General features: G+C 38.3%; 3 protein-coding genes across 7 annotated transcripts in view; 1 reads left to right on the top strand and 2 right to left on the bottom strand.

Annotated features, from left to right (window-relative positions):
- Positions 1–38,715, top strand: part of trpc5b (transient receptor potential cation channel, subfamily C, member 5b) — a 47,413-nt gene extending 8,698 nt beyond the window's left edge. Inside the window, exons 2-11 of one of the 2 annotated variants that reach the window (XM_084136542.1) lie at positions 11,325–11,751; positions 12,788–13,309; positions 16,913–17,249; positions 19,617–19,756; positions 19,937–20,259; positions 23,633–23,828; positions 25,693–25,902; positions 29,869–29,910; positions 31,432–31,521; positions 32,568–38,715. In XM_084136542.1, coding sequence (XP_083992668.1) covers positions 11,374–11,751; positions 12,788–13,309; positions 16,913–17,249; positions 19,617–19,756; positions 19,937–20,259; positions 23,633–23,828; positions 25,693–25,902; positions 29,869–29,910; positions 31,432–31,521; positions 32,568–33,344 — 3,015 coding nt within the window. In that variant the 5' untranslated portion in view covers positions 11,325–11,373 and the 3' untranslated portion in view covers positions 33,345–38,715. Of the gene's footprint in view, positions 1–11,149; positions 11,752–12,787; positions 13,310–16,912; positions 17,250–19,616; positions 19,757–19,936; positions 20,260–23,632; positions 23,829–25,692; positions 25,903–29,868; positions 29,911–31,431; positions 31,522–32,567 lie in introns of those variants that run through there. The other variant, XM_084136541.1, reaches the window with a different exon arrangement.
- A 2,348-nt stretch (positions 38,716–41,063) lies between these two features.
- On the bottom strand, positions 41,064–57,465 carry alg13 (ALG13 UDP-N-acetylglucosaminyltransferase subunit; the record flags this gene model as incomplete). Its single annotated transcript, XM_084136454.1, has 25 exons — positions 41,064–41,344; positions 41,455–41,638; positions 44,169–44,209; positions 44,307–44,402; positions 44,502–44,685; positions 44,770–44,841; positions 45,122–45,180; positions 45,278–45,313; positions 46,224–46,368; positions 46,719–46,863; positions 48,132–48,242; positions 48,567–48,663; positions 48,766–48,810; positions 49,890–50,005; positions 50,086–50,186; positions 50,356–50,420; positions 52,450–52,558; positions 52,634–52,703; positions 53,888–54,050; positions 54,191–54,272; positions 55,852–55,924; positions 56,671–56,717; positions 56,885–56,935; positions 57,036–57,119; positions 57,346–57,465. The coding sequence occupies 25 exons, from the start codon at positions 57,463–57,465 to the stop codon at positions 41,064–41,066; spliced, it is 2,577 nt and encodes an 858-aa protein (XP_083992580.1).
- Positions 57,466–97,403: 39,938 nt separating this feature from the next.
- On the bottom strand, positions 97,404–262,975 carry dacha (dachshund a). 4 transcript variants are annotated; one of them, XM_084136545.1, is made up of 12 exons: positions 262,275–262,975; positions 193,226–193,341; positions 160,619–160,750; positions 138,689–138,838; positions 137,494–137,666; positions 136,299–136,434; positions 136,003–136,077; positions 113,522–113,667; positions 112,856–113,003; positions 111,046–111,192; positions 105,554–105,619; positions 97,404–99,210 (listed from the first exon to the last, which is right to left on the bottom strand). In XM_084136545.1, exons 1-12 carry the CDS (start codon positions 262,766–262,768, stop codon positions 99,173–99,175), a joined length of 1,821 nt encoding a protein of 606 aa, XP_083992671.1. In that variant the 5' UTR covers positions 262,769–262,975; the 3' UTR covers positions 97,404–99,172. The 4 variants fall into 4 exon arrangements, with proteins under 4 accessions (XP_083992671.1, XP_083992670.1, XP_083992673.1 ...); XM_084136544.1 differs by having other exon boundaries at positions 112,856–113,013; positions 113,523–113,667; XM_084136547.1 differs by lacking the exon at positions 138,689–138,838 and having other exon boundaries at positions 262,275–262,932.
- Positions 262,976–274,859: the final 11,884 nt, after the last annotated feature.

Here is a 274,859-nt window from a genome sequence, read left to right as displayed (position 1 = left end):
ACAAAGACACTTCCTTTTTCACCTGCTTTTTACCAAGAGTTAATAGCATTGTTTTTGTTCTGTTCTCCATATGAAATGTTTCCATGAATATGTCATAAACGTGAAACTGTCAAACACAGCAACAGGGTGCAGACACAAACGCTCAATTATCCCTCAAAGTGTGCTTGATAATTGGTTCATTACTGTTAATTGTGCTTGCATTAAAATGATTAAGCCATTTCTAACACTCTAGGGGAGGGAGCCCGGCCCACCAAAACCTTCTCCCTGGTCCCTATGAATTCAAAGGACAGCTCTGAACAAATTTCACTATTTGTCACTATGTTTAGAATGGTATATTAGTGTATGTTAAACCGTGAGATGCATTACATTGAAGATATGTGAAGATACATTTTCCAATATTGTTTTCAAATAACAAACACTGGTGATCAGTTATCATTTCAGAAAAAAAATATGATTTTTTTTATATATATATATATATATGTCAGCAGGTTCACTATAATCCTAGAAAGAAATGATTAAAGAAAATCATAAAATAGGTAATACAATCATTCATTTATCTCATTGGAAATGTAAGGGTGAGTTGAGTGCATTGCATTATGGTATGCAATATTCCACTTATAGTTGTATGCCATTCTGAATACATTCCGCTTGTTTTTGTGTTTAGTGTAGTAGTCAAATTAGTGAAAAAATCTGTAATTTTATGGTACAGTGGTACTGATGACAAGTAATGGTACTGTGATGCCTCCTGGGATCATATTAGTGTCAGCTAAGGGATATATAGGCCCCAAAAATGATCCTATTGTATCCCAGATGAATTATTCCAACCAACCATCTGACATCACCTGCTGTCAGCTGCATCCTGATGTCAGTATATCCTTAAACCAATTTTAGGCCAGTCTGGCTAACGACCCTGTTCTGTGGTGAGAACCGTCTTGTCTGAGTCATTTTAACAAAGTGGCGTTCAGGTTTTACATAGAAAAGCTCTCTCGTCCCCCATCATTGATGCTCTGTGAAAAACAGCAGTGAATGTGACGCAGTTCGGCTCTATAGGGTTAACAGCGATCAGTACAGAAGGGGGGGGGGGGGGGGGGGGGATTGGTTCTATGCTGTGGAATTGCTAACCGGCTCACCCACACTCTAGTAAACAGCTGCCTGTCCCTAATTAGTGTTTCGAACTGAATGTCTGTGTCGTGTGTGGGCTCCAGTCTCAAAAACACATTCAGTGTTATGGCCGGCTGAAGCTTTTACCTAATACCAACTAAACTAATGCTGTCTGCGTTTCTGTGGCTACCTTTCTTTCCCCTGCAAGCCCCACAATCCTGACATGTAAAGGGCGTACTTCATTTTCGGTGTTCTGCCCTGTCCTGCATACAGTTGAGCATGCAAGACCTTTCAAAGTAGTGTCACTGGCCCTGTCCTAAATGGGTCTGTCCATTTAGGGTCCGTTCTTTCATGACACAGAGTGTTTTGACTGTTAAGTAGAAGTCTGCTGCAGAGCTCGCCCCAGTGCTGGCTCCACAGAGGTGCGCATCGAGGGAAGCATGTCAAGCGCAAAGGGGGCACTCGTGAGCACACTTCTGAAACCTGAAATGACAAATGACTTCATGATCTTGTGCACGTGGTGACCATGCATGTGATGTGTGACATTTAGGACAGGGCCATTGAGTGTGGATGGACGTGCTATTTTTCATAAATAAAAGTGCTCAAATCAGCACAGTTTTTGAGTCTGCGACTTGTGTGCTGACAACAGGAAGTTCAAAAACGAACTCTACATGTGATCATCACATCTAAATGTGATGAAAGATGCATTCGAGACAGATTGATATTCATGTGGTTATACAATCAATCAAAACGTACAAAGAGAGAATATAAAAGTTAAATCAAGCTGTTTTTTTTTTTTTTTTCTTAAATGGACAGCATTCATCACATCATTAAAAGGGTTGTTTTTGTCATAACTGTTGCCATCCCTTTTAGGTACTTCTAGATAATGGAAATACTGGATGTAGTCTAAATCTTAAATAATAATAAAAGGAAACAAAGTTCAGATACGACCTCTACAGTCGCGTTGATACAGACAGGAAGTTCAGATACGACCTCTACAGTCGCATCGATATAGACAGGAAGTTCAGATACGACATCTACAGTCACGTTGATACAGACAGGAAGTTCAGATACAACCTCTACAGTCGCGTTGATACAGACAGGAAGTTCAGATACGACCTCTACAGTCACGTTGATACAGACAGGAAGTTCAGATACGACCTCTACAGTCGCATCGATATAGACAGGAAGTTCAGATACGACATCTACAGTCACGTTGATACAGACAGGAAGTTCAGATACAACCTCTATAGTCGCATCGCTATAGACAGGGAGTTCAGATACGACCTCTACAGTCGCATCGCTATTGACAGGAAGTTCAGATACGACCTCTACAGTCGCATCGCTATAGACAGGAAGTTCAGATACGACCTCTACAGTCGCATCGCTATAGACAGGAAGTTCAGATACGACCTCTACAGTCGCATCGATACAGACAGGAAGTTCAGATATGACCTCTATAGTCGCATCGCTATAGACAGGGAGTTCAGATACGACCTCTACAGTCGCATCGCTATAGACAGGAAGTTCAGATACGACCTCTACAGTCGCATCGCTATAGACAGGAAGTTCAGATACGACCTTTACAGTCGCATCGCTATAGACAGGAAGTTCAGATACGACCTCTACAGTCGCATCGCTATAGACAGGAAGTTCAGATACGACCTCTACAGTCGCATCGATACAGACAGGAAGTTCAGATACGACCTCTATAGTCGCATCGCTATAGGCAGGAAGTTCAGATACGACCTCTACAGTCGCATCGATACAGACAGGAAGTTCAGATACGACCTCTACAGTCGCATCGCTATAGACAGGAAGTTCAGATACGACCTCTACAGTCGCATCGATACAGACAGGAAGTTCAGATACGACCTCTATAGTCGCATCGCTATAGACAGGGAGTTCAGATACGACCTCTATAGTCGCATCGCTATAGACAGGAAGTTCAGATACGACCTCTGTGGTCGTGTCAAGGCAAACTGAAAATTCAGAAAAGGCACAGGGGGCACAGACAGTTCAGACACAGCACCTATGGCTGTAACAGAGGCATCAGGAGAAACAGTGAGTTCAGAGAATGCCGCCACCTCAGGAGAAACAGGCGTGGTGTGTACATCTTAAACACACAAAATGGTGGCAGCCATCACAGGGAGAACAGTAGCCAAAAAATCGACCTCCGAGGTAGGCGGCGCTGCAGCTGGTGGGCTTGAGAGTGCTGAGACTAGCGAAGGCCTCGGGATGCCTGCAACTCACGCCGATGTCAGCGGCGGATCCGCCACACTGGGCACCAGTCTTCTCCGCCACGAGATGGGTCCAGCGGTCGGAATGGTACCAGCAGATGGTGACGTCTGCAGTCACAGCGGCCGTCGAAGCTTGGGCTGTATAGCCCCCTTAAACAAACTGTTTAAAGGGTGGATCCTCCTCCACTTCCCCCACAGTTTAGGGAGATCCACACAGCCGCAAAGCGAGGTCAATATACTGAGCCAGGGTCCAGCCGGTATATTCCTCTGGCATCTGTTGGGCAATGTTGTCATCGAGCCTGCTTAAAAACAGTCCATTTGCTGGGCGTCATCTAATGGCGCAAGATGGCAGCAAGCCAAAAAATCAATTTTTGGTTAGTCATTCTGTCACGTGTGAATGATCAGGCAGGGTAGCGGATCTAAATGCAGAAATACTTTAATAAAACACATAGGGAAACACTAGGAACAAGTCACACGAGGAAACACCACACATAACAGCCACAACAACTGACAAAACACAAGTGAAACACAAGCACTATATATACACAGGGAAAACTAACTTAACAAGATAACAAGGGGGCGTGGTAAATGGGAAACACCTGGGGAAGCTAATCAACATGAAAAACTACAAAGAACTACAAAACATGGCACAAGACAGGACATAACAAAAGAGTCCACGAACACACAGGGAATACATGACAGTATAACAAATGTGTTGTAACAATGTGAACAGAATTTCGAAAAACCTGCTTGGTCTGATGGTCTTGGCCCAGTTCTCCTTATCTGCTCTTATCATTGCAGCAGCCCTCACTCGTATTTTCAATCAGTTTTTCTTCACTGCAGAAATGGCCATGGTTTGGAAACTATTAACTGTGCAGCCCTTATTCAAAGGTGGTGATATGGTAGAATCGAACTCATGTAGGCCTATCTCTACATTGTATCCAAAAAAAAAAGAAAAGAAAAATGGTATCCAGTACATGATGTTATGATCTCTGTCAAGGTTCATTAACTATACGTTTCTCACATTGTTTTACAACAATAGAACATTTGTCATCTCACCCATTGGTTGTCATATATCAAGATCAATTTTAGCCTCCACAATTTTTTTTTTTTTATCTATATCAATAACATACAACAAATATGTATTTAGCTGGCCTAACAGAACTGATATTTACAGTAATACATTACAAAAACAGTACAGTAACTGGATCGATTGCATCTGATCTTTATTTTGCAACACTTTGCAAAAGGGCTACTTAGTCATACTTAGATATCTGATTATTAAAAAGCCAAAAATAAATGTGATGAAAGATGCATTCGAGACAGATTGATATTCATGTGGTTATACAATCAATCAAAACGTACAAAGAGAGAATATAAAAGTTAAATCAAGCTGTTTTTTTTCTTCTTTTCTTAAATGGACAGCATTCATCACATCATTAAAAGGGTTGTTTTTGTCATAACTGTTGCCATCCCTTTTAGGTACTTCTAGATAATGGAAATACTGGATGTAGTCTAAATCTTAAATAATAATAAAAGGAAACAAAGATCCTCAATTAAATATCCAATATCAACCAATATCTTATAATACTAGTAGATCCAAAACATACACTCCTGTTCACTTACATGCTCTCCTTCATCAGGTGCTAAAAGCTTTTGCATGCTCACATGGACATTTTATTTAAATCATTGCTTTTCCTTTTGAAAGCATATTCCCGGGTTCAATACAAGTTAAGTACAATGCACAACACACATACACACACACACACACACACACACACACACACAAAATAAAAAATAAATAATTTAGACTTGCCCCTTGTATTTGTGTAACGCCTGATCAGGCTCCCGTCCTCCAGAGGGAGCCCTCGCCGGAATATTGAACTCTGTCACTTCCTGTAACATCAGTTCCTGTCTTGTAATTTCCTGTCACCCTGAATTTCAGCCATGACTGCGTCTGATCTCATGGCAATTTGTACGAATTCTACGAGGTGGCTAATTCATGCGAATTCATACGACCTCACTCATACGAATTAGTAAGATTTTTGCTACATCGTACATATTTTACAAATTGCCCAATTCGTATGAATTCATAAGAATGACCTACCCCTGACCCCGCCCCTAAACCTACCCATCACGTGGGTTTAGACAAATCGTACAAATTAGTACGAGTGAGGTTGTACAAATTCAAATGAATTAGACACCTTTTTATCACTCGTACGAATTCGTACGAATTGGTCAAGAGATCATGTTGGAAATCGCATACTCATCCCCAGTAGCGGCGTTACAGGTGGAAATGAGAGAAATGCCTTTGGTAAATAGGTGGCAACAATTGAAAATGTTTTACTGGATATCAGTAAAAGGACACAAGCATAGTCACCCTGTTAAAGATGTTCTTAAGAACTGCTGTGAATATGAATATTCACAAGTAGCCAGTTTCAGACGGGATGCTAGTAATGAGGCACAAAGAATGGGAAATTTTGATTATGAAATTAGTCCAACAGTGGCAATATCAGCTATACTTATTCCCAATGCCATTGGTCGATTTACACTTACTTGAAGAAATAAATAACCTTCAGAGAAAGATTTCTAAAGATTTGTTGGTGAAACTATATTTTACATCAAGAGTATCATTATTGCACTTAAATATATATTGACGGCTCAAAATATCCTGAATCTGGACATACAGCTGCAGCAGTAATTCCACAGCTGGACTTTAAAATAGATAAAAGAACATCTAAGTTCTTTTCTGTTTACTCCTCATTATTGCTGCATTGCATTATTACTCCAATGATTGCTATTCAATTGGCCCTTCAATGGGTGGAAGAGGTACATTTGCATCAAGTTGTTATTTGTTCTGATTCTTTATCAAGCCTTATAAGTCTGAAAAATGGAAAATCTGACTCAAGAGTCTAGACAGGATATTCTTATAGAAACTCTTCAGACCCTGTTTAGAATTCATCAGTCAGGAATAGAAGTCGTCTTTTTGTGGATTCCTGCTTATGTGGGTATTGTGGGAAATGAAATAGCAGATGAGTTGGCAACAAAGGCTTTAAAGTATACAAGAATAAATGTTAATGTCCCTCTGTGGAAAGCTGAAATGAAGGGCTTAGTTAAAAAGACAATTAAGAATAATTGGCAAGAGTTGTGGACTCAGGAAGGAAAGGGAAAACACTTATATGAAATAAATAAAGAAGTAGGAAATGTGAGAGAAGTTTGTGGCAAAAGAAGGGATGACAATAATTTCACGACTTTGTATTGGACACACAGCTTTGAATCAATCACCTTTTAAAATGGGTAAATATAATTAGGATTGTGCAGCATATGTGGATTACCTGAAACAGTCGAACATGTTCTTTTAGAGTGTGCTGGTTATAATGAAGAAAGATCTCAGCTCATAGAAGAGGTTAAGGCTGTAGGAATAAAAAGGTTAACATTAAAGTGCTTGCTGGACAATAATTCAAAAGTGACTACTGCTTTATTAGAATATCTTAAGATAACACATTTGATTTGAAGACTACATTTTTATTTTTATTTATTTTTCTTTTCTTTCCATTGTCCGTCAACACTTCACACTCCACCAGTAGGTGGCAGAAATGCACCAAAGCTGATTTGCCAACCGCCATTAAATTCAGAAGAAGAAGAAGAAATCTCTCTTGAGTAGGAACTTATTTTGAATAAGTACTTCTCAACTGCTAAAAAAGTATGTTCTATATAGTATGAGTGTGTGTAGAATGAATGTAATCCGAACGTACAGCATTCGCCATGTTGTCATTATCATGTGACCTAACAGCTTCAGTTACGTCGCTTCACTGCCAGTCATAAATCCTCTCCCGTGGCCTCATGGGATAGTAAAGTGTCCATCATATGCACACTTTAGAATCTCAGTGGAAGTAGCAGGTCATCCGGGGACTTTTCGCCTAGTCTTCTATGAGTACTGTGAATTCGGACATACTTCTTTTGTCACATACTGTACTGTTTTTCAACTACTATATAACAGGGAAGTGTGATTTCTGATGCAGCCCATGTGTTCCCACTGCCATATTGCGAAGTATTGCCAGTTAACTTTAATAAGTTAAAGTAATAATTTCTGCTTGTGGAATCATGATGATTCCTGTCATATAGCTTGATATTGTATAAAAAAGCATCTTATGCCCATGTCCGAACCAAACCACATCTGAAACAAAATTTGAAAGCGGATCTGCGGATACCCGTTTTTTATAAATATTTTCAGGAGTACATGATTCAGTCCAATGGAGAGAAAAATCCAAGTGCTGGAAAAACCAGAAGCCTTAACATTTATAAACTTCAAACCACCGATCCATTGCAGGAAACTAAGAGGGGAAAATACACAGCTGCCACAGGAGATCAGTGTGAACTTATATATGTGATCACACTAAATGCCAGCAGATGCTCATGGAACACAATCAATGACTCTGGCCGCTCTGGGATGTTTCTTTGAGCTTGCAGAGGGTATGATGCCGTTCATGGCTCTCTAGCTCTCGCTCTCTTCTCTGTGGAGTTCTGCCATTCTATCAATGTCAGAATCAAAGTGCTAGGCAAGTTCATATTTTAAAGACAGCCTAGCTGAAGGCAGAAGTCTGTACAGCTCACAAGGGATTTTTGCTTTTGCTTTTTGTTTCAAATGAGTAATAGCAACAACATCCATCTCTAACTCCCTAACCCACACACAAACACACATACACTACTCTTAGGGTACTGTTTTCGTGAAAAAGCATTGTTGCTTTAACTGAAGTTGCTGTTCACATTATGGGGCAAAGCACTATTTGAATGATGCAATTCCAGATTTTGCACGCAGGTTGTTTTTGAGGGCTAGATTGAAGGGGATTTCTTGAGTCGTTTAAGCATCTTGGGTGTATTTGGGGTTCCAACCCTTCTCCTCTCTCGTTGCTTACCTTCGTTATTCTTCACTGTGCTATCAAAGGCAAAAAATGCCCCACTCCCACGAATAACTTTACATTGTGGAGGATGAGGAATATGACAATAAACGTTAACGTTAAAGAACATCCTTCATTACGAGATCAAATGAAATCAAAACAGGAAATTGAAATTGAAATCAAAGCAACAAACTTAAATCTAATTGAAATACAATGGGGTTAAATATTTCACACAAAATAAACAATGCAATGAAAATGATGAATTAAATGAATAGTTATATTCAATCATGTTATTTATTTAACAAGTTGTGCTGTTTTCATATGGAAACATCTAAACATGAATATTAGCGATTGAATTTGGGGCTGTGCATTCACTGCCAAACCACACTAATGAACTAAAATGTTCATCCAGGTCTACAATTATGCTGAATAAAACATGGGCCGATTCCCTGTGGAAGCCTCGTTCAGCTTTTATGAAGCAGTGAGGTGTGAAGTACTACAGCAAACGGGAAAAACACACTGCCTCTATTCTTACATAATGAAATGCTCACAGAAACGAGTATAACAGTTTTGGCAAGGTTCACAAATCCTGATGGATGCCAGGAGGGCTGAATTACTGCAATGAACTTAGTGCTAATATTTGTTCGAGTGAGCAAAATGGCCTGAGCTGAAATTAATGCATCCCATTCTTTGAAAGTCCTATATAGCAGTGCTATATAGGACTTTCATTAATAGCAGGCCTTGACCAGCAATTCTTATTTCTTTTGGATTGGCCATCACAACTCTTTGAAATGAGGGATTCATGGTTTTACATTATTTTCCATTTACATGTCATTTGAGAAATTTTCCATTAATTTACATTTAATTTGTGAGGTCTTACACGATTTTACCATTAAATTGTGGACAAGGGTTACTCTTCTTGGTGCATCCACTTATCTCTATTTATCAATTCCATCAATTATTTGTTAATTGGGATTGATTTGTAAAGCCTAGACAGTGTGTATCTCTAGTGTCTCAGGGTGAAACAAAGCAACAAAAGCCAGATATCTTGGCAGTAACACACACAATTTTACGCATCTGTCACCTGCCATGTCTAGAAATTGAACGGGTGTTATGGATTAGTAATGGTGTGTGATCATGTTTGAAGATGTTTACTTTCACATCAAAAAAAGGAAAAAGGAAGCATGAGCCGCCTGAAAAAAATGGAAGACAGACTGGAAATAATAAAGTCTTAGCCCTTGTAGAGGATAAATTATGTCTTGACTTTTTAATTTGGAAACATAAAAAATATTGAAAAGTATGCAATCTTAAATATTCAAAAAAATATTTTTTAAACTGAAATTAACACTCACCTCAGAAAAGAGGATAGACACCCATCATAAACCTTGTTGATATGAAAATAACAACAACAGTGAAATTTAAGATTGAAACAACACATTACAATAATTCCTATTCTGGGCTCACCTGCATATGTTATTCAGGAATGTAAGGCAGCAATGACATGCAGCATCTTGTTTGCTGCCACTGTTACCCAGGGTGTCCCCCAGGGCTCAGTCATTGGCCCTCTGTTCTTTCTCAACATTTCCCCAAAGACAAATAATGTGATGTCAGTTCCAGTTCTATACTTTCCTTTCCCTAATTACTGCACATTTGTATGCTGTTTTTTCCCACCAAATCTGTCAAGCTGAGCAGTGTTGGCAAATGTTTTAAATGTAACACATTACAATATTGAGTCAATTATTATAAAAAAAACGAATTATGTTGCACAATTGACACCATTTCAGGTTAAAAGAAGCAAATATGTCTCACATTAAAAGAATGCTAAAAGGGCTCAAATTTAAATTCTAAACAGATAAAGCCTCAAAATTATAGCATCCCCTGCAACCATCCAGTTTCTTACTAAATAAATTGACCCCAGATGTAGAGGTCCTTCAGATTAATGATTCAGGAAAGTTTCAATCACTCATAGTGAACAGCTCTCCTTGGAAATCAGGGCTCAATCAAGCCTGAAAAAACTGAGGAAAAAAACGTCTTTATATCACAGTTTGACACCCTCGGCCAGCTGACTCTCTTGAACATCTGGACATAGCATATAATATTCTGTGTTCCATCTGAAAGTACTGACTAGATAGGCCTAATCATTAAGCATTTTAACATCTGATTAATTCATATTTCTTCAGAAATCTGAAGAGCAAAAGCTTTAGTTCTGAGGTTTGAACTTCATCAGTGCAAATCTAGATGGTATTTTTTTGATTATTTTATATTTTATAAAATATATTCTACCATCTCTTACATTGAGCCTCAGTGAAACTCATCAGTGAACAAAGATTGAGTTGTAGCTATATTCGTTCTTAAGAAAGAGGGACTTCAGGGACAATGCCAGTTATTTGCTTGTTTGAGTGTGTGCTTGTGTGAAGAGAGAGAAACTGAATACCAAAACCACATGAATTACTATGCTGTACCTTTATGTCAGACAGAAGTTTTGTTGAAAGCATAAAAGATGTGAAGATCTAACTGTGCTTATCTTTTGTGCTTTCAAACATCTACTACTACATTAACTGTGAATTCTATTCTCCAAATTAAATTGACAAAATCACCATATCTTTGTTAATGGCTGTTGCTGTGAATACCTTAAAACCATATTAGGGATAGTTCAACCAAAAATTAAAGACTGAAAATTCTGTCATCATTTACTCACCCTCATGTCGGAAGTCAGTGGTCAACAAAACTGTTGGTTTACAAAAACAAAAAAAACTCATACAGGTTTGGAACAACATGAGGGGTGAGTAAATTGCATAATTTTCGTTTCTTTAAAGTCTTTAAAGCAAGGATCACCGATATATGTGGTGACAATATGTGCTGTAGGCTGTATTTTTAAGGGAATTTATGGTGGTTTAATGACATTTTTAAATCAAACCTTTGTGTCTTTACAGAAATTGGCTTTAAAAAATAACCATCCTGAGAAATATTCACTGGAGTAAAAAGTGTCTTGCCATGTAGATGTGTTTTGATTTAACATATCAGTTATAAAAGGAATGTGTAATCTTGAACTGACTAACTGTTTGTTTGCTCAATCTCTGTTCAGCTTTTTCTTGACTTGTGTCATCTTATGTCACCGAGTCCACAAAAACCCCATGGCGCAGCTGTACTACAACAAGGCCAGTAACTCCCCGTACCGCGATCGCATCCCCCTGCAGATCGTGAGGGCGGAGTTTGAGCTGTCTGCCAAGGAACGAGCCTACCTGACGGCGGTGGAGAAGGGCGACTATGCTGGAGTTAAACAGGCCCTTGAGGAGGCCGATATCTATTACAACATCAACGTGAACTGCCTGGACCCATTGGGCCGCAGCGGACTCCTCATCGCTATTGAGAATGAGAACCTAGAGGTGATGGAGCTGTTGTTGAGTCATGGCGTGCTCATGGGCGACGCTCTCCTCTACGCCATCCGCAAGGAGGTGGTGGGAGCAGTGGAGTTACTGCTGTCCTACAGGAAGCCCAGTGGAGAGAAACAGGTGAGTGAGGGTGTGACTTCCTTAGTTTGAAGGGAGTGTCACATCCAACTTTTCTGACTGGATAGCCTGTAGCTGTATTGATATGCCATACCTAATTTTGAGGAGAACAAGAAAAACTGAAAAATAAGACATGTTGCACAGTTGGGCTGGGTTGTTAATACTGATTACTGGATTTTAATCAATCTTCATTTTGATGAAGCGATGTCGATTCTTAAATCCCAAGATCGATCTTTTGCTGTTTTCAGATGTGTGAACAAAACTTTACGAAACATTATTTGTTGCACGCCTCCCATCTAATAATCACGATAAACTTTGTCCTTTGTTACTTCTGATATCAGCTCTCAAATTCTGTCAATATTATCACGAAATTTAATAATTACCGTTTTGGCGCTCTTTTACACTTCTTTGGCGTCACTATCCACATCAGTTCAAGCGGCAGCGCGGATCGCATGTTCATCTCTTCCTCTTGTTGTAGCACAAAATATACAAGAATGAACTTCAGAAGGTATGTTGAAAAAAAAAAAAAAAAAACAGTAGACTACAAACTTATTGAAATATTTTATGTGCCATGTAATCACTCAATCAGTATTTCAACTGTGGAAAGACGTAAATAAAACAGCTTGTGAACAATATGTCATGTAACATTGTAACAATATGCCATTCAATCTAGTTAGTAAACTAGAAAAAAAACTCCACAGAGCAGATTTTTTTCTAACGAATTGGAGTATAAAATAAGAAACGTAATTATATCTTTAAAAAGATTATAGTTTATATAGCCTAAAAACTGCTTTACTCTACATAGTCTAATCATATTTCAGTCTAATCCTCAGAATGTTTTATCGGTCTGTCACAATTTAAGACAAGCTTTGCAATGATTATTAAAGGATGGGGCAGGACTGTTTATGAAAACTCACAAAATGAATCTTTAATATCATGCACAGTGCATTGGACTGAACTGTAGCCCTAAAGATTAAAAACTTCCTTAATAGCGCAATTTTACTATTATTTATTGCTATCTTTGTTTGCACTCTTTAAGGTTCCTTCTCTTATGATGGACACACAGTTTTCTGAGTTTACACCCGATATCACACCAATCATGTTGGCTGCCCACACTAACAACTACGAGATAATCAAGCTCCTAGTTCAACGAAAAGTCACCATACCGCGGCCACACCAGATCCGCTGTGATTGCGTGGAATGTGTATCCAGCTCCGAAGTGGACAGCCTGCGGCACTCCCGTTCACGCCTGAACATCTACAAAACTCTTGCTAGCCCCTCTCTCATCGCCCTTTCCAGCGAGGATCCCATCCTCACAGCGTTCAGGCTGGGCTGGGAGCTAAAGGAGCTCAGTAAGGTGGAGAATGAGTTCCGGCAGGAGTACGAGGAGCTATCGCAGCAGTGCAAACTTTTCGCCAAAGACCTGCTGGATCAGGCCCGTAGCTCCCGTGAGCTGGAGACCATCCTCAATCATCGGGATGACCACAGCGAGGAGCTGGACCCCCTTGAATGCAGAGACCTGGCCAAGCTCAAGCTAGCCATCAAGTACCACCAAAAAGAGGTGAGCATTCAAGACTGAGAGATTTTAACACATAAGTGCATGAATGTTTCACCAATCATTAATACATATTCGGGTCTTTGGATCCATATCCACAGATGGCTATAACTACTGCAATGGATTAAAACTCTCTTGATATTTTAATAACAATTACAAAAGAATAGATTGAAGTATATCCTCCTGAGACCCCGAAAAAAAAAGGTTTTTGATTTTTTTTTTTTCCATGTCATCACACTGTTTAGAGCACAATAAACAAATGGTAAAAAAAACATTTTTGAAAAATAATATTTTATTCATACGTTATGCTATGTCCTCTGTAGTGGACGCCAGGACTAAGTTGTTTAAAAAATCAAATGACATGAAATTATATGTATAGGCAAAAACAATGGGATTTTTTTTTTCAATCACCAATAAATTTTGGGGTTTCAGGATTTTTTCAACCAAAATTTGTATAAAGATGATTCTCAACTATGTTATGAAAGAAATAACGTAATGAATTGATACACCATTTTACTTTATGCAATATGTGGGTAAAATGGCCATAAATTAATATTCCCATTCAATGCAATTTATCTATAAACTGTATCTAATTTGCACATTAATGTGTTCTTGGAGCAACATTTAGTGAAAAAAGAAGTGTAATAATTGGAGTAATAGTTGGCAACATTTTAATAATAATATCTAATATTTCATAGGAATATTGATGTATAATTTATTTCCATATTCACTTGTTGTGTCTCACAAAATGCCTGATAAACATGATTTAAGTCTTGGTGTCCTCTACAGTGGACACGTTTGAAGCTTTTCAAAAATTGAAAGAGCTTAAGCTCCCCTGTGGTTTCCCTAGGGGTTAAGTTGCAATAGCAAGATTTCCCTTCTGATGAAGTTAAGGTTATATTCTTCCCATTGGAAGTGATGGTAGATCAAATGTCATAATTTAATTACTCCCTTTAATAAGCTACTCCCTAAAAGGCTTGTCAAAGTGTTGACATAGCTAGTACTTTATAAGAGCATTTGCTCTTGGGGCCTTTAAGGCTTGTTACCTGCCCTGCATTGGAGGGAGGAAGATTGTAAAGGCCTGGACTTCCCTTGCAATAGAGCTTAGAAGCTTGTATACATTCTCTTACTATTAGAGAAAAAAAATTGGGGCTTAGGGAGTGGCTCCACTAAGGAGTTTATGAGTCGCAATTTGCACCCTGGGGGTTGACGACACTCTGACTCTAGCTATCTGTAGAGTTAATCTATGCTATGGCCAATATGTTTGTTCTTATCCACAGCTTAGTAAGGCAGGCATTCCCTCAGCATGACATAGTGGGTACTGGTTCCCCATTAGCATCATTATCAGACTCGTTGAGGCATTGAAGTTCCACTTTGAAAGGGAAGGTTAGGCAACGTCTTAGGTAAAGCAACCCGGTTCCATGCATCAGGTTTGCATGCACATCTTCTTCAGACTAAAGAGTTGATGACGTGTCCAGCAGGCACCCTCTTATACTCATGGGCGCTCTGCTTGTGCATCATGGTCTGCCGTCAATGAGTTGCTTGGTGTGTTACACGTATTCAGACACCGATCACGCCATAGTGTCATTATCAGACGCAGTGTCTCGTTCCTCTTCTCAGGGAACCGGGTTGCATACGTAACCTATAAGGCGGTATTGGTTTAGTCATAGCACAAGCTCATATTCCTTGTGGCATTTTAAAAGCAGCTTATGATATAAATCTAAATGAAAAGCAATGTTTTGATAGATTTTAATGTAAGTAAAGCGTATCTACACCTGTAAACAATTGTCTTGTCCTCAGGCATCAAATTAAGTTTCACTATATCATTGTTGCCTTGATAAGTGTGTTATATTTTGGCTCTGCATCAAATGCAGTGGTGAAGTACTCCTCCTGAATCATTTTGATTTTGAGGAAATCCTAGTTTTTTAATTTTTTTATTAATCAACAATACACCTTTTGCCAAGCTGAAAAGAATGTATACATTTGATAAAAAAAAAAAAATAAATAAAAAAAAAAAAATAGAAGAAAAAAAACAAAAATAAAAAAACAACTGAACCAGGACAGTCAAAAGAATCAGAACCTAAATCAGAACTTTTGTATTAACCTAGAAATGTTATCTCGAGATTAATGGCTTTCAAAAGAACAGTTGTTTTCTAATGCTGATGGCATCATTGCAAAATGCTTTCATGAGCGGTGACAGTTCAAGGTGCTGTTGCATTTTGAATCATTTGTCTGTTTAATAGGACTCCTTTCATAAAACTTAATAACATTTCAGAGAAATGTAGGCCAGGCAGCAAGAGAAAATGTGATTTGAGAAACATTATTTATACAATTATTATGGACAGGCACATCATTTTACTCCTGCATTGTGTAGAAGGGAGCCATTTTTGGAGCATTTGTGATTTTTTTTTTTTTTTTGCAATGCTAAAATATAAACCTTCGATTAACTGTAAAATTGTGTGCAGTCATGGAAAGTTGGGGTGGTGTGGCATAGTGGAGTGTAGATGAAGGGTTATTTTGTTCATCATCAACATTTGGCTCTTGAGCAAGTTGTACCATGTAACTACAGGGAAATAGACTTTGTAATAATCATAATGTACGTTTTACTAAATATTAAATTAATACGTATACGTCTGAAAGGTTGATTTAATTGATTTCCCCTCAAATGTCTGTGGAAAAAGGTAATACGTAACGACGTGAATGCCAAACCTCACTGATGTTTACCCGCTTTAAAACCTCTTCAACATTTATGCTGTTGTGTAATGTTTGTTATCAATTTACATTTATGCATTTAGCAGATGCTTTTATCCTTAACGACTTGCAATAGAGCGACATGAGCACTTTGTCACAGATGCAACAATATTCAAAACAATACCAAACTTCGTAGCAAATTACAATAGAGCAACATAAACATTTCATCACAGAGCCAACGATATAGAAAACAAAACAATTATACTATGATATAGAATTTTTACAAATTCACTAATATTTTTGCACTACATTTATATTATCATTTGGTTACACTTTATTTTAATGTGTCTCTTTTACAGTGTAATTGTACATTTAAGTATTGAGTAATATTAATTAACTACATGTACTTACTATAGGGTTATGGTAGGATTAGGGTTTGGGTTTGGTTGAGGGTTATTTGCATGCAATTATGCCTAATTTAAAGTTATTATAGTAAATGCATTTAACATGTAACAAGGACACATTAAAATAAAGTGTTACCAATAATATCTAAGAGATTTTTTATATTTTGGTTTTCATTAAATTAATATCACAATAGATATAACTGTAACTTTCTTTTTTTCAAAAAATAACTTTCTTTTTGCAAGACATTTCTTGACAGTTTTCACGAGATTACTCTTTTACAAATTATTTGTTTTTCATATACTTTCATAGTATCGTATATCATATACCAAGTAGCCAAGAATATGTACAAAACATCTGAATTTAACATCTATTTGATCTTTTCAACAATTTGTATGCATTAATCTCAAGCGATCAAAAATATTATGCCAGATCATGAATTGCATCTTTATCTGTATTTGTCAAGATATTTTCACAGGCTTATTAGATCATTCAACCATTATTATATTCTGACAGTTTGTAGCTCAACCCAACTGCCAGCAGCTCCTGGCAACACTTTGGTACGATGGTTTCCCGGGTTGGAGACGTCGTCACTGGGCAGTGAAGCTCGTCACTTGCTTCATCATTGGCCTGCTCTTCCCTATCTTCTCCATCATTTACCTTCTGGCTCCAAAGAGCACTCTGGGAACCTTCATCAAGAAACCTTTCATCAAGTTCATCTGCCACACTGCCTCCTACCTGACCTTCCTCTTGCTCCTCCTCCTCGCCTCACAGCATATTGTGCAAACGGACCTGCATGTACAGGGACCTCCACCCACCATTGTGGAGTGGTTGATCTTACCCTGGGTTCTAGGTAAGATTCCTTGGGTACATTTGAGCACAACAGTGGGATGGATGGATGGATGGATGGATGGATGGATGGATTTATGGATGGATGGATGGATGGATGGATGGATGGATTTATGGATGGATGGATGGATGGATGGATGGATGGGTGGATGGATGGATGGATGGATGGGTAGGTTGGTGTACTTCAAATCTTAAAAGCATATTTTAAAAAACTGTACTTATTGTACAGTATTTTACCCTTACTGTACAGGTAATACCATATTAATTAAATAAAATGCCACAGTGTACTTAAAGAGATTACACTTATTACAAACTTAAGTACTCTTTTAAATAGTGCACTTCGCAATAATGTCAAATTAAACGTTTTAAATCATTATTTTTCAACTTGTGTTGTGCTTTATAGAAATACACTTATTTCGATGTCTTGACTAACATACTAAAGTACATGTAAAGTACCTGATTATAATTTTAACTGTAGTGTTATTCAGTATTACATTTAAAATGTATATATTTTACATGCACTGAATTGCAACTTCACCATTACAGATGTGTAATTACAAATATATTTGAATACATGGTATACAAGTTTCAATAGTGTATTTCAATTTACCATAAATGCTTGTCAGCACATTCAGCACTTTAACATTTTTTCAAAAAGATGTATTTAAGTCCTACATGTAAATAACATGCAATTAAGTGTCTAAACACATTACATTCAGTTTGCACTTATAGGCCTATATTCTTTTAAAGTATTTTCATGTAAATTCCATTATAAGTACTCTTTTTTTTTTTATATGGTAAAGTGTACTTCTTTTGCACAAGGTTATGTACCTTTTTCAAACTTAATTTCAAAGTCTTTTTATGGCTTATAACTTTTTTTTAAAATCCCTTTGCATAAAATGAATAAGAAAAATAAAGTGGGCGGACACTGTAATGCTGGAATCCAAAGTGTAAAATTGTAGCCTCAAATATCCATTTAGCTCAAATAATGACGAAACGATGATCTGTAACATTCATTTAGCTGGCTCATTCCTCAAGCAGTAAAACTGGTCGACTGCATAGGAAATGGATACGGCTATGGTTTTATCCCTCTGATGAAGTAAATGAATACTCATGAATTATTGATAAAATAATTTATTGACCTCAAGACATAAGCAGGCGAAATCATATCTGAAGCCCCAGTTCAGAACTGATTACAGCAGGGCTCAATCATAATGGCTTGAGGTTTTCTCTCAAAGTACACACAAGCCCAGAAGTAGACACAAGTGGAGGCTTGAAACTAATTATCTGTAGTCTGGAGGACAGGTGAAATCTGTTAGAAAGAAGTTTGCTTTATTTCTGTGAATAAGAAGTCAAGCACTAGGCAGTGGCACATTGAAAAATATATATTTTAGCCTAGCAGTGTAACATACATAAGTGTACTGTATGTTCTGTGTTCCACCCTTCAGAGTTTTTGGTTCTGTCCTGTGACCCAGTTTTCCTCAATCTGTTTAATTGTTCATTTTATTCACCTGTGTCTTGTTATTCAACTTATTAGTTTCCTTTGTTTGTTCATGCTTATAAGCTTTCAGTTCTCCCTTAGGGTACGTTGACACGACAACGATATGCCTAAAACGGAGAGTTTTCCGTGTACAGACGACACCATTGTTAAAACGATCCCCATTCACACGGATCCATGAAAACGACTAAAAACCCTGTATTCTGCTGCCAGACCAATAGATGACGATAAAACATTATAGACTGAACACGTAATACGTATGTGCATGATGTCATCGTCTTCAGAGTTTCGCGTTTTGAAACTTTGAAACCCGTTGTCAAAACGTTACATTTTCAGGCACCCAAAATGCCATTGTCGTGTAAATGAATGGCCAAAACGCCTAAAAAGTGTTACGTTCTTAGTTGAAAACAGTGTCGTGTAAACAGCCCAACAGTATTTCTCTTTAGTTAAACCTGTTTCCTGAGTATTTGTTATTAAAGCCTGTCTCCTTGAAGTATTCCTCGTCATCCGATTTTATATACATTACGTTACATGACAAGCAGTATTTGTTTGCTCTTTAGTAAAAAAAAAAATAAAAAAAAAAAATTATTCGAGGGGCAAGAAATGTTGCAGAGTCTGGGGAAGGGTAGAATTTTCAGTAGTCGATGCCAGACCCTTAATCTTTCAGATTAGGGTCTGGATTTCCAGGCTAGCTGTGGACACCAAAAACATCAAATATAAAAAGAAAAATCAATCAATCAATCAAAATCAGTAATTTTTCTGCATACTTTGCACTTTAGATTTATTTTCTTGTACGCAAACGGCAACTTTTTTTTTTACTGTACTTTTTTTCATATTGATTTGCAGTTGTTGTAATTTTTTTTATCCTTGCAGGCTTCATCTGGGCCGAGATTAAAGAGATGTGGGATGGAGGTTTCACAGAGTACATCCATGACTGGTGGAACCTGATGGATTTTGCGATGAACTCCCTCTACCTGGCCACCATATCTCTTAAAATGGTGGCCTACTTTAAGGTTGATACCATCATTTTTATACAGTCCTGGAGTAGATACCTTTACAGAGGACCACTTGTAAATAGTTTGTTTCAGGTTGTACAGAGTTTGAGCAGTACTTAAAATGAAATGATTGTAGAAGAAGGAATATGGTTTCCACCACAGTGTCTTTATTTATCTCACATGTTCTCTCTCCATCAGTACAATAGCTCTCGTCCTCGTGTGGAGTGGGAGATGTGGCACCCTACGCTCATTGCCGAGGCTCTCTTCGCCATCGCCAACATCTTCAGCTCGCTGCGTCTCATCTCTCTGTTCACCGCCAACTCTCACTTGGGCCCACTGCAGATTTCTCTCGGCCGCATGCTGCTGGACATCCTCAAGTTCCTTTTCATCTACTGTCTGGTGCTGCTGGCTTTCGCCAACGGCCTCAACCAGCTCTACTTCTACTACGAGACGAAGGCGTCCGAAGAGCCCAGCCACTGCAAAGGGATCCGTTGTGAGAAGCAGAACAATGCCTTCTCCACGTGAGTGAAACACACTGTGCAGTTGTTTAGTAGAATGTCCAGGTTACCCCTTGAGAAAATGAAGTACACTTACTAAATAATGGCGCAAATACCAGTAAATTGACGAGCGCAAACCTAAGTAAATCACCTTGCATGATTCATTTAAATACTCTGAAAGGGAAACTCCTACAAATGAATATGCAATAAGGTCAGCCGCAAAAAACAAAACAAAAAACTGGTTATAACTTTTTGACTATTTTCCAAATAAAAGATTTCCTGTATCATAAATCGATTCACTTTTGCTTAAAGGGATACTCCACTTTTTTTGGAAATAGGCTCATTTTACAACTCCCCCAGAATTAAACAGTTGAGTTTTACCGTTTTCGAATCCATTCAGCCGATCTCCGGGTCTGGTGGTACCACTTTTAGCATAGCTTAGCATAGATCATTGAATCGGACAAGACCATTAGCATCTCTCTCAAAAAAATGACCAAAGAGTTTCGATATTTTTCCTATTTAAAACTTGACTCTTCTGTAGTTACATCGTGTACTAAGACCGACAGAAAATGTAAAGTTGCGATTTTCTAGGCTGATATGGCTAGGAACTATACTCTCATTCCTGCGTAATAATCAAGAAACTTTGCTGCCGTACCATGAGTGCAGCAGGCGTAATGATATGACGCAGGTCTAATAGGTTAGACAAACTTAGTCCCAGTCACGTTGGAAGTTACTGAGCTGGGGACTATTTTCAAGCGCTGCGTCATATCATTACGCCTGCTGGACTCATGGTACGGCAGCAAAGTTTCTTGATTATTACGCAGGAATGAGAGTATAGATCCTAGCCATATCAGCCTAGAAAATCGCAACTTTACATTTTCCGTTGGTCTTAGTACACGATGTAACTACAGAAGAGTCAAGTTTTAAATAGGAAAAATATCTAAGCTATGCTAAAAGTGGTACCGCCAGACCCGGAGATCGACTGAATGGATTCGAAAACGGTAAAACTCAACTGTTTAATTCTGGGGGAGTTGTAAAATGAGCCTATTTCCAAAAAAAGTGGAGTATCCCTTTAAAAGCAGTGAAAAACACCATAATTCCTCTAAGTAAAAAAAAAAAAAAAAAAAAGGAACTTAACCATATAACTAACGTTACTGCTTATAAGAAACTAGCACTTCATAAAACTTGAACTCTAGGAACTTTCTAGGACTGTTGAGAACTTTCTGGAGTTTTCTAGAACTGTTTTTCTAGAACAATTCAAATCTTGGTTGCTATACATATATATGAGAGAGAGAGAGAGAGAGAGAGAGAGAAGAATCTTAGTGGAACATTTCACAAAATACACAAAATATAAAGTCACAAAATAATTGAAAAATAAATGGAATTTTCCTGTTCAATTTATTCTTCCATAATTTTGTGACTTGGAAATGTCCACTATTCGCTCCTTTCTTCCTTTGATTTCGGCTCCAAGAAACTGGTACTCTCCAATAATTTGCATTTGGAGTTGCATTCTGCACTTTTCTTCTAGTAAAGATCTAGTTGGTCTCCCAGCCTAATGTGAGCCTAAGCAGACTGGTCTGTTGACTGGTTTTAGAGGAGTTTTGGCCACTTTTGTCATCTAGTCAGTCTGGGAGACCACCTTAATCCAGCTAAAACCAGCTCAGATTTTTTGGTAACACTTTATTTTAGGGTTCAATTCTCGCTATTAACTAGTTACTTATTATTAGCATGCATATAACTAGGATACTGGCTGTTTATTAGTACTTATAAAGCACATATTAATGCCTTATTCTACATCCCTTAATCCCACCCAATACCTACATTTAACAACCACCTTACTAACTATTAGTAAGCAGTAAACTAGGAGTTTATTGAGGCAAAAGTCGTAGTTAATAGTGAAAATATGAATATGTGTTTCCCATACTAAAGTGTTACCGATTTTTCATTATGAAAGTGCTGAAAACCCCTCTAAAACCAGCCAAACAGACCAGCATTAACATAACATGTTTGCCAACATGTGAAAAGCAAGAGCGAGTAGATAATGCCAGCATGTACATTTTTTGGTGAACTATTCTTTAACATCCGTTTTGTTCTCCTTGAGTCCTAGAGGAGTAAAAATGTCCTGTGTGTTTAAGACATTATATGATAATGACATAAGATATTAGATGATAATGACACAGCTCAACGGTCGAGCTTGCCTTTGCAGTAACAGAGGTCTCATAGCATTGATAATAATCGAAATAAATGAACTGTGATGCACGTATTATAAAACCCACAATGAAGCATTGGTTGCCTTGATCAATGAAAGTAATGTGGCCAAGATGCCACACGCAGCTTAATGCTGACCTCCCGCAGAGGTCAAAATGAGAAAGAAATGAGAAAGGAAACGAGAGTGGAAATGGTTATGATCTTCCTGAGATTTTACATCATAGCATGAGCCTTGAAGAATCATTTGATCTCAGAGGACGAAGACAAAATTATAGAGCGGCGCTTCATCCATCAACTCTTGTCTAATGATGAGAATCTTTTGCTCAAGGCTGTGCAGTAATAATGTGTTAGGAAATGGGAAGAGATTTCAATGAGAACAATAAATTTCAGACCTACTCTTGAGAGGGCAAATATTTGATTTCTTCTAAGTAAAGACAGTCATGAAAACATCCTATCCGCTTTTTCTTGGCTGTTTTTTCCCACATTCATCCTTTCAATGTTTTTGAAAGTTGAAATCTATCTATCTATCTATCTATCTATCTATCTATCTATCTATCTATCTATCTATCTATCTGTGTCTGTCTGTATGTCTGTCTGTCTGTCTGGGTCGCTTGGTCGGTCCATCCATCCATCTGGACTATGAACCTTAAAATGTTGAATATTTTTTTAACTTTCAAATGTTTTTTAAACTTTTCTTTAAAACTTTCAAACAAAGTTTGTCTTGAGAAACTTTGCTTTTGTAGTTAAAGTTATTTTTAATAATCATGTCATTCAAATTCCTTATGTTCAGTATTGAATTGCAGTTCTTCATCATGTTTACTCCTCAATTCAAATTTAAATGACAAGTATGTGATCACTTCACTTACACTGTTCAAATATTTTTCAGGGAAATCAAATGTCTTTCTTAGATTTGTCTCTGCAATTTATAAATATGGGACATTAAAAAGTTCTCATCTATGTTTAAGAAGAAACAGTATGTGCAGTATTGTATATTTTAAGTTGCAGGCTGTTGATAATAGTGCAGGAAAATGGCTTGAAAGAGCATCAATGCCACCCTTTCAATTCAGTGGCCCAATTTAGTTCTGCTTCACTCAGTGTGTGTATGTGTGTGTTTGAGAGAATCTGGAGAAATTACTAGTTCTGCTTTGCTTCTTTCTTTATTTCCCTCTCTCTCTCTTTGACTTCTCAGGCTGTTTGAAACTCTTCAGTCTCTTTTCTGGTCTGTGTTCGGGCTGTTGAATCTGTACGTTACCAATGTGAAGGCCCGTCATGAGTTCACCGAGTTTGTAGGGGCCACCATGTTCGGCACTTACAACGTCATCTCACTGGTGGTGCTACTGAACATGCTCATCGCTATGATGAACAACTCTTACCAGCTCATCGCTGTGAGTGCCAGCAAATACAATTATAATGTAAGGGTTTATACTGCTCTCACATCAATTGTTTGGGATTGAAAGTAAGTATGGAAAGTAAGTGAAAGTAAAGAGATTTAGAGCACGTGTAGAGATCTTGTAATATGTGAAGTCAGATTTAATAAATGCCCATTTTAATTATTAATTATTATTCACACTTTTCAGCACAAAAACTTGTGTTGTATTTATTAACTACATGCAATGCAGTTTAACCAGATGCTAAATGTCCTAAGATAACACTGTGCCATATTTGATAGGTTGCATCTGATTCATAAAACTAACAGATATTTGTATAGTGCAATTAAAGGAATAAGTCCCTTAAAAATGAAAATCCTGTCATCATTTACTCATTCTCAAGTTGTTTCAACCCTGTATGAATTTCTTTCTTCTGCTGAACACAAAAGAAGATATTTTTAAGAATTTTGGTTACCAGACAGTTGATGAACCCCATTGACTTCCATAGTAGGGAAAAAAAATACTATGGAAGTCAATGGGGTCCATCAACTGTTTGGTTACCGACATTCTTCAAAATATCTTCTTCAGTGTTCAACAGCAGAAAGAAATTCGTACAGGTTTAAAACAAATTGAGGGTGAGTAAATGATGACAGAATTGTCATTTTTAAGTGAACTATTCCTTTAATATTGTGCTATTACCATCTGGGTCAATGACAAATAAGAGTGTCCTTGAGCAAATCTAGTTTACAACAGTTTAAATGTGCCAAGCTCTCAGTATTCTTAGTATTTAGTATTCTTTGCATCCATGTATTTTCATACAGTTTTTAAAAACTTTGAGAATAGAATAGAATAGAATAGAATAGAATAGAATAGAATAGAATAGAATAGAAAGCCTTTATTGTTATTATACTCAATGAAAGTGCTTCTCTTGGTGCCGGAAAAAATATACAACAAACCAAAACAATATTACATACGTATAGTACAAAAGTAAACAATTATGTAATCAAACATTTATAAATATTGCATTAATAATACATATATTGCACTATACATGTTTATTGCTAAGTTTATTGCACAACACTTTATTTGTAGGTTACACAGTTACACATTACATAAAAATAACAGTAAATTATGCATAATTACAAGTAACAAGCCCTAACCCTAACTGTAAGTACATGTAGTTAATTAATATTACTCAGTACTTATTTGTGTAATTACACTGTAACAAACACTGTGACACCTTAAAATAAAGTGTAACCAAAACGTTTCTATCATTAAAAATATATTTTTTTGGAATAACTAAAATTGCCAAAAAAAACTTTATAATATATTTTTCAAGGTAAAAAGTCTTTTTTATAAATATCATGAATTGTTATTAAAAAAAGCACGTTTTGGGAAAGTTGCACCACTTGACATTTTTTTTATCCAGTACAACTATCTTTTTATCCAGTACAACTATCTTGTCATAAAAAGGTCAAATTATCTGATATTAAGATTAAGACTTACTGACCTGGACACAATCATTTCCTGTCGTTTCTGCTTGTGAATTCCCTATATATGTGTTTTCACACATTTAATGAATATTAAATCCATTAGTATCTTTAGGATACTAAAAGACCATCATATTTTAGCAGTTCTGTGACAGTCAGATGTGCTCATGTTTATGTACTTTTCAGCATGTTAGTTATGTGCTTATAGCCTACGTTTAGAGCCATTTTCACCGCCTGCGTGTGTCTCATAATGGGAACTGTTATTCAAGTAAACACAATTCTGAGTAAACGCGCATCATCCAATCACAACAAAAGCCAGTCTGGGACACTATCCCAACTGGCACTTTCAGCACTGTCCTCCATCCAACTGGCTGTCTGTTGTTCTGCTGTAGGATCACGCAGACATTGAGTGGAAGTTTGCTCGTACAAAGCTGTGGATGAGCTACTTTGATGAGGGAGGGACGTTACCGCCACCCTTCAACATCATACCTAGTCCAAAGTCTGTGTGGTACCTGTGTGTGTGGCTGCACTGCCGTCTGTGTGGACACGGAGAATCAAGGCACGAGGACAAATGTAAACATGGAAAACTCAAAGAGTTCACGGTAATGCATTATGCGCTTTCGTTCTGAATGCAGCGTGGGTGGTACATTATAGCTTTCACTCAGTAAATTTGACACAGCTCCTGACTAAAGCAAACAAAAACAGCATAATTGCCATTATAAACAGCGATTTTTGAAGAACCACTAAGTAGTGCTGAAGACAAGCATTGCTATCATTCATTATCGCTCATGCTTTGTTAACTCTTCTCCCTGAGGATTACATTTTGTTTGTGCTGTGGAAATTAATTTGACCTCAGATCATGTGGTTTATTGAGGAAAGTTCTGCTATTCATTTTCTAAGCAATCAGACTCATTATTTTACCCTGGTGGATGGTGGGAAAAGGGACTGTCCAGCTAGAAATTGTTTTGTTCTAGTAATGTTTTTAGTGACATGGGACATTCTTCATGCTGCAGTGGATTCTGGGAGCCATGGATGAGTTTTGTATGATGCATCCAGAATGCACTGCAGTATGAAGCATGTCACCGTTGTTGAGATTCATTCACTGATTCATGATGTCTAAGTGAGTCTAGTAGACACATGAGTTAAGATGTTTAGAGTACAATGTGTTTTCAAAAGACTTTAGATTATCATAATCTGCTTAGATTATCATGCTGAATCTCATGCTGTAGAAAAACAGGGCTACAATAATCAAAAATATTAAATTAATTACATATCACACACATATGATCAAAGTTAAGACACCGAATGAGATCAATTAGGCCACTAGATGATAATTATGTCACCATCAATAGCTAGCCAAACTACCTGATCACGTTTTCTCTTGGCTTTTTCATCATAACGAATGTGTCTTATAAACACACAGTAACAGCAGCCAGAGAAAAACCAAGGTTAAAAAGTCAAGGGTCAAGAGCCCAACTAAAGCAAACACTAATCATCATAATAGTGACCTAACCCTCAACATCTAAATCTCTGTCAATTCTCAATAAGGACATAGATGTATGTGTCATGTCTTTTTGTGGTTTTGTTTCAAGTTTATGTTTTCATGTCTTATATTTTGTAGTTTTCATAGTCATGGTTCCTATTTGTCATGTGATTTTCCCTTTTCCTGATGTGATCTTGCCATGTGCTTCCCCTGTTTATGTGTCATGTCCTGATTGTTTGTTTTGGTCATGTGGATCTCTGTTCTGTTTGGTCATTGGTTCCCTGTTCATTGCTTTCAAGTGTGTAGCCCTCATGTTTTCATTGCCTTTTGTCTATTTGTTTGTGTTAACTCGCCTAGAGTGGCTAGTTTTAGGAAAACGGTCTGGGAATGAAAATGTTCTGCCACTGAAAACATTAAATTACCTAGCTATTACATATTTCAAATAATGAATATAATCTGACAGTAACAGGTTTATCATAAATAGTGCTTCTTTTGTGCAATTTTTTTTTGTACAAACAATTTTTCATGTACCTGCTCATTCTAGAGTAGCCTATACAAACAGGCCACATTAGCAAAAAGGTTCATTGTCCATTCTCAATTCATAGTTATTACGTGACGTCACAATTCCTTTTGAAATGCCTGGATTTCGCCTTTGAAATTTCACTAAACAATGGTAAATGTGAGCACTCTTTAAGGTGGGACTTCCTACAGCCGCCATATTGAGTGTTGCGAAGCTTGTGTCAAAAATACAATCGCGAATTGTAAGACAGAACTACAGCTGCCTTAGGGGCAATTCACACAGAACGCGTTTTTCTATTCCAACACGCTACTTTTCCATTGTTTTTCTATGTAAACACGCCAAACGGACGTGTATAACCATTGCGCTCGCGTCTTGTGTCTTGTGTCACATGTCACGGCTTTCTAAAAACGTGGTGCTCAAGTTAAAATCAGTTCAACTTTTAAAAATCACATCTCGGGACTTGCATTTTTCCCCATTCCACTGCCTGCGTCTCATGTTTTTCAAAGCAAAAACGCGTTCTGTGTGAACGAGCCCTTACTGAGAGTTATGATTTCTTCCATTCAAGTCAAGTCACCTTTATTTATGTAGCCCATACAATACAGATTGTTTCAAAGTAGTTTTACAGTGATTAATAGGATTCGATGATGGACAAATTTTGTACATCAGTTATGAAATTCATCTATAAGGCGGTTCTGTAGAAAACAGTGATGTCAAAGTCCAGCTCAGTTCAGTTCTAATCCAATAGTGTCAATGCAGTCAAATCAATAATATTGTTGAATATTAAGTGTCCCAAACTAAGCAAGTTTGAGGTGGCAAGGAACCCAAACTCTGTATTTTGACTCAGATCAATATTTCGTGTCTAATTATTTATTTATGTGGCAAGTAGCCGTGTAATAAGCGGGATAATGTACATCCGCTTCGCGTCGGGATCCTGATCACCCTGTCCGGGTTTATTCTGACATAACAACCGGCTGGACGTACATTATCCCTTACATAAATCCTTAAAATGGTTTCAAGGATGTCCTGCCATTAAATAAGGTTTGGATTTAACCTACTAGGGCATGTCTATTTGACGTCCAGCCTCAAGTTGCCCTATACCGGTTTTGGTTGCTAGGCAACCTCGCTTCAACCATATCAATTCCCCTGACATCTTTCGTTCAATTGAACTTCTCTCCTCTGTGAGGTGGGCTCTACTGTTCCTGCAAACTCACTCGCCCACGTTCTCCCACACACAGCACATGGAGCGGACAGTTTTGGGTTTAAGAATCATTATGTAAGGCTGCTATCATTTATTTTTTCATTTTTAGCTAGCATTTCAGTGAAGAATATGTGTGTAAAATGCTTTTAGAAGATTTCAAGGAATAGTTAAAAATTCCGTCATTTACTCACCCTCATGTTTCTGTCTTCTGTGGAATACAATAGGAGAAAATGTGCTGGTATAGACCTTATGTAGCCCGCCCCTTTTCAGCGCTGCACTCGTTGCGTTCTGTCTTCCGGTTTGTATTTCCACAGCATGACGGTAAGATCTTACGGATTTATGAATGACTCGGTTTAAAATCTTCCCGGTCTACTGACATTTATGACATCCACTTCAAACATTACAAAGTAAATGTCCACTTCACCAGCTCATTACTCTTCGACAGCGATGCCATAGAAATATACGGAGCTGCCGCAGTAACGGAAGTTCAAAGACAAAATTAAAGACGGCTGCAGGCTTGTTTCTCTGACGCATAAAGTCTATACAGTTATAATAAACTGGAGCTGTCAAGCTAAAGTTAACACCACATTTTTGTATTGTTTCAGACTTTGAATTGAGATGCATGGACCACTTTTTATGATAGCTATTTGATATTTTTGCATCCTTTTTGAAGTCAAAGCTCCACTTTAATGCCATTGCATTGAAATGACTTCAAAACTTATTTTTTTGTTCTATGGATGGAAGTCATGCAGGTTTGGAACAGGTGAACAAATGACAACAATTTTCGGTCACACTTTAGATTATGGTCCAATTCTCACTATTAACTAATTATTAACTATGACTTTTGCCTCAATAAACTCCTAATTGCTGTTTATTAATAGTTAGTAAGGTAGTTGTTAAGTTTAGGTTTTGGGGAGGATTAAGGGATGTAGAATATGGTCATGCAGAATAAGGCATTAATATGTGCTTTATAAGTTCTAATAAACAGCCAAAATCCAACAATAACTAGTTAATAGTCAGAATTGGACCCTAAACTAAAGTGTTACCACCATTTTCATTTTAGGGACTATTCTAAACTATTCAAGATTAATTGTCATTAAGTAAAACCATGAAAAACATGTCTTTACTTGTAACAAAATGAATGTTAATTGAAATAAAATAAAATGAGAAAAATATATTATCAAAGACCATTTTTGAATAAAAATGAAACATCTAATTGAACATATTAACAAAAACTGTAATAGCATATCCATGTATATCAACACTGGAGTTATTTTATGATTGTTCAGACTATCTTTGCATCTGTATAATGCCAGTATGCCACACATTTATTGTTGAAATCTGTTTTTCTGCTCAATCTGTTTTAGGAAAGGCATGCCGATAACCTCATCCAGAACCAGCACTACCAGGTAATGGCTGTACCCATTACATTTTGGCATCCATGTCACAAATCCATTTTTCAGCATGCTGTTAGATTCAACCCATGCTGTTAATATGTTAACAAATGCCAACAATTTATTTAAATGAGAAAACAAACGTTAGCCGATGGGCATCATGCATATTAATGACTTATTAGAGCTTTGCAAGCCATATAATTTGCATGCTTTTCATAAATAATAGTCCTAGGTGCTTGCAAAGAAACAAATCGTGAGATTTTAAAAGGTGTTGATCATGATCATGCTTAAAATATATATCTTGATAGCATGTAGAAATACTGTTAATTGTAATTTGACAATATTCGGTACTTGCGCTAATTGCATTACATCCTGTCCTGCTTCTTATTTGATAACCACTGGATGGACATTGCTAATGTATTAATTCATAGCCAGACTGACTCCAGCAACCTCTGGTGCAGGTCGCGACACTGTAATGAACATCCCTATTGAAAGAGTGAGTGTGTGAAAAGTGTGTGTCAAGTTCCAAAATGGACAAAAACACCATAAAAGAACCCTAAAAAATGTTGATGTGCCATTATTAATTCACAAGACCGGGAATGTAGTGTGAGTCTATATGGAGCCATTTGGACTACTTTTGTGATGCATTTATTGGATTTATTTTTCTGGTGTTGTTGCTATTTTTGAGCTTGAAAGCTTTGCCGTTAAATAGCAAGAGCTGTGTGATGATTGTTCAAAATCTTTTCTTCTATATTCTGTGGAAACATTAAAGCATACGGACTTGGAACAACATGAGGATGAATAAATAATGATAGAGTTGTCATTTTTGGGTGAACTATTCCTTTAAGCAGTGTATTTAGTGAGTGTGAGGTTGTATATAATTGCTACAGACAAATGTTACTCCCAACAATCAAGAGCTGCAGTAGCAGATATTGCATTATCTGTTATTTTTGTTATTGTGCGCAAGCTTGTTTTGGCTCACTCTTTAATTGGATATGCAAATCAATGCTAATGAATGCACATCCAGATTTTCACCATACATGAATATGCCCAAAACTGATTTTCACCCATTATTAAACTGGGATCTCAAAATATGCGCATGCCAATCACATCGAAAGCCCATCAACTTATCTCACTGTGATGGTTCATGATGCAGTGGTAATGTTGAGCACATACCACATCCATTACTGCAATGCTTTTCCTTCATTCATCCTGCATTGTTTTAGTATTTTTTTTTATGGTTTCTGTAGTCATATCATTTATTTGGCAATAAGACTCTTTTAGTCTTGTTTTGTTGACCTCTTTTACAGGCCTAAACATTTGATTTGATTATTTGCATTTTTTTTTCTTTTTGAATTTTTTATGGCCCTCATTCTTTGCTTGGTCCCTCACACTCACCTTGTCCGAGATTATATCATCACCTCATTTGGGGATGCGGGAAGTCCTTGTAAATCATTTTGAAGAGGAAAACATGGTTGTTTGTAGATCAGAAGGAAACACGTCAAGAGAAATGTGTGTGTTTGTGGCTGTTTTCAGGGGGTGATCAGAAACTTGGTAAAGCGATACGTTGCAGCCATGATCCGTAGCGCCAAAACAGACGAAGGGCTGACAGAGGAGAACTTCAAGGTGTGAGGATTTTTTATTTTGTCATCTTATTCCCTTTATAGACACTTATACAATTTTATAGAGGCCACTGTGATCTCATTTGTTTTTGTGTACATTTGGATAGACACTGAAACATACAATATCAACATAGACTACTGGCAGCATCATAAAAATAAACCCTTTTATGCATGGGCAATAACAATGAGATCTCTTTGCCAGGTTGTTAGTAAAGTAGACATTATTAAAAAATGGCCTGGTTTCACAGTCAGGGCTTAGATTAAGCCAGGATTTGGCTTTAGTTTTAATTAGGGCATTTAAGTAGCTTTTTTTAAACGTGCCTTAAAAAAACACATTACTGATGTGCATCTTGAGACAAAACAATGGCACTGACATATTTTATGATTCGCTTTCAGTTAAAACAGTTCAAACATGCATTTTAGTCTGGGACTAGCTTAAGCCTTGTCTTTGAAACTGGAGGAACATGAATGGTTTATATACTTAAAAAGTATATGTATACTTAATATACTGTATGAGTATTAATATTAATAAAATGGTTTATTAGCCTGACTGTACACAGTTTACATTGCAATATAGCAACTTATATAAATATAGAATTAAGTTGATGTGCGATCACAATGTATGTTCAAACATGGCTCATCCAAACCTTTTAGAACATCTATTTAGCTTGATATGCATTTCATAGTCTAAATAATGATTTCCTTTCATTTCCTTATGTAGCTTTCACTTTAAATGCAAAGTGTAATCATAACCAGGCATGATATGACAATAAGAACGATATGTCCAAATTTCCATCCTGTGTGCGACAGGACATTTTGTTGGCTGTGATGCCATCTTCCATCTCCTCTTGTATATTAAACACTTGGGAAGAGACTGATAATGGAAGGTAACAAACTTCAGACAAGGCATATCCCTAAACGCCACAAGAAAAACCATTAGGACTTAAGCATGAGAAGTTATGAAGATAAATCTCGTAACGCTGGAATATTTCCTGTAATTAGGTGATGTGGTTAAGCTCTGGTAATTGAATTCTGTTTCTCTGCATTCAGGAACTGAAGCAGGACATCTCCAGTTTCCGCTACGAGGTTCTAGACCTGCTGGGCAACCGTAAACCCCCACGCCGCACATACTCTTCCAGTAGCGATGCCACTCAGCAGGACGAAACAGCTGAGCCTGAGGAAGAAGAGTATGAGGAGGGAGACGGGCTCGGAGGACACCGATGTGGGGATGAGGGAGAGTCAACCAGATCCAAAGCATCTACGTCCTTTTCCCAATGTTACAGGAGTAACCGAGAGTCCCAGTTCAGCGTGTCGGCCCTGTTTAGGTCCATGTCGGGACCGGCCAGAGAAAGACTGGAAAGCAACGGCTTGAGGAAGAACATATCCCACCCCTCTGCATTTGTGCGGACCTTTTCACGCTCCAAGAAAAACTCTTTGCAGCGTTTGGGAATGCTGATGTCGCGCATGAATGGACACGTCCCGGATCCGCATGCGGAGACCCCTGGAGTTCAGCCGTCTGCATACAGCGTCTCAGACAGCGTACCGCAAACATCTTGGCACGACCCTCAGACGCTGTCGAAGGTAACACAGAGCGAGATGCACCTGCACACGCTGGGATTGGGACCCTCTGAGACTGAACATAACCCAACGCAGGCCACAACTCGACGGGCAAACGGCAGAGAGAGTCTCCTCCTCCGGCCGGCCCCGCTGCACTGTGCTTCCTCCAGCGCACAGCTCTTGGCCTCCAGTGATGGCTGGATGGGACCCTGTGACATTTTAGGCTCCTCCAGCTGGGAACAAGAGGAGTCTGTTACGACACAGCTGTAGTGGCAGTAGCGAAGGCCATTGGGTTCAAAAGGTTTGACAATAGTGAAAGGCCTGTAACGCTCATACTTTAGCATCTTTACGCTTTGCACACATTGGATCTTATTCACTCAACACGAACAAAACAAATAGTGTAAAAACGTTCATAAAACCTCAGTGCGAGAGTCAATGCGACCATTTACGTAATGTGTATTTATGCGTTCCAAATTATTTGAAAAATGTGTTCCACTTGTGTTTATTGATTGAGGCCCATAGTCTTTAAATACTGGGAATTTATATTCAAAGGGGAAGCTTATCATTTCTGAACTAAAAATGAATGACTCCTATAATAATAATAATGACACTCTTGACTGCCATTGGTCAGATAATAGAAAGCCCTGCCCCCAAACTACCATAACTTTCAAAGCAAAATCTGCATCTGAAATCACATACTTTCCTATTGTATAGTAGGCGAAAGGAGTAGTATGTCCAAATTCACAGTATTTATAAAATAGTAGTTGAAAAGTACAGTAGTCAACATTTGAAGTGGATCAAAACCTTTCATCAGAGTTATACATGAATTTTGAACAATACCCGTTCTTGTCTTAGGACAACTTTGGTGAACTTTTTTAATCCACTTCTCGGCGTCACTTTTTAACGCACAGGGATCAAGACGCATAATTATTTGCATTTGTAAAAGCAGACATGATTTTATAAAGATTTATAGACTACTTTAATATTTGGAGCAACTAACCCCACTTCTACCCTAAACCTACCCATCTCTAAACAATATAAAACACGCAACAAGGAAATAAAAGTACAGTCACAGGTATTAATTGCAAAAACTGACTAAAAACAGTATACAAGTATTAACTCATGTTGCATTCCAAGTCTTCTGAAGCCATTCGATATCTTTATGTGAAGTGAACAGAGTGGATCTTAATGCTTTAATCGCTGAAATGATCCCGCCGCTCCGTGAATGCATGCAGTCATATCTCATTCAAAAGATACACCCGACTCTTTAGCATGACGCAATTGGTCACGCGACATAGGAGAGCCAATGCCATTTTACAATCAAAGCTGACGTAACGTTTCTTCGGTCTGCAATTTTTGAATTTGTGCATGATCTACGGCTGATGGAGACGGTGATCGCTTTTGGGTCTTTTCTTCACACAAATCAATCCTTTGGCCTCAGAACACTTGGGATTTTTGTACTTTTTGAATAAATTGTGCCTGTAGTCGTATCTGCGTATCTGCCTGTTATATCCTGTGTTTTATATTACATAATACACAAATGGGTAGGTTTAGGGGTGGGGTTGGGTTACGTATTCAAACTTATCTAAAAAATACAATATATATATATAAATGTAAATAAAATTATGCTGGCTGATTAAATTAAGAATCACACTCCAACATGTCATAATGGCAAAATTATAACCTAATATATATGTTCATCATGATGATAACATTCCCATGCCCAATGCGCCCATGTAAGATGCTAAAGGTTTCTCATTGAAAGTAATGGGGTACCCTGTGCTTCGAAAAAATTACGCTAAATGGGTAGCTACCCTGTGCGTTAAGTGACCAAGCGTCAATGTGTGACGAGTTGTGAGTGAGAATGTGTTGGATGAACACTTTATTAACCCATGGCACCACAGGAGACGATTTGTGAAGCGACACAAACACTGGTAGATCCCATGATAATGACAACATGATGGATCTAACCGCAGAACCTGATTCCACCAAGTGCATCATGTTTCTGGATCAACATCTTTGTTGATTCTGGAACAGCATTTTAATCAACCAATCAGATTTGAGGTACAAGTTTACAGTTTATGTCAAGTTTAGGCTTACAACCAGGGTTAGGTGCTTCTACATCAGTGTGATTCACCTGTCATTTCCCTCTGATGTTAGGGATAACTTAGCGGTAGGGATAGGTTTAGCGGTAGGGTTAAATTTTGTTGTTAAAAATGTTGTTCCAGGGTCAACAAAACATGTTAATGCATCAAACTCAGCAAAATCAGGATGTTTTATATATAGTATGCTATACAGTATGTATTCGTGTAGTATAAATACAATTAGTACATACTACATCCGGCATGTTGGCATTGTCATGTGATCTATGACTTTACGGATCCTCTCCCATAGCCTCATTGAATAGTAAAGCGTCTATCTATGCACACTTCAAAATCTCTGCAGAAGTAGCAAGTCATCCCGTTATTTGTTTTTATGAATACTGCAAATTTGCATGTAGCCTACTACTAATTTGATGTACCTCTCGCATACTATTAGCAGGGAAATAGGCATATTGTGATGCAGGAACTGCATTACTAGCCTAGAAATCTAGACGCACCCTAGCGGCAGCAAAATGTATTTTGCAGCCAGGGTAGTCTAGCAACTCTCCATTGACTTTCCAGCTGCAAAAACCTAAATTGGGTCAGGCCAATCACGTCGTGTATAGAGTAGGCGGTGGCGGGCTTAACATAATGACGACAGAGTTGCGATGGTTCCCTGTACTTGAAAACAAAGAATGACGGCTGCTGCTGGCGAACATCTTTCGAATCGGCTTTGTCCGCGACTCTGGAGAACTTGGAGTTAGGTTTTTCTTTGAGAAAAGAGCATAGAACGGCACTTAAGTCATTCTTAAAAAAAGGAAGATGTGTTCGTAGTTTTGCCGGCCAGATATGGCAAAAGTTGAATCTATCAACTAGCTCCGCTGTTGGGAAAACGCTCTGGTTGGTTGAAGCGCTGTCCTATTGCGTGCAGAGGGAATTTGAAAGACAGCCGTTTATCCCGCCCCTCGGATTGAGCCGTGTCTATGGTGAGTTGCCAGACCCAACATCTTGATGTAGGTCTGGCTTGCCAGGCTACTGCATTACACTTTTCGGGGGGAAATCAGCTTGAATGTCTTAAGCTGTCTTTTCACTGCACACAACATTTGAATACAACTCAAGTAGCAATTCACTTTTTGGATCTCTGCAAGCTTTTACCTTAACTGTGGTGGAATGAATAATCAAATACAAATAGTAAAAGCTATGCATTTACTGTAGGACAAATGACCACCTGTACTTTTGGATAAAATATATGGACACAACCTTTAATAAAGTATAAATATTAAATTAATAATTATTTCCTTCTTTATCGATAACTGTACATTATCACAAACAATTGACAGTAAACAAAAAAGTTTTGTTTAATGCCTATTGGATTTAATTGAATGCATCACATCTGAATATTTTTTTTTTCCAAATTGGATTTGAAAATTACACATATGCAGATAATTGGCTCACTATACAACCTCTGTGTGACTCTCCATAGGAAATGAATGACTTCTGGTCTGTTGTATGCAGTGCAAAGGTGGATTGACTTAGTTGACCAGGACAGGAGAAAGTATTCGAACATTAAAAAAAAGAAAGAAAAAAGACATTCTCTTTAAAAGTAAACATTTGCTATGTTGACATCTATGTTGTCACCTCCTGTGGTGTCAGAATGTGATGATTATCAGAAATCCCAAAGAAAGCAAAAATGTATTTCTGAGCTCTTCGAAATATGCTTAAGGGTGTATCCGAGCAACTTCATAGAACAGGCAATATTTATTTCAAGTATTTGTTCTATGGGAGGTGTTCAGATCAAAGACTAGATATACAAAGAAGGTTCACTCATAATACTGTGGCTGCATCTAAAATTGCATACTATATAGTAGGAACAGTATGTGACAAAAGTAGTATGTCCGAATTCACAGTACTCATAAAACACTAGGAGAAAAGTCCTCGGATGACCTGCTACTTCCACTGAGATTCTGAAGTGTGCATATGATGGACACTTTACTCTCCCATGAGGAAACAGGAGAGATTTATGATTGGCATTGAAGCAACGCACATAATAATGACAACATGGTGAATGTCGTACATCCAGATTACTTTAATGCTACACACATTCATACTATATAGAACATACTTTTTTAGCGGTCATGAAGTAATTACTTATTCAAAGTATGCAATATCAGATGCAGCCTATGAATGGGGGAAACTGCAATGTGCAATATGGCGGTAAATTCCCGCCTTCTTAATAAATGAACCAATTAGCAGTTGGTAAAGTCACTCCATCACTTTAGCTGCCGTTAGAAGCTCTGGTTTCCCATAGAAACTGGAGACTCGTACTTGGGACTGCACATGCGCATTGATTTGACCAACCGTAAATATATGCTTTTCAACGCCATTTGAGCATAAGTAACAACATTTATGATGCAGTTCATGTCAGACTTTATTGGTGACTTCAAATATGAAATTTAATCGTAAGCTTGGAGAATGTTGTTTCCCCATTCAAAGAGATAGTAGCTGTACTTGCGTGACCGAAATAGCTGCCGTGAGGCGTTTCAAAGATGGCCGCCGAGTGAAATGACTTGCCTTAAAGGGACTTTGGTTCAGATGCACCCTTAACAAAAGTAGCAACCTTCTCGTACAAATCCATCTGATGTAAAAACCTTTGTTTAAAAATTTTCATTTTGCAAAGCTTCAAATTAAATGTTTTTAACCTTCACTTCAGATTACAGACCAATCGCGCTGCATGCTCTGCTGTGATGTTTTCCAGTGTTAATGCTAGTGCAATATTTTTGAAAACAAGCTTAAACTGCAGACTTGAAGTTGAAATTGAAAGTCCTTTTAGGAGCTCAGAAGTGGAAATAAATCCAATATATGGAATATAATGTCTGATACATAATGTCACTTATTGACTGACCATGAAGTGACATTTTAGCATCAGAAAATACAGGTAACAGGATGGAGACCTTAAGATATATGCATCTTTGTAATACTACGTCTACATTTAACATATAAAGGGCACCAAATGGTTTCAAATGAATCTTTAAATATGCCACAAAAATTATGCATCTATGTGACTGGTAATATATTTTAATTTGTTTTTCACAGATGTTTTATAGCAACTGATATTAAATAGGGAGTTGGCTCCTAAAAACCACAACGCATTATCTAATATTTAGTTTATGTGGAAGTTGATCACTGAGAGCTACTGTAGATTTAGTTTATCTCATGTCAGGTCTTCATCAAACTCTGAGACCCTGAACCTGTCACAAATAATATATCAGATCCATTCTACACTTTCTCTTGTGGGCTGGTAATCTCACACTTGTGTTGCTTTATCATGGTATTAATTTATGCTGTCAGTTATCAACAGTAACTTCTAAAATTCTTTTTTGTAAGCTTTATTTTCTAACAAATTATTTTTCTATATTCTTTTTCTGACATAAAAGGCACCTTTTTGTTACACCATGTAAAACTATGAGATTTTTATACCTTGATTTGCAATAGAGGCATCAGTGGTTTTCTATTTAATTTATTTTTTGTGTTTGGTCACTAAATAAATCATATCTGGGTTATCATCTGTAATGATTGAAACTGCACTTTGCTGCTCTGGGAGTCATCTTTAAAGCAGGGTGACCAGAAATGCCCATTTTCCAGGGAAAGTCCCGGTTCTTGGTGTGCTGTCCCAAGGAAAGGTCCTCGTTTTACAGCATGCAAATACTGCAAAAAAAAGCCTGACCAAAAGGCTGCTGCAACTACACTGATTACATGAAGAATTGAACCTGGATGAAAAACACTCATCAAAAAAAGACGCAGTTATCAGGTTCAAGGTTCATGTTAGCTATGCATGTTAAATTAAGGTATGTTTACACGGCATGAGGTGTAAAAGAGGTGTAAAGACTAAAGGGTACCTGATATCCATACTTGAGTAAATATACAGATACCTTAAAGTGAAAGACTCCATTACAAGTTACCAACTGCAATACGACTTGAGTAAAAGTCTTACCCCCAGTTTCACAGACAAGGCTTAAGCTAGTCCCAGACTAAAATGCATGTTTGAGCTGCTTTAACTGAAAGCGACTTGCACTGACATATCTTAAAATATGGTTGTGTCTCAAGATGCACACCAGTAATGCGTTTTCTTTTTTCTAAGGCACATTTATAAAAGCTATTTCAATGTCCTAATTAAACTAAGGCCTAATCCCTCTAAGCCCTGTCTGTGAAACCAGGTCTGTTTTTAACAGTGTACTGAAGTATTTTTCTCGTACTGAATGTAGGCTCAAAGATGCACTAGTCCTCAACACCTGAGAGACATGCCAGTGACAAAAACAAGGTGTATTGTGAGGAGAGCAATCACGTTTATCTCAATCACGTTCTATAATCAAAATAAAACTGAACACCTCAAAATCAAAACGTCTTTAAACGCAAGTGTCAGTTAACTCAAGTGCTAAAAAAAAAAAAAGGGCACAAGTAAACCAATATCCTTCAAAAGATCTCTTCAATATGTGGGATAAATAAAAATGTCAAGTCAAAGCCAACCTGCACTGGACGTGCCGTTTCTGTCTCTTTACTGGTTGCAGTTCATGACCTCATATCATATACCAAACATCTGCGAATCACAACTACCTGCTAATGCATGCACATTCATGTAAAGTAGTAACTATGTTGAAAGGTTTGGGTGAGTAAGGGCAAAATGCACAAGATATAGCACCTTCATTGCCCTGTAGATGGCGATATCACTTTTGTAGCAGAAAAACTGCTGCAGAAAAAGTTAGGCGACATGCAGTAGCAGAATCACCCATCACAAATGTATTGGAGTAAAGAGTACATACTTGTTCAAAAATGTAGTCAAATAGAGAGTTAAAGTTGCTAATATCTTTGATACTCAGTAAAACTACTTAGTTACTGTGCTTGAGAATATTTTTGGCTACTTATTACATTTACTCAAATATGTTTCCCACTGCTATAACAGAAGGTTTTCCTTTGCGTTTTTCAAAATGTTAATTTTAACATAAGAGATCATTCAAAATGCTTATTTTTTTATTTAGTACTGAAGAGGTTTAAGCTGAATTTTCAGCATCATATACTCGAGTCTTCAGTGTCACATGATCCTTCAGAAATCGATAGTTGTGTTCGACTTGACGTGCGGCGCTGCGCAGACCGATTGGTGTATGACAAAGTACAGCGAGAGTGATTCGAAAGCATACGGCTCCACCTGCCCTCTAATCGCTCTCACGGTACTTTGATGTCATACACTGATCGGTCTGCGCAGCTCCGCTCTAATATGCAAAACATTAATTTGAAATAGATTTTTATCTAACAATGTAAAAGTCTGTCATTTATCAATTTAATACATCAAAAATAAAAATATTGATTTAATTCAAAATGAAATAGTATTTAGTGTACAGCAGAGTGTGTGCATACATAAATTTTATTTTATTTTCAGTTCCAGCTTGTAACCTTAAAATGGATTTGGAAACAACTTGATTTAGTTTTTTTTTTATTTGTGCAGCTACAATAAGTGATTTATTTTTATTTATTTTTTTACATAGAAAAAACAGACAATGGTTTCCTAAGGATTGAACTCCTGGTGTGTTGCTAAACGACTACATTCTGGAAGCGTGCAAACATTTGTAAAAACAAATGAGAAGTGAATTCTAATTACATTTAGAATCGAGTCACTTTTTAAAATCCACAAATAATTGAATGGGGGAAATCCAATATATGCTTATTAAATCGGTGAAATGATGTTAATTTGGGAGAGAACGTGCAGGATGGTAAAAGCACATCTACTCTGTCCTGCCTTTCTATTCATGTACCGAGTAACACTGCAGGATCCCTGAATAACCATTCGTCTGTGAAAACAATACAGAACTAACAACTGAACAACATAAGCGAGAACATTTCTGCTGGTAAACGATACTTAGACAAACTGTGAGTGTGGCATATGGGTGGGGTGGGTCTGGGTGATGTAGTTGACGGGGGAGTGAGAGGAAGAGGGGCAGTATGTGGCATGGTGGATGCGGGGATGCGGGCCAGCACCGTGAGTCCAGGGCGTGAGGTAGTGATATGTTGTGGAAAGCACGGGCACGTAGGGCTCATAGCTGGGGTGAAGGGGCGGCTGGCCGCACTGCTCCTGCACCAGGGGGTAGAACACCGTGCCGGGGACCACCGTGGGAGGGCTTTCCATAGCCAGAGAGGAGCCTGAGGAGAGGAGGGCATGGGTGTGAGTGTACAGTGTAGAATAGAGTAGACTAACAAGCTCAAGGCAGAGAGTGTGGAGGTTTGTGGTGTAATGATAGAGGGATGCTGACCGTTGCTGGGCACATCTCCTTGTGGATGGGGGCACGTGCGGACAGGATCAGGGTAGGTCTGGGGAACCGTGTGGTCAGCGGTAGGAACGGCGCTCGAGTACGGCTGGAACTGAGCGTCTGCGGCCGGCTGCTGATACACCTGCTGCATTTGCACCATAGAGTGCCAGTAACTCTGCTGATACCACTGGAAGAGATACAAAAACACTGGTTTGTCACATTTTAAGTACAAGTCACATTATTCGGTTTCTGCTGACCAGTGTCATTTTAGTGTTATTTCTATACTAATATAGATTTTAATATTTTGAATTAACTTTATTTTAATTTTAGTTGAACTTTTTGCAACTTTCTTTTTCTTCTAGCCTTTACTATTTATGTTTAATTTTTTCTTTCAGTTTTAGCTGATTCATTTCCAGTTTAAATTTTAGTGTTTCAACTTGCCAAAACCATTCAAGGCAACCTTTAAAATTCCAGCTTTCAATTCATTTTAATAGTTTTAGTTAGTGTTTGTACAGATTTTTTAAGAGTGAAATTCAAGCACTTTTCCAGCACTTTCAAGCAGTGTCAGTCATTCAAGGGTGTGTATAACAGTGCATGAATAATTAGATATAATGAATAATTACACTGTATGCAAAAAACGCTCTGAAGTAAACTATAGTAGGATAGCTACTGCAAGACCATAGCAAAGTTTATTTCCACTTGGTCCAACAGCAGTAGAAAACCATACATTTTTGCATTTACTTTCCAAAAGAGGAAAAAATATACATGTATATAAAACAAATTCTGAAACTGAATTGATTCAAGCTAAAAGAAATGCAAATTCACATGCATACAGTAGAGGGTGCAACATGAACTTTCAGCTTTGCTGCCTTTCCGGATATCAAAACAAATGAACGTAGGATAAAAGTTCAACACTCTAATTTTAGCAATAAAAATGAAATAGACGTAACATTTAAGTAAAGTCATTTGTGATGACTTGTATGGTTATATTTGGTTAAATCGAAGGTCAGTTGCAAAGACAATAGCAGATTAAGTCAGAATAAAATCCAATTTAATTTGTTTCCCTTTGAGCATTTTATTTATTTTGAGGAATACTGAATCCATTTTGTGTGAGTGAGAAGAGAAAAGATACTGTTGCCGAAAACAGCATATGTCTGGTAAATTATGCAGCGTTTTAACTTTGGGTTTTTTGCTCCTTGACAGACATTTTATATTTCAAGCCTGCTGTCATTGATACGGTATCATAAACAACTCTGTCCCTAGTTGAATTGTGCAAAAATTATCCACGACTTGATCTTTAAAGGTTATTTTTCGTTTTGTCTTTCTTTTTTAAAATCACACAAGACGTTTAAAAGAAAAAATAAAGCATTTTCAAGGATATTCAAAATTCAAGCACATTTCAAATCTTGAAAAAATTTAATAAAAATCAAGCATTTTGCAACCTTTCAAAACCCAGCAGTTAATGAGAACTCTGCTGCTGAATAAACCATCAAGCTTGCATGAAAATGTTTAAAGTTATTGTAACTGTATTTACCAATGTAAAAGGATTACTAACAGACAAATCGTAAGCTTTCTTTTCTCCGCCCCATGAAACGTCAGAGCAAGAAAGCCTTCATTTATTATTTCCGGTTCGTGCTTTGAGGATTTATGTCCACCGCTCAGGCCAGTGGCGTAAATCCTCTCACCTTTTAGTTTTTTAGTTTTGGTGGCCGCAAAAGAGGTAATGCAATCAAAGGATACTGCATTGGATTTTAGATGCTATGAGGCCTGAGGAGTTGCTTCGTCTCTAGGAGTTAAGGCATACTCCACTAGGGGGTGCACCCTTACAAGACGTTTCTGCTGTGTCAGGTTGGTCCTCTCCGCATACCTTCATCAGGTTTTATAGCTTAGACACGGTTTCAACCCAAGGATCCCATGTCCTTCAGGGTTAGTCCAAGTCTAGTCTGCACTCAACAAGAGTCTGTACACAGCCATGTGGGCAGGCTCTTGCCTTAGGTGTGGCGACGTTGGAATTAAGTTCCCATAACGTCAACGTCATGACACAGCATCGAGTTCACCTTAGAAAGGGAACGTCTCCCGCATGTAATCTGGTTCCCTGAGAGGGGAACGAGAAGCTGCATCTCATTGCTATGCCAGAGCGTCTTCAAACATCCATTTCGTGGACAAGGTGATGCACTACATTGTGTCGTGACTTCCATACTTTGGGCCAATCAGATTGGCGCGTTTAGACATGCTTCAGACACGGGCTCACGCAGGGGAGTTCACACAGAGTCAACGTCCGCAGCATCTCTTTCCCCTCTCAAGGAACCGGGTTACCTGATATGTTTTTCTTTTGTGTTCCACAGAAGTCAGTCAGTCATACAGGTTGACAACATTTGGCCTGAGAAATTGTTAAACCAGTTTGTTCTTCAGTTTCATTTGAATTATATTGTGGCCTCAGATGACAATTTTCATTTTTTACCTTTAAGTTGACCTTTAAGGCTCATAAGAGTTAACTATTAAATAGTTACTAAATGGTTGACTTTCATAGTTAGCCTTTTATCATGCCACTTGTTTTATAAAAGCCATAACATGCTTTTATAAAAAACATAACATCTGTTTTTCATTTTAAGCATAACACACATAAACCTTGCCTCATTTATAAGTGTGGGACATTACATAAGCTACAGTTCTCTAGAGTTGACAATGTGTCGATAAAAAGCAAAAAACCCACTCACCTGTACCCCCAAATTGTAGTAGTACTGAAGCACTTTGCAATCTAGAAAAAAAAAAAAAAAAAAAAAAAAAAAAAAAAAAATTACAAAACCCCCCAAATATGCAGGATATAATTCAAAAAAGAGGTGGTTCCCTCTGACCTCTTGGAAGGTCACAGCCATTGGGGTCATACGAGTAGGGTGGAGGAGGTGCCAAGGCGACTGGCTCTCCCAGCTCATTCACAAACCACGGAACTGCTGGAAATACAGAGGAAGAGTGCCTTGATTCATCATATCGGCTAACATTTTCTAACTTTACTCCTCTGTTATAAAACACAGAAACTCAGAGGTATATACCAGGCCTTCCCAGAACATTCTGGGGTGGCGGCTGTCCCGGGGTCAGGATGCTGTTGGGCTGCAGGGGGTTTGGGGGCGTCTGGGAGCTCCCAGTGGATGAAGAGGAAGAGTTTGAAGTGAAGATTGCAGCTGGGGCAGAGTTGATTTGTTGAGAAGAGGAGAGGACAGATGACTTCACAACCACCTGAAAAGATTCAGCACATGTCCCACCCGAAGAGGATGAACACAACTGTGTAACAATTATATGAAAATCATGAACAATGCATGCCTGTTGTGAGTAACTGTAGGTGGCGACTCCCTCTTGTGGCGACCCGGCACGAGAACTTCCTTCTTGAATGGTCTGCAAGACACATTAAATAAGATCAGCACAATCTCCCATTAAAACTCAAATTTTAAGAATTATAAGAGAGCACATTTTTTGCACAGACACAATCTAATGACAGTCCCATTTTCTATATTCTCAAATGAAGGGAAAAATACAGGTTGGTTTAGGAGAGATTGTGCAGAGCTGTCAGAGCGCATCTACTCCATGTTCTCCCATTCATTGGAACTCATGTCAGCCACAGTATTAGCATTTTGGTGGACATCTTTGACAAATGAAGATGTCTAGAAGACTGTACCAGATTGGTGGTAGACTCTGCTGCTGCTGCATACACTGATGGATTCTGATATCCTGCCTCTGCAATACAGAAACATGATGTTTTAATATCAAAGCACACAGGATATAATGACAAGAGCATAATGCTGACATTTTTCTAAGCCGTTAATGAACTAACCTGCGGCAGAGTAGAGGTACTCCTCAGAGTATTCACCTAGTCAAGACAAACAGTTCAAATTAACCATCATTCATCATAACAACATATGGGTTGTGTTAAAGCCTAGTGAGCTGCCAACCAAGAGAGCACTTTTGGGCATCATAGACAATTCCAAGGCAAAGGCTGTTTCAAACTGTAGCCAGTAAAAACTTTTGTGTGCGCTTCCACACAAAAGACAGCTTCAGTAGTAAAGAATCTTCTGCTGAATTATTGTTGGTTTAAATGTAAAAATCACTACCAACAGTGTGTACCAAATGTATGTGACAACATCAAATGCAGGCATGAGTTTAGATTTAGAGGATCTAATCTGACGAGTATATCCCATATATGAGAGCATTTTTTAACTGAGGTGGCAAAATAATTTACCAATTACTCAATTACAAAATAATCATTAGTGACAGCCATAGATTAGTTAAATAAGTAAAATGCATCTGCATGGTTTTGCATTTTGTTGAATAAGACACTATTTTCTATGTCATATTTTCTCTAGTAAATAATCCAGTGTCTGTACTGACTGACACTACAATCTATTAGGTGGCGGTATGTCACCTTAACACTGGTTGCCACCCATCATATGAAAGAGCAGTGTTTAGCTACTACTGTCACACAAAATCTGATGTTGGAGTGAAAGCGAGACACTAACAGCACTCGAAAAAGTTAGCTCACCACTGTAGAAGTTTTTGGGATTTCATAAAAAGACGTTACAAAGTCACTCTGCCTCCCTACACTCTTATTTTGAATGTACCCTAAGCTCCTAAGGAGACATGGTGATGGAAGAAAAAAAAAGATGGTAGGAAAAACTGACCATGTGGGTAGTTGTCAGTGAGTTTTGACAGAGCCATGAGGTATTCAGAACCAAACCACACTCATATGCAGCGACTCTTCACTGGCAAGGTTTTGGCTGTACCTTGGTCACCAGCAGTACTCCTCTCATCAGGGTCCTCCTCTGAAGATGTCATGGTCTGTTTGCCTGAAGGAGGGATTGGACTGGGAACTCTTGGCACCCAGTAAGCAGTGGCCCCTGGAACCATGGGGCTGGACACTGCTTGACCCTTCAGATACACACAGAGAGACAGACAGAATACTGATCTTAGCATCAAGGCCCATTCACACAAAGGACAATAAATATAAAGTTTTAATGATCATTCTAATTCTAAAATAGTGAAATCCACACAATAAACGGCAGAGGAACTAAATCATTGGATTCCTTTTCTAGCTGATGAATGATAAAAGCATTAACAGCCAATCACTCAAGTTTAAAAAGCTCAAGCATTTAAAGCAGCAGAGTGCGCTTATGATAAACAATGTTATGGTGCACTGGTATGGACGCTAATATGGTTGTCGTTATAGGTGTGAATGGTCTTAAAATCCCAAATGTTACTAAAGTAGAAGGGTGTCTCACCGGTATTGGGGAGAAGGCACTCTCATCAGTCTCCTCAATCTCATAGAAGGTGATACTTCCCTCCATGTCTTGGGTGTCCTCTCCTGGCTCAGGAACACAACTCAGACACTCTTTATTCAGAGAGTGCATCTGCCTTCGACTCCTTCTATACATACACAATTTTAACTCACTTTGCTAGCAGTTGAATTAAAGATGTTTTCGAAGCAAAAAAACAAAACAACAAAACTGAAATATCTTGCAATATTGAAAATTATGCCATCGAGTTAGACAATTTCACAAAAATGACAAATTGAGTCTGTTCAATAAAGTGTACTGACAAGTTAAAAATAAATACAATTTTGTCTGACTGCATTTAAAACTTAATCTCTCCCTTTGGGACAATGGACCAAAAATATTAATGCATCTTTCACATACAAATTCGTCCAATAAAACACTAATTTCTTCGCCCGTCTCCAAAACCTGAAAAATGCTGCCTCCACAGGCAGAATCTGAAGGTAGGAAGATTGTGTCACATCCTATCCACTGAGATAAATTCATCGAATCAATTTTTCGAGGCAGCATAGATGTATTCTAAGCTGCCAATGATATACCACTCTCCTATGCGTGTGGGTCCGTGACAGTTGAGCTGAAGAAAAAAATACTGTCTGAAAGTTGCATATGGTGGTTAGTTTGTGTATAAATGCATGTTTTGCCCAATTTTTCCAACTTTTGACAATTTCTCAATTCTTAAAGAACTGAGTATTTTGGTAATTAAATATTTGGTTGGTTATCACTAATGCTCTTTCCGTTTTGTTGCAGACCATCAGGCCGTTATGCTGACTCAAAAGCAGTACAAAATCAGTTTTAGGGGGTACCTTTGAATGCAAATGCTGCCTGAGGAGTCATTGGTTTATTGGGTAGCGAGACAACAAGTCAGGCAACAGCTGCCTAAGCTTCGAATATGCCAGGGGTGTCCAATCCTGCTCCTGGAGGGCCACTTTCCTGCAGAGCTAAACTCTGCTGGATAATGCAATCACTCATACTTCATTGCTTTTCTGAGAAATCAATTGATTTAAAAAGGAAAAAGCTGGAAGTAAATAATTTTGAAAATGTCTTAATTGCTGTTTTCTATGCAACAAGCTGTCAAATGTGGTTTTGGCAGGTTGTGAGGTAAACTAAAAATCTTATTTTTTTAAAGAGAGAGAAAAAAAAAAAAAAAAAAAAAGTTTCCCCCAAATATATATATATATAACAGGTAATGCATGTAAACACATCCTAATTTTTTCAGAACCCATTTTTTTGGGAAACTGAAAAAAACAATTTTTTAATAAAATCAGTTTCCATGCAGTTACACAATAGATTGATAGATTATATTGAAGAGAAACTGTAGTTTGTCTCATTTATAGCACTATGTTAAAGTGAATGCTTTCCTACCGTGACCTGAAAGAGTAGTTATCAAAACTCTGATAGCAGCGCTTGCTAGGACTGGGATAATAGGCCATGTCTGGTCCAATAAGATGGTGTCTGTTCAGGAATCGGCCCGAACTTCTGACAAAAACAGATGTGTGGCAAAAGAACCACAAACAACAGATTCATGCAATGAGTAAGGGTAGGACTTATGATATACATATATGGTTAAAACAGGGGTGCCCAATCCTATTCTTGGAGATCTACTGTCCTAAAAAGTTCAGCTCCAGTCCTGATCAAACATAACTGAACCAGCTAATTAATATTTTCAGAACAACTTGATAATTATAGTCAGGTGTGTCTGATCAGGGTTGGATCAGAACTCCAATTAGATCTCCAGGAACAGGACTTGGTTAGAAGATACAACAATAAAACAAAGAACCATAAAGAATAGTGTCTAACCTGGGTGGTCCGTACCCACGCGGTGGTCTAGGCGAAGGATGGGGTCGGTAGTGTTCATAGGCCAGGCCTGGAGGAGGTGGAGCGGGACAGTGCACCCCTGGAGAACGGACAGGATGAATGTTTCCTGGCCCAGGCTGCAGACGGGGAGGTAAGCCAGGCTGAGGACGACTGAAAGATACTGCCATCAACATCTCCTTACCACGAGGCTTCTTGAAGAACCTTCGGCGTCCACGCAGCTCGGGGTCTTTAAAGAGAAAAATAAAATAAAAAACAAACACTTTCATAACATGATTGTCGTCACTACACCAAATCATTAAAAATTGAACAATCTCATAATTCTCAAATCACCAGATAACAAATTAATAATTAAAAACAAAATATGCAACTACTATAAGTAAATCCAACCTTACCCGGATACATACAGTATACTTGCGTTAATCGGTGTGTACTGTATAGCAACTGCTTAAATCTAAACTATATTATTGCCCAGCGATATATTAAAAGTTGTGTATATTTAGTAGATCCAACTTTACATGCGTACATACTGTAATCACACGAACAATTACACTATATACAGTAGCAAATCTCAGCTGTATGATTGTCAGCACAAAAAATGTAAACTATTACTGCACAGCTCAATATATAAAGTTGTATTCGCATACTTGCAAAACACTCACGAAGAGCGATATACTATATAGAAAATCTCAACTGCTTGAATTGTTGCAAAATGTATACTATTAACGCACAGCTCTAATCTACTAGTCGTGAAGACATCAAGATATTATAAACTAACAAAATTTTCAGTAAGCTGCTTTGAAAATGTATATTGTGAAAAACACTATATAAATACAGTAGTCAACATTTAAAGTGGATCAAAAAAGTTCAAAGTTGTCCTAAGACAAGAACGGGTATTGTTCAAAATTCATGTATAACTGATGAAAGGTTTTGATCCACTTCAAATGTTGACTACTGTATATGTAACTTGGCATGATCTGTTCATGTGTCCTTCTGATAACTCAGTAATACACCTATACATACACAGTATGTGTCAAGCCAATATTTGGCCATTTTGTCTGATATATAATATATAAATAAAATGAGTGTCATTTCAAAAAGTATATAATTATTTTATGCAGTTCATTAAGAATTAACACTATCATTGCATTTTCATTTCACATAAATGTTTACATCTTTGGAAAGTTCTATAAATGGACAATTTTATACATATCTAATACGATCAAATACTCAAAATAAGAAATCAACTAAATGATAAAAATTAAGGAGTGTACATCCCAACACAAATGAAGTTGGAAAGAGACAGACCTAGTTCTCCAGTGTACTGCTCTGGATGGTTGTAGGAGTTTCCTTTTCTGCTTGGTGTGATGTTCCAGGCTGGCACAGGGTTCACTGGCTTCAGATTACTCAAGGAAACCAGGTGCCTAGAGGAGAGGAGTTAAAGAAGATATTTAGAGATTCTCAGGGACATTTGCCTGTGAGAAAGCACAGGTGAACAGCTTACTTTTCTGCAAGCTCCTCAATGAACACGGTCACTGCAGTGGTGTGACTCCCTACTTCTTGAATGAAAGCATTGTAGAACTTCCCTTTTGGATCCAAGCGAACCTGGGAAAAAAACAACAATATGAGTATGATGGGGGCTGTGGGGAAATTAATTCTTATTGAAAAATACATAACAGGGGTTTGTTTTATCAAATGAGGTGTGACAAAAGAAAAATGGTACTCCAATTTGCAATAATGTTAACACTTAAACCGGATTAAAGTTTTGTCCCACCTGACACTTATCTCCTAAAAAGTACTGTCTGCCAGCAAACACCATGTAATCAGTCTTCTGTAGCTCTATAACACAGGATTATCACAAAGCACATCACAATAAAACTGCACATATAAAAAAAAAAGAAGAAAAAAAAGGGAAGATATACATGTTAGAGATGGCATCAATTAGCTTAGTCAAACCACCTGTTCTGCTCATAAATTATACGTTTAGTTTGCATGTGGTCATATTCTCAAGGATATTTGGGGTGACTCATAAAACATCAGCCCCTTTCAAACAGTCTTTACTGGTAAATTACAGGTAAGAGATCATGTGTTACAGGTCCTTTTGAAAAATACCAGTAAATTGGTTCCAGCAAATTACCAGTAAGGGAAGTTGTAATATTACCAGTAAATTACCAGTTAATGTGCACTGTGTGAACGTGGAATAAAGATTACCGGTATGGTCACGTACAAAGTCAAAACGTGCTGACGTAAAAAGTCTGCTCTGGGCCAATCATAAAGTTCTTTTGGAGATGACGTGCTTACTCAGCGCTGTTTACAGTAAGCTTTTTAATAGTTTTTAATATTTAAATATGTGCAAGATGATCATATTTGACCATTGCGCCACATCTTGCAGCTTTCAACGTGTCGCTGTCGCGCTCGAGACCCAGCTTTCTTTTCCATTCATCAGCATTGTGGCTCAGCAGTTGGATACTATTATGCCCGTCTCGTGTTTTTAAGAGAAAAAACCCTTTGTTAAATCATCCCTTAAAGGTGGGATCAGTAGTTTTTGAAAAACACTTTTGGCCAATGTTGATATTTGAAATCACCAAAACAAACACGCCCCTACCCCAAAATGATCTCGCCCCTAATTTGATGGCTCCACTCCACACTTATGTACGCGACCGTAACCCAGGCAACAACTGGTACAATCTGCTGTACCTGCCGGCCGAGGGCAAGTGAAAGCAATGTGTTACTATGGTAATCCATGTCGAATGCGTTTTAGTAGTAATGTGTATTTTAACGCGTCAATGGTTCAGCTCCGTTTCACGAGGAAGACGATGCTCAACACCCACAAAGTTATCATGATCAACTTGATAGCACGAGAGTCATAATAACAAATATATTACAACTATAAAAAGATTAGGGGGTTATATCAATCACTAAATGAGGAACCAAAGGAAACAAACATTAGGAGTATATTATCTTACTTTTTAGAGACACTTTGGGAGCCGACGCTTGAGGTTTAAACGTGTCAGGCTTATGTGTCTTTTTCATAGCTGAACGACAATATCGCAAATGAAAAAACAAGCAAAGATGAAACACGAGCATATTCAAGCAATGGCCAGCATATTTTAGTTCTGTGAAACAAAGCTAAACAATGTTACTCACCTATCAAGAAGAAATAAAGCAAACTCAGCGTCTGATGTTAGGCATTTCCGCTCCTTGAGTTCTCTCAAGCTTCTCCAATTTAACACGAGTTCTACCTCTTGCCTGATTGTAAGCCTTCTTTTTAATTTTAAGTTCCGCAGGCGCAGACATTTTCCTTTTTTTTTTTATTTATCTGCCATCTCTTTCTGTAATCGTTTGACTAATGTCTGTGCTGTGTGCACGGAGCGCTCTCTCCTCCCCATCATTACTAGACACGTCCCTTTTCAAAAACTACTGATCCCAACTTTAAAGCCTTTCACTGAGACATCAAAAAATTGTCAATTTGAACAGATAGTGAAACTAAAGCACTTCTCATGCGGGCGGATGAAGTTTAAAGATCACTTCCGATGACTGAAATCACAGAATTTACCAGTATTTTGGATCTGAATGGTGTCTTACCGGTGAAAAGCCGGAACGCCGTTGCTTGTGTGAACAGCATATTTGTGCATTTACCGGTAAAGTCATTCTGGTCATTTACATTTTCATGAAGCCCATTTAGCACAATCCATCCCCCACCAAGAAAAAAAATCATGAGTTACATTCAATAAAACATTACTATGAGCTTTTTTTTTTTTTACATCAGCAGTGCTTTCTATTGAATGATTTAACATGGGAATCAGTATTAATTTAGTGTAAGAGTCATTAATGCTCTTAACATTTAACTGAAGTAAAGTAAACCGACCTTTGCGGCTGTCTTGCCACACGTCAAACTCTACGTTGCGGTACAGCTCTGGCTCCAAGGCCTTTAGGACCTTGTACGGCAGAACCAGTTTTCCTGAACCTTCTGTGGCCTGGAGCAAAAGAGTGCATGTCAAATACTGATGAAAGTTTAACATCTTAATCTTTTAAATTATGGTCTAAGCCACCTTCTGGTCCTCAGCTCCAGTTCTGGATTTGTCTTCTGAGCGGCAGTGACCACTCGACTCCCATTCTTCTCTGAAACAAATCAAAAGTCATGCAAAGTACAAAAAAAATCCAGAATTGTGCATTTTCATGTTGTTTAAAACTCCTATGGTTTTCTTGTGGGAATGTTAAAGAATGTTTACACTGCTCTTTACTATAAAAATTCCGGCATAGTGACCAGCAGTGTTGGAGAAGCTACTTGCTACTAGCTGTAACTTAAGCAACTCTACTGTCAAGCTACTCTTTTTGAAAGTACACTACCATTCAAAGTTTTGGGGTTGGTGATATATAAAGGCTGGATTTATTTGATCAATAATACAGTGAAAACAGTAATACTGTGAAACATGACTATTTAAAATAAGCTTAAAATGAGCTTGTCATCCCCAGTCACTTTCATTTTATAGTATAGAGCAGCTCAGACATTTTACTAAACATCTCCTTTTTGTGTTTCTGAACATCACATGGATAAATTACAGAATTTTAATTTTTGGGTGTACTATTTCTTTACAATCTATACTTGCAAGACATGTGAGCGGTCAACATTTTCCCATTTGTATTTTGTACCACTTTGTATTTGTGAGATAATCAGCAAGAAAAAGAGAGGCTGTTTTCAAAATCACCCCCTAGACCCTACATTAGGCCACTCGAGGGAGTGAATGAACATAAGTGAACGAATTAAGACACCGAGTGCACCAGAAGGGTTGCAGCTTTTGCATAGTTTATGCTTGCCATTTAATAATCATTTAAAACTTAAACTGGCAGCTCTAGTAATGAAAAGATTTAGTCATGGAAACTATGCATAAACATTAAACAATTTAATAATGAATTAAAAATGAATTTATATCTGTAAGATATTACGCTGTAGCCACATTGGAAATGTGCGGTTTAAAAATGGGTGGACAGATGATTCAGCTGCGGGACCATCGACTGGCGAGACACAGGAATTCATTCAGCGTGACTGTGCATTATGGGTATTCTCTAGCTGTTGAGTGTACAACTGTTGTACACTTGTTATTGCGGTGCATTATTGGATTAAATGAGTGCACTCAATGAAATCCACTATGGTTTCAGACACCACTACAAATGGCTGTTCCCTCAAATAGTCTCCCTAAATAGGGTATAGGGGGCGATTTTGAACACAGACAGAGAGAAAGATAAAGGAAGACAGGAGACAGCCTTAAAGTGTGCTACGAAAGAGTCAGGAAACAAGAGAAGACCTCTGAGGCCGGTCTTCTGGGGTGTCATAGCCAGCGTCATCACTGCACATAGACTGGCTGTTTCTGTATCGTCGTCCCCCTCCTTTGAATCCCTCCAGCGCCACCTGCAGCTCTTCTTCCTCAACTCCCAGAACACGAGAGTATAACAGTTCATACAACAAGGCTGAAAAAAATGAAAATGCCACATACAACATTCCACTACTGTGGTAAAATTACCACATCACCATTTCACCAAAATCACCATTTGTGATTGTTCATTATGTATCACACAAGGAATCTTGTCTTGATGAACTGCTAACTCACCCTGACATAGTGCAGCATCCATTGGATAGTTCTTGGGGTAAACAATGTCATAGTGGCCGTTGTTTGAGCAACACAGCAAAATCTGGGGGTGGAATTCAAGATGATAAAAGTGCTGGGAACCATAATAAATGCTGCAGAAATTACGTAGTACTTTATCAACAAAGCAATGCTTAAGCTAAGAAAAAACAAAATTTTTCATCTTATTTCTTCACATTTCAAAGGAAGACCAACTGGTGGAACAGAATCTGCGTGAATGCTGCCAACCAAAATTTGATATCAGCCTCAAACATCCCACCCAGTGATGCATATTCCCCCAGTTTCACAGACAAGGCTTAAGCTAGACCCAGACTTTTTCAGCGGTTTTAACTGAAAGCAACTTGCACTGATATATCTTAATGCACACCAGTAATGTTTTTTTCTAAAATTAAAAAAACTACTTAAATGTCCTAATTGAACTAAGGTCTAACACTGGCTTTAAGCTGATTTATACTTCTGCGTCGGACCTAAGCCGGAGCCTCTACGCTGTAGGCAATGAGTTGGTTTTCATTTATACTTCCGATCAGCAATTACACATGCAGAGGGAGCATTTGAAACCAGAGGGAGGGGTTCTAGCAGACCAATCACAGCCCTTGCGTCCGCGCAGAATTGACACGTTGTTACATTTTTTGAGAGGTGCACGTCAGAGTATGACAAAGGGTACGCGTGCTACACAGACGTAGCTATGGCAGGAATTTGACGCAGAAGTATAAATTGGGCTTTAGTCTAAGCCCTGTCTGTGAAACCAGGCCATTATATATTAAAATAACTAGTGCTGTTGGATTCCAACAGAATCATCCGTCACTGTGTAACTTCTGGAGTCAGGGGTCCAGGTTCCCATCCGGGTACAATGAGAGCTTCAATGGAAAAACTTGTAGCTTACGTTCATGACATCAAATCTTTCATAAATGTTCAAATAGCAGTAAAAAAGAAAAATATCCACAAACTTAAAGGGATATTTCACAGCTGGAAAGATTAATGTGTATTTAAATTGGGTCATTTATGTAGTAGAAATGTGAAATTATTTTAGAAGTTGGTGCCTTCTAGACTGAGAAAAGCCAGAAAATGTATTTTTGGCTCATGTGGATGAAAGACAACAACTCCCAGAATGCACTTGCTTCGCTGCCCTATGAGGCCACTCCCAAGCCACGCCTACTGGTTACAGAGGGCAGTTTCGGAAGAAATTATACAACTAGGCTACTAGTTGACTCGAAACTGAAAAGACACTGTTTTATCGTGAGAGTGAGATCCCCCTATGGGCGGGTTCATGCGGAACGAGCTCCTACTACTGGCTGTAGTCTCTTGCCTCTGGCCAAAAAAGCCTCCAATGACGCAAAAATGCCGATTGTTGCGTCAGAGGTTTTTTTTCCAGAGACACAATACAGAAATCTCTCGTCTCAGGGGGACATGAGGGAGGGAAGCACAGTCATTCGAAAATACTACCGGGTTTCTACTGATACAAAGCTTAATGCTAATCGGTGAAATATCCCTTTAACAGTGCATGTTGCTTTCCGTGACACAGTAACTATAGTTGGTTCATGGTCAAGTAGGTGGTTCATGGCCAGATTAGTGAAACTGAATTAGAACTAAACTCTAAATGTGAACAGAGAGTTAACATTCCTCACCTTAGGCAAATTGTCTTCCTCCGCAATCTCAGTTGGTGGCTTACCTGGATACCTGTAAATGACAAAGCACCGCCTGTGCCAAAAACCACTCATATGAGAATTTGGGATTAAAAAAAAGAAAAAAAAAATGAACACATTTTAAATGAAGTTACATTTGAGCATTGAATACATTTTATTCAAAAGGATATAATTCAGATGCATCACAAAACAAAGGAATAGTTTACCTCATTTTTACTTTAGGGCTATTTTATGGGTTTTTTTTCTTCCATGGAACACAAAAAGTGTTCGTTTTCAATATAAAGAGAGTGAATGAGGACTAGGACTGTAAAGCTTCAAAATACTATCTCAAGTGGTCCACACAACTTGATAACTTTATTCCACATCTTCTAAAATCATATGGTAGCTTTGTGTGAGGAACAAACCAAAATACAAATCATTATTCACTGAAAATATTCATTGTAGTGCATCTGACTTTAGGTAATGATGTACTTTTTGTAGTCCATTGCTCTTTGGTGGATGGGAAGATTAACAGTTTTAAAAAATGTTGGCCGGTTCACCACACAAAACTATCACATGACTTACAGACCACTTTAATGACCTATTAGCATATCAAAGAGAGCAGCCAGAATATCCTTCAGAAATGTACCTTTTATGCTCCACAGAAGAAAAATACTGGGTTTGAAATGACATGGAAGTGAGTAATGACCCTTTACCTTTTTGGGTGAACCATTTCTTTAGAAAACAGTTAATCAAAGAGAATATAGAAAGTAGTGTTTCACAAAAAAAGGCTCTGGATTAAGAAAAAATAGATGCAAATACCTGTACACTAAAGACAGTGCTTTTATCTCCACTTGTCCTGTGGTTTCCTGTGAAATTTGGGATATTACAAGATAGTACATTACAATCATATGTCAGTTATTTTGGTTTTTGACACAGTAAACACCTGCCCAATCATTAAACTACAACAATAAAACACATAGCCTAATATGCAATGTTAATATTTTGTGAAGATGGAAAGACCCTGAATGCAAACCGTGGGGTCTTCCAAGCGCTCCAAATACTTCTCAAAAGATCCTTGAACAAACTGAAACACATGGTAACACAATAAGACAACATGTTATAAATGTTTAAATTTAATGACAGTTTGTACTAAGGTTTCATTGATGTAGTCTGAATTCACTTACAGGTTCAAAGTTACATCTGTTTGCCCTCATGAAGTTGGCACACTGTTTTCTTATTCTTTGATGGTAATTCTGGGAGTAGTAAAGCTTATGACAAAAAAAAAACATCAGTTCAGCAGCATATTGTCAAAAAAAAACAAAAAAAAACGGACAAGTGAAGAGGTGAAGTCATAAAAATGTCATTCAGCTACTAATTTTAACAGCTTTGCTACGGGCATACACGGTTTTCAAGAATTCATACGTTCACAACCTTTGACTATGACACAAAAAAGTACAGTTTGAGCTTCTTTTAAGGTGTATTTATGGAAATTACCTGCTCAGAAACAGCTCGAAACAGACAGGACGCGTCTCTCGCCATCATTTTTCGGTAGAGCCCGATGCTGGCCAGATATTCGTCCATGTTTACAAAATATTTCTTCAAGGGTTTCTGCATCTTCAAGAAATCATAAATAAAAAACAATACATACAGAGCTTCACGGCTTAACGAAAACACAGTGAAGGTCGAAAGTTTCCTTTCGGCTTGAGAATGAAACAGGTGCTGCAAATTAAGCCTGATTGCAGCGCATCACTGTCGTTTGGCGCGACTTTAGATTTAAAAACTTTGATGGTAAGTTAGATTCAGGAGTGATGGTTTCTATGATAGCAGAAGCGCAGAGGTTTTAGCAAACAGTTAAAATAGCATTGTTACACTGGGGATGTCTGCTAAAACTCGCTAGGCCCCAAACTATTATAATTCATACAGTCTATTTAATTTCAATGTTTGGTGATGCTCCCTCAGCATTCAACAGGTATAGGTGCTCTACTCATCAGTTTCAATTAAAATACAATTCAAAACAACACAACAATAAATGTGAATGAATGAAGATGACTTTAAAATTTTAGCTATTTTTATAATGTCTTAACAGACAAGGGTGGGCTTGTTGTATGTAGCCTAATGTTACAAGGTTACAGTGTAGTTATGGTTATCTGCAATTAATCATTGAAGCAATCTTACTCACAAAAATTACCTAAACCGACCACAATTTTGACCAAATAAGTAGGATAAGCCTAATTTCCTGCTAACAAACATAGCCTTATTTTATTCACTAGTAGGCTATGGAAAAAATAAAAAATAACTGCGACCTTTTCCTCAGAATTCTGAGGAAAAGTCAGAATTGCGAGTTATAAAGTACGAATTGCAAGATAAAAAGTTTGAATTGCCTTTATTTAATTGTTTATATAGAGCGAAAACAATTAAGCTTCCATACATTTGCGATATACATGGACTAGACTAGAGGATAAACATGGACTAGATTCATAACTGTTAACGGTTTGACGATAAACCATGATAAAATCGTTTCATATTTTAATTATCCTTAAGACCATATTTGATTACCGCAATTTGAACTCACGGTAACTGTCCAGCAAAGTTAGCAACAGTCTCTCACACGTGCTAAGGGAAATTGTGAACGAATTAATTATATGTATTTTTTTCCCGAAAACTTTTCTGTCTTCAGAAGAGTTTTGATGCCATTTTCTTTTCATCCTACCCTCCGTTTAATGCATAATGTAATAATAAACTATTGTACAGCCGTTACCAGGGAAACAGTATTTTTGCTTTTCCATAAGGCGCGCCATCTACTGTCAGAATTAATTCAGCCTGCCTACCGCGTTTGTTCCTTTTACAGTCTATGGTTTGTTCAGACCATTGTGATAGTGCATTTATAAAATCTAAACAATTTGGATAAGATTTACGGACTAGCCTAATTATACTAGGCTAACTCTAATTTATAAGTTTGACACATCCCTTTTCTTAAAAATGGTTTAAGGCTGAAATGTTAGATTTATCATTTTATAAAACGTTTTTATTATAACTTTATTTTAACATATAGTAGGCCTATGTTCATATTTGTAGACAATGTTATGCCATAAGTCATCCAACCAACTTAAAATTTATTTTTATTTTTTGTAAACTGTCGTAGTTAGGATAATGTTGTTATTTTGAAAACCAAAATAATCATAGTGCTGCTAATTTTATTTGTTGTTTGTTGGTTTTCGATATAAAACCAACTTAAAAACTCAGTTAAACGCTTTAGTGTGTGTGATAGTATAGTTCCAGGAAGTTGGCTACCGTGATAATATTGACAACCGTGGTTATTTTGGTCACTATAGCCTAAACGTGATATGAAATTTGGACCTTGTGACCTAAACACCCAGTAAAAACTGTAAGTAGCCTAGCCTAATTCAAACAGAAAAGATCGTTCAAGGTAGTATAGCCTATTTTACTAACTCAACTGGTTAACTGTAAGTTAACTTGCCACGCTTTAATAAATTCTATCGAGTTTTAAAAGACAATATAGGCTATTGTAATTTTACTGTATAAATATTGTAAAAAAGGGTAGCCTATGTTTTGGGAAAAAGGTATTGGCCTATTTATAAGACCTTTGTGGTAAAATATGCCTATTTTATTTATTTATTTAATCAATCGTCTTTAATTGTAAAAGAATGACATTAAAAACAGTTATTTAAGGTTCTTTACACGTAGTTATTGTTCTATTTAGAACCATATCGTAGCTGAAAAAGGCTACTGTTTTAGGTTCTTCATACCCGCCTTTTTGATTTTCAAATCTGTAACCGTTAAAGCCACCTCATTACTGTTTTTCTGGAGCTCAACGTGACAGACTGTCATTCAACACACTCACTGCAGGTAAATGATGAAAATTCATTTCTATACATTTTAATTTCAAACTGTATCAGGTTTCCTACCAATAATAGAACATGTGATCAGCTCTGTTCAGTTACTTCACTCCTCTTCTCAGAGAGTGACAGAGATATTGAATTTATGATCCATATTTTTAGATTTTTATTTATTTATTATTATGCAAAAACATACCCAGTCACACACCCACACAAAAAAACATTAAAGCAATCCCATCACTTTTTATGTCACTTTTTCCTTTTAACATTGAAAATGTAAAGGGTTCACATACTGTCCGTTTTTGCTACTTTTGGCCTTCATAAACATAATTATTTTTACATAAACAAATGGAAGAGACACATTGTCCCACTACCTCACCATCTACAGAGAGAAACTGCCACACAATTACACCAAAATGATGTAATTCATAGACACCTTAGAGGATTGTGAAGATATTGCATTAGAACGTGGTCTTCATGACAACTTTCTAGTTCGTTTCTAGTTGGTTTTACTTCATGTATTTATTCATGTTCAATGTTAATTGTCCTTTAACTGTTGTTAGAGCACTCATTTTTGCTACTTTCACATAAAAAAATAAAACTGACACAACATGCTGTTGCTGATGATATTAATGATATTAATATATAATTTAAAGTATTAAAATAAAATGTATAATACTAATATTAATAATATAGTAACTATAGGCCTACTAATATTAATGAAAATAATCCGTTATTCAAAAGGTTATTTATAACACCATTAAGGTCCTATAGCACTTTCAAAGCATGGTTCTTTAAATAACCTTATAAATGGTTTTATTTAGCACCAAAAAGGGTTCTGTTATGGTTAAAAGATGAAGAACCCTAATCTAGTAGCCTACCGTCTAGAACCAATTTTTTTTTTTTTTTTTTTTTTTTAGAGCAGAGTTCTTTTCCTGAACCTTTAATCACATTTGATAGTTTCTCTTATTGGTTAGTTTAGTCAATGTTATTATCGTGTCTTTTGTTATGTTTTGTTTTGTTTGTTTGTGTGTGTGCAGGAAACACGTGAATTCAAAATAGTTGTTTAAACGAGTTTCGTGCTTAGCCTATGGATTGGTTTTAGATGAAAGGTGAGTGTAATAGTCTTTTAAAAGATGTGCGAATGAGCGTAAAATGTTCTCCCACTCATGTGAGGTAAAAGCAATAAGCACGAACACACGCTTTTAAAAATGAGTCTATAGTTTTAAAAAAAATCATTCTGAAGTCTTTTAAAGATTACATTTAGATTTAGGCGCGTAGCTCCTACTTTTTTTTTTCTTGTTCGAAATAAGTGTACAATAATTAGTCTTTATATAGATAGCCAACAACTCCTAATAAAATGTATTGAATTTCACACGTAGGCTAAATGAACTTTGCACGTCGACTTTTTTGACCTTATTTTAAAGTGCGGGTCTTCAGAGTATCCACACGGTGGCGCCAAAAGCTCGTGATTAGAGACGAGATCTCAGTCACGTTAAAAAATGTTATCAGTAGTATGCATAGTTTTTGGTTAATATTACGTCTTTTAGTGTCGCATTTATCTGTAATATAATGCCCGAAAGAAAAAAAAAGATAGGCTAAAAAGCAAGGCATTTGTCTGAATCACTTGGTAATTTGCGTTTACTGTCACTCACACCGTCCTGCCTCAGTAGCTAGATTAATGTCTACGTAAAGAAAAATATAAATTAATTATTTTAACTCTTAAAAAAAATTATTGCTACCTTTTGAAATAGCTGAAAGGGACATGCAAACTAAATATAGTTGACCTATAGTTTAAATGTCTTTCTCTGTTGTAATAATAGTTTATACACAACAGCTCATAGACAAAAGTAAAAAAATAAAATAAAAAAAAAGACAGACATTTGACGAATTGTATTTTCTCAAGTCACATAGCCTATAGGATAAAACAGATAAAAAGAATTTCATCCAATATATTAATTTCTCACATTTATTTATGGTGTAAATGTTCAATTGTGTGACAAGTGTATGGACTCCCTAGTCAGGTGATTTCATTCTTTTTTTTATTTTCTTTTTTTTTATGGTGTAAATTATTTTGGGGTTTATAATTATTATTATTATTAATAGTAATGTTCTTTGGCAGTGTGTATCTGTAGTCTTCTGTATTCCTCTCTTCACTGAGAACAAGGAGTGAGATGCTGTATATTTGCCTAAAAGGCCTTTGACACCAGAATCATTGTAGTATCATGGTGTCGTCCCTTCCCCCTTCAACTAATGGATGGTCAAACACTCTGGGACTCAATCCTTATAATGAAAATACTGCATTAATTTTATTTTGTGATGTGTCATTGTAATTCAAGAGATGTTTTTAATCTTCAGATTGCTCCAGCACAGGCCATTTCAAAAATATTTGGCAGTGGCCCATCTCGCCCCACACGAGCGTATGCTCCTTTTATTGAATGCCGTTTGTCAGAGGTGGACATTAAAAGCTCCCCTTTATTTGAATAAACTATTCACATTTAAAAAAAAAGAAAAAAAGCTGCACTGTAAAAATATGTAAATTGGTCCAGGGAAGAACGCTTGGCTCACACGTAGTCTTTCATATCTCAATGTTGTCCATTACAAAGTGCATCTCCTTTCCACTTTTTCATGTCATCTTGTCTTTATTGGCAGGTTGTGTACTGCTCTCTGATGATGAGATCGTGCCGGCCCATCCTGTGTTCACCAGCTGAGATCCACAAGAGGTTGTGATGGACCACAAAAGATCAGGTGATTCTTCAAGTGATCAGCGTACAACAATGCCATTTTCAGTATTACTGCAGAGCTTTAAGCTTTGACGTCAAATAAATGCATCTGAGCTGAAACCGCCATAGACATTGAGGACGACATGTGCCCCAACATTCATCATCAGAATAGGTTCTTCAATAACAAATAACACAATTGTACATTTGATCTCGGTCAAAAATGCAGTCGTGGTTATTGGATTTTATTTTTTATTTTAAACAAAACAGCTTATATAATATTTGAAAACTTGTCTGACATATCAAAGTCACACAAAACAGGAAATTATATCAATGAATCTGAAGACCTGTCATGGTCAGTAAGACCAGTCATTTTTAGATACATTTACCTTTTTATGAAAAGGCAAGGTTAGTCAAGGTTGTAAACTGTCATGTGATGGTACTCCCTAAAACCTTTGCTATTAATTAATTAATTAATAATTATCATATTTATAATTGTAAAAAAAAAAAAAATTCAGTCACCTTACGTGAGTGTACTTTATGTATGCGGATGAAGCTGAATAACACATATCGAACTTTATAGAGCTGTGAAATAATTACGTTTTTCCAAACCATATGAATTCAACATGTAGACACGCTTATACGCCACTGACCCTTCTCTGTAATCTCGTTTACATTCTTGCTCTGGAAAAGTGAAAATTAAATGGTTTTAATTCAGTCTTATGTGTTGCATCACAAACTTTTATTGCTTTCAGAAGCAGTGGATTGAAAAATGATTGTTTTATTGAGATCAAAATTAGGCCAAAGACATGAGCTGTCCTCCATTATAACCATGCTTGCTTTTGCTAGTTTTATGGTTTTAAACCCCTGGTGGTGAGCTATTCTTGTTATTTATTCTGTAAAACATTGCAAATTTTCTCAGAGGGAGTTTTAAATGTATTTATCAATGGGTATTTAGTAAAAGGCAGTTAAGCTAGTTTCCCTACGGTACCATTGAGCGCTTGACATTGCCGCACATCTTTGTTTAGTGTTCCTCTTTTATCTAAGTTGCCTCACTTACAACACTCTAATACTGCAATAAAATCCCTACCGAGTGCGTGCTTGGTCACCTTGACATGCTGTTAAATTGCATTCGTGCTCCAGAAACTACGGATGTATCTTTTCCCCCCATTAGGTGCTCATGGGATTGCTTTTAATGACACTTTGCTGATTTGCTTTCACTGTAATAACAGACAGTCTTTGTGACATCCACTGGCTTCTGCAAACACCATGCTAATCTGACCACAGAACGTGTAGCACAGCACCAGCGTAATTCGATTCACAGCACATTGTGCTTACACGCTCCAAATCTGCCTTATGCCTGTGATATTGAAACACCTCTGCGTTTGCTGGAGCCTCACCAAATGAACGCGGGAAAGAGGAAAAAAAAAAAACAGCAAGAGATGCACTCCTGAACCAGACGATAGCCAGTGGGGGCCAAATGAAAGCTCTCAGAATCGCTGTACATACCCATCGGTCAAACAATCCATTTCTGCCCTGACATCGCTGCAGTCTGTCCGTCTCTGCATGGCACAGGAGGAAGGTGGAATACTGTAAGCTGCAGAAACAAATACATTTCATATCCAGGTGTCCTACATTGAATTTTTTTTTTTAAACTTAATTGCTTAACAGGTTTTAAGGGTTGTTTTGACCTTTACGAGGACATATTTCCTTTCTAACCATATATAAAAACAAATCAATACTTATAACTTATAACTGAATCAGAAAATTGGGTCACATTTTAAATGTGGCCTTAACTGCTATGTACCAATTGTACCAACGATGTACTAAAAACGAAATCGCATTTTTCGTGTATAGACGACACCGTTGCACTGCAAATAATATAATTGTTTCAACTTAAAAAAGGTAGTATTTCTGCTGCCTTAATTTTAAGTTTAGGCAACTTGGATATTTGAGTTGACTAAACTTAACATTTTAATACATTCTTTTAATTAAAACAACAATTTTTTTTTTTACAGTGTGTCAAAAGTGTGCATTTTCAGGCCCATACAACGCTGCTGTCGTGTATTTGAACAGCCAAAACTCAAACGTGTTTTGTTAACATATGGTGTTGTGTTAATGGCCCCTTAAAGTATTTGCATTTAATTAACATTTGTTGTTACACTGTAAACTTTGCCCCTAACTGTAACCCAAATTACTCTAACCCCTATATAGTCCTAACCCTACGCTTACTCCTAAACCTAACCATACCTCAAACTCATTAGCAATAAAGGTTTTTTTTTTTTTTTTTTTTTATAGTTACACAAATGCATAGACTTGTGGGTATTTCATGTCACCTGAAGGCCACCTGAAAATTATTATGAACAATTATTGCCTATCAAATACAGAAGTAGCTACAAGTTAATCTTATTTGTCATGTTTTCTACCTTAGATTAATGGCTTCTACATTTATTATGGTCTTTAAGTTTTATATAAATATAAAATTGACAGAAAATGACTCATTTGAATATGATTTGAGATGTTAAAAGTTATTCACAGCACACACACTTAGCGTTATAGTAATACAGATAGAGGAGTTATTACTTGGCCTACTTTTTCACTTTTTGCAAAAATGTTGTCTCATATTTCTCTCACTTCATCCATTACTGTTTTTCCCCCCTTACAATATCACTATGGTTGCAGGTCACTTTGCCATCTCTTTTCTGTCACTGTGTAAATAAGTTATTTAAAGCAAATTCATGATTGGCATTTGGATTCAGTCAGCCCCTCCTCTGAGTGCTGCTCTGACACGTGTTTATACGGCTTTTATCCTGTCCCCAACTCTTTGCTGAACAGACACTTTTGTCGTGCTGGCTGGTGAATTTTTTAACAGATCTCATGGCCACTTTCGCCTTTACGATTGCCAGGTTCACCAATTTACTGTAATGGACTGGAGTAGAGAGACTGGGTATTACAAATGATTTTGAGAGTGAAAGGAGAAAGTGAATGGAAAAATAAACAAGCAGATATAAAACTCTTTATTTGGAAGAGCCAGAGGTTAATATTTCATAAGGGCAGAGTATGTATCAAGTCCCTTTTTCAAGTTTTGTGCTGTAGTTTGTGTCACAGCCTATTACTGCATGCGACACATTCAGATCATATTATCAAATCATTTTTATGGATGGGAGTCGTAAAGAAATTTTAATGATACTTTTAAAGAAGTAAGTTATTGTGAAAATGTTGATGTGCCAAATTGATGAGATAATTTCAATAATGAATTTGGTACAGTTATTGCAAAAGGTGTTAACAGACTTTTTTTTAAATACATATTTGCAGTCTTTTTAGTGGCAGGCAGCATAAATGCAATACAATAATTGGCCCTAATATGAAATGAAAATGCTTAACAAACAGAATTTAGCAACATTCATTAATAAAATATAAATTCATGTCTTTAGCTGCACATCATATGAATAATAGCTACATGTCATATTAACAACCAAGGCAAGAAATGCCAACAGTTGACAATGAAAGTAACATACTGTAGTTGGCGCAAGTAACAGTTGACTGGACTCATTAGGCGCGTTTCCATTACAGATTTGCGCAAAACTTTCGCGTTTTTTTTTTCTTTTCTCTAAATGTCGACAAAAAACTATTGCGAAATGACGGCGTTTCCATAAACCGATGTTATGCGACTAAAACTTCATTTTTCCTCTCGCGATAAGTAAAATCATTCCAAAAACCATGGTAACGGACGTTGGTAGGTTTATGTACTATAATCCCAGCCACTGCACTGGCCATTATTATTAATCGAAGGAGATGTGTGTGTGTTTTCCAAGCATTAATGGTAAGGAACGACCCTTATACTTGTGAGCGGCACATATGAGGTGTTTCTGGGTGTTTCTCCCTCATATCTGCTTCGAGGTCTTGATTGTGGCATTTATTTGAGGTTTAGAATCCATTATTCCTGTAATTCTTTTGTCTTTTATGAATTTAATAAAGAGCTCTGTCTCGTATTCTGTCCAAACACACCGCGTCATCTACGTCAGGTGACCTGCAAATGCGCAAAAACTGTTTCCATTGCAGTTTTGCGAAATATTTCTTTTTCGAATTGCCTGAAAAACCACCTCATGCGAGCGTAAGAACTTTTTGGCTATAAATGGGAGTTTTTGCAAAATTGATGCGTTTCCATTGGGCGTATTTTCAATTCACAATTTCAATTTGAGCAATTTGAAGGGTAATGGAAACGCGGCTATTGTTACAATGGCAGCCTAGTCATTTTTATTTGAAGATCTATGTTTCAACATGCAAATAAACAATACATAGTTCATTCAGTAAAATTATTGAAATATCTCTTAATCCTTCCTCATCTTGATTCACACTCAAGCACGTTCACACAAACACATTGTCTCCTCTGACACATATAGGGTTAAATTATGATTAAAACTAATCTATGGCAAATAATTCATTATCATCAATTGTTATGACCCTACTGTGTGGCTGTGTTCTCTATTTTATTCAAGAGTTGGCTCCACGGGTTAACTTAGTTGACAGGTGACACCTTTCACCAGGTTCACCGTTTTGAGCTCACATTTTAATATTTATTTGAAATCAAATAAAAGTATTGCAAACCATAATGTACCCACCCAACATAGTTGATGGGCAATTCATGTATTCATTGACAATAGGTCATTGGAGAGAAAAAATGGGAGGGAAAAGATGACTAAACCACAGAACAAAATGACATCACTTAATGCTGGTCACATGGTTTTGGGATGAACCATTTTTTACTTTTCAAGGGGTGTTTGGTTGGTAACATAGTTGACAGAATGTTTGCGGACATTAATAAAATGAAATATTTTCTTATTTCAAAGAAAATTTTATTTAAACTCAATCTCTCCATGAATTTTCTGAGGTAAAATTTGCCATTATGTCCCTTAAATTACTGTTTTTCTATTTATTAATGACTATATTCATTAATAAAAAGTGAATGAATATATTCACTTGCGTCAACTATGTTGGGATTACTTGCCTTAGTTGTTTATATGACATGTAGCTAAAGAAAGGTATTTAGACAAGAGTCGAATATGACTGAAATTAATGGTTAAATGATTAAAACATGGTTAATGTATGCATTATACACATGTCACAGCCCAACTGTTTTGAGCAATTCAATGTTTTCGCTCAGACTTGAAATTTAAAGCAAATTACTATTCCATTTATTTTTTTTGATGGCAGTTTATTTGTTCCATTCCAATTTCTGTGAACCTCCTTTAAAGACGTGACCCCAAATGCAAAGTCAGTTTGCATACATAAACCGTTTTTATGCAGTTTATCATGAGAATTGATTGTGTGACTGTTAGCATCTGTGACATCACAGTGGTTGTGTATCACTATAAATGAGTGCTTCTGAACGCAAAGGTTGCGCAGACGGCACACAGGCACGTTGGATAATTAGCGGCAATGACAAAGGAGCAGGGCGCTGAGCCGTGGTCTAATGCGTCGCTGGTGCCGGGACAGGCATGTGCCCCCAAAGCTCCAGCGCTGCCCCATTATTAATGAATGACCTTTGCTGATGTTAAAGGGTTTGGGAGCAAAATTAACGTCTGCACTCATTTGTTGCTGTCACATTCCTTCCTTAACTTTCTTCATGGTGTGCGAGAGATTGCTTTTTTTGTGGGGGTGCTATTAACTTATTCACTTAAAAGCATGATGAGTCGAGTTAGATTGATGTAAGGATCTGCGGTGTTTACGTGCCGGTACTTTCCGCATGCTGCGATGTGCACTGTTGCATTGGGGTCATTAAGTCTTCTGTTGTGCTTTCCATGGTGACGGTTTGTGATTGTTTTGGTCATTATTGTTACTTTTGTTTACAGCGAGTGAGTATTCAGGAAGTATAAACAGTGGCACACATCCTCTTCTACCCAGAAGCCCCTCTACGGCCAAGCAGACAGAGCTCACTTCTACCTTACTTCAAAGAAAAAGGAAAAAAGTTAAACTCTGCACAGTTTCCTACCGAGTCTTGTTAAAACGGTGTGGAAAAAAGAGGCACTTCAAAGGGCCAGTGCTGCTGACTGTCTCGAAAGCACAGAAAGGGTTTTTACTGGCCTGTTCTAGGTTATTAATCTCCACTGCACCTCACTAAATCTTAATTAGTCTGATGATAAAGAAAAAAGTCAACTAACAAAAACAACATAAGATCTTACAGCTAATCTCCATCTAAAGTTCATCAAAATGTCCCTCTGTAAATCGCGTAGTTGTGATGTTGCCGTTTGTTCGATCGCTATTTGAATGAGAGGTTACAAATAAACATAGAAGTCATAAACATGCATATGTTCACCAGCAACCCTTGTTGAACTGAACGCAGAACTGTGGTGTAGTGTCCTGTCCTTCCTCTGGCGTCATGATGAAGTCATGATTTATTTTGTGTTAACGTTGTCTGGCTCTGTGGCACAGTATATTAGAAAACATTATGTGCGTGTGTGTGTGTGTGTGTGTGTGTGTTAAAAATAAAATAAGAAATAAAATGATACATCAAGTAAGGTTTATTGTTAAAGCCAATCATCACATTTAGTTGAGTTAGTTTTGAGGACATCTGCTTTTGTACTATTCCTACAGTGTAAAATAAAATCGACATTGTAAATATGCATGCTTAACAAGAAAATACTATTACTTAAATATTTCTCATTTAATTCAATTTGAAACAAGTTTCACAATTCTTTTTAGCTATAGACATTTAAAATTGTTAAAGCCCAAAAATGAATGTTGATGACTCATCCTGCTCTGCACGGATTATTGTCCAATCAGATGCTCTTTAGAATAAGACTGTCCCGCCCCCCTATTTCCCCTGCCAGTAACTACCAATAGCAAGTAGCCCTTTGATATGACAGCACTTGTTTGTGAAGTCTTTAAAGAAAAATAAATTTGTCAATGGAACAAAGCAAAATTTCTTTGTTATTGTCAACTGATCTGGCCCCATATCTGTAACTTGCAGTTTGAGTAGGTCTAAAAATAAAGTTTTTATGAAAACAAAAGCTGATTTTCCCTCTAGTGTGAATGTACTAGCTGTAGCTGGTAAATTTATCTTGTTTAAATGTATTATATTGAAAACAAGATACTGATTAATGTAGGCTTTTTTTGTTTCTCCTGGTTTGCCCCCTCTTTCACCTCAGTGGAGTCGTTGTGACATATTAACTAAACTGGGATTGGCGTGTACTTTTCTCTCTTGCTGTTCTTGGTGCGCTCAGTCACTAAATGTTTATATTTATATGTATTATATTTATATATCTATGACTGGAATGGCTGCTTATGAGATCATTTCTTTTGCCTTGGGGGAGGAAGTGTTTTTTGTAGTGAATAAAAGCACTTCCTTCTCCCTCACAGGCCCGGATTTTATGTTTATCCATGTCGTGAGAAAGCTACCGCGTAGTAATGCCTTTTCCATAATTAGGCTGATGGCAGGAAACACAAACTAAATAAATTGGTGTATAAATGGTGGAATGTGGTAAGGAAAAACACAAGACATACTGCAAAAAAGGAGGTAATTTGCAACGGAAAGCTGTCGTACATTTCCGAAGACTGACTTTTGGCTTAAAAGGACAACGTTAATGTTGTTTGTTTGTTATCTTCATCTATAGTATGTTGCTCTGTTACAGTCCTCCAGTTTTTTGAGCTGAGTTAAAGTTGTAATTGTTTCCGTACAGCAACTGTTCTCTTTGACTGGCTCGTTTCCCCTGTGTAATCAGGCAGATCTATTGAACACTGATCACTAAGGTTATGTCAAGTGCACTTGAGTGGTTCTTCCTTGTCTGATCTGTGTAAACTGGGGTCCTCTAATAATCACATATTTACATTGATCAATGTTGCACATTTATTTCTTATCTTGTCATCACAATGATTGATTGACGCATTCTGTCTCATTCATATTCCCAAATAGAAATAAATCTCTCTCGTTTGGCCTCATGAATCCACCCAACCCAGGCTCATTGGAAAAATGTGCCCGTGGCAACAATTCTGCAAAAAATTAAGTTGCTTCTTGCACATTTTGCGACACTTTCAAAGTGAAATGTCCATTGAGTTGTGCAAAAAGGGTGTTTAGTTTTATCAGATGAACTAGAATCTGGCAATTTTTTATCTTTGTTACGTTGTTACATTGTTTGTAAATGAAATGCCCAGTGAGTGTCGCTCCAAGCTGAATGCTCTATTGCATTTGAAAATAATGTTCAAGCAACATAGTGTCGGCCCAGATCCGGGCCACATCTGGTACGGATCTGGGCCGACACTGTTGCTGTCTGGGGTCCCACCTACATTAAACTCTACCCTAAACCTAGCCGACAGTGATAACAAAAACAACTTTGAGATAGATATTCAGTTTAGATTGCTTCTACAAGTCTTTGAGCTCTTTGTGACTCATGTTTCACGGGACTTATACCCGAGCGCTCCGCACCACAAGTGCAATACCTGGTACATGACTGGTGAGCTACCAAGCAAGTTTACTACATCAGAAAAGCATATAAATGGAGCTGGTTATATGATGCAAAACTCAAAAAATATTACTTTACAAATCACACACTATGGTAAAAGCATTTTGAGGTCATACCATAGTATTGTACAAGGAACCACACAAAACTCCAGTGAATTGTGTATATAGTTACGTTTTTTTATTTTTTTCCAAAATGTAGGTAGAGGCACTTTTTCCCAATGAGCCTGGGTTGACTTCACCGCCTCTTGGGCTGCATTAACACTTCAAGGCCTAATCTTAGCTATTCCGCTTTCTTTTGTCCAGCTTGCTTTCATTCACTTAAGAATGTTAGCAAGATATACCAACTGATTTTATTAATATCCAATGAATTATGCAGTGTCATTAGTGAGCTTTTAAAGGAGTGCTTAACATGAACATCAGTAAAAATTACGTTATCATTTTGCACATCCTTGTTTTAAGAACCATTGTATGATTTCAATTAAAACATCATAAGAGTACAATTAATTGCATCACTTAATACTGGCTCAGTTGTCTGCCTTCCATGAATCTTAAGGACGTCATGAAACAGAGGCTGCAATAGTCTTTTCTTCCCTATTGTGACGTAAATTTGAGTAAAACGGCTTTTCGAATGGGAAAAAATGTAGGGCAGGACTTGTTTTTTTTTTTTTTTGTTTATCGGGAATTGCGTGGATTGTTGGATGGTTGTGGTTTGCTATTGTTGTGATCTCATGGTGTGAGTGACAGGTTATCCCGCCTTCGTGCCAAAAAACACATCATTATATGTACTGCAATTCTGCAATATTCTATAAAAAAAACCCAGTAATTGTCCATTTTGATTTATAGGACTTGTCTTACCTGGTGCTAAGAGATACTTTCAGACCAGGGCTAACTTAACCTCTCCTATTACCTCTCTGCTGCATAACAGTATTGATAAATACTAAATTAAGAGGAGAATCAGAAATGAATTATCCTCGTAGTTGTAGGCCAGATATCAACTACGTAAAAATTCTGAATTGTTTTCCCAGACAACAACATCCAGCCCAGATCCGGCCCACATCTGGTACACGTGGATTCAACACGTACCAGATGTGGGCCGAATCTGGTCCGACACTATGTTGCTGTCTGGGTTACAGCATAGATGCAGCCTTTGATTAACCCTTAACCCAGAAACGTCAGTCTAGGGGTCACATGTTGCCTCAAATTTTCATGCAAAATAAACTCTACCACTAGGCTTAGCCTATACAACATTTCAGTTTGTTTAATAATTCTTTAATTTATTGCTATTAGTTTATCAGTTGTGTATTTTATTATTTTGCATTTGTTTTTTTATATTCTGTAACTATAATGCTTGCATAACAGACATTTCGATTTAGAAAAACATGCTGTGGTACTTTGGTTGGTACATGAATAGCATGGAGTGTAGTATCCTTTCTTCTAGTACCCTAGTATCCCATGTATCTGTGGTCTGTGGCCATCAGTAGGTGTGTGGTTTGGGTGTGGCAGTGTCTCTGTGTCCTCTTCCTCTGCAGGGACAGACGGCAGCGACGCACACGTTAACACTGCGCTCAAACGCTTTCTGACAGCTTTGGCATATGCCACCCGCTAATTACAGTGCCAGTCCTCCCCCGCTGCTGTTTACTCACCCTTCACTGCTTTATCTGGATTAGCCTGACGAGCCACTGCACACTTATTCACACACACACACATTTATTCAGCTGATGGTGCAGGGATCGATTCCTCTCATCTTTGGTTCTGAAATCTCTCATTCTTACACATTAAGCAGTCTGTCTCCCACAAACCACCACACATACACATATGTATGTGAGCAACCTTTCATATACTACTGTTCAGATGATGTATGTGTCCAAGTTATCTTCCTCCTTGTGGAATACACAAGTCATGCTTCTAGAGAACCTTCACAGCTGATGGGCGAGTTAAAGAAATTGAGTTCAATGCATGTTAAGTTATAGTGACAGACTTTGTGGAATGTCATTGTAATAAAAAAAATTATCAACTCCTTTATGATCAACTCAAAAAAAATTGTTACCGTAATACTTACTAGAGCCCAACCGATCTATTGGTCTGCTGATTTTATCGGCCAATATGAGCCTGCCGCAGATATACCGGTATCGGTGTATATGACGCAGATATGCCACCGATATGAACGTGTATGTTTTTTTGTTTTGTTTTTTTAACAGAACATATAACGCAGATAAAATGCTCGGAAATTGTGTAACTATGTAGTTTGTCCAGCAGAGAGCGCTCCATTGTTTGCTACTGGTGACCCATGTCACTGTAGTGACACCAGCCACTCCTTTCACTTCAGTAAAAGGAGGTCTCTTCAGACACGGTGTAAGATGACTGACAAGGTATGAAACATGGCTAGCTAGCTAATGTAGCAAACGAGTATGATAAGCTCGTTGTGAGAGTAAAAGACGGGGACATTGTTTATTTACTTTATAGCATTGCGTCTCACCAGGTGACAACGTAGCGTTAAATCACCATTCAACAGACTCATGCCACCACCGCACTGGTAACTAGTTAGCAAACCACCTTTAAGACACCGCTTGTCTGCTGCTGCCTGAACAAGATGCCGGACACGAGCCGCGCAATGCGACAAAAGACAGTTGAACCCATTATAATCTGTGATGTTGTCTACACTGGATGCAGTGCGACCCGAGCGACAAATCTCCGACAGTAAACTGATGCCTCATTCTTTTTATGACGTACTGACATGAAGGACACATGATTAGTAACAGGCGCTTTGCCGCATCCAGGGCATACCTGTCAACACTCCCGTTTTCCCCGGGAGTCTCCCGTATTTCACACCCATCTCCCGCCCCCCTCCCGTTTTGTTATTTCTCCCGTGAAACTCCTGTAATTTGTATGGCCCAAACGTCGTTATATGAATTAGGGGTGGGCGGTATGACCAAAATTCTCTTTCACGGTATGACTAATTTTATTTCACGGTAACGATATATTTCACGATATAGTTATTTATATATGTACTTATTCTCGAAAAATCGACAAAAAGGGCTTTGTATAATAAATAAACCCAAATTTAGACTTTAGAAATGAATTTTCTTTTTCTTTTATTTGATAAACTATTTCTTTTAATAGCTAAATATAGTAAACAAAACACTCTCATCAACTTTTAGATGAACTTCCCCCAACTGATTGATATTAAATACAACTCATAGGTGCAATTAAACTTTAAATAAAGTGTTGCTGAATAATTTTTCAATCTCATGTTATTGCTTTACGACGTCATCAATCAGTTTATAATATCTGAATATTTTATATTGAACTATTCTACTCATAATAAATTAGTTACTTCCTTTTAATTTGGTAGGATATTAGTAAATACTAGTTATGTTTAAATGTTTTCCCGGTACATTTTTTGCCATGTCTGCTTATTAACTGCTTTTTAAAGGGCTTGTTTTGCTCTTTTTGTGATATCTGGCAACCCGTCACCTAAAGCTTTAATCGAGAGGTTCAGAAGTGTCAAGTTCATCAAGTTCATAAGTGACTAGGAAAACAGCAGTCTGAAAACCGAACAGTAGCTACTGTTAGTATTGACTAAGTAGTGTAAATTATACACACCTTGTAACTGCGTCATTATTTTACATAGCTCGGTGAACACCGACACACCGCGCTCCCTCTCAGTGCGTGTGCACGCGCGCGTCTTTTGCATCAGTAAAATGCGATCGGTTAATTTGAGTGACAACTTGTAATCACGCATTGAATCAAAGGAAGATTTTATCAGCTGGTTCAGTGGTCAATTGTTTGGAGTTAGAAATATATAACTCGCGCTGCATATTTAGTAATTTTGCCTCAGATACAGGATTATACATTCGCTTTAACAAGCAGGTTCATTACCACGGCAACCGCTCGCGTGTCATGCTGAATGCTATTTTCGTATTTAAAAAGTAACTATACATAAGAGACGTAAAGATGCAGATAACTATACATTATTTAAGGTTATTTCTATTCGTTACGATATTGATATATGAACTGTTGTTGTCAAGTAAGCTTCATGCTTTCCCCGTTGCGAACGTGCACTCCTCTAAACAACCCTTTAGAAAACGTAATTCCTTTGTGGATCCTCTTGATCTGCTTCCTCCATGTTTCTTTGACAAATCTCAGTGTCTTAGTCTCACGCACGCTGCATGTGAGTTAACCACGCCCACTTATTTACATGTCGCGGTATACACAAAATAAAAAAATCTGTTACGGTTGACATTTTCTACCGCGGTAACGATATATACCGTTATACCGCCCAGCCCTAATATGAATAATCAACCCGTTCCAAGGTTGTCCATTTGCCAGATCTTGTATGAAACCCATCCTACTCGCGCAATCAACACATCATACAAATTTCAACCCATTTGTGAGCTCAACCTGGCAACCTACAACCCAGTTCTGCCGTCGATATCTGCGCAGGCAGGCTAGTAGACGCGGGAAGTTGAATAAGTATTACTGGTAGAAATGGGAAAAGACTCAGTGGTAAGTAAATATTTAACGCAATTAACGCAGCATCCGTTTTTTTTCTGTCATCATTTGGCTGCATGGCATTACATTATATGATGCTTTTATTCTTGCTATGCTTTTGACCATTCAAGCCATATCTTACTTATTTTATAAAACTTTAAAAGCGGAAAGCGCATCACTCATTCCTGGGATTACATCTGACATCACAGCCTGACCTTGACAGAAATAAATATCCTATGCCAAAAGTACCAGAGAAAAAGTCTCAGCTGTGCTCAGATTTGTAAACCGTACAGTTGCTTTGGTTTTCCAATACCCGTTTCGCCCCGTGGCTCAAAAGGGACACAACAAAAATAGGGACACACGAGAAAGCCAAAATAGAAATGTATTAACAAAATAGAACTATACAGAAAAAAAAACTACGTACAAGGTAACAGTGAACAAATTCATAATCCGTGCACGCTTTCGCAATCGTTGTTTTGTAAATAGTTCTTTCGCAATAGTTGTTTGTAATATTCAGTTCCTGTGAAAGATTTGTGGCCTATACCTTATTTTACAAATCTGTTTTTCTGTATATTGATTTGTTGTGTATTGTTAAGATGAATACAACTGTCTTAACTGAATTTTTCTATGATTTGGCGATGGGGTGTGTGAAGTATAGATGACATGAAACTGCATGTGGTTGAACTGAACCCCGCCAGGTCTCCCGTATTTTGGTACCCAAATGTTGACAGGTATGGTCCAGGGTAAACAGCTTTTAGCTGTTGCGACGCGAGCAACAACGGCCGCGTCCGGTGTAGACACAGTGTTAGCCCATTCTGCCTATATCACTACGTTACAACATCAAGCAGTATTCCAATAATTCATATTATTATAACACTATATTATTATATAGGGCCATTTTGCATAATGAGTAGTTTCACGTTTAGTACATTTTGCTGACTACCTACTTATTTAAAACAGTATTTAAGTAAAAGTACTGTACATATGTTATCAAACATGTTTTCATTATAGTATTATTACTTACTTTAGTAAGAGTACTTCCTCCACTGATAGAGACTAGAGGAATTAAGACTAATAATAGAAGATAACAAGGTTCTGCCAGTAACACTTTTTTGAAGTTATTTGTTATATAACGTGACTAAATAAAAACACAAAGTCATTAGTGAAGATTATGCAACAGTATTTAGAATATAATATAGAATAGAACATGCAATGCAAACTAGTTTGGTTACAGCTCAAATGTATCATTCTCCTCCTATCATTCACCCTGCCTCCATTTGTCACACAAGTGTTTGATCACCACATTTGAGTGATCATTGCAAAAAATGTGTTATATACAGTGAGGAAAATAAGTATTTGAACACCCTGCTATTTTGCAAGTTCTCCCACTTGGAAATCATGGAGGGGTCTGAAATTGTCATCGTAGGTGCATGTCCACTGTGAGAGACACAATCTAAAAAAAAAAATCCAGAAATCACAATATATGATTTTTTTAACTATTTATTTGTATGATACAGCTGCAAATAAGTATTTGAACACCTTTCTATCAGCTAGAATTCTGACCCTCAAAGACCTGTTAGTCTGCCTTTAAAATGTCCACCTCCACTCCATTTATTATCCTAAATTAGATGCACCTGTTTGAAGTCGTTAGCTGCATAAAGACACCTGTCCACCCCATACAATCAGTAAGAATCCAACTACTAACATGGCCAAGACCAAAGAGCTGTCCAAAGACACTAGAGACAAAATTGTACACCTCCACAAGGCTGGAAAGTACGGTGGCCGAGAGAGCTCAACGTGCTGCAACTGAAGAAAACACATGCAAATAGAAAAAACACCCGCAAATTAAGAAAACATCTTCATCAGTTTCACAACAAATGTGTGCTCCAAATACTCACAACACAACCAAATACAGAAACGCGCTGCAAAAGTTCACAACACAACCAAATACAGAAACGCGCTGCAAAAGTTCACAACAAAAACAAATACAGAAACGAAGAAACTTTCTGCTTTTGCAGAAAGCAAATAGGACAGAACACAACGGAAATGTTTCCGGGGAACCCAATAAGTGACGGACGGACGGCTGGGACGTGCTTATTGCTCGTGAGCATTACCTATGCCCTACTCTCTTAAAAGGGCAGACTGCAGAGCCCTTGAATTGGGCACTTTGGAGGGAGCGGGGCACTTGTGTGCCATGTTGATGAAGGGAGCAACCAGAGAATGTCTAAGCAACGAAAGACAACGTAATTTCCTCATTATTTTCACCTGGGATGTTCCCATGACAACGCAGCGCGTGTCCATCAGCAGAATAGCTGTTCTTACCAGAAATATAGTATTATTGCTGTTAACATAACTGTTGCAAATAAATATACATTTTATACAACAAAGTTTTTAAAATATGCATTATATCTGTGTGTGAGTGTCTCAACTTTAAAACTTGCCGTCTCATATTTGGACCTTAGCTGCATTCTAACATTTCTTATGAAACTTATTTTAACATAACATGACAAAATGTGTACAATGTAACTGATGTATAGATTAATGTCTTTCCCTCATGTTCTTTTTCTCTATCTTTATTTATTTTAGTCTTCAGCTCATTGTTCTTTTTAGTATTCTTATGACATTGAACATATTGTAAATACATTTTGTATATTGTATACAAAGTTGTATGTCATAAACGTGTCATCTCTGTATGTTTTGCAAAAAAAAATAATATAATAATAAAAGTAGACTGCTGTAAGCATAGATATCATATATAAACGCTAGATGTCTTATGGCGCAGTCACTTCCGGCATCACCGTTCGGCCATCTTGTCACAGTGAAGCTGTGCATTAAGGTGAATGATCAGCATGCACACAAATCCTCTTATCTCGCTGAAATCTTGACGGATTTACAAACGGTTTGGTTTCTTACAAACGTTATTAACGTGGCTATAATTCCGAATGCTTGAACATGTATGTTATAATTATTCATATGTATGCACTGTATGTATGCAGTGTCATAACTACATCTCTGACGTTTATAACAAACCAAACCGTTTGAAAATCGGTAGCAAATTGAGCAAGTTATGGTTATTTAAAAGTACATGCACCATTAAACGAGTGAGCGAGCACACTGTGGCAAGATGGCCGCCACGTGCGGACGTCGACCTCCATTGGCCAGCAGCGAGCACGAGACATCTAGCCTTTATGATATCTATGGCTGTAAGCACGTCCCAGCCGGGTCCGTCACTTATTGGGTTCCCCGGAAACATTTCCGTTGTGTTCTGTCCTATTTGCAGCGCGTTTCTGTATTTGTTTGTGTTGTGAGTATTTGGAGCACACATGTGTTGTGAAACTGATGAAGATGTTTTCTTAATTTGCAGGTGTTTTTCTATTTGCATGTGTTTTCTTCAGTTGCAGCGCGTTGAGCTCTCTCGGCCACCGTAGGAAAGGGCTACAGGGAAATTGCCAAGCAGCTTGGTGAAAAAAGGTCCACTGTTGGAGCAAACATTAGAAAATGGAAGAAGCTAAACATGACTGTCAATCTCCCTCGGACTGGGGCTCCATGCAAGATCTCACCTCGTGGGGTCTCAATGATCCTAAGAAAGGTGAGAAATCAGCCCAGAACTACACGGGAGGAGCTGGTCAATGACCTGAAAAGAGCTGGGACCACCGTTTCCAAGGTTACTGATGGTAATACACTAAGATGTCATGGTTTGAAATCATGCATGGCACGGAAGGTTCCCCTGCTTAAACCAGCACATGTCAAGGCCCGTCTTAAGTTTGCCAATGACCATTTGGATGATCCAGAGGAGTCATGGGAGAAAGTCATGTGGTCAGATGAGACCAAAATAGAACTTTTTGGTCATAATTCCACTAAACGTGTTTGGAGGAAGAAGAATGATGAGTACCATCCCAAGAACACCATCCCTACTGTGAAGCATGGGGGTGGTAGCATCATGCTTTGGGGGTGTTTTTCTGCACATGGGACAGGGCGACTGCACTGTATTAAGGAGAGGATGTATTGCGAGATTTTGGGGAACAACCTCCTTCCCTCAGTTAGAGCATTGAAGATGGGTCGAGGCTGGGTCTTCCAACATGACAATGACCCGAAGCACACAGCCAGAATAACCAAGGAGTGGCTCTGTAAGAAGCATATCAAGGTTCTGGCGTGGCCTAGCCAGTCTCCAGACTTAAACCCAATAGAGAATCTTTGGAGGGAGCTCAAACTCCGTGTTTCTCAGCGACAGCCCAGAAACCTGACTAGAAGATCTGTGTGGAGGAGTGGGCCAAAATCCCTCCTGCAGTGTGTGCAAACCTGGTGAAAAACTACAGGAAACGTTTGACCTCTGTAATTGCAAACAAAGGCTACTGTACCAAATATTAACACTGATTTTCTCAGGTGTTCAAATACTTATTTGCAGCTGTATCATACAAATAAATAGTTAAAAAATCATACATTGTGATTTCTGGATTTTTTTTTTTTATTATGTCTCTCACAGTGGACATGCACCTACGATGACAATTTCAGACCCCTCCATGATTTCTAAGTGGGAGAACTTGCAAAATAGCAGGGTGTTCAAATATTTATTTTCCTCACTGTATATATATATATATATATATATATATATATATATATATATATATATATATAATTTTCTGTTTATGTACACTGTATTCTATATACAGTACCAGTCAAAGGTTTGTACACACAAATGGGAAGTACACATAAATTATATCGGCTGATATATCGACATCGGGCTTTTTTTTACTACCTAATATCGGCATCGGCCCCCAAAAATCCATATCGGTCGGGCTCTAATACTTACAATCAGGGCTTGACATACATTTTTTGCTCACCAGCCACTATGGCTAGTGGTTTTCCAAAGTTACTAGCCACTCAGCATTTTCACTGGCCACAATTTTGACATCGATACCATGGGAGAAAACTGCCATTTAGATATTTATCTCCATAATTTGGCAGCCGGTAGGCTATATTAAGGCTGCTGTAACTTTAAGACCTGACGTACGGACCCATTATACTGTGCACGCACTTTGGGTGTGAATACAAAATCTGCGGGAATAAGTCAAATTAAGTGCAATACGTGCAATCACACGCCAAAATTCAAGCACTGTAACAGTGACAATATTCATCTGGAGCAAATGAAACAAGTGGGTAAAGGGACGGTTTGTGTGTCAACTCGCTGTCGGAGATGAGAGGGTGAGAAAGCTGGTATTGTGTATCTGTTTTGCGGAAAAAGAGTATTAGAAGCATTTCAGATATCGAAACAGTGATATTTTGACAACACTATTGTACTTAAAGAATACAAATGAAAAATGTATAGGCCTATATTATATATAAAATTCAACCAGCCAAAGTTGCTAGTAGGAGTGACTGTTACACGCCACTGCTGAAATCCACACGCATTTGGCGGGTTGGCGAGTGTTAATGTCAAGCCCTGCTTACAATAGAAGTCTGTAGGAGTAGCCAAGGATTTAAAGAGTAGTTTGACACACACACACACACACACACACACACACACACACACACACACACACGTGTATCTAAGATAAGTGATTGATGTTTTATTCAACATCTCTGCGCATATTGTGTGGTCCGGTTATTAATTCTTAAATGGATCAATCTTTACAAGTTTTAAACTAGCTTTATATTAGAAATGTTTTAAAACTAGTGTCATCTCAACAGTGCATGAGTGAATCACGGAAGCATATAAGCAGCAGTGTTTACTGCATGCAGCTGCAGCGGTCTATTGTATGTCATCGCTGTTTTATACGCTGTTAGCATGGATTTGAAGACAGTTAAAGTGATATAAGCATTTGCACGTTAAATGGCGTTCACATATTTAGCGGTATAACTTTAATGACGCATTCATTTATTTCCAAGAGCAATGTTTTTATTAGCTATGCTAAATTTGTGTGGTTGATTCAGATAGGCTACTTGTGTGTCCTACTTGCGCTAAATGAAGTATCAAACCAGTAAAACTAAGCGTCTGTTTATAGTATTGTGGATTGTAGGGATGTGCAAAGCAGCCGGTATTTGTATCTGTATTTGTATTTGTTGAGGGGGGAAAAGTATTTGTATTTGTATTTGTATTCGAGTAAAATTCTAAATAGGTGTAAAAATCCATTTCTTTGCGTTACACTTCTAATTTACGTTATAGTGTAAGTATTCTTTAATTATAATAATTATGGATATGCAATATTGGTTGATGTTTTTCCTTAAATCCAGCAATGAACATGTAACAACGAATGTCATTAAAAAATAATAATAACATAACAGCCATTACCTACGTTAACGTTACTCTGTCAACAGCCTTGTCTAAATTACCGAGCTAACAGAGCTACTAGTGTTGTCACGGTACCAATACCAGAAAATCCACGGTTCTCGGTACCAATTTCGGTACCAAAGCTTAATTTAGATTAAGTTTACATATATTAAAGTGTATCGTTTACAAAGATGGAAACTGTAGTATTAAAAACACTTTACAATAAGATTCCATTTGTTAGATAACATTAGATAAAATGACCTAACAATAAACAATAGTTAGGCCTATATAGGCTACTATCGCAATTATTCTCCTTGGGGTTAATTTAAAAATACATTTTTTAAATCAAAAGTTAACATTATTTATGTTAACATTATTTAATGCACAATGAATGAAGTGAACAAACATGACCAATCAAGTGTTTGTATTAAATAACATTCAAAACATTAATTAATGTTGTAAAAATATATTGATCACTCAATGTGTTGATGTTAGACAACGCATTAAGTAATGTTAATGAATGGTATCTTATTGTAGTGTTACCAAACTATACAGGAGATAAAACGTGTTTTATTTGACTTGACTGTACTTTTATTTAATCCAAAACTGCATTCATATTTCATTTTAAAAGGGCTTTTTAAACCTGCTAAGAGTTATCCAGCCAAGAATAAGCCGAACTGCTTTTCTGACGGACTGATATTAATAACATAATGACGGCTTTTTATTTCATTTCTCATCTCCATAAATATAAAGCTAATGCAAGGGGTAGAAATCAATGAATTCTTTGCTGATACTTCCATAGACAGTATGGATACTTCCTCGTCATCATGGAGAGCGCAGTTCGCACTATGAGTTCGCACCGCTTTCCCCTTTCCACAAGCGCTTGCTCTCTCGTGGCGTCTGTTGTTGCTATGCAACCGCGCCGCTCATTTGAAATCTGCACGCGCAAAAAACGCGCTATGTGAACGGCCCCGTATGACAACGTGACATTAGCCTAATCCAAAATATTTCCATATGTGGCTCTTTCCTCCTTTCTTATCAACAAGTGGATTTACAGCCACCACATCAGCAGCACCGCCGGTCAGGAAACGCAGCTTTTTGAAATAAAGTTTTTCTTGTTCCCGAATACAAATATTTTTAAAGTATTTGTTCGAAATAAGTATTCGTAAAAAACACATTATTTGTGCCTTTCCGAATACCGTATTCGGGTTCGGCTCCACCCCTAGTGGATTGATTTTCTAAGCATAAGCTGGAGCGTTATGTAGGAGTCTATGAAGCAGCAAATGGTCTATTGTTTGTATCTCTGAGTATACACTGTCTAAGATATGGATGAGAAAGTTAAAGTAAAATAAGTAAAAAGGGTAATGTGTTCAGGGTAATGTTTTCATTTACTATTTTTAACATGTTGATGCAGCGTCAGAGCACGCTCCTGTCATTCATTATCACTCCTAATGGCTTTCATTTATCAAATAAGAGTATAAAGGTTTTGTAATCATTATCAAATTACTTTTTGATGATACTTGCTCAGGTGGATGCTGGGTTCAGCTTGCATCGATATTGTTCACGAGAACACATAGTATACATTTCTAGTGTTAAGCCGGTCGGCAAGGTAGCCAAGGCACACATAGCCTTAAGTTGTTAAGCTGGTCGGCAAGGTTGCCAAGATAGTAAAACATGCAGTCCCATTAAAAAAAAAAGAAAAAAAAGCAGTACATATGTCTTGGCGATAGATCTGCTGTTTTGGAGGATGTTTTTTTTCCTACCCCTTCATGTCTCCTGTCTATGTCATCATTGTGCAGATATATCTGCTGATGCAGCAGCTTGTTTTACCACTCAAAATCATGTGTATATTACCTCTATTGTTTATGTATTGGCTCCATAGGGGTTGGAGTTCTATGTTATGAGGATGGTGGATAATTATTCTATATGTGATATATCTATGCTCCCCTTAAAGGTAGTGGTAGGCCTGGGCCAGTATTCCTGATGAGCTGTGTCATGCAAGTGAAGCTGAAATGGCTAAACCTTAGGGCTCTGCTCTTGGGATGCATGTGGCTAATGCAAAGAAATGGATGACGTACATTGCATGCACCCTCATTTTCTCACGGGTGCTCCGGTAGTGACATCATGGACTGTTGCGGCCAATAAAGTTGTCGTGTTTACACACATGCTTCAGACAAACTCTTTACATGTGCACTGAACATCTGAACACCAACAATGATCAAATGCACATTGACGGATCTTCTTCCATCTGTTCTCCAAAATGTAATCATATGTATATTTCCGCAGGCACATGTAAACTGGTTAACTATATCTAAGCAAAGGCATTAGTTTTCAAGACGAACGGTTCGCCGCCACCGCGCAACACTCACAAATTACAGCGGGATGGCGGGTGTTCATTTCACACTCTGTGAACAATGGTAGCTTATTTAATGTATAAATTAAGGTATATGTTCAAAACTGTTTGGTTGCAAAATGTATTACCTGTATGAAATGAAATCGAATGTAACTTGTTCACAGACAGCATATGCAGATGTTCAACTAATAAAGACCTTCATCGCTGGCCAACAATAGGATGCTTTAGCTGATTTGCTTTTAATTGACTGTAGGTCCATGGCCCAACGCTCTTCCTGCATCATCCAACGCTCTTGATGTTCTTAAATTTCCTGTTTCAGATAATTCAGTGCATGCAGGGAACTGAGCAAATAATTCTAACTGATTCACAAACCAATTTTAGACAGTCTTGCCAACTTGTTTGATGAAGTCTTTGAACAGAATCGACTCAAATGAGTGATTAATTTGTGAATGGAGCATCGCTCATGCCCCAGAAAAGGAGACGGCACGCTTGGAATAAACTACGCATTTCTTAACATGTATTGCATTACAATAAAGAAACGAGAGAAACGTTGCCCAGCGTAACTAACTCAAGTACATTTCTAATGAAAAACTGTACTTTTACTTCAAGTACCCACATTTAAATCTACTAAAAGTACAAATTTTCCAAAAAATAAGTAAATGTACTTTGTTACTACCCACCTCTGCACTGAAGACTGGAGTAATGATGCTGGAAAATCAGCTTTGTATCACAAGAATACATTACGCTTTAAACCGCATTCAAATAGAAAACGGTTATTTTAAATTGTAATATTACCCAATATTAGCTTTTTTACTGTATTTTTGATTAAATAAATGCAGCCTTGGTGAGCACAAGAGACTTCTATCAAAAACATTTAAAAATGTTACCGAACCCACACTTTTGAACAGTAGTGTATAGTCTTGTACACATTCAAATTTGTGTATTTTTATCGCAATGGAAAGATTAGAAGTATTGTCATAGCTTGCAAATCTTTATCATCACTGTTTTGGTCAAAGACATTATTCAGGCATTGTGTGTATTTCTGTGCAGTGCCTTTCCTGATAGACACAAGCTGTAAGCATATAACTGTTCTTTTGCTTGTTTTTACATGTAGCCAAAATAATTTAGTCAAAATAATTTTCTTTTGTAATTGACAGATCTTGTATTGAGCGACTACATTTCTTTAATATCCAGCATACAGGAGATTTACTTGTGTCAGCGTGATTTTTAGATGACACGTACAGGGTTCATCTACATGTGAAGAGAGATGAGAAGCCAGAACGGTCTATTTTACGACTCATCCATAGGATGGAAAAGATGGCTGATGTCAGTTTCAGCTTTGATGGCATATGAAGCACGGGGCAAATGTACTCATAAACACTCCCTAACTGAGGAAACGGTGTGTCTGCATGTGTATGTGTGTATATGTTTTTGAGAGGTGCATCAATAATAGATGAGCCCTGTATGGACCTGCCTGCCAGACACGAAGCATTAGCAGATGGTCCTGAGAACTGAGCCTCTGTCGCCACGACGACACGAGCAGATGCCACTCACTCACACCCACACACACACTGCAGTCTTTGCACCACGGTAAAACTGATTTACCATGATCACCTTTCTCAGTACAACCAGGAATATTTTAGTAATAGGCTAACTTCTTTTTGAGAAAACTTTACAAGCAGTGCTGTAAAAAATGTAAGCACATTCCATGAAGAGTTTTGCACATTTTCAACATGCAATATTATAACTTTTTATGTGGATAGTATTAATGGTGAAGAAAAATGACAATGAAAATGTCCAGTCCATGCTGACTAGAAAAACTTACCTGTGGCAACATTTTTGTTGCAAAATGCTAAATATGTTGCGTCGTGCACGTTTCACAACAGTTTCAAAGTGAAATGTCCAGTGGGTGGCGCTAAAAGTGTTTAGTTTTTTCCGGAACAGATGAAAGTGAATATGGCAATGTTTTATTATGTTGGAGTTTGTACGTATCACCGCTGTTCTGAATTGAAATATCCGGTGAGTGGCACTAAAAGCTTAATGCTCCATTTTAAAATAACGTACACCTACGCTAAACCCTAAACCTACCCGATAGTGTTAACAAAAGCAAATGCGACACAAAAACACAACGCTTGTTTTTGAAGTGAACTTTTGAACTGTCTTTGAGTTCTTTTATCGTGACTCATTTTTCACGGGATTCGTACCCGAGCTCTTCGCATCACAAGTAAAAAAAATTTACCAGCTGAGCTACTGAGTAAGCTTAGTATGGCAGTAAAACTGAACATACGGAGCTGGTTAAGTGATGCAAACTCCAAAATATATTATATAAAAGAGTTTATATTATATAAAAATTTTTTAAAATAAAATATATATATATATAAAAGAGTTTTGAGGTCATAACATAATATTGTGCAAGGAGCCGCGTGAAAACAAGTCTTTATTAATCGATAATCTGCCCTGTAATTATTATTGTGTATAAAAACGATTAAAAGTGCTTGCTGTATTACTGCCTCTAGTGTTGATTTCTGTTATGATATGTATGTACTGGTATATATTTTGTGTTTTGCAAAAATGTTGCCACAGGTAAATTTTTCCAATGAGCCTGTGTTGAAAATTTCACTGTAATTTCAACAGTTTTAGCTCCAGAAATTCAATTGCCTTCTGTGGAAAATAATATTTAGTGACAACTCATTGAGGACATCATACTTGATTCTAATAATAACTTGATGTTTTGGTTCTAATAATTAAGGCTTGATGCACTTTGAAATGTAAGGGTGTACTAACTTTCTCCACACAAGAAATTAGCATTTGTTTATTTAAGCTATAAAAATCCTTACAAAAATGTACATTCCAAGTGCCATTTGTTAAACTACAGTATATTGTCTCTTATCTGTAAACCTTAGCTTTGTTTAGATGGACCCAAATAATCTGTTTTTAGCGGACTAATCGAAATAATTCACATGTAACCATGTCAGTCTGAATGAATTGGCCAAATCTAATTCGATAGGACGTGTAAACACTTGATCGGATTAAAAAAACAAAACTGGAAAGTTCTGCGCATGCGCAATGACGCACGGAATGAGCTGCTGTTGTTGAATATAGTCGTGTCAATCTTAAATTCTGCTTCCACTCATTGTCTGTGAAATGCTGCAAGAGAATGTCGTCCCAGCAGTCTTTGTTTCTGACTCTCATCCACAGACACCTTGTTTTGGGTGCGGGAAGGGGCGTTTTTACTGCTTGATGAATATAAGCAGGATAGCACAAAGCTTCTTGGGCTCATTGTCTCCTAGGACCTAAAACCGATAAATATGAAGTCTGCTTTTTTTTAAAAAAGAAAAGAAAAAAGAGGATGGTTAGTATGCGACAACACCGGGGAAATATACTCTGCATCAATATACAGTGTATATTGGATGTACAGTGTGTGCATGTCAAAAGATCAAATCCAAAAAGCATGTGACAAACGCGCACATCAACCCGATCTCTTTATTTATGTAAACACTGTTCAGATTTATCAATCAGAATGATTTCTTTCCGATTGAAGCAAAATGTTTTCATGTAAACTACTGATGAAAATCTAATCAATATCTTTATTTCTTAATGTTTTGAGAGAGAAAAACATCATGGGGTGTACTTACTTTATCACAGCACTGTAGCTTTTTCATATCAGTTTTAGCTTTGCAAGTGAGTGTGCTGAGGTCAGGGTTGCCAAGTCCGAGGTTTTCCTGCAGAATTGGGCTACTTTTAAACCATATTTGGAGTTTTGATATGAGGTATTTAATTGGGCTACGTTTGGGCTATATTGTTGATTGGCCATTCGTCTGGTTACACTGTTAGACTTTTCTGTAATTTCTACAGTTATTTACTTTAAATCACCCAGTATTATACTGCTATTTCTCTTTACAGTAAATCACTGTGATTCCCATTGCATCATGGGAATTTTCTGTGACGTCAAACACCACATACAGAGACTTACTGTATTTTTTAAATTTGCAGTATACTACTGTATTTGAGGTAACAGCCTCTCTGGCTGGCACCATTCCATCGTGCTTTTTATTTCCTAATTTTTGCCTTACACCGCGTGTCTACAACGCTATAACAGTCAAAGGCTGTCTATATTGGACACATTGAAGCGACTGGATCATTTATGCAAAATGCAAACCTGTGTCTGTCCCTTGTCAGAAATAGCGCGAGCGCTTGGACTCGGAGAAGCGTACGTCAGAAATATAACGGTGCGTCACTATAACTTACACTGTCTGGGATTTGTCGTGTCTTGCCGGAGCATCCAGTCAGTGTAATATCACTGGGTTCTTCTGACTGTCTTTTGTTGGACCGCGCCGTTCGTGTCTGGCCCGGGGAAGAGATGGAATTCACTTCACCCGAGAGAGAGACCAGCAAGCAAGGTAAAAAAAAACATTCTGTGTGTGTTGACAGGATTGTGCCCAGTTTAACCTATGTATAACGTTACTCGTCGTCAACATGGCGGTAACGAACTTTACCACGGTAAACTGCGCTAACGTTTCATTTTACAGACATTGTTAGATTATTAAATTGTTAGATTATTGAATTGTTAAAATACACCAAGGAGCAACGCTTATAGTTTACATTAACATTAAATTAACGAATGTGTGAAATTCTGTTGGTTGTAGCTAATGTTGGCCTACTGTTGAGAAAATAACATTATAGCCTTTGTTACGTTAGCTAACAAGTTTTATGGCTACCGGCCACCTTTCTTTTTTTAGCATTAGTTTGCAAACTATAACTATATATATATATATATATATATATATATATTTAATGGAATTTAATATTTACTGCAATTTTGTATATGTTTAAAGGCAACTGCAACAAAGTGCCAATTTGCGCCAGTGACATCTAGCAAGATTCCTGAGGTAAGCCTAAACTGTACTTGAAATAAAAAAAATATATATATATTTTGACATAAGTTTGCTAAAATGATTCACATTCTGTGATAAGTGCTTTGGAGCCACTGGTGCAGGTAGCATACAATATCTTATAAAATCTCTATAAAATTGGCTAACTTTATATCAAATAGGCTAAGTTACCTTTGCATCATGTCTAACATTATATTTATTACACAACAAATGAACCAATCAGAAGATGGACCATTTTCTATGTTCTGTCTCACCAGATTAAATGTATCCAGGTAAGCATTGCAGTAAAACTCACTAATTCATTCATACCAAATCTAGCATTTTAACAACTCAAGTTTATATATATTTTTACATTATTTTGATATTTTATTAGGCAGAAGACTCTCTACCATTACAGTCCCACCTGACCAGGAAGGTCCTAATATCAGCGCACAGGTGGGTTAACTACTGTAGGATGGAGAACGATCATCACTCAGTGATTTCTTGCATGTGTCTTACTGTGTATTTGTCTCAAACAGGGACCCCTCCACTGCAAACAAGCTGGAATGGGCTTAAAACATCGATTTCAGTCTCTCTCTCTATGGATCTCAGCATTTTTGGACAGAATTTAGGATATGTAAGTATTAAAATTTAATCTGGCATAATTTAATTTAGTTCATCTGAAATGTTTGCAAATACTATTGACAAAAAAAGTTGTTTACAAATATATATTCTTAAGTTTTAGTAAAAATAATAATAAAAATGTAAAAAAAAAATAAAAAAACTAATATGGAATTTTCTCCCCTCGCTCTCTCTCTCTCTCTCTCTCTCTCTCTCTCTCTCTCTCTCTCTCTCTCTCTCTGTTTTATATAGTGTTGGAACCGGGCTCTCCTCTGAAGGACTGAGTACATTTGTGTTTGTGGGCACGCATGCAGACCAGGGAACATTCTGATGTTGTCAGTCAAGTTCTGAACAGGAACCAATCTTTGGAGAAGTTCATTTATTCACAAAGGTGGACAAAAACATTGTGTTGACTTTTTAAAGATTATTTTGATGATGATTTTTACTCCTATGCTGTGGAAAAGATGGAGGAGTAGACCTTCAGACATTGATAATAATAAGAAATGTTTCTTGAGCATCAAAGAGACTTATTTCCAAAACATTTAAAAGACACTTAAATATTTATTTTGGCCACCAGTGTACATGAATCCAACAAATTTTTGGAAATAAGTGAAATTATTTTGAAGGTGGGGTTACTAGTCATGTATTGTGAAAAGAACTGTGTTTTGCCCTGTGTTTGACATTTCCTTTTTGACTGCTTAATGTATTTATATTCTGCAGTTTTATGAATGTAATGGTTGATATTTCATTATAATAATTGTATAAGCTAAACAACCAATGCCTCTACAATCATTTTGTCAAATGCTAACGTTTTGTTTAGGATTTTATGTACTTTTTTTAACAATGTGTGCAGTGAAGGACAGCACATAATGTGTTAATTTAACATGTTTACACATCTTTGTGCTAACCTTTCTGACATATTTACTTTGTTAAAATCATTAACACAATGAATGAGTTAAAATTAACACAAAACCCTAAACTCACCCATTAATGTGTAAAAATGTAACACATCATTCCCAACATTGGCAGACTGTTTATTTTGTGATGTATATGAAATGTTTTAAATAAATAAAAATTGTATTTTGTAATCATTTTGTCTAATTGATTTGAATGTCAGTAGTACTTATGTAGGATAAAAAAAAAAAAAAATTCTATATCAAAATTATGAAATCTAATTTATATTTAGTACAAACAAAAATAATAACAGTAGTGTACTGATTAGCTTGTTTTTTACACTGTATACTGAAATACGGTTAGGTACTGTAAATCTTAATTACAGTAACTTACTGGCAACAGTGTTGCCAGTAAGTTACTGTAAAAAAACCTTGAAAAGTCTAACAGTGTATGTTATGTAAATCTGGCAACCCTGGCTGGGGAAATAATCAAACACACTGTATTAATATCAATAATTGGTAAGTTCGATTCAGTCAAATAAGTCTGTTTGTTTGAAAGGTTTAATGAACTTTCAAAAAACAGATTCACTAATTCGTTTGAATCATCATTCTGTTCTTGAAACTCCCTGAATTGCATTTTGTAGTAAAATATTTCGATAAATACAACTACACTATATTTTTTTCTTTTTGCTTACATAAAATGTGTTGTTGAAGGGTGTTTAATCAGATTTTTCATATTTAAATATATTGCCGATTAAGTACTACATTGTAGTTTTTTGTTTGTTTTGTTCTATATTTGTTCGATTGTAGTGCAGCTTACTTTTTTCTTTCTTTTTTTATAAAAAAAGTATAGATTGATGTGTTTAACTACTTGCAGAGTTGTTTTCCTTAACACTGGACACCACCAAATGTTGCCCGTCCATGTGTGAGGTTTTTTTTTTCTCCATTTAACCACTAGATGTGTTTGTAGAAGTGTGAACTCTCACTCTCTCAGTGTCTCTGTGCATTTGTAACAAAGAACAACATGTTTTCCACCAGTTCTGCTCCACTTACAAGGAAAACTAAAACAATCCATCAGTTGTCAGGATCACTGGACCAACTGTGGGAGAACTAAATGGATCCTGGGTCTGGGAGTCTTCCCTCATGTTTCAGTGTGTCTTCCTGAGTCTGCACTTGTGCTCTCATATTCTTTGAAGTGGAACTCGCGGAAGCGATGTGAAAATGCATCCCGCTTCACCATTCTTCAGATTTCATTATAGGAAACGATTACATTTCAGATGTTTATAAACATTACATTTTTAACATTACTTTTTCCCCTTCATAAAAAGACCCTGATAGAATAATCTCATGTCTATTCTTTAATCTGAGAAGAAATTAAATGTCCCAAATTGTTCTCAGATTTCCCAGGATTCCGAAGTCTCCAATTAAAAGTGAGAGATTTTAATATAAACTCACATCACTTGAAGAATTGGATGAGAAATGTTTCAATTCTTTCAAGTTTATGGCTGTATACTCTTATTGTACTGTATGTCATCAACTGTCATTGTTTTTTTTTTTTGGTCTAATTTTAAAGAACATTAGAAGTATCTAACACTTAAATAAAAGACAACTGAAAACCAGAGCTCTGAAAGAGCAATTTTAGGGTATTATTCATGATATTTTGTCATGATATCTTTGATATCTTCTTACCAGTCAGTTTCAGTTTACATTAGAAAATACAAGTTCAAACTAAATTTAATTGCTGCACTTTTTTTCTTGCACTACATAACAGAGGTTATTTATTCAAGAACCTCTCCTGTTTAAAGACTGTCTGAATTTTTTTTATTAAACTCGTGTACAAAACACACACAACTGCTCGCAGCACTAAATAATGAAACGCACATCCAACGAGAAACGGCAGCAGTGGACGGAACACAGAGAGCTGCTGACCAGCATTATCGCCTGCAGACATCTGAGGCTGCCCCGCTTTAAAACATTCCTATTTACGGCACGGCGGCACAGAAATAAATAAATGTGTTAATATGTTGGGAAGGCTGGTTGGAAGGACCGCTGGTGCTGTTTGGTTTTTCTGTGATGATGCCATTTATCAAGTGCTGACAGCCCGTTTGTGAAGTGCTGCGCTACGCGGTCCACTTCAACTCACCGTCCCGCCATCTCAGCTCTTTGGGAGAATGCATAAACGAGACGTCACGATGCAGAACGACTAGTGTAACTTGCCCGTGGGACTTCCAGTGTGAAAAACACTGGAGATTCTCCACAGTCAGACGTATGCACAAGTTGATGACACAGTTTTTGTATTTATTTAATGTTTTTCTCGAAGAACATGCTGTCTGCCTGCTTTTTGTGTTGTCTTGGCGAAACGTCTGAAGGGACCTAGAATAGACCCTTGGGGTACTCCATATCATCAGGTGAAAATGGAGGGAAAATGGAGGTTCAAATGCATCATGAGGATGTTGCAGGAGTTTTCCCGTGTAGAGGTGAACTATGGAAAGAGGGCACATTCCTGTGACCTTCAATTTTTTTTGTTACATGGATGTGTGTGTGTGCAGGTTCAAGCAAATAGTACAGGTGGTGATTTATGATTTTCAGTGCAGCAAGATGCGACTTGACATTTTCCTGCTGTGGCATAGCCCAGTTCTGGCTCCATGCTTCATTACGTGAGCCTCCCAACGCTATTCCCGACCCAGTAAAAATAAGCCTGCTCACCTCAGCTATGAGTGAATGAGCATGTGTGGATCTGTCTCTGGGGTGGGCGGCTTCATTGTGCTTTGCTATTCTCACCTTCCCCAAAATTTCCATATGGCCATGATGCCACTGCTCCAGTCAACCCTTAAATACACACACACACACGGCTGACAGCAACTTTCAAAGTCTTACTTGGTAAGATAAAGGAAACTGATAAATAAGTAAACAATCACATCTGTGAGCAGAAATGGTTGACATTTGGTGTGATGTAGATCATTTCTTATTTATGAGTGTTTTCATGTCCCCTGACCCACTTGCACAGGTCATATGACTAATGCCTAACATTATGTGATGCATATCTGTGTTCTTTACTTCTTTTTTTATTTACTACTACGACTACTACTACTAATAAAAGCACATCATGCAGTTGTAGTAAATGTTGTTAAAGACATTTTTTTTAAATCAAAATGAAAGCTTTGAAGCTTCTAAAGTTCGTATGTATGTGTATACTCTTAAAAGATAACAAATAAACCTTATGCAGAGATACACGTTATTTTACTAAATTTAGACACGTCTAGCAAATCAAGAATAAAAAACATTTATTTGTTTATTTTTTTAAATGTTTTTTAGACATTGCTTGAATTGACTCATGTTTATTGGGGTACTCCAAAATGTTGGCTTTTCACTTGGTGTCAGACCCAACTGCCCAACTGAATAGAACAGTTAAATTGTGGAGAGAAAGCTGCTCAAAAACGTTATGTGGCAAACAATTCATTCTCAATGAGTCTGCCACAAACCACCACTGCTTCAACAATGCTTTCATATATTTACTTATGATATTACACGAGTCATGACTAACAACGTACTGGGCAGAGTTGGTCATAAGGTGACTGTTTTTTTCTGAATTTACTATGTAGTCTAAAATAACAGAAACATGTACTCATCAATGCCTCAAAGAAAAAGAAAAAAACAATCTTTCTGACAAGTTAAAACAAATTAGTAAATTAGCAAGTATAGCAAATAATGGTTTGTGGCTGTGATGTAGCAAAAACCTGTATTTTAAAAAGTGTCTCTGCCAAAGTGTCTCTGCCTTGATTCAATAGAAAATGCGTGAACACAGGAAAGAAAACTGCACTTGTCAAGTGATGATATGGGCTCTTTAAATTGCAATAAGCCTTATAATTTCAGAAATATACAGTAGAGGCATAAGTAGGCAGTCTTTAGTGTACAGTATTACCTTGGCAAAACTACAGTCTCTGCAGAAATTCATTATTCTTAATTAGCATTTTTGTAAACAGCATTAACCCCCATCATTTGCCATAGAGGAAAATCTCTGCGGTGCATTTCCACTAACAGTCGCAAACGCAGCATTTTGTTGCAGTTGTTTCTAGTTATTACTTCAGTTGTTCAGAGAGAGAGAGAGGAGGGGAAAATAGACTAGAACATTCCTAGACACTGCTTTGTCTTCACAAACCCACATCCAGACACCTATTATTCACTATTATCTTTTAACAATGAAATTTACTGCTGTTTGAATTGTTTAATGCAGCCTGTAGGTAATATCCCATGATTCCCCAGCAGACAGCCACTTTAGTGAGCTATTTAACTCCCTTTCAACTGCCTTCACTTATCTATTCATTCATTTTACAATAACATACTCCAACTTTAACAGCCAACACAACCTGTGTTTGGGTTTTATTTAGTCTTGTAGTGTGTGTGTGTGAACATTTTGCTTGTAATTATTGTGTACGTACACTCAAGGTGTGGGATGCCAAGTGTTGGCTTCCTTGTAAAAAGAAATCACTATTTGGGATCAAAGGGAAAAGCAACAAACAGGAAGACTATTAGGACATAACATTTCAAGGAATTTGCTTGTTTTCTACTACGGAAATACTACATAGTATTTAAAGCATTGTTTTTATAATCTAATTTTGTTTTACTATGATGATTATTTAATTAGTTTTATATATTAATAAAAATATACAAATTGAACAGATATTGAAGTCATTTCAACAAACCTGACACGGACGTTTCATTTATTCAATAGCCTACTTGTTCACAAATAAGCTAAAAAATTAATCATGAAAGAATTTCCTTTATTTAGCCTAAAATCTTGATGGTAAACTACTCAAATGCAGTTCTTATGAGTCAAAATCTGCTATGGGTAATTAAATGTAACAAATCATGTAAAAATGTGTCATCTTTTATTGGAAAATTAGCTAACTTTAATAATTTGATAATTGCCTTAATCTTTTAAACAACTGAGAAGATTGTATTAAAATGACATTTTATAAAAATCACCTGTCAAGTTTATAATATATATTACATCAGCATCTGAGAGTCAAATTGGACGACTACAGGTCTAGATTACTCATTTAACAGTTCATCTACTGCCAAAATTATGGAAAAAAAGATCAGTCAAGAATAGAAAATTATTTAAAATATTCAAATCAAGAATGTCAAAATCAGAATTCTAACTTCAGTTGGATTGGTGTTTATTCTCTTTAGTATTTCTTGATCATTCTGATTTAATTTCAGTTGAAGAACACATTTATACTCATGTGCGTTATGTATTATGTATGTTATCGTCTCTGACAGACAGCATGTTGAACCCGCTCAGGCCGCCAGTTTCTCCCTCTTTCAGAAAGTGATGTCAAAACATCCGGTAGTGTGGGTTTTGCAGGAAATGCTTGAACTCGCTGGACCTCTGCTTCTCATAAATACTACAGTGTATTGTGCACGTTATTTTTTGACAGACATCAATGTTGCGATATTCAAATGAAGTGGATCTGAAAACAGATTGTAATAATTATTTATTTCTTAACCGGCAAAGTGCTTTCTAATTCGGTGAAGTGATTGATGCCCATGAGCGTGTCGATGTTTTTAGTTCTAATATTACAACCGACAGCCAGTTTTTGATGGACGTAATGACGTGCGTAAGGACTGAACTAAGTTTGATTTCTGAGTAATTATAAAACGTGCTGGAGATGTTCAAAATGCGTTTTACAGTTCATTATACAAGTTTGTGGCTTAAATAAATTACATGTTACTCAGAGATTGACATTTGACGTTTGGCTTGGCAAAAATGTTACATTTAAGCTGTTTCAAATTTGTTGACTTTTGAAAATCTAAATTTATTAATTTTTTTGCCAGGGAAGGAGTGGTTTTGATGCACAGAGTTGTTTTTATTGTCTCTTATAACAAAAAATATTTTATTTAAACCCATCCATTATTACCTTAGCAGATTTTGACTGATGTAGTTTCGGCACCTCTCTCTAAGAGGCAAAGACATCCTGCAGTGTTGCAATGTTTCCATGACAGTCAATCGTTCATGGCCACGGTGGCATAATCTATCCAAACAGCTCCATTCCGAAAAGGTTGAGAGTTATCGATCCCGGCCACGTGTCATATTTCAACTCCCAAGAACGATGTTTTTAATTGACATGGATCTGCTGTTATGGATTATAGGCTAGAGAAAGAAACTGTGGAGGTGCACACCTGGCTCTGATGTCAAGCTTGTATGACTCTCCATTCGTCTGCTCCTTTAATCCCTGCCTTCTTGTTAGCCTTAATCAGATTCAATGTTTTTAATGGAACATATGCAAATTATTCTGTTTTTATCTTATTTCCACTGATCAAATAGTCTACCGCAGCGATTGTGTTTCAAACACTCAACTCAATCCCACCCCTAAAAACATCACTAATCATAAATGAAGTACTTTGACTACTTTACATAAAGCCAGTTAGGGAGGAGAGGGGCTAATCAAGAGTAGATCAAACGACTCGTCTTTAATTGAAGTGCAAAAATGGACCCTCTTTCTTTTTTCGTTACCTAGGGCTAATTCAGGCAGCGGCTCTCGGGGCTCTATCGAGAGGCCTGCTTCTTTTCCAACTCCCAGAAGTCCACGCTGCTACGGACAACAGATGAAGTGCAGTGGTCGCTGTGGGAAATGTAGTCTGTTACTTGACAGTACGTGACTAATTAGGTCAGTTCCTCTGGCAGCTGCAGGTGAGAGGTGCTTGCTCATGTTTGCTGCGTGTTGAACACCTCCGGGACAGGGGAGCTTCAGAGCCGTAGATTTTTATGGATTGCTGGGGTGAAATGAGTTTCGGGATTTTAAAGAGCAAGGCCCATGTGTACATTTAGAAAAACTCTCATCTTCAAAGAATGAAAGTCATTATCATAAAGAACCAGTTCTAAAGATCAACTAATGTTTGTACCATTCAAACTACAGGTTAACCGATATGGTTTTGCAATGTCTGGTGTCAGTATTTTTATCTAGACAGAGGGGTGTATAATATAATATAATACGGAAATAACTAACATTTAAAGATAGAAATTGATAGTTTTATTCTGCAAGGATGCACTAAATTCAGCAAAAGTGACAGTAAAGACTTTACAGTGTTCCCAAAAAAAAGGGGGAGGGGGGAGTATCAAGCATTCCACAAACATATTACACAGGACAATTATAATAAGAAATGTTCCTTGAGCACCAAATCAGCATTTTAGAATGATTTCTGAATGATCATGTGACACTGAAGACTGGAGAATATATTCAAATAGAAAATGTATTTTAATTGTAATAATATTTCACAACATTACTGTTTTTATTATGCAGCCTTGCTGACCGTTTAGACTTCTTTCAAAAACAGCTCTGAAAAAAAACTGAGGCAAACCAGGCAAATGTTTCCATCCTAATTTTATTAATCAAAGAAAAGAAAAAAAACCTACCAAGATGTCCATAGGGGTGTTTTTATTCATTGTGGCATGTGCAAGGCTGTGATAAATGTCTGTTGCCATTTTAAAACAAGATTCAACATCATTGATAGCTGCCGATTTGTGATTACGTTACCTACGGAGTCGCTAGAAATGTTTAAAAATAGATTTGAAGAGGCAGCGTTTTATTTTCAATCGATAAGTGTCATTTTTCATCGTTGTATTTACAAGCATGCTCGCTCTGAATGTGCAGAAGGGTACTTCTCATCTCTTTTGTGTCACTAAAAATGTATCCACGTAATAACAACGTCAGGATAGCAAACGCTAAAGCATTTACAAGTCTTTATAAACGGGTAAAAAACAGATGGGGGAGTACTGTAATACTGTGTTTATAGCAACATCAAATGAGCACTTTTTTTTTTTACTTTTTAAGTTGCAATAGAGAAAACATTTTCATGGGGCAAAGAAAGACGGCAAAGACGTACAAAGAATGTTGTTTCAAGATCACTTAAGCATCCTTTTCAAATGCTGATTAAAATACAATGGAAAACAACAAACCAGATAATAAAATAACACCAGAATAATAAACTTAAGGCAGGGAAACGACAACATGGGAAAAATATTTGTACACTTTCAACAAAAAAAAAAATACAACAAATTAGAAAGAAAAATGTTGATATAGAATCCCTTTCTTGAAAGGCAAAACAACAATTGTAGACAATGTTTATTAAAGAAGCACACGTGTCTTATTTGGAGTCTGTCAGCAAAATATTTGTCTAATTTGTCCCTTCATGTAGAGATGCTGTGGACAAAGTTCTCTACAGACTCGTCAAGACAGTTGTGCTGTTCAGAATCACTGGTGCACAGAATCATGGGGGATCAGCAGATAACACTCAATAATAATAATAATAATATAATAATAATAATAATAATAATAAACTGGAGATAGGTTTCAGAACAGGGTGTTGTGTGCTTCACATAAGGAAAGGTAATTCATCAGGTAATGAGATTTTAATCCAGAAAAAAAAAACGTTTTGCTTTTAAATCTCCAAAAAGTGAGGGATGTAGAAGTAGTCAAAACAAGAGAGAAATACTTTTTTTTACAATCGGTGTGTGTGGTGTTGAAAGGTCAGCAACAAGCAGTGCTCCAGAAACACACACTAGTCTCATGAGGACCCAAACGCACTGCACCTCCACACACACACACACACACACACACACACATACATGTACATACACACTCAAGTCCTGTACAAGGGTTTCAGGTGACTGGTCACCCATACCACTTTTCCACCGGAAAAAAGCCCCATGAACCCCTCTCTGCATCGCCCCATCCATCTCTGGGTGGAGACGTCTGTCGTGGATGAGGGACTAAAGATACAAAGCTTCAGTACATGATGGGTGGTTTGGAGTAGGGTCTGTTTTCTGTAATGAAGGGGAAAAAGCAGTGAATTACAGTGATTTGATATATATAGATTTGATATATATATTTCAGTCATGACAACTCCAAGTAGTTTTGGCATGTTAATGAATATGGCAATGCTAATGTCTTGGCATACTAGATCTGCTATGCATGCTACTACAGAGTAAGTAGTACTGCCATTAGATACACAGACATGCCTCTGTAAGCGATCTAGGCAGGTGGAGCTGGGGGAGGTGGAGGGTTTCCAGGGGTATTCTGATCCTAGCTTAGAGCGAACAATGAATCAGACTATTTAAATGTTGAGCAAGCAATCTCATTGGCTGCAGAATCAGCAAAGGCCAATCAGCTTGTTCCACGTGGTTGTGGTAGCTTGCAGATAGGACCTATCAACCTGCGCCATCTATAGTTTTTAACGACTGAACTATATTACTAGGTCCAATAGGATTTCAGAGCTGTATCTATTAAAAACCAATAACATAAACACGCGATTTTAGCACAACTGTGTTCAAATTAATATTCCACCACCCCCAAGAGAATCAAAAGAATCATAATTAAAAAAGGAACAAACACAATGTATTTCAACAGCAAAATTTAACAAGTTTTCTGAATGAATGATGTTTGCGGTGGCCGTAAAGCACTAGATCAGAGAGAAACAGCTGGTGGTTGAGGGGCAGGAGTGCTGCAGATGCATGTTAATCGAAGAGCTCGCAGCGCACCGTCACACAGGAAGCAGTTCATTAGGACTCGAGTGCTTTTACATGTTCAACATGCTCGTTTCTGCAAGCACCAAACAGATGAGCTAATATGTATGCAGGATGTAAACAAAACAGCACAGTTGTCAAGGTACATGGACGACGAGCAAGCGTAAGAGAGGGAGAGCGAGATGTTAAACTGGGCATGTTTACACCCCTCACATAATCTACAGGCCACCCCAAATCTGTCCACTTTTAAACTGGACATGGAAAAATGACATTTGTCCAGGGGTTATGTGAAAAAGATACATTGATTGGTGACATTTTCCACAAATTGGGGTTTCCACAGAAGTCTTCACATTCTTGACCGTATTAAACAATTTTTATATAATTTGGTATTGGTGTATATTTAATCGGAGTAAAAATGAAATATATTAGAAATTATTCAATTCTATTAGTTTAATTACAAAATTGAATTGCCAACATTTTTTTGTATCTCTGTATGTCAAATTTGTTTAGTGTATGATTTTACCTCCATTAGAGATTAAAAAAAATTACATTCTTTGAATTGGGACACTGGATGAGTGACTACATTTGAGCCCTTTCTACAAATTACCTTGATGGGAATTTCACACAAATTATTGCATTTAATGCCTTTGTCAAGCTTTGTCAAACACTGTTACTTGCTACAGTTATTGTGTGCCTGTTGTTTAATAATAATAATAAAAAATAAATCATTTTCATCCATTTGACAAGGTTGTCAGATTTTGGAACTGACAAGCAATTACTGGCCAATAATCTCAATCTCATCATGGCCAAATATCAGTCAATTTGGGAAAATCTTACTTTTATCTGTGTATATTACTATAAAATAAGAATCAAACAAATTAAGGTTTTTAAACTTTGAGATCCCATATTTTGGTAACAGGGTTTCAACTATAAAACAGCTAATATAACATTTTAATTCCTAGAAGCTGACAGTCAAAAGTTTCTAAAGTTTAAGCACTGATTTTCACTGATTGTTTGTTGAAAGAATTTCAGGCCCTGTTTGTGTACGCCATTCGTGGAAAGTGTCGGTTAAATTGTGAATTGAAGTGCTTTCTCATGTTCAACCCTCTTTGTTCTTAAGCATACATGGAGCATGAATACTAAATGTGCTCTATAAACATTAGATATGACATTCATATAACATATGAACCATTTGCAATGTTTGAATGCCACATTGAGGCCTGCTGGTGCTAAAGGGAGGGAGAGACGCTGGAAGAGATAAATAGAAGGCGGGTATTTCACTTGCTCTGAAATATGAGTTACGAGTAATATCCTGAAGTGCAATTAATTGAGTCCTATGGCTGACAGCAGACTAAATCTGCCATGATGAAGCTGTACCCAGGAGACACCGGAGCAAATAGTTCATACACTTAATACAGAGACCTGACAGAGCAGGACACTATCTGTTTTGTTAAGCGGGATTCAGTGCTTTAAGAATATTCATTTCTCTTTTGTGAATGTTGGGTGCTTTTTATTTTATGAGCTCATATTATTTGTAAAAATATTTGTAATGAACTTGTGAAAGCAAGTTTTTATTTTTTTCTAAATAAGGCACATTTTATATTGAGCATTGAAAAGTATGCTATTCCACATTTGGACAAGATGTGCTCCTCAATGTGCGAACCATTTTTATATTTTACCTTACTGATTTGTATCTATTAGGTGTTGTAGCCCTAGCCTAAAACATTCAAATATTTAAAGTTGTATTCAAGGCAGCCGTTTAAATATTACATTCTCCTCCTTATATCGGTATTTCAGTAAATGAGTAACTGTTTCCAGCGATGAGGTCAACCCTATGCATCTTTGGCTCTTTTGCCCCACATGTAGAATACTGTAACTAGATGGATGGGGAGGTGAGGGTGGTCCTCCTCTGGGACCTCCTCCTCACCAACACACTCCATATTTAACACTGCTCCCCTTCCTATAACCACGGCCTCATTTATTCTCTCGAAACACAAACCACTGCCTCATCCTTGATTATTCACTCTCGTTATATCACTGCACGATACCAATTAGTGGGTTGAAGAAAATGTACCACTGGATATGATTGGTATATTGAAGTACAGTGTGTTCAGATAGACCCATACGAAATCTGCACACTTTCCACGCTGATTGTTGGAACATGTACGGAATTTCTGAAATGACGCCCGTTGAGTGTGACTGCAATGTTTTGAGTTCAGTTTGCTCCTTAATTACATTTTCACCTCACCTCCCTTCTTCGCTCGCTCTCTCCCTCCACCACTCCACACTTCTCTTAATCGGCTTGTAAAATGATGTCACCTTCCTTTGTGTTCAGCAGTTTTCTGTTAGCGCCACTTGTCTTGATTAATCAAAAAAGGCACGGGTCATCGTAATGGCCCAACATAGAGGTGGAACCTGAGAAAGCGCAAAAAGCTTTTAGCCCGACGAGTGGGATCTCGGCAAGGACAATCAAACCTAATGAAATCAGCTGTCACTGCTAAGCTTGCAAAACTGTGAAGTCCGACTTGGGAGAGAAGCACGGGCTAATTAGATTTTTGCCGGCTGTAATGGATAAATGTGGTGAGGTTCGGGAGCTCGGGGAGGGGTGTAGCGGACAACAGACTTCATACACAAACTCCCCAGGTGGGGCGGCTGCCAGACTTTGTAAGCTGATTGCACAGACACCTTTCCTCTTTCAGCTTGATAGAACTTCTAGATAAAGAAGTGTAGAGATAAAGTGATGATCCGTGCACCCGAGAGAGGACAGGATCATTATGATCTTGGATTTTTTTCTTCCTGAACAAAGCAAAACATTCCTTAGCCAACTGATCGGATACGCTCTTCGATAGTTTGTTGCTTACACTGAATAAGTAATCTACGGCCATGACATATATTTTTATGGCTGAATATTTCCCTTCATATTGCAAAATTAAAACATTAAAACATGCATTTGTGGATCAATAGTTCAAAGCTCGCTCAACAGAAGAATATATGATTAATTTTACAGCCCTAAACTGAATTATTATAGCAACTATATTGAAGATGTTTTTTCCCCTTTAAAGTAAGATATTAAAGTGTAATGCAAGGCTGTTTTTTTTCCTGTTGTAGTGTGCTGATCACTGCTCATGAAGTGCAGAACAGCCTAAAACTGTGTCAGAACGATTACGGCCCCATCGTAGAGAGCCTAATTTGCACCTCGTATTAGCCTCTGCATTATGGGGGAAAGGTCTGATCATCCCGTTTCCTGGTTCTGCTCATTGCTCTAAAGGTCAGGGGCGTTGTGACGGAGCTCTAACACTAATCCCTGCTGTAACACTCGCATTAGTGACGCCTCAACTCAAGGCACAGGCCGGTAAAGGACAGGCTATATGGAATTCTACTGGAAGCAGGCCTCCACACTGCAACTAAAATGGTCACAAATGCGACAAAATATTGCTAAAGTAGTTTATAACATTTCAGTTGTCTCATTTAAAATGAGTTAGGAACTGGAATTTATATTTAAAGATGCATATTAATAACAGAGTTTTGTTGTAACAAATGGTATTCATTCTAAAAAGAAAATCAAACATTCCACAAAAATATTATTTGTCATTGTTTAACAAAGTGGTCTGATCACTGTATATAAATGACTGGATTGCTCATGACATCATAAAAAGTGAAGCCACCGCGCCGCCATATTGGTATTCCCTCACATTCTATTCAATCAATAGGAAATCATCTGATTTTAATGAGGAAACATTACCTAACGAGTCAGCGTTTTTATATCTGAAGTCGCAACACAAACATCCTAAACATTTAAATGGTTATTTGTTTAAAGTTGGGAATTTCCCCGGCTTAAGTTATGTTCATCTTCATTACAGTCGCGAAATATCAAACCAGCTGGACGGACAAGACACCTCAGCATTTGTATTACAATTGTCAAAATGATTGTTGCAGATTTATGCTTTGTAAGGCACGAAAATACAATTTTATTTGTCATGTACTGTTATTCACTGTAGTTATGTAATTATATTGTTATATAAGCCTAATACTGTTTTTATTTGTACAGTAACACACTGTTCAGTAAATAATTCAACAGTTTTTTATTAACAGCCTGCATTTCGAAGCAGTAAAGATAGCGACTTAAATGTTGGTTAAATAAATAACTAGCTCAATTTATACAAATAACACTTAATTCATATGCAAACTGAACGCAATGAGCAATCCTGTAAATTTATACAGATCAGTGGGTCTGACTGAAAAAAAAAAAATATTAGAATGCTTTTGCGTTCTCTCACAAAAGTTTTGCATTTCCTAGAGAAACTTTGTGTTCACTCACATGTCTATTTAAGGGCTCCATAATGTTGAATTCATTGCAAGGGAAACTTTAGGACTAAGCCCACCCCTCTCTCCAACCCACCAGAAATATTCTTACAAAAAAGGGACCTTTATATTGGCTCCCTCAGTCAATTTTTAGGCCTGATTGTAAGTGTTTAAAAGTGCAGCAAAACGGATCTCTGTAAGATTTCAAGATCAGTGCTTTTCAGTTAGTGGGTCGCCATTGTTACTTTTGTACAATAAAAAAATACAGGGTTGTGTGTGCAAAACAACTGATCTAGTTTCAAGACCGTTTTCTCGAGTCATGAGTTACTTGATGTCTCACAAGATTTGACAACAGCATGCTCTATTCTGTCTCCAGATGTCGGCCAACAAAATAACAATTGATGTATTTCTCAGTCTAGTCTAAGGCTGCCTTGTCTTTGATCTGCAGGTTTTGTAGATCTGACCTGGAGTTGAAAGTTACAGACTTTGAAACATGAGATGGGCCACAGATTTAGGGTGAAGTAGTGTCTGATTCAACCCGAGAAACCTACAATCACCCGGGGATGACCCCTTTACACTGCGAATGAACCCTGGGTGCCGCCCCAAAGAAGAAGAAGAAAAAAAAATCATCTACTCTGCAAACGCTTCAGCAGTGCTCTGTTACAGAGCCGCTGTCAAAGCCAGAAGAAAAATTGAAGTCTCTTTATTTGCAGACTGTGAAATTGGCTATATAGGGGAAAAACATTTTGCTCATTTTCAGCGGAGCACTTTGCAGCCCATTTCCACTGCATCTTCTGTAAACATATGTATTTATTCACCTTCCCCCAGTCCCACATTTCAATAAGATGTACGGCAGCGGGTCTTTAATTCGCCGTCAGACGTGTTGATAATAGGTCCCATTTATCAAACACAACTTTTGGCCAGATTTGGGAGGCTAGCTTGGAGGGAAGGAGGGAAAGACAGATGGAACAGGGAGAAGAATGAAACTGTATGAGTGTGTGCAGAAGCGCTGTAAAGCGCAAATAGATCTCGGGGAACGGAAGCATGAAAGGCACATGAAAACATCAGTTTGTAATCTCACTCCTGAAAGAGTTGGACATCTTCAAAGGGACCCAATGAGATGTAAGGCAAGTTCAGGGATTTACTCTGGTAGTTTTGCTGGGATTCGGCCCCAGGAGACAGGGGGGCCTCTGGACCATATGTACAGCACATGGCCGGTTGCATCTTCCCAGCTGTGGCCATTTTTACTTTTCATTCAAATACCGAATGACTCATGTCAGGTCTTTATTTCGAGTTCTGTAGTTATACATGTAGTTTAAATACAGTATGTGTAACTTCTTACCTTGTACAGCTGAGTTCTCCTGCTGGTTGCCATTATGTTCAGACTTCACCTCTGGTATCACTGCCTCTAAAACCAAATCATTCACACAATTAGAGCTCTCGCTACACATACTTTATCCATTGTCTCAAATAAATATATTTACAAACATTATATAATTAATCATTTTTGATGGAGTTGCACCATCTGACATTTTACAACCTGATAGATTTATTTAGATTTATTTTCTGTTTTATTTTTTTCTGCATGTTTCTGTACATTGATTGTACCACACGACTTTGATTTGGTGTTCAAAATTTCAAATATTTATAAGCTTCACCGCTATTTTTTACTAAGATTTTTTATTTTTTTTTAATCTTTACTTTATGCTCCCAATAATATAAACATGAATTTTGAAAATTGTAAAGCACCTATTTATACATTTAAAAGTGGGGTCATGTCATTGGACTTAAAGTAAACATGAAAAAGCGTTGGCGACCCATTTTGATTCTGTAATACTATATATTGAGTTAAACCTGATATTCAGCAAGAACAAAATGTAGGTTGATTTTATCCATTAGGAATTAATTAGATGGTGAAAGAAATCAGAGGTGGAAAAAGTTAAATATTAAAAATGCAATACTATTCAAGTTTTGTGTGACTTTTTTTGTGTGAAACAAATTATACTTTTATTCAGCAAGGTCGCATTAAATTGATCAAAATTGACAGTAAACATTTATAATGTTAAAAAAGATTTCTTTTAAACCATTTCAGGGTTTCTGCAAAACAATATTAAGCAACACAACTGTTTTCAACATTTATAATAATAAGAAATGTTTCTTGAGCATCAAATCAGCAAATTAGAATGATTTCTGAAGGATCATGTGACACTGAAGACTGGAGTAATGATGCTGAAAACTCAGCTTTGATCACAGGAATAAATTAAGATAATTCAATATTCAAATAAAGTTATTTTAGATTGTTTTAATATTTCACAATATTACTATTTTTATTGTTTTTTTTGTTTTTGTTTTTTTTATCAAATAAATGCAGCCTTGGTGAGCATAGACTTTTTAAAAACCTTACCAAGCCCTAACCTTTGAATGGTAGTGTGTATTAGTAAATATATTAAAGTAAATAGATTGTATTTCATGTTGTCTACCTAGTTCAGTTTAGCTGAACTGCATTTGGAAATAATCTCCACAACAAAGGCAGCGTCGCACAGATAAACAAACGAGGAAGTAGCGTTATCTGAGGAGAGATGTGACGTAACAGCAGACGTACACAATAGGATCTTTTTCTAGCATTGCCCGCAGATGAAAGGCAAAAACAAAAGGCATTTCTCCTAATGAATTCCCGTCTAATCAGCCTTGGCCTAATAATTGCCCCAGCACTCAAGAAAATACTTGCAGATGTCTTGAAAATGTTTTGTTTTTTTCTCGATTCAAATTCTGCTTCTGTTAAGATATTCACAATTAAACAAGTGTAATCAAAACAACAGCAAGCGATTAGGAAAATGGTTTGGCCTCGATAAGTGCACGCATTTAAAGCGTTTATGATAAACATCAGACTCCCATTTCCTCAGCTGAGATTATGACGCTAATGCATCGCTAATAGTTATGACTGAGACGGAAATACCAATATCAGCACCAATTAACAAAATATGAGAAAGAACATAAGGTTGAATGAAATATTGATGGACAAACAGATAAAAAAACTGAATAGGCAGATCTTTAAAGATAGTGTGAGAGAGTATCACAGGATAGACTGTAAATAGGCCTATGTCTGTGTATGTTACACCATGTCCAAACAAGGTGTGACACAAGTTTCCAGTGTTAAGTCAATATTCTGATGTCAATGAAAGCAACATAATCACAGCCAAATATAACACGTGATTTTTAAGAAAACGTACTGAACAATTGACCACCCCCTTTTTTCGGTGATTCTGGAAGTATTCATTCATTTCTCCATACATATTTAAAAAATATATATGTATATCCTCAAGAACTGTTATAAGCCTTAAACCAAACCAAAAAGCATATTATAAGAAAATATGAAAAAAAGAATGGTAGAAATCAGGGCTTGACATTAACTTTAATGCTCACCAGCCACTGTGACTAGTGGTTTTCCAAAGTTACTAGCCACTCAGCATTTTCACTGTCCACGATTTTGACATTGATACCATGAGAAGAAACTGCCATAAAGATATTTTTTATATAATCTCATAATTTGGCAGCAGGTATATTACTTTGCTGTCACTTTAAGACCTGACACACGGATCCATTATACTGAAACACATGCGTTTTCTTTCTCAACTGTTTACGTTCACTTAAAACATAACTGACTGTGTTTACATGAATACTTGCCAAGTGTGGACATTTATGCGCAATAAGCAGCGAAAAATAATTCAGTTTAGTACTGAGAGGAGGCTTTATGTGCGCTTTGGGTGGGAGCACAAAATCTGCAGGAATGAGTAAAATTATGCGCACCACGTGCAATCCTACACCGAAATCCAAGCCCTGTAACAGAAACAATATTCATCCGGAGCAAATGAAAGCGCAGCTGGTATCGTGTATCTGTTCTGCGGAAAATGAGTAATGGAAGCATTTCAGATATTTCGGTATCGATATGTATGGCGTTATTTTTTAGTCAAAAGTTATGAGCGTGTAAGACATGCTCACGAGCACATTATGTTATTTCACACGCGCAAAAATGAACCTTCAGCTGGCATGATAAAAGTACTCGCGCACAAATTCAACAACCGAGAGGTGTACAGGTAGCTGCGAGCGAGCGCCTGGCATACTCTCATAGGTTAACTCTGCTTGTACAGTGGAATCCTGCTCGCGCGCAGCGGGCTTCTGCTCGCGGAATGCTGTTTTGCTCGCGCAGTGGATTTCTGCTCGCTCAGCTGATTTCTGCTCCCTCGAGTCTACATGACTTTTGACAATTTGGGGGCGGAAACCAAGGAGGGCACTGACCCTCTTATGATTGGTCACTTTCATCATGGAAAATCTTGGGAAATCCTAACCCCGCCCACCTTCTGACGCAGCGCGCGTCACTCAACTCGCTCTGCTACTCCAGTTATCTCTGTGTATATTTTAGGCAACGAAATATGTGATAAAACACCATACTAACTATTTTCGTTTTCATTTAAAGAAATCTTAAACATGATAGCCACACAAATGTGGTTCAGGCAACGCGTATTGATTATATTCACTGCACATAACGTTTGCCTATTTATAAAAAAAAACAAAATATAAAACACAAACCTGCCTCTTTTCATTTTAAATATAATATAAAAACATTAAACATTTTAATATGGCCCAGGCAATATGTGCATTTGTACTAAACAACAGATTTTGCAGTAAACAACATTACAGTTTTTAAATTTTTAAATACAGTTATTACAATTTAAAATGACAAAACTCAACCCAGTCTCTTTTTGTTAAATTTCAGTTTTATCAATATTAGCCATTATAAAAGTATAAGTAAAAGGTACAAGAAGCTATACAAATAAAGCAAACAATTCAGTCAAACACACAAAGTCAGCGCTCTAGTCTAACCATAGTTAAATAGCTTATAAAGTTATGAAACTTCCCCTCAGCCAAAACGATTGGCCAGGGAATAAATTATAGATTCATGAGACCAAAAATCGCCCGTTAGATATACACAAGACGAATTATATCTCATGTTTAACCACTACAGAGACGCCAGAGAAAGCGGCGAACGTCAGAACGACTATAGCCGAGGAAAGGCTGTTCCAGGCGGGGTACATGAGCGCCGAGCGCCCGGTCATCGTTGTATGGTTAGACTAGAGCGCTGACTTTGTATGTTTGACTGAATTGTTTGCTTTATTTGTATAGCTTCTTATACCTTTTACTTATACTTTTATCATGGCTAATATTGATAAAACTGAAATTTAACACAAAGAGACTGGGTTGAGTTTTGTCATTTTAAATTGTAATAATTGTATTAAAAAATTTAAAAACTGTAATGTTGTTTACTGCAAAATCTGTTGTTTAGTACAAATGCACATATTGCCTGGGCCATATTAAAATGTTTAATGTTTTTATATTATATTTAAAACGAAAAGAGGCAGGTTTGTGTTTTATATTTCGTTTTTTATAAATAGGCAAATGTTATGTGCAGTGAATATAATCAATACGCGTTGCATGAACCACATTTGTGTGGCTATCATGTTTAAGATTTCTTTAAATGAAAACGAAAATAGTTAGTATGGTGTTTTATCACATATTTCGTTGCCTAAAATATACACAGAGATAACCGGAGTAGCAGAGCGAGGTGAGTGACGCGCGCTGCGTCAGAAGGTGGGCGGGGTTAGGATTTCCCAAGATTTTCCATGATGAAAGTGACCAATCATAAGAGGGTCAGTGCCCTCCTTGGTTTCCGCCCCCAAATTGTCAAAAGTCATGTAGACTCGAGGGAGCAGAAATCAGCTGAGCGAGCAGAAATCCACTGCGCGAGCAAAACAGCATTCCGCGAGCAGAAGCCCGCTGCGCGCGAGCAGGATTCCACTGTACAAGCAGAGTTAACCTATGAGAGTATGCCAGGCGCTCGCTCGCAGCTACCTGTACACCTCTCGGTTGTTGAATTTGTGCGCGAGTACTTTTATCATGCCAGCTGAAGGTTCATTTTTGCGCGTGTGAAATAACATAATGTGCTCGTGAGCATGTCTTACACGCTCATAACTTTTGACTAAAAAATAACGCCATAGATATGTATCGAAAAATCTATATTTTTGACAACATTACATTGCACTTAGTTTATTATTTCAGATGCCTTTGTAAAAGACTGCAATTGAAAAATGTGTATATTTTATATATAACATTCAACCTGCCAAAGTGGCTAGTAGGAGTGCCTGCGTTACACGCCACTGCTGAAATCCATCCGCATTTGTTGGGGTGGTGGGTGTTAATGTCAAGCCCTGGCAGAAAACCTAAATTCTTATATGTAGGATGGCTACTCAATCCATAAAGCATTGATAACTGAACTAAATCACAAACAACTCTACCATATAGTCCACTGAATGAAAGTCATTCATTAAAAACATATTATTTTTTTAAATATGTAAATTATATAAGTGTAGGGAAACTGTCTCAAATTGACATTTGCAATGCTTCATGGGAGTGGGCGGCCACTGCTGAGCTCTTTTGGCATGGTTCTCATCCATGATAACAGTGACTTCTTTGATTGGTGGATCTTTCTTTCAAGGTTATGTGTAGTACAATTAAATACTGTCCAATATTCCAACAATATTCGTAATTTAATGTTATATTGTGAATATTGTAATAGGCCTATGTTAAAACCAAACAAGTGTTATAGCAAATATCATTGATTAACAATCTTTGAGATCATGGTAGAAATTTTTTTGACTTTTAGTTCAGGAATGTTTTTAACCTGTTGATCTCATAACTATATGGAGCTGGAGTTTGGACTAATGAGATTTCACTGTGAGCTTGTCATTTATTGTGTCAAATCAAAAAGCAGAAGCCCACCGTTGAGACTCATGCGGAGACTCTCAGGAGATGTGGCCTGTTTGAGAGCCTGTTCCACCTGCTCTCTCCTCTTGGACTCAAACTCCAGAGCCTCTTGCAGTTTCCTCTTTGCCTTCTTTTCCTTCTTCAGACGCTTCTGAATAGTGGCTGAGGGAGACAAGAAAGAGGTTTGAACAAACATTCAAACGTAAAACACTTCGCTCATTCAGCATGGTGTCTGAAAACACACGGAGACGCCAGCGCAGACTCGCATTCACACATTAGAGACTTGAAAGTGCTCATTAGCACTAGCAAAACAAAAACATATGGTGCGCTACGTGCAACGGCTTCCAGAAAGGATATGTAAAATTGCAAGGTTTTTAGATGTTCAAAGTAATAAACTAATGGAAATATGGCCGAGTTAGTGGTGTTTGCTAGGGCATCACTAATAGTATTACTTGTATTCACTAACCCTACACTCTTAAAAAATTACCAAAGAACCTTTCAGTTCTTAAAGGGATAGTTCACCCAAAAATGAAAATTCTGTCATTAATTACTCACCCTTTTTTGTTTTACAATCTATTTATGAACTTTTTGAAGTGAGAAAGTGTCAGTTTCGTAGCTGTCAATGGAGGGACAGAAAGCTCTCAGATTTCATCAAAAAGATCTTCATTTGTGTTCCAAAGACGAATGAAAGTCTTACGGCTTTGGAACGACATGAGGGTGAGTAATTAATGACAGAAAACCTTTTTTTGTCTTGGTGTGAATAACATTTTAATAATCTGAAGAACTGGGTTTCAAGGTTCTTCATGGAACCATTGATGCCAATAGTGAACCTTTATTCTAAGTACGTCTAAGTCTAAGTACGAGTAATCTTACAAGCACTACTAATAAAATAACAAGTTTAACCTACCAATTCACAACACAACAGCTGTACACACACCTAACGCCAACACATGTTCACACAGCACAATGTTTTCACACAACACAATCTCTGAATATGTGCAAACATAATCAACTCTGTGTATATGTGGATTCACAGCAATTAACAGCCTTTTGAAACACTCAGACTCTGGCAGAAGACCTTTAAACAAGCTCCCGGCATGTTCGCTCGCTTACAGCGTTAAATGTATGTCCCTTCTTCCTCGCACCTCTAATTACTTGCCTTTGATTGGCCAAATCATCCACCATATAACAGTGCGCTTTAAAATAACATGAAATGCTGTAACAGCCATGGCTAATAAATTATTGAGGTGTTTGTACATATTGTCAGAGTTGTTATCCAGCTGAATAATTGGCTTAATTTCTTGGCGCAAACGACAGGAGTTGAATTGGCAGTAAATCCACTAGTGACACGGTTTGGTTGCGATGTAAGGAGAGAATTGGCGGCACACACTCTGAGTGTTCGCCATGCGTTAATGTGTTTACTAAAAGAAAATGATGATGATCGTAAGACCAATGCATTTCCATGACTTTTTTCAGTCATTAGTGAATACAGGATAAGACTTTTATCCTTTTCCTAAAATAATTTTAAAGATGATTTTACGCACTATTATTAATGAATACACACATAATTTATTAATACAATTTAATTATTATAAATATTTATTATAATTACATAATTTTATAAATATTTATTGATAAATAAGATATTTACTTAAAATAAGTCATATAATTACTATAGAAACTTCCATTAATTTTTCATTCTTTTTTTTACGATTTTTATGACTGTGTGAATTCTGGACCTAAAATATAACCATTATATTAAGTAGTATATAGTGTAAAAAAAAAAGATCCAGTTCCTCCAGTTTAATCAGGGGTGTGTACGTACCTCGGCTGTGCAGTTCAGAGGTGAGCTGTCTCTCCAGACTCTCTCTCATCTCTCTTTCTCTGTACAGCTCCATCTTTAACTCCTTGCGTTCCTGTTGCACGTGTTTCTCCTGCACACGGGCATTATCCACAGCCACCTTCAGAAGCCCCTGAGCCGCCAACAGAACACAAGACACAGTCGATTTTAATACACAGATAAACATTCACAGCAACATGCATACTGTATATACTTTAAAGCAGTGGTTCTCAACCATGGGGCCGGGGCCCATTAGGGGTCCTCCGCAAACTTCCAAAGGGGTTGCAGGATAACTTTATTGTAACAAAACTTACAAACAAGATGTAAACTGAAATCATATTTCTTTTTTCCCTCCTTAATGTTGGTTTTACTGAAGAACATATTGTTTTATTAAACTTCTGGAATCACAAAATGAATTGTGGTCAATCAATCTACCCATATTGACTCTCCCAGTTTTTGTTAATCAGATTTTATACTTATATACACATCCATTAGCTTTTGAAGCTATACAAAGGATTTGTGTGAGGAACACACTGAAATTTAAATCATTCACTGGCAATCTTGTCAGACGTGGTTCAGTATGAACTGACTTAATTTTGGACTAAACAATTCCTTACAAACATACGCAGACAAAACACACATTGGATGTACCTGGATGTTAGTGAGCAATGTCTCCACTGAAGAGAGGCCATCTGCAAACAGGAAGGGGGCGGGGAAGCCTGGAGGAAGAGTCTGAGTGCCCAGAGGAAGCTTCTCGAACCCTGGCTTCTGCATGGGCAAAGCTAACTGAGCCTCATCTGGCAAAACACAGAACATAATATATGTTGTGAATAGTCACGCCAGTGATTTTATGACTGTCGACATTAACATGTTAACACATGTACCCAATTAAATTGTATATTTTAATGCATGATTAAAGCATTTACAAATTACATTTAATTTATTATTATTCAGTTTGGCATTATAACTGTTTTGCCGAATTTTTTGAGCAGGATGGCTAAAAGATGATATATATATATGATATCACAGTATTTCATTTAAAGCTGGTAAACAACAATTATAAATTAATACCCATTTATTTTACACAATATTTACTAAATTAGAAAAAAAAAAAAGTGTTAAAAATGAACCATTATGAAAAAAAAATATTGGAACATGATTAAAAAAAAAAAAACAGATTTATTTTTTAAACAGCAACTTCTTGATTCTGTAATCTTATAGTATTTATAAGGAAGTAAACACTATAACCAACAGTAATCTGGAAAAAGGCAAACGTTATAAAACTTCTTTGTATATCATTTCATTTTTTTTTACCAATAAAAAATTATTTATTAACAATAATTTATATACTGATGTGTACATTTTATCGATATTTATCGGTTGACTACTACACTGTAAAAACTATTTTTTAAGTAGAATTTGAAATAAAACAGACATTTAAGTACGTTTTACAAGAAAATACAATTAATGTTCAAAATTTCACGTTTAATTCAGTGTTACTTGCCATTTCTTTGTTGTTGTTGTTTGTGAAGCAATTTCTTAGTGAAAATTGTTTCTACACTGACACACAAAACAAATCAGTTTACTGCAAAACCTATTGCAATGAAATTCATAGATTTTTAAAGTAAATTGTCATTTCTGTCACCAAGCAGAATTAAAAAGATTGTTTAGGAACAGGTTTCTCAAATATCCCCCCTCTCTACCATTGGCCAAACACACAGTTCCACCCCCAAACTCACACCAATGGTTGAGTTGTTGCTGTGTTGGTCATAAACAAACAGAGCAATCTTTTAATGGTGCCACAGTTATAAAATCATCCTACAAATTGCCCACTTTTAGTCTTTGCATAACAAACTGGGATAGAAGAATGCACTTTAATCTCAAAAAATGATACTTCACCTTAAAGTGAGATACATACAGCATACAAATTTGTTTCAAAGAGGATGAACTGGCTACGATCAAAGCGAGACTGTACACTCAGAACCAGTAAATGCGAATATCACTCAGCGGGGAAAATATAAACCGAGTGAGCACTTCGCCGTGTATTTCTGATGAAACAGAAAGCTCTAAACCTCCATATAGTTGTTAATCTCTTATTTTCACACACACAATCCATATTTTACCCACAAGCCCCATAGGCAACCCCTCCCACCCACAGTGCCAGGCCACAAACTATAGCCCCACTGCACCAGCAATAACAGATAGAACTGCTGGGGCTGAATAAGAAAGAGCGCGAGCAGTCATGATTCACCCCGGCTAATCTGGCCAGGGCCTCTCTCAGCGCACGTTGACACGGCCCATCCAGGGCTCTCTACGCAAGACAAATAGGACGGCTGGGGTGGGAATTGTGATGACAGTGTATCACGGGTCACATCGATTTCCCTGCCGCACGCTCTCCCGCGCCCCACCAGATAACCCTGCACTGCTTTCTGCCCATTGTTCATACCCCACCTGTCCCACCAGCTATAAATTTTCCCCCTTCCTTACTCGCCACTGCAAAGGGCATTAAAGAAGAGAGGAGCCGAGAGAAAGAGGGGAAGAATTCGCCCTCCTCCTCCTCTCCTTACAGGTTGACAGTGTGTGATTAAGTTTTTGGTGCCGGCTGAAAGTGGCGAGCAGATGAAGGTCACACAGATAGAGTGTGAAGAGGAAAGCGTGCGAGAGGAAGAAGGATAGGGTGAGAAAAGGGGTGAGCGGAAGGGGACGCTGGAGAGAGAGGTGTGAGGTGAACTGTGAGATAAAGCTGGAGGTGAAGACCGCAGAAATGTTTAAAAGCGCAAGAGGGTGTGTGTTTATCAGTCATGGCCGTGCGTCTGTTCCCTGTGTTCAATTACAGACGATGTAGGCTTTAAAGTCAACATGAGAATTTGGATTGTGTGTTTCTGGTCTTATTGTGTACAATTCATCACTGCACATTATTCCAAAGAAAAATATGTCTTCATAATCATTCATTTAAACTGAAATGGCTGTAGTTTGTTGAGCTTGTCATGTGAGTCAGTCTTGTTCACAACAAGGAGAGAAAGGAGGTGGATGAATTATTAATGTGTAAACATGTCTGATAAATGAATTGTATATATGATCATTAAAATGACGTAAAGATGTTTTGGAAGCCTGCTTTACCCACTTTGTATCTATACTTTGTTGGATATACTGTATAGTACATCCTAGTTTACCTGCATACATGCTATATAGCAAATTTCGGCTGATTGTTTATATCATTGCAAAATGTAGCAAATGTAAATAGCACAGCTCTATATATAAAGTTGGATATATATTATATCCAACTTTATTCGCATACATAGTAGGGGTGTAAAAATGAATCGTTTCTGCGATGCAGACGAGGACGATTCGGTATCGGTTCAGTAATAGACCATAACCGATTATAATGACGCTTTTCTGACGTCATTTGCCGCGTACGTGCTTTGTCGCGGTAGCATACAATGGCAGAGGGAAGTGAGACGCGAGTGCGAGAAAATAAAAAATGCTCCAACTACTTTAAAAGCCTACATCTGGGCACATTTCGGCTTTTATGAACAACCTGGTAAGCACGACCTGCAGAAGACACGCGCTGTGTGCGCTCATGTCACGCACAAATATAATATGCGGGAGGTAAAAACTTGATAAACCAAATTAGCCGTTTTCACTCCAAGCTGTTAACGCCTGGCAGAGTCTGACTGCTTTAGAGATGCGCGGATGAGCTCCAACGTCTCCCGAATCCGCAGCCAAAAACAAATCATCCACCCGCCCCAATAATTTTCTCTTCTTGTTGTTACGCGTGATTATAAATGAATGATCGTCACCTTCAATAGCGGATTCGGCGACGGTTGATGCGCGCTTCTTTAATGGTAACATAATACACTGATGAATGAGCGCTGCTTTTAAATGAACATTTCTTTAAAACTAAATTTATTTGACAGATTTTCCTTTTCTTAATGGCATAAACAAGCTTTACTCCCTTGAAACTTAAACTGGAATGTCACTGTTTCTTTTACTGCAACTTCCCGAACAGGCGAGCACACGCACACACGCGCGCACACATCACTTTTGAAGTAAAATTTTAAAATTGAGGATGCGGTGCATCGCAATGCATCGTGATATCGAATTGAACTGAATCGATGACATGATAATCGTAATCGAACCGAACCGTGAGATCAGTGTCGGTTCACACCCCAATACATAGAGTACACTCACATAAAGCGATATATACTGTATAGTAAATCTCAACTGCTTGGTTTTTATTTCGTCACAAAATGTAATTATATTATTGCTCATCCCTTTATATACATGTGCATATGTAAGTAATGTCCAACTTCATCTTCATACATACAGTACACTTGCGTAGAGCGATATATACAATTTAGCAAATCTCAACTGCTTGATTACTTGCATCATTTCAAAATCTAACTATATTATCGCACAGCTCTAATCTGCTAAATGCGACTATATGGAATGAAGACATCAAGATATTATAAACATTACATCACAATTTTCTGTAAAGTTGCTTTGATACAATTTGAAAAAACTATTATTATTAACTTTTACTTGTCAGTAAAACTTTCAGTATTTTTTAACAAATCTTTTAAATTAATGATTCAGTGACTCATTCATAATTCACAAAAAGACTGGCTTGTTGCCACCTACTGGTGCAATGATGTAACTTGCAAAAAAAGGGTCACTGAACGAATCAGGAAACAAATCTTGAATTGAATGAAAAGATTTAAGTCACTTAAATTTATCAAAATCCTATCCTACATTCAGTTTTACTGAATAACATGGGCTTTCAATGTTGTTTCATGAACGAGTTAAAATTCAACATCAACCTCTTTGTAGTTCTTTTTGGTAAGTTGATGACTGAAATTCAAGCTTAGGGAACGAAAAACTACACATCCCAGGTCAATGCGGCAGTAGAAAGGAGGTTAATGGCAGCAGGCTCTTGAAAGCCCTGCCCTCCTGCTGGCCCCTGCACACCTAATTGCAAGTCCCTTTTAAACGACAGATTTATCTTGCTGCGGCTGCTGATAGTGTTCACTTCAATTCATTTTATTCCATCCAGGAAAGAGGGTGGAAGAGCCCTCGGCCCATGACATTTACAAAGTGCCCCCGTTCTGTCTCCTCTCACTGTAATGTGCACGAGTAATGATACTGTGTGTGTGTGAGAGTGTGTGTGTGTTAGGCCAAGCACAATGGGATCTGTTTGTTTGTACATAGTGTGCGTATGTTTGTTGGATAAAAATGTCTTTTTGGCTCCCAGCAGAAGACAATACTGAATCATTTTTTGCAAATGTAAATATTTTTAAAAGATGCTAGTAACACAAAAAATACCTGTCCCACCGAACAAAACGCATTCATCCATTCAACCCTACGAAACACCGCCAGGCGGGAGTACAAAGTGAACAAACAGATAAATAAATAAACTAACAAAAAGAAGGGAAGTGCTTTTTTCTTTTAACTGACCACTGCAATTAATAATTCATCTATCAGACCTTTTATTTGCTGTCCACTAAAAATAAAGACAATATGAAGTTTCTGGAAAAAGCTTTCTTACCAGTCAAAAACAAAGAAACTCAAGTACCACCATGGCCACCAGAGGAAAATAAAAAAAAAAGAGGTACAAAAGCTTAGCTTTGAGATTTACACCAATTGGAAGCTTGATTTAGCTTTATATATAATACAATTTATAATAACAAAATATAATTTCTATAATCTTTCTTTTAACATTTATTTAGTGCGTCGACTTAGTCATCATCCATGTAAAGTGTTCTCGAATGTACTAGAACCTCATCAAATTTGAAAACGCTTTCTCCTCATGTCTCTTCCTCGAACTTTTCTTCTAAAGACGGTTTGAGCTTGACATAATGTCAGCCTTCCCAGAGACGGTGGATTCTGCCCCCCGTTCCATATGGATGAACAGATGCCGGGGACAGGAACGAGAGAAAGAAGGCTCTCTCCCTCAGCGCCTTTAACCCCAGTGTGCTTTTCTTGCCCCCACATATTTGTTAGTTTTTATTTTGTACATGTGTCGGAGGGGGACGTCTCTTGAATATTCAAAGGGATCCAATTAGGGGGTAATTTAGTGCGCATCTACGGCACAGTGTTTTTGTCAGGTACACGCACATGATCGCACCCGCGTGCACACACTAATATAGGTTTGTTTACACAAAGATTTACATATGAAGATCAAGGCACACAGCTAATCACCATAATTGCCAGAGTAAATGTTAAAAGATGGGCAACAGCTAATTATTTGAGGTTGTTTTGAACTGTGAGGTCCTTTTTAGCACTATATTAATAATGTCATGAGAGAGGAAATTAGTGACAAGTGTATATAATGGTGCATTCTGAGCAAAAAGTTGTAGCTGCTGACTTTACTATTCGCTTTGCCTTGTTTTGATGAAATCAGGTTAGGATGAGGGCTGTTCGGGTGTCTTATATTTCACCCCTAAATCAAAAACAACAATAATAAGCCTTTTAGTACCATTTAAGACTGTGCAGTGAATAGTGATGTTAATTTTAATGGCAATTAAGCACATTTACTCAATTCGTAATACTGTATTATTATTGATGTAAATCCCACTATTCTCAATGGTGATCCTCATGAGATTAATGTAATTAGGTATAAAATATAAAGTAATATAAAAGGTAGTTAATCATTTAATATGTAATAAAATGTTTTTATTGTACATTTAAATGAACATAAATACTAATGTGATGTATAAATACTTTAACATTTGAATAGTATATTATTATTATTACTATTTGCATTAAGATTTAATTTACTTTTTTTTTCTTTTTAATTTGGAATCATGGCAATAAAAATGATGTGTTTTTTTTGTTTTTTGTTTGTTTTTTGCATCACTACAATGCGCTTTGGAGGGCAATATTTAACAAATAATGTGAGATTACAAAATATCTTAATTGTCCTAAAATGAGCTTCATTATCATAACCGTTATCATTATAGCCTCATTATCAATCAGTCTCATTTTTCGATCACATAAGGTTAAATGAGCACGAAACATTTGTTCTGAACAGTTTGTGCCTCTGGGAAAATGATTGGATGGCAATGGTTAGAAGAGTTTGCATTAGTGATTAAGAGAAATCAGGAAGAAAAAGGAGAACACAGGAGAAATAAAACAAGAGTAAGTTAACAAATATGAGATTAAAAGAACAGGGCGAACAAGAGGAGATCAGACCTACTCGCCGAAGCTGTTGGCACACAAACTCTGAAGGAGCGTAAGCCCGCTAGAGGAAAAAAAGCTTGAGAGAGACAGATCACCCCTCTGCCAGTTAGACATTTATTCCCAACAAGATGGCAGTGTTTGACAGGAGGCACCAGGGGAGCCCTAAAGCATGGGAATCCAAACGCCAGGGTGGTATTTATAGCTGTGAGACACAGTCCAATCAGACCCAACTCACAGAGGAGTAACACGACGGAAGAAACTCCTAGATGAACAACCTCACCAATTCACAAACATACAGTTACTGGACAGTCAATCCACACGACTACCTGCATTTTACATGGAAATAGGTAACCTAGTGTGCAATAAAGGTCTGGTCTTTACAATTGTTTGGAGTTTTCTATGAGGGCGAAAAAGTTCCCCATGAAGATTTAGCTATTTTTCAAGTTGTTCATGTGAATTCACAGTGCTGACCAATAGACAGATGTTTTTTGTTTTTGTTTTTAAGGCAAAATTTTCAACAAAAACTATTCACTGCACACAAGTAACCACCTACAACCCCTAGCAACTGCATAACAATGCATTTAAAACCATTCACAGCACTCAAGCTTTATGGTGGCCCATGCAACACTGCCATTTTCTTCATAAATACACAAATCTATTTGACGTTATTAATCAGAAAGATCCTCTGGTTTGTTGACTTGCTATAACAAAAATTCAACAAAGCACAGAAACTTCCTACCACCAAACCGCAAGCTATATTACCGGCACAGTAAATTAAAATGATACAGTGCACGAGTCACTCCCTATCACCTCTTAATTTCGTTCTTCGACTTCAAATAATTCTCAGGGGTTATACTTCCAAAACTTGAGGTCTACAGGGCCCCTGATTCACTAGAGCACAGAATAACAAGCTACATTAAAACCAGGCCCCCAAAAGGAAATGCACAAAGCACTTAATGAGCTCAACCAAAGCAAAGGACCAATGTTCGTTAGTTAACCCCCACGATACATACGTATACACGAAAAAAGATGAAAGCAGGACAATAAAAAGCCCTAGCAGTAATAGGTTGGAGGAGGAAGTGAATGAGGGGGTATTAGTGTATATTACATTTTAACAACCATATGAAGGCTGAACCGCAGAACACGTCTGGGCTGTTCTGGAAGATAGAGGATGGTGGGAATGCAAAATGAAAGAATTTAAGTCTAAATGGTGCAATGAGAGCTATAAAAGTGGCACTGCATTGACTTGCTGTATCAGTATAGTAGGAAAACTGGCTAGAAATCAACAGTACAGTGACTTTGAGAGCTAGAAAGCTAAACTAAATCCACTTTTTCTGTTTTTGGCATTTTCCCACTTTCATTGATGGGTATAAGAAGACAGGAAATTATGTGGGTAAGGGTTAAGGAAATAATATGAACTAGACTCAACCCTCTGTTTCCTAAGCAAGCACCACAACTCAATGTGTCAGAGCATATGTTACGAACCACAAGACTAGGCCATGGCTTTTAAGGATTTTAAGATCCACAAGCACCCACAAATATTCAAACTTTCACCAAGTGTAAAACTCTCTTTAAAACAACGACATAGACTAAAAACAAACAGAACTAATTTGGGCTCATTCTCACTTAAGTCAACAGGAGACTACAGGAAAGGGCAATTTAAACGAACAAATACACCTGCAAATAAGTAAACAAACTAGAAAAGAGGCCAGGCTGCGTTTTCCTGACACTCCAGCCCGGTGCCTAATGAATATGTGTACATGAAATGAGACTTAATGAGCTTTTCCTTCTCCCCCAATTAGCGTGTGAAGAGCAGTAGGTGGAATATTAAATGAGAGGAATACTAGGTCAACACAGCAGCCCTTAACCTGTGCACAGGAGGAATGGACCTGCGAGATGAACACGTCTCAAGGGACACAAAAAAGAACCCAAGACGCCAGCGAGAAAGTTTTCCTCGTGCAGTCCAATGTTCTTTCATTTTCTTTATTTGGAAATGTGAACTCCTTTGTGACTTCCTCTCTTTTTGCAGCATATTGTGATTTAAAGATCAGAATACAGTTTGAAATACCCATTTAGCCTTTAGTGTATTTGCATTGAGTCTAATCTATATGACAAAACAAACCTTTATACAGATATACAAATAACATTTAAAGGGTAACTCCACCTCTGGAAAGATGAATGTGTATTTAAATTGGGTCATTTATGTAGAAGAAATGTGAAATTATTTTTGAATTTGGAGCTTTCTAGACTGAGAAAAGCCAGAAAATGTATTTTTGGCTCATGTGGATGAAAGACAACAACTCCCAGAATGCACTTGCTTCGCTGCCCTAGGAGGCCACTCCCAAGCCACGCCTACCGGTTAGAGAGCAGTTGTAAACAATAAAGCTAACTAGTCTCCGTGAGTCTGCCCGGGTTTTTGAGATCGCATCGCACAAAATGTCCGGGATTCGGCTTTTGCGTTCTACAGTCGCCATTCATTGTGTTTACTGTGGCGAGCAGGACGAGGCTAGGGCTGCGGGAGAACGACGCGAGGCCGGTGGCGTGATTACTGATGACCGACACCTGTGAGGCACTGGTCTCGTATCTCTCACGGAGGAGCGGGGATTTTCTTAGCAATGGTAAAACGCACATCAACCGATCACTTGTTTAGCGTTCATGTAAACACTACATTCAGATTCACCAATCGGAATGAATTCAGTTAGATCGAAACAAAAGGTGTGCATGTAAACAATGAATGGCGACCGTAGAAAGCAAAGCCGAATCCCGGACATTTTGGACGAACTCGACGGCCGGACATGCAGGTTTCTGCCGGTGAAATCAAACGCACTGGCACTGATCTGTGATAGGTCTGTTAGCGCATTAGGTCCAACCCCCTATGGGCGGGTTTGAAAGGGTGGGAACTAGTGCTTGTAGTCTCAACAGAAATCCCCCCCTCTTACACTTCCTCCTACAATGACGCAAAATGACAATTTTTGCGTCATTGTAGGAGGAAGTGTAAAGAGGTAAATACAGATTTCTCTCGTCTCAGGGGAAAATGAGAAAATGTTGCACGACCATTCAATAGTATGACTGGGTTTCTAACATTGCAAAGCTTAATGCAAATGGGTGGAGTGTTCCTTTAAAGTCTTTAAATTCTGGCACCCAAAATATTGACATCTGTTTTCAGGGCGTATACACATTTGCGTGGTAAAATGTTCTCTACAATGAGAACATCCTTTGGGAAGTTCCACCTGGGAAGAACTAGCATTAGCGAGCAGCATTATTAACAGGTAGCAAATTGGACTTTTGCCCTGCATCCAAATATAGTGTAAGTAAAAAATAGAACGTGAAAAGAGTAGTATGTCTAAATACATAGTATTCATAAAGCAGTAGGACGAAAAAAGTTACCTACTACTTCCATCGAGATTACTAATGTCCGTATTTCATTCGTAACATACTTTCTTTTTTTTTAATGGTCACAAAGTTTTTATTTAAATGTAGTACCTACTAAACAGTATGTAATTTTGGAATCAGTTAAGGGATGGTCACAATATACTTTTCCTTCCATTGACTTTCATTCATGTGCACGCGAATGCATCAGTCCGGAAACGCAAGCTCATGCGAAGAGTTTTGCATTTTGCTACGTTCCAAAGTTCAAGTTTGGTTAACTCTGACCTGTGAATTCGCATTACGTGAAGACGTGTGACCAGTAGAAGATCGATACGTCACGGCGTGACCTCTTGGCTGCATTAAAAGAACGCATATTTGCAGTAAAGTCAAGTAAATGGTATATTTTTAATATAAAACTACTTGTTATATGTTAAATTTATGTTTATACATAAGGAGTGTGACATCATATCACGACCGTTGCAGTGTCCGTAAAAGATGTTTGTGTCAAAGTCTAGTGAGACGGCGTCTTTGGTTAGCAAGCTAACAATTTAGCCTATAGCTCAGCATAGTGCCAAGTGGTTAAAAAAGCTCATCTAATTAGCTCGGACAAGATATCATAATTATCATTATTAAATTGAGGACAAATTCTTCTTATTTTTATGACGTTGAGTAAAAGGGTTACTTCACCCGAAAATAATCCCATAATTTACTCACCCTCAAGCCATGCTAGGTTTATACGGCTTTCTTCTTTCAGCCAAACACAATCGAAGTTATATTAAAAAATATCTTGGCTCTTCCAAGCTTTATAATGGGAGTGAATAGTAACTGAGATTTTGAAGCCCAAAAAAGCTCATCCATCCATCATAAAAGTAATCCATACGACTCCAGGGGGTTAATAAAGGCCTTCTGAAGCGAAAATATCCATAATTATAACTTGAACTATAAACTGTAATCACTGGCTTCCGGCAACGTCTGTCCGCGCGTTCACGAAAGTGTCAAGTTCCGACGCATGACGTAAGATGTAGGAGTAGTGTAAGCTAAGGTGAGAGTAGACTCCTCTCGCCGTTCAAATAGGGCTCGTTTTAGATGTCTAATTCGTGACCGGTGTTTTGTTTTGCTCTATCCTCTGTGCTTCCGTGTTCATCATACCGGGTCACTCTTCCGCCGGAACTCGACTTGCGCATGGAAGCCAGTGATTACGGTTTATAAAGTTATAATAAATATGGATATTTTTGTAACTAAGTCACATCTCTTCGCTTCAGAAGGCCTTTGTTAACCAACCGGAGCCGTATGGATTACTTTTATGATGGATGGATGCACTTTTTTTGGGCTTCAAAATCTCACTCCCATTATAAAGCTTGGAAGAGCCAGGATATTTTTTTTATATAACTCCGATTGTGTTTGGCTGAAAGAAGAAAGCCATTTACATCTAGGATGGCTTGAGGGTGAGTAAATTATGGGATAATTTTCATTTTCGGGTGAACTAACCTTTTAAAACCATGCAGGTCTATATGTTCATCACTTTGTTTTCTCTGTAAACTGATAGTTGGAATTATTTAATTCTGGTTCGTGCATTGTTTTCTTTTATCGGTGCGAGTATCTCTGTCCGCCTTGGGGCAGCTTTCCTTCAGATGTGATAGTGACACCACACAGGAGACTGTGCAAGCCTGAGAGACAAAACCTGTTCCAACTCTTCCCTCAGAACCAGAGCAGAACACAAGCACCTGTCCTCACCCTTCTCCTCCTCTCTGCCTTCGTGTGTGTGTGTGTGTGTGAGAGAGAGAGAGAGAGAGGAGATAGAGCGCACATCATTTATCACTTGTGTTCTCGTCCAAAAATGTCGCTTTTGTGGGGTGACTTTCAACTGTGCTAACCTTGCCCCAAATTGCTAACTGTTTACTTTTTCTTTTCCAACATGTCATTGATTTTCCTCACCTAATATCTGTTCCTCATCGTTAACGCAAAGAGAAACACCATGCGCCGCGAGGAGACCCTCTAACCCTCCAGCCGGAGAGCTCTCGAGGGCCGCTGGGGCCCCGCAAAGGGTCTTGGTTTAATTAAACCATCACAAACGCGCTTAGAACAGCAATCAACCTAATGATCAAAAAGGGTCTTCAAAGCCCATGGATGGTCCCCTTTGCACATATCTGAAGGAGGGGCTCGCGAATAAACAAACAAAAATGAAGATTAAAATACAAGGCTCGAAAAGCCAAGCACATGCTGTTTGAGGACAGATCCTTGGAACGAAGTAAAGCGATCGCTTTGGTTTCCTTTTACGTTTGTTGTGACTTATTTACCAGCACGCTTATCTCAAAGGGCGAAACAATGGCGCACATTTCTATCAGAAATCATTACAGGCCATTTCAAATCATTTCCGCGCAGCTAATTTCATAATAGCGGAGGGAAACATTGATTGTAACCAGATGCTACATATCTACTCTGTGGAAAACTGGACAGAGCAATTACGCAGCACAAGTTTAGGCCTACCCATGCTCCCTCTCGCACACACAAATGTACACTAAGTGCTTCTACAGCCAAAGTGCTTCACATCAGCTTAAGCCAAATACATTAGCACATTATCATACAACACATATAGACTCTGGACTAGATTTTAAGTGTACAATTAAGTGATTTCTGAGAAACAAAAATCAAAGAAAAACACGGTGGCACCTGCATAGCATGTTGTCAGGTCTATGTTATGCATATTGAACATTTGTCAAATTAAATCAGACACCTATATTTCTTTATTTCTTATAGGACCTATGTTTCATCCTAATCAAGGTGTAAATGAAATGATCCTAGTGCTGTGGCTATTTTTTAAGTCAACATGAATGAAACTTTCCTGGGTTAATCTTAGTTTGAACTATTTAACTCCTCCAACAACCTGAGATTACTTTTCACCAATTTTCATCTTTTATTTAATCAATTTTCATCTTTTATCATCTACTTTTTATCAATTATTTATGTACAAAATCAAGCCCTGCCCTGCATTTCTCATTATACTTTGAAATATTGCTTTTTCTGGGAAGTTCATACTTACATGTTAGGAAGTCGTAATCACAACATTAGTTGCATTCAAATCACTATTGTTGTAGCAATTAAATTTAACAAATTGAATTCAATACAGATGCTACATTCATTGCAACCGTCATGTTTTCCCGTCTGACACAACTCAAAATCTCAGTCCTCAAAGAATTCCCCAGAATTCCAAAGTTCCCTTTCAAGGGAACTCGCGTTGCGTCGAGTTTGACGCTATGGGAACGCTTTGCGTGATGACGTCTTGAAGCACATGTAAAATCAGTCCAATGGTGTAGCGGGACGTCAGAGGCGGGTGACGTCACGTACCAGGAAGCTATAAAAGCCGGCCTGAAGCAGGAAACAACAGCTTTCTGAGTCTTCAGTTGCGCTCTGTGTGAAATCTGTCTGTATATTTGGTGTTGTCTGTCTATATCATATATATATATATTCAGTATGGCGAGCGAGCAGCAGTTTAGAGTGTGTGTCCATCCCTGCCCGCGTTATTTAACGGGAGGTGACACACACACTCTTTGTGTTGTTTGTTTGGGAGAGGAGCACGCCGAGTCAACACTCGAGGGTGGTGACTGTGTGCATTGCTGTGCGCTTCCATTGCGTACGCTCCGATCCCGCTTGGCTCGGTTCAATCCCGACTACGCTCCCCAGGGCTCGGGTCCCGCCGCTGCCGAGGCACGGCGTCGATCTCAGACCTGGGGTTCACAGATGGATTTATCAGTGGATGTTGAGACGGGCTCTGCCTTATCTCAGCATCCGTCTGATAGATCCAGTGCCTCTTATCAGGGTGTGGAAGCACGCGCTGCGGTTCCTTCCCCCCCGATAGAGGTACCAGTACTGCAACTATCCAGCTCTGAGGAGTTGGATGTTGTGAGTATTGTAGCTGAGTCTGAGGATTCGCCACCTCAGTCTCATGCGTTTGAGGAACTGCTCGATGTCATTACTAGAGCTGTTGACAGACTGTCTATTGAGTGGCCAGTAGATAGGCAGGACGTTCGTTCGAAAAGTGAGCTCGACGAACGCTTCCTGCCATCTCGTGCGCAGCCCCAGCGCAGGAGCCTGCCGTTTTTCCCCGATCTCCACACCGAGGTGTCGAGATCGTGGGCGAAACCAGTGTCATATTGAGTGTATACTGCACAAACATCACACTATTCATCCATTCACAATTATAAAGAGCATGGTTATGGGGAGATGCCGAAGGTGGAAGAGACGCTCGCGAGCTATCTCTCTCCAGCAACGGCATCTTCTCTGAAGGCTCCTGCACTTCCATAAAGCTTATGCCGCCGCCGGTTAAGCTGCAGCGTGTTTACATACAATGTCCATAATGCAGGCTTACCAGGCTGAGTTATTGGGTTTTTAGGAGGGCGGGGGTATTAGTGCTGATACGGTATCTGAACTGCGCATAAAGGACAAAGAAAAACATGTTCTTTTAGATGCACCAGTATCCACGCAAGGGTTATTTGGAGACGCAGTTAATAGTGCTGTAGCGAAGTCACAAGAAGCTTCAAAACAGGCAGCTGCACTTCAGAAACTTCTCCCCCGCCGTTCTTTCTATGAGGCTGCTGAGCGGGAGCAGCCTCACTCCTCTAAAAAGAGCGCTGAGCACCGCGCCACTCAGATACAGAGCGTTTCCTCCCGTGCTCCCCCACAAAAATCTCGGGGACACGGAGGGCGCTCTCAAACCCAGCAGTCCTCGAGGGGTAAAACGGATCTGCGGACCGTTATTACCGCCAAGAAGGCTGCTGGGGAAAAAGTCCTGATGTCTGAGGGCTCAGGACAAATGAGGGTAGTCCCCCCGAAGCAGAGCGGTTAACACCTCTTTTCACGGTGCCCGTCTCTCTTCGGTGCCCTCAGGGGACCGTTCTGCCAACCCTGCCGCCTCCGGCGTTACAGGGCGCAGTGGTCTCCGGCGAGCACATATCTCAAGGTCCACCCGGAAACGTAGTGGCCTCGGGATGCCCGCCCCCTCTGAGGAGGGTGCTAGAGCAGTCTGTTTGGTCGTTCCCTGCCGGTGCGCCGTTACAGGGCGACGAACCGACTGCTCAACAGCAGGAGAATAATACGGTGCCCGTCTCTCTTCGGTGCCCTCAGGGGACCGTTCTGCCAACCCTGCCGCCTCCGGCGTTACAGGGCGCAGCGGTCTCCGGCGAGCACATATCTCAAGGTCCACCCGGAAACGTAGTGGCCTCGGGATGCCCGCCCCCTCTGAGGAGGGTGCTAGAGCAGTCTGTTTGGTCGTTCCCTGCCGGTGCGCCGTTACAGGGCGACGAACCGACTGCTCAACAGCAGGAGAAAAATACGGTGCCGTCTCTCTTCGGTGCCCTCAGGGGACCGTTCTGCCAACCCTGCCGCCTCCGGCGTTACAGGGCGCAGCGGTCTCCGGCGAGCACATATCTCAAGGTCCACCCGGAAACGTAGTGGCCTCGGGATGCCCGCCCCCTCTGAGGAGGGTGCTAGAGCAGTCTGTTTGGTCGTTCCCTGCCGGTGCGCCGTTACAGGGCGACGAACCGACTACTCAACAGCAACAAAATCCAGAAACCAGTCTCGAGAGACTGGTACCTCTAGTAGAATCTTTGACAGCGTGGAAGCTACTGTCAAATGTTTCTCGTTGGGTCCTGCAGACCGTGGAAAAAGGGTATTAGATACAATTCTAGTAACGCCCACCGCGGTTTATGGGGGTCCTGCCCACAGTGGTGGGCCCCGAGCAGGTTCTGGTTATGGAACAGGAAGTAAACACTCTGTTAGAGAAAGGGGCCATAGAATATGTACCTCCCTCCAACAGGGAAACCGGGTTTTACAGCCGGTACTTCATAGTTCCAAAGTAGGACGGGGGATTGCGTCCCATTTTAGGTCTTCGAGTTGTCATGCAGCTCAAGTTCAAAATGTTAACATTGAGACAGTCGTGCCACAGATTAGTCCGAGGACTGGTTTGTCACGATAGACCTCAAGGACGCATATTTCCATCCGTCCGTGACATTGGAAGTTCCTGAGGTTTGCTTTCGGGGGCAAAGCATACCAATATCGAGTTCTTCCATTCGGCCTGGCTTTATCACCCCGCACTTTCACCAAATGCGTGGATGCAGCTCTGGCGCCTCTGCGCCTCCGGGGTATTCGCATCACGAACTACATCGACGATTGGTTGGTTTTAGCTCAGTCGCATTAGATGGCGGTTCAACATCGAGATGTTGTTCTCGCCCATATGAAAGAGTTGGGGTTACGGCTGAACGCCAAGAAGAGTGTGCTTTCTCCACTCCAGAGGACCACTTTTTTAGGCGTGGTTTGGGATTCAGTGTCGATGCAGGCGCGCCTGTCATCGCCACGCTTCGATCCTGGCAGCCGTGAGAAGTGTAAAGCTAGGCCAGCTACTCACTGTCAAACAGTTCCAGAGACTGTTGGGTCTCATGGCAGCAGCTTCCAACGGGATACCTTTTGGACTGCTGCACATGAGGCCCCTGCAGTGGTGGCTCAGGACCAGAGGGTTTTTCCCCGAGGGGCAACCCATTTTCGCACAATCAAGGTCACGCGGTGATGCCTACGTGCCTTGGTTATGTGGAAGAAACCTTGGTTCCTGTCCCAGGGCCCAGTGCGGGGAGCTCCTTGTCGTCGCAAACTGCTAACGACGGATGCTTCCCTCACGGGTTGGGGAGCGATCCTGAGGGTCGCTCATCTCAAGGTCTGTGGGAAGACCATCATCGTTCCTGGCTATCAATCGCCTAGAGATGTTAGCTGTCTTCCGGGCTCTGAGGAGCTTTATCACAGGTCTCAGGGGACACCATGTGTAGTACATACGGACAACACGTCGGTAGTCGCCTATATCAAGGGGGTTTGCGCTGGCACGCCATATCCTCTTGTGGTCCCGGGGGAAGTTGCTGTCACTCAGGCAGCCTACATCCCCGGGGTCCAGAATTTAGGAGCAGACACTCTGTCGAGACAGGGGCCGAGGCCCGGGGAATGGTGGCTCCACCCCCGAGGTGGTGGAGCTGATATGGAATTTATAAGTGGGTCTGTTTGCGTCTCGAGAGACGTCTCACTGTCCACTTTGGTTCTCCCTCACGCATCCAGCTCCTTTGGACTGGATGCTATGGTGCAGACGTGGCCGAGGCTACGTCTGTACGCTTTTCCCCTAGTTGCTCTGCTCCCGGGAGTTCTGGAGAGAGTTCGCAGGGACCGGGTTTGCCTGCTTCTTATAGCCCCGCGCTGGCCGGGCAGAGTATGGTTTCCCGATTTTGTGTCACTCCTCGACGGGCCTCCTCTGGAGCTACCCGTCAGGAGGGACCTTCTGTCCCAGGCGGAGGGCTCGATATTTCACCCCCGCCCAGAACTGTGGAACCTGTGGGCTTGGCCTCTGAGGGGGCCCAGCTCATAGAGTCAGGTCTCTCAACTGAGGTTGTTGAGACCATTCTACAGTCCAGAGCTCCCTCCACGAGGAAACTTTATGCCCTGAACTGGAGAGTATTCACCTCTTTGTGTAGTGACCGTCGGTTGGATCCAGTCAACTGCCCAATTGGTACAGTTCTGGAGTTCCTGCAGGACCGGTTCACTGCAGGTCTGACCCCGTCCACCTTAAAGGTTTATGTGGCGGCCATAGGTGCTTACCACATTCCTTTGGGTGGAATGTCTGTGGGGAAAGACCCCTTTGGTATCTCGTTTCCCTCGTGGCACTTGGAGGTCCTCCTCCCTTTCGAAATCGGACCAGGAGGCTAATAATTTGCTTTGCCCTGTTCGGGTGTTAGACGCGTATGTCCACAGAGCTGCCCTGTGGCGTAAAAGTTACTTTTGCTCCCCTAACAAGGGAGGTCCAGTGTCTAAGCAAAGGATGAGCAGTGGGTGGTTGAGACTATCTCACTTGCTTATGAGGCGGCTGGACAGCCTTCTCCTTTGGCTGTCCGGTCGCACTCTACGAGGAGTATGGCGGCCTCTAAGGCCCTTATATCAGGAGTTTCGTTACAGGACGGTTGTGATGCGGCAGGCTGGTCCTCACCGCACACTTTCGTCAGGTTCTACTCTCTGGATCTAGACTCTGCTCCAGGGTCTCATGTTTTGTCATCCTAGTGCTGCTCTTTATGATTTCACACAGGACAGACATTTGTAGCTATGGAGGCGTTGGTATAGACGTTCCCATAGCGTCAAACTCGACGCAACGCGAGTTCCCTTGAAAGGGAACGCTCCGGTTACGACTGTAACCTCGGTTCCCTGAAGAGGGAACGAGCGTTGCGTCACCTTGCCATATCTCCTTCATGCCTGTCAGCACGACTTCAGACTTTACTAAGCTGTTGTTTCCTGCTTCAGGCCGGCTTTTATAGCTTCCTGGTACGTGACGTCACCCGCCTCTGACGTCCCGCTACACCATTGGACTGATTTTACATGTGCTTCAAGACGTCATCACGCAAAGCGTTCCCATAGCGTCAAACTCGACGCAACGCTCGTTCCCTCTTCAGGGAACCGAGGTTACAGTCGTAACCGGAGCGATTTTCCTACTCGTAATTACAACTTTGTGGTGCCGTTTATGGTGTTCAACTCATAAATGTGAACTTTTTGACTTGAATGCTCCATTAATCACATTAAAATGGGCTGTAAATATGATTGATTTCAATGTTTGCTTAGCACATTAGCATTAATACCATGTTAATAATACAATTTCCTGTTTAAACTGGACAGATCCCATCCAACATTTACAGTTTATAGTTCTGTGTCCACTCCAAATAAAGGTGTAATTGTATGCTTATGTGGCTCTAAATTGTCCTCCTAAACAAACAATATGTTAAAATTAGCCTCTCAGCTCTGGAAAACACCTATACATGTACAGTATGTAAACTTGGTCGCTTGGTTTTCACTCATAAATGTTGTTCAATGGTTTGGGATTCAATTAACAACGATAATAGGCCATCTAATGATAAAACAGTGTTATTGATGTGTGTAAAAGTGTAGTGTTTACTATTTAACAAGAATAAATCATTCTTACATGCACTGCATGGCTTCGTTACACTTTTTTTTAAAAAGGCCTCTGAGTTTCAGTGGCCTGATTGTAAGATTAATGTTAGTGTGTGCTAAATGGTTTGCATATGAACCAAAACCACACATAATATCAGAATTTCCTTCTGCTCTTGAATGGAAGAAATGAGAGACCCTGCCTGCAGTGAGAGCAGCTCCTGTTGGCATTCAACCAGCCCTGAGTGAAAGAGAGGAAGAGAGGTAAAGAGAACGAGTGATTTATGGAGAGCTAGAGAGGGGGTTCACTCACTAAAGTCCCATTGAAACACAGTGCTCCTGGCCCCGGGCTTCACCATTCATCACCACGTACCACCCCGTCACTTTGTTTATCATCACCGACACACACACACAGAGGCCAAACAGTGCTTAAAATTCAATGGCCCTTTCGTGAAGATCCGGGAAAATTGGCCCTGAGTAATCTACGTTTGTGAGACTCTGATCTTTTTAACTTTAGAATCGTAGATTTGTGGTTGAGGTGCAGTCACATTTCCCATTGTTCAGTGAATTTTCATTGGCAAAATCCAGTAATTTCATTAGGAATCAATGCAATCGTGAATTACGTTTGAGGGCGAGAGATTTCCCCATCAGATCAAGTTGGTCAGTCGAATTTGCCATGTTGACCATTGAAAATGAAAATGGCTTTGTGAGCTGTGCTTCATATATCACTACACTTTTGACAATGGATATTACCAAAATGAAAGGATGTTACAATAACATTTAAATTTTAGGGATTAAACTTCAGCGTATATAAATTCCAAATTAAGCTGCTTTTTGAGTACATGAGTGATATTACTTTTCTGAGAGATTAGATTTATGATTATCACCTGTCAGGCAAAAAAGTCCCATAGACCATGTAGGGGCCAGAATATCAGAGACTTAAAAAAGTCATACTTCCCTACTATATAGCATGTGAAAAACAGTACGTGACGAGTAGTATGTCCGTATACTCATAAAAGAGTAGGCAAAAAGTGCCCGGATCACCTACTTCTTCCGGCGAGATTCTTAAGTGTGCATATGATGGACACTTTACTATCCCATGAGGCCACGGGAGAGGATTTGTGAATGGCAGTGAAGCGACGCAACTGACGTTGGTAGGTCACATGATAATGACAACATGGCAAATATAGTGCGTCCATTATATTCATACTGCACACATTCATACTATATAGAACGTACTTTTTCAGCAGTTGTGAAGTAATTACTTATTCAAAATAAGTACTTACTCGAGAGTATGCGATTTCGGACGCAGCCATAGGGACAGCTTTTTTGAATTAGGCCAATAAGCAACATCCTAGCAGCTGCACAGCAACATCCTGGCAACCACCCAGAACACCCTAGTATTGTGGTGGCAAGTCTTGCAAACAGCACTCACATTTTCAGCAGAAAATATAAAAATCTACTCTTCTGATGAGATTTTAAAATCTGTTGCAGGTCATATAAGGGGTTTTAATACATAAAACATTAAACATGCAAAAACAAAGATAAATAGGTTAAAAAAAACTTGGAGAAAGAGGATATGGAGTAAAGGGGGGATGAATTACTGAAGGTCAATAAATAGACACACACTAACATGAACAGAAGAGAATTCATAACAGCATGTAACACACTTATACAGCACATCGCGGAAGTAAACTAGAGCAGACATATTTGATATAATCATGGCCAATCTTTACTAAGTCAATCCTCTCAGGTGTTCAAGAGAGACCCGCTGCTGTGTGTGTGTGTGTGTGTGTAGGTTAAAATGGTAGTGCAGAAGTCTACTGATACGTGTTTGAAGATATAAAGTCTGTGTGACGGTGAGTTTGGAATCTGCTGGAATGATCAGGAGAGATAGAGAGTATTAAAGATAAAAAAAAGAAAGACATCGGGTGTGAGTATGTGGTCAGTGACCTAAATTTCCTTCATTCTTTTCTCAACCCTGCAGTAAATGCAGCATGCTGCACTTTTAAAAACAAGAGCGGTTTGTGGTATTCACGCATTTGTGTGTGTTTGGGGTAGATTCTTTTCCAGACACATTAATAAAATATGGTCGGAGGCCAGGTGCACACTGAATCTCTTTAAGAGAGCCTCAGGGCATCTTTGCATTGTCTCCTCCCAGCAGCCCTGTGTGTGTGATGTGCGTTAGGGACCGCCACCTGCTGTACCAACACACACTCGCGCACAAGTTACGCTCCAGAAACGGTGCCCACACACACCACGACATCTGAGATTCTCACACACACACCTCTATATCTTTGTGTCATAGAAAAATAAATAAAAAACATTTCCTTATAATGATAAATGATGCACTTAGCTGCTCTAACAGCTCTCTTGCACTCATCTACACACACAGGCCATAAATATGAACTTCATACATGTTCAGTTAAGCTCCTAATTAAGTCATTAATTAAAAGAGAAGTGTTGTGACGCTAATATACTGGCAGTCTAAACCAATGGGTGTAAATTTAACTAACGAGCATCGGTCCGCATTAAAATGTTGTGCGTGTGTCAATACACTCGGCAGCGTTAAACTGACATCATCTAGGAGTCAGCTGCAATTTACTACATTGTTCCTGAGACGGTGTTTAAAACTTGATCTACATCTCACATGATGTGAGTGATGTGTTTTCCACATGGGCTTTTGTATTGTTACTACAATATTCACTAATAACTGCATGGATTATTTGCTTTTATATGTACAGGAATTAGTTCTTAACCTCATTCTAATATTAATTAGACATGTATAGACTGAGAGAAACAAGCCTGTAGCCGTCTTTAGAATTTTGTCTTTGAACTTCCATTTCTACGGCAGCTCCGTATATTTCTATGGCATCGCTGTCGAAGAGTAATGAGCTGGTGAAGTGGATTTACTTGTGGATTGTAGCTAACAAAAATGATCATGAGCGTTGTAATGTTTGAAGTGGATGTCATAATAAATGTCAGTAGACCGGGAAGATTTTAAAACGAGAGGTTCATTCATAAATCCGTAAGATCTTACCGTCATGCTGTGGAAATACAAACCGGAAGACAGAACGCAACGAAAAGGGGCGGGGCTGCATAAGGTCTATACATGTTATACATGTATTTTCTATGTATAAAATTTCATCTTAACACATTTATAAGGCCACCCAGAGTGATTGTTTATACATGTGGTTTTAGTTGTTAATTTTTTCCCCCGAAAATTTAGAATACATTTTAGTACCAAAGTTATTGATGAATCATGATTTGGTCATGAAAACATTTGTATGCAGATTTGTGCATTGCACATTAGTGAATGAGACCCAAAAGTGACAAATAATTGTCAGTCACTTGGTTTTTGACTTTAAGGTACAGTCATTTTACCGTTGTTTGACAATTTTGTGGGTATAATTCAGTCATTTCAATAGGAATCTGCTTTTTCACATAAATATATCGTGTTGACCAACAGAAAGTTGATTGGTTTGAAAGTGACTCCTGTGTAAGTGGTGCATCACACACTACTACACTAACAATGGACCTTATTTTCCCACAAAGATTTTGTTGCACTTTTACACAATGTCTACGCTGCAAGTGAGTGTTTTAGTGTGATACAGTGAGGAACTAACCTTTCTCTTTAAGCATTTTCTTCATATTGATGCCGGAGTCTCGTTCTTGCAGTTCTCCATCGGTCTGGTTCAAAACTGCACACATAAAGAGAAAACCTGTTTAAAAAGTGTCCTCAAGGTTGTCCCCAGAAGTCATGCAATTCTAACAAAACATCCCATTGAGAGCATGTGGGAACACTCTCATTTTTTTTCTGTGGGTAGGTTAGTCTGTAGTCATTATTATTATCTTTATAAAAAACATTCAGTCTATGGATTGTCCGCTTTGAAACTAATTGTGCTTGTGTGTCTGTACTGACCCAGGCGTTCGGGACTCTGTGTGTGTGGGTTTGGTGAGCTGGACACACTACTGCTGGGGTGGGAAGAGGGCTGTGATCCGGGACGAGGGGCTTCCTCCAGAGACGGAGCAGGAGACGGACTGTCCTGTACACACTCCTGAAACACACACACACAGATTCAGTTCACATATTCTTTACAAAGGACTCAAACAGGCCTGCCATTTTAACTGAACAAAAAATAAATAAAATTCAAATATTCAAAATATTAACAAAAACTATAATAGTACATTATACTAAAATTATTTCCATCAACAATATCTGATTTTCCCACAGAAAAAAAGCACAAATTAAATATCTTTGACATCTCAACTGTTTCTTCTAAACAGCAATGAGGTAACATTGATTTTTCTCCTGAGGAAAAGACCCCTTGTTTGCCTTTCAGAGATCTCAACAATATCTCATATTTTTAAAAGATATTAACTAAATTGTCTCATTCGTTTCTATAGCTCTTTACTCTTACTGTATGTCAAAGATTGCCTCATTTTTGTCTTTTATTTTCCCAAAAGAATTTTAGGGAAAACATCTGGGACAGAGTTGATTCTTAAATGAAACATAACTGAGAAGTCAATTCTTCTAGAGGAATGAAAGATCAACCAACATTTTATTTCATCATAGTAAAAACACATTCTGTTGTGGTACCCAGACAGAAGCTATTGCTATTTAGTCTGTGGCAGTGAATATCTATGTAAAAGTGTGCGTGTGTGTGTGTACTGTACGCCTCGGGCCATTTCTGCATCTCAGAGAAACACACAAGTGTCCTCCTCCAACTGTAAATTGACTCACACTCTCCTCTCAGGGGGAACATGGCAGTAAGATAACAGATAGTGTTTGTCTTAAAAGCCTGCATCTAATATTCCCTAACACACGCTCCGCACGGACCCAACAGAACATTTATTCTCTTATTCCTCCTCGGAGTATTTGGAATCAAACTCTCTCTTGTAGAAATTAAGACGGTTTGGTATACAGCTCTGTCCCAGGTGTTAAATGGCTCATAGAGCGAGACAGACTCGTATCTAACGTGTCACTGGAGCAAGACACCAATCCGATGGGATCTGCAGCTGATGTGAAAATGAGCTGACTCTAGCTGAGAGCCCTAATGAATGACTTTTCTGCGTTCGACCACTGAAGTCTCAACTTTGTGTCTTGTGCGTGTTACCTTGATGACGGACGCTCCTGCTCTGGACAGGGGGCTGTGCATCTGAGCAGCTGCGGCCATGTTGGCGATGGTGTTCAGGTGGTTCATCTGGTTCATCGCCATGGCAACGGAGGCAGGCGGCAGACTGACGGGCAGCAGGGGGTGGGGCATCATCATAAACGGCAGGTCCAGCCCTGAGAGAGGACGACAGAGAGAGACAGCAATGATTTTAAAACACCAAATACAGTATACACCTTAAGTCTATCCTGATGTCATATAGAAACTCATTTGCACAAGTCTTAAAGTTACAATAGTCTGTTTGATGCTTAAGGTCATGAGACATTTTTATTATAACTTAATTTACATTTTTTGATGAATAGTACTAGTAATTTGTTCACATGCTTGTTTTTCTTCTTTTGAGAGGTGAGACGGAAAATTGACAGGCCTAAAATGCAGAAACCTGCAATACAGGAAAACTATGAATACTTTTTAAAGGTCATGTTAAAATACTCCATTTGACCAGGGTGACACAGCGACACTGGCTCAACCAATGGCGTAAGCTTGGGGCAGGACTATCAGTTTGTCTGACCAATGTTAGATGGGGGTGTTCAGGAAACATGTTTCAAACACTCATTATTTCTACAATTCCACACTTCACCTTTAATAAATGTTCCTGTTCTTACTGGCCATGATTCATCTGCAGATTGATTTGTCAGTGCTGACCGATTAATCAATGCAGATTTGTTATGCTTAAGAAAACGTATCATCACTTTTTAATTGTAAAATGGTTCTTTTCTGTTTTTGAACTGACTTCTCTTTTATGGTAATGTAACCAAGATTGTGTAGGCCAATAATACCATAGCCAAAATGATCGTAGCTCACGTTTCATAATCCAATCAAACCCTAGTGGATAGAATCAAGCTCAATGTTTCCCTCAGTTTCACTCAAAGTACATCACTTTAAAGAAGTCAAATGTACTTCAAATACTGTTCATGTTGTCATTAAACAAAAAAAACGTGGTATAAGAAAACATGAAAATGATTTGATAGTCATGAATACACTATCCACCTTATTTTTAACATAAGAGCAAACCAAAAGAAGAAACCACTGAACCAAAGAACGATAACAAACACGACGTGTAGCTCAATCGGACCGAGAAGAATCAATGCACCTGGAGCTGGCGTGAATGAGTGGATGTGATGAATGAATGACTCACGGTTAGCCAGGAGATGACTCTGCTGTAGGGAAGAGAGATGAGACCCTGACAAGCCGTGCTGAGCGGAGAGGCCGATGTGAGCCAGACCGTGCTGGGCTCCGGAGGGGGGGGACTGGAGTTTCTCTTTATCCCAGGACGACTCACTGCCGCCTGGAGACAGAGAGGGAGGGTTGAGTGAGAGTCTGGATCCCTATACAGAGCCAGAACTCCAGGTGTAATCACAGAGACAAGACTGGAGAATACGGATAAAAACCATTAAAAGCTTTTCCTTGCTCTTTTGAAATAAAATGTTGGATTTGCACTATGCAAAAATATTATAAGAGCTCAAACACCCTAGTCCAACCTGGTGTAATATAAAAACTCATTTGCATATAATCTCATTTGCTTATGCTCTCTTTGTTGGGCAGTTGTGGCGGTTAGAGAGTTGGAATTGTAACCTGAAGGTCATGTAACCCGAAGGATTCCCGTGCCCTTGAGCAAGGCACCTAACCCACAAATTTCTCCCTGTGTGTGTGTTCACTACTCACTGCTCCTAATGTGTGTGTGCACTACTTGGATGGGTTAAATGCAGAGGACAAATCCCAAGTGTGTGTTACCATACTTGGCCTTCACATCACTTCACTCACTTATTTTTTTAAAAATGAAGGTTCCAAAAGGGAATTTTTGCAGCGATGCCATAAGAACAACCACCTTTCCGTGATCAGTTCTTAACAGAACCATTTTTTTCTTAGAGTGAAGAACATTTTAATAATCTAAAGAACTTTTCAACTACGCAGAATTTTTATTGGTTCCATGGATGTTAAAGGTTCTTTATGGAGCCATCGATACCAATAAAGAACCTTTATTTTTAAGAGAGATAGTCTAAAAGTTACAAATGTCTGTTTAATGCTGAACGCCATTCGAGAGGATGGAAAATGAGACCATGAATTATATTTTATTATTAGAAAAGACCAAAGTTATTTGATCAAAGATGCAGTAAAAACTATTTAAAATATATTTTTAAAAAGTATAGATTTTAAAATATAAATTTTTGCTGTGTTGGAAAAGCTGAATTTTCAGCATCATTACTCCAGTCTTCGGTGTCATGTGATCCTTCAGAAATCATTCTAATGTGATGATTTGGTGCCCAAGAAACAATTCTTATCATTTTAAGATTTTTAAATTCTTAAATTTTTGTGGAAACTATGATGCTTTTTTATTCCAAAGATTCATTGATGAATAGAAAGTTAAAAAAAAGATTTATTTTAAACAGAATTTGTTTTTGCGTTTTACGTTCGAGTTTAATTTACATTATTGTAATTCTCATTACTGTAATGCAAAATTTTACAACATTATAGAAAAGATGAGATGATATGTTTTAATTTTAATCAGCAGGATTTAAAGGCAGAACAACCACAAAATATGTATAAAAAACATTTAAAAATATATAATCTAGTTTATTAAAAAAAAAAAAAAAGCAAAACAAAATCATCCTAAAATAGGCTGGAGAGAACGATTGTAAGAGAACACTTATAGAGGGTGTTTTAAAATGATATTACAGTAAAAGAAGGACAGAAAATGTAAGTGCAGTGGGGATTCGAACGCGTTACAGTACAGGCTGATTCAACCCTATACGTTCCTGTGAGCACGATCACACTTTTCTTAAGTCTCGAGTCTGACCGCCTCCACAACTTCAGACCCAACTCGTGCACAAAATCCCATATCTTCCCAGGCTGTTGAAGAGTTAACCCCTCTGCCAATCACGCTGAACTCATCCCAGAACGGATGACATCTGGGAATTAATCGCTGGAATGAAATGCAGCAGAAAAGCTAGCTGCTAAGTGTCATAAAACAACTTAAGTTGAATTAGTTGAGAGAAGAGGGAGAAAGATTGCAAAGCAGAGGAGAGGAAATCATTGTCTAATTCTGCCTAATAAGCAACGGAGGTCCTACGAGTGATCCAGCAGATGGTGTTTTTGCAACAGATTGCAGTGAGTGATTCTTTTAATAATAATACGAATTAAAATCTCTCTCTGTAGAACGCGGGGGCGCCGTTCATCGGGGAGTCGTTTGAATGAGCAGGAAAAAACAGCCTGATAAAGTAATGGCTATGCCCAAACACCTGAGGCCGAAGCGGAGAGCGCGTACACACGTGTGTGTGTGTGTGTGCGCGCGAAATGAAATGAGTGGGGCGGACGGCTGATGAAACACAAAACGATGAGGGAGGAACCGTGCGTTCGTGACATTTGATATCAATGCACAATCCATAAGCAATACGTGTCCTGTGTAATGAAGTCGTAATAGGATGTAAACTGCTTTAGAATGAATTCTGAAGCCATTTGTGAGGCCCATCAGTGCGTAATGATGCATAGATATCACTGTAATCAGTTTTAGTTTCTCTTCAACATGATGTAAATATTGAACGTTACAACGCAAAACCAGAACGGTGTCCACACTGTATTTTCCGAAATTGCTTTCTAATCTCCTAGAATGGGATTCATGTTTTATAAATATTCCTATTCAGAAGACAGGCAGAAGACAAGTTTAAGGAAAATAACATAACCAAGGAAAAGTGAGAGGTTTTCTGAAGGAAAAAAAAAAAGTCTGGTCTGGAATGTCATGATGATGAGCAGATGATGGCATAATTTGTATTTTTTGAGTGAACTATCCCTTTAAGAGAGACATAGATGAAGAGGGACAGAGAGCAAAAGTGTTTGCATTGCAGATTCCACATGACCTATATTTGCTCTTGTCTAATATAATTAATTTCTGAACATACGAGCAGAGCTCAGAGGTCCCGCAGTATAGGTGCTAAATAGCCAACGGATGTTTCTTCAGCAATAGACATTTTTAGCCCTGTGGACTTAAAATAAACTCTTTTAAAACACGCTTTTTACACTCTTACAAGTTTATTTAAAGTGCCTAATGTCCAACAGTATATACATTTATCATTGGAGAATTGTGCCTTTTTGTTTAAAAGTCATGAATGTTTCCACAACAGTGTCATTTCCATCACATCTGACATGATGTATTGTGTTTAAAAACATTCTCTAGTGGAAATGACATTGTCTTGCTAAGGTTTCATATCTAGCATTTCATTGTCAATTTGAGCCATATTATTTTACGGATTGAAATAGATATATACATACATGCATTTAATTTATTAATTAAAATATATATGTTTGTGGACATCACAAATGAGGGAAGTAATGTGTGTGAAAATATTATGGTATATGCACAACCGTTCAAAAGGTGGAGTCAGTAAGTTTTTTTTTTATATATATAAAAAAAATATATATATTTTTTTATTAAGCATTAACATAAAATGTATCAAAAGTGACAGTAAAGTAAATTTACAATGTTACAAAAGATTTATATTTCAAATCAATGCATTAATTTATCAAATAATGCAGAAATGGTTTCCACAAAATTAAAAAATAATAATAATAAAAATAAGCAGCACAACTGTTTTCAACATTGATAATAATAATAAATGTTTCTTGAGCAGCAAATCAGCATATTAGAATGATTTCTGAATGATCATGTGACACTGAAGACTGGATTAATGATGCTGAAAATTCAGGAATAAATTACATTTTAAAATATTTTTAAATAGGAGTTATTATTATATAAATAAGTTATTTTCAAATCATATTTCACAGTATTACTGTTTTTACTGTGTTTTTGATCTAATATATGCAGCCATGGTGAGCATGAATAAACAATGAAAGCACAATAAAAAGTTTCCAAGACCATTTTAAAGTGACCTTCAATTGAGAAAAAAAGAAAGAAAAGAAATCTGTTACAAAATTCAACTCTTGGGACAGAAAAGTGCCTTCACGTAAAGAAACACATGTGCATGTATGCGTGAGTTTGTCTCACTCTGTTCCACTACATCATTAAACGGGCTTCATAATGATCACACAGCGTCTAAAGCACCATTTCTCTGTTTTATTATATATATCCCACAACTCAGCGCTGTGACCTCTGTAACAGGCTAACTGCAGTGGTAGTCTCTGCGAGTCTGTGTGTGTGAGAGAGAGAGAGCATGCAGTATATCAGAGCGAGTGTGGAGTTGAACTATCCACAGCTCTGGTGCTGATGGCCCATTTGGGTTTAGTCCAAGAGCTCCTCCAGTGTTGGCTGCTAAAGTAATTAGCCTAAAAGTGATGCCAGCCAGTACAGATAGAGGAAGAGTAAGCAAGCAAGAGAGATGGAGAGTGTCTATGTTTCGGCATCCCGTCCAGACGTCAGTCATGCTTTGAGAATGTGTCCATCACCGTGATGCTCCTTAACCACACGCTGACAGAGCTGGTTAACTGCATCCCTTTTTAAAAAGTCTGCTGTAATTGCGACACGCATCTATGGGCACGTGCGCAGATACACTATTCCCCACTGCCCCCATGTGAAACTCAACGTACTGAGCTTTCCGGTAGCTTTAACCAAAATCAAGCATTTTTGTCAAAATCATTAACATGTCAATGATCAAACTCACTCCGAAAACATCTTCCATTTGACTAACACTCGCGGTCACGCGCTCTCTGCCGTTATTTGCGGTGCATTCAAGGTATTTGATCACTATGCGTGTTTCCTCTGCCATTTGAGCTACAGGAACAGTTATTTTTATTTGCACAGATGTGCTGGCTTGAACGTCATGAGTAGCAAAGGCTCATGAATATTAATTAGGTTGTGCACAAATAATTCAGAATGATTCCTTACTGTTTTGATAGTCAATGTGGTGTGTTGATCCAGAAATCAGGTCCGTGGTGGAGCTTTTGCCCTTTTCCCAGTTACAAATGAACCTATTTAACAAGTTCCTATAATTCTCACGGTTAATTTAGGCGGTCAAATGAACTTGTGACTATATTTGATAACTTCATTCCTACATCTGCCTCTATCAGTCTTGGGTTTTTGCAGGTCAGTGGATAAACGCATGGATCAGTAATTGAATCCCAAACATGGCTAGTTGGTCCAGTGCAGGGTCAGAAATTAATGGGGGCTTGGGACAAAAATGTCCCTCAAATTCAAGATAAGGGGGCAAAAAATACCCCAAACTAAATCTCTATTGGCTGTCGTGATTAAAGTAAAATGTGGAATGAATGAAAAGCATCAGAATTATTTTTTCGCATTTTTTGCAGCGTTGAGAATAATCTATTGCATTTAATTTACATTTAAGTCGGAAATTTCCGGTAGGGGAATGACACATCTTCTGAAAGAGTACTGAATCTCCTGATCAAAACACAGGTGAAGAAGAACCAGAAACAAGCGATATCATACGTAATCATATGCATATGTAAAATAACGCGATCATCGACATTAAACAGCATAGAAATCAAAACTGCCTAATGTTACTGAATGAAATGTCGACCCGGGACGAGCTGTAGGACTGTGCAAGCGTTAGGGGTGTTGATGGACTCGATCTACCCCATCTGTGTTTTGATCATTGTTCTGGATCCGATCCAGACATAGTCTTTGACGAAAACGCGATTTTCTCAGCTTTCTGCTCAAAATGTTGCTTTTTTTATGAAACTTGAATGGAAATGCATGAAGCTAGATTAAAAGATTTTTTTTAAGCATAGCAGAGGGTCTGTTCTTTCTTTTGACATATTGTATGGTAAGACATTCATACAACAAATTATTCTGGGGGCCATGACATTTTTGTGAAAATTATTTAAAAAACGCTGGCAGTGGCAACTTTTTTTTTCTTTTTCTTTTTTTAAACACTGGCGGGGAAAGAGTTAATAAGGTAAGTTAAAAAATGCCCCTGGAAATCAATTCCAGTGAGCAAATATTGCCTAAAAAGTAAATCTCTGAACCTGGTCCAGTGGCAACTTTGAGCACGAGGGGTTCAGGTTTCTAATTTGTCCCATATAACGTTTTATCTAGTAAACCAAAATTGCAGTGGTGTGTCAGGAAGTGGGAACACATTTGTTTGCATTGTGTGGCTTCACTTCCATGGAATGGCGTGCAAGCTGTGAGATTTCCATGACTGTTAACGCAAAAACCACCCAACAAAACATTAACAATATTACAGCCAAACGCTGTAATACTTTTCCACATAACGTTTACTTTCTAAGTTTGCTTTTATGTTTAAAGTGCTTAATGTTTCTGACTGAACTGTTAAGTGATGTCAAAATAGTAGTCCCTCTTGTGACGCTTCATCATCCAGGTAGGACAACTTATCGGCCAATGCCGATAATAAAAAAATGGCAAGTATCGGCCAAAAGATTGGTCTTGGCTATATAACGATCACGACTAGTCCTAACCTTTATGTGTGGGAGAAACTGTACGTTTCCTTTTCCTTTAAACCACTGAAGTGGAGTGTTTGTTGGCCAGTCAGACTCACCATCTGGCACCTAAGCCTGCCTTCACCTACAGAGTCCCACCGTTCACTGCCTGGAGACTCAAGTACATGCGTGTGTGTGAATAATATAACACTGGCCAGCGCATTAGCACTGAGGTCAAAAGTATGGTGTCTTAAAAGGCTCACGTCATTAGTAAGCACAAAATATGCTTCAGAAAATGACAGATCAAAACAAGAGCGAGCAAGCTTTGATCAGAGAAATATACAAATATTCTAGTTTTTTTTTTTTAGGGCTGGGTCATTACTTTTTTTTGTGGTTTGTGAATCATCTTCTCGGCCGTGTTGTTTGGGCCTGTGATGGGTTTAGGGTCTTCAGGCCCCCGTTTGAGCGGTCGCATGTGCTGATGTTGGCTCTGTCAGTAAACAGTGTGCATATGTTTATGCCTTTGGTCAGTGAAAAATCAGCAAGTGTTTGCGTGTGTTTAATCCAACCCAAACAACATCCTGGGCTAAACGTCTCGCACTCAAGTGCAGGGAGGATTCTGGTACCCGAGTCACAATGTGACCCAGGACAAGTGTGACAATAATTTTGACAATGCAAAATTATTGACTAGATCTCGGATAAAAAGGACATCCCACCCCAAACTCCATTGGGCCAATGTTGCTATGTTAGCCTGGCCCGATTCATTTCAGCAAATCAGTTGTTTCGAACAATGTTGTTTCAATGTTGCTCAAAGCAAAACACTGAAGAAGACACTGCTTTGGTTTTGGATATGTTGCCTGTGTTACATTAATTCCATTCATAACAATGTGATGCCATTTATCATAAACATAATTTCAATATTTTTATTAAATAAAACTATTTGCTATTCATCAGTCAAATCCACGGTTGCTCTTATTATTTATCTCGTGTTTAATCCTTACGAATCAGACAAGTTCAAAAAACACAGTTCTCAGTTCAGTGAGTCGGTGAGTTGTTAAAAAGAATTAATTGAACAGATTCATCTCAAAAGAACAACAATTCATTTGAATCAGATATTATTTTTTAAAAAGCCATGTTTCAAGTCACAATGTTTATTTTTTAGTTATTTCACGTTGTGTTTAACAAAAAAACCCCACAAGTTACCATTAAATTGTTACATTTGGTACTGATATGTGTAAGGTCTCATCTTGAGTAAAAGGCAATATTAGTGCTGAACATAACCAGTCTGTCTTGCATGTCAATGGTAAACGTATAAACCACAAACAACACCTCTGAAGTCATACGTGTTCACTGTTCGTCATGTATAGCAACAAAACTCATGGTGTTGCTTTGGTTCCGCCGTCTATTTAAAACTAAACATACTGTGTGACACACACACACACAAACGCATTCATTAATATCGTTATGCCGGAAAACCTTACAGTCTCATACACACAAATCTACACACACACACACAAACTGTCCGGGAGCGCATTAACAGCTTGTAGCGGGTACGGGCAGAGGACGGCACGCTGGCACTCTGTTTGTCATATTTCTTGTGGGCCTCGCCATCTGCCGGGGTGGCATTTTCATGGCTGTTTACCCTGACTCCCGCCAAGGAATCATCTGCCACCGCATAATGCAGCCCGCAAAAAAAAGGGGGGATTAAGTTGGTAATGCAACTGAGACTATTGCTAATTTGGTGTAATTGGGAAGAAATGAAGATAAATGAGGGCGAGAGAAGGAGAGGCAATCAGTACGGCAGGCAGTACAGCTGTGCTTTTGGCCAAACTCAAGCCCCCCTGCCCTCACCCCTTCCGAGCATCACCCCCCCCCCGTCACGTCACCTCGTGCTCAACAAGGTGCATGCAAATTCAAGCTAATGACAAATACACTCGGCTGACACACACAGCACAGGTTACTGCCTTATCGTCCATCTCGCCGGTGTGGATTTCAGCTTATAGGTGTAAACAGGTGACCTTCACACACAAATTCTCGAACTTTGAGATATAAATAAATAAATCCCTAATATAATATATATTTTATAAATAAAACTAAACAACAACAAAAAATAATACAATTAATATAATATAATATAATATAATATGATTTTATGACAAATGTGCACAAAATGGCAAATTTATTTGTTTTGTTTTATTAGGCATTGTTTTTTTATGTCTATATAGTATTATTAATGTTTATTTCAATTTTAGTTTGAGCAATTCTAGTACATCAAGTTAAACTAAATGAAAATGAGAAATGTTGAACTAGCTGAAATAAAATGTTACATTTTTTGCAGTTAAAAAAATTTCAGGTAGCAAAAATATTTTATGGTGTTAGTTTTAGTTAAAGGCGCAATATGTAAGGCACAATAAATTTTTCTGTATAACAATGTTATATATTTTGTTGACTTGTGTACTTTTATTATCCCAAATGTTTCCAACACTTGTTAAAATTGCTGATTTCTCTGGATTTAAACAGTGTAACGGACCGTGTCATTGCCTCACCTGTCAGTGACGTCATATCCGATTCAATTTCCTTCGTTCCGTAGAAACCATGGAAACACCAAAGATGCTTTAATATATTATGTGTTTTATTAGACAGGTGAGCAACTCTTTGCATCTACAGAAAACTAATCACTGTTATTCTTGTTTTCTTGATTTACCGTGATTAACATGTTTGTAGCTAGCCTCAGAGACAACACTATTTTGTCAAGTTGCTAACATAGCAAAATCAGAAAGAGCTTTATTTGTAGTAACCGTAAAACTGCATTATCCTCCACATGGTGGACAATAAACAGAACTTTAATCGTAAAATAAACAAAGAACAAAACATTAGGAGCGGCATTCTTTCATATATTGTCGAATATATCGAATTTATGCGTTTAAATGGCTACACTATCAACAACGAAATGAACCTGCAGCAGTCAGGTGGTACAGATCAGAGCTCTTTAAGTTGTTTATGTTCATTATTATTGTAACGTTATGTGCTTTGAGATATGAGGTAGTTTAACACCGTCTCTCGTGACACTTTTGTTTGCTCCTTGCTGTTCGCGTGTTTTAAAGGAGGCGTGGCTTTGGAGACGCTCTGAAGGGAGGGTGGGAAGGCAAAGTTGGTCGCTATTGCTAGCCTCTCTGAAAATTGCTTACCCTACCTTTAATAGAGGGCTACTGCCTAAGTTAGGCTGGCTGTATTGAGATGTTTTAAATAGTGTTTTAATTTCACAGCGGTGACAAACAGTGTCGAAGTTTAGGGCAAACACGATCGTTACCTGGCTGTCACCAGTTAAGGGAAGTCCGGGAGACGTGGACGCTGCTCGCCTGCTCTGCGGATCGCTGTGGTGACTGTGACAAGAGATGTCCGGGAGTGGGAGGGGCTTGTGCAGTCTCAAGTTCCTGTTTCAAGTTGCACCTGGCTTTAACCCCAGTAGAGATTTTATTTGAAATATGTTGCAGTACATCAGAACTGTCATCTTTGAAGTCTGGAAGGGTATCTTTTCTATATGTACCATGGGTTCAGACACAGTTTTCAGTGTTAAGAGTGACATGATCTGTGTCTATCTTACAGGTTTTCTGGTTAGGAGGCTGATGCGTACATGCGTATGTGAGTGGCAGCGTGTTTTCAATGCTTTGTGAGGCGCCCGCTGAGCTCTCTATATCCATCTACACTGTTCCAGACACCCCTCTGGCTGCCCTCCCCGCAGAATCCACCCTGCTCTGCACAGATGTCCCCACACACACCTCACACACTACAGCCCCCTGAGGAGGACAACCTTCACTGCTATACATCAGTCTCAGCCGCCATGGCGATGCGACATCTGCGTGAATCTCCTTCAGTCCCACTGTATGAGAATGATCTGCGCTGTGCGATATGATGCAAGCAGGTAACAACACATATACACAAAACCTGCCCTGGAATAGAGGACACAAGACTGTAGGAGAGAGTGGGGGAAAGCTGTGCCACTTTCAAATCATCCTCTATGCAAGGAGAATTGAGGTAAAACTAATATGCTAATATTTCAGGATGTCTCCTACCAACTCAATTTAAAGAAAGCATCAATAACTTTAGACCATAAAATATGATCTCTTAGAAAAGTCCAGTGACACAAGTTGAATAATTGGGGAAAATATGAACATTTGAATTAAAAAAATATTTTTATTAAAATATGAACATGAGTTCAATTCCATTGCAAGATGCTTTTGTTTTGTTTTGTTTTACATGTTCATAAACCATTGATATTCAGAATATATGCATATTAGTGAAACCATTTTCAATATTTTTCACAAAATTTTTTTTCAATATCATATTATTATTATTATTATTTTACTATAACTAATTGAGCACTGCCACTTTACCCCATAGCTATATTTTGGGGAAAAGGTTTCACGGCTTAATTCATGGCTAAATTGTAGCCAAATAAGTGACAGTTTTATATATTTACAATTTCCCAACATGTCTGATATATTTTTTTTAGGCCTGGATAAATTTCCGTTGACACAAATTTCTGTTTACCTGCCAATTTACTTTGACCAGGAGTTTTTTGGTTCACATTTTTCTCAAAGCGTAGATAGGCGTATCTAAGAGGTCTTTTCTAAATATATGGTCACATGGCCAAAATAATGCACGGTTTACTCGATTAAGGGGCCGGTACATCTTACCCCACTGAGTATATGACTAACTGCTATGCATTCACTTCCATGCCAACTATCTTGAATTCCATTATGACACATTTCCTAGTAATCAAGCATACCATGCTGCTGTTGGAAAGCACTTTGACGAGTCAACCCCAAATATGCTGCTGTTTCATGTTGCACCTAATGCAATACGCCACATCTAATCGTTAACATCCATCCCAGGTCAGTTGCATAGATTCAACGTGGAGCAATGGTAAATCTCATTAAGTAGAGAGACTCACTCGCAAACAGCTCTATAGAAGAGTTATGTTATGATGATGTGTTATGATGTTATGATGACTTGGAAGACACAAAAGCATGGATGTCTTTACAAGTTTATGAAAACACCTCCGCTCAAAGCCCCATAGGAGAGCATGGAGCTTTGAGTTTGGGGTGCAAAAAATCTATTTACACGGAATAACAAAGAAGTAATAATGAAGAAGAGCGATCAAGGGGGAAAAACATATAAATTTTAAGTCATTAATTCCCTCCCTGAACAATGAGAGAGCAATCCACAAGAGGCCCGACGTAAAAGTGTTTGAATTGAAAGTGAAAATGATTAAAGAGCTCTTTTAATGAAGTGTTAATTGCTGTGAGAAGTAGGTAGAAGGTTGAAGGAGATGCACTGCTTTGACAGGAGCGAAAGCTACAGCACATTTCTATACTGATATAAAACTAAACACTTAAAACAGTGAAGTAAATTTGGTAGAAGAGTCTTATTCACTAATAACAGTGTACATAGAAATATTCTCATGCATGGGGCTTCACTTGGTTCTAAATTTTAGCCTTAATTCAGAATAATTGCACTAAGTGCAAACTTATTTGATGACATCTGTGTGAGAACAACTGCACACTAGTTTTACAAGAGATGCATTTATTTTACTGAACGAGGAAAAGTTAGAGTGGACTAAGGATAGAGCCCTGGTGAACACCAAGTGACAAAAAGTTTGAAAATAGGAACAAAGATGCATCCTAAAAACCCAGGTGAGTTTCTGGATCTTTTTTCTTTGGTAAATAAGTAACTATTCTTGCAGAGGCCTCTCAATAATGAATGTCATATTTATACCTTCACCTACAGCTGAATATTCAACATCTCATCAGCCTCGCTAACTGAGTCCTATATTGTGTTTCTCACAGGCCTTTTGTGCTGCATAAGATGGCACAGTCTTTCACTTACCCTTATCACAGACACACATTAATGGCCATCAGAGAACTCTGTTCTCTTTGAACGGTTTACGGCGACTATCCTTTGATCATAAGTAGTGCTCGCTTCACAGAAAGCCTGAAAAGATGTCTCTTTGATATCGCCCTGCGTTTACATATCAATGAGCGCCACCGAAGATGGGGGCTCAGGAGACTCTCATGCACCACACTTTTGGGAAATGTAGCTTAGAGCATACGTGTTGACCAGTAAATGCATACATTTGTCAGACAATTTCGTAGATGAGGTTGAGTAGCCACCTTCATCCGGAAGCAAGGACTCGTCAAGAGTTTATCCTCGATAGATCGTGGCTCATTTGACTGCTTTGGAGTGGAGAGCCCCACGTCTTTATGGGCTTTCATTAGACGTCATTTTGAGGCTCATTTGAAATCAATCCCCCTTCGGACCTTTACGCCAGCTCTGGTGTCGGCCGGATGAAAAATGAGGCGGGGCATTGGGGCTTCAGGCGGCCCCCCGTCCATCCTGCTTGGCCCAGTCCGTTAATACAGCATCATCTGGTCGAATGGACGGGCAATTCCCACATCTCATTACCGACAGGAACTGTGGGTCATTACGCGGGATGGATTCCCATTAGCTGAACCGAGGGTTTGGGACTAAATACAGAAGCTTTGGACATAAGCGCGTACTCACAAGCACTTTGTTACATACTCCTTAGCCACTCTTAACTTGTTCACACACTTCTGGATGAGAGGAAGGTGAGAATTACTTGAGATAATGTATCTACTGTGGAATGCAAAAGTAGGAATTTAAAAAAAAAATAGTAATAGTTGACAGTTCACAGTGACCAGGGACTTGTGAACTATTCATTTAAGTCTGTCCAATAGGGTAAATCCTTATAAATTGAGTCAACTCAATGAAAGCAATTTAGAGGCATGTTTTCCCCACATGAAATATATACAACAAATCTCTCTTTTGCCAGAAGAGGAGTTCATTCTCGGTGACACATTAATTCAGGATGACTGCACGGTCATCCGGAAATCAAGGTAACAGAGAAGCAGTCAAGAGCGGGTTTAACCTGCAGGAGTGCAAGGAATATGTGGCACAGGCTGGTGAGTGAAGATAATGCAGGTCCTTCATATGGTCCTTTGCTGTATGAGCCATCTGTTTATCTGACACACTGCGTCCTGATGGACAGGCTGGGTAATCAATGCAGCTCTGCTCCACAGGTTTGTGTATGAACTTATAGTGTTCAGCTGTTCAGCTTCTTGCGCGCTTGAGTGTGTGTGGTTGCTGTTACAATTTTAAAATGGGGTATACCTGACATGTTATCTATGTGAGTATGCCTCCGTGTATAGTGTAAAAGTGTGAGCGGAACCATAGTATGTGGGCGCTCATCTCCGGCAATGGTCAGCAAGCAGCTCCTGTCCCTGTGGGGATGATGATTTATGGCACATTAATTTTGGATAGCTGGATCTGGGCAAATATTTCAGTCAGAGGACAAATTGGGGGAGATTTCTGATTTCAGATTTTCAGTCAGCACAACAAACTAAAGAGACTAATATGATAACAGCAGACGATCTCCAATGTGCATCTCACCTAAAAAAAGCTAATGTCTGAATAATAATTTGTAAAATAACATTTACCTCAAAATCACATTTAAATATTTTGTGTTACACGTTGGGAATAGCCTAAACCATTTATTTTCTAATGATGAGAATGTTAAACAGTATTGACACCTTTCTGTTCTTGATTTTAATATTCTGGCCACATGGGGCAATGCGGACCTCTGACTTCTGAATGTCACCTTGCATACAAGATGTTGTACAAGATAATAGTTGATTAATGACCTACTCTGACCTGTCTGAACTTATTACTCGGGTAAAATGTATCTACAAGTCAAAAAGGAATATATTGTGATTGATTATTTTGTGTATCAAAGGTCAAACTATAACATAGCCTTTAGAATATGCAAAAATTAAGTTTCTCAAAGATTAACAGGACTTTTAGAGCAGACTAAGTGGCAGAGAAAAAAAAAACTAATTGAAATACTGAAATAGGTTCTTCACTTAATTAATTACGTAAGTGCCCTTTATATTTAAAGCACTACATGTGTTTAGGCAGAAGAGTAGTAAGTAATTCTGTTTCCAAAGTCACTGTTGTAACTATAAAGGTCACTAATGATCACAATTTTCATTTTACATTATATTATTATGACCTTAATAACCGATTTCCCACAAATATAAACATAGGTCAAAATTAAATAATGTGCATTTTAAATGGTCTGTTATGCTAAATGTATAAATGATAAATATATATATATATATATATGTACTAGTGAATAATATATATGTAAATATTGAGTGTAATAAACTGTAAACATAAACTGAACCAGACGCTCACTCCAGACGCATTAAGCTATGGTGCTCATGTGGATGAAATGATTTGAGTCTGGCCTGCAACATGCCAATGTCCCATCACTCTACACAATTTACCAATCAGTCTCCCAAATAAAATACAATTTTAGAAACATGGCCAACATAAACCATTATCGAACCATTTGGCAATCCATAGTCAGTTCCTCGGAATCCCACAAAATGTTTCCATTTTGAAAGAGAATGTGAAATCACATCTATACCCAGGTACCATTCCCTCCAAATTCTCTCTTTTTCTAACAAATCTCTGACCCTGAACCCAAGTTCATAAGGTGAGCTCAACTCTCGCAGAGCTGCTCCGCTGGAGTGATACAGGAAACTGATACTCCCCCACCTCGGCCACAAGATCAACACTGATCCCTCTTGCTCTCGACATGCTCAATATTTTACATAAAACAAAGCAGAGATCAGATGATGCCGTTTATGTGAGCTGAGAGGAGGGAGAAGTGTCTCCGGTTACAATGGGATTATACTGTAGGTAAGGATGAGTCGTCTGTCTAAGGGTGAATCTCACGTAAAAACTGTCAAGAAATATCCAGGACATATATCCAATTTCAAATATTACTCTTGCTCGGGAAATGTCGGAAAGGATAGTGAGTTTAGCTGGTGCTACATGAGGGTATGAGTGAGAAAAAGAGATGAGCGAGTGAGTTGGTCCTCAGTGGCAACACTAGGACAATCCAATCTGATTTAATAAGAGTGACAGTTGCTCTCTGATGACAGAAAAGCTCTTGAAAGTGTGATGGCAAAATGAAAGGATAGGTGAGAGACAAAGAAAAGAAGAAATAAAAGTGCTGACCACTTTGGTAGTTAGGGATTTGCAACATATACAACTCTGAGACCCGCAATCTCTGCATGCTCTCTCTTTCTCTCTCTTTCTCTCTCTCTCTCTCTCTCTCTCTCTCCACACACCTGGTTTTTGCTAACGCGGCAAATCACATGGCTGACAGATTCCCGAGCCCGTTTAAATAATGCATGGGATTTCTCTTTTAACTTGTCAGTCGCTCCACAAAAAAATATATCAGTTCTTTTCTGATGTCATTTGTGACAGTGATTCACCCTGACAGTTCTCCATTAGACCAATGAGTCCCTTTTCGTTCGCCAATTCTTCTACTGCCGTTCCGACAAGAAACACATGTTACTCCTTTTCCTTTTTTCCCTCTCTCTCGCCCTCTTTCTTCTTGTTAACAGGGGTTTTTAGAGCTGTATTTATATTTAAAGACACAATTTCACAGGAGCCCCCATTAACTCACTTCACCTTCTAGAGCTGCTGCAACCGTATTAGCGCAAACATTGTTCTCTGCCTAACACACTCTGCAACCGAAACCGCACACCGACTGCGAGTCGCTGAACAAACTCCGGTACGCTTTGTGCTACTGGATAAACTCAGGGGGGGAAAGGCAGACTGTGTTTTTCCATGCCAAATACTTCATCAAATCTCTTTGGCCCCTGTCAAAGACATCGCTGTTGCGAGTCGTTTTGCTTTTTGATTCAATGCTCTTTATTTCGCGCGCTCTGGCAGCAAGGGTGGGGTTAACGTTTGAGCGGACAGAGTGAGGAGGGAGATTGAAATCAAGCCTATCTGTGCTGACTGCCTGCTGTAGATAGCTCAGGCTTTTTGTGGCACGATCCACACAGTGGAGGAAAAGCACAGATTAGCCGTTTCCCCTTTGAAGTTCTCTCTAAAAAAAAGCAAAAGGCTCACCACCAAGATCGAGAGGGGAGGGGACCAAAAACACATCTTGCGGGAATGTAAAGAAACAAAAAAGGAACAGGAAAAAGCGCCATCGGGACTTTGTAGCTGTACCCGAGCAAGCAGCGTCTTGGCGGCGCACAAGAGAGAGTGAGGCAAAAAGAGAGAGAGGTTAAAGTTGTCGGACGACTTCAGAGGGTGTTTGTTTAACTTCAGGGATTCAAGGAAGCTAGATCTGATTCCAAGACACCCCCCCTTCACCACCTCTCAACTCCAAACCATGCACACCAATGACCAATCCAGTGTAACTTGGGTGGTGTGGCTTGCTTTTGAAGACTTTAAAAGTCTGGTCCAAAACTCTCTCTCAAATGTCTCTCTGGTTCCTCAAAGTTCCTAAGAACTCCACAGCTTTGGCTTGGAGAATCCAATTAAAAATAACATTAACGGAATCTGCCCCCTCATTCGTTCAAACGCCTGTCCTTCACAATGTTCTGTCTTTTGCGTATTTGTTCATTAAAGACCTCGTGTTCGAATTGTGTGGCTTTTAGTGAATGTTCATGAGCTTAAATGGACACGGACACAGACACACACACGTGGAGCAGTCGCAATTCAGGTGACCTGAGTTCCAGTCCCAACTTGTGGTCCTTTCCAATTCTGTCTACACTTTCTCTAACTCATTGCTTCCTTTCAACTCTATACTGTTTTCAAGAAAGGTGAAAAATTAAAAAATATAACTTTCCTTTAAGCCAACATTCCACCATCTCCAATATTCACATAAACATCAGGTTTTCTAACACCGTGTCCTAACTACACGCGCTGCGACGCGCGATAAAAGGTATCTTTTTCTATTTTCTCTTCTTATTCTATTTTAACGGTTTCTGTTTTTCTGCGACGTCATGCTGGAACAACAAACACAAAGTGTGGCAATGCTAATCTCAGATACTGTTTATGTGCTTAATTTAATGTTAAAAGCATTTAGTGCTCCCAGCTTTGTACCTGTAAAAGCAACAATGGATAATTCACCTCAGATCTTGAAATGAAACAAATGGAAACAAAAACGTTCAAACTGTGAACAAACAAGTGTATTCTTTGACAAAGATTGTTTTAGTAACTCAGTAGCCTATGTATTTTAATAATGTTTAAATGGTGTAATATTTGTGAATTTGATTATGTAGCCTACTTATCCATTTTCTTGAGAGTGCCGTCAAGATTACTCTCTGGTGCTCTGCACTTGCCGTGAGACTCCGCCCACACGTTGTTCTGATTGGCTGTGGGTTTTGATTGATTTTGATGCGACGAGACTGGTGTGGACAGACAAATTATTTGTCGCTGGAATTTTATGGTCTGGTTAGGACACGTTGTAAGGCTAACCAATGTAAATAATTGTCCAATAATTATAAAATAATCATTTTAGACATCATTATTTGCACCTGTCCAATTAACAGAAATGTTGTTTAAAGAATAACGTTTAGTGCCAAAATATTAGTAATTCTCGCTTCAAATTCATTTGGATAAGAATACATCACATCAGATTGGGCGATCGCACATGGTCTAGCCGCAAAAGTTCAAATATTTTTTTAATTGGACCCAAAGCTCAAATTAGATCATTACTTCACGCAGCTCAAAATATTCTCCATGATTTCTAGTCTGTCATTTGTTGTTTGTTGGAGAAATGGTGACTTTACATGTTAACTGACAGTTATTTAGACATTCAGGTACTAACTTTTTTTTTGCTGAATAACTTTTTTGTTTTATTCTTAAATACATGACATGGTTGCAAATGGTAATTCACCCTGATTGGAAATTCAAAAAGCCATCAGAAAGAGTTAATCTAGCCCTGAAGTGTCAACCTTATCAGATCTGACACCACACAAACAAACGCCTATAGTGCTGGGTCTGTGCTTACTGTGTTTCACGGCCCGGGACTGTTGTTCACTCAGCACGCTGACATCCGCAAACACGAGTGAAATTTGACTCTGTGTGATTCTCAGCTTCCATTGATGCAGTTCTCTCTATCTCTCTCATCATCAACATTAGCTCTATCGGCAGCCAGAGTACATTAGAGGATGTGTGATTGAGTGCGAGACAGACGTGTTCTCTCCACCCCTGGCACTGGTTCTTCTTCCTCTCTCCTGCTCTTTATTCTCACGCCATCATCTTTCTGTCACTACACACACTCTGTTTCTCTCCACACGCTGCTGTACGCATGGACCGAATTCAAAGGTGATTTGTATTCAGTCCCCAGTGCTGATCTACAGCAGGAACAGCTTTTTGTTAAGCCATAGTTCCGTCACTGATTCTGACTAGATGAGCCACATCTGAAACCAATGTAACAGAGCCAATGGCGGTAACACTTGTAATTGCACATCATTTGATTTTTACATTACTTCAACTACATAAAAACTCTGTAAACAGTCCTAAAACATTTTGTTGGTTGCTTGCACTGGATAGTCCCACCTACAGCAAAAATGAATTTGGACCAAATCTTAACCGTATATTACAAAGTGTTCTGATTGGCTGTGATTTTTAATGAGGACTGAACAATTACTTAAACTTGAAACGACCAAAACACAATATAACACATCTGGACAGGAGTGAGAAACTTTTTGCCAATGGCCGGTGACTTAAAAATTAAATAAATGTAAAATAATCACTGCATAGTCGTCACTGTATAAATTGAACATAGATTAATCCTTACTAAAAAATAAAAAAGGTTGTTCAGACAAGAGCAGTGAGTGATTTTCGCTTTGCCTTTTGTCGTTTGATTAACATTAACAACACAAACAGCAGCAGCATTATTAGGCTGCTGTCACTTTAAGAGCTGCTCGGATCCAATATAGGCTGCTGATACGGTACACGTGTATTCTTTCTCAACTGTTTACGTTCACTTAAGACATAACCGACTATGTTTACTAGAATAATTTGAATTGTGAATTTGTTCTTTCAAGTGCAATACAACGTGAAAGAGAGCTCAATTCAGTATCGAGTGCTGTCTTTATGCACAGAAAACTTCCCACAGTGCATGAGAAACGAAGTGAGTTCCCTTTCGCGTCTTCATGCGCTTGAATGTTTAAATTGGCAAAGCTTAAACTTTCGTGATGATGCAGCACTGGCCCGGCAACGATTAAGACCCTCGTTCACGTTTGTTCACATCCATGTTTTCGCAATATTGCATTGTTAGAATTCATAAAAATATTACCGGCACAACAGTGATTTTTACTCATGTTAATTTTAGGCCCTTTGAAAACACCAGAAGAGTTTATATGGTAAGAATGTGTAGTATTGTGTTTGAATACAATTTTAAAACCTTTGCAAACTGATATGACGAGTGACTTGCTGGTATTAATATCTCCCTCTACATATTCACACACACGCACTGTGCTTCAGTTCATGTTTGTGTGTGTTTGTAAGCGTTATTGGTCTTGGCAATAACAACGGCTGGCATTTGTGTCTGTGCTCGCAGTTGTTGACTGTGATAATAAAGAATGACATTTTACTCTGTGTGTGTGCGCGGTGATGGTAACATCACAATCTAAATGCACAGTCAGGTGGGGAACATTAAAGACGTCATTAGCCTCAATAAAGCTCAGCAGAAAGGAGAGGGTTGCGTGGGCAAGAACCCATTACCTCAGGTCACGTGCCTGTGCGCGTGCGTGTGTTGAAGTGATTAGATTGTTGAACGCATCCTAACAGTGCTCTTTATTTTCATTTTGTGAATATCTATGGCCTGCGCTGGTAAGTGATTCAAAGCTAGTGAGTCATAAACTGGTCAAAGCTAATGGCTGTGTTCCCCTGCACATCAGAAATGAGTTCTGCTGCTGCAATGGATTCGATGCGTTTGATTACCAGGTTGAAAGCTCAATAGTGATCTAACGATCTACAGCAGGTGTAATAACTCATATGCCTAGCGTTTGTGAGAACACAGCAAGAAACTAGAATAGTGAAACTACAATTGATAGTGTCAAACGTGCATTTGATAAACTATTATTAGAGTTTTGCTTCAAAGTCAATGGGGAATGGGAATTTGACAACTCTGTGATTCAAATTCAGATTTTTCTTAAAGGGGACATATCATGCTAAATCTACTTTTTTAGCCCTTAAATGCATTTTGTTGTATAATTGGAGTGTTTAGAAGTACAGAAAATTTGAAATTATTCTCTTCAGGTGCTTCGTTGATATCTTTATATTCTGTTTTGGTCATATTTTTCAACCTGTTCCGATTTTTCTGTTCTCTATGACGTTTTTTGAACTATTACGTCACAGTATTTGCAGTGGAACTGCCAAATAAGGACATTGACTTCCGGCCCAACACTTCGAGCAATCCGCCATTTTTATTTCTCGCTGCAATTGTGTAGTCCAAGCTAAAGGATGCAGAAGTTACGAGAGGGTAAGTTAAAATGTTCGGTTGTTGGATGTAGTAACCCACACGCTTCATTACACCGTTTAATGTAGATGAACTGCCGCGCTTGTGACAGGGCCATAGACTGTAAAAAATAGGACAGGGCGCATGTTTAACTGAAAGAACGAGCAGAGAGAGAGACCCCGGTCGCGCGCGCACTCTCTCTCGGAGCCAGGCGAAAGTGTAAACAAGACTTCACCGTCTCCAAACTAGACGCTGTCTTGCTCTCTCTCCCTCACACATATTAATCAAAATAAATCGACACGGTGGTAAAAGGTCGGAAGACCAATGTTTCATGTGTAAATACAGTTACACACCATTGCGATATACATCCATATGAAGACGTTGTTCTACAGGTTCGTCGTCTTCATTTTCATCTCGCTCCGGCTCCGACTCTGGCTCGAACATGTAAGGCTGGCTGGACAAGTCTTCCGTTGTTGACATTTTGTTAATAACGTGTGAATAAAACGTTTCTGTGCCGCTAGATAATCGTATCTCAGCTATCAAACTACAAAAATGGCCGAATGGGGTGGAGTTGAACCGAGTGTGGGCGGGGTATGAAGTGTCTCAATTGTATTTAAAGAGACCGCACCAAAACGAGTTGCTCTCAGACGCACATCAGAAAAGGGGTAGAAAAGGGGCCTGTGGAGCTATAATAATGAGGAATTCAGACCCAAGCATTGCAGTTCCGCTTTATATAGACTACAAATGTATGATTTATATGTAAAAAGGAACGATTTAAAAGCATGATATGTCTCCTTTAATGATTCTTGTTCTACAATTCTATTATTTTAGTTGGTTTTATTTTTATGAAATCCATTCAAATTATCGATCATAAATAATCAATAATAAATTTGACTAATTAATTTATTTCATAAATTTTTTTGTTTATATATATATATTAAAATAAATTGCACACACTTCATGTTTTTGGTTGAAATAACTATTTAAATTTATATTTATATTTTAAATGTAATTTATTCCTGTGATCAAAGCTGAATTTTCAGCATCATTATTCAGTGTCACATGATCCTTCAGAAATCATTCTAAGATGATGATTTGCTGCTCAAGAAACATTTCTTTATTATTATATTTCAATGTTGAAAACAGTTGTGTTACTTAATATTTTTGTGGAAACAGTGATGCATTTTGTATTTATTAGTATTTATATTTATATTTTAGTATGTATTTGAATTAGATATGTTTTGTCAAATTATAAATGTCTTTACAGTCACTTTTGATCAATTTAATGTGTCTTTAATTAATAAAAGTTTTAATATATACCTTATATGGTTTTGCAAAACTTTTGAAGTATGACTTATCTACCTGCACTGGAGTTCAGCTCCTCGTTCTCGGACTCTGTACCGTTCTGGCTTCCTGCTCCGTGAATGTTGTTCATGGCCATCAGTTTCATTTTCTGGAGTTTCATTGCTTCAGCCATTGCTGCTGCTGTCAATCCTGTTGAGCAAACAAAGACACACACACACAGAGAGAGAGAGAGGTAAGTGTACCTGGTAACATACTTTACACCTGATACTAACATCCGTCTCGGGAGATCCAATCTCAAACAAACAGCCGACACAAATCGCTGTTCACCTGGTATTTACATGCATCTCAAATGCATCTCATGTGACCAGATTTCATCAAAGAGAAGCTCCATTTACTTCCTCAGCGTGTTAATAAATGTTGATAAAGCACATAAAGTTGGGAACCCATCCATACTGAAAATATGTAGTTTTGCACATCTCTAATCAGCACTGGTGGTGACTGCCGCCCACCGGCAGAATGTGGCCCTCTGGAAGAGGAGGGAGGGATCTACTCCCAGAAGGCCTTCTGCTCGTGGTCCTGTGCTAGTGTGTGCGTCCCAGAGGATTTCCCAGTGTTACTCACTGTCTCACACACACTTCCAGAACTGTACCCTGGGCTCATCAAGGGCTCCTCAGCCCTGGAAGCCATCATCACTCAGCCCAATTAGGCCCCTAATTAATTCAATTAAACAACGGAGGGACACATTAAGTAATTCATTAAGTGACGATGTGATGCCTTCTCGCACTCCGCTCTCGAAATTTCCCCACAAATCAGGTTGGGAGGAAGTGATGGCCCACGTCCTGTGTCTTTTTCCCCAGGTTCAGACAATGGATGTCACCTTGATCTAATTCATTAAAAATTTAGCCTCCAACGGAATACGTGAACTAGCGCAGAAAAGAAGGCCGAAGAACATTCCTTTATCCTCTGCTTAAAACGCTCGGCATGGATTTGGAAGCGCGGGGCACTTCTGCTCCCCAGAGGGCCGTACGCTCCCCTGATGAGCTCTCACGGCTGAAAATGAACAACGACGCGACTGGTTTTGCTTTCTGCGACAGCCGGCAAGCCAAATAAACTGGCAAATTAGTCATACTTTGAAAAATACAAGTTGTGGATACGCTGGACTTGGGTTGGAGAGATAAATGAATCTACTTCTTGGCGTGTATTTAAACAAAAACAAAAAAAAACAGAAGACAAGCATCTTGAGTATTTTTAGCAGCCAGCCATGTCTACAATAAAGTAAAAAAAGTAAAAAAAAAAAAAAAAAATCAGTATGCTTGATTCAGCTTTTATGAATTTCCTTTTCGTTGCCTACTTTAAGTGATACAGCTGTGTGGATTTAAATAATTCTCAGTTCATTTTTGAAGACATATTAATTAATTATTATTATATAGAATAGCATTATATAACAAAAACACCATTGTCCATTATAACAAATATAAACAATATAATAGTTAATATACTGTCACTTTTGATAAATGTATTGCTCGCCCTTGTAATGTGCGCTGAATAAAAGCTAATTTATTTTAAAAATATATCTTACAGACCCCAAACTTTTACACAGTAATCTATATAATAAAAAGTTTAAATCGTTTGTGTACAAATTATAGTAAAATATTTAACAGTTAAAATACACCATAATATTAGCAATATTTTTATTATTATTATATAATTTACACTATTGCCAATTGCTAAATTATAATACATTATTATATTATTGTAAAATATTATAATATATAATGTATATATAATGATAAACATAAAAATATAATTATAAACCATATTATAAAATAATATTATAAATTATTATGGGTAACTGTTAGCATAATAAAATTAGCCGAAACATAATGAATGTGTACAAGTTTTAGAACGACAGCATTTTAAATATCTTATTATAGCATAGCACTGCATGTGGTGACAGATTAAAGATGAATAAAGCAAGCAGTTTGTAAAAGGGCCCTTTTTCTTGAATATGCAAGAGTGCTGAAGTTGTGGAGAGGCATCAGATCATTTCCTGCGAGGTCCAAATAAATAGTGCAAACTAAACACGCACGTTTATACAGAATATAAAGAGTAGAAAACTAAAGAAAGGGGGGAAAGCACTCACAATTGGTGCATTGTCTTAGCACACACACACTAAAAGTCTGCCTCCCGATACTATGTCAAGGAGAAGCCCCGAGATCAAACGGCGTACGTAACAGTAATTGATGTTTGAGGAAAGTCGCGACCCGCGGAAATGGGAGCCGGCGGATGAAAGGCGAGTGCCGTTTTGCAGGGGTGGACAAACAGATTGCTTATTGTTTGCCTTTCATTTGGCCCTTCAGATCTACAAGTCTCTCTGCTTCAAACACTCAAGGTATCACCCCCCTGCCGCATGAATGAGGGCGCTCGGGCACGTCCTGAGGAGGGGAGAACACATCTATCCTCCTTTCCTCGCCCAATACTCCCTCGTTCTCAAGATCTGACAGGTCCATCTCGGTCGCTAATGGTTCACCTGGTTTGAAAGTGAGGAGGTGAGCCGGCGTGGTGGACGGGGGCTTTTGTAGTCTTAAGGGGGGTCAGGTACGGGCCAGTCTGGATTCCTTTGCGATGACGTGCCTGAATTGGCCCTTTTTCATACCTAGACAACAATGTCCTATTTAATTAAAGACTGGTATGAGAAAAGGTAGATTCCAAAGCAAAGGAAAAATTGATCCAAAGGAGTTTCTTTTGATCTCAGAGTCAGTGAGCGTTACATCAATGGATCCTTTTCAGTGTTCAACTTTCCTGTCTTTACCGTGGTAATGAAACCTTAAAGACCCAGGTAAAAGACATGGAGGGTACTAGGCACCTGAGATTGCGGCCTTGGATTCTGTTACAGGTCAGCAAATATCAGGAATGTCCATGTTCCTTATTTTTAGTTCATTCATAGGCTGAAATGGCTTTAGATGAGAAATATATGATTTGCTGCTCAGATTCGAATGCCTTTTTGCTTTTATACATTTTTTATAAAAAGTTTAAAATAAAAACGGATCCAATTTTGTAAACTAAAATGTTCTGTTATTAAATTCCTTTCTTCTGCTGGAAGATATAGTTTAATAGTAGTCAACTGGTGTTGTGCAGGCTGTGCAATGATATACACAGGTGCTTCATTTCAAGGCTGTTGCTACATTGTGTGTTTTACCATGTTTGGAACGTTGTGTTGACCAGTCAAAAGCCAGGGTTGCCACTATCCGCATATAAACCCTAATGCTCAAAATAATTAATTGGTTTGAGTAGGGTAAACCTAAATTAAACAGTTCAATCAAATTAACTTTTATGAGTATTTAGAACTTTCTTTTTCTTTTGAGTTCACAAAACTGACACATTTTAAGTAATCGGAATTGTTTCACTGTTTTGAGTTTTATGAACTTGTTTCTTTTAATTTAGACAAACTTAAAAATTTAACTGAAACTGAGCTGGGATTTCTATTTCCCAGCATGCTTTGCCATGACACTCGATAGGGTTATATAATTATATATAATTAAGTGTTATATAATGATTTTCGTGCAAGATTAATGTTTGGTGGGAGATTTAACAATGTTTAATGTTTTGCTGAGGTAATTTAAAAGATTTTCTGTTTTTTCTTTTCTTTCTTTTTTGGAGGGTTACCATCATGGTGACGAGTGGAGAATGAGCTTGGTTTGAGAACAGATATATGTTAAATGTTATATATTGCCAAACTTTTTTAGCAATTGCTATGCTATGCTAGTGCTATCAATGCATTGTGTTACCAATTAGCAAGTTGCCATTTACTGAATTAGCTAGTTAAAGCTAGCCAAGTTTCCTCTACCAAAAATATTTATATAGAGATTACAGAAATTGTAAGTTAAATGTATTAATTATCTTACTCAAATATTTCAAGTTAAGAGCAATTAGAATGTATGAGTACAAAACAAAAGTCTGCCAGTTCTGACTACTTAAACTTTGAATTTCTTAACTTAATTTTTTTATGTAACTGATTACCTCAGATTTTTTGAGTTTTACCAACTTATTCGGGTTTATAGTGTAGTGTAAGACACTGTTTTGATCTGAACAAAGTCAGCAGGCCTTTCTAAGCGAAGGATTTCAGTCAATATGAAGGTGAAATAGTTTGCATGTTAAAGGCCGAATTCATTTCAAATGACACAATAATAGAATGTGAAACTAATGTACATTCACTTGAGCTAGAGAAATAAAAAATAAAAAATTGAACAAACAGCTTGTTAAAGACAAAATTATTTATATATCAAATTAACAAAAGAGTTGTAACAAAACTATTGTGCACATGTACAGTGGAGCTACAGAAATTAAATAAATAAATAAATAAATATTCTTATATTTATTATTATCCCAACAAAACCTCCCCAACCAAACATGCTTGTACAACCCAATTCCACTTACAATGATCCTCACATACGAAAGGCTCCTGTTATTGTATGTCTGTGAGCATACAAAGGCGAATAGAGCAGAAATAAGAATAAAGCAGGAAGAGATAGAAATAGAGACCAAACAACACACACAACACAATTGCCTGTGAGAACAAGCCCAGAGAGATCATGTTTTCCACAAAGAGGGTCAGTCATGCACTCCCCCCGCTCCATGCAACCGGACGCATTATTACATTTTGCATTTCTCCTTTTCAGATGAAACATGGATAAAAAAGGAAAGGAACAGTGTCTTTTCTTTGCTTTGACAGAGTGTCTTGGGGAAAAGTATCAGATTTGTGCACAAGACGGGCGGAAAAACAGGCAGAGCATCTCCTTTGATTCATTGAAGAGTAAATATTACTGTCCGATTTCATGTTGAACAGTAAACCGAGAAAGGACAAAAAGCCAGAAGAAGGGAGGGCAGAGAGAGATGGGGGCGGTATACTGTATTTAATTCACCTTTGGAATTTCCGAACAGCGGAACAAGGGATGAGATGAACGCCTGACAAAGGCATATGGCCGGCGGGCGAAACCGGACTCTGCTGCTTTTCAGCGCTCAATGGTGAGAAAGAGAGAGGGAAATGGGGCGCGATGGAAGTTGTAAATAAAAGCCCAAATGAATGCTGAGATTTCCGCCTCATGACCCCACTGTTTGTGTGTGACCCACTGGAGGACTGATACAACTAGCCTAAATCTAGGTTGTGTGTTAGTTCCACCAACCAGAGTTTACTTCCAAAGTGAGGCTGTTTTTATTGGATCGAGGAACTATTGACAGACTGACAGTTTCGAATCATTCGAATCAAGTCTTCGTCTGGATTTTAAAGCACCAGAAGGTGCGTCTAAAAAAATAGGGTTTTGGAATCTGTTTTTAAAAATACCAGACATAAATGACTTTTGAAATTCTATTAACGATTGGGGAATGTCAAAATTTTTGCGCCATTTTTGTGCATGAACAGTAAACCACTAGTGTTTTTGTTGGATACAAACAGCTCATATGAACCTAAACTATCAATTTATATTAAGTCAGTTTAGAGTCATTTCAAAGAAAAAGCTAAAAAGCTTGTTTATTTAAAAAAAATACCAGACATAAATGACTACTGACACCGTATTTTGTTAACAGAACACAGGCTACGTTCACACTGTCAGTTTTTGGGATTCTCAAAATGTCCCGTTCACACAGCAACTTACAGTAGCGTCTTGAATGTATGAACATGCAACAGGAGTCAAGCCCGTTTTCTCTTATCAGTAAACCAAAGTGATATCAAAGACGGTGATATCTATAAAACTGGAAAGCCTCATCACGTTTGACACGACAATCCAATCCGTCAAATCTTCATTAACCGACAGCAGCTTTTATATCTGGGTGAAGAGCGGAGCAAACTGGATCTAAAACCTTCAGATAACACACAGCTCATATCTCCATCATTATAAATGACTGAAACCAAACATGAAAACCCTCAACACACGGTAGACATGTATCTGTGCAGCGCAGCGTCTCTCGCACTGTATGATGTGACAGAAAACTAGTTATCCAGTCCGGTTCTGTTCACACGGAGAATGCGGTTGTGATTTCGGTTATAGAATGCGATTGTCACTCTCGTAAATAACTGAACTGTGTGTGAACGTAACTGTATTAAGGACTCAAATACAGGACCGATAACCGTGTTCTGTAGCTGTGTGAACATGGCCATAGTGAAACACTAGCGCTGGCACTGACCTGACTACTGTAGTCTGATTTGCAAATAAATGACTCTTGAGGTGATTTTTTAAATAAACAAAGTCCATGATTTGTTGATTTGAATTGGTCTCAATTGTTCACCATTCTTGAGACTGTGTCTTATACGGGCGTGAAGCGATAAGCAACAACAAAGTTTATTTTGAGCTTTATAACTTGTGCTCGATCTTATTTATTGACCAGTGAACAGTCGAGGGGTCTCCCTGATCCTGAGTCAGCTCAAGTGGGCCGAAACACTCTGTCTGCGAGTGAGCCCTGTATGAGCAACACTGTAATTACTTTTAATGAAGGCAGATGCTGATGTGGAGTTCTGCCATTATTGGAGCAGAGAAAAGATGATACACACACACACACACACACACACACACACACACACACAGCGTGGGAATGAGGGCATTGACGGCCATACCCAAAGGACGGGCAGAGGAGTGTTGTGGACAAAGGGAAGGAAGAACAGAAAGAAAGATTTAATGTAACACCATTGAACCGACCAATGACGCATCACAAAAGCTTGAAGCTGTCTACACTGAAAGTGTTGAAGAAACACTTCAAAAACATTCACCAACACAGATAAATCAGCTGTAAATGTAATATCACACTTCACATCACTTTGTTTTCTAAGGAAATTCTTTGGTTTGAAAATGCGCATAAGATATAAAGCAAAGATGAGTTAAATTAGTAGAAGTACTTAAACTTTTTTTTAATATATAACAATATATACACATACATACAACCACTGTCGGTTTTACGTTTGGGGTCAGTAAGTGTTTTTCCTTTTAATAATACTTCAAGAATCCTAAAGAAGAATGTATCACAGCTTCCACAAAAATATTAAGCAGCATAACTGATTTCAAATGTTTCTTGAGCATCAAATCATCATATTAGAATGATTTCTGAAGGATCATGTGACACTGAAGACTGGAGTAATGATGCTGAAAATTCAGCTTTGATCACAGGAATCAATTATACTTTAAAACGTATTCAAATAGAAAACAGTTTATAATATTTTTCAATGTTACAGTTTTTTCCTGTACTGATCAAATAAAAGATTAGACTGATTAAAAATAATCTTACCAACCCCAAACTTTTGAACGGTATGATGTATACATATATATTTGAACCATTTTAATACCATTTTACTTTGCTAAGGTTCAAATCATATTTTCAACTGCTATGATTTGGGATGCACTTCTAATCTTAGTATGCGAAGTGGGACACAGATGTTTTTCAGATATGACATGAAATACAGGACAGAGATGTCTAATGTAGTCTTTGTGTGTATCAGCAATACGCCACAGACATTACAAGATTATATTTATATATTAATTTGACCTCTGGATGCTCAGAGAGATGCAGTCCAAGACGCAAGGAGCCTTTTTTTTCTGTTCGGCATTAAAGTGCCACAAAACAGACAAATTGGGCCATAACATTATGCCTCAGCACTCCTCATTTCCTCTACATTACGTTTAAAAAGATTAATATAATCCCTCCTCGTAATTTCTGAGGCAATTAAAGGTAAAAGCGGACCAATTTACCACCCGCTATATACCAACCCAGTTTAATGTCTAATAACAGTGCCTTTAATTGTAGTATTGTGTGTTTTTTGGGCATTAATAGATGCTGAGGTCCTAGTGGCCACTAGACACAGGTGTTAATTATCCAGTGAGGCAGTGGCAGCTTGCAGTTTTATATTGCATCAAGGTAAAATTACAGCACATTATTCTCCTATCAAACAGAAATAAGCCGTTAAGTAACTCCCTGCTGTAGTAATCGCTTCTTTGTTTATTTATTTGTTTATTTTATTTGTGCAAGGCCCACATCTAGTTTCCAGTTCAAAGTCTCACAATTTGCACACTTCTATCACGCGCTAAAAGTTACGGATTTAAAAGTCCCGTTTCATGCTGATCTGATGTCAGTTTTGCAGTGTTTAATTTATAATTCACTGCATTTATGCAGCTGATAAAAGATCAGCATTTCTACTTGGAGAGTTATTAACTAGGGACTAAATATGAAGTTTGTTTAATCTTATTTTGCTAAGATGTGTTCCAGATCATTATCTTGTGTTGTTCCTGGAACAATATTTCTGATCAAATCTAGTCTTGACCCTATACCTAAGAGACTGTAGTACAAGCCTTGAAACATTTGGTTTAAACATCGTAATCATTATTTTCAAAAAACATTTTTAAAAGCATTTTTCAGGGTCATTTTTTGTGTGTGTGTGTGTATATATATATATATATGTGTGTGTGTGTGTGTGTGTATATATATATATATATATATATATATATACATACACACATACATACACATATATATAATATAACATAAATACAAAAGTTATTTAAATATGAAATATAGTTTAAAACCCCACATCCTTTCTTTCTTTTTAATATAAAAAAGCCTAAAATATTCATGTATAATAATAATTTTAAATAACAATTTAATGAAACATTTTCTTTATCATAAGCCTGGGACTATAGGTGTTTTGATGACAAAAATATATATACAAAAAAAACGTATTTGATATATTTGAAAAATGTCCATCATACAAGGTATAGGCAAATTCATTGTATCGGTTTTAGTGTTTTGGCTTGTTTAAAATTGGGACAGGTAGGAAGGAAGGAAGGAAGGAAGGAAGGAAGGAAGGAAGGAAGGAAGGAAGGAAGGAAGGAAGGAAGGAAGGACGGGAGGAAGGAAGGAAGGAAGGACGGGAGGGAGGAAGGAAGGAAGGAAGGAAGGAAGGAAGGAAGGAAGGACGGGAGGAAGGAAGGAAGGAAGGACGGGAGGGAGGAAGGAAGGAAGGAAGGAAGGAAGGAAGGAAGGAAGGAAGGAAGGAAGGGAGGAAGGACGGGAGGAAGGAAGGAAGGAAGGCAGGAAGGAAGGAAGGACGGGAGGGAGGGAGGAAGGAAGGAAGGAAGGAAGGAAGGAAGGAAGGAAGGAAGGAAGGAAGGAAGGAAGGAAGGATGGGAGGGAGGAAGGAAGGAAGGAAGGAAGGAAGGAAGGAAGGAAGGAAGGAAGGAAGGAAGGAAGGAAGGAAGGGAGGAAGGACGGGAGGAAGGAAGGAAGGAAGGAAGGAAGGAAGGAAGGAAGGACGGACGGACGGAAGGAAGGAAGGAAGGAAGGAAGGAAGGAAGGGAGGAAGGACGGGAGGAAGGAAGGAAGGAAGGACGGACGGACGGGAGGAAGGACGGGAGGAAGGAAGGAAGGAAGGCAGGAAGGAAGGAAGGACGGGAGGGAGGGAGGAAGGAAGGAAGGAAGGAAGGAAGGAAGGAAGGGAGGAAGGAAGGAAGGAAGGAAGGAAGGAAGGAAGGAAGGAAGGAACACTAACCCAAATACACACCAGCACTCTGTAAAACACACAGGCATATTTGCATTAGTCTGAATTAAAAACAAACTGATGTATAAACCACAACTTACAGTATTTCCATCTAAGAATAAATTCACCTTTAACTTAAACTGCAGGCTCTCTATCTGGTAAGAGATGCACAATCGTTCCACCTGGTTGTGTTTTCTGTACTCTAGAGAAGAAACACGTGTGAATGTGGAGTGTGTGTGGAGTGTGTAGAGTGGGCAGTGCCGACTGCAGCAGGATTGTGAAGCGCTGAGGATGAGCTCTGTGATTGGCCCGTGGGCGTCGTGATCTGTACGTGTCATCAACAGTCGCCCTGGAGGAGCGCGGGGTTGTGGGTGGCAGAGGCAGTGTAGATTAATAACCTTGTGTCCTGCAGTAAGACTGCCTATGGAGAGAAATGTGTGCGCACAACGGTCAGGATGTTAAAACGCATCACAACTGAACGCAGTGTGTGCATTTATCTGTGCGCGCACACCTTTGCGCACCCCTTTATGTATTTCTATCAATGGTGAATATTAATTTCGGCCCGTAATGCTCGCATATGCACACATTCATGCAATCGCACACCTATACTGTATGTACACACAAGATGCAATCAGCAGTGATTTCGAGGCATCCCTTTAACCCCAGGAACTCGTTAATGTTTCATGGAAAGAGCCACTAGAGTCTTCACTGGCCGACTCAGAATCTCACGACTTAGCAGAAATAAATGGGCCAAGTGTTCAAAGAGTAACAAGGCACTGCTCACTGGGCAGAAAGTGAGTGGAGAGCACTTTTCCTCCTCTTTCTCTCTCTCTGCTGTGTCTTTGGCTCACATACTCCTCTATTTCGCTCTCTACATACATTCTTTTCTCACTATCATCCATCCCCTCCGTCCAAATGCCTCACAGCATTCTCAGAGTATGGCTGAATTGACTGAAATATGCATGCAAATAAATTCTGTTATCATTTACTCACCCTCAAGTTGTTCCAAACCTGTATGCCTTTCTTTTTTCCATAGAACATAAAAGGAGATGTTTTGCAGAATGTCCAAGCTGCTCTTTTCCATATTATGAAAGTATATGTGAACCAAGACTTTAAAGCTCCCAAAATGACACAAAATCACCATAAAAGTAGTCCATGCGAGTCTGTGCACTTTATTGTGAGTCTTCTGATGTCATATGATAGCTTTGTGTGAGAGGATAAGTCCAAAATTCTCTCAAATCTCAATTGCACTTACACATATAAAAACATTGACTGAACACACCATTGGTTATTTGGATTCTGAAGTATATTTATGGCAGGATTATTATAATTTATTAAAATAAAGAATATTAAAACAAAAACAAAAAAAAGGTCAAAATAAAGCTGATATAAATAAGAAATAAAATAAGTTTAAGTTGAAGCACTAAAATTACTAAATGGAAATAATAAAAACTAAATCTGAATTAAAACTTAATAAATTAATACTTACATTAAAATAAATCAAACCTAAACTGTAATATTAGAAGAAAAACTAATAAAAATTAAGAAAAGAAAAAAAAAAAGACTAAAAAAATTTAAGTAAAATTAATTTTAAAATTAAACACTGGTGCTTGTATGGACATTATGCAAAATATTATCCTTTTTGTTCCATGGGTGGGAAAATATTTGGAGAAAATGATGACAGAATTTGCATTTTTGAGTGAAATATACCTTTAACTTTCATAATCCATAAAAAAAATAAAATAATCATGTACAGTGCATAATTTAGTTTTGAGTTGTTTCAGGTGTTATTCAATTTAAAAAAAGGGGAAAAAAGTATGATCAGCAAAATGCAGGGTTAGTTAACAGGGTCCATTTTTTTTTTCTCCAAATGCATCATTCTCTACCTCAGCATGCAGTTGCTAAATAATCCAAGTGTTAATAAGTAAAAAATTTAAGTTAAAGTCAATGTGAACATGAATAATAGGTATGAAATCAGTGTCCTACGTCTACATGTTTTTATTGACCTCACATTAACCATGCTTGTGTGATCTGTGCAGAGCATTTGATAAGGATACAATAAAAACTCCACAGAAAAATAATAATATCAAGGTCCACCTTTCACAACTGACTGCCCAGAATGCTTCTGAGAAACAGCACTTCGCCTCATATTAATATTAATAATGAGGATCAAAGTTCACCTGAACCATCCTGCTCCTGTTCAAACAAACCGGTTTAGTGCAGTATGGAGGTGTGGTAATGTAAACTATGGTTATGTTTATTAGTTAATTAAACCTGATCATTTCATTTATTACTTTCACTCTTCAAATATCTAATTCTTCGTGATATGGATTGAACGGCGTAGGACGTGGATGCAGAAAAAAGGCCCTCAAGCGCATACAGCGGTGTGTAGTGATACACCTTGTTTAAATGTGTAGAAGAAACAGATAGTGTTGATTAGTGTGAAACTGAGCTGCTGTAAACCCGCGGGCATCATACCTGAAAACATCCTCGCAAACATCTTCGGACCCAACGTGATATTAGCGTGTCTTTCTCCTCCCCGATACGAGTGTGTGTGTGTGTGTGTGTGTGTGCGCGCACGCTCTTCAAACTGTTGTTGATCTAGATTAGTTAAGATGCAGCCGTAGGCATCAAACAAAGCAAAAGAAAGAGAAAACAAAATGGGTGTTATTTGCTGCATTTGCAGAACCAATTGCATCTAGGAGGACAATTGAGGTGGAATTTCATTAAAAATAGTCATAACATGAAAAATCACATTTGCCTAGATCTACCTTGATAAAGAGGTCTTTTTTACCACTGAAACATCCTGCAAGTTTCTTAGCTTAAAATGTCCTCCTCATTATAAACATATATAATCAATATATTTATTTAATCAAGCTCCAAAAAACGTCTCGTTTGGACATTGCAGGATTTGTGACGTCACACGGGAAAATACATTTACACATGACTTAATCCAGAGCAAGACATCGACAAATAGTTCTACATCATTGCACCATAGGCCCCGCCCACCATAGGCCCCGCCCACTGGCGTTCAGTAGCTTTACGGCACTTGCCTACACTGGATGAGATTGTTCAACAGCAAATACAACCCATTATAATCACAAACACTGTATACACTGGATGAGAGCGCCGTCGCGTCAAAAGCAAATACAACCCATTATAATCACAAACACTGTCTACACTGCATGGATACAAAAGATGCACGTTCACTTTCTGACGTATCCACGCTTGAGTCTGTCGACAACAGGACAAATGGAAGCGTAAAGTAAAGTTCAGTTAAACTGCTCATTTGCTCATTTCTGTAGAGACTTCAGAAGGATACTAGCGTCAGGAACACGTGGATGGTTTATTTTAAATGCCGTCATGGATATGTTTGTTTGGAGCATTTGACAGCAGACTGATTTGGAGGCACAGTGTAATGGAGAGTTCATAAAGAAACTTTGTTGGCAGATGAAGTATTGGATCACTGTATCAACTGTAGCTGCATCACAAAACCGTAAATAAACGAGTCTGTAAAGCCTGTAAATGACGGTTTTATATGGATAATGTTTTCAAAACACTTAGCGACTGGGCGTTGACACCGTTTCCTATGCAATGACGTTCCACATATATATTTGTTTTTGTTTTGTTTTTGCTAACTTTATTAACATTATAAGTGAACCTCAAGGAACATATTAAAATAATACAATAAAAAAATCCATGTCATGACCCCTTTAATGTACTTGGCTGTTGCACTTAATTAACCGAAAAAACGAAGTCAGAAACCTCATGAGCTCAACTGTCGGAGGGGCTATCAGACTCCAATGTTGAATGACAAAATATCCTTTCATAAAATGCATACACTATACAGTTGAGCACATAGTGCATAGTATAACTGCGTAGTGTATAGTGCGTAATTTGGGACGCAACTTCTTTGTGGATGTTTGGTGTTGTTAAGTCAAAAGATCACTAGGTCTCCATGATATTCTGGTCTCTAGATGTGACTGTAAACATGAGGGTTTTTTTCATCTGCCAGGTGAAAAATCACAAGTAAGTTCACTTTGAACAGTAATTGCAAACCTCTTCTCCACAAGCAACATGATTTGAGGTATCATTCATGTGGAAGTGATGGAATATGTAGCATAAATTTAGTTAGAGAAAACTATAAGTATCAGTTTTGTTTTTAGCCTTCAAGCTACAGTATATGTTGAAAACAAAACATGCTACGCTAAACACAAAAAGGCTTTCAAAGCTTAATTTATTCGTACTAACTTTTAGGCTGATTTAGTGCAGTGTAGACAAATAAATATGCAACACCTATGTATTTACAACAGTGAAGTGCTTGTTTGCTTAACGTCCCAAATTTGGTGCTAGCGCTAATGGCTTAGCCTCGTTAACATGGTTAATTGCAGAGGCGCAGGGGTATGACCTCCCTCACATTTCAAAGGAAGACTGAAGCTGGGTCATTAAAGACAGACCACCCAATTCTCTCTTCAGACCCACAGGCGTTTATTTTCCCGTAAGACAGCAAACCTAGAGAGTCCAGGCTTCAACAAACAGCGGTTTACCTTGACTAGCATGTGTTATGTGTTCCACAAAACCCTTAAACTCTTTTTAACTGTTGCCCCGTGGTGAAGAGAGTCAATCTCTTCTCCCACTCTCCTCCTCTCTCTCTCTCTGTGGTCAAGGCTTTTTGATGGCCTAATCAAGAAAGCTACACTTTTTTTATATAAATATGTATTAGCGAAGGGAGTTACTTCAAGATCACGACTGAACTCTGAATGTCGTTTTGATGCGTTTGCCGTTTGTTGAGCATCTATTGTAGTTCATGGAAATGCATGAGAGGATGTATTGATTATAATCGATTATAATTGATTAAAGTGTGAGGTTTGGATTAAAAACAAAAAAAGATAAGGCAAACTTCAGTGTTTCCTGAAGTTTTCTGTGTCTGGATAAGAAAGCAACTTGTACACTGGAGAAAAAACGGAAAAAAAATTCACTCCGAAATCGGTTGCACTTTATTTAACAGTGCATGCACTTTCAATGTACTTTCAGTGTACTTACCCAAGATACTGAATAATATAACTACTGTACATGGTTTAAGATTAGGTTTAGGTGTAGGTTCAGGACTAGTACATAGTTATTATCCAGTTAATAATTACTACAATAAGTATACAGTATGAACATGCGAAACAGGACTGTAAAATAAAGTTCTATCCCACAATTGCTAGTAAATTTCACAAACAAATACGAAGAAAAAGCAAGATATTCAATTAAATGCATTTTTTTTTAAGTATAAAGACTGATATTGTATTTTCTTGTAAAATAACATTAACTTATTATTTCTTAATTTGTCTTATTTACAATTACAATTACATACAATTATTTTTTCTATTTTTTCTTCAAATTTATACTTTGCTTATTTATTTATACACTTAAATAATTATATGATCAATAAGTTATAACAACATGTGTTTTTACATTGCTTTAACTCATCAAAATAAGTTAAGCTATTTTCAACTTTTTTTGTAAGTTATACAAAATGAAAATAATCTTTCTGAAGTCAGTTTAATGTAATTTAAGTTGAAACGACTTAAACATCCAAGTTGATTGTACTTAAATTTAGTGCAGAAACGTTTTAACAGTGTACACAACATCAATTTGATGTAGATATTTTACAATCTTTTTATAACGTTTGTTATAACTTTATAACGTTTTATAACTATAGGAACAAATATAAAACCCTTTAAGAGTGGTATTTGTCAGATTAAAAAAAAAAAATACAATAAAAAATTCCAGAATTTATATTTCTGTAGAAAACACCAAATCAGATCTATTTCAGCGGTTTATCCTAAACATTAATGAGATTAAATGGAGAGCAAATATAGACTTTGTTCTTGTCAGATTTTTCACTTGAACATTCAGGCTACATCCGAAATCGCATACTTCCCTACTAGTAGTATGTGACAAAAGAAGTATGTCAGAATTCACAGACTCATAAAAGACTAGGCAAAAAGTATGCGGATACTACTTCCAGCGAGATTCTGAGGTGTGCATACGATGGACACTTTACTATCCCATGAGGCCACGGGAGAGGATATGTGTATGGCATTGAATCGACGTAACCGACGCTGTTAGGTCACATGATAATGAAAGCATGGCAAATGTAGTACGTCCATATTACATTCATACTACACACACTCATGCTATATAGGACATACTTTTTTTAGTGGCCGTGAAGTAATTACTTTTTTCAAAATAAGTATCAAGAGAGCAAGTGATTTAAGACACAGCCTCAGTATAATACAAGTATTAAAATTGTAATTAAATTATTACTAGCTTGAATTTACCAACTAATGTGCATAACTCTGATGCATATATTGAATAAAAATGTGTAAAGTTATAAGCTAATAAATGTACAAGTCTCTTAAACCATAAAAAAACAGTTTTTTTCCTCTAAGACTGGATAGTTCCTGCTTGACTACAGTATAAAAAAGGAAACAATGGAGCATCTTCAAGAAGTGTGAGGCAGAGAGAAAGTGGGGGGTTTCGAGTCTGTCCAAATGAGTTTAATATGATTGATGAGATCTCCTTCCCGCTCTTACTCTCTCCATCTGAGAACGCTCACTTCCGTCAGGAGCTGGTACTGGATCAGCCCTCCCACTGAAGGCAAGGTGCATCCAAGAGCCGAAACAATAGTGACAGGCGGGCCGGCCGGGGGTTTGCTCGTAGGATTAGCTCCAATAGCCATAATAAATGAAACAAGAGGACCCAAATGAAAACAGTTGGGCGCTGACTGGCGGAGGGGCTGATGGGAAGTGGCAGCTCTGCCGGCCCCCGGGCGCCGAATTAGTTTTGCCACTCGATAATTTGACTGATCCACTCCAGTGGCCGGAGAAAGCCGGAGAAAAAGGGAGCGAGAGAGACAGAAAGAGGGATAAATAGGAAGGTGAAAGGAAAGGGCTGAGGTTTACATGCTGATACTGTAGTTCAATGCACCTGTTGAGTTGCCTTCACTATCTCTCACTCAAACAGCGTTGCACAGCATGATGGGAAGGCTCTCGGAGGGTCTAGGGTGTCTTATTCGATGACATGAGCCAGTAGAAAGGCTGGACGATTGGATCTAAAATTGAAATGTCTAAACAGCCATTTATTAAATGTAAAATGAGACTATAGAACTGTAAAAAAAAAAGAAAAAATTAAATAAAAAGCTTAGATAATGTAAAGAGAAAGAGTAAAATATTATTTTATTTTATTCAACAATACAACTACTACTAACAATAATAATAAAACCAATTGATATCAAAATGAATAAGTGTTGTCTTTATATCACACACATTTTAACTAGTGATATTTCAGTATTACTTATATACCCTTATAGTATTTATTATTATTTTAAATTAGTTTAGTAATAATTGTATTTGTTTTTATCATTTTTATTGTATGTAGCTTTATTTTGTTTTGTTTAGTTTTAGTAATTTTAGTACTTCAACAAACATTTTATTTTAGTTAGTTAGTTGTTTTATATCAGTAGTTAATTTTTCATTTAAGTTTTATCTAATATTTATATTTAATTATTATTTGTATATTTATTTATATATTTTGTTGCATTCATTTTTAATAGATTTAGTTAATAACAAAACTGATTTTACTCCATCATATTTATTTGTATATAGTGATTTTATTTGTATTTATATAGTAAGCAAACAACATTGCGACAGCAATAGAAATAGCTACTTCCCTGGCAAGTGTGCTTACTACTGAACTATAAAGACAGACCCTAGTTGTGGACATGAGCACAATATAGCGGCTTTCCCTCAGGAGCTGACACACGTAAGGGCAAAACATACTGTAGTTTTGTAAAGCAGCCCACTAAGGGATTTTGGGTGTTTGTATGAGGCCCTGTTTACAACTGGTATTAAGATTTGCTTTGGCTGTCAGAGCAGAAACCAAAGCTGCTGCTCTCCGTATGTTTTTCCGTCGTCTCCGGTCGCGTTCATATGTAAATTCCACAGCTTATTTTGTCCATTAGATCAAAAGATCTGAAAAACCCATATACAGTGAGGAAAATAAGTATTTGAACACCCTGCTATTTTGCAAGTTCTCCCACTTGGAAATCATGGAGGGGTCTGAAATTCTCATCGTAGGTGCATGTCCACTGTGAGAGACATAATCTAAAAAAAAAATCCAGAAATCACAATATATGATTTTTGAACTATTTATTTGTATGATACAGCTGCAAATAAGTATTTGAACACCTGTCTATCAGCTAGAATTCTGACCCTCAAAGACCTGTTAGTCTGCCTTTAAAATATCCACCTCCACTCCATTTATTATCCTAAATTAGATGCACCTGTCTGAGGTCGTTAGCTGCATAAAGACACCTGTCCACCCCATACAATCAGTAAGAATCCAACTACTAACATGGCCAAGACCAAAGAGCTGTCCAAAGACACTAGAGACAAAATTGTACACCTCCACAAGGCTGGAAAGGGCTACGGGGAAATTGCCAAGCAGCTTGGTGAAAAAAGGTCCACTGTTGGAGCAATCATTAGAAAATGGAAGAAGCTAAACATGACTGTCAATCTCCCTCAGACTGGGGCTCCATGCAAGATCTCACCTCGTGGGGTCTCAATGATCCTAAGAAAGGTGAGAAATCAGCCCAGAACTACACGGGAGGAGCTGGTCAATGACCTGAAAAGAGCTGGGACCACCGTTTCCAAGGTTACTGTTGGTAATACACAAAGACGTCATGGTTTGAAATCATGCATGGCACGGAAGGTTCCCCTGCTTAAACCAGCACATGTCAAGGCCCGTCTTAAGTTTGCCAATGACCATTTGGATGATCCAGAGGAGTCATGGGAGAAAGTCATGTGGTCAGATGAGACCAAAATAGAACTTTTTGGTCATAATTCCACTAAACGTGTTTGGAGGAAGAAGAATGATGAGTACATCCCAAGAACACCATCCCTACTGTGAAGCATGGGGGTGGTAGCATCATGCTTTGGGGGTGTTTTTCTGCACATGGGACAGGGCGACTACACTGTATTAAGGAGAGGATGACCGGGGCCATGTATTGCGAGATTTTGGGGAACAACCTTCTTCCCTCAGTTAGAGCATTGAAGATGGGTCGAGGCTGGGTCTTCCAACATGACAATGACCCGAAGCACACAGCCAGGATAACCAAGGAGTGGCTCTGTAAGAAGCATATCAAGGTTCTGGCGTGGCCTAGCCAGTCTCCAGACCTAAACCCAATAGAGAATCTTTGGAGGGAGCTCAAACTCCGTGTTTCTCAGCGACAGTCCAGAAACCTGACTGATCTAGAGAAGATCTGTGTGGAGGAGTGGGCCAAAATCCCTCCTGCAGTGTGTGCAAACCTGGTGAAAAACTACTGGAAACGTTTGACCTCTGTAATTGCAAACAAAGGCTACTGTACCAAATATTAACATTGATTTTCTCAGGTGTTCAAATACTTATTTGCAGCTGTATCATACAAATAAATAGTTAAAAAATCATACATTGTGATTTCTGGATTATTTTTTTTTAGATTATGTCTCTCACAATGGACATGCACCTACGATGACAATTTCAGACCCCTCCATGATTTCTAAGTGGGAGAACTTGCAAAATAGCAGGGTGTTCAAATACTTATTTTCCTCACTGTATTTACCCACACATAGACCCTCCCCTCAAAGAAATCAGGACAGAAGTGGTTGAAAGTGGACAAAAGAGACGGATTAAAACACCAGGAGTAAACAGGAATGTGTCCCTCGTCTACTTGTGATCCGATCAACTAAAACGCATCTTAAAGGGGTCGTATAATGGTACATGCACTTTTACAAGTTGATTGTACTGAAATGTGTGTTGGCAGTGTCTGTACACAACCATCATTAAATGATAAAAATCCATCCAGTGGCTTTTTTTAAATCTTCTTATATGTTTTCCCCCTTCTCAAATCAAGCTGTTCGACATAGTGACGTCACACGGTCGGACGCCCCTCCCACGATTGTTGATTGACAGCAGCGTTTCAACACAGACCCGCCCTCGCTCGTGAGCGAGCTGTCTGTCATCATAGTCAGCGCGTCATTGTTGATACTGGAGCACTGTCTATGAGCAGAATGGCGTCTAAGCGATTGTGGTGTTCTGTTCTTGGGTGTAATAAGGAACACAGCAGTCATTTTGATGTTCCTAAATCCGAACCGCTGAAGACGCAGAGGCTGAGTTTGTTTTCGAAGGGAATATTCCCCACGATCAACGTCAATGCTTTCATGTTTGCACGAATCATTTCACACACCAGACTGCTTTACAAACGAGGTCAATATAAAGCTGGTTTTGCTAAGAAGCTGCTCCTGAAAAAAGGATCGGTACCAATTATTCGTGTTCCTGCTGCACCTCCAGAAGAAGAAGTGAGTGTAACGTTTTATTAACCTTTATATTAATCTTTGCAAATCGCTAGCACGCTTCACGATGAATGCGGCTGTTTACACTCAAGGTACATTACGGCATGTTTTCTATGTACGACGTTCTCAATATAATTCATAATCCCACGTTTATAATGAACAACGCGTTATGGTTATTGTGTTATTATTACAAACGGTGTACGCACAGAACAGAGGGGCGGGATGAGCAAAGCTCATTATCATTTAAAGACACATGCACTTAAACGGCGTGCTGAAAACAGAGCTGTTTTTGACCAGGTAAAATAAGTGTTTTCTTACAATACTAATGAGAATTTTTAATTAAAGTATATTACAAACTTTTAATTTAGACCCTAAAGAATCATATTAGCTTGTACAAAAATGGCATTATATGACCCCTTTAATACCAGGTGTAAAGAGGGTCTGAGGGTGACCAAAGGGAAGTAGAGCAAAGAGCCTGTCAACAAACTGTCTAGTCTCTTGATCTCAATCAAGACACAAGATAACCTCTTCTTAACCACTTCATCTTTAGACTTATGAAGCATTTGTCTATAAGCTACACAAAAAAAGCAAGAAATGATGAGCTTACATGTCTCACGAACAAAGCAAGTTCAAGAGTCTATGTGAAAGAGAAAGCGGTGAGCATCTGTCTCTCCGCGTCTCCCTCGGCATGCCGGTGCCGCACTTGAAGGCTAACCTTTGTGTAACCTTTCTGAACGTTGAAAGCGTGTTTCACCACTGACTTATTAATTTGGACAAGGTCACCCTTTTATTCATTTTAATACCAGATTAACGAAGTCAGATCTTGAACTTTGATGTTAAATAAAATAAAAAAAAGTGCAGATGAGGGCAAAGTCGAGGACAGCGTGTAAAAATTAGCGTGACTTTATCGATGTGCTATTGACGTTCTCTTTTTTCTTCTCTTTTTTTTTTTATACAAGGGGGAAGAAGTGTCAGCGTGGCCGATACCTGGCTAACTAGCAGCGTAAGCACTAAAATAGCCATTTACATACTGCACTGTCAAAATTAATAAAGCTCGCTGTGGGATGCTGAGACTCTTTGTTTTTTGTTGGCCCTTTTTTGTTTGAGTGTGTGTGTGTGTGTGTATCTATATTGAAATTCTGTATTAGCTGTCCAGAGAGTGAGTGTGTGTTTGAAGATGCCCTTCACACGGAGAACAGTAACTATTTCTGGTAAGCACAAGCTCATTTAGCTGCAGGTGCCCTGATGAGTAATTAACATGGACATATTATTCATACAACCTCTTGATGCTCGATTCTCTGCTTATTAACACTTTATTAGCGCACAAAGTAAAAAATTATGAAAAAGCTGTGACACATACATATACATACATACATATATATGTACTGACTTTGAGGCTTTTGTTTTTTTATATATATCAAGTGTTGTGGGTAACGCATTACAAGCAGTTATGTACAAGAGTTATGTAATCAGATTACTTTTTTCAAGTAACAAGTAATTTGTATATACAAATATATACACACTCACACACATTTATATTTATATTTATACACACACACACACATATATATATATATATATATATATATATATATATATATATTTATTATTATTATTATTTTTCCATTTTTAAATTGAAAGTTCAAAAGAACAGCATTTCTTTGAAATATTGATATTAATTTATTTATGATATATATAGAGAGAGGGGGAGGGGAGACAACTTCAGGTTTCTACAATCTTTCATCCTGAGGCATTTGACTGCAATTTGTCACTCCAAGGCTTTGCACAGACGACATCATTTATTTGGGATTAACAAATGTGTATCATTCCCCAGAACTAATCCCGATTTTGTAATCTCTGACACACGCAGATTGACTTGTGCTCACATAAGAGGTTTTGGATATGAGTGTAGGATTGATCTTAAGGTGGGTCTTAATGTGTCGCCGGCAGCGCTAGCACACCCGAACAACACACATACGCTTAGACGTTTGTCCTGAACGTGAGTCATTGGCTCCAAACTGTCAATCAAATCCCCTTTGCTAATTAAGTGGCTAATTATAGAGTTAACGCTGCCGAGCGGTGCAGTGATAAGGAGGCCAGCGGCTGACAAACAGACAGATGAGTATCATATCGCTTGAGTTCTGTAGGTGGACGTCTCAATAGCAATTAATTCTTCAATAAAGACGGATCAAGTTCGCAGGTGCGCTTAACAGCCCTTACAAAAATGTTGCTGTAGTTCTTAATGCTGTAAAGTAATTTATATGTGAACTTCATACAAATCTTTGACATTTTGTTTAATTTCACTTTTTTGAGCATATCGTCGACTAATACTACACTTAAAATAAGTACACTGATGGATCCACAACGACAACAAATACTAGTTACACTATAGTTTTCATAAAGGAGGGTTTTACTTCTTGTTACTATGATCTTACAAATACCACAGTTAAACTATTGTTCCTGTAGTAAAAATCAAAGTAAATTTTAGTTTAAGACTGTGGTTACAGTTTTCACGCAAATACATTAGTTATTGCTGAGGTAAACCCATGGTTAGTTTTCATAAAACAAATCTGTAGTTATTTTGGTTTTCTAAAAATGATACATTTTTTAAAAGGTTTTTATTGTAGTACAACCATTTACTGTATAACTGCTATTTCAGCGGTTTACCATGGTAATAAATTGTCAAGGCAACTAAAAAGTATCAATGTAAATGCAACATTAGCGCTCTCTCCAATTTTTTATCCTATACTTTGTAATATTTGTTTGATTATGAGTCTCAATAATTGTTCTCAATTATGAGTCAAAATCAGCTATGGGGTAATAATGGAACAACAGTTTTAAAAAGCTATTTTTCACTATCATTTACAATAGGATCTGCATTTTCATGGGTTTAAATAAAAACAACAATAAAAACAACTTTAACATGAAGGTTGTAGCTTTGATGCACAAAAAAATTAACTTGATTTTTAAAAGTTAATGAATTTGCGACAGCAGAATGTAATATTTTTGACAAGCCAAACATGTCAGTCTCTGAGTAACATATAATTTATTTAAGCCACGAAATAAACTTCATTCTGTAAAATAAGTATAATGAAGTTTTATAATTACTCAGAAATCAAACATAGTTCAGTCCTTACGCACGTCATTACGTCCATCAAAAACTGGCTGTCGGTTGTAATATTAGAACTAAAAACATCGACACGCTCATGGGCATCAATCACTTCACCGAATTAGAAAGCACTTTGCCGGTTAAGAAATAAATAATTATTATCATCTGTTTTCAGATCCACATCATTTGAATATCGCAACATTGATGTCTGTCAAAAAATAACGTGCACAATACACTGTAGTATTTACGAGAAGCAGAGGTCCAGCGAGTTCAAGCATTTCCTGCAAAACCCACACTACCGGATGTTTTGACATCACTTTCTGAAAGAGGGAGAAACTGGCGGCCTGAGCGGCTTCAACATGCTGTCTGTCAGAGACGATAACATACATAATACATAACGCACATGAGTATAAATGTGTTCTTCAACTGAAATTAAATCGGAATGATCAAGAAATACTTCACAGTGCATGCTAAAGAGTTAGTATTCTGATTAGAATTCTGATTTTGACATTCATAATTTGAATTTAATTTGAATAATTTTCTATTCTTGACTGATCTTTTTTTCCATAATTTTGGCAGTAGATGAACTGTTAAATGAGTAATCTAGACCTGTAGTCGTCCAATTTGACTCTCAGATGCTGATGTAATATATATTATAAACTTGACAGGTGATTTTTATAAAATGTCATTTTAATACAATCTTCTCAGTTGTTTAAAAGATTAAGGCAATTATCAAAGTTTGAATTTATTTTTTACATTTTCCAAAAAAATATAAATTTTTATATGATTTGTTGCATTTAATTACCCCTTAGCTGATTTTGACTCTTAATCTCTCACGTCTGGAGTGATCCCGGATAATATCTTTACATGTGGATGAAATCAGTGTAGTGATAAGTGAGGACAAACTGTTTAAAGAAGAAAAAAAAAAGGGAGAAAAGCATTTCATCCTTTCCCGTCCATTCACTTCAGCTGAGTATGCAGGAAGTGCTGGAGAAGTACTGGGAAGCCGTCGGAGAGAGGCCAGCCTTCTCTTTATAAGAAGCAATGGAAATAAACACTTGAAGCCTCTCTCCGTCCCCGAGCCTGTGTGTGCTCTTGTGGTTATGATGTCTTTGTGTTTTTGTTTTTTCCACAGGCTCTGCCTGCAATAATGAAGAGCAATTGAGACATCTCCAGCTAGTGTGTTTGAAGACAGGCAGATCACTGTGTGATCCAAAAACAAATCATAGCCTTCATTAAATAGGGATTGAAGGCCACCCACCTATGCACCTGGGGGCAGATGGAGGTCTGTGTGTGTGTGTGTGTGTGTTTTACAGGAGGACTATGCAACAGTGTGAATGTGGCGCAATGAATATAGCTAATTATTATACTAATATGGCCCTGTCCCAAATGGCACACTTCATGCGCACTTATGGTCTATGGACTTACAATGGCTGCCACGTGCGCGTGTCCGTTAAGTCCGTGAGACCATAGGGTGTCCCATTTGGCATTTTAGGTTTCAGAAGGGTGCTCGCCAGTGCCCCCTATGCGGTCGATAAGTGCCCTCGGTGCGCACTTTTGCCAAGCAGACTTCTTCCCGACAGTCGAAAGCGGTGTTACGTCACCAAAGTGCAGACTCGTAGGAAGACCGTGAGTGTTTAGGGTACCATTTGGGTAAGGGCCTATATATACACATGCAATTTTTTTGTAATTCATGAAAAAAAATCTAAAAATGTACAATTATTATGTTATGTTACACTATTTTAAGGTGACATAGTTCCACGTTACTACATGTACTTACTATAGTAATAACAGTAAATGATGCATACTTACAAGTAACTAACCCTAAACCAAACCCTAACCGTAACTCTATAAGCACATGTAGTTAATAAATATTACTCAGTACTTACTGGAGTAAGTACAATGTAACATCACCTTAAAATAGAGTAACCAAATGTTAATTAGTTAACTACTGTAAATTACCTCACCATAAACAGTGAAAAAAACACAATTAATAGGCAGAAAATACATTTTACCGTAAAATACTGTAAAACGTATTATTATAGTACCATATAATATCGTATAGTACCAATTAGCATTATCTTATAATCCACAGTGAACATCTATATTACATTCAACAAGACAACACTAATGCAATATTAATGTAAAATAATAATAATATACCGAAGCTGGTGGCTCGACACGCGGCACAACGATCTCAAGCTTACCGGTTTGCACCCCGATCAAGCCGATAATCGCATCAAATGGCACCAGCGATCCAGAAAAGCGGACCCTGCTACTATGCGGGATAAACGCTAAAGAAAAAGTAGAAGAAGAAGAAGAATATACTTTTACAATAACTTATTTTCTAAGTAAAAAAATGTGAGTTTACTTCTTACAGTGAAAACTGCAAGCCCCGGGTGTGACGCATCACATTTGATTATAATTTTAAAAATATATATTATGCTTGTTATCAGTATATTTGAATTGGAAAAACGTTGTTCCAAGTATATTAATACATTAAAATTACATACAGTTATGAACTGTAACCAAAATGTCTTCCGTCACTGTATTACATAAAATTTCCAGCATCTTTCTGGTAAATTTAACAGGATTTTTGTTTTCTCTGCATATCAAGCTATGATATGAAATCAAGACTATCAAGTCTATATTTCACTTACAGTGAACTCTGCGTAATATACATCAATAACTCTTTAAACTAAACTTTAAACTACATTTTGGTCACAAATTTAACCTGTGGGATTAAATGGGTTCATACAGTTCTGCCAAAACTGTACAGATGTCACCTTTGTCAGATATCAAAAAGTCACAGACGTGCTAATGACTTTAAGACTGTGAGAAGTTTTTTTCTGACACACACAAAAAACAAAAAAAAGAAATTTTGCAAATGACTAGCTTAATTTGTGTTCAACTGTGGATTTTTTTTCAGCTGACTTGTCAATTGACTGCCATATGTTGAATCTGCACGACTGTGCCACTTCAAGTTGGCGTTAACACATGACTTCTTACAACGTTTTACAACCCTAACAAAAGTACAAACTGAAGTTGGGTGTTGCTGTACGCACTCTTATAAAGCGTGCACATGAATCACAGGTTTAACCAAACATAAACGCACAGTGGTTCTCGCTGATATCTATATTCCTGGCAGCACAAAGCTCTCGTCTCACACAGTTTGAAAGGCTTAGCGTTCATTAGGATGCAGGAGACGGGCTGCACTGGCCCATATGTCACTAAACAGATCTCCATGTTTTATTTATCCTAGCTCTTTTCCTACACACACACACACACACACACACACACACACACACACACACAGACAGAGTTAACCCCTCCAGTCAGAGTGCAACACAAGTGACCGGCTCTAAACGAGGGAAGAGAATCCCTCAAAGAGGTCGCAGAGTAAAACTGCGCGACTGGTTTATGTAGATTGTTTCTTACAAATGTTTTATATTTGTTTGTTTTAATTGATTTGAGTGGCGGTGCTTGAATTTGCAGTAAACAGTCAATTTTGGTAACCAAAACTGTTCAGTTTTCAGCTTCAAATTAATTCCTGATGAATAAAATCAAAGTCTTTTTTTTTTTCTTTTAATAGCTTTTAAATTCGAAACATGCCACATTACAGTAAAATGGGTTGTGAACGGTTACTGTCCAGTCGACTACTTTTTGATATGTAGCCAAAATGTCAGTTTTCACCTTCAAATGAATTCTGGATTGATGAAATCAAGTTCTGTCCTATATATTTTTTTCTATTAATACCTTTAACTTAGAATCATGCCACATTACGGAAGTAAAATGGTTTCCGAACTGCAAATTCACATCAACCTTTAGTCCGACCAACTACTTTTTGGCCCTGTTTACACCTGGTATTAAGATGTGTTTTGGTTGATTGGATCACAAGTGGACGAGGGAGACACATTTGCCCATTTGCTCCTGGTGTTTTAATCCGTCTCTTTTGTCCACTTTCAACCACTTCTGTCCTGATTTCTTCGAGGGGAGGGTCTATGGGCGGGTTCATGTATGAGCTTTATCTTAAGGATGAAATAAACTCACACAATTTACATATGTACACGACCGGAGACGACGAAAAAACATACGGGAGAGCATTAGCTTTTGTTTCTGCTCTGACAGTCACAAGACCACGCCGAACGCTGTGAGTGCATGTTAGAAATCAGGAATGGTGAGAGAACATTGTGCTTGGTATGTTTTTCGTCTTCAAAGCAAACTAAGGTCTTCAGCCGATAAAGTTTAAATCCCGTCTGGCTACCGCGCTTCCCATGATGTTTACTTTAGTGGGCGGAGAGAAGACAGTCTTTGCGGCTGTTCAAACACATTCGACCACATTACCACACATTATGAAAGCAAACCGGTCGAATGAGTTTTTGACTCCCTCTGGAAGTGGCAGAAAGTGGACAAGCGTTTTAGACCCCATTTACACCTGTATTTAGCGTCGTCCACTTGTGATCCGATCGACCAAAACGCATCTTAATTAAAGCTTCAAATTGATTGATAAAAATCAAGTTCTCTTATTTCTTTTTCTTTTAATACATTTTAACACACTTTTCACTGGCGAAATTAAAATGGGTTGCAGATCGCACATTCAGATTGACCTTTAGTTCGACCAGTCGACTACTTTCCATCAAGAAACTCCTTGATTAGCCAACCACATAAAAACGTACGACAATGAGACTCTAGGTGCTCGAAAAAGAAGATGTCTTGTGTGTGCGTGAGTGCTTACAGGTGCATGACGGAGCCAGCGGCAGTCTTAAATACTCCTGCACTGAGTGCCGTGTGCGTTTCTGCACATGTGTGTGTGAGTGAGTTTAGGGAGGGGGGGCAACAGAAGGGGGGATAAACAGATGGAGAAACTGCTCCCCAAAGGGACATGTCATTCATCAAAGTCACCAGCTAGGCCTGCAATTGTTTTCACCCACAGAGAAAGAGAGAGACGGAGTGTGTGTGTGTGTGTGTGTGTGTGTGTGTGTGTGTGTGTGTGTGTGTGTGTGCGTGTGCGTGTGCGTGTCTGTAGTCAGGTTTGTGTAAGAGACGCTTTCTACAAGTGTGTATGTATGAGATCGATGTATCAGTTACCAGCGGTGGGCCAGACTCGAACCCAAAAACAGGCGGTGAGTTGGGAAGTTGGTGAAAGTCAAACTACCCCTGCGTACGGTCAACTATATAAGGATTACTAGATTTTTTTTGGAAAACACTTTACAATAAGGTTTAATTCGTTAAAGTCCCTCTGTGGTGAAAAATCAAGCTTTAAATGTTGTTTATGTCTATGTGGTGTTTTTAAAATACTTTAAGACAAACCATGTGTAAATTCATCATTCATCACCATTGCTGAGTATTTCCTTCTAAAAACTGCAGTGAATCAAAGACAGTCTCTAAAACGTGGTTTGAAAACGCTGGTGTTTCTGACGTCACAAACTACCTTGTAACCAATCAGGTCGACGTGATATTGACAATGAGTGGATCTCTGAGCTGGTGTGAGTGAGTGGAGGCGGGGCTCATTTGCATATTCATAGAACCACACATATACTAAATGAGGCAAGGGTGTAGAGTTACATTCAAGCTATTTTAAGGCATGAAGAATACTTTTTCAAGGAAAAAATGTTCAAAATTATTGACTACAGGGGGACTTTAACATTAGTTAACTACACAAGTAACAATGAACGAACACTAAACAATACTTTTGTATTATACTATGTCTTTTTATTAACCAACATGAACCAACCACAATGCTAGGGTGCTAACCACAGTAAGTGGTTGCCAGGGTGTTGCTAGGGTGTGGCTTATTGGTCCAAATGAAAAGAGACAAACTTTAAAAGGATTATTTCAATTCAATACAAGTAAAGCTCAATCGACAGCAATTGTTGATTGCCAAAAAATATAAATTTTTGGCTTGTCTCTCTTTAAAAAAAAAAATGGTTTCAGTGATGCAATTACAATTAAGATAAATGGGACCGATCTGTTCAAATACTCACTATTTCAATACAATAGCCACAAGATGTTAACTGTATGTTTTACTAACCTTTTCTGAGTAAATTTATATTCTATTTTATGTCAACTTCAATTCAACTTTAATCACTGTAAAAGTAACAACTTTACAGCTCAAATAATAGCCAAGTAGAATAAATTTAAGTGCTTTTATACATAATCATCACATTTCTGTCTTTAAATCATCAAAAAAATGTACTTCCACTTTAAGTGCTTCACCGTAACCGAATTATTTCCTTTAAAAACAAAAACCATAACAGGGGGTGAGTTAAAATAATTTTTTGTGGAAATCAACTTAATTAACTGGGCTAAACTCATGCTAAACCTGGAATAAGTCTCTTAATCTGATATTCTGATATTCCAGATATGGCTCGAGTCCCTCCTTCAATGTAAATCTATGGGATTTTCATGATTTTTATCATCTGCCAGGTGAAAATCACTAGTTTGATCGCTTAGAAAAGTAATAGTATATACCTCTTCTCAATAAGCTGCACGGTTCTGAAGCACAAACAGCACAAGTTCTTCTAATGTCTTGTACATTACGAGTTATGTTATATCAGCTCTCGTTGCCACAGGCTTATAATGTTTCTGTCAACAGCAATCCAGGAAACCAAATGCAAAAACAAAGCCCACAACAACACCTGGTTTACTAGCACCCCCCTCCCGCATTCAGACACTTCTTCACAGCGGAGAGCTTCGAGAGAACAGAAAAACGCTTCATTTCTCCAGAGACATCTTTCTCTGGCTGTTTTTCTCTCTCTGAGGATGAGCGTGAGCATTGATATCCTCCGCCGAGCGCTATATCAGCCCAGCCGCCACTTTCTTCTGCCTAATTATGGCGTTAGAAGGAAATAACTGCACAAATTGCTGCTAATAATTAAATGGCAAGTCTGATCAGAATCTGCTGATGTGTTAAGAACACGCTAGAAAGTGACGACTGTAACGATGCCTCAAATGTATTACTAAAAACTAATGTGATGTACTGATGTATGGTCACACATTCAAAATAGTTTGAGTAGGTTAGAAAAAAAAGGTACTAATAGATATAGACATCTCATAATGAAATAGGAATATGATAGCTATTTTGTTGCTATCATTTTATATATTAACAAAATTATAGCAAAAAATTGTAATTTAATTTTATGATATAATTAATTCATTATAAATACACACTTGTATAATTACTGACTATAATAAGGACAACTGTAATTAGACTCCATACTAGATTAATATTACAACCAATGCTAATTACATTCATTTTTACCTCATTAAAAAGTTGCAAATCCAGCAATTTGCTGTGAAAGATCACAAATGTAGTCGTCTTTGGTAACTGTGGCCCATTTAACAAGTTAATATTTTCAGCAGTTACATTACTTCATTTCAATGGAGGGCCGTTACATCTTAATAAACTTCTGCATAAAAGGTTTCGATGATTTATAGGAATTGTAAAATATTTAAGCAGCAGCTTGACTCATGTTTACTGTGTTTTCTATTTGTATTGGAATATGAATGAGTAAATGGAAAGGAGTGAATGATTGCTGTAAATAATCAGTTTAAGTTCAGCTACTCAAGTTTCACAATATGTGTATACTACTGTCACGGAGAACCGACGGAGGAACTATATCAGCAAGACCTGAGGGACACAACCAGATGGAGTTTAAAATAAAAACTTTAGTTCATTTAACACATCTAAAAGAGTAAATGATATCAGTAACCATGCCATCTAAAAGAAATACATATATTTAAAAGTTACACTATTGGTCAATTAAGACTTTTTAATGTTTTTGAAGTCTCTTTTGCTCACCAAGGCTCCATTTATTTGATCAAACATACAATAAATACAGTAATATTGTGAAATATTATTACAATTTAAAAAAATATATTTTTTATATATAAAAATATAACATGTAATTTATTCCTGTGATCAAAGCTGAATTTTCAGCATCATTACTCCAGTCTTCAGAGTCACATGATCCTTCAGAAATCATTCTAATATGATGATTTGCTGCTCAAGAAACATTTCTTATTATTATCAATGTAGAAAACAGTTGTGCTGCTTAATATTTAGTGGAAACTGTGATAAACTACAATTAAAAAGATTAAAAAACTAAAAGAAATGAATACCTTTTTTCAGCAAGGATACATTAAAGTGATCAAAATATCAATGTTACCAAAGATTTTTTTTTCTTTTTTTTTTTCATTTATACAATTTTTAACATAAAATTCACATTTCATGCATTGCACCGGATTTAGCCAAAGGCTAATTTTCGTCCGTAGTCCCCGGGCAGGTCAACACTTACAAAACACAGAAATTACAACAGATTACAACAGTTTTCAACATTGATAATAATAAATAAAAAAATTCTAGGGCAGAAAATCATCATATTAGAATGATTTCTGAAGGATCATGTGACACTGAAGACTGGAGTAATGATGCTGAAAATTCAGCTTTGACATTACAGGAATAAATTGTACTTTTAAGTATTATTACAATTTAAAATAACTGTTTTCTGTTTTAATATATTTTACTGTATTCTTGATCAAATAAATGCAGCCTTGCTGAGCATAAGAGACTTATTTCAAACACACTTAAAAAATATCTTAATGATTCCAAACTTTTGGTTACATGAAATATGATTATTCGAAATGTGACAGGAAATCCACCTTTGCTAAATTCAAACTAAATTTAAATTAAATATAACCAATTACCTATGAATATGTAATGCACAAAAACACACCTTGTTTTATGATTTTTCAGGTTACATAAGAATGATTTTTATGACTGATCCACACCAAAAAAATAATTGTGCTCAGGTTTCATGAATGAGGCCCCATAATGTGAATGTCCCTGTTAACTCACGTCGCTCTCAAATCGCATCACATCCTGCAAAGTCAGGCGTTTGTTGGTGTTGGGGACGGCAAGATGAGCAGAGGGATTGAGAGAAATGTGGACGCACATTTTAAAGAGCTCCTTCCCCCTCCCCACCTCGGAAATAACAACAGAGTCATCTAAAATCAATCAGCGGGGCCGGCTAACGGACTGCTCCGGCTACTACGGTCGATACGCGCGCTGCCCATTGTGAGAGCTAAATTGCCACTACCATCAGCAATTTAGAGAACTGAAGCTAAAAAGCAAGGAGAGGAACGACAGAGAACATGCGGTTTAGTCGTAAATATAAAATACGCAAACAAACAGGCAGGTGAGGTCCAGTGGTTTGGGATTTTGGTCTAAAAGCGATCAAACGATACCTCTGAAACGGATTGCATTCCAAAGGAAGGAACGATGAAAGAGGGATGACGAGAGAGAAAGAGAGAAAGCAAATGCGTGCACAGGAAAAAAAAGCAAAGAGGCTACAGAAATCCAATAGTTTAACCTCTGTTTGAGACGCAGTGGTGGCCAGTGAAGGACAGAGGGGGGAAATCAATACCAACTGATTTGCAGAAGGTGGAAGAGTGGGAGGAGGAGAGAAAAGGAGAGATGGGAAAAGAGACAGACAGCACAGATAAAAAGAAAAAGAAATCCAGATTACACAGAGGAAGGGAATAAAAATGTTCCTATACGTGGTGTTTTACACACTGGTGTCGGTCTGAGGGCTGGTATTTTTAGGTCTTCCAGGTGGGTGAGCGAGAGGGGGTGATGGGGGGGGGGGGGGGGGGGGTCGTACCTGTCGGGGAGAGCAGACCTGGAGACAGCAGCCCGTGAACACCGTGAGGAAGCAGACGAGAGCTGTCCTGCATCGCCACGCCGAGAGAACGCTTGGGAGGACGACCAGGCCGAGAACTGGAGAGAAAAAACACAGACAACAGGGGTTTTACTGACATGAAGTACACTGAATAAAAAAAAGTAGGTTATTAAATAAAACAAAGATTACAGGAGTATGTTATCCAAGAAAATACAATTTCAGTCTTTCTACTTCAAAATTTCACATGTGATTCAATGTATTTACTGGCGATTCTTTGTAATTATAATTTACAGAGTGAAAACATGTTTGGTAACACTTTAGTTAACACTAAGTACACTAAGTACTTAAAAAGCACATATTAATGTCTTATTCTGCATGACCATATTCTACATCCCTTAATCCTTCCCAATACCTAAACTTAACTACCTTATTAACTATTAATAAACAGTAATTAGGAGTTTATTGAGGCAAAAGTCGTAGTTAATAGTCAGAATTGGACTCTAATCTAAAGTGTGACCGACATTTTCCTTTTTTTTTCTTTTTTTTCAGTGTACATTTGCATCTACATTTTTGCTTTAACAAGTAAGTCACACGCTTAAATGACTGTGTAATGTGTTTTGATCGGTGAACACCAAACATAAGCTACTTTTGGGTCAATGACATGACCCTCCTTTTTTTTTTATGCATTAAAGAAATTTTTTTTATACATACAATGTCTTGAATACATGATCCTATATGACACAATCACTCAAAAATATGATAATCATGTTTTTTTAATTTATGAATATTTTAACTTTTGATGTTTTCTGTTCTGATTTCATAATGAAGACAAAAGCTTAATTAAATAAAGAAATTCTTGATAAGAATTGGTATAATTGTTTATTAGTATTCCTTATGGTGGAAAAAACTACTTAAAAACAAATCTTCACTTCTTAGTAGTAGTATTTTTTTTTTTAAGTCATGTGGTAGAACATAATACTTTGACTTTTTTATGACAAGGTAAAGTTAATTGTGGTTGTAAAATGGAATGTGGTGCGACTTCCCCCCCAAAGAAATTCAGTCTCTTCAGACAGAACAATGAAAAGGAAAGTTCTTTCAAAGCAGAATCAAGTTACTACAATTTATATACACACACACACACACCAAACCAACAAACATACGGTTATATATCATCCTCTGTCATGATAGATACATGAACAAGCACATTCTTAGAAACATGTGCCGCTAACGTACCGCTAACGTACAACACGCTTGACAAATTATTCAACACAAAACACAAACACACACACTTATCTCTCACACTTCATTGTGAGAGAGGCTATCAAAGAGACAGGTACATGACAGTTCGAACCCTGCGCGAGGGTGCTGGCAGAGCAAAATAAGCCAGAAAAGCAAAATGCTAATTCAACTGCTGCATATCATTGGATCAAGTCCAAGAACATCAAGCAGCAAGTCTTTTTCACCATTTTATTAATACTGCAGCGCTAACAAACACAAACCAGAGCAGAATCACCACTAAACTGATCATAGCAAAGCAAAGAGGAGCTTCTAACCACAGCTGCAGTGACGCAATGACTATCAATCAGTAGGCGGCTCGTTCATTCAGAAGGCAGGACTTATTTTGGCATATTACACGTTGCCCTTTCTCCCATTCATAAGTAACATGAGTGCAAAGTCTTTCTATATATAAAGTCTATTGTTACGCGGGAAAAGTCAGCTTTGATCACAGAAGTGCAAGCCAAATTTCGCTTCATTTAGACTAGGGGTGCCCAATCCTACTCCTGCCGATCGACTGTCCTGCACAGTTCATCTCCAACCCTAATCAAACACACCTGCCTTTAATTTTCAAGTGATCCTGAAGACCTTAATTGGTTGCTTCAGGTGTGTTTGATTAGGGTTGGAGATGAACTGTGCAGGACAGTCAATCAGCAGGAGCAGGATTGGGCACCCCTGATTTAGACCTTCATAGATTAAACAGGTCATGAACACGTCAAAGCGCACGGGCATTGCAAAGCAACCCTCTACAATGGACGTTTCAATACAACATCATCAAGCGCATGTCCAGAAAGACATATGTTCCAGTTCATATCGTCATATTTGGGGTTATTTGGCATGAAGTTTCAACTCCTGGCCTAAACTGTACTTTCACCACTCTCAGATTCAAGACCTTAGTAGTGCACTTATACATATTTTTTACGTACTTTCATTTCAGACTTGAAGCAATACCGCAGTAAAACAATGTCAATAAACAGTATCTTTACTACAAGTCAAGTGGATCAATGGTCCAGTTGTCCATCGCCACCACATGGGCCTTCCTCTCTTTCCTGCTCCAAGATATTTTAGTTTGACTCACTGATCTGTTGACAAGCTTGTCAAGGTCCGTGGCGAATGCGAATCACTTTGGACCATCACATTACTAATCTAATTAAAAACTATGAACAGTGGAGCGTGGTGGAAAAGAGAGGCAATCAACATGAATCACTTTAGCTGTTGTAGTGCCTGTAAGTGGAGAGCAGTCGATGGAGTTAACTGTACTGTAAAAAAAAAAAAAAAAAAACGTCAGCACAGTTTGCCAGACCACAATTCCTCTCCAGTGCAGATGAAATTACTGGAGTCTTTGATTTAGGGAGAGTTTGACAAACTACTTTACAGTCTCGTTTCGTTTGACTTTTTTCAGTGAAACATACTTTTTATGCATGCGATTTTATTGACAGAGAAAAGAGCGGGGGATCGAGACATGACCAAGCAGCAACCTTCTTGAATCCAACACGAAAGTGACTTAAACTGCAATTCATCGACTGGCCACTAGAGACAGGCTGCAAAACAGAGTCAATCCCATAGACCCCCATGTTAAAACGCCCAACTTTACAGCAGGAAAAAATGTGTTTACAGCCTGGTACAAAAAGTGGTATTGATCTATATAGCTAATTTTGCCCTTCATGACAACTGTGAGGGGGATGAATTTTTTAATAACTCATCCGTTAAAATTATATTAAGCCTTCAAGTTCTGCATAATTAAGGCGTGGCCACTTGAGTGACAGGTGGATTGCCACTGCTGTCACTACTAGCCGTTTGTCTGCTGTCTGTTAACCGTCACAACACCTCAGCTAATCCCGCCTCTTTGCCCATTTCGCGCAACCGGGAGGGACGCGCAGTGGCACGCTGCCAAGATGGCGACCGATGGCTCCGCCCACTTTAGGCTTCTAAAATGCTCTTCAGAAAAACTTGTTCCGATGTTCGGCCCAGATTATCTGGTAATGCGAGGTGTTTACAGATCAAATCTCAAACCTCCTGATGTGTTCGCGTACACGTCTGGGCCACCCCGACAATATCAGACATGTTTGATATTTAGGATTTTAAATCGGGATGATTACGACTATGATTATATTAGGACTTCAAAAGCCAATGGGAAGTCTTCAAGGAGATGGAAGTAACTGAACTTTTGAAATGGCGACCGCAAAGCAACAAACAGCTGTACGGGTCCAGTGGTCCGTGGTCGAAATGTGGCACGACTGCCTTTATAATGTCTCCTCATATAATGTCTACAGCAAGTTGCCGCAACACAGTATCCATTTTGTTTATATCTGTGTTCCCGTGAGATCACTTGAGGGCCTAAATCTGGCATGACAATATTAAGAATATCTTGTAGTGTGTGATGTGTGCAGGTTTGAGATTTGAAAGAAGAAAATGTGTGAAGATTCTCCTTATGTGCGTGAATGCAACCAGATTTCACAATCGGTAAAGATTTAAAAACTCTTGTAGTCTGAGTACAGCTTAATGCTAATTACTAGGCCACAGGTGAGAAAGAAAATTATTAAAGGTTGCAAATAACATTAATTTATGTACAAATATCTTTGTGTGCAAAGGACCGAATTTGTTTTAAAGTTGGTTTTTACATCATTCTGACAAAAGCCACGTTGGAAAACCATCAATTACCTCAGTGTTCCGATAACACAACTCCATTTCCTTTGAGGAAAGCAAATTAGAAAACAGCATGGCGGGACAGCAAACGATTCCGTGAGGTCAATGTAGTGCAGGAAGAAAAATCAACTAAATGTCAAAAGATCCCGCCTTTGAAGACGGTCAACTACTAACTTGAAATCGCAGATCAGTGAAAAGAAAAGCACACGCTTCCGGTCGTGCTAAAAATGAGGTGGAAATGCATTTCCTTTAAAGCTCTACTTCGACGTGTGTTGAAGAACAAGAAGAGTTTTTTCTTTCCTCATTTAGAGCATCTGACTCACTCGCTCCTTTTAAGCATTCCTAATCGAGGCGTGCCCGAAATACAAGATCCAAGCCAACATGCTGGAGTCGTTAGAAGTCTGCAGTCAGGCGATTGTGCGTGAACAGGCACTTGACTCCCGCGGGACTCTTAAAGCTATTTTCTTATTTAGCTCCACTTTGACTGGGTATTGTTAGAGGCCGAGCAGTTCTTTCCTCACTCGTGACAGGTGCTTCCCTTGCATAAAACCCATCCTTTCATTTTCAAGAGCACTTTTGGAAAGGTAGTCGTCATGTACTTGACACAATGTTCCCAAAAAAGTACTGGAATTCTAATTGTATGGAAATATGTGACTTGGTATGATTACTACAAATAAGGATATAGTACTGACGTAGTGCTGCAACTGACAACTACTTAGATCAACAAAATTTGGATTAAAAGTTTATTTCCAGATAAAAAGCAAAAAAACATTGCATGATCTTTCACTGATTATGCCTAGTAACATGATAACGTAAGGTCAAGAAAAAGCCATGAACTGTGTTCTGTTAAAGGTCAAACTGATAGAGCAAAACCTGATCAGCACATTTGGACTATTTGAGAACTTACGTTGATTTTGTTCGGCACTTCCCAACGTTTTGACATAAAAAGGGGAAAATCCAACGATTTCACAACCTCATGGTTTTACGTAGTTCATGTTTGAATTGTATGGCTTTTATAATGAGATTTTTTATTGTTAGCAGGATTTTGTTGTACATGTAAATGCATTTAATGTGTAAACAAAGTTATTAAATAAAAATCTAATTTACAAGAAATATAAGATTTATACAGTTTACACAAATAGAAGTGTGCGCACACCCGACTGATATTTACAGCTAATTCTCAATCACCTTTATTGATTATGAAAATTGAAAATCTCCTTAGTGGAGGGAAATATTGTCTAAATGAAGTGAACATTCTGTACTTAATACAGAATAATATATGGCTTTATAATGTTTAGCCACTTTGCTTCCACATTTGTTATGAGATGTTTGCCACCAAAATGTTACAAAAAGTTAATTTTCGGTCACACTTTAGTTTAGGGTCCAATTCTCACCATTAACTACGACTTTTGCCTCAATAAACTCCTAATTACTGCTTATCAATAGTTAGTAAGGTAGTTGTTAAGTTTAGGTATTGGGAAGGATTAATGGACGTAGAATATGTTCATGCAGAAAGTACTAATAAACAGCCAATATCCTAGTAATATGCATGCTAATAAGCAATTAGTTAATAGTGAGAATTGGACCCTAAATTAAAGTGTTACAGAATTTTGGTATAATTTTAAAGGGTGATGATGTGTGAACAACGGTAGCAATACAGAAAAAAGATGGAAAGACAGTGCATGTGTGAAATAAAAACATTTACTGGAAAAAAAAATTGAGCAATTTTACAACAATTTAACAGGTATCCTGTTTAAAAGTTGTCAAACATTTTATAAACTAGCTGTTGTAGCCATAATTTCAAGTACTGGAAATAAAACTAAAAGATTTCAGAATGTATAAGTTTATAAAACATAACTGCACCAGTAAGAGCGATAACTTCTTTTTAGAGGTTTACACAATTGTACAATCTCTTCCGAATTGCTGATAAGTATCCAATAATTTGAGGTTGACAATATTTTATATTCTCGAGTTCTTACTATAAAAGAATAGGATTTATAAGGCAAAAACATTATAAACACTCATAATCAGAGTGTCCTAATGCAGGTCTACTGAAGGCTGCTTGTCGGCATATCGAGTCGACTCCTTGTGAACCGCTCAGTGCTTTAGTCAATCTGACTGTAATGGAGCCTTTCACACCCTGAGAATTCCCTGGTATGGGAATATTTTTCATCTCCCTTTCCCACTTGCAGGCATGATGCCCATGTGCGTTCCCTAAAGCCACGACAGACAGTGAAGAGCAGTGAGTATACAATCACACACGCGCATACACTCTCCACTCTTTCCCCGTATCCCATCGGGCTGGAGGAACAGATGGCAGTGAAAAGTCATTCACACGTTACTGCACGTTCCACATGCCGGAGAAGAAAACCCTGTCAGTGCGCTCGTCGCAACCAATCACTCTGCTCATTCCCCGGCGACAGCATTGCGCTCTGCTGGGGACCGGCGAAAACTGGGTTACTAAGCACTTTTTATTCTCTCCCAGCTTCGTAAATGTGCCCTTGTCATCTTTTAAACGGCCTTATTCAATATTCATGAACAGGCGACACCTGCTTGTCTAGCTGAGACAATGTGGCTGAAAAGACGGGGGCGGGGCCACATGGAAGTCCCGAGGTAGGTGAATCAGACCACGCCCCTTTCGGCTGAGTGGGCGGGGCTTGCACGTCTAAGAGTTAGTTCGCAGAATCCAACTTTGCTCTCTTTTGACGAGAACGGTTTGTAATAAAATTTAGCCCGAGAAGGCCGAGGGTTGGACCGTGGCCGGAGGGGGTGTCGGGAGGACACAGAGGGAAAACAAAATCAGATTTCCCAAATTATAATGGAAAACGGTTTAAACAACAACAAAGACGGCAGCTGAGGCAAGAGAAAAATGTACGAGTCAGGGTGCCTTTGAAGATATTTAATTAAAATCTAATCCTGCATTCTTAAAGGCTCACATAAATTAAGCTGTCAGTCAGGAGATTTATGCATTCACATTTGCATATTGCATACAATTCATCAATTACTCATGTTTGAAAGGCTTGAGTATCCCAGGGAGAGGAGCTACCAGTGTGCCAGCTCAGAGAGACAGACAGAGAGAGAGAGAGAGAGAGAGAGAGAGAGAGAGAGAGAGAGAGAGAGAGAGAGAGAGAGAGAGAGAGCGTGAGGGAGAGAGACAGACAGAGAGGATGATGGGGCTCCTGGTACCCGCTGATGCCCAAGAGGAGTCAGTCTCCATATGTCCATGCATTCAACCAATCCTACTGAAATCCTTTCTCTTGCAAACGTACACACTCACACACACACACACTTTGCATGAAGCTGTCTGGTCTGAGACTGCCACCAACTAAAGCTCCATTCTCACAGTCAGACAACTACAGCTGATTTCATTCCGCACTTTGCTCTCAGTGTTGTACGACTAAACTAATTAGTGTACAATAGAGCGGACCAGAAGTATATGTGGCAGACAGAAGCAAAATGATTCACTGAAGCAAAATGATTCACTGAATAGTTACTACATTAACACTTCATCTATCTAAAATATGTAAAATAAGGAAAAATCATGTTTTATTTTATTGTTTAAACTTCCAGGTCAAATAAAAAGACTGCCCCTTAGCTTTCCATTTAAAGTGCATTTCTGTCAACACATTGTTACAGACTGAGATACGAAACTGAAGTTTAAATTATGTTCTGTGATATCATTCCACAGATGTTGTCAGTAAAGCTTGTTATGCCTTTAAATTTCACTGCATTTCAGTACAGGCAAGGTCACACCTGACATTTTCAGGTATGTATGTTCAGTCATCACTCTTTCTTATAAAGCCATCCAATATTTCTCAGATTAAAGGCCAATGCTTTTAATTTGGGAAAGGCTTTGGCCGTGGTAGGGCTGTTTTTTCCCACACAGGCTTGTCTCACACTGTGTTCCATTATCTTGATTGCGATTGTCAGACGAAGACTATTGTTAACTATAACTAGTGGTTTTGTTGGAGGGTTGAGGAAAGCCAAGTGCAGGGCGGTGCAACCGAGGCGACGCCAAGAAATTAGGACAAATGTCTCCAACCACCTACCGATTGGCTAGCTGAATTTCAGAATGGATGAAGTGTTTAATAATCTTTCTCCAAAGGAAAAAACAACAACAAAGATGGATTACACTGGGATAGGAAAAAATGGCATTACATTGATAGTACACCCAAAAATGAAAATTCTGTCATCATTTACACACCCTAAAGTTGTTCCAAACCTGTATGAGTTTCTTTCTTCTGCTGAACACAAAATAAGATATTTTGAAGAATGTTGGAAACCAAACAGTTGTTTGCCCCCTTTGACTTCCATAGTATGGAGGGGAAAAAAATTCACTGGAAGTCAATGGGGTCCAAAAACTGTTTGGTTCTTCAAAATATCTTCTTTTGTGTTCAGCAGGAGAAAGAAATTCATACAGGTTAATACGATTAAAAAAATGATTGCACTACTGCCCAGTAGGTGGCGATATGCACTAAAAATGTAAATCGGCTTTAAACCAAAAAAAAAGATAGTAGTAGAATGGCGCCCTTCTTAGCATCCATTTCCATGGTGACTCCTGGATTCGACGCTCTCTGTTGAGAATGTCTTTGCGTGTTCACAGTGAACATACTCTGGGTTGACTGAACGTTTTTGGAACCAATAACTGGGAAGTTTTAGGTTAATCAACTGAGAGTTTGGGGTTTATGTGTCTGTAAGTTAACCCTGCTTTCTGTTACATTTGTAGGCCTACAGTATATCTCTCAAGTATATTAGGGAAAATTAGAGGTCTGACTCTTTACCCAATTTGGATTATTAAATTTTGAATTGCTTTTTTCGAGGGGGCCGCCACAACAGATGACCTAAGATCAGTTAATGACAGTAAACAAAGGTGTGTTTTTCCAAAACGCTGACTCCTGGGACGCCACCAGAGAAAGGTCAAGCGCGCACAGCGACAGAGTCCTGTCTATGTGGCATGGCCTCTTTCGCACGCATACACACATACACACATGCTGTCCGGCCCTCACAATGTCGCTTTTGTTCTGCATTATTAACAGAGAATTCCTCTGCTTCAAGCTTTTATTAAAAAACTCGGTGCGGCTGTGCGCAAGCAACCATTTCGGAAAGGGTGCAATGTGTCGACCCGACCCAGAAAAAAAAGAAGAGACAGAAGAGAAATCTCTACTCGTGGATTTCTTTAAGTGCTGCCTCCATCTGACACCATGTAGCTTTTAGCTTAAGTAACCGCCGATCATAATTTTTCCCTCCTTCTCTCAGCAGTGCCACTACAGAGCTACTGATGGTATTGAATAAATGTCAGATGTCTTCCCCCCTGCTGTCTGCTCCGAGAGCGAGAGAGAGAGCGAGAGAGAGAGAGAGGTGTTGCCTTATTCATGGTGGGCGGGCGAGCGGGTGGGGGGAGGGAGGGAGAGTTTGTTTGTGAGCCATTATCTTCAGCCATCAATCAAACCCGAGAAGCGTACGACATGAGCACATCATTTGATTGCACATGGGAGCCAGTGTGTATGAATATCCATAACAATATGGACGTCCAGTGAGATGATCTTTATTTCTAAATGACACACAAGGCCTTGACACATGCTGCTAAACAGCAGATCCCCAGGCCCTGCATGGAAAATCTCAGCAGAGTTACACAGAATTAGTATGTACGATATTCAAAAAGTTCTACACGTCCACGGCCCCTTGGTCTGTTCAACACATTTAACCAGAATAAAATCCATTCCTCAAATTAATGCAGAAAATGCAACTAAAGTGAACGATTCATACGCTTTAAAAAAAAAATTCAAACAATAAACTGCTTTCTATAGCATATTTGGGGTGAAAGCATAAATTATTATTAATTCCATTTTATTTTATCATACAGTAAATAATTTCTAGCATACAGTGCATACTATTAATTTGATAGGTTTTTATTTCCTTTTTCTACAAAGTAGTATACATAAAGATATGTCGATGGATGGATGGATGGATGGATGGATGGATGGATGGATGGATGGATGGATGGATGGATTTGGTGAAAAATGGTGGATTTCTCAATGCTAAAGTGTTCAAAAAGTGTAGTATATATTCTTTTCTATTTCTACTATTAATAAACTGCAGTAAATGAATGAAATCAAGGAAAAAAACTCCATGAATCAACTTCCATTTTAAAGTGCATGAATGTTTGTGTGAATGTGAATCTCCCAGCACAGTTAAATGTGTGATAAAGTGTGTTTGTAAGGGGTCAATGAAGAGGTCATCTATACACTCAAAGGACTTGATGATGTTTCTCCACAGACAAACCCTCTTCTCCTAACCTGTGCTTGACCCTATTAGTCCACAAACACACACACACACACACACACAGAGACTATGGGTTTCCATGTTTGATGTGGTCTTTCCATAGACATAATGGTTTTTATACTGCACAAACTGTATATTCTCCCCCATAACCCTATACCCATCACAGAAAACCTTCTGCATTTTAACATTTTCAGAAATCATCATCCTGTATGATTTATAAGCTGTTTTCCTCATGGGGACCAAAAAATGTCCCCACAAGGACAAGGATTTCGGATATTGCCATCTTTATGGGGACATTTTGAACATATACTTAAACACCCCCTCCCACCCCAAACACACACACACGTTATATAAAAATCCTCAATCAGTACATCTGTTCCACCTGAACTGACAGATTAATCCTTCCTCTTTAGACACGGCTACTTCCTTTTTTCAGCCTTGCATCTCTGTGAATCTGTATTGACTCTTCACTGAACATATGATGAGCCGGTGATTTACCACACGGGGGAATGGACGGACAGAAAGAGAGAGAGAGAGAGAGAGAGAGAGGGATGGGAAAGAGGAGGGAGAGGCTGTCGTCACTTGACAGCTCACTGAGATACGACTCAATGTGCGGCTCTTAAAAATAGCAGCTCTGATAAACAGCACGGTCTCCCCTTAACCCGCAGCAGAGATGCGCTTCAGAGCTGGCGGACACAATGTGCCCGAGCCCGACTGCGCTTAAGTTAAGATGTGATAGATTCAAAGCATCCCAGCAATGAGACCCGCTCTGACAGCCTGTTAACGGTGAGCGGACGCACATGTCGGGGCCTTCGGTGTGTGAGAAAAAACAGACAGAGAGATTCCTTATCTCTGTATACTCACACACACTCACTGTCTGTTTTGCATGCTGCTTTAATACACACTCGTATCAGTCTGAGTAAGTTTGATATCTTTTTCCATTCCACCTGTTTCTCAGTCTTACTCTATCCATCTCAGTAAGTGTTGCATTTCATTCTGTCAAAGCGAGTCTTGAATGTTTAAAGTCAACATGAAATCAAAACTGACCTTTTACTTTTCTGTAATATGAATTATCAGCGACATTATTATGAAGGGAAAAAAGTCTGACTTCTCAAAACAACTTTATTCCTGCTGACATCATAAGTCTATTTTTCAACATCAACTTTTCAAATATTATTACAATTTAAAATAACTGTTTTCTATTTGAATATGTTTTAAAGTATAATTAATACCTGTGATCGAAGCTGAATTTTCAGCATCAAAATCTGATCCAGTCTTCAGTGTCACATGATCCTTCAGAAATCATTCTAATATGCTGATTTGCTGCTTGAGAAAAATGTCTTATCGATGTTGAAAACAGTTGTGCTGCTTAATATTTTTGTGGAAACCGTGATAAAAAAATACAAAAATTTCTTTGGTAAATGGAAAGTTCAAAAGAACAGCATTTCTTTGAAATAGAAACCTTTTGTAACATTATAAATGTTTTCATTGTCGCTTAAATGCATTCTTGCTAAATAAAATAATTAATTTATATCTAATTAAAAAAAAAAAAACTGTCCCAAACTTGTGGACAGCAGTGTACATAAAAAAAAGTTACAAAATAATTCAAATGAATTATTAGATACATTTGTGAAAATACAATACAATAAAAAAAATTTAAAAAAAACCCACTATACTCATAATAACGTAAAAATATTCGAAATGTAGACTTCTGTAAATCCACTAAGAATGTACAGTTACTGATACAGTATATCAGCTACTATTTGCCTATATTGATCATATCGGCTTTGACAGAGTTATTAGTCAAATGCAGTAATATAAAATTGGGAAATTAGTACTTGATAAATTGGTCTATTACATACTAGATGAGAAAAGCAAACGATTATTACTAACATTAAAAAACAAATTGTCACACAAACATCCAACCAAATAAAGTGAAACATAAGCAATGTTTCTCATTTCTCTGCTCTCTGATTTCAGGACCACTTCATCATAACTGAGGTTTAACTGAGGTTTAAAAAACACACAGAAATTGCCTCAAAAGTTGAAGTGCAACAAGTGCCGTGTTCAGACAAACTTAGTGTTGCTCACTATCACCTGATTATGGGCTCTGTGTCTACGGCACGACTTTACATTAACGGTCGACTGAAAGCAAACAAATCAAGATAGCAAAACCCGTTGAACCTTGACACGTACAAACACACACACACTTCTCCTATATCCTCTCTCAAGTATCCAGGTTCAGATCCCACTCAATTAAATTAGATCTGCTTCCCGTAATTCTGCCACTCTCAGCGCCAAAGCTGACAGCAATCGGCTTTCTTCCTAGCCGACGCAACACGTCCCCTCCACCGCGAGTCTTTGTGGACCCGGCGGGCGGGATGATGTGTGTGTGTGTGGGGGGGTGCCTTCAGACAATAGCGAGGGTTGGCACTTAGCTGTATGCGGATTAAATTCTCTGACATTATCAACCCGCCCGCTGAATCCATGCAGGGGGCGGGAGGAACAGGGTTCAGCAAGATGCAGAACAAACCTTCTATCCCTGATGCTCGACGTCTCACTGCGGATTACTGTCACTCAGCGCCGAGAGAGAGAGAGAGAGAGAGAGAGAGGAGGCGAGGGAGGGTTACTTTCATTTATTTAATAACCCGCACCCTAATCTGTTTCATAACAGGGGAGGGAGGGAAAATGTCATGGGAAGATGTAAACACAAGGAGCCGGTGGCTCTTGTACCTACAAACAGAGACTTTTCCAAATTTAACAAGTCTATGTGAGGACTGGGGATGAAAGCTGAAGGCTTCTTTCCCCGGCTGTTTTGGTTTAGGCGTTTTATTCTGACCTCTGTACTATTTTCTGCACACATGATTAGACCAGATTAAATATCTCTGAAGTTCTCATGAGAAAATATATTAGATAACAGCTAATGTTTCATAGAAAGGTCTTATGAAGTGACAAAAACAAATCGCTCTTAAATGCACCATGAGGTTGTATACAAACATATGAATGCATTTGCCAAAAATTTCATCTGAAACAACTGACAGTGCATGTTCCATGGGAATCAAACCGATGACCTTGGCATTGCTAACGCCACACTGGACCTGTTGAGTTACAAAAACACTAAACATTAAAGTCAACATGAAATGGCATTTACTACCCCTTTTACTAATAGAATTACTAATATTCCTGACAACTGAAAATTAAATATTGTTGAGTGGAACATGGATTTATTTGGACTGTGAAAAGTAACGGAAAGGGTTGAGAAACGGCGTGTCGACATCGGTAAAAAAGAAAAGGTTGGTGAAGCAAGTTACATGAAGATAAAAATATTTTATAACATAAAAAACAGAATCTGACGAAGATCTGCGTGCTGGAAATGTAACCCGTGTGAGTCTACTATTAATTTTTTGCATTTTTTTAGCTTTGGTGCGCCGACTTCTTTCTGTTTTTTATTATTTCCTTTGTCCACCGCCCAATCCTGTGCATTTTTTTGCCGCTGATGTGCGTGCTTTGGTCCGGTTTTCATTGGAATGACATGCAATAAAAATGGGGGAAACGTGAATTGCGCACAATAATGTCAGGAGCATGTATTGAGAAAGAAAATAGGGTTAATTTTAATTTCACGCTGACCAAGTATGACATAAGGCGGAGAGCATGTTACTCTGAAACATGACATCATTAGTTATGAACCTATCAGGGTGCAGGACAAAAAGTGAGTCTGACTTTGATAAGTCTATTTACACCTCAGACCTGCAGGAAACTCATAACCTGTTAACCTTTAATTCACCAACACCTTCTTTACCCGTGGAAACAAACCTTTCCAACAGAATTTCAAATAAAAAGCTAAAAAAGTTGAGGTGACTCTTTTTGAACTCTCTATTCCTGACAATGAATTGTCCGTGATGATTTTACCAGATTACAAGACGCCATATTCAACGCACTGAAAGCTTCAGGGTCCAGAGCCGGCCAAAGGTCGGGATTAGAGACTGTTTACAAGGCCTAGGTGAAAGGTCGCAGGTCAGGGGCTTAAGACACACAAGCCCAATTGACACAGTAACCTTATTGAGTTTTTCCAGAGCCAGCTGCCAGGCGTCCGATACCGCATGGCGCATTGTTTATACCAAAGAGCGCTGCAGCGAATTGATAAATTGCAAAATTAATCCCTTCACACACATTTGGAATTGCAATGCTTTTCGCTCATTCGGGAGGGTCACCCTGACCCTGCTTTTGTTTTAGGCAGATTGTAGCAGCTTGACTTGATTAAATGCATTTGATCCTTTTAGCAGCGTACGGCTCCATTCATACTGTACTGAGGAGATGGAGGTGAAGCATTAAATGATCCGCTCTATGCAAAGTCACACACGGAACTGCATGAACAGTGGATAGTTCACAAGAGGTGTTGAAAAAGATACAATGTGAATTATAAAATGTGCATTTCCTTTAAAAATAAGTGGGTGAAAATGTCAATCAAAAGCAGAAATGATCATCAGTAATGTTGTTAGTGCAACTATACCAAAAAAGGTTCATAATGTGACCAGAATCTTCATTGTGACCAACATCTTATAAATCACAGTACAAGTACATTTACATTTTTTGCTAAAGATGTTAGTTTACAAATGAAAGGTACCACATCTGATTCTCTTTTATTTACAACAATCTTTGAAATATACTTTGCACTGCGCAGTCTAGATGCATTTTTAATTCACCCCTGCCAAGTTTAGATATGATATGCCACTAATTCATGGTCTAAGAAGTCGCCATGGCGATGGCCATCTGATCAATTTCCTGTGCTCGCCTGCGTTTCCTGAGTGACCATAAACGTTCATTAGCATTGCTCTGCGATTGCTAATGTTTGGGGAACACATCTAATGTTGGTTACAGACATAAAGTTGGGAACGAACAATGATTTGAAACCTGTTACATCTCAAGCTGCTCTTTCAGTTGCAATTACATTAAATGCTGAACGCAAACACACACAGGCACTAGCAGTCATTCACTTTAAATCCGACTAGTGACAGATCACACAGTGCCTGAATTACGAGCATTTCACTTTGCTCTCATGAGCAACACCTACCAGATCCGCTCTAATTTAATGTAGGCTGTGACAGACGTGGAAAATCAATAGTGGGGGGCTTTGAGAGTGGATTTTTGTCCTATCAAAAGATGCCACGGATGGCCGTCACTTTGCTAGAAACATTCCTCTTTTGAAGGCCTTTCCAATTAAACTAATGGTTTCTCCTGTTGAATGACTATTTGCTCAGACTTGAGTGAAACTGGGTGCTTGCTTTGGGCCTAAATGGAGTAGTGAAGAACATAACACTGTTTAATGAGGAAGTAAATGGGTTTTGTCCACATTGCAGAACAGTCTTCTACTTAATACAGTTGGCTTGTAATTAAAGAACAACAGATTAAATTGAAATGCATGAGTGTAAAGCACAACCGCTCAAAGTGCATTATTGCACCAAGGCACAATTACACTGTGTGTCTCACACACTCTTTAGTATGTTGGACCCTTCAGTTTGTCTCCTGTCAGCAGGGCTAACGGCTGACCCTGCGTTTGGCCTGCCTGTCAACTTCCTGTTAAGGTTAAACACACCAGGCCAACATCCTCTTTTTTACTGCATGAACTAACCAAGCAACCATGGCTCCAGTAGATCACTGCACTTATATCCTTTACAATTATTTTGGGATGCTTGTACTAAAATATTACAGTACTGTCCGCTATAAAACAATTTCAATCACAAAACCAATTTTCAGAAAGCAAAATAATCCTAGTTTTCATGTTTTTAATTTGGTATTGTTTAAGTGCAACAGCATTGGTGCTGATTTGGTGCTTAAGAAACCTTTATTAACTATTAACTACGACTTTTGCCTCAAACTCCTAATTATTGCTTATTAATAGTTAGTAAGGTGGTCGTTAAGTTTAGGTATTGGGAAGGATTAGGGATGTAGAATATGGTCATGCAGAATAAAGCTTTAATATGTGATTTATAAGTACTAATAAACAGCCAATATCCTAGAAATATGCATGCTAATAAGCAACTAGTTAATAGCAAGAATTGGACCTTAAACTACAAACATTTTTTTTAATTATCAATGTTAAAAAACAGTTGTGGAAACTGATTTTTTTTTTTTTTTTTTTTTTTCATAAAATCCATAAGATCAATAAAAGAACAGCATTTATTTGAAATAGAAATCTTTTGTAACCAATTTAAGGCATCCTTGCTAAATAAAAGCATTCATTGCTTTAAAAATATACATCTTTTGATGCACTTAGCATTAGTTTTACTTTTATTAACAGTTATTATTAACGTCAAATCAAGGACAACTACAATAATGCATTAATAACACTATTTCTAGGGATTTCCATAGAAGTCTTCTTACATTGTGAAATTAACACGCACATTCTATCACTGCCATATCGCACAGTGACGCATTTACACCCAGATTATTAAAAGCAGCTTGCGTCTTATTTACGCACCCCGCAGGTATGTGCTCTGTCTGCACTGTAAATACATGTATGTTCTGATTAGTGCTGCCACATGTGAACAGTTAAGCAGGCCCACATAATGCGGACCAGACCGTATGGATTCCTGTACAGTCTTAAATGGACACATGTTTAAAATGGATCCTTTTGAAGTTGCCAAACAATGCGCAATATCAGGAAACAAGCTGTGTGCATGGGGCTGGAATGTGGAGCGTGGGGGGAAACGGAGCGGAGAGGGGGACACACTTAGCAAGCCTGTGGGTAAAAGTAACACACAATGAAACATGAAAAAGACTCCAGTCCCCATTAAGCCAGAGATCACAAGACAACAATGTGTGTGTGTGTGTAAGTCACTTTCAGAAGGCGTTTTGCGCGCTTCGCAGAACACGTGCACTCAGTGTACGCTATATCCTTGTATGTAACGGTTCTCAGTCAAACATAACACTCTGGATGGATTTAAACTCAGTCTTTCAATCTCTCTGGCTTTATCTCATGTAGAGAAACACTCACACACACACACACACATACATCCACGGGACGGCCCTCATGGTGAGAGCAGGTCTATTTTGGTGCAGGTAGCTGAGCACTTGGTGTGCTTTAATCAGGAGTGCATTGTTAGCTATGGCCTGATGGGAGGCAGGAGGCCCACGGTTAGGAAAAGATGAAATAGAGGAACAGAGGAAGACGACATGTCCTATACGCACTCCTTTAATCATATTAAAGAAATAGTTCATTGAAATATTTAACTTTTTTAATATCATTCCATATATCATCCTTCTGTGAAACTCAAAAGAAATGTTAAATTCAAATAAATATTTAGGACTAAATTTTATATTCATGTATTTGAATTAAATATAAATTTGCACAACTTTAACAAACAAACTAATCAACTTAATCTGATGCCTAAAAATGGTCATACTTTTTATCCGAATAAATGTAAATATTCTCACAATTTTAAAATTAATGCTGATTCTAAGATATTTAAATACATGCATTTTGAAAATGTGATTATTTAAATAAAATCAAATAGATGCAAATAGTTTGTGATAAACACTGAAATTTAAGTTGTTATTCAGTGCTTGACATCTTCAGTCCCCATTCACTTTCAGTGTATGGAAAACAATAGCTTGGACATCCTGATTTAAAGATCTCCATTTGTGTTCCACAGAAGACAGTAAATCTGGGTGCACACTGTACGATTTTGGCTATGGTTTGGCCGTCTGAGACAAATTTTGTGAATCCTAAAAGATTCCTCAGATCCTAGGCCAAATTAAGTCTTTGATCGCTAGTTTGCCATGTTCATAACCATCCGATTAATGACCATTGCAATCAAATGTGTGGCTTCTCCTACAACAACCGTCAAATCAAAAACCAATAGATGGGCCGAACCTGATGACGCAATTAGTGAGACAACAACAAACCAACGCGTTGTCGTTTTTTTTTGTTTCGTTTTTTCCAGTTTTCTTTTCAAGAGAAGCCATGATCAAAATGAACGCTATTTGCTAGCCATCATTTCTATCCCGCATGTAAATGTAGCTCACGACACTGAATGCATCACGGATTGATGTAAAACGACCCAACGAGTCTTCTTGCGTGCGTCCCTTTTTAAAGCATCTTGACTGCCGTACAGTCTGATATTAATGACAACTGAGATCCCACAGTGTGATATGATTTACAGTGGGGATCATGTTCGACAGGCAACATTCGTAAAGGACTGTTATAAATCGCAGCTTAAGTCAGGAATTTTCCATCATTTAAGAGACAACGCTTCCCCGCTATTGACGGAATTAGATAGAGATACTTTATTAATCCCGAAGGAAATTAAGGTGTCGAATAGCTTATACATATCATACATACACAGAGACACACAGACTTCCAAGCAGAAATACATACTGCAAAAATACAAAGGAAGATGTCAATAGTGTGTCAATATTTCATAATCCAGTACCAGATATTGTCACTATTGCATATCTTAAGAGTAGAGAATCTCCGAATCAAAACATGCAAAAAAGCAGCAGAAACAAGCGATAAAAGCATAAAAGCTTTTTCTTCAAAATGTTGCTTTTTTTAATGAAACCCACATTCAAGTGTTGATAAAAAAAAGAATGCATGAAGCTAGAATAAAATGTTTTTTTCTTTCTTGTTTAAAAGCAGAGGTTTCTTTTGATATATTGCATGTTCAGATATTCATACAACAAAAAATTTGAAGGGCCATGAAAGTTTTGAGAAAATGATGAAAAAAAATGCTTGCAGTGGCTAAAAAAACGCTGGCGGGGAAAGAGTTAATGAACGAGATTTTCAGTCTTGCATCAAAATTATTGACATTTGGTAACAGAGGCATGATTAATTGGTTTACTTTAAAATGTCACTTGTTGACTTTATTTAAATGTATCTGTGGCTCTTTTGTGGCATTTGAACAATTGAAATGCACATACACATATTAATAAGATAACAGAACGTCAATTGAAGGCCACGCCCTTACTTAAAAAAAAAAAACACACCATAAATAACCAAATTGAGCCCCAGAAAGCAGCCACAAATTCTCGTCCATTAACATTCTGCACAGTGTTAATGGCAACTTTTAGAAACGTAAATAAATCTCTTTCATTAACGTGTGCATGACAGATCTTGTGAGGACCGTTTCTCCTCCCTCGTCCTGCAGACGTGGGCACTTGTCTGCCAAGAGTGTTCTTTAATTTAGTGAGTCTGAACTGTCAAGAGGTATTGTGGGATACAGAGTCTGGATGCTTGTTGATAGCCCTGTCCTGTTTTCTTTTAACAAAATAAGAAAATAAAACTCTACTCTTCTAATCTTAGTAATCAGGGTTTGAAATATCTTTTAGATACAGACATAGTCCTGCTTTAGTATTTTTTCCCAGTGTTCCAATTCAGTTTTCTGTGCTAGAAACTGTTTTCATTCTGTGCCTTTAAGACTACCATGTAAACACATTATTGCTTATGAAATGAGGAACAAACTCAAAATCTTGCAAAGTAACATTTTGACAAAACCACAGAAGAATCCACACCGAAATTCAGAAATCAGACTGCAACCATTAACCATTATTAAAAATAAACTTCTGCCAAAATCTTATACCAAACATTGGAATCCTTAATGCTGATATTAAGCACGAACATAAACGCTTGACACGTCCAGAATTTAAGAGCGATAATTTCTTTAAACTAGAGTTGTGTGTTTCTCTTAACCCACTTACACAAGCGCTCATCAATGCAGACGTGTTGTTTTGTTGCAATCTCCAGTACTTTGTAGTTGCTGTCAAGTTCACTTAGGGCGTGTCCGAATCCACTTTTGCTAGTTTAACGATGCGAAAAATGGGTTGTCCCTATTCTCTTAATGAGTAATGGGTGTGTTTTGGGCATAACGTGAAATAAACCAACCAGAGTCTCATCTCCCATTCCCTTTAAAAGCCAGTTGCGCTCGCACCACGGTGGGTTGCTATTTAAATGGCGGAATTTGCAAGCACAAACACTGAACAAATGCTTGCTCCAGAGCGCAAACGGATCTGCTCATGCGCGAGGTTAAAGCGCTCAAGCAGACCATCTATGGGACAAGCCGGATTCCACCATATCTTTATGTACACAATATTAATCTTTTACATTGTAATTCTTTTATTTTTAATATTTGGCATGTTTGTTTGCTGCTGTGCATCCCAGTGTGTGTAATAAGCAGAGTGTACGCGCGTTGTGCACCCGCCTATAGGCTCACATTATTAACGCGCTCTTTAAATAACAAAAAATCCAGGTTTTTGTTGGTCAATGGCGCAGTCTATTTCTGTTGCCTCAAAATAGCAACGCACCAACAATGCGCCAGAACACGCCTCTTTTTCAGACCAGCACACCCATGGGCGCACAAATGGGCGCAAATGCATTTGCCATTTAAACAACGTGGCGCAGGATGTGAAAATGATAACTGCGTCGGGCTGAAACTAGCAAAACACACTTGCGTCGCGCTTGGCGCTGCATTGGGCCGGGTGTATGATAGGGCCCTAAGCATTAGTTCTTCTGGTGTTTAGGAATACCCAATAGTAAGGATTTAACGGTTCTCCGTAATTTTTTTTTTAATAAATCGGACCGTACCGTTCTCCACCCACGGTTCAGCACACACTTGCACCGCGGTTAATCTCAAACCTGACAACGCATCTATAATATGGTTTGTTAAAAATAATAACGTGTAAAACAGACAGAGTTCCGCTAATGTGTGTTTCTGTCTATGCCTACACATTCTAGCTTCCCCATACGTTACAACAGCGATGATCAAAAAAATGCCATATGCCTTGCCCTAATATGACCAGTCACTTATCCCATCATCACCCGGGTGTTGATAGCGCACGGTCCTGGTGAGACCTGAACAGCACACTTTACAATGTGTTTAAATCAAACTCATTTGCGTGTGTTTTTATTGCGAACATATAACTTGAACGAATGCTGTGAGAAGATTTTTGTGTGCACTCATCCGAAGCGCAAATATTGAGTTCTATTTCAAGTCTTGCGCTTGGACAAATTCATACAACAATTATGTCAGTTTTATGGCAATTCATAATTGTTAAACAGTCGAGAAAGACAACGCATGTATGCAGTATCAGTGTATTGCATCAGTGCATTGTGTCTTAAAGTGACAGCAGCCTAATATTCCTGCTGTCTGTTTTAATTTTAATCAAACAACAAAAGAGAAGGAAATCACTCACTGAACTTGATTGAATAGATTTTGTAACTTTAATAAGGATTAATCTTTCATTTATTCAGTGAAATATGTAATGTTTTTTTACATTTGATTACTTTATTCAATTTCTGTACCTAAAAACTACTGTTAAAAACCTGAAAAGCACTGTTTCTTTTAATTTTATCTTTGCTCTATCGTATTTATTTGTGCTGTTGCTTGTAGTTAGATTATTTGTCCTTATTTTCTTTATTTTTATTTGACAGTAGTCTTTTTTTTCCCAGAAAAACATAGCACATACCAAACCGTGACCCTAAAACCATGAAACAAACCGAACCGTGAGTAATTTGAACAGTTACAATAGGCATAGCTGACATGCAAATGAGGCCAGTCATTTACATTTAATCATTTAGCAGACGCATTTATCCAAAGCGACTTACAAATGAGGAGAGCAATAGAAGCAATCAAACCAACAATATGCAAGTGCTATGACTATTCCCAGTTAGTCTAGCACAGTACATGTAACAAGGTTTTTTCTTTTTTTAATAAATAGATATAGAATAGTAAGTGTTAAAAAAGATGCATCTTCATTAGTCATGTTAATGTTTCCCATTTCTGACATCAGAACGCCAAGGATTTGGAAACCTTTGGAAGGCCTATAACTGGCTTAGCTTTTATGTCATCCATCCAGATCCGCTCCATCTCCTCCCTTTCCTGCTCTCGTTCCTCTCCACCTAGCTTAGTAAAGTGCATTTTAGCACATGGGATCGATGCTCAGATCTGTAGTTAACCGTGCACTGTAATGCAAATGCAGAGCCGCATTGATCGACAGGATCTCGCCCGCACCGCTGCCGCTGTCCCCGCAAGGGCACCCCCCTCGCAATCCGATAAACGTCCCGGCTGCAACGACTGCTGTGTGCACTGGGTTTCCAAAGTGCCGCTTCAGCACTCCGGCCAGCTGCAGGAACGCGAGAGATGTCAGACTTTCAGTGGCGTACGGGGAGGTGAGGAGATGAAGGAGCTTGAGTGGGCGAGAGGTGTAAACTTGAGAGGAATATAAAGTGAGTTTGAAGTAATTACAGCTTAGATGGCAAAGACTAATTTCATAGCAATTAGCGGAACGACTTATCAGCGCAATCTTCACGGTGAATCGCTAAAAAAGAAGAGGCGCCCATCTCTTAAACCACCACGTTTAGAATGGCATCAATCAACGACAGAGATTGTATCACGACGCCGAGGAACGGGGCAGATCTTCTGCGCCTCGAAAGCTTCAGATCTCGAGACGTCAACTTATCACGCAGCGCATAGCTAGATAAGAGCGAGAGGAACTGAGTTGGCCTCCTCAGCTTCCAATACACACAAGGCCGGTGTGAGAGATGTTCGGCCCAGTTCGCGTATCCAATCAGGCCGATGTAGAATTTACGCTGTCAATTCAGTTTAGAGCTGCTGTTGAGAGAGCAGATGTGCGAAAGAACGAGGGGGCGTACACACAGGACAAAAACAGTGAGATGGAGCGCAACATAATGAAACAGACTTCAGCATGTTGCCATAAAAATGCTACACTCTTGATGTTAAGTGATACACTGAAAAACAAAACTGCAATATTCAATTCAACTGCAACTGTAACTTCTTAAATGAATGTATGCTGCTTCTTGCCTCTGTTTCAATGTAGGCTACCATTTCAACTAAAATAATTGAATTAACTTATTTACTTTTGTCCTCAGTTGTAAAAACGCCAGAAGAACCTTGGATCACGCCTTCATGAGCTTGAGCCTGTTACATGCCCTTTATGTAGTTACTTCATAGCTCTTTATTACACAACTCTCTGGAACACTTGATTAATCATTTCATTTTGTGGTCAAGTATTTTTGCATAATTGCCACTGAACTGTACATCTGACTGCTGTCCCTGGTAACCAATCTTCTTCACTGTGTCTCTCAGAGCACTTTGTGGACTTTTGCCTCTCACTTAATCAAATAATTCCAACTCAAATCAATATTTCATGTCAATTTATTTGGTAAGTAGATGTAAAATAAGTGAGATAATGTAAAATCATTATTGCAAACATGACCTTCTGACTGTACATTATGCCTTACATAATTTACAGATACTATTGAAAATGATAAATATAATTATACATCTATAACAATTAAAAACACATGCGACTGAGAAATTCACAAGTGAAAAGGCGAAAGATTTCCCCACTCAGATTTCACAATGAATTGAGAGGGCACATGACAAACAAGTAAAATAAATAAAATAAATAAATGTTATTCAATATTTTTCTTTTAATGCAACATTATATACATTTAATTAATTCTTAGATTCTCATCCATTTCCAAACCCCTTGCAGTTCCTACTTAAACCCCAGTTTGAGAAAGCCTAACATATGTTTAATGCACTTCACTTTGTTGATAACAAAGAGTGGAAAAAGTTCTTTCTCTTTGCATTTTTATATCAATTTGTTACAAGATTATTCTATTCAAATCAATGTGATGAATGAGTTGGGTCAAAAGTAATCAGATTACATTACGTAATAGATTACATGTGTTCAGTAATGGATTACAGTTTGTAAGTGATCTACCCAACATTTATATAAATGCGAAATTGCTAAATATGTTAACTACCAGCCTGACTAAAACTCTTGTAAAACCCGCAAACAGCGGCAAGCTTTTGTCTTATAAGTGATGACACGTGAGGCCCCGTTTTGTCACTTCCTCTAACCCCAGAATTCTTTAATGCATTAAAACATATTTGGTCCAATTCAAAACTATCAATCATTGAGGAAGGGCATAAACTGAAAGCAGAGCAAGAGTCTTACACGCACCAGAGTGGTTCCACATGTGGCCAACAACTGGAAAGCTCTGCATCAAGACTGCCTGAAAAACCTCAGGCTGTTCCTAATTCACCCCCGCTTGTTACTCGCCAGTTAGCAGTGGGATATCCCAGCCTGATCAAGCAATATTATATCAGTGTCGATTTTAAAGTTGATCGTAAAGCTTTATCATTAGGGTTCTCGATCGTTGCTATCCTGGAGGATGAAGCTGAGAATATAACCTGTTCTTTAACTTTACAGTAGAGTTATACAAGCCCTTCCATGCAAACAGCACTGTTAAACCTTCGAATCAGAGCTCTATGCCTAGTAAAAAAAGGACCGTAAAAGCCTTACTAGAGACCAAGTTCACACGGTTGAGAATGGACTCAAACGCATTGTAAAATGACATACACAGTGTATTGCAATGTGATATTGCATTGTAAACAGTAACAAAGCTAAAAAACAAACAAATAAAACTTGATAACTAAGAAATTAAACAACAACAAATTCACAAAATCGCATATATAATTCACATATTTATATATATATATATATATATATATATGACCCTCAGATGGTTGAACGTATTGCCATAGTGTAGGTGAGCAGAGAACGTCATCTTTGCCCTCACGTTCCTGTCCTCTACCTCGGCTCAATTCAATTACCATTCATTCCCCACACAAACGAGCACACGTTTTCTTCTTTTCATTCTTCCATCCCTCTTTTCTTTTTTAGCATAGACAGGGCTTATGCAAATGAGCTCTTCTCTGCCACTGAGGGTTGCCAAGCCATGTGCCCCAGTGTAATGTCATCCCACTTAAAGACTATGTAAACAGCATTATCGGCACGTTTGCACGACGCTCGCCGCAAGGTCACGGTGGGCCGGCAGGGGTGCGGGGGGGCAGAAAGAGACAACGGGGGGGGCATGCAGAGAGGGACGAGTGTAGTGCATGTTCTGCATCTGAAGACGGATGTTGAGTGTGTGTTCAAGGTGTGCGCTAGACGGCCTCCAGTGACTTTCGTCTGGAAAAAACACTTAAGATACATGATGCCATTACAAGCACAAACAAACAAACCAAAATAAAATAAGGTCCCAGCTTTATATTAGGTGTCTTTAACTAATACCGGTATGTACTTGTCAAAATGTACTTATTGTGTTCATGTTGTATTACAAAACACTTTTGCTGCTATTGGGTTGGGTTAAGGGTAAGGTTAGGGACAGGTTTGGTGGTCTGGTTAGAATTAAGGGTGGGTTAAAGGGTAAGTCAACAGTATAGAAATTCATTACAGATGTAACGGCACACAAGTATTTTTTTTAAATAAAAGTACAAATCATGTATGTACACAAGTGCATTGTATCAGATTAATTATGTTATAGTGCATAGTAGTTAAAGACACAATATAAAATGGGTCATAAAAGTAAATAAATAAATAAATAAATAAATAAAGCGTGCTTAACTACATAGTTAAAGACAATTTAAAGTGGGACAAAACTAAATAAATAAATATATATATATATATATATATATATATATATATATATATATATATAAATATATATATATATATATTTTTTTTATATATATATATATATATATATATATATAATTTATATATAAAATAAAATAAAAAAATAATAAATTAATTACATTTCTTTCTCAGAGACCGAAACTAAATTAAATGGAGAGAAAATAGCTTGAAAATGTTGCTGAATTCTCCTAATTTATTAGGAGAGATGACCTGGGGCTGGTTGAATAAGAATGAATATTCTTAAAATAATTTTTAAAAGTTAGTCATCAAATTTTTTTCTTTAAGACGGATCATAACTTTTTGAAATCAGTTACATAAAAAGGTACATTGGTCTAATTGCATCTATTTTATATCTCTCGAGGCATTCGACTAGAAACATCTGAACCAGCTGATGAAACAGAACCAAAAACAAGACTCATGAGCGATGAAAGAGCAATAACTCCCGAGCAATAAAACGTTCCTCTGGGTATCGGCCTGTCGTCCAATTCAATCGTATTTCTCTTTTACCCTCCTCAATTCACAACATATCGCTAAAACCACTTCCATTCTTCTTCCCTCCCCTTTAAAAAAAAAAAAAAGGGAAAATGCCTCCCCGTTTCATCCGTGTCCAGGAGCACTTGTGTGACACAATGAAAGTATTTGAGACCCCTGAGGCCCCTACCTCGACCCCTGACTGCCTGAATGGCTGTTGTGCTCATTAGCTGCCATGGCGACACCAAGGCTGGCGAATAGCATTTGAGCTGCGGACCGGCACAAAAGCACCTCCAATTAAATGTCAATAATTTAACAAATCCTTTGAACTCCTCGCAGCTCCATGTTTACAGGGGCTTACAAGAACACTGGAGCGCCATTGTCTCATTATCTGCACAAGCCACAGGAGAGATAGAGGGAGGAAAAGAGAGATAGATAGAAGGAAAAATGTTAAGAGGGGTGGTTGAAAGGACACACGGGGAGAGGGGTGGAGGACAGCACTCTCCCATGTTTGGGCTAGGGATATCTGGGTAATGAAGTCCATTCATGCTCCCTCCCGACAAAGCGATATCTCATTGACTCCGTTAACTTCCTCGAGCCTGTGAAGAATCAAACCGTAGCGGTGTGAGGCTGCTAATGAAATCCACAGCTTCGGTCCTGCAGGAGAGAACGAGGCTCTCGACGTGGCTTCTTTTCGCAAGTTTTAGCTTGTGAAATTGCATTATAAATAGTACTTGACATCTACCATAAATAGAAAATCAATTAACATTCATACACCTTTGTTCTAAATTACAGTGACAGCCGCCGAGCATATGAGAGACGTTTCTGAGGTGTCTTTTCAAGTCAACGACCTGGTAATTTGACATGTTCTGCACTGGCACTCTTTTCCGTCAAATAGGACTTTCGTAACAACAACATCTACTTTGGAATTAAATTTGAAGTGTGCCATTTCTGCACCACTAGCATCGCCAAACGAATCTTTTCAAACTCACTCTGACCTCCATTGTTTGGACAAACAGATTCTTCCACATCATATGTCTCTACATGTAAAACTAAGAGAGGAGGAAGTATTCTAACAAATTTTAGGAACAAAAATCCCATACTTCACCTTAAAAATTGTGCGTAACTAACAGAACTTTTTCTTCTGATCTTGTGCTCTGCTGATGACCTTACAATGAGCATGTGGTTCGATTCACTTTGAAACTCAGCATGTCAAAAACACAAAGACAGTTTTGACTGCAAACGCTTCCAAAGGAATGGGACAAATGGATTAGGAAAACAACACCCCTCCTTTTCCTCCATGCCCGCGTCCCGCTAGCAAGAAAACTCCAAGAAATGGAAAGCCTTGAGATTTCCTTACTCCCTTTCTTGGCCAAACTTTTACATCTCTGTTTACTGGGATTTTTTCCTTATTACAAAATGATTTCGGTCTGCAAACATGCATGGATTACTCAGCAAGTACGACCCGAGGTCATCCCTGAACATGAGGCCAAGGAGGAAAAGAAAAACAACGATGCGATATGAAAAGAAAATAGAGATGACTGTTGTCTGACTGTGCTGCGCTTTTGTTTAAAGCAATTAAGGCTGTAAGCTTTTTGTATTGCATTTATTAAAAACAATAATAAGAAAATAAGAAAAAAGGGGTAAGAAAAGAACAACCTGAACATGTAGGAACAGAGCTGAAGAAAAAAAAAAAAGATGCAGTGGCTGCACAATCTAAACATTGGCCGGCCCATGTTTTTCTAGCAAAGCCTGCTTTCAGAAAGATTTGAATTTAATTGATTCCTTTTTACACAAATACATTGTTGGAATGCCAGTAATGAAAAGAGCCACGGAGGGGTCAGCGGGACACAGCGGTGTGGAGAATAAAGAGACCAGACAGAACAGGACAGACAGACAGATGGACAAGCAAGCAGGGGATGTTGATACAGATCAACTGTACACCTGTTACATCAATGCCCAAGACTGCATCTCTCGTTATTTTGTAACTTTTATTTAAAAAAATATACATTATGTTAGGGCTTTAAAACAATAAATAATGCATTTATTGTAATATCTTTGAATTCTCTACATTTGGGGGATTTTCAGCAAATATTCACTCTAAAAAATGCTGGGTTGTTTCAACCTATGTTTGGGTCAAATATGGACAAACCCAACCGTTGGTTTAAATTTGGGTTTGTCCATATTTGACCCAAACAAGGGTTGAAACAACCCAGCATTTTTTAAGAGTGTTGATGCAAGCAATTAATTGAGATTAATTTGATAAATCAATTAGATTAATGATTAATTAATATGAATATCTTTGGTAACACTTTAAAATAAGATTCCATTAATAAAACCCTTAAATGCATGAATGGTTCGCCAATCATAATTACCTGAACATATTCGGGTCTTTAGCGACTGGTATCTATATCTAACACGGATGGTTCTCTACCTGACGCGATAATATAAAACTCTCCTAATATTAGAGTTACAATTACAGAAGAATAAAATAAAGCATATTTTGTTGCCTTTTGTAGCTTGGAAGGGTTCAGTTTGAGCAGATGTTTGAAACCATCATCACTGTCCTCGTCAGAGCTCATTTCCCAGTACATTCAGCATCTGGCTCATATTCGCCATCTCAAACATTCTCAAAACAATAATTTTTAACTTCTTCAAAATCAATATTTTGATCGCTGACAGCTTCTTCACCAGATTCACCATCAGGTGACAGCGACACTAACATTTGATTGCGTTCAGTAAATCGCTGAGCCATTTCAAGTTTTGCTGATGATACTTCCTATTCTTTTGTTTTCAGCCTGCGTAACTATGAGTGAAACGTCACTTCATCATTGTGTATCAGGCATTGCCACTTTGTGAAATAAAGGTAAATTGCACTTATTCAGTCATAACAGATTCAATTATTGTTGTGCAGAAACTGTTACACACCTCGGGTCGTTAGCAACCCTATACAATTTGTACAAAAAATGAATGGGAAAACAGGCATTCTTATATAATTGTATTTTTTCTCTTTCTTGTTATATTGCTTATAATGAATTGACTGAGGAAAACTATGAAGGTATGTCTAACTTTCATTTTAGTAAATGACGTCCCGGGTCACTAAATACTCGAGGTATGCGTTTAAGGGTTTACATTAGTTAATTCATAAGTTAGCATGAAGCAACAATGAAAAACACTTGCATTTAATAAACTTAGTTAATGTTAATTTCAACATTTACTAATATATTATTAAAACCAAAAGTCCTATCTGTTAATATTATTTAATCCACCTGAGCTAACATGAACCAACATGAACTGAACTAACAACGATCAGTTGTATTTATATAAACTAATTTTAAAAAAGATGAATAAATATTGTAACAAATGTAGACTGTAAATGAAGACTGTTGCCTCATAGGCATTTTTCAATGCTCCAAGTAGCATGAAAACATCCACCTGTGTGCCTCATATCAATGACAATTGCCCTGTCCTCTGGGGCACGTCACTGTTTTGTATGTGTCCCACCCTATTATAGCCCAAGGACATCAGCACGGCCCCTCTGTAACTTAACACCTATGTAAAATAATACTACATGTATTATTCATACTAACATGATGGAGCAGTTGAAAACAGCCCAGAAGACAGGCACCTATGAAAATGATGACCAAACACAGAAAGAGTCGTGAATTATTGAGGTGGCCATCAGCTGCATTTTAGCAGCGCAAAGGGATGCTGAATAAGCCGCTGACTGGAAACCCAGAATGCCTTGCAATGTTCTTAAAAGGTTAGGACCAAACAGTGGGGTAATCGCTTTATCACAGTGTCGGGAAAAGCTGCTTTGAAATTGTTTGCTATGCCACAAGCTACTTGTAAAGGCAAAATTATCCTTTTGGAAAAAGTAGTTGGCTACACACAAAAGTTGCAAAGAATTACCAACTACAATGAATTTAAGAATTATATATCCTATATATAACAAGTAAATTATTTATTATTACTACTGGATTCATGCTAAATATAAGAAACACAACTAAAAACGTTTATTTTTATATATAAAAGGACAACAGTGATAAACACCAACAAAAATCTCAATCACAAATTTTGCTGAGGAATTTCTGGGTGATGACTCATTGAATCTTTATTTTTTATTTATTTATTTTATATTAGGAAAATTCATTGAGATGAGCCATCTGAACAAATCAGCACTTCAAACTCGGCAATGGGCAGTATTTCAGATACAGGCATTTAAAATAAAAATTTAAATGTCATTTGTATTTAAATACATTGAATATTAATATTTTTGTATGTTCAAAATACATAAAATACCAGTCAACCTCTTTATTAGGCTGCTGATTATCTGAAACAACTAGTTCAGGCCCCCCACCCCCAACTTTAATGCATGTAGCTGAGCGGCTACATCTAGCATTGGGTGAGCGGATTTTCTGCACTAATAAGGGATAAGAAAAGGTGAGGATGTCATGGTCGATTCTACTTGTTGATTAAGCTTAAAACAAAACATCATTCAGATTTGCCTTCAGACAGTTAACATGAAGGAATAAAAGAACACTGGCAAGAGGAAAATTAGCGTTAGCCGGTCAGTCTTGATAGTTAATCTGTTGTTGGTTTTTAGCAACCAGCTAGTCCAATACGCTTGACCATTATTGTTTGCTAGGACTAGGTGAAATAACAATATATATATAGCATTATGGTAATATAAAGTGTGTGTAAACTTTTTCTATATCGTTTAAATATCAGGTATGCAAATATATCCATGCAGCTTTTAGTGGGCAGGAGTTATTGACATGATAGAGCGATAAAGAAATATGGACGAATGAGTAATAAAGAGCGGGATACATATTTGATGTTAAAAAAAGTTAAAAGTGCAATATGCTGTGAAAAAGAATTCATATTTAGTATTCACACACTGATAGGCAGGTTTCTGTGTGCGGCTAAATAGTCAAATTCACACAAAAATATGTCAAAATCTTAGTATTCACGTAAACACGGTCAGAAAAGTAAACAATTGGGTGAACTGAATGTGGTTCAGTAAATTGGGTCAGTGCTTGGCTCTTTTTTTCTTTCTTTTGCCTTTATTATGAGTATAGAGTGGACAGGAAGCGAGGTGGGAGAGAGACGGGGGACGGGATTGGGAAAGGTCCACGAGCCGGGATTCGAACTCGGGTCACCCGAAGCGCAGCGGCGCTATATGTCGGCGCTACCCATGAGGCTATCGGTGCCGACAGTGCTTGGCTCTTAAAGTGACAGCAGCCTAATATACTGCTGCTGTCTGTGACGTTAATGTTAATTAAACAACAAAAGACAGAAAATAACTCACTGCTCTTGACTGAATCACTTTTGTAGCTTTAATAAGTATCAGTGTGTGTTTAATTCATTCATTGAAGACTATGCAGTGTTTTATTTTACATTTGATTACTTTATTCAATTTCTGTAGTATTTCTTACTTCTGTTAGGTAGACCTACAGTACATTAAATACTTAGCACTCTTTATTTAAGTTATATCTCTATTGTATTTATTTGTCATATTTCTTGTCATTTGTTTTTTGTTCTTATTTTATTACTGACTGTTTACTTGTTTTCAATAATTGCTTGAGAATTGGCCATTTACTTAAATAGATAGCCTAGTATTAGTTGTTGCTGTGGTATCGGAACTGGTATCTAAAACTTGATATAAGCTTTTGGTCATATTGCCCATCCCTACTCGATGCTAGATTGCAGGAAACGTTCCCACAGTTTTACATGTGATTTATTTAAGTAATAGGCTACGGTATAACATAGACAGAAATAAGTATATAAATGGCACAGACGACAGACGTCTAAGCAGTTGTACACACCAAAATGTTCTTTGCATTCAAAATAGGTCCAGATACATTGATTGTGTGTTTTAAAAAAAATACTAAATACTTTATTTGTATTTAAATAACTTTTATCTACACAATATTTGGTACATGATACATTTCAACTAAGGCATTTTATTATTTGAAATACATTTGCATATATTTATGCCCATATCTGTTCAAACTGAACCATTGTCAATGACCCTCAGTGCTACTTAAATGAAAATTCTAACAACATTCTCAATTTGCTTGTTTGTATGCGCATGAAAAACGTAATGTAGCAGTTTGTCACGCTGCTTAAATAACTTAATAGCTGAGCTACTATGTATAATAAAAAAAGTTAAAAGTGAAGTGTATAATTCCTGTGTTCACTAGTGTTGACAAAAGGACCTTAATAAATTGTAATAATAATAATAATAATAATAATAATAATCAACACGATTATTGATTTGACTGCACTGACACTATTGGATGAGAAAAGTGACATGACTTAATAATAATAATATAATAATAATTGTTAAACAGCAATTTTTTTTACAATTTTTTACAATTTTCAGATCCATCACCCAACAAATTACTTGCCTCTGCACATTAATATAGAATAGGAGAAAGTATTAACAGAAAACAAAAACAAATCACCTATGTTTTTGTGCATTTAGCACATTTTAACATTCAACAAAAAAGAATGTATTCTGTGCAGTAATCTAGTCTGTTCATAATGCAGTCCAGAAATGGCTCCATAAGATGGTCAAATTCCATTATTTTAATCTAATATCAACAGGGCCAGCCATATAAACATCCTTTTGTAACTATACTGCCACTGCTGGGATAACAGACTTTTTTTCCAGCCCATTTCCCTCAGCTCTGAGCGATCCGAACACAAGGGTGGACCTCTGGGTGGAATTTACGTCTCTATGGCTATGGTAAGCACCACAAAAGCTACTGATGTCACTCCTTCCTACGCAACCCCTCAAAAATGACCCTGTGAGCCGAAACATCAAGACTAAATGCCTTGTTCACAAACTGAGAGCATCATATGTAAATACTAATGCGAATGAAAGTTAAAAAGAATCTTTTTTTTGTGCATGTTAATACACCAGGCAGATGGTCGTAGAGCGGAGGACGACTAAACGAATAAATAAACAAATACAAGACTGTATTGTTTTTGCTGAAAGTTTATCCAGCGTGGCCGGAATTAATGCCGTCCACAAAAGAGTCCCGACAGGCAGAGCATGAAATGGGAATGGTGGGGTGTGGGAAAAGAGACGAGCGAAAGAGAGGCTCCCATCTATTGTTTTCATTGTCTGGGATCAGAAGCTGGAATGAGAGCCGAGAATAGGGGGGTAGAGCGAGAGAGAAAGGAGAAACACTCAGAATCCACATAAACGCTCTCAACACAGAGTGCAAAGATGAATTACAGGTATCCATTTAGCCTAAACAGCTGGGGTGAGGGTGGAGGAAAGTTAGCGGAGGGAAAAAAAAGAGGAGAGATAGAAGGACGAAACATCAGTTCTTTTAACATAACCTCTCATCCCTTGGTATGACTCCTCCCAGCCTTGAGCAACTCTGCGAGAATCAGTTTATGGGCCTGGATAGAGGATCTAAATCACACTAGAAAACAAACAAGAACGCTCAGAAGGAACCATTCAAAGAGACATCAACTATATATCACAAGCCAGATATCCCACTGTCAGATCAGACCATAACATCTCTGCTTGGTCCCAGGCAACAGGATCAAACAAAAAAGGCTGTACAAATCAAACTCACAAATTAAGAATCCTTGTACAGAACGCCTTAGTGCAAGTCAACATACACCCACAAGCCTTGACCATTTAATACCATCAATGTCCAGTTTACAATTTCTAACAACTAGTATTTCCCCTGAAGCGCCATTGGTGCATGGCAGTGATCAAACCTTACTTTGAAATGGTTCCGGTGCTGGGGTGTCACCAGGTACATTTTGGTCTTCTACTGAGATCCAAGAGAAGTTAGAATTCCCACGAAAGGGAAAAAGCCTATCCAGTTTGTAACCTAAAACAATTTGCAATTCCCATCAATCGGCATCGGTGCAGGTTTAAGACTTCTCCGATCAAACCTTACTCGGGATTGACTCCACACAAGGAGGAAAAAATGAATTATTAAATTTTACAGCTCATTACTTGGGCAAAAGAGGAATCGACTCTGGAGGGGAAGAGGATTAGTGGTGAAATGAAGCCGGTGATATGTAGTGGGGGCCATTATCTTGCCCAGTTATCTGGATGGCGCGATAAGTAAATAACCATTGCGGGAGTAACCTCCGGGGACGCAGAATCAAAAAGCGCTCAGATTAGCATAATCTCTCTTGTCTTTCACAGAAGTCTCGCTCTCCCCCTCGTTCACGTCCGGGGAAACTATGTTCTTTCGTAGGAAACTCTGTCAGGCAGAGATAGAAGTTTTTTTGCGAGCTTATGCAAGCAGAACTAACTGATATCTGCAAATATCAAAGGGGTATCTCTCGTATCGCTTTCAATTTGCACCACTTTCGTTTTTAATTAGTGTTTTAAGCCGTATCTTCGATGAAGAGAACTTTGTAGAGTTTGACGATAATGTGGAGTAGTCATCCAAGCCTTGCGGTTTCTAAAAAGATGACAAGAGTGGAAAGGGATGATTTACGTAGGAAGCCCTTGAGGCAATTATTGGGTCTACAGGTTGGCCTGCAGTGAAACATACCTTTACTTCTTGTATTAAAGTCACATAGCCGGAGGTGCTCAGTTGGTCCTCAAGCCTCTGCTAAGGGATCACAAGTGCTGAGGAAAACATAAATGACCTCAGACTTTCACAACCGCCTTCACTCTATATATAAATTTCAAAACGGAGTGCTGGAAAGGAGAAAAGGTTAGACAGGAAAAGGGTGAACACGTTGCGTTTCCTGCACCGGGCCTCAATCAGAGAGAATGGACAGATTAGTGAATTGATTCTGCAGCCGTGTTTACCCAAGAGCGCAGAAATTTCCCTTCCCTCGCACCATGCTCTTATCTATATTATTCCAGTTTGTTTTTAACAAACAGCAGTCTCGTAATAACCGTAGGGGCCACTGCTTGCTTTACGTTTGCGAATAAATGGCCGTAAAGCATTTAATTTCAGACTTTTTAACAGTGCGTAATAAATATTTTCAGATAATAACTGAAGGTGAAGTTGGCTTTATGGCACTGTAAATTAGCTCCCAGTTTTATCAGCATATTCGCAAGCTGTTTAACTAGCACACAGATGTCATAATAACGTCCTGAAGAATAACCTTGTTGTTCCAGCGATTGCGCCGTAGTCCTATTACCCAGGGAGCTGTTACGCACACACACACGCGCGCGCGCTCATCTTCCTCTCGTGAATCTTTAACTGTTTAGTGAGCGGCATGCACAGAGGACAGACGAATCGCCCCAGGCGTGACTGTCACACCAGCCATTATTCTCCCCTTGACTTCCATTCTCTCTCAGGCCTTCAGCTGCAGAGGTTTTCCCTCGTAATTCACCCACATTAGCCCTTCTAACTACAGCCCCCCCCCCTTCTCTCGGCTCCTGCGTCCAAATAAAAGAAGAATGAATGCGCACCAATGGGGCAGCTATTCGGACAGACAATATTCTCATGCATACCGCCCCGCCGTTTTTTGTGTCGCATACTTGGGTCCAGTCAGTGAGAATGCCAATAGTCCGCCAGCATCGGGGGGGCTTAGTTAAGACTTCACATGTCTATGATTAATGAAAATAAAATGCAACGGGGAGCGAGTCGCCACCCCCATTCGCCCCCAGAAGGCTTAGGTCTGTGTGGAAGCAGCGGCGTGATAATTACTGATAAATCCGAGGTCTCAATGAAGCGCACTTTCCCTAATCTCACTGGAAACATCACAAAAGGTCCGGCTCTCTCGCTCTGACACTTGACAGTGCTGGTCTTTGCTCTAATTTCTGTTGGCCTGCGGCAGGCAGACAGCATCCATTGTCAGAAGCCACTCAGTGGCGAAAAGAATCAGGACGCATTTTTGGCCTGGCTAATTCCTATTGTGTGACTAGCACACGATGACCTATGTCCATCTCCTTTTCAGAATATGTAGTCTAACATTGGCTCTTTTATCTTGAGTTGTTGCTGCTTACAAAACCAGCTAAAATACTGCATATGTTTGGTTTTGGATGCTGGTCACCAGGATAGGATGCTGGTAAGTTGGTGTCCTCACCATTAACTATAATAACCAGCAAGACTACCCTGGTTGACCAGTTTTGCTGGTGGCATGCATGGCTATGTTTGCACCAGTGTCTTTTAAACGGGGAATGTTTAAAAGACAGTTTTGTCTGTTTATGGTAGCTTGATTTTTCAAAGACAATATTTTTATGATTGGTGCTCCCTAATCGTGAATTTATTGTTTACATCCCTGGCTACCTCTGTATATCTCTTTCTCTCTCTTTTTTCCCCTCACAAGATAAGATATGAGTTAACGTTTGCGTTTCTACAGAGATGATAGCTATAAACACACTACTGTCTATGCTTAAGTTTCCTCATTTCCCCCTTATATAATATAGAGTCCTTCTCCTTTAGGAAAGGTGTGACTGTGTGAAAAATAGGTGGCATAAATCAGTGGTATTTTTTTAGACCAAGGCTGCTGTTTACACTTGCACACACACACTGAGACTCTTAAATCCCCAGGTTGTGTATATGCATGGGGAAGGTGGGGAGTGTCGCGCTGGTCAACATTTCTGGAGGATTATTTGATTAATGCTGAGGGCTGCAGTGTGTTTAGACAGGGTCATGACCCCTGGGCATCCATTTAATCAAATCTCTCTTTTTCTCAGTTCACCCAGAGGAGGTCAAAACTAATACAGCCTCCCCAGTCTCCCTTTTTTCTCCCTTTCTCTCTCTCTCTCTCTCTCTCTCTTTAATACGTGCAGCCGGCTTCAAATGCATGAATGAGAGGTGTGCATGCGTGTGCGGGTCTGACGAGAGACCAGGAGCGTAAGGAAATCTGTGGTTGAGGGTTTGGAGTGTGCGTATTTGCTGACTTATGCTTTAGGGACGAAACTGACCCCAAAAGTTAGCTAATTCTGACAAAACCAAGCTCAAAGACAATGATCCATAAATAATACAAAAATAAAAACAAAAATAAAAATTTTTTGTTTATGCTCTAAACAGGGGAAAATAGTAGCCTGAGGGGTAAAGAAAAAATATATCTTGAATAAAGTTTATATATAAAATATATATATATATATATATATATATATATATATATATTATACACACACACATATATACACATATTTTTTTTAAAAAAATGTATTAATTAATTTTTTTTGTATTTATATATATATAGATATAGATAGATATAGATATCTTATAAAATATATATATAGATTTAAAGAATACTGATCAAGAAAATGACCTTTTTCTATGTAGCTAAGATGTACAAAAATATGTTCAGATATATTTGAACAGTGTGTTACACTGTGTCTACAAGGTTGTGCGATAGTTTGTCGTGTCGCTGGCTGAGTTTTTTTGTGCAAGTACAAAGTTTGTGTGTGTTTGTGTATGAGCCTCTCTTTGTTTATCCAGTGTTAACTAATTATTTCGTGGCACAGCCCGCTATCACCCCCCCCCACTCTCGTACCCGGCCACCAGGGAGGCCCTGACCTCCGGAGAGAGCAGAAGCCCTTATTCAGCGCGATATTACTTAGTCCTTTCTTCCTCCACTCCAATAGTGACACTTCAGCGCAAAACTGCCTTTCTTCCTCCACTCCGCTCACCTCTTTGAATACATTAGCCCCTGAGAAAAAATACACGCTAACAATCCTTTGTTAATGATATGCTTATTTACCTGCTGCTGTCTGAAGTCGACACTCCATCCACTCTCACCTTACCTCTGCTTGCTGCTGAAGTCATCATAATTTTTAAACAATAGTGCAATATTAACATTTCCCCTGACTTTCTCCTCTATGGGTTACGCTTTCCTTTTTTTGAACAAGCCAATTACCCTGTTGGCCCGAGCCAATTACACAGTATTTGTTCAGGACTTTTCAATAATACTCTCTCTGTCTCTCTCTCTCTCTCTCTCTCTCTCGCTCTGTGTCTCTCTCACTCGAAAGGTTTTCAAAAGGTTTGAGCTGTAATTGCCAACCATTGATCAGCATAAACTACAGGCTAAATGGAGTGTAGTTGTGTACGGAGCGGGGGGGGGGGGTCTGACATGACGCGGGTCTCTATGGTAATGGCGTCAGCATAAAACTGAAATAATTGCCTTGTTTGAATTACATGCATCTTGTAGTCTTTGCTTTTTAATTAAATCTTTACACTGACGTTATGAACATAAATCTTTAAAAGCTGCAATTTTATGGCACCTGCACAATGCTACAAGATTTCTAAAAATAGCACACATCTCAGCATTTAAATGTTTATATAGAAACGATTATGAAACTAACTGTAGGAAGTTAGTTTCATAATCCTTTTAAATCATCTTAAATTTCAATCTGGTCGCAAAAGCTATTCTATGAATTCAGAACACTTGGAATATAGCGCGCTATTCACTGATATTTTATTGTGCCATTTTGTCATTTTTGGAGCTTGACATCCCCAGTCCCCATTCACTTCCATTGTATGGAAAAGAGCAGCATGAACATTCTTTAAAATTTCTCCTTTTGTGTTGTACGGAAGAGAGACATCCAGACAGGATGAAACTAAATGAGGGTGAATATATGCTAAAAGACAAGAGTAATTCACCCAAAAGTGAAAATCTTTTCAACTAGTAATGTGTCCTTTCGAATATAATGGCTGTTATAGTGGGAGACCGGTAAAAGATCAGCGAATGTGTGTTTGTGTGCGCACACACACACACACACACACACACACACACACAGGGGGAATAAGAGAGATGTCCAGGCTGCTTGACTACATTTATTAAGGGTGCAGGTGCAAGTCTGTCTCACTTTCAATCTCACACACACACGGCTCCATTCACACCGACCCGCGCAGCCCTGGGGTACGGTGGGTCACGGCTATGAGTGACATGGCTGAGACTGAGGGACGCACACACACACACATACACACACTTGTGTCTTGACTCCAGATTAAATTCCTTTAAACGTGGGAGGTGGACTATACACATGACCCTTATTTAATTAAAAATCACAGGAGTGGCCCAAAAGAGAGAATCTTTCATTTTGTGCACACAGTAGAGCAACAAGAAACAATAGAGAAATTCACCATGAGGGAGTGAAAAATAATAATAACTCCCTCTCATCTATTTGAGATGCACATTTAAACTTACATAGAAATGTTTAATATGAATGGGCAACAGTTCAGCATGATATCTGTTACATATTTACATATTTATTCCTACATTTTTATGTCAATCACAATGTAATTGACAAACCATAATGAATTAAAAACATCCGTAGACCGGTTTGAAACTAAATGAGGGTGAATATATTATGAAAGAGTAATTCACCCAAAAGTAGTAATGTTGAAAGCTATTTTAAGGACTTATAATGCATAACTAAAAAAAAAATGATTTGTTATTTATTTTACAGCAAGTACTGTAAGATTTGTATATATGTTATTGTAATATATCATTACCATTTTTGTTTGTTGCAACAAGTCCATAAGAACTCTAATGGCAATTTAGGTTTCACATTAGATTTATGAAATTGATAATGCTAAATGGATATTGTATAACGTGCCGCAAAAGTCTTATTTTATGATTTAATATAAGGTAATAAAAAAGCTATAAATTAGCATGGTTTATTTATACAACAGGCAATGGTTAAATTAAGGTCTTCACTCGACTTGACTCCAAGATTAATTCTTTGAAACTGACTTGCCAAACAAAGACTTTGATTACTTATTTTTTAATTGAATTATTTCCTCCATCGCTGTCGTGCGCCATCACCAAAAGCCGCCGCACAAAGAGCTAAACCTCAAATGACAGATAGCTGTTTGTTTTTCATGCTGTTCTGCAGCACTGTAATCACTTTTTCCGAGTCGTGCATTTTGTACCTCCCAAGCAGACAGGATGGGACAATTAATTAACTTTTATAACATTGAAACGAATAACAGGATGTTTTCAAACGCAGCTCTGTTGGAGCAAAGAAAGGCTATTGTTTAAGAGCGTGATTGTTCAGCCACCGAACACAGATGACAAGAAACAGGTATATTTAAGCCAGAAGGAACGAATGATTCTAGCGAGTTCTTCTTTTTCCACGGATCGATCCGAGACAAAGCTATGGGAAGGAACTGGGCTAATTTAGGTCCCTTAAGACAATTAAACATTTGGTGTGCATTCAGCTGGACTACATCTCGTACGGCCCTCTAATCAATTGTGTTAATGCTGCTTTACTGCATTTAAACCTTAAGAAAGAGGCATTATTCCTGAAATAAAATGATTTAAATGCACAGACATATGGATGATCTAAAAGGAGACTAAATACTGTTAGAGAGCTTCAAACAAACTAAACGCTTTTAACCTCTGAACCCAAACTTGACAAGAGGAGCGAAAGGACTCGCTCTCACACCCCAACGACAGTGGGTGATATTCTCACTTTCGTACTTCAAACACGATGCATTAATTCCCTAATTGAGTCGCCCTCTCCATCCAACCGTCGCCGCTTCTTCTCCACGCTTCACTCTCTCCTTCGTTTTTCCTGCTTCGTTTTAATAAACTTCTTGTTGGGGCTGCCACGGCACACACAGATAGACAGTGTGATTTGGTGGCGTTGTTTAATTTGATTTGCTGTAATTAATTTGCCCCGTGCGCCGAGACACTCGGAGGCGTGCGTGTTTGTGGCTGCGCTTATGCGTGCTTGCGCGCGACCCGATAGCGGAGTGCATGAAATAAATCATTTCTGTCAGAGCCTACCACTCACTTTAATTAAAAGCATGCCGCTCTATAGAAGACAATTACGCCGGCGATTGTGACAAAGAGGTGTATTAAGCCGGACCAAATGTCATGGCGTGCATTATCTGCTGCAGGAGGCCTGAGGGGAGAAATGCGATGCAGCACCTGTTTCTAAAAAAAGGAGCGCTGTTTGCGGCCCTCTCAGGAGCTAGAGTGTGTGTGAAGTGGACATTTCTCTTAACCCCTATCAATGGCACATTTTTCAGGCTGTGACACCATGACCTTGCCTGTGTCTCTTTCGGCATTCCTTACGACAAGTCTCTGTGGCCGTCGATTCAGATCAGATTTCTGTGATGTGTGATTGTGCTTCTATGGCGAGTGTGTCGGGGAGACGGCGTTTGGACTTACCTGAAGTGAGGAATCCGGGAACACGCGGGAACGTGGATCGCCACATGAGAAAAGAGAGAGAAAAACAGCCAGATGAGAATGAGTGCAATTTGAATGCATTATTGTACTTTATTAAATCCAAGCTGAAATGTTAGCATACTTTACAGCACTGCCATTGACTTTAGTCCCAAGAGGAGGGGCTGTACACCATTCGAGATCAATTGTGGTTTGATAATGTGTGTAATCATTTTAAGATCACGCCATTCCATAAAAGAAACATGTTATTTTGATTTATTGCACAAGCATCAGTCAATTAAATGTTCAACAGTGACATACCTTAAAGTCAGCCCAAAACTCCAATTTAACTTTGATAATCTGATTTATTTCAGGATATTCAATGAGAAAATGCATTTATCAATTTAGCAGATGCTTCTATCCTTTGGATAATCGACTGAATTTTGAGAGTTTTCGGTTACACTTTATTTTAAGGTGTCATTGTTACATTGCAATTATACATTTAAGTACTGAGTAATATTAATTGACAACATGTACTTACTATAGGTTTTAGGATAGGATTAGGGTTTGGTTTGCATGTAATTATGCATAATTTACTGTTATTACTATGGCAAGTACATGACACAATGACACTGTAAAATAAAGTGTTACAGAGTTTTCTAAAACAAAACCTAAATAGCTATTTGGATATTGGTTGAAAAGTACTTCAGAGGCAGAGAAAGTTATATTAATACTATAATAATACAGGAGTGTGCATTAATATGGCTCATTTAGATTTTGACTTAAAAATAATACTGAAAACCAAAAGTAAACCTCAATACATAAGAGAATAATTATAATTAATGAATAATTATATGAAAAGGGACATACACTATTGCTCATAGGGGTCAAAATATCTATAGGGCAATATCTCATTGTCGTCCTCCATGCGATACAAAAATTGATACGCTGGCGCCAAATATCGATATTTTAATGAATAAGGCGCTCTAAATAGATTTCCCTGCTCCCAGCGTCGCTACAGTACTTCGGGGTTCCTTGAGGTGGCGCTCAACACATGAATGAGGGAAACGTGAACAAGTTAACTAGTCTAAGAAAAAGAGGTTTTTAACGGGATGGCGGACAGCAGTGCGAGTAAAATAATAAATGCCCCAGCCACGTTTAAGTCCCAAGTCTGGACGCACTTCGGCTTTTATACCATTGATGGGACAAACAAAACAGACAAAGAGTACGCAATATACAAAAACTGCCAGGTAGAAGTACACGGTTAATACCACGAACATGCAAAGCCACTTGCACATCTCATTAAAAAGGTTTAATATACTTAAAATGGTAAGAATAAAGAGAGAAAACCTTTTCACGAGAGATAACCTTTTCACGGGCATATTGTTTTCATACTTTGACTGATATCGTGATGTATCATTATAGGATTGTCTAGCAACATATTGATTATCGCAGAATTGCTGTAGCGTGATATTATCGGTATCATGAGCCAAGTATTGTGTATCGTATCGTATCATGAGGTACCATGTGATTCCCAACAGCTAATTGCTCATAACCTCAGTGTTAAACACTCAACTTGAATGTCACCTTAGGTGTTTTGGGGGAATTTTGCTCGGGCAAGCACCAATCATATTTCCTTTTGAAAATGTAAAAACCTAGTTTTTAATTGTGGTTATTAGTAATGAATGTAATTAATTACCGGTGCACTTTATCTTTCTGCTTCTTTGCGTTGTGCCTAAACACCCATTAACCGTGGTAAAATCTACATCTTTTCGAGGCTTTCTGATTTAAATGTTACTTTTTCAATAGTTTATGCAACTTTACAGTGTGAAGCTGGACTGGTAATTACGTTTTAAGCCTGTGACAATGTACTGACTTTATAATGACATCATTTCACATTAATATTTAAACGTGGCATTGTGATAAACATGAACACTCTCATTCTTGTATCCTTATAACAATCAATTTGCCAAGCAGAAACTGTAATCTGCTTGGCAACTGCCCTCAACAAGCGACTTTATTTGAAAGCCGAATCTTTCTGAACTCGTCTCGAGGTGACGTTGAAAACTTTCTGCGTGCCCCTAAAATAATTCATGAGCACTTTGTGAGTGACAAGCTCACAATGCTCTATAGGAAATTAATCTCATAACTTGTTCAGCGTTTTGACAACGCTGTTGCCTAACAGCTCAGATTAAGGGAGACACCATCCAATTATGTGTCAGTGTTAGCAGGCAAATAATAGCACTCATCATTTTGAGAACTATTGTTGAGGAAGAAATGCCGAACAATGCTAAGGACTACATTTTGGACGGAAACGGCACTGAAGCGAGAGGCTCTTGACAGGAGAGGCGTGAAACTGCTACATCTGTGACAGGAATTTTGCCGAAGTTCTTTTAACGGTAGCGTTCGCATTTTGCTTCGTCGAGAACAATTGTTGCCCACGGACCGTAGAGGTACGGTAATCAAACAGTACCGACTTTCTCTTTTTCTTCCCAGTCTTGGAACGGCGGGCGGAGCGACTACCTGCCAGTCAGTCGACGGAGAATGCGTATCGCGGCCTGACGTTATAATTAAACTATCCTGTAAGACATTCACAGACCTGCTGACAAGCACGTTCGCATTATGACAAAGTGGTCAGATGTTTGAGACTTATTCGTAAAGCTGCTATTAGGGAGGACCTGACAAGTCGAGTGAGGAACACACACACACACACACACACACAAAAGCGCTTTTGTGGGCGTACTGGGCGGCATAAGCTTGCTGTGGCATGAAATATTTCAATGCAGTGTTAAAAAGTTGAAAACAGGCTTCAAATTTTTGACTGTTATTGTCTGTTAAATATGTTTAAATTACAGGGACTGGTGTTGGTTTAAAATTGTAATTTTAATAGACATACATAAATATGAAGAACAAGAGTTTTTCGGCTCGTCATGTGCAGTTGCGTTCTGTTAAAATCTCCTTATTAACTCTTACGATCCATCATCCTATGGCCAACTTTATCATCAATCAAAAGCTACATTTGCATTTTAGTACTCTAGGCCCCTGGCTACAGAGTCCATCTCTTACACGCTGTCCCCCTGAGGGCCCCTCGGGCCTCTCCGGCCTGGCGACAGCAGAAGGAATGAGGGAAAAGAAGATTCTATTACAGATGACAAAAGAGCAAAGACCCGACCTCCGGTGAGCTCTATTATTTAACATACATTATAACCGAGATCCTGATTTGTCAAAAAAGACGGAAGACATGTGCAACTGCTTGAAGCGGTGACCTGATAAATATACACTTAGACATGCTGAAAACTTTTGCCGTTTGACAAATTAACGACACACAAATAACATGTTTAAAATAGCTTTAGATTTAGCTTTTACAGACGGTTTCTCGACCCAACATGCCAACTGCAATGGTTGCAGTCTCCTTTATTTACAAAAAGGAAGAATGATATTGTCAATTTCCAGCATGTGCCCTCTATTTAGTGTCTAAATTGGTATGAGGTCGATGATAATTATAAACAATTAGCAAATGCTGTCAAAAAAAGTTTTGCATGTCTTACTGCAGGTCACGTGCTTATTGCAGAAATGCACGTTGAACTTGTCTTCAAGAGAGCGCAAAGAAACTTGCAAAACAATAACAGCAACTTTCAAATAACCGTTCAAGACCACACACCGCACGTGCATGCCATGCGCAGACAGTCACATTCTGCTTTGAAAAAGGAAGCATTAAATGGTCCATTTCCTGTACATGCGATCCATATATGAATGAATATGAGGTCATGAAAAACGGCATGCATAAGTGGTAAATTATACATAATTAGCACAATGCTATTTCAAACTGTTTTAGGTAGAGTGTCGCATGTCACACTGCAGGATGCCGTCAACTGTGCAAATGCAGTTTGGACTGTACTTTTCATTTCTGAATCCGCTGCACGGATCTCAGACTGCCTGGTGGACAACTTGGCATGAATGAAAGAACATTACCTACAGCTCAACCTAGCAAAGACAGAGCTTCTCGTCTTCCCTGCCACTATGACTCTACAACATAATTTCATCATCCAGCTAGGTTCATCAACAATAATCCCATCAGAGATCTTTGGGTAATCTTTGATGACCAGCTGACCTTCAAAGGCCGCATTGCAAGGGCGGCACGATCATGCAGGTTTGCACTGCACAACATCAGGAAGATTAGGCCTTTCCAAGCCTCAGCCCGCTGGCTGAACGTCTGATGCATATGGCACACTTTACTGGAAACACTTCAGGATTTTCAAAGTTGTCATCTGATTGGATGAATTCTACAGGATGTCCGGGAGACGTGTTTGTGGAGTCCAAACCCCCTCATTGAGAAGAACGCTGTCATGCTTACAACTGTGACAATGAGCGCTTACCAGGATCAACTAAACGCTGGATTTTCAAAAGTATGAGAAGTATGTAAAGTTTTAAAATACGTCCAAGAGTTTTACACACCGGTTTGTTATGGTAGGGACATTTTCACGCCCCTAAACATGACGAGAAACAAAACAAACTATGATCGGCTGCTTTAAATGTCAGTCAGACGGCCTCTAGCCAGTCCTTGGTCAATGAAAGCTGCCATGGTGTCCAGACCTTGTCAGTCTAAAGGTCTGGCGAGACTAGGCCTTTTCAAACTTCTCGTCCAGGCCCTTGTCATATCTATGCTGGACTATTGCCTGGACTTCCACCTCTACAAATGATCCAGAACGCAGCAGCACAACTGGGTTTCAATGAGCCCAAGTCACACCTCAGTTTCTCTCTCTGCACTGGCTACCAGTTAAAGCTCACATGAAGTTCAAGACATTGGTGCTTGCATATAGAACAGCCACGAGCCCTGCCCAGTGCTTCCTCCCCCCGCTCTTATGAGTCTACATCCCCTTCACAAGCCTGAGGTCAGTAAGTAAGCGACGCCTCGTGGTATCTTCACTGAGAGGCACAAAATCCCTTTCCAGAACATTTTCCTTCACAGTTCTTGGATGGTGGAATATCTTCCCTACCCTATTCAGAACGCCGAATCCCTGACAATAAAAGAAACACTGAATCCCCATCTCTTCCGTCAGCACTTCACTGCATCCCGACAAAAAAAATCCCCTATACGTTCACGATTCCTTAATCTCTCCCTGTTCTAGCGTGTACTATTCTAAACAATGTCTGAAACTTGATTACCTGCACTTCTGATGTTTATTGCCTTTTTACGATGAATCGCTTGTTGTATTCCTCATTTGTAAGTCGCTTTGGATAAAAGCATCTGCTAAATGATGAAATGTAAATGTAAACTTTTCTTCTCAATATTGCAAAGAAAAAAAAAAAGACAAGATACTAAACAGTAACTTTTAAATAACAGTTCAAGACCACACATGTATTGCATGCGCCGGGCACAGTCGCATTCTGTTTCCGGTTTTACAAAAAGGAAGCATTAAATGGTCAATTTCCTGAACGTGACCGTCTCCCCTTCTACCTTCACATATCTGACCACTCCCTGAACTGTGACCATAGGGCAGAGAGGAAAAGAGAAAGGAGATAGATAGCACACCAGCAAGAGAGAGAGAGAGAGAGAGAGTTACTGCAGCTCTTTCAAAGGTGAACTCTATCTGCGCTGCTGCTATAGTGAGCAGAGGCGGGTAATAAAGAATGCCGGGCCTGACAAGGAAGGTCTGGGCGCAGGTGTTAAATCAGGCAGTGCGGAGGGCAGCCGTATGCGCAGGCTGATTTATGGGCCCTTCCAACCCGTGTGTTTTAAACGTGACCTTGCGTATACACTAACCCTGACCCGCTTCTTCACCGGCCCATTTTACCATGCGCTTCTGCTCAAATACACACGCTTTCATTCCCATGCAATACCGTACATAGGGATGTGCCAGCGCGTGATGCCGCGTATGTATATGTTTATGACTCTGGTGTCCTTCAATTGCTGAGTATGTGCGCGCTGGAGTTGGTCAAGAAGGTGCGAGTTCAACACAACGTACATGCATTTATATGCATTAGCTATGAAGATTGATTCATATGTTGCTTGATGCATCTCAAACTGTTTGTGAAAAACATGAGTATGTGCAAGACATTTCAAACTGATTCACCTTATATGATGCATCTGTGTTTGTTTGTGAGATGCTGAAAAGCATGTTAGTTTAAGACATTTCAAACCAATTCACATGGCTTTACGCATAACTGGATGTCCCTGACGTGCAGTAAAACGTGTGTGTAATGTGTATGCGTGCAAAAGATATTAGATGAGTCACATTACTTGATGCATATCTCAATGTATGGAAAAAACTTGTGTCATGAGCAAGATATTTCAGACCGATTCATGGTAGGTGATGCATGAGTGCGTGTTTGTGACATTCTGATAATTGCGTAAGTGGAAGACATTTCAGACCGTTTCTCGTTACTTTAAGCATCACTGGATGTTTGCAATGCAGTAAAAAAAAATGTGTGTGAAGAGATGCATGCAAGAGATTTCAGACCATTCACATTACTTTTAATCATCGCTAAGTGTGCAAAATGCAGTATAAAAAATTTATTTGTATGTGTGAAAAATTTCAGATGATTCGAATGACTTGATTACCATGGGTTTTAGTGAAATGCTGAAAAAGGTTTTGTGGTTCGTGAGACAATTCAGAGCGATTCCTGTTACCTGATGCATATCTGGGTGTTTGTGACGTGATGACAAAGTGCGTGTGCATATAAGATTTTAGACTGATTCATGTACATTGGTGCATCTCTGAGTGTTTCCGACACTTCAAGATTTGAGTGTATCTGTAAGCCATGATTATCAGGCAGATTCCACATTAGTTGACCCATCTCTGGCTGACTGTGACGTGCTGAGAATGTGTAAGACTCTCATGAGTATATGTGACATGCTGAAAAATATGTGTTTGTGCATTCACATTAGTTAATGCATTTCTTGGTGTTGGACACATCCTGAAAAATGCTGGTATGCCTAAGACATTTCAGACCAATTCATGTTAATTAATACCTCTCTGGAAGTCTGGCTTGCTAAAAAATAAAAAATGCAGATCACTTGATGCATCTCTGAAAGTTTGTGATGCAGTGAAAGAGTTTATGCAGCAAGCTTGCGTAGTCTAGTGTCTCCCACATTGCTGACTAGGACACTGAGATAAACGATTGTACACCAGATAAGATAAAGTTAACACCAGATAACTCCACTTCATATGTTTCGCTGTACCAAACGCATCAGTCCTCTTTTAGAGATATTCAACTCTGCGCTATGTCTATTCAGAGAGCTCTCCTCATCCAAACGGCTCGACGCACTCTGAATATCAAAGAGGCAGCGTACACCCTGTGCAGGGGCGACTGAAGGAAACTTTGAGGGGAAAATTAATGAGCTGAAATGGTTACGAGAGATATTAGCACGGTCGTGCGAGCATCCCAGGATGCACATTTGCCAAAAAAGCACGCACTTGCGCACACACGCTCATGCTTTCCAGTGTGTAGCCGGTGTGCGTTATGAGCTGCGCGGGGCTCGTAAAAGGTGGGTTGGGTTTTTGGGCTGGGTTTTACGGCAGGTGAGGGTCTGCAAACAGCTCTCTTCTGATTCGCAGTCTGCGCCCATGCCAGCATGCCTGGTGCCAGTCTGGAAAATCACTGGTGTTGAGGGTACTTCTTTCTGCAGAGTGGTCAGTTTACAAAACATACACTCACAGCATGCAAACTGTAAGTACTCATATATAGTAATCCACAAACAATATCCAAATATGCTGATGATGTTGTTTCATCATGATGAAGGTAAAATGTGCATCACACATCACAAGCGCATGTTTGTTATCAAACTGTTTTTTTAAACACTCCAATCACGCCTTCTGCCCTGCCCCCTATAGTCCCATGATCCGATTCCCATCCCAAACTCCTGCCATTGGTTGATCCAGAAGTTCTCACTCATGTCCAGTGTTGGGAGTAACGCGTTACAAAAGTAATGTATTACAGTAACTTATTACTTTTTGTTGTAACGCAGTAGTGTAAGGCATTACTAATCAATTTTCAGTAATATTTTACTCGGTACATGTTCAGTAACGCTTGCGTTACAACACACTTTTAGCCCAAAATTTTATTGTTCAAAAAAAAAAAAAAAAAAAACGGGGGAAAAAACAGCCAGACCGCGAGACATTAACGAATGAAAAATGCCTAAGTTATTACATGTTCGTGGTCAGTCAATAGCCGCGTGTGGTGTCCAAGTTTGTAAATAACGACTAAATGACAGCTTCTGATATATTTGTATGGCGATTTATTTCATTCATCTCCCTCTTGCTGGTGTACCTTTGTATTGTGTGACATAGTCCAGTAAAAGCGTGTGTAGGACAGGTTTAGCAGGAGTGCCGCGAGGCATGATTTCGGTCTCTGTGATCGCGCTGGCCAGTGGAAAAGCGGCTAATAATGAGAATATGGTAGAAGAAGACTGTACATTCGCGGGATGGACATATGCGCATTACTCTGTTTGTTCTGTGTTTTCTTTCTAACCAGAGAGCAGTATGTTTTCTTTCGTTTTGAATTGCTCTGTTTAAAAGTAGACATGTCTGACTGTGAGGCAAGTAGACTCTGAGTTTCGGTTCATTTATGAGACGCGCTTCAATTCACGCGCGGGCGCCTCCGTGCCCTGATTATCTCGTCTACTATATTTACTTCTTATTTATTAAATCATTATCCAAGCAAATGGTTGATGAAACATTGATTAAAATTAAGATACAATTAATACAAAACGAAATTCACTTTAAAGAAAGGCTTCGTGCTTTCTGTTTGAGGTCTCTGTGAAAGCTTTAAAGCAGTCTTTTAGTGCCGCTTTCAGAGCGCTCACGTCCGTAACTGAGAACTGACACGACCATTGTTTTTTCCTCATAAATGCGAAAAATAAAATAAAATAAAATTAATATATTATGTTCTGTGGAGAGCCAACCCTTCTTCATCCGGTGGGTAGTATTAATTTTGGTTTGCTTAGCGTAATTCATAGAATTACTAAAAAATATTTTGCTACCTAAAAGTTAAAGATTTTTTTGTGCATACATGTCTATTTCCCTCATATTAAATATAAAATGCATGTGTGTAGATTGATATTTTTCTAATATCTGGTCTCCTTTATTAAAGGAGTAGCCTATGGATATATAAACAGTCATTTCAATATATTGGTATTAAATGCATTTTCTGAGAATTTATATTTCACGTTTTTACAGCAAATGTCAGGTCCACGCTGGAATTGCTCAATTTTAAAGAATTTATTCTCAACTAGTTTTGTGGTGTAGGTCCGTATTTTATAATGTTAATTTCAAATAATACTAATAGTAATTTAAAGATGTGGTAGCTTTGGATCTGGACGGGAAGGATAACTCTGGGAATTGGAAGGGGGATTTCTGCCTTCTCACACCGCGCACCGTGACACAGGTTCGTGGATCTGAGTGTCGCGGTTTCATATCACATATCTTTACAGCCCTAGTCATTTTAGAATGTTAAGTTCTACTTCTGTAGTTATTTTGGTGAAAGTAACTCAAAAGTAATACAGGAGTAATGTAACGCATTACAATTCTGAGACAGTAATATTGTAAGGTAAAGAATTACTTTTAAATAACAGTAACAAGTAATGTATAATGTATTACAGTTTGGAAGTAACTTGCACAACACTGCTAATGTCATCAAGTCACAAACAGAGCAGTTTTCGGGAAGTCAACCTAAATGTGACAGAAACGTCTTCCAGAGTGTTCTCAATAATCAGCTACAGTACTTCTGACTCAAAACAGTGTTTTTCTTGCTACTGTGTTACTAATTCTTAGATGAAGAAACACATTTCACATTGATAAGGCTGCATAGTGACAGCAGCAAGTTTTACGCAATGTATGGAAAGTATTGCGCAATGAATTTGCTGATACTGGCTTTGCAAAGGTTAAATGGTTAGGTCACCCAAAAAATTTAATGATCCCATAATTTACTCACCCTCAAGCCGTCCTAGGTGTATATGTGTTCCTTCTTTCAGCCAAACACAATCAGAGTTATATTAAAAAGTTATAATGGGAGTGAACGGAGTTATTGAAGCCCAAAAAAGTGCATCCATCCATCAGGCGGTTAATAAAGGCCTTCTGAAGCGAAGTGATGCGTTTTGTAAAATAAATAAAATTAAATTAAATTAATTAAATTAAATTAAATTAAATTAAATTAAATTAAATTAAATTAAATTAAATTAAATTAAATTAAATTAAATTAAATTAAATTAAATTAAATTGAAAAAGATATAAAACAATAAAATAAAATAAAATAAAATAAAATAAAATAAAATAAAATAAAATAAAATAAAATAAAATAAAATAAAATAAAATAAAATAAAATAAAATAAAATACTGGCTGTGCTATTTAATCAAACAGGAGCCAGTTGCATAAACTGATAAGAAAAGTTTTACAAGTTCCTTTCTTTTATACCGTTCATAACTTTATTATGTCAGTTACATAAACATGTGGTTTAATTTAATACCAAAAAGTAAGTCTGATTACCCCTAACTAACTGCTAGTTGGTCATACAAGTTCTTAAGACAGTATTACCATAATGGCTATGTCTATGCAACTGGCCCCAGATGATGGCATACTTCAAAAATCAAGTTAAAGCAAGCAAAATGCATACAATAGATTTTGGCCGATCCCATGATGTCACAGTTGAATACGTCCATTTCCAGCGTTTTTGTTCAGGGTAAATGAGGAGAGATTGTGTGTCATAAACACTAATGATGATGCAATTCAATCATGAGTCATTTATTGATTGAACTGATGGATTTATATGTGGCTGATGGGCGTCCAATCAATGGACCTGGGGCTCTTCTTAAATGGATGGAGGTTAACACAGCCCTATTACCTGCCGCTTGATTCCAGTGTGTTTTTATTACATGCAAAGCCATCATTCACGCACATACGCATATAGAGATACATTCCCTCGATGCTCTCTCTCTTTTACACACACACACCATTATCACCTTTAACATTCCTAACCACAAGTCACACCAGCTGCGTCGTCCCAATGACAGTATCAGCCCGAGCTTTCAACAGCTCCGCCAGCAAATAATTAAAGACCATTATTTACCTTCCTCGAGATGAACAGCTATCTCGTGCCATTCCGTATTCTACCTTTCCTCCCCCACTCGTTCACGTTCTCTCTTATTCCGGTCTCCCCCCTTAGTGACACGTCCATGTCAGCTCCAATAAATCATCCCAATTTGTCTCTTCTCCGCCAACATGAGCTTTAATCTTCATTTACGACTTAGGAAAAAGGGTCTGTTTGTCTGAATCCTCTGATAAAACACTTAAGTAACATGTTTTTTTCCCCCTAGTGATTGTCATTTGGATGTACTGCACATATTTTTCATCCAAATGTAGCATATGATAAGAGAATAAAGTGTGAACAGTATGCAGGGGACAGATGTTAAAACGTCTTGAATACAAAGTGGGTGTGTTATTGTAACACCAAATTCATACACTCAGTCTAGTATGATGACTTCAAAATGCTTAAAGTATGTCTAAAGAATATACAGGCCATCAAAACAGATATACAGATATAGATTTGAACTGAAAAAGGTATAAGTATGCTAATGGTCGACTACACAATTCAATTCAGAACCCAAAGTGATTCCATTGGCTGAGACAACTTTTATTGGTACCCTAGTGCCTGACTCTTTTAAATTATCATCACATATTACCAAAGACGATGCCTTTATGATTTCAGTTAGCCTTCTGTTAGCAAGCTAACATCTTATCCTGCTAGTTTAGCATATCGCTAACTGGTTAAAAAAGCTCCTGTTATTAGATAGAACGAAGATTAGGTAGAATCAAAGATATAGTAGCAGCTTTTCCAAAAGCTGAGATAAATACTAATTATGCACAGTATCAAACACAATTACAAAACACATACCATCATGGTAACACACAAAACACCAAAATAATGCAATAAACATTAAGTTAACAACATAAGTTAATGTACATAACCAATAATAAGGATAACTGATAATAACAACAAAATAATAAGAATAAAGAATTATTTAAATGAAAAACTATCAAATGTGAGTTGGGAACATCAATTTACGTTTTGTCACTGTGAATTATGACATGATTTTATCTTTTTCACTTCCAAAAACTAATACTTTTACAGTATTTTACTGTAAAATTAGATTAAATGTCCCATTAAATATATTACAGTTTTTCACCATACAGTTTATAGTAAAGGAACTTAAAAGTTCCCAATTAAAAGGTATTATCGTTGCATATTTATAGTCTTTTACCATTAAAGTTAAAAACTTTTTTTTACAGTAGACAACAACAGAATGCATGACCAAATGTTATAGCTTAACAGGCTAATTGTTTAGTATGCTAACAGGCAAAAATTAAAGTTAAACTTTTAACTAGATCATTTGTTGTTTTGGTTGTATCATGTCATATATTGGGTAAGACAACATATATGATTAAATGTTATGGTTGAGATTTCCAATCAGGCTCAGATTATAACACCTAAAACAACTTCTTTCAGCCAATGGAAATGGATTGATGACTAAAGAGGACTGGATTCTGCAGAGGGATTGAACTGTACACTGACACCTATAGTGACTTTAGTGCGATAAAGTATGATATACAAGCCCTCCCTTGCATACTATTAAATCCAGCAAATAAGATATACACAAAATTGCTGTATTGAAATGAACACTACAAGATTGTGTCTAAAGAAACAAAAAAAATTGATATTGGGTTTGGCTAGATTTAGAAAATTACCAAATATCAGACAATAAATTGGTGTGGGCGATCTGTCAGTCACCAATGATCACAGAGCCAGAGGCAAAATGTCAATTGAACTGGTGCTCATTCAGGCGACATAAATTTGAATATGCCTCACAACATTTCTCACACACTACCCGGCCAAAGTCACTGTTTGGATTTAAATAGGCAAATGCTTAAGAGTCTATGATTGGATCATTATTGCAGTGATTATTATGTTCTGTCATGTTATATGTTTGGGAACAGTTCTTCTAACCCTAATAGACACATCATGGCCATATTCCAGGATGACAATGTCAAGATTCATCAGGCTCATATTGTGAAAGAATGGTTGGGAGGAGCATGAAGGATCATTTTCACACATGAATCCAGACCTTAAATTCATTGAAAGTGTTTGGGATGTGCTGGAGGAGACTTTACAGAGTGCTGGACTCTTGCATTGTCAAAACAGGATCTTGACCAAAAAATGATGCACATCTTGATGGAAATAATTGGTGTGATGTTTGTTGGTCAAGATCTTGTATTGACAATGCAAGAGTCAAGCACTCTGTAAAGTCTACCATTGAGCCTGATGAATCTTGACATTGTCATCCTGGAATATGGCCATGATGTGTCTTCCTACATGCTTGTTTAAAAAATGAAAACCAACACTCTCCATCAATTAGGGTTAGAAGAACTGTTGCCAAACCATGTTAGAAACATAATAATCACTGCAATAAAGATTCGATCATAGACTCAAGCATTTGAATCCAAACAGCAACTTTTTTTGTCCAGGTCAAATGGCAAAAATATAAAATTTATATTCGCAACTTTGGATGGAAACAGCTAATGCTTAAAATTCGATTATCACATAAAACATCTGCGAATAAAGATTAAAACATCCCATGTGTTCAAGAGCACAAAATCGTCACTTCCTGGGAAATTGGCGCAAAGTATTTGTAATAAAAATGTTGCTGCAATCGGGGAAGCCACTGTGGCCGTTCATTCATACATCATGAATAACTTTAACGTTTTACGTTTGGAGGTGGATGCTTGGTGTTTGGGAACGTAATTGTGTGAGACAGTTCTGGAAAGTAAACTATACCAAATCATTTTGATGACAGACTTTGGCTCAGGCATTTCGGAATGACCAAACAAACATTTGAGATGCTGCGCAATTAAATTGGTGCGTTGGTTAGTCCAGTTATCCAATCACATCCTTTGCATGTCCTTTTATCGAGAGAAAAAAAAAATTTATCCACATTTTTTGAAGTTATGCCCATCTTGGTGTTTCTATCCAGCATTGTGCTATACTATGCCAAAATTCACATAAAAACAGGTGGATGGAAACATAACTAATGTTAAAAAAGCTCACAGGGGTTTATCCCAAACCACTACACCATCCTACTAGGAAACTTACGTACTACACGTACTGTATGCAAGTAGCATTGTCTGAAACTTTAGCCTTGCTTGGCGCCTTTAGAGGCATTTTCGTTCAGTTCTCCGGCGTTCCCACTGGTCCCGCAGCAGAGGGGAGCGTATGTGTCTCAATCATGGCTCAATTACAGCCTTCTTGCCTCAGTATGAGAGATCTGTTATGAATACACAACCGCCGCCACCAATCACCATAACCACTGCTCTCATTACCATCCCTTTAACCGGAGCGATTATTACCCTTTTATTAATGGAGAGAGAGAGAGAGAGAGAGAGAGAGAGAGAGCTGAGAGCGAGATCAGAGAGAGAGAGAGAGAGAGAGAGCTGAGAGCGAGATCAGAGAGAGAGAGAGATGGTGAAAGAGAGAGAGAGAGAGAGAGAGAGAGAGAGAGAGAGAGAGAGAGAGAGAGAAAGGAGATACAGCGGCGCGCAGTAAACGAGTGTCAGGTTCGGTGCACGCACTGAAAAATTAAACCAATTAGGAGCGCCGTTTGGAGCCCCTCCGTTCGCATTCCTCTCCGAGCCACTGAACAGCTCAGAGGAAAGAGAGACAGAGGGAGAGAGAGATAGAGGGAGGAAAAGAAAGAGCTCGGCACTCTATTCTGTCATGCTTGGCGAAGAGCGGAGAAGAGCGGGAGCGAGAGAGCAAACGTTGCCGCTGAGAGGCGGATTAAAAGCAATCTATATCCACATAAATCATTGATTAAATGAATCATGAAATTAATATGTAAATTGTGTGTTTAACCTCTATTTATATACCACTGTCTGTCATCGTAGCGTAAATCTAAAACTAATTGCGATTTCTCGCCGAGCCTGGGAAACTGCAAGAGAGAGACAAGGAGTGGAAGGAGGGAGGGAGAGAGAGAGGTAAAAGTCTGACATATTTATTAACTAAACGTTCAACTACATCAACTTACTCATTAACAGCGATATTAAGGGAGAGTGGTGAGAAAACCACACCGTTTGTGCAGCATCAGCAAAACAAACGACAGTTGATCAAGAAAAGAAAAAAAGCTCTGACAAGTACAAGAGCCAGTTATATCAATGCTGTATCATTTATAGACTTTGTTCTTAAACATAACTTTGATAAAGGGCTGCAACTAGCAACTGTTTTGATAAGCTGTTTTTTGTTTGATTAATCAATTAGACAAGTACAAAAAGTTTAAAAGCAATTAGTAAAAAGCATGTTATTTTACATTTGGTCCAGTGTTATCCTTAAAACATTATGGATCTAGTACTGCAATTTACTACTACTTTAATAATCACTTAGTCTCCTATTTACTTGTTCGATTAATATGGTTAAAAAGCATAATTGTGTTAAATGAATGAAAAGCATGTATTTTTCTACATCTGCTCCAATATGTCTTTTAACAAGTGCTACAACTAAAAACTCTGATCATTCATTCCTTTCATATTAAAAAAACATTTCAGAAAAAATTTCTATTCTTTACTATTAGAAACAGAATATTACCATTTGAAACTGGTACAAGTTTTATAATCCTGAATTTACATGAATGTAATTGATCGATTAATATTAATTGCCGATTACTTTAATTAATCAATGTTCCAGATTAAAAAAGCAAAAGTTTAGTTGTTCTTTAAGTAATCTTCATTGAGTGCGACAACTTTTGTTGGATTAAAAAAAAACTACAAAAAAAAAAGTGTATGCTATAAAGTGTGTTCAAAATCAGGTTCAACATAACCGACTAATCAAAAAACATTCTTGTCCACCATTTTCATTAGCGATTTCTATTGAGCTCAATGATTGGCGGTTGCAGGTTGATACAGTAAATATCTTAAGAACACTGACAGTATCCTAAACATACATACAGTATCAAAAATACTGTAAACATGCTACCTTGATATAATATTACATATATCATGCAAGCATCAAAGCGACTGATACCTGTATGTACTGTATGTCTGACAGACACATTGTTTAGGGGTCCCACCGGTGAGGTGTGTGTGTGTGTGTGTGTGTGTGTGTGTGTGTGTGTGTGTGTGTGTGTGTGTGTGTGTGTGTGTGTGATATAGGTGAGGTGGAGTGATGGGATCGGAGGCCCTTCCTGCCTCGGCTGACATAAACCACACTCTGGACAGTCCAGCCGGCCACAGAGGACCCTGATTTATAGTCAGGCGAAAGCCAGGACAGCCGTGGTGATCTTTCAATAAAACATCAAAAAAAAAGCTCTGACCCATCCATTACCCATAAGCCCCTGTGGAACAGACGGGTCAGGTGTGCCTGCCATCCCTCACACTGCAATCTCACACTGAGGCACCATGGGAAAAGCCAGGAAGAGTGTGTGTACTGTTGAATTACAGCACAGTGAAAAAGATAAGAAAGAGAAAAAAAGCAGTAAACTACCATTAGATTCTGCTCAATTACAGTTAATCTGATCGCAAGCTCAAAATCAAAACATTGACACTATTTTAACTCTACTTGATCAAATTAAGTTGAGATAAAATTGATGATAATCTTCAAAGCAAATGTCATTACAAGTTTCATTTCATTTTTCTGCACACATTCGACATTGTTCATCAAAAACAAGCAGAATAAATTTGTATGTACTGTAAATCGGCATTAATCGTTTCATATTTATTTTGTCCCATTAGATTAAATGCGACAATTTATGTCACAATGGTTTTATTTACACCGAAATTTGCTCTAGTCATATTTAATGAATAATAGCACACATTTGTTCCTTTTTTTAACAGCCAAATTTTTAAAGCGATTACGCAAATAAAATAATTGACAGATGAATCGATTATTAAAATTGCATGAGACTGTACATTAAAGTATTAATATAAGTTTCACACTTAATTATATAATAAATCATATTTTAACATAACTTATATTTGCTGACTTCCATTTATTATAATATGAATTAATTAAAATAGGAGTTTTTAAAATGGGGTCCGGTGACCCTCAGGAAGCGGCAAGGGTGCACAAGTGGGGGTATAATTCTTTTTTTTCTTTTTTTATGTGAAAATAAAAAATAAAAATATTTTACAAAATTTATTTTTAGGATTGTCAAAGCAAGTTCTAAAAGCAAATTTGAATTTTAGAATATTACCGTTTCATTTAGCCATTATTTTGTCAGATAATTCAGTACGGTAACAAAATAACAGCAGCAGATTATTTAATTTTGCAAACAACATGCGTTTATAATATATAATTTAGAATGACTACTTTTGTACTGCCTTTATATATTAGGAAGGGGGTCCTGGTCATCAAAATATTTGAAAACTCCTTAATATATGATGATGTGTGTCAAATATGGGTCAAAAGTCAGAAATAACTGATATGAAAATTAGTTTAACACACACACACCTGTGTCCAGATGGAGACAGGAAAGTGAAAGACAATGTATCCTTCACTTGACAAGAATGCAGCACAAGACGAGCCACAAGCTTTACCTTTACACACACACACACACACACACACACACACAGACTCAGAGCCAGTTTTTGATATGTTATCTGATACATGCACTAAACTGAAGGCAGATCATTGTCAGTGTGTCTTCAAAAGAAAGCAATAAAGCTGTGCATGCTCTCCCCCTTGTTTCCCTAATTCACTTCATTTCATTTTAACTATCCGTAACAATCTGGCGAGACATTACCCTGTAATGAAACCACACAGGGCCTGATTGTTTTCATCAGAGGAACACCCCCCCACCCCAATCTACACATACTCACACACACAAATGACACCCATTGCTACTGACAGACACAATATTTACACTGTTTCAGACATACACAGATGCACAACATCAACCCACCCATCCATACATGCATACAAACACACACACACGCATTGCTTTGTGGGAGAAGAACCATCTGAGTTGCTGCAAGCTACTTATGACATAAAATATATGTGCTCCGATTGTACAAAGGTTGCGACATATGTTGTATTTACTAATCTACAGGGTTGTAAAAGTTGTTATTATTAGGGTGTGGTCTTTATCCAGCTTTCTGATTGGACGTCTCTGTGGGGAACGTTTAAGACACGGACATCATAATGGTGAATAAACAAGCACACAACCTGCTTCATAGTGTGGTTCCAATTTACAGTCTGTACACATGCTTAACGTGTTTCCAATCAGGCCCAGGGCCGCTATTAACGGAAACCATCTTCATACTTATGAGGGCACGGGAGGAAAAAACATGAGAATGGAAAACACATAAACGCAACTGTTATTGAGCACGCCCAAGATTCGCATTCAGGGCTGTTTGAATCTCTTTCAAACTAAGAGACGGATGAAGTGCGATGCAAACTGAAGCAGACTGAATATTTGCTGTCGTCTTGGACGAGGTGTGGGTTGCTCATCTGTTTTACTTTAAGTTAAAATGTGATTATTAAATATATTTTTCATATATCTCAATTCTGATTGGATGAGTTGAACTCAAAACAGCCATGCAGACCTGGTGGTATGACTGAAATCATTCATTACGTTAATGAGTAATCCCAGGTGAAAAAGACGTACTATTAAATATATAAAAAATTTACTTGAGTATGTTTTTAGTACAATACAAATATACTTTAATGCATTTTTAATACATTTAACAGTACGTCTTTTTCACCTGGGATTTCATATTGTGCTTATATACATCAAGTTATTTTTGCTGTAAATTTGCTTTAATATATATATATATAACATAACCATGTACAGTTTTTTCCTGATAATGGAGTAATTGATATGCATACGTTCCAGACATGTTCGAACTAATAACGTATAATAGTCATCTAAAATAAGTCAATATTTAAATCTCACACACACATATATATTATGTGTATAGGAAAATCCTGTTAAAGGACAGTGCAGGGAATGACAGAAGTCATGTGGCATGTTACAGGTGGAGGTCACATGATACTTATAAAACATTTGGCAACTATCTTCCATCATAAGGTACCCATATCCTCTGCATTTGTCTAAAATAATTGTGTTTTTCTGTAACATGATCTACATTTCCACGTGCATGATGTGAAGAGAGCATCGCTCCTGGGTGGATTTTAAAAGTTTTATAGGCTTATTCTGCAGACTTCCGGATGGCGGTACGCAGAAGGGGGTGTGTGTGTGTGGGGGGGGGGGTAATTGGAGCTGGGCCGCTCCAGGGCAGATAGAGACAGAATGAATCCCTTACAGATCCGACGAGAGCACCAAACCGGCCATGATGTCACCACATACCCTGGGCTTTTCTTGATTTAACCCAGACACAGAAAGAGACTCACATACACACAAACACTCACCCGCACCCTCCCTGACCCTTTCTCTCCTCACATTCCACCTTGCTTTCATCTTTATTTCTTCTTTTAATAATCCAGAGCAAACAGATGTTTCTACGTTTGACTGCAACTTGACATTAGTATGCCTTCGCAGCCTGTCAAAGCCTTTTAATGCAGTGAAATCACTGGTGATTGACAGAAATCACCATTTAGTGTTTACAATGTATACCTTAATAATTATATTCATGGCTACTTGTGTGTGCACAATCAGTCAATCAATAAATCAATCAATCAAATTATTATTTTATACATTTTTAAAATAACATTGATGTATTAAATATTTAATAAGTACATTATTTAAATAATTATATTAAATTTATATTCCATGAAATTTCCACAAAATACAAAAGCCTGGCCTCTTGTATGTTATTTTACCACAATAAATAAATAAACAAATAAATAACACATAAATATAATTATTATTTTATACATTTTAAAAATCACATTTTAATGTATTATTCAAAGTGTAATAATTATATTAATTACATAATTATATGCATTATCATTATATTTAATTTATATTCCACAAAATTCAATTGCTTGGCCTCTTGTGCATATTTGTCCACAATAAATAAACAAATAAATAAATATACATATACATATACATATACATATATATATATATATATATATATATATATATATATATATTAAATATGCTATATTATGCTATAAAAAATTAAATATTTAATATGTTTCATTTAATTAAAAACAATTAAAAAATATTTTCAACAATATAGTTACTTAGGTTATAGTTAAATACAACTACGAATTCATAAAGACACTTTTGTAGGAGAACGGTGGCGTACGGTGTAAAACTGGAGCAGATTTGTTTGATGCTTCACTATCATTCTCACAAAATAAAACTATGTAAGAAAGTTAGAACCCGTTTAAATCACCAGAATTCAACAACATTAATGTTCAATTCACACTAAACCAAATGTTAAAGTTTGCATATAAGCACATAAAACACAGCACTAGATCCATGGGCTGCTAATGCTATTCATTTCATTTCAAATCTATGGTCACTTCAAGACTGAGCAGTTCATTTCCAAGCAGGACACCCTTGAGGTAACTAACAGGGCAGGTGAACCCATCTGCCCAAGGCCCCAAGCTAGATAGAAGGGGGTTAATGCTGCAAATTATGGCCTCCAGATGTGGGAGACAACTGTACACACTCTTCTAAGCAGAGAAAAGCACGACTTTGTCATCTCCATCTCCTTTCAAGTCCATCGAAACGGTATTCCAAGACTCACTTGAGCTCGCCCGTCATTACCATAACCTCTTCGTTCCGGCACGCAAACCGCTTTCTGCGAACGGATCAACAGCTGCTAGCTTGCAGGAATGGGGAAGTGCAGCAGAACATGTCATGAAATATTAATCGGCATAATTGGGATGCTAGTTAGCGCTTCTTTAACCAGCTTTAGTCCCCTCCGGCCCCTCCACGCGAGCTAGCGCTTAGCGTTAAACCAAACTATTAAAGTGGCAGAAAAAATGATGAACTCCTGAAAATGGATTAGATGGGGCTTATGTTTAAAATACTTCCTAAAACGGCTCTAATCGCCTTCTCGCCGCCACGACAGACAATGGCGGGGCGGAGGAGGAGGGGGGAGGGGGAGAAAACACCAGCTCTTCCGGTACAAACTACTTTGCCGATTTCAGTGTCACATTCAATTTTCTGCTTCCTGCTTCTCCCCGGATCCCCATCCGAAAAAACAAGCATTTAAAACATCAGTCCTAATTAGATGATTAGTGCTTGGAAGGGCAGGAGATAAGTCATTTGCATAATTCAATCATAAGAGTTAGAGATACATATTTCGATGTTCGTTTGTACAATTATCTCCGCTGTCCTGAGGGCTGTGATACTAATGTGATTAAACAATACTCTTGCGCGGGGCCTAGTGTCCTCCATTAAAGCACTGCTAGAGGCAAAGCAAAAATTAATTTTAGGAGACAATCAATTTTATTCTACATGACTGTAATAAATATAGCCTGGCTGCAGATGTGTCATTAAGCTCAGGAGGAGACTTTCCCAAAGTCAAAATGACACTATTCTCTTTCTCTCCTCCTGCCGTAACTCTGCGGACGGCGAGCGGAAAGTGTCATTTTTCCTCTTGTGAGATCCTTGACAGGCCATATCCATCTGTCTGTTTTAACCTCTTCTATCTCTCTCCCACGTCGCTGCACATCAGTGAACACCTGCTATTCCTCATCCCTATCGAGACTGCGTATCAGGAGCTAACTTCGTAATCGCGGCTTCTAAACGCTCCTCAAACATCGTTTAATGAACGCGGATGTGAATGTGTAGTTTGTGCAGATTCACATACGTAGCAGGCTTCTTAATTTGTTTTCGTGATTTCCGCGCTCAAAAAGATTCTAGTAGCGCCTTTCCATCACTAATTGACCACATGTGTCTTTGCTTTGCCTCTAATTCATTGGTTACGCATGGGACTAGTTATTAAAGCGCTGCGGCTTGGAACAGGCACCCGCCAACATTAATGAGAACTCACATGGCCACAAGTTGTTTTATAAGAGCCCGTCAGCAGTTAAGCACTCTCACGTCTCAAGCATGTTCGCAGTAAGACATAGACGGACAGAATAGTCAGTCTGGAAGACCAGCTGCCAGCTTGTCTTTACAAAATATGTTCAACTACCTATAAATAAAACTAGATCTATCCACACATCTTACATGGTGGCCCAAATATATATACACATATACACACACATTCATATATACATATACACACACATTCACATATACATATACATTCATATATCCATATACATCCATATACACACACATTCATATATCCATATACACACACATTCATATATACACATACATTCATATATCCGGTCAAAAGTTTGGAAAAACGTAATTTTTTTATGCTCATCAAGCCTGCATTTATTTGATCAAAAATACAGAAAAAAAACTAATATTGTGAGATATTATTGCAATTTTAAAAAATGGTTTACTATTTTAATATACATTCAAATATTATTTATTTATTTGATGCAAAGCTGCATTTTCAGCATCATTACTCCAGTTTTCAGTGTCACACGATCCTTCAGAAATCATTCTAATATGCTGGTTTGATACTTAGTTATTATCAATGATGGAAACGGTTTAATGTTTTAATATTTTTCTGAAACCTGTGATACTTTTTTTGACAGCACTAATATGTGCATAAATTGTTATATACAGCGCTATCTGCTTGTTTGTATCTTTGTTTGTTGATGTTATGTTAGTTTGTTTCATTTAAAAATTAATAAAAACAGGTTTCAAATCATGACAGCCTGTTTTAAAACTGAATATGAGATATGACAGCCGTTCACATAGGCTACCGTCATAAAAACACTGAAGCCCCTCTTGACGTTTCAAGTGGTCTTAATTCATAATTTACTGTGCTGAAAGGGTAAAGGAAAGAGTGAATCTGCAAAAACAACAACCCCCAAAAAGGTGGATGTATAATTAATGGCTGACATTAAGGTGTGCCGAAGGAAAAGCGACAATCTGAGGAGATTTGATGAGACAGCGGGGTGTCTCGTGTGCCCAGGCCGAGCTGAGCGTCGCAGCCTCGGGCGAAGCCACAGGCGCTGAGCTGCCGTCCATATGGACCGGGCGCGCACACGTCCGCGCGCGCCACGAAACTGGAGGCTCGCGGTCACGCACTGGAGCGCGCACTCCTGACAGGGGATGCGAAGGTAATTGTGTATTAGCAGCAGTACGTGTCTGTCGGTGTCTTTGTTTTAAAGTTCCCAAATTTATTGAGTGTTCAAACTTAAACCGCGATTCAAAATTAGACAAAATCGATCAAAAGATTCAACAACATACTAATTCAAATTCATTTACAGAACATGCTTCTTAAAGGTGTCAAATTGTGCATTTTAGGGAATCTTTGAAAAGCAGCACTTTGACGCGCAGTGTGATGGTAGCTCGCGCCTGGGGCAAAGATGGGAATTAGACACATTTTAAATTAATGACTAAAAAAAGCAAATCGCTTCAAGAGACGAAAAAAAAAAATATGACAGGCTTTCGAACAAGTAATGCGTTTTATGATTTAACTTGACAATTCCTGCTAAAGTGCGATTGGCATGAATGCACGTGGGATGTTTCTCTCCTTTTTATGATGTTATTCGCGTGAAGAAACTCTCTGGTCAGCGGTGCAAAAAAAAATATTAGTGGACAAGAGCTTTCTGCACTATTTTTTATTTTTGCACTTGCACTTGGTGGAGAGGGGGAAAAAACAGTTAAACTAATCTAATCCACCTTTGGAGAGCAAGCACAGATGTTCATCTCTAATGTAATTCCCATTCAATTTCCTAAGTGCAGTCCCCAAGTGCAAACTAGTTTAGTGTTATGTTTAGCTTGCAAATTTCGTTTTAATAAATAATGAATGCATTAAAACCTGGAGATCAATTGCGAGCTGAGAAATCATAAAAGCGGGCCGTAAGTGCCGCGTGCGTTTGCTGATTTGGACACTTTCTGTGTTTCAGTCAAGTTTTACAGATCCCGTTGCATATTTATAAGTCCTATCTGAAAATCTAGTGAGCTCCTTACCTAGACAGCATATTGAGCTGCTGACTTGGAACGGGACAACTTGCTGCGCGTGCATACAGGACGCGTTCTTGCGTTCCGGAGCCCAAGCACCGACTCTTTTTCAACACCGGCTCCATTTTTTTATGATTTATATAACTTTCTCTTCCCTTAAAATGTAGACGAAACACGCATTATGGGCATTTTAAAAGTCTAGTCCGATTCCTGAGCAATTGATTCTGATGAGCCGGTTCTTTTTAGTGAATCAAAAACTTAGAGCCTGAACGAATGACTCTATGAGTCGGTTCTTTTTAGTGCATCAAAACACACAGCAGCACCAGCAGTGTATGACTTTTAACTACTTGTAACTACTTTTAAGTGAATCAAAAACACTTACGAATCAGTCCCAGCAGAAAGAAGTTAATTCATGATGTCCAACTCAAAATTAAGTCACTTAAAGATAGACAATCTATGAGACAATCTATTTAAAAAAAAAAAATCAATGGTATAGGATTCCTTTTTGCTTGTTAATACTTAAAATGTGATGTAGCTATTCAAAAAATCTAGGACCAATTTTTATTATGTCATGTTTAAGACGTCTGTGTAAACACCTTTTGCAATAATTAATCTGATTTATCTGTTCTGTTGAACTGTGATATGATCTCATTGTTTGACTGCTGAAGGCAGTAAATGCATTAAGAGTTGCATTTATTTCATCCAAATATGTATTCTTTACACTTTAAAAAAATATTTTCATGATTTGTTATCACACATCTTTTGTCAAATCAACTTAAATAATGTGGTTCAGATAACATAATATTTTGAGTTTCTATATATCTCCATTGTAACTCAAATTTTTTATTTCAATGAACTCAATTTTAAGGCAACCAGATAACTTACTTTTTTTAATTAAACCAACAATAATTTTTTACAATGTAACAGTAAATGAATCCAGCAATAATGGAACTGTAAAGGAATCATTAAGAGGAAACAGAATCAGTATTGCAAAAATTCCTTGAGATTCCCATTCCTATCAGTTTTGTTGGTCAACATACACATGCATGAGACGAATGCCTTTGGCCACTGCGTCGCATCTTGTTCTATAAGTGTTTGTGTGACCCGTTTAGTTCCGTTGCGCTCTGTCTGGCTGATTTGAATACTAAAAATGTGCCCTATTTAAACACCCCCTAAATAGGCAGCTCACTATAGGTTGAGACACAGCCGGGCTGGCGATCATCCTCGCTTGTTTCGCCGTGGCTGTCCCATACAAACTGATGCAAAAGACACCCATTTGTCCCAGCTTAGCCCTTCTCCCAATGAGCCTGTGCTGAAGGAGGAGAGAGAGAGAGGGAGAGGGAGAGAGAGGAGGCGAGGGGCCAGCACGCACATTAGTTTCAGCCATCTGGTAGCGGGACGGTGGATGATGTTTAAATCTGACTATAAAAGCGATGCTTGCGAAGGTGAACTGTAAAGCAACGATGCCGAGGAGCAAATTCAATTTCAGGGGGGCCCATTGCTCGGGCAATTTCATTATCCGACCGTATGCTGCAATCTGACAAGAAGAGTGAAAAGCGCAGCGCTCCGCACCTCATTCTCTTATTGTCCATTTTGCCTGGACTCAAAATTAAACAAAATAATGTTGTAAAACGGTCTCTCCCCCGCTCACTTTCTCCTCGCTCTCGTTTCTAATTAGATGTGCACGGCAGATTGATTCAGAACTGCGCAAAGCCCAATAAAGTGACGGGGGATTCTTCTGGAGGTTGTGCTGGGGATGTTAAAAGGTTAATTACCGAACCTTGCCCAGAATGACCATCTGGATATATGCGCCCTCTCCCCCTCTCTCTCTCTCTCTCTCTCTCTCTTAAACACACATGTGCATCTCCACGCACACATTCACTGTGCAAAAGTGCAATTTAAGACCACGTTCCTGAACCTACTCCCTCCAACCAATTTTCAATACCTGACCTTTTACCTGTAAGAAAGTAAGAAATGGAAATAGAAAATACTAGACCTGATGCAAAGTACTTCATGGAACAGAATACATATAGTTACTGACATTGCAGATAAGCAGTACTAGGTTTTTGAACTTTTAGACTCAATATTAAATATAACAGAATTATTCTTATATAGTGTATTTCTATATATATATATATATATACACATATATATACACACACACTACATTGTGACTGTCATTCCATAAAAAGTGAAGATTGTGTAGTTTTCATCATATAATTAGAGACTTTTTTTCTAAATAAAAAAAAGTCCAAAAGCTGTCACCCTCTCAAAAGGTACCCCTTTGTGCCTGAAGAGTGTATATTAGTACCTCAAAGTTACATATTGGTACCACAAGTGTACATATTAGTACCCAAATGGTACATATTTAGAACCTTTTTAAAGGATATCGTCCCAGTTACAGCTTTTGCACCATTTTTTCTGAGAGTGGATGATAAAGGTCTTTATAGGTGTACTGCTCCCTTGAGTCCCACCACACACTCTCACACACACACACACACAAGCTGATATTGCTAGAGGAGCCTGAGAACACTAATGCATCTGTCATGATAACAAGCTAAGAATAACATCTCCACACCAAATAGAGCCACAGATCCAGGAGAGGTGCTTCATTGATTTATGCAACAATAGCATCTTATCCCAAATAAGACGTGGGACATCATCATCCAGAATCAAACAGATATCAAACAAGAATTCCAATCTGGCCCTGGATATGACATGGGTCAAAAGCGCATGAAATGATACTGACGTCTATTTATGTGAGCCTGACTCTGTGGAGCAAATAACAGAAGAAAGTGAAATGCAACCGAAGTATGACCCCTAGTCCAAAGAGCTGTCGTTGTATAAGGAAGAATAAAAGACAAAACGTCAAATATCAGAAGCTCAAAAGTTTCTAAATACTCAGTGTAGTTTAAGGAGTAAATGTAGTAATTTAACAAAATGTCCCAATGAAGACTAAATCCGCCCAGGATCCCAGGAAAAGGTAACTTATAAATATTATGAAGACAGTTTTTTGTTGTTGTTGTTGTTTTATTAATATTTGCCTAACTTATATCCTTGCCAGTTCAATTAGTGCAATGATTTATTAAAATTTGCCTCCAACCAAATAAAATGTATTAAAAGGCAGATGAAATAACCTACTATTAAAATTTGCTATTCATTTTTATAGGCCTATATCGTTGAAAGTTCATATTTTTAGTTTATTTGAATCGTTTTTAGATAATAAATAGCCCATGTTTGCGCTGTAATAAACATGTTTAAGCGAGTCTCGTAAAAACCGGATAAGCGAGGAAAATGAATCAAAAAGATTTTGGAGAAAGATTCTTTGCTTGATTCTGGAGAAAGCTGTTCATTTTATGATTTATAATTACTTCTGTATTTTCCTCATGACAGTTATTTGCTTTGAAACGAACAAAACTGCAGGTGGTTTGGCAGAAAATAAACTGACTGGAACCTATTTTAGACAAAAGTTTGATTTGGGATTTTTAATTAGTTTTGAAAAGTAGGCTACACAAGTAGCACTTTATAATAACTTTAATTAAAATATGAAAATATTTAGCCTAGGCTTTATTAAAAGGTAACTAATTTAGATCACGTGCATTCAAATAAAAACGTCATACTCTAATTTATATTTTTGTGCAATGTGCAATTTTTTTTTATAATGAAAGTTATCATGAAGTGTTACCAACTTTGCCAACTCCGCAAGCTCTGAATGAACTTGAAAAGAGCATCAGATTCCACAGCTCGGTGTAAATCTGAAGTGTATGTGATGTAAGTCTTGCCTGGCATTGGTGCAGTCGTTATAAAGCGCCTCGAAGTCTTTTCGGGTGATGAGTTTGCACCGGTTCACGCCCGGCTGAATGGCCCCGAGTCCGCGCAGGATCCGCACCTGCTCCACCGTGCACACCACCGGGCATATATCCAGCCGCTTCAGCTTGGTGTAGACGGTGTGCAGTCCGCCGACGAGGTGCTTCAGGAACAGGTCGAACACCTGCGGGAGACAGATGAGCTCCTGACCGTCCACGGTGAACGAGGCTACTTTCACCCCGTGCACCTCCACCATCTTACACTCGTTATTATGGACTCCGCCGGGCCCGTTCCCGTTCGTGCCGCCGCCGCCGCCACCGGTGCCGGTGATGAAAGAGTTGATCATGCTGCTGGTCAGTCGCGGGGACTCGGCCGGGCTGGAGTACAGAGAGTCGGGACGGAACAGGCTGCTCGCGCCCCCGGGAGTGGAGGTCGGTGAAAGCACCGGAGGAGTTGCTGATACGGCCATAGTTTATGCGAAGTTTCCTCCTTTCCGTACTTTTTGAGTCAAGCACACCTTTGCTGGCTCCTCGCACTGTTTCGCGGCTTTCACTCGGTGTTTCTCATGCGTCTCCGGTAGCCACTGCTGATAGTCGGTAATGTGCAACTACCTTCCTCGCGAGTGAGATGGATAGAAGTGTATCGCACTCAGCGATTCAATTAGCCAGCCCACTACAGGCCGAAGTGACAGCTCTCTCAGCCAATAAGGAACGCGATAGCACACGCCTTCAAATATTATTGGCCATCTGCCAGTTATGGGCGGGGACTTGAGTTCTCACTATCAAAAGCGAATACAACTTTTTAGATTGCTGTTAGACAGACGGTAGATATATATATTTCATCGGAGTCTTTAGCTTTTAATGATCATTTTGGTAAAACGCCGTAAGTGAATCCGTTCAATTTTATAAAATGCTTCTTAATGATGACTTTGTAGAAGTTATTGAAAGTTACCATATTATGGCATTATGCCTGAATAGCAACAATGTACTTACACCTTTATAAGACTTCTTCGACTAATACATCCAACTGTAATATTAACAAATATTAAATATGACAGCTGAGCTGTTCACAGTCTGTCCTGCCATACAGACAGTCTCCATTTCAGTTTTAAAATTACAGCGCAATAACAAGCATGAGAATATCATCAAGACAACATGAAAGATTCATGATTTATTATGCTTCTTATTTGTGATCAAACTGACTTTAAGGTCCAAAACATTATTGCTATCAACTGCATAACATGCAAAGGTAAACTGAGGTGAACTAACTTTACTGTATAAGCTTTGAATAAGCACTCCTGTTGTTATATAACATTGCTTTTTAGGTAATTTATAAAAGAAAGAGTTCTGCTGTTTAAACATTTGGCCTAATTTGAAGCGACATGTGAAGTGGCTTGCTTAGAATTTCTAGTAGGTTATTATGGTGCTAGTATAATTGTTATTTGTCATCATTTGAGTTCTTGTACCCATATGTTAAAAACCTGACACAGATTATTTTTTGAACAGACCCTCTGAAAATATATGGAGTGACTTCAATTCAATAGAGAACAACATTCTGCATAAAATGTTATATATAAAAAATCTACAACATGTAAAAATGTCAGTCTCTCTATACAATTTTTTTTTTATTGTAACACATTTGATTCACGTTTTTCCTTTCAATACTTTATCTTTGCTCTCATTATGAACCACTTATTGAAGCAAATGAGGACCTTTGTTAATGAGAATCTTTACAGGTCAAAAAAAGTCGTTGTAAAATGAATGTAGGAATCATGCTTAACCTTTGAGCCCTTGCAACTTTTGTGGGAAGATTAATATTGTAATGAGTGTCTAAATGCCATGCAAATTTCTGCCAAGTACCTGCTGAAATTAAAAAGCTAGGTGGCAATCTAGAAAATTAGATACATATTTTACCTAGCTTTCAATCGCACCTCAACCCTTCGTCTTATATTTAATCTTAATGAATACCTGATTATCATACCTGGCCCTGCAGGCACACACATGCACCGCCCCCTTCACCCACCCCTCCAGCACCGCCCCAATGCTCAGTATGCATATTCACCACTTATACACACGTGTAATAGATCTTTATATACAGTATATATATATATATATATATATATATATATATATGTGTGTGTGTGTGTGTGTGTGTGTGTGTGTGTGTGTGTGTGTGTAGGCATATGTTAGTAGTCTAAGCAGTATTAGATTTAAAGTGTTAAGCCTTTATCATCTGAGAAATCCACATTTTAACTAAATATAATATCTTATAGGAATACCATTAAGTAATTAATCATATAAAATAAGACAAATACTACTTACTAAAAGAGCTGACGTCTGTTAAAAAGTCAAGCAATAAACAATCTTCTTTCTAAGTAATATTATCAATAAAATTAAGAGAAGAGAAGAGGTAAGACAAGAGTGAACAAAAGAGTATAGAAAAGATGAGGCAAGAAGAAACAAGTTGAGCACAGAAGAGATGAGAAGAGACAAGTTGAGAATTGATGAGATGTGATGAAATGATGACACAAGACAGATAACTTGAGACAAAGTGAGAGGGAAGGAGTCATACAATAAGAGAAGATGATATACTTGAAGAGAAGAGACGAAACAAGAGGAGACCAGCAAAGAAGGGGAAAGCTGAGCAGAGAAGAGATAAGAAGAGGAAAGATGAGATGAGTACAGGTGAGACAAATTGAGACGAGAGGAGACAAGAAGTGAACAGTTGAGCATAGAAGACATGAGAAGAGACAAGTTGAGCATAGAAGACACGAGAAGAGACAAGTTGAGCATTGAAGACACGAGAAGAGACAAGTTGAGCATTGAAGACACGAGAAGAGACAAGTTGAGCATTGAAGACACGAGAAGAGACAAGCTGAGCATTGAAGACACGAGAAGAGACAAGCTGAGCATAGAAGACACGAGAAGAGACAAGCTGAGCATAGAAGACACGAGAAGAGACAAGCTGAGCATAGAAGACACGAGAAGAGACAAGCTGAGCATTGAAGACACGAGAAGAGACAAGTTGAGCATTGAAGACACGAGAAGAGACAAGCTGAGCATTGAAGACACGAGAAGAGACAAGTTGAGCATTGAAGGCACGAGAAGAGACAAGTTGAGCATAGAAGACACGAGAAGAGACAAGTTGAGCATTGAAGACACGAGAAGAGACACGAGAAGAGACAAGTTGAGCATTGAAGACACGAGAAGAGACAAGTTGAGGATTGAAGACACGAGAAGAGACAAGTTGAGCATTGAAGACACGAGAAGAGACAAGTTGAGCATTGAAGACACGAGAAGAGACAAGTTGAGCATTGAAGACACGAGAAGAGACAAGCTGAGCATTGAAGACACGAGAAGAGACAAGCTGAGCATTGAAGACACGAGAAGAGACAAGCTGAGCATTGAAGACACGAGAAGAGACAAGCTGAGGATTGAAGACACGAGAAGAGACAAGTTGAGCATTGAAGACACGAGAAGAGACAAGTTGAGCATTGAAGACACGAGAAGAGATACGAGAAGAGACAAGTTGAGGATTGAAGACACGAGAAGAGACAAGTTGAGAATAGAAGAGAGAAGATTCTATAATGACAAGACATGTGAAGTGATAATAATGGATAGCGATGAGACAAAGTGAGAGGACAGGAGTCATACATTGAGAGAAGATGATATACTTGAAGAGACGAAACAAGAGGAGACGAGCAGAGAAGAGAGGAGAAGAGATGAGACAAAACAAGAAAAGAAAAGACAAGTTGTGCATAGAAAATGATGACGAAGACATGAATCGATAACAATAAATAGTGATGAGACAAAGTGAGAGGGAAGGAGTCATACAGTGAAAGAAGATGATATTCTTGAAGGGAAGAGACGAAACAAGAGGAGACCAGCAAAGAATATGAGAAACAAGACAAAACAAGCTGAGTATAGAAGAGACAAGAAGTGACAAGTTGAGCATAGAAGAGAGGAGATTCTATAATGACAAAATATGTGAAGCGATAATAATGGATAGCGATGAGACAAAGTGAGAGGGCAGAAGTCATACAATGAGAGAAGATGATATACTTGAAGAGAAGAGAAGAGCAGAGACGAGATGAGACAAGACAAGAAAAGAAAAGACAAGCTGAGCATAGATGAGATGCAATGAAATGATGACACAAGACATGAATCAATAACAATGGATAGTGATGAGACAAAGTGAGAGGGAAGGAGTCACAATAAAAGAAGATGATATACTTGAAGGGAAGAGAGGAAACAAGAGGAGACGAGCAAAGAAGAGGAGAAACGAGACAAAACAAACTGAGCATAGAAGAGACAAGAAGAAGCAAGATGATGAGACAAATCGAGATGAGAGGAGAAAAGAAGTGACAAGTTGAGCATAGAAGAGAGGAGACACTAATGACACAAAACATGTGAAGCGATAACAATGTATAGCGATGAGACAAAGTGAAAGGGAAGGAGTCAGTGAGAGAAGATGATATAGTTGAAGAGAAAAGACAAAACAAGAAGAGGTGAGATAAGACAAGAAAAGAAAAGCTTATAGAAATTGAGTCGAAAAAAGATTTGAGACAAGATGAGCATAGAAGAGAGGAGACAAAATGATGATACTAGACATGTGACGCGATAACAATGGATAGCGATGAGACAAAGTGAGAGGAAAGGAGCCATAAGATGAAAGACGAGCCAAGAAGAGACGAGCAGAGAGGAGAGGAGAAAAAAACAGTTGAGACAAGACAAGAAAAGCTAAGCACAGAAGAGTCAAGATCAGGCAAGATGGAATTAGGCTGGTGAGACAAAATCGAGAAGAGATGAGAAAAGAAGAGACGAGTTAAAGGAGAACTCCGGTCAATTTTAACATTGAGCTCATTTTTTTGTAAATTTGGAGTGCTGTCAGTACAGAGAACAACGACAAAAATCGCTGTTGCCTACACCGTGTTATCCTCTTTTTAAAATTTGCACCCTGTTGACTTCAATGGGGCAACAATCGACTACTGTGGACTTCGACCGAAAACAGGATGTAAATACAGGTATGAGCACTGGCCGAATTAACTTCATTTTTATTCATATCTTTCACATCTACTGCAGTCAGATTCACCGTGTTCACTCTGAAGGAATCACTCACATGACCTGTGCACTTGTAATGACACATCAAGGATGTTAAGAGGCTAAAAGCAGGTTTAAAACTTGGCCCATTGAAGTCAACAGGGTGCAAATTTTAAAAAGAGGACAACACGGTGTAGGCAACACCGATTTTTGTCGTTGTTCTCTGTACTGACAGCACTCCAAATTTACAAAAAAATTAGCTCAATGTTAAAATTGACCGGAGTTCTCCTTTAAGACAAGATGAGCATATACAGAGACAAGAAGAGACAAGTTGAGCATAAAAGAGACGAGATGAGGCAAGACGAGATGAAAAGAGAAGAGATAAGACAAGAGGAGACAAACAAGTTGAGCATAGATGAGATGAGTCGAGACCAGAAGAGACCAGTTAAGCATTGAAAAGAAAAGCAAAAATCAGAAATACAGAGATGTGATGTGAAGAGATAATGTGAAGCCATGAGACAACTCAAGAAGAGACAAGTTAAGCGTCAAGACCAAAGGAGACAAAATGATCAAAAAAGAGAAATAAACTGAAAAATGAGACGTGGAGAGATAGTAACGGATAAAGATGAGACAAAGTCGACAATACAATGAGATACAATAAGAGAAAGAGATATAGAAGAGGAAAGATGAAACAAAAGACAAGAAGAACACAGACAAGGTAATAATATATGCATGGATGAGACAAAGGAATGTTTTGAAATGGATGAGACAAGGTGAGACAGAGAGGAAGAGAGTTCATGTTTCAGAAAGAGGCTGTGTTTTAATAGTCGTGTAAAATATTACACTGAGGCCAAAAGCAGATCAGCAGCCCCTCTTGGTGTAATGAAATGTTTCTGCATTCATTTCCACCTAACGCAAATCAATAACAACAATAAATTACAACTGATTTTAATTGAATGTTGTTTCTAATTTTACTGTCACTCGTGATAAATATTTATGTCTATTACAGCATTTTAAATTCATTACACTCCCAGATCTTTTTCACTCAACGGATTGCTACATACATCAGCAGTTCAGTAATCCATTTGGGCTGTGACACGTGCCAAAAAGTTGCCTGCCTGACTCTTAATTTAGGGTAAAATATCACCCTTTAATACTACTTAAGAAAAGACAAGCTGTCACTTGAGTATGCTCGACGTACTTAATTTCTCTGAGAAAGCCACCACAGATGATTTAAGGACACTCTTCTCACACTTGCTGCCAAATCACGGGTGACTGGACCTTTTTGTGAGAGCCTCGTGCTTTCGAAGACACACCGGCTGTGTGTACGGCACTGTCCATCAACAAAAATTACTCTGGGAGAAAAGTGGCCAAAGGAGGTTAACTGTTTCGGTCACGTCAAACTGAAACGTGTTATTTCATTTTTCAACTCTAGGGTTGTGCTGTCTTCAGCGCTTTGAATGAGTGATGTGGACTTACGATAATGGTGAACGTTACGTAGAGGGGTCCGGTTGTCCAGTAAAGTGCCCGTTGGAATCTCAAGGTGACCTGATTTATTTATTAAAATGCTCCTTGGATGAATCTCAGTTTTCCGACAAAAAGAAAAATCTTTATGCAATATCTTTATTTTACATAAAACGAGTGAAGGCTATTTTTAGTTCCATTAAGTTCCATTGATTTTTTTATTTTATTTTTTTTATTTATTTTATTTATTGTAATATGACTTAATATTGTATTATATTACTTGATTTTTTTTCTTTAAAAAAAATTAAAGGGATATCTCACCCAAAAATTAAAATTATGTTCTCATTTACTCACCTTCATGTTGTTCCAAACCTGTGTGACTTTCTATCTTTTACAGAACATAAATATTTTGAGTTTGGTAACCAAACGGTTTAGGTTACTATTGACTTCCACTGTAGGGACAAAAAAAAAAAAAAAACATTTTTCTTAAAATAGTTACATGAGTTAAAAAATAGTTTTTTTATGTTCCACAGAAGAAAGAAAGTCATACAGGTTTTGAAACACATGAGGGTGAATAAATAATAACAGAATTTTAATTTTTGGGTGAACTATCTCTTTAAATCAGCATACATTAAGGTATTAACAAGCACTGTTATGATGTAATACTTTACCATTTAAATAAATTAATGAGATTTGTTGTAAAGTCGCAATGCAATGTGCAATATTTTAAAGAATTATTAATTTATTTATCTATCTATCTATCTATCTTGACAGAGTTTCAATTAAAAAAAAAAAAAAAGATAAAATGATACCTCTGTACTTGTGGCATGACAATATTTGCATGTGTTTTATCAGCACTAATATGTATTCATCAGGCCATTTCTGCATCACCCATGCATTCACGGACTGACACACTCTGATAACTGATCTCTAATTTAATTTATATTTACGGCGAGATTTATAATGCAATAATGTTCTCGTGGATGTTTCATTTGGAGAGTTTACGAGGGGCCTGACAGATGGTGTCATTGTGCGTTGCTTTGCCACTGCTCACCTCTCTCTATATTCAAGATGGCCACCCTCAAAAAGAGCTGAGGGAGAAATGAAATCAACTGTGAAGTCTCCTTGAATTCCACTTCAAAGTTGCAGTTAAGTATGAAAAACTTTGCCACAGTATTTAGAAATCCATGACTGAACGAATGCCAGATCTTTGAACAAACACTGGCGGCAAAGCCTGCAACTTACACAGTCTAGTTATCGTTGCAGTGGCTCTGTTGATGAATTGTGTACTCTTTCCTTGTCAGAATCTTAATCTTAATCCTTCTTAATCAACATTTACTCTCCGAAGTGCTGGTACGATACAACAGTCAAGCAGGAGATGGTAGGACCCGTCCTTGGAGACATCTTTACCCGGCCTGAAAGTGTTAACGGGCAACAAAAAAGTAGACGCACTCTCCAAACACAGAAGCCATGAATGAGGACTTTATCTCCACTGGCTCTTAGAAGCGAGCATCAAAGCCTGAGGAACTCACAGAAGACTATGACTAAAGGTGCGGGCTCTCGCAAGATAAAGAGCGCTTGATTCTTGCGGAAAGCATTGTAGCGCTCGTCGCCTTGATTTTGCTTTCAAAACCAGCCAGAACTAAATGCCTCTGAACATACGGGGTGATGGCACATGATGAAACCCAACACGAAATGATTTCAATCCACACAGGTTTTGCTTTTCATTTCTCCCTCAGATTAAAAAAAAAGAGCCGTATCCCCCAGAGAACAAGCCGTTGACATGAAGACACCCCTCCATCACAAACACTGCGACAAACTCTCTTGTTAAAAGCATCCCTGGTGCGTCAGATATGAGAGAGAGGGAGAGCGAGCAAGAGAAGAAAAAAGGGTTCTCCTGTTGTAAGCCATCTGTCTTGTTTTCCGCTGTTGTTTTAAGCACGGACAAGACATGCTTAAAAAAAGCAGACTAAGGAAGATCAAGTGTCACCAATCTGTCTTATTTGAAGCTATAAACACCTGTCCTCGTTCCGGCCTAAGAAATAAGTATCAGTGACAAAGACTGTGATGTTAAAGTCAAGAAAGCTGTGGAAAAGGAAGGTCTTAAGGGTTATCAGTACTGCCTCTTTCTGTTTCGGGAGATATGGTCATCTCTCTTTGTTTACCAATGAACTACGCCACACACAAAAAAATGTTCTAGAGATCTACGGAATGCAGAAAATAGAAAGCGAGTTCTTCACCACGCTTATACAAGATGATTTTTCAAAACCCTTGACTGGCGATGAAGAAAGCCACAGAAACATCTGGACCATGCAGATAGGAATATTCAGAGAATAGACAAAGCTGCTCTGAAATATATTCTCCGGTGCATTCTGGCATATCTCGAGATAAGGAGAATGTTCTTGAAATACATGAATTATAAGTGGGCAACCCCTTAAGCTTCTAAAAAGGCCCGTTGTTTTGTTTTAGGAGCAATTGGTTCAGAAGCTTACTTTGGAGATGTGTGTAGTTTAATCATCTGACGGAAAAAAAACTGGCCAAAGTTCTGTGAACTTATAACATCAAACAACATTCTTTTACAATGTTCTTTTTAAAACAACACAGTTTGTTTCAGATGCCTATTCCTGTCTACATGTTTTGGGTTCAAATACTTCTTAAAAATCAGTACCACAGAAAACAATTTGGAATCAGGACTGGACTGGGAACACAAGCAAAAAAGCATTTACCATTTTGAAAAATAACGAAGGTACAAATAACGACAGTCTTTATTCAACATAAGCCAAAAAACTCGAAACAGTGTGCCGTGCACAAACAATACCGGACAAATAATAAGTGAAGGTGGGGAACTTATACACATGGTGATGAACTAAGTGATGAATGAAGCAAGGTTAGATGTTGTGGGAAGAAGGAGGCGGGAACCGGCGAACGTTCAACAACTTTTAATCATAGACTGTAAAAAAATATGGACGACGCCCCTTCGCTCTCTTCCATTGGTAAAAACAAACTTATTTTAAAAACAAACCCTTGAATTTACATCAGCGTGATAAAAACTACAGTAATGACAGAAACCACCTTCGGAAAAAAGATATTTGAAGTGTAATTAAATTGTTTAGTTGGTCTCAAGTCCCGTTGAATAACACGGCGAGGCGGGGTTTATGACCTATACTAGGACCAGTCACCGGGGGGCGATCGAGACGTTTTGGCTTCACTTTTCAGGGCTTGTGCGGCACGCTTGCTTTTAATAAATAAATAAATAAATAAACAAATACAAAAATGAAAGTAAAGACAGCAGTAAAGATGAAAGTAAAGACCCTCACGGACGACTGCTGCCACATATAATAAAACACAACATAAATCCAGGCCTGGCCTCTCTCGATCTTCACTGTCGTCGCTCCTCCTTTTGTGTTTTCGCTCCTCTGTGAGAGATACGAGACCTGTGTGTCGCGCAGGTGTCGCTCATCAGTAATCACGCCACCGGCCTCGCGCCGTTCTCTCACGGCCCTCGGCCTCGTCCTGCTCGCCACAATGAACAGCTGTGATGAACAAATTATTATCCATGGAAACTGATTACTGGCTGGAAACGGAGGACAAAGGAACAAAAGAAAACAGGTGACTAAACAAAACCAAAACTGAGCATAACTGTGACAGAACACTCCCCTCCGGGACGGCGCTGCCTCGCACCATAAAATAGCCGAGGGGGTGGTTCTGGCGGCAGACGAGGGTCCGGTGTAAAACGAAGCCCCGGTAGAAGGAACCAGGGAGGTAGTTCAGGAGGCAGACGAGGGACTGGTGAAAAACGAAGCCCCAGTGGAAGGAACAAGGATGGCAATTATGGTGGGAGGAGCCAGGGAGGCAAAGATAGGAGGAGTGGCCAGGTAGTGGTTCAGAGTGGTTGTTGTCAGCCCACGGTGGAATCGACAGGGGGAGGAACTAAGGTGGGGATTTGGCTGACAACACCCGAGGCCCAACTAACGGAGATGAAGCCATAGGAAGTGGAGCCCAGGGCGCAGACGGAGAACAGATGGGGACGGCCAACACCAATGGTTCAGGAGGCCGAGGCGGAGCCGAAGTGGCGAGAATCCGAGGTGGAAGCCAGAGTGCTTGAGAACTGAGGCAGAGCCGGTGAGAATGAGGACCAAGGCATAGCCGGAGAGAGGCGGAGCCCACTGGAGCCGAAGGGGTGGAGAGACGGAGTGCAGAGGATGGCTTGAAAGTCTGTGGCGCAGGCAGGGTGACGGCTGACCAGGGTGGAGCCGGAGGGACGAGGGAGCCCGGTGAAGCCGTACGGACGACAGTCTCTGGTGGAGCCAAAAGAGGGAGGAGCCAAGGTGGAGCCGACAGGTTGATGGACCAAGGTGGAGTGACGAGATCAGCGGTTGGAGACGGGGCCGGGGGATCTACTTGCTGGACGAAGCAGGTGCTGGAAGACCTGAGGCTTAACCGCACAACGGCATGGTGTTAGGTGAGAAGGCGGGGCTGACGGAATTGCTGACTAATGCAGTGGAGTTGGAAGAGGGAGATTAGGCGGGATCAGCGAGGATAACTCCTTCTGAATACAAGACGATGAAACGGGCATTATTCTGGGCAGGACCAGTGGCGATGATGAAGGTTCAGAAGGCGTGGGAAGCATTACCTCCATTTTCCATTCTATCAAGCACCCTCAGTGTCCAGCTCCACCAATGTCCTGTCTGTCACGGATGTTACCGGCTCATGCATATGGTCAGACTCATTTTGGGGCTCAGTCTCGGTGGCGGACGGTCCCTGGCGGGCGTAAGCTCCCCGTCTGTGGTGGGCTCTGGTTTGTAATCCATGATTGGGGTTGATGGCTGGCTGGGCTCTGGATGTAGCAACGTGACGATGGATGTTGGGTGGGGCTGGTGGGGTCTATGGACAGGACATTACACCTAGATGAACAAGATTCAAAATCATCATAAGCATTTGTATGATATAATAAAAAATATCAATCATAATAAATCAAACAGGGGTCATTCATTAAAAAAAAAAGGTATTCTTTACGAGAGTCCCAATTTAATGCTGCCTTCGCATGCTTTCGGAAATTTCCCACTTCTGAAGCACTTCGTCATATTCAAGTGCTTTGTATCGGAAAGAACAGGAATCATGAAGGACACCAGGTTTATTTATTGGGAAATCTTATTAAAGTCAAAAAGATATTTATATAGCATCCCATTCATTCACAACTATAACAATAAACACACTACCTAGATAGTCAGCTCGCAGTGTATAAAACAATGAATATGCACTACTTTAATGACAAGACAAGGCGATGTAGCTGTTGTGGAAAAATGTAATAAATCACACCAGCAATCGTTCTGCCCTCCACCATATTTCAAGTTTGTGGCCTGCCCATCTCGGGAACTTGGGTATCAAAATTGTCCCTGAGCTTTCCAGTGGTAAATACGACTTGAGAGGGGATTCATTTCCAATTTTTAACTAGGAAACCCCTAATTAAACTCATAGAAACTCCTATATTTAGGCTATGATAATTCAGATAACACGTGAAGGCAGCATTATAATTCAATTAAAAAGCTGTCACAAGCTTCAAAATGACCTTTTAAAATAACTTTGCTTTAAACTGTTTCTTTTTAATTTCTTTGTCATTAGGCCTAAATGTATTCTTGCATTTATATATATATATATATATATATATATATTAATATCTCTAATAATGAACAGTTAGATGTCTTATGATGTGTGTGGGTATATATATTTTTTTAAATACATCTTGATAGCTGGCTGTCAGTGGCTGTGAGAGCCAGGAGGGTATTTTGACAGCTCGTCATTAACACTTCTTCCCAACTACTGCTATTTGAAGAAACAATATTATGTTGTTGACAGCAGCTGGGAACAAAAGCCATCGGCAAAAAAAAAAAAAAAAGTTTAGTTTTTCCCATATCTAAAGTATTCTGATTCCTTTTCTGATGCCTTAGCCTACCTCGGCCGGGGTGTCTCATGTCATGTATATTAATGAGACTAGCTAAAACACTCTGAACTTCCCAGTTTTTAAAATAATAATGGAATATTTCATTGGTTCACATT

This window comes from Abramis brama (assembly GCF_963993115.1).
Source record: "Abramis brama genome assembly, chromosome: 15".
Taxonomy (NCBI): domain Eukaryota; kingdom Metazoa; phylum Chordata; class Actinopteri; order Cypriniformes; family Leuciscidae; genus Abramis; species Abramis brama.
Note: the sequence above shows the minus strand (reverse complement) of the source record. Positions and strands in the feature narration are given on the sequence as shown.

Bases quoted from the DNA above. Each gene is read 5' to 3' on its own strand.
- dacha (XM_084136544.1), bottom strand. From the start codon at position 262,768: ATGGCCGTATCAGCAACTCCTCCGGTGCTTTCACCGACCTCCACTCCC. The intron at 138,839-160,618 runs GTAGATAAGTCA...CTCTGTCTCCAG, and splicing joins GGAGCTGAACTCCAGTGCAG to GCGGCAGTGAGTCGTCCTGG. The intron at 113,014-113,522 runs GGTACATCCAAT...TTGTGTTCTGTT, and splicing joins ACATTGCTCACTAACATCCA to GGCGGCTCAGGGGCTTCTGA.